Source organism: Silurus aristotelis (assembly GCF_946808225.1).
Source record: "Silurus aristotelis genome assembly, chromosome: 16".
In the NCBI taxonomy this organism is placed as follows: Eukaryota; Metazoa; Chordata; class Actinopteri; order Siluriformes; family Siluridae; genus Silurus; species Silurus aristotelis.
In genome coordinates this window covers 3,618,791-3,829,848 of record NC_139589.1, presented here as the reverse complement: position 1 = coordinate 3,829,848, position 211,058 = coordinate 3,618,791, and the positions used below count along the sequence as shown (strand labels likewise).

Below are 211,058 nucleotides of genomic sequence, written 5' to 3'. Positions count from 1 at the left end.
ATGTCTTCCCTCACCACATCCATGAACCTCCTCCTTGGCCTTCCTCTTTTCCTCCTACCTGGTGGCTCCATCTTCAGCATTTTTCTACCAATATAATTCATGTCCCTTCTCTGCACATGTCCAAACCATCTCAATCTCGCCTCCCTCACCTTGTCACCAAAACATCCTACATGTGCTGTCCCTCTAATAAACTCATTTCTAATCTTGTCCATCCTTGTCACTCCCAACGAAAACCTCAACATCTTCAGCTCTGCTACCTCCAGCTCCACCTCCTGTTTTTTACTCAATGCCACTGTCTCTAATCCATACAACATCGCAGGTCTCACCACAGTCCTATAAACTTTCCCTTTCATTCTTGCAGATACTCTTCTATCACAAATCACTCCTGTCACTCTTCTCCACCCACTCCACCCTGCCTGCACTCTTTTCTTTACTTCCCTAACACACTCTCCATTACTTTGCACTGTTGACCCCAGGTACCTGAACTCCTCCACCTTCTCCACCTCTTCTCCCTGCAACCGCATCACTCCACTGCCCTCCCTCTCATTCACACACATGTACTCTGTCTTACTCCTACTGACTTTCATTCCCCTTCTCTCCAGCGCATATCTCCACCTCTCCAGGCTCTTCTCAACCTGCTCTCTACTCTCACCACAAATCACAATATCATCTGCAAACATCATAGTCCAGGGAGACTCCTGTCTGACCTCGTCCGTCAACCTGTCCATCACCACTGCAAACAGGACAGGGCTCAGGGCCGATCCTTGATGCAGTCCAACCTTCACCCGGAACCAGTCTGTCGTACCTACTGCACACTTCACTGCCGTCACACTGTCCTCATACACGTCCTGCACCACCCTCACATACTTCTCTGACACACCTGACTTCCTCATACAATACCACAACTCCTCTCTCGGCACCCTGTCGTACGCTTTCTCTAAATCCACAAATCCACAATGCAGCTCCTTCTGTCCTTCTCTATACTTCTCCATCAACATCCTCAAAGAAAATAAGGCATCTGTGGTGCTCTTCCTCGGCATGAAACCATACTGTTGCTCACAGATGGTCACCTCTTCTCTCAGCCTGGCTTCCACTACTCTTTCCCATAACTTCATGGTGTGACTGATCAACTTAATTCCCCTGTAGTTACTGCAGGTCTGCACATCTCCCTTATGCTTAAAGATCGGTACCAGCACACTCCTTCTCCATTCCTCAGGCATCCTCTCCCCTTCCAGAATCCTGTTAAACAATCTGGTTAAAAACTCCACTGCCATCTCTCCTAAACATCTCCACGCTTCTACCGGTATGTCATCTGGTCCAACCGACTTTCCATTCTTCATCCTCTTAATCGCTGCTCTCACTTCCTCCTTACTAATCCTATCTACATCCTGCTTCACCAACTCCACATCCTCCAACCTTCTCTCTCTCTGATTTTCCTCATTCATCAGCTGCTCAAAATACTCCCTCCATCTTCTCAACACACTCTCCTCACTAGTCAACACATTTCCCTCTCCATCCTTTATTGCTCTAACTTGCAGTACATCCTTCCCAGCTCGGTCCCTCTGCTTGGCCAATCGGTATAAATCCTTTTCTCCTTCCTTAGTGTCCAACCTCTTATACAGTTCCTCATATGCCTTTTCCTTGGCTTTCGCCACATCCCTTTTAACCTGCTGCCGCATCTCCTTGTACTCCTGCCTACTCTTCTCATCACTCTGTCGATCCCACTTCTGTTTTGCCAATCTCTTTCCCCTAATGCTCTCCTGCACTTCCTCATTCCACCACCACGTCTCCTTGTCTTGCTTTCTATTTCCAGATGCCACACCAAGTACTTTTCTAGCTGCCTCCCTCATCACTCCTGCAGTAGTTGCCCAATCATCCGGCACCTCTTCACCACCACCAAGCCCCTGTCTGACCTCTTCCCTGAACCTCACACTACACTCTTCCTCCTTCAGTTTCCACCATCTTATTCTTCTTTCAAACCTTACTTTCCTCCTCTTCTTCTTCGCCTCCAAAACCATCCTACAGACCACCATCCGATGCTGTCTAGCTACACTGTCCCCCGCTAACACCTTACAGTCTCCAATCTCCTTCAGGTTGCATCTCCTACACAGAAGATAATCCACCTGTGCGCTCCTTCCTCCACTCTTATACGTCACCCTATGATCCTCCTTCTTCTTAAAATACGTGTTCACCACTGCCATTTCCATCCTTTTAGCAAAATCTACCACCATCTGCCCTTCCACATTCCTCTCCTTAAAACCATACCTACCCATCACCTCCTCATCACCTCTGTTCCCTTCACCTACATGCCCATCAAAGTCTGCCCCAATCACCAATCGTTCTTTCCTAGGTACACCATCTACCACTTCATCTAATTCACTCCAGAATCTTTCTTTCTCCTCCATCTCACAGCCAACTTGTGGAGCATAGGCACTGATGACATTTATCATCATCCCTTCAACTTCCACCTTCACGATCATCACCCTATCAGAAACTCTCTTCACCTCCACTACACTCTTACTGTACGCTTCCTTCAGAATCACCCCTACACCATTTCTCTTCCCATCCACACCATGATAAAACAGTTTAAACCCACCTCCAATGTTCCTGGCCTTACTCCCTTTCCACTTGGTCTCCTGAACACACAACACATCTACCTTTCTCCTCTCCATCATATCAGCTATCTCTCTCCCTTTACCCATCATAGTACCAACATTTAAAGTACCAACCCGAACCTCTACTCTCCTACACTGCTCCTTTTCCTGCCGTCTCTGTAGACATCTTCCTCCTCTCCTTCTCCTCCTTCGGCCAACAGTAGCCCAATTTCCACCGGTACCCTGTCGGCTAACGATACCTGTGGCGGTCGTTGTTAACCCGGGCCTCGACCGATCCGGTATGAAATTCTTATTTGTGATCCGCATATTTAATTTGGCACATGTTTTACGCTGGATGCCCTTCCTAACGCAACCCTCCCCATTTACCCGGGCTTGAGACCGGCACTAAGAGTACACTGGCTTGTGCCCCCCTAATGGCTGGGTTCGATAGACTTTATTAGAATAGAAAGTCAAATAATTTTATATTCATTATTTTATTATTCAATTTATTATGAAAAAAAAAATTATTACATGATAAGACTTCTTTTATTTTTTTCATTTGGTGAATAATGAAAATTTGTGACTGGTCACTAGGAACAATGGTGATCACTGATACGTTGTTGGAGAAAACGACTGACAGAAGGGCAGTTTAGCCAGGATTTATGCAGATGCAAAGTCGACCAAACCTGCTATTTAAATTCGCATAACCATTACCTGTGATGGGAGCTGCAGTGTTGTATCAAGTGCAAGACAAATGCTAACATCTTTCTGAATTCCTGCTACATAATGCTTCATCACAGACCAGTTACATAGACAGGAATATAAACACACGGTGAGGGAATTCGAACATACTCAAACGCTTATTGATTCATTTATTCAAGTAATAAAAGACTGGAAAATATTATTGGTAATGCTGGCCTGTCAGATTGACCAGTTTAGCATGTGTTTCTGGAGCTGGTAGCTTGCTGGATATTTTAACAGGGATTACCTGCAATGAATACACACTGTTGAGACGTAAATCCACACACATTCACACTCATTTAAACACAGGGAACCGACAGCGTAGCCAGTTCACCCACCAGAATGTTTCTGAGAGGGTCAAGGAAACTAAAGAACCCTGAGGAAACCCACAGACATAGGAACAACAGTGAGTAAAATGGTACTCCAGTAAAAGTCAAACTTTCACTTGGGTAAAAGAACAAAAATATATTTATATTTAAATGTAGTTAAGCAACTGAATGTACTATGATTTTTTTTACAGCTATAATGTTCCTATTATCATTTTTGTCACAAGACACTTTACTTAATCAACTTGATTTATGTGAAAAGACTTGAATGTTTATCTTAATACATCAATTTATTAATAGAATGACATTAATCTGGTCAAACACTGATTGATTTCTATTCAAATGATCATGAGCCCAAAACTTTCTTTTTAGCTACTTCAAAAAAATCGCGTAAATATTGAGTTGTGGCGAGTTCGAGGGTGGAGTTTCTTCTATCATTCCTTCCTTTTTAAATTTTCTGCTTGCTGTTGAAATGACGCTGAACTGTATGTTGGTGATAAGTAGATACACCAAGCGTCACGCAAAACAAATTCAAAACAGAGCGTGCGCTCGAACCTGATTGGTTGATTGCTGCGTTTGAGCAGTTTTTATAATCTTTCATAAATACAAAGGAACGACTGATTTCGCAAAATGTAGTTGAGTAAAAGATATCCGACTTTTAAATGTAGTGAAGTTTCAGTAAAAGTCTGATATAATGAAAATACTTCAGTAAAGTACAGATATGAATTACATTTACTTCGTTACTGTCCACCACTGGGAACAACGCAAGCCTCAGAGGACAGACGGTAACCTGAGCTCAGGTCTGATATCTGATCTGCTGTGGACTTTACTGATGATGTCTGATTTATGTCACTCTGATTATAAGCGATAAGCAATATCATTTTGACTTGTGATTTACTTTATTAATCTGTACAAATGTAATAACAGAGAGCAAGAAAAAAACCCAAAGACCATTAAACACAAAGACATTTTTATTAAAAAAAGTGGGGGGAAAAATGAACACGATTTCAAAGACATACAAATCACATATTCGACTTTCCTCATTTGCAGTTTTTTTTGAGGAGTGGCATTCATAATAATCATTTACAGCATTTCCAATGTATAAATAGAAAATCATTTACAAAATTCCATGCGATCATTTCTTCTAATTGAACAGTTAATATATCTGCAACCACTGGAATGCCAAATCAGTGCTGGAACCTTTATTCCAAGGGTTTGTGAGTAAGAACAGTCATATAGAGTTAACAGTACAGTGCATAACCGGCTTATCTTGACACAAATGCTTCCGATTTGAAAGAAGTTTTTGGAGGACAAGCGTACAATTAACGTATGGCATAATTTCCGATATATTCTGCTTGAACAAACAAGCCTCATGTATATATCTCCTAAATCACGAAATCTATCTTTGCCTATACGACATATAGTTTTTGGGAAGAAATAAATGATTAATTATGTCTTTTCAAGGTGTATTAAATGATGCCATCGAAAATGAACACGGTTTGACTTCGAATGGATAAATTGCAATACAGTCAACCCCTGATAATTCGCGACTCGGAAAATCCGCGGGTTTTTAATTGGAAGCTGACAAACAGCAAGTTGCGGATTATCTTGAAATTTGCGGGAATCCGAAACGGGACCGAATGTTCAGGAACGTTAGAAATAACATTGTAAACTATGTTTTCACTAACAAATTGCATAAAATTTTGTAAAACATGTTACTGTATGTACAGTGACATTATGTTTACATGGATTCTCTAAGGTACCATAGGGGCTGCTGGGGGGTGGGGGAGTGGGGGTGCATCCGGGGGAACACTGTGTAGGCCAATTAAGCAGCAGATGGTGGTGTGTTAGTGCTTGTGTGATAGGACAAGCTTTGGATCAGTGTTAAATTGATCTACAACCGATATATATATAAAATTATCCTATATATATATATATATATATATATAGGATCATTTTTAAGCAAACAAGGCAAAAAACCTTTTTGGAAATGTTATAAATCATAAATATATTTACTCTGAGATTGTCTTTCTGATATGTATGCTTCTTCCAGATATACAAGCTCAAATATGAGGTTGGCATTAAAAAAAGCGTTTGACACGAGTTCCCTTTAGACATGGTTCAAAATAAATGAGTTGTTTTGTCTTGAATCTCTTGGAAATGTAAAGGCCTGTCATTGTCAGCATAGATCCTGACTATCTGCTTTGATGATCCGCTTCGCCTTAGCTGCCATATATCAATTGCACAAACAGGATTTTACTGAAATAATAATTTAAAAAACACATTTTCTTTTTTAAATAATAAACACAGTGATATCTGTTTGTGCATTTTCCTGACATCGGATCATTTCCTACCATCTAAATGTAGAGAACATTCTATTTAAGTACTTGCATTTTTTTCGTGTTTTTTTGCTTTTTAAAATCACCAAACAATGTTAAAAATCATCCAACAACCAATACAGTTATTGATCACAACTGGACAAGACTGGACTGACACGGACCAGTTTTACCACGGACATTTAGCGTAACTCTACACTGTGGTGTGGCATTAACATGTCACCATTTATAGGGTCACTTTTGATTCGTTTACACCTAAAAATGGTTAAGCAGAGAAACCTGAAAACCGTGAAGTCACATCATCGTTCCTGGAGTTGTGAGATTGATAAATGTTTTTAGACAGCGAATGGAGATATGGCGCTCGTAAGAAACGAAGCAGCGTTACTTCTCAGCAATGGCAGGCAGCATGCAGGCACGGATGCGAGCTTCCCTCCATGCACTCCGGCACTCGGAGAGCCAGTGCGACACGATTGTTTGTTTGTCCATGCTGCGGCTGCTTTTTGCCCTCCATCCACAAGAGGTGCCATCGACCTTGGCGCAATCTAGCTTCTTCCTGCTGAGCGGCGAGCGCTGGGGCACGACAGGAGAGGGGACAGAATCTGGAATACGCAGATCCGGACAACTGGTCTTGTTCTTGACGTCAAGACCAGGACAGGGTACGCTGCGTGCTCTGTGAAGGGGAATGCTCCCCCGTCTGGTGGCGGAAGAGGACGATTCTGCTTCTCTGTAGCCATAGAGGTACTCTAGGGGGTCAGTAGAAGTTGGGCAGTCCTGCTCCGAGCTTTGGGCTTGCTCTGGCTTTGAGGAAGAAGGCCCCGCCAACTCTACCTTGGTTGTCGAGGTGTCGACGGTGCAGGATAAGGGTTGTGCAAGCTGGCGCAAACGATGTGGCCGCAAACAAGGCTTCGGAGAGTCCAGCCTGCCGATGGACAGGATGTCCCGGTCTGGCTCGTGCAAGGGGAAAGTAGGTCGGGCCAGCTGACAAATGGAGTGTAAGTAGTCCTGGGAGCTGCTGTATTGGCTGTTAGTCTGATTCAGGTCATGCACAAGCTCCTCCGAACCCTCACGGATGGTCGGGAGGCCCCGCTTAACCAGCAGTCTAGACCTGGGCCGCATCACTGCATAAACAAACATGGCTTAATTAAGATTCACATTCTTATACTGTCTATCATAGTCCATCAGTACTGTATTTTCTCCATGAAGTCTGTCTAGCTTTAGTAAGCTTTTTATAAAAATCGGACACGTGTGTCAATCCACTCCACTACGTAACTGCCCATAATCAATGCACATAACGTGAGACATCGGTTACAGGAAAACTGTGCAAGCCCCAGTCTCCATGGTAACTCCTCTTTTCGTTACATCTCAGATTTCATTTCAGCTGGAGAGCGCAGTCATGCACGCAGCACACATATACCCACACACAAACACACACACGCACAGACATACACACACACACGGACGTCCATACACAAATAAACCCACACGTATACATACTCTCGATATTTCTATTGCACTGTATGCACTCAAAATCCACCAGATTTCTTTCTCAACGTTAGAACAATTTGGGAGCAAAAAACAGAGCAAATAACCCAACGCCCCCAACCTGACACCTCCTCCATCTCTCCCTCCCTACCCCTTTTTCTCGTAATGTTTATCCCCTAAACCTGGTCATTGTTTTTTCTCAGTTCCTACACCACAGGGACTAAAACAAAAACCCTTATAGCGCATGTTTTCCCTTTTTCCCCCAAAACACCCACACGGTGCACACCTGGTCGCCTCGGTGTCCAAGCAGCAGTGGCTGAATTTCAGGAAAGCCCCTTACAATTTTCTCCATGTTAATGGATTCATCAATCATCTCCTAAATCCATTAATCTTTCTGCCTCCTTTCTTTAAATATTTACAAACCAAATCTAACCCTTGAAGTCGGAGAAGCTGAACCCTGAAGAATATCGAAAAACATCAAGACGCTCCCACCTCCTGTGCGTCTCTGGTACCTTGGGGTGTCTCTAGGTGTCTCCTCTTCTGTCCTTGTTCTTCACTGCTCCCTGCCACAGCCCAGCACTTGACTGCTTCTCTACGAGGAAAAACAACGCCACCCTCCCTTCCTCGCACTCCTTTTCTTTCTTCCCTACGCATGCAATCTCCTGCACCCTCTCTCTCTCTCTCTCTCTCTCTCTCTCTCTCTCTCTCTCGCACACTCACTCACTCACTCACTCCACCCTCTTTTGGCTGGGGCTAAAAATAGCACCACCGGTTCATTCTCGTCCCCGTAGCTGTGTGTGACTGATCATTTGCAAAATGGATTGTTGGGTAATGTCGAAAAAACAAAAAAGACTGGGATCGGAGCGAAGGATGAGGCGAGAAGAACGAGCTGGTGGGGAAATTGAGAGGAGGATGAGGCTTAGGAGAATGAAAAAAAATGTTTTTTGACTCACTGTATTAAAAGATGAAGAAGAGTTTCCCGAAAGCATCACAAGGTCATTATGCATTGGAAGAGCGAGCATCATCATCATCAAACTCTCTCAAACATCTCTCTCTCTCTCTCTCTTTCTCTCTCTCTCTTTCTCCCTTCCGGTTAACATTTGAGCACTTTGAGATGCTTCTGGGAAAGGTTTTTCATCTCCCAGTTGATGCTGTATAGCTTGGAGACTACACTCACTAAACACACTTATTACATCATTTGTTTGCTTGATGAGACACTTAGCAAGATCAGTCCAGATTCATACCAGAATTCCTCCTGAGAAATTTCCTCAAACTCTCATTCTAGACTTACAGTTTTTCTCAGTTGTTTCGGAGCATTTCTCGAATAATTCGGAATATTTTTTAAACCAGTAAGTGCATTTCTCGAAACACTTTGTACAAACAGCACAACACAATGGTTTGTCTTTAGTTCATCTCTCAAAAGTAAGTAACATCAAATTGCCATCAGAATTCCCCGTCCTTTTGTCACTGTTCATAAACAAAATGTTTTGTCATGTTGTGAGTATGACTTTGCACACTTTCAGCATTTCCTGATGTTAACGACGGTTTTGGTTACAACGATTGAAAATGAAAAGGCTGAATTTCTACACATTACTGTATGTACTGTATATTGATTGCAGGAGACCAGACAGGATTCACGCTTACACTGTACTGTACAAGTGTCTGTTCGTTTCCTGGTTGTTCATCCATTTTCTGATCTCTGTGTTTCACTCTGTCGCCAACTGAAGGTTAACGAGATTCACCTTTGACCTGTTATAGAGGACTAGTTGATTATTGGTCAATCTGATGCCGTTCACTTGCATTCATTACTGGCATTCAAGATTAATGCAAGATTAATGCAGTTTTGGAGATGCTCTGACCCAGTCGTTTAGACGTCACAATCTGCCTCTTGTCAAAACTCCTCAAAATCCTTATGCCTGGCCATTTTTCCTGCTTCTAAAACATCAACTTTGTAGACAAAATTTTCACTCGCTGCCTAATAAATCCCACCCACTAGCACGTGCCACGATGAAGAGATAATCAGTGTCTATTTTGATCTACATAACATAAACAATTGATAATGTAGCGAACAGCAGACACTTGTACACAATCAAATAAACAAATGTATCAAAGCATTCGCAATGCAATGAGAAATTAAGAAATCCAAACCTTATCTCAAGTAACGCTAAGGCATGTCGATACGTGTCTATAATCTCTCGTAAGGCTTATGATTGCGTGGCAATTTCGACAGAGTCTGGAAAAACTAAAGTACAGCTGACTGTTCTCATGCGTACAGCTGACTGCTCTCATGCTGCACCTTCGAAGTGTGTGTGTGTGTGTATGTACGTATATACACTGCCAAAATAAACACATTCCTTCATTTGTTTTCTAGCTGTATTCTTAGAAACGTTTACCTCATCAGGTTTTTCTGCTCACACACACACACACACACACACACACACACACACATGCAAGCAAATCGCTGACAAAGCATCACATTTCTGACTTTCTGACAAATCGGAAATTAGGAAAATGTGTAAGGAATATGAGATGAGAAAATATGACAGGACGTGCTGCTGTACAAAAATCCACAACGATGTAGTTTCGTGAGACCTCAGTGTGAAGGTGACAATTTTTCTGATCAATATCATGGTGTACCTACAACAACAACACCACATCAACACCCCCAGAAAAACAATGTACTGTAATGTCCTGACCATTAAGAAACTCTGACACTGGTGGCCCCTTTTATATATATATATATATATATATATATATATATATATATATATATATATATATATATATATATATATATATATATATATATATATTAATATTAGGGCTGTCAATCAATCAAAATATTTAATCGTGAATAATCTCGACTAAATCACACATTTTTAACCTATTTTATTTATACTTTAAATGAATACATGTCAAGTTTTTGACAAATTGACAAATAGTGATGCTTTATGCAGATGTATGTTTATTATTAGTGAAACCAAACTCAACATGGAGCATGAAGACAAAATATTCTTGTAAATGTTTTTAAAGTAAATCGAGTAAAAACGAAACTTTTGCTATGTTTCCACACGGGCGGTTTTAAATGGCGGATGTGTGCAACATGGCGGATTCTGGTCCTTGGTTTGAGACTTGGTGCATCAGTAAAACAAATGTTTATCAAATAATTTTTCGGTGGAGTTTTTTTAAAAAAAAAATTTTATCTCTAAGTAAAGAAGAGACGTAGTGAATAAATGTTTGTTGCGTTGAATCTGTGACAGATTTAATTTTCACTTTTCATGGTCTGTGACTGACACAGGAGCAATTTGGCAGCAGGGATTTAAATATTTAACAAAGTCTGGGAGATTCTTTAAAGGTATATTCTGTTTGGATTTAATTCTGTTAATTTATTTTTTATTGTATTTTGCAGCATCAATGTTCCCCTGGTGGTCTAGTGATTAGGATGCGGCGCTCTCACCACTGTGGCCGAGGTTCGATCCCCGGTCAGGGAACCAACCCCAGCCACTCTTAGTGCCGGTCCCAAGCCCGGATAAATGGGAAGGGTTGCATTAGGAAGGGCATCCATCGTAAAAACATGTGCCAAATCAAACATGCGGATGATCAGCTGTGGCGACCCCTAATGGGAGGAGCCGAAAGAAAGTTTTTCGCAGCATCGATGTTGTGCTACACTTGAAGCATGCTTGCTGTTTATTAAGAAATAAATGACTTTTTACAGAGCAGTAGCACCATATTATAAATTGCAATTCTTTGTTAAATAACCACTTATTATTAATAATTAATAATCATAATTGAAAATGAGATGATCACAGAGAATAATCTCGATGCACTCTGTCTCACTGAGACCTGGATTAAACCAGGTGATTATATGGGTCTAAACGAGTCGACACCGTCAGGATATGTTTATAAGCATGAGCCCCGTCAGACTGGTCGTGGGGGGGGTGTAGGAACCATTTATAGTGCTTCTCTTAATGTTAGTCAGAGATTAGGATTCAGCTTTAAATCATTTGAAGTGCTCGTTCTTAAAATTGCACTTTCAGACATGCACAGAAAACTCGCTCTGGTCACCGTGTACAGACCCCCAGGGCCCTACGCTGATTTTCTTCATGAGTTTGCTTGTTTTCTCTCAGACCTCTTGATCAGCTTTGATAAAGTGCTGCTTGTAGGGGATTTTAATATTCATGTAGATGATGCAAACGATGCCCTAGGATTATCATTTGTCGATTTACTAAACTCTTTTGGAGTTAAACAAAACGTCACCAGACCAACCCACCGTTTTAACCACACACTAGACTTAATAATATCCCACGGAGCAGACGTCACTGATATAGATATTTTACCCCAGAGTGATGACATCACAGACCATTATCTCCTACTGTACACACTACCGGTAGAGCAGATTAACCGTGTTTCACCACGGTATCGACTTGGTAGGACTATTATTCCAACCACTAAGGACAGATTCATAAATAACCTGCCTGATTTATCTCAGTTTCACATTAAACCCATAACTGCTGATCATCTTGATGAGATGGCGAACAACATAGACCTTATCCTCACTAGCACTTTAGACACTGTTGCCCCCATCCGGTTAAAAAAGGTTTGAGAACAAGCACCTGCACCTTGGTATAATAGTCATACGCATGCCCTAAAGAGAACAACACGTAATCTGGAGAGAAAATGGAGGAAAACTAAATTGGAGGTATTTAGAATTGCGTATAAAGACAGTATGCTTAGCTACAGACAGGCGCTAAAAGCTGCTAGAGCTAAACACCTGAGCAAACTCATAGAAAATAACAAAAACAATCCCAGGTTCCTTTTCAGTACAGTCGCTAAATTAACAACAAATCAGGGATCTGAAAAATGTGTTCCATCACAGTTTAGTAGTGAAGACTTTATGAATTTCTTCACTGAAAAAATAGATAGAAAAACATTAGAAAAACAATTGTGGCAGTTCAACCTCTGACAGCATCTCCCGACACAATCGTACTTACAACCCCACAACTACACTGTTTTACATGTATAGGACAGGAAGAGCTGTATGATGCTATTATGAAAGCTAAATCAACAACATGTCAGTTAGATCCAATTCCCACTAAACTACTGAAGGAAGTGTTATATACAGCTGGTGAGCCTCTTTTAAATATTATTAACTCCTCACTATCGTTAGGTCATGTCCCTAAATCCCTCAAGTTAGCAGTTATTAAGCCCCTCATTAAAAAACCTAATCTGGATCCAAGCACGCTATCGAATTACAGACCAATTTCAAATCTCCCATTTATGTCTAAGATTTTAGAAAAGATTGTCGCTGCCCAGCTATGTAACCACTTGCAGGAGAACAATATCTTTGAAGAGTTTCAGTCAGGTTTTAGGCCCCATCATAGCACAGAAACTGCTCTAGTTAAAATCACTAACGACCTGTTTTTAGCTTCAGACCAAGGCTACATCTCCCTATTAGTTTTACTAGATCTTAGTGCTGCGTTCGACACTATAGATCATGATCTTCTCCTCGATCGCTTACAGAATTACATCGGTATTCAGGGACAGGCATTAAGCTGGTTTAAATCCTACCTGTCCAATCGTTACCATTTCGTAGATTTAAATGAAGAGCTATCCAGGATAATGCTAGTAAATTATGGCGTGCCACAAGGGTCAGTTCTGGGACCCCTGCTTTTTACAATATACATGCTTCCATTAGGAAATATTATTAGAAGGCATGGAATTAGCTTCCATTGTTATGCTGATGATACCCAGCTATATATTTCATCCAAACCAGGCGATACAGCTCAATTAGCTCGCATAACTGAGTGTGTTGAAGAAATAAGAGATTGGATGACCCATAACTTTCTGCTATTAAATTCTGATAAAACGGAGATTTTGCTCATCGGCCCAAAAAATAGTACACAGAAGCTCCAGCATCTCAGCCTGCATTTAGACGGTTGTTCTGTAACTACTAGTTCAACGGTAAAAGACCTGGGAGTTATTTTAGACAGCAACTTATCTTTCAAAAATCACATCAATCAAGTTACAAAAACAGCCTTCTTTCACCTTAGAAATATTTCTAAGCTAAGAAATATGTTATCTATATCTGATGCAGAGAAGCTCGTCCATGCGTTTATGACCTCTAGAATAGACTACTGTAATGCATTACTAGGTGGATGTCCTGCATCATTAATAAACAAGCTTCAGTTAGTTCAGAATGCAGCAGCAAGAGTTCTCACAAGGTCAAGAAAATACGATCATATAACCCCAATCTTATCGTCCCTACATTGGCTTCCTATTAAGTTTCGAATAGACTACAAACTACTGCTACTCACTTATAAAGCACTAAATGGTTTGGCTCCCATGTATCTATCCAGTCTCTTAACACGCTACAATCCGTCACGCTCCCTGAGATCTCAAAACTCTGGGCTTCTAGTAGTTCCTAGAATAGCAAAGTCCACTAAAGGCGGTAGAGCATTTTCACATTTAGCTCCTAAACTCTGGAATAGTCTTCCTGACAGTGTTCGGGGTTCAGATACACTCTCCCAGTTTAAGTGCAGATTAAAAACATATCTTTTTAGCAAAGCCTACACATAACACACATCACACACATCACATCATAACCTTGTGCTCCAGAACACAACTTCACTGTTGTTTTCTGTAAAGCTGCTTTGAGACAATGTCTGTTGTGAAAAGCGCTATACAAATAAACTTGACTTGACTTGACTTGACTATTATTATTATTTTTATTATTACTGCTAAGTCCCTGTGAGCTAGCTCTTATCATAGAAACAAGAACATTGTAGCATAAGCTTGTTAATATAAAGATAATTAGAATTACAGGCATTGTTATAGACAAATTTAACACTATTATAAGGAAAGTCCTGGAAATAAAAAAGTTTTTTTTTTCGTGTCAATCCTTCATATTAGGAAAAGGCCACTTGTTCATGACCAGGCTTTGCCCCAGAGTACATTAGTGTAGATATTTATATTTAACATTCAGGATGATAAGTAGACATGAATGTGTTAGGGACAATATCTAAAATAATGACTAAAATAAATTCTGTACCTGTAGAAAGTGTTCTTTCTGGGGATAAACTGGGTCGTTCGAGAGAGGGAAAGGAGCAGTTGCATTGGTTTGGCCTGTTTAATGCAACACGATCCTCGAGAGCCTGGTTCAAATCGAATTCACAATTATGTGCTATCTGTCACGTCAACTACGGGGCGCCTCCGAGTTAGAAGGACACGAAAACTATGCGAGGGGCGGAAAACAAAGGAAGGGGGAATGTGTCTTGTTGATTCCTCTATGGAGGTCAAAAGCATGAGTTTTACCTACAGTACCATGCGTATTTGAACCTGGTCAGTGTGTAGACGCAGGTAAAGATAGGAACGGCAAAACAATGAGAAAGAGTGCAAGAGGTTCTACTGAATTGGTGCATTCGGCAGGCCCGTGTCAGTCTTGGCCTTCGGTGTAGAAGTGGAAAAACTCATGCATGTGTTTGGTTTTAACCACAAAAATTCTATTAGGGCAAAGTGTTCCCGGTTTTCTTTCAGGAGTCAGTGCTCAGGTTCAAATAATGTCTACTGCGCAAAGTTTTACAGCATCAACTGCTAACAATATTTGGTTAGTGGAAATCTTTTCCCAGGTTTTACTTCGCCCTGAGCTTTCGTAACTAGCGCTCGCTTCGAGTTGTTCTGGAACTGAGAACGCTGCAATTTTTGGGCAATTGGGCAAAAAAGCTGGTTTTCAAATTTACCTCTTTGATCCTTGTGAAAACAAAATTAGTGAACAGTCGATCAGCTACTGTTTTAGCCAACTTTGACGTCGCGTTGTAAAGATATTAGATACTAGTAAGGGGATCCCTCACCTCTAGACATGGATTGTCCATCAACAATGACAGCTTTTCGAAACATAATGCTCAATTTCTTGTTAAACACTGTATGGGTCCAGAAGAAATGATGATGTGCGATCTAAATCACGATGACCCGTTTCGTCATGCATCTTTTTTAAAACCATTAACCTAGACTAGCGGTGTTTAAGTCAAATGGGGACCTTTGAGTTTATAAAATAAAAGAACACATTTTCAAATCCCTTGCTACATTTATACACTTATCCCTGCATTTAACTAACGCCTGGAAAGATTTAGCATAAAAAGATTTGTTAGCACGTCTGAACCGTCGTAGGACGTCCTGCTTTGCTTCGTCACCAGTGCCAAAATGCTGACTTTTGAGAAGCTCGTCCATTATTCAGAATCAGGCATTCCACATGCTGAATGTTCACAGTAATGACTGCTGTCGGTTGGCCCACAACATGCGCACCGCCTATCAGTAATTAGACATGTGTACAGCTACGCTAGCATACATTTTTATACCTGTAACACTAAAAGTCCCGGTTTTTACTTGATCATGTGTCTTTCAGGTGAGACCAGTTCTTGTCCAGCCATCTTCCGCTTCAAGATACCATCTTTCTCAAGCTAAATCTTATCTCATTCATGAAGAAGACCGTGCATGATGATTGACTGGGCATGATGGAAGTTTCTTTCCTGAAGCGTGTGAAGCATCTTTTAAAATTTGCACTGGATCTCCGCAGTGGTGTCAAAACTGTGACCTTATCGGAAAGAGGATTAAGTCCGCAGAAGCCAAATCTGGTAAGTAGGGTGGGTCAGGAAGTGATGTAAAGTGTGATGTGAAGTTTTGAGAAACTCACGTGTGAGGGGATCTCAGTGACAGAGTGCAGAAATGAACAGAATAGCACCAGTTGCACAGCTCCCAATGTACACAGGAAGGACTCTTTTGGCACACTGATTTATAAAGGTCGGTGCACCCTGTGACTGTGCCAGCCTTGTGCTTCCATTTGTTGTCATGTTACAAAACTAGTTTTGAAACCTTTTGATACCACAACTAGTCTTGAAACCTTTTGATACCACCTTATGGATGTTACACTATCCCTATTGCATGTGTTTGCTATTAGTTGCCTAAGCAACCTTCTTAGAACATTATTTTTAAAAGGTCACAGTTTTACCTTTTAGAGCATTTTGGAGACTATTTTTCCTGTTGACACCAAATCATGTTTGTGTAGCGCTTTTACGTTCAAACAAGTGAACCTGGAAAGACATTTGTTTTTGTGATGTGGTACACCTCTAGCCTGCCTGGCTTAACAACAAACTCGTACCAGCATGAGGTCATCCTGAATGCTCTGTGCTCCAGAAGTCACCTGTGTTTATTTTGATCCTGCTGGAAGCAAAATATGTTTTGAGAACAAACATAAGTGCCCTTTTGCCTACAATAGGCCTTGGTTTGGCCCCTCGGATCTGATACCATGGGACAAGTAAGGGGAGAGCACATGTGGAGCACGGGAAGTCTAAAAAATCTTACAGGTTAATCTCTACATTTGTCAATGTTGCTATTATTATTTTTTATGAGGCAATGCAAGAAGGAATTTATGCAAAAAAAATTGCATCAGTGGTGCCAAGATGGAACAATGAACCTTCTCACAATTATTATTAGTACTGTAAATAGGGCTGGATGTTCTCTGTAATATTAGGCATATGATTTTATTAATATTATAATAATAAAAAAAAACTATAATAATTAAAACATCATTAGAGGTAGCTGATGAAATGGCTTTTTTTTTTAGAATGATAATAATAGTCTGTAAAACTGTAAAAAATAAATATATATATAAAATTTTCATGTTAAATGTTTTTTATTGCTTTTTTATAAATAAAATGTACATAAATAAAATGTATGAATATGAAAAAGAGAAATGTATTATATATTTGGCTATTTTTATTATTGATTTCAACTGGGGCTGTCAATCGATTAAAATATTTGATCGCGATTAATCGCATGATTGTCATGAGTCAGCATGTAATTAACCCGCAACTTAAACACATTTTATTAAACACACAGACGCCCCATTTGCTTTTATAATAATATGCATGTGTAGTGCAAGTATTTTTTTATCAAGTGCTGCAGCGATCTGTGAAGCCTGATTGTTAGCAGAGGTGGCAAAAGTACACACATCCTTCACTTAAGTAGAAGTTTTAGTAGATATCCATGTTTTAAAATAATCTAATAAAAGTTGAAGTACTGACTATACTTTTTTACTAAAGTTAAAGTAACGGAGTTTGGGCTCTGACACTTAACCTAAAGAGTTTATGTAATCCGTATGAAAGTTATAATTGGTACAGTTTCTCCGGTATCACCTCATTTACCGTCCGTGTGGAAACTTAGCAAAGGTTCCTTTTGGTGTCCTGATGATTTACGCAATCTAAAACACCTTTTTACTTTAACCTCCTAAGACCTGAGCTTTGGTTTGGCTTGCATTTTAGATTTCTTCCAGTTATTTGGGGTTAGGAAGAACCAATAATTATAATAACCATATATTTTCTTTGAACATGAAGCTCTTCTTGGAAAAAAATTATGTCACTTATGTGGACACTCGGTCTGTATCTACAGAAAACAATAAAGACACCATTGTGCACAATGTCCACGTATGTGGACACCCAGGTCGTAGGAGGTTAAAACGTTTACAAGAATATATTTTATTTAAAATAACAAACATACATTTGCGTAAAGCATCGATATTTGTCCATGCCGATGTTAATAATAATTACATATTATAATAAAATTTAATCGTGCGATTAATCATGATTAAATATTTGAATCGATTGACAGCCCTAATATTAATATTACGTGAGGTCCAGTTACCAGTTAGAGCCCAAACGTCTTTACTTTAACTTGAGTAAAAAAGTGTAGAGGATGTGTGTACCTTTGCCACCTCAGGCACTGTCACATGAATAACAATGCATCATCGTTTTTTTAAAGCCTCCGTTTTCCCAGTCCACACTGCGACGCAAAAACTGTTTTCATATTCATCCACTTTGGAGAGCGTTTTCAAAAAGTTGTTTTCATTGACTATAAACAGGCATCTCAGTGTGGCTGGAAGGGCAAAACGGAGAGAAAAATATATGGCATATAATAGAAATTTCTTGTTTAGCCTGTGTCTTTAGTAACAATTGCTGAGAAAATTCACTTATCAAGTCTCCTCTAAAGGCCAATTTAGACTCCAAAAGTGGAGTTTGAGTTTCGAGATCCCTTAGAAGTCAAACCCATCTAACTGCTACAGACCTAACCTTGAAAAAAAACCTCACCTAATATGTCTTTAACTGAATCAGTTTAAGGGTGTTGCTAAAAACAAAGAGAGAGGTTACACCTAGCCAAGTTATGTCTTTATGTGCTGTATCACATGAAGATGTTTTTGTGTTAGTTTAGGAAAGCGAGACGTACTGTCTGATACGGGTCGATACTGTAAACAGGGAAAGTCGCGAGGCGACTTTTACAGCATAAACACCTGACAGAAAATGGAGAGACCTCAAAAGTCCAAGAATGCCACAATTTTTTACCAATATGGGGCTAGTTTCTCCAACTAAGAATGTAAAAATATATATATATTTAATCAGTTTATCTTAATTTACTTACTATAAAGGGAAATGTTTGTAAGAGTATATTACATGCCAGGTGTGTGACTGGATTGCCACAAGAAAAGCAAACACACAGTGTACTACTTTAAACAAGGGAGATTCTGGTTGATGATTAATGACTTGGCACACACACATACATACACACACATACACACACACACACACACACACACACACACACACACACACACACACACACACACACACACACACACACACACACACACACACACACACACAGCAAATCTCTGGTAGCCTATTTATGGACTAGCGACTATTTTTCACCTTGTTTTCATCTATATGTCATGTTGTCCTTCACTTCGCCTGCCCTTTACAACTACGATAACAAACCGGGTTTCATTATTGCACTCTCTCTGTTAAGTGCAACGAAGCAAACAACTTGGGAAATATTGTCCATTGAGCATCCACTCTCTGTGATCCTGTCACTTAATCCAATCTACAGTAATCTCATCCAAAAAACAACATGCCTCAAATATAAATCCAATCAAATACACTCTCCAGACCCAAGCCATGGATATGAACTGGAGGTCTAGGGCTAATTGATCAATCCAATTCAATTTAATTCTATTCATTTTCATTTGTAAATCATTACAAGCTTTACAGAGATAAAGTGTGTATAAAAGAATGTATACATTTGTTACTTATATTTGTAGGTTTGTCCCTAATGAGTGAGCCAGTGCCAGCTGTGGCAAGGAAAAACTCCCTTAGATGGTATGAGGAAGAAACCTTGAGAAAAAACAGATTTTAAAAGGAACCCATCCTCATCTGGGTGGCACCAAATGTCCATTCATTACAGTTAATCTTTGTTAAGGTGTGCAGTGATCGACGATTAAATGCAACCGGTTGTCGTGAGCCATTATAGTAGACAGTCCAAATCCATCCCAAGTTCTTCAGTTGCTCAGTAATTTCATGGCTGTTAATGTGAAACCATACCGAGATCATAAACATCATCATCATCATTATCATCAATTTTATTTATTCTAGCTGTCTCATGTTTATATGTTGTTGTTTTTTTGTGTGTGTTCTACTTGGATCTGTTTTCCACCTTTCTCACCTGTATGAACTCTGATAGCAAATATGTCTGCCTGTGGTTTGTTCCTGGTCATGGACTTCCACTAAAGTTCTTGGAAGAACCTTAACAAACATGCTTTGAGTATACACAAGACCTGCTCTTTTCTCTCTCTCTCTCTCTCTCTCTCTCTCTCTCTCTCTCTCTCTCTCTCACTCTCTTTCATACACACACACACACACACACACACACACACACACACACACACACACACACACACACACACACACACACACCGATTTTTAGTGTTTGGCAGTCAAAAACTTTTTACATCATCACAGTATTAATCATCTTGTTAACATTAATTGGAAATGTCAGAAGTTCTGCTCATTTATCCCATTTACATATATATATATATATATGACTTATGTTTTAATATTTTTTACTATTTTTTCAGCAGGGTCTATGTATTAAATTATTCCCGATAGTCTATTCTATTCTGTTGCTTTACCATTTAGATTTTAAGTTGTTTACTCTGGGGCCCTCTAGAAGGCATCCAATCATATCAGCATTTTCACGTCTTTGAATGGACGGCCAGAAAGCGCACTAGTCAGAGCTCGCAACCCACATCTGTAGCAAACTGCACAAGCTAAACTATAGTTGTGTGCATTAAAAAAGTGATTTTTGTTTTATTCCACAATGGCTAACAGAGGAGAAGAAATAGAATAAATTGATTTATTTTTTAAAAGACACAATTACAAGGACATTTACAAGATGGACTTAAAAAAAAAAAAAAGCTGGACATCGTGAGGAAAGGTATTAATTCAAATAAGGTCTTAAGCATTCTTGTGAAACATTTATACTTTTGTGTTTTCTTTTCTGTAGAATTATAAAAATAAATAAATAAATAAATAAATAAATAAATAGCCTTTCTTTTAACACACAGAAAATTATTTTCTGAGGTTAACATCGATGCTACTGCTAGAGATGATGACGGTGCAGTTGTGGCTGCAGTGAACGGAGACTTTTTGAATTGTGGTCATTGGGTTTCACCTCTTAATACCATCATTATGAGATACTTCTACTGATGGTCTCAGTAAAAGTATATCATAATGATGGTATTAAGAGGTGGATTGATTCCTTAGGACACCATTGAAGGCCTGGGTGTAACATGTATGGCCTGCTATTGATTAATATACAGTATATATTTATATTTACATTCTTTTGTATTTCTCCCTTACTGTTCAGTCTTCCCAACAGAGAGTAATATGAAACAATTACAATCATCCGATCAATCCAATGTTTTGATTTTGTGGTTCTGGGACATTTCCAGTTGTGTAAGATCATCCTGACAGCTGCAGTACAATTAGTCCTAATAAGAATAAATGCTTTATTGCTATGTTGCGTACCAACTCTCCAAAAACGACAAAGTATTTCAAACCCCAGCAATTTTTCAAGCATACCTGGAATTTTGCACCAGAATAGGTGAACTATTCCCACATCATATACATATAAATGTCTTCCTCTTTATCACATTTTCAACATAAATTATTTGTAACTATCTCCGTTCTTTAAAGCCTGGGATTGTTAATAGTGTAAATAGTAATAATAATGACAAGAAGAAGAAGTAGTAATTATTATTATTATTATTATTATTATTAACAAAGATATACGTTATATTATTAGAGTGCTAAAGAAAATTTTTTAATAATGACAGCTACATGCTTAAACACTCAGGTGTCTAAGCAATTACATTTGACCCAGTGGTGGCGCTAAAGAGTTGAAGCACTTAGCTCAAATTTGGTCAGAATATTTCCTCTATCAACTTCTTAACAGATGGATGATATCAACAATAATGTCAGTACTGATCCAATACAACTTTTGTTCTTTAGTCCGATAATAATAATAATAATAATAATAATAATAATAATAATAATAATAAATTGGGATTTCCTTGCTTTATGGACACTTTTAGGGCAATTAGAGGTCAGTCAAGTAAGTAGCAGATAACAGATGGCACAGTTGTTGTTTGTTAGTCATGTGTTTAACCTGTCAGCTTTCCTAGGAGGTGCTACATAATGAAATACGCACCAAAATATATATGTTTGTCCTTCACCACCTGCATGTCATCTTGTTCTGCTCGTGTCTGCTGTGAAGTGACAGGAACCCGACCGGCATCACGTAATTATTTACATCCTATTTTCATCCTTTTGAGTAACAACCCCTTCATGATTTATGTCATATTCTGCACATGGTGAAGAATATGTGGATATGTGAAGATGGAGCGACCAGGAGTTAAACTGATATACAAATACATGCAGAAGCAGAAGTGGTAAAGTCTGCTTTTATAAGAGCCCTTGCATAAATAAGTCCTTTTGGCTTTATTAGCACAAAATTCAGCAAAAAGCTATGGTGACAGAATATGCTACGTCTAAGTGGCGCTACTCCACATCTTAAAGGACATAATTACAAGCTTCTCAGCATTGTGCCTCTCTACACAACATCAATTTCATTATATGATAACAAACGAGGAGCTAAATTGCATGCCAGTTAGTCATTCAAAGCTGCTCAAGTGACTCCCCGTGCCTCTGCTGCAGGAATGCAGGTGCTGATTAGCATGGTAAGTCATGTGCCAGTGATACGGTGAGCTTAGATCTAGAGAGCTTAGGTACATTTATACATGCATGTGGAAGGATTTTGGACAAGAAGAAGAGGTAGATTGTGACAAGATATAATAAAGGGACTATTATAGATGAACTTTACTAGCTTCAAATAGAGTACATGCTGAAGGATGTGGTGGGGATGAAAGGAATGAATCAGTACACGCTAATAAAGTGTACTCTCAATTGGTCGACCAATTGATCGGTCTTAATCAGTCAATCAGCACGTATAGTTGATTGCTGGAACTATCAGCTATCGGCAAAATCCGATAGTTTTTCCGGGTTGCGTTATACAGCACAAGAGTGGCCTCTAGAGGCCAATCACTGACACCACTCGATGTTTATTTAAAGTGACTTTTTTATTCATTTTGGATGTAACTGTTTTTATTTATTTGAGTGTCACTTTTTGTTTTGGTTTGAATGTATATATTTTAATAACCTCAATATTTATTAGAATCATTTATATATTTATATTTATTTCAACACATTTTCATGATTAATTTTTTTTAAAATATAAACCAAGTATTCATTTTAAAAACAATTAATTGGTTGATTAATCGATTATCAGCAAGTACGATTTAACCTAGCGCTCGGTATTATCCTCTAATATACATTATGACTGGACATGGAGTTACTGTTACTACCATATGGTTGATTATTTAAATTATCCCAAAGTGCTTTACTCCTTTTATACCAAGCAATTTGTCAAATTCCCATGCTCTGTTACTCCAAGCTATTGATTAAGAATACTTTTGCTCAATTACAGAGCCAGCACTGAATTCGCTGGACAAAAAAGGGCATCATATCATGTCCTTGCACTAGTTCCTTTCTAATGAAAATAATAGTTCAACAGTATTCTCAGACGATGACTTGTCTGCCCTGTAGTCGTGTAGTAAACTGCACATTTATAGTCACATTCACAGCAGCCATTTGGCATTCATGATTATTTACAAAGACTCAGAGAAGTGCTTAGGTGTTTCGATTGAATACATATCCTCACGCTAGGGCAGACAAGCCAGCAAACTAATATTGTCTGCTAGAAAGGAATTAAAACAACATAGTACGACGCTCTTTTTACAGGAGTGGGTGACTCAGCTGAAGTTCATTCCACTGTTTTAGAAGAGCAAGGATATGATCTAGGGTTAACCCTAACCCTAACCCTAACCCTAACCCTAGAGCTCCCTTTTATTTTGAAGAATGGTGAGTCGAAAAATATCTGAGATTCAAAGAGAATGCAGTAGTTTAATTAAAAAACCTGAAACCTTGAAATGTGGACACGATTTCTATGAATGTGATTAATAGTAGTGTTCTAAACAAGTCTGGATGAAGTTGTTTTTGAGATACAGTGCAGCCTGGGTCTGTTCCACTCGTTTAGATAAGCTCATAATTGCTGCCTATGATTGAAAGCACAGTGGCACTGTTTGCTAATATGATGCTGTGCTTTCTGATGGTTGAGTCATAGTCTATTACTTATCATCAGTGGTGGACAGTAATAAAGTAAATGTAATCAATTACTGTACTTAAGTAGCTTTTTCACATATCTGTATTTTACATTTTACAATTGGGAAGACTTTTACTTAAACTTCACTACATTTCAAAGTTAAATATCTTTTTTAACTTTTAACTTAACCACATATTGCAGAATCAGTCATTCCTTTTTTTTACGAGGATAATTGCTACTTTTTTTAAATCTTTTTTTAGATTATCTATCTATCTATCTATCTATCTATCTATCTATCTATCTATCTATCTATCTATCTATCTATCTATCTATCTATCTATCTATCTATCTATCCATCCATCCATCCATCCATCCATCCATCCATCCATCCATCCATCCATCTATAAAAACATAACTGGTCAAACACGCCACCAATCAGGGTCGAGCACGTTCTCTGTTTTGAACTTGTTTTGATTGGCACTTGGTGTATCTACTTATCACCCACATACAGTTCAGCATGAGTTCAACAGCAAGCAGAACATTTAGAGAGGAATAAATTATGAATAAACTCCTGACTCGAACAAGCCACAACACACGTGATTTTATTATGTGTGCGATTTTCTTTTAAGTAGATGAAAAGAAGGTTTTGGGCTCATAATAATTGTAATAGAAATCAATCAGTGTTTGAATCATTAATATCATTCTATTAATAGATCAGTGTCACATTCGAGTCTTTTCACATAAACTGAGTTGATTAAGCAAAGAGTCTTGGGACAAAAATAAATATAGGAACATAATAGCCGTAATAAATCATAGTACTTTGGATACTTAGGTACATTAGAAGGCAAATGCTTTTGTACTTTTACTCAAGTGAAAGTTTAAAGGGACACTTTTACTTTTACTGGAGTTACATTTTATGGATAATGGATCTCATTGGATCTCTACTTTAACTCAACTACATGGTTTGTGTACTTCATCCACCACTGCTCATCAACCCACTAGATGAAGTTCTACAGACTAGTAACACCAATATAAAGCTAAGCTGCAAATATTTTGGCTTGTATGCACTATATACTGAAATGTATGTAGACGTTACACCCATCTTTGGTTCTTCTTCAATTTTGGATGTTTTGAAATGCTGGAATCATATGCTGGATTTAAGAAAGGTGCTTTATACTCATCACATGTATTTTACAGCACAATGAAATTCATTCTTCACATTTCCAAGCAGTGTTAGGAAGCTGGGGTCAGAATGCAGACTCAACCATGATGAAATGATGAAGTGATGTAGCACTCAGGGTTAAGGGCCTTACTCAGGGGTCCCAAGAGTGGCAGTTTGGCTTGAACCCCCGGCCTTATGATCATTAACCCAAAGCCTTAACCACTGAACTACCACCTTCCCCAAATCTGAACAAACCTGCTCCAAGTTTCCTGAGGAACTAAAGGAACTCCACTAAATGGGATGAACTAGAATGTTGTGTCTAACACAGACCTCCTCTTGTAGCAGAATGAACCCAAATCCCAATAGTCAAACTCCAATATCTAGTTTTGAGGACTTTGGAAGCTTAAATGTATGACATGGCCACCAAGGTTTTATCCTAATAGTGTACATTCAGAAAAGGAAAATAAAATATATGGGTCAGAAGGCATTATCCCCTGAAACACTCATGCTGCTAAACAAACCCCAGAGTGATCTGTTGGAAATGTTATGGCTTGCAAATGGTCTGATGAAACATTATCTTAACAGAGTTACTCGTCTTTGATGAATGACTGGTATTTGATAAAACATTTTCTTAACAAAGTTTAGGGCACGTGGCGTTCATGCAAGAAGCAGATGAGATCTTTTTTAACAGGAACTGTGCACACAAGAATTAAACCACTTAACAATTCCCTCACATCGAGTGATTGGCCTTTAGAGGCTGCTCTTGTGCTGTATAACGCAACCCGGAAAAACTATCGTATTTTGCAGATAGCTGATAGTCGCAGCAATCAACTATGCATGCTGATTAACTGATTAAGACCAATCAATTGGTCGACCTCTAGTGTAGAGTGTACACTATATTAGTGTGTACTGAGTCATAGGGGTCAGGCAAAAAGGAGCACTTGCTAGACATTTTGAGGGGGTTTTCTGAAGTCCAACACTATCAAAATATCCAGTTTTAAAGAGTCCTTTCTTGCCAGCATTTGGGACATTAAACAAGTTTATTTGGAAATGTCATACTTTTCTGAGTGAAAATAACTTAGAGAAACTAAGGAAAAGGAAACAGTGGTAAATAATGAAGGTAATCTAATAAAGAAATAATGATGGACATGATGGATGAGTAATATAGGTAAAAGTAATATAGGCTTAGCTGGGAAATAACAGTCATTTAGCCTTACACTATTATGGGGAAAAAAGCATGTAGTGTTTATTATTTAGCTCTTTTGTGGTAGGATGGTCACAGACACAGAATAAAAGCCAAGTCAATTAACCTGCTGTGATGAAATAATGGTCTTTTAATTTTTATTTGTAGAGCACCTTTAACAATTGACATTGTCTCAAAGCAGCATGACAGAGATACAGCACTATTAAAAGAAGTTTGTTAATGTTAAAAAAAAAGTTTGTTACTTACGTATATTTGTAGGTTTGTCCCTAATGAGTGAGCCAGTGGTCACTGTGGCAAGTCCCTGAGATGGCATGAGGAAGAAACCTAGAGAGGAACCAGACTCAAAAGGGAACCCATCCTCATCTGGGTGGTACCAAATGTCCATTAAGGTTTCATAATGCTAAATTCTGTATGCAAGAAATGTAATCTAATATACATAATATGACGCTAATGCCTTAAATCTATGAAAGAAAGGTGTCAGGATTGTGTGTGTGTGTGTGTGTGTGTGTGTGTGTGTGGTTATACACACAATCATTTAGTAAATCAAGGCCTGTTGAACTTAAACATGTTTTCATATCCGAATAATCATATACCAAGTTTGGTACTTGCTCAAAATGGGCTCCTGAGGATCTAATGGCATTTGAGGTTTTGGTTAGCAGTATTGCTCTTGATTCCAGTTCTAAAATAGAAATTTTTCTATCTCAATAGAAAAAGTGGTGGTTTTTTTATGAATTTCTGACAAAGCCAGTAGAAAAACTACAGGAAAAATTACTACAGCCATGAGGGAAAAAAGTACACCCTCTTTCATTTCTGTGATTTTAGAACTGAAGGGTAGTTTAAAGAGGGTGCACTTCCTGTTTCTCATAATCGTATGCTGCATTTCTCATAGTCAGTGAACACTCCCTAACTTCCACTGTATCTCCAATGATATCACATTTTTGTTTCACAAGAACATTTTATAGTTTATTTAAACCTGACGTGCAGCAGGAAGTGGGACTTCAAGGCACATTGGGAAGAATCCCAATCTGTCCCAACTACAGGAGTGAACCCTATTTATTTGGTAAACTTTTAAGAAGGCTTCCCAAAAGAAGGATTCCTGTAAAACGCTGACATTTACAGAACGGTTGTATAAACGTGTATGTGGTGACGTCTGGGCTGAAAATCCTTCATCCATTTCCTCTATTAATTATTTATAAAACTGGAATGCTGAAGTGTTCAGACGTGTGTGCTGAAGGGAGGAAAAAGGGCATTGAAAGGGCCAAGCATTAAAATGGCTCTCCTGTTCTCTGTGGCTCATGGAAATACAAACATGAAATATTGATAAGATGGACAGGTAGGTTTGTTGGAAATGCAGTAGACGAAGGCACAACAGAAAGAAAGACCGCTGTGGGATTGTATAAGATTTCCTGCCATTATGAAATTATAGATATGATAAACGAGTGTTGCTTTCGAGGGTTGTCATCATAAACATGCCAAATGAAATAAATTGGTGTTTGAATAAATGCTTTTAAAAGTGCTGTTTGTATGCACTATATACTGAAATGTATGTAGACGTTACACCCATCTTTGGTTCTTCTTCAATTATTATAATGAATTATTATAATTAATTAATAATAAATACTGAACCACCACTGCTTCTGTGATTAGTCATCAGTCAGAGATGAACCCGAGGTGAAACTCTAAATAAATGTGCACTTTTTTCTGTTTTGAGGTCAAAATTTGTCAAGAGTTATTAACATGGACCTAAAAATACATTTAGGTCTGATGTGGAGGTCTGATGTGGAGTGAAGGTCTGATGTGGAGCGAAGGGATTAGTAATCAAGTTTCAAATTTCAAGTTTATTGCCATGTACACAGGAATTGCGCATTTCTCAGAGACAGATTTAGTCAAATAGGTTTCACAATATTTACGTGAAATAGAATACACAAGTAGACTTCCTAATTATTATATATATATCAGAGGTCAACCAATCAGGGATTTTACTGATACTGATAGGTTGGATCACCCTTTCCAGTAACTGATTAAAAATAGATACTGGATTGAAATAATAATAAAAAAATAACACTGTAAAATTGTACTGAACCTTTTTTTTACAAAAATTGAAAAAGCACTGAATCATGTAAATGTATTTATTCATTCATTCATTTTCTTCCGCTTATCCGTAATTCGGGTCGCGGGGGCAGCAGTCTAAGCAGGCCCCCGCCTTCGACTGCTGCCCAATCCTCACAGCACCGTCCCTTACGGTCCCTCCTGCAGGTGGTGAGCCCACGGGAAGGACCCCACGTCACTCCGACGTCACGGACCTTGATATTTCCCTCGTAAAGGGCATGTAAATGTAATAAATGAAATAAATATAAATGTATTCATTATTTAAAAAAATATTGAGAAAAAGACATCCATTCAAACTTAAACAAAAGGCAACACTTCAAATAAATAAAAACAGTTAATTAATGAAAAAGACGTTTCAAATAAACAGCATGTGACATCAGAGATTCGCCTCTAGAGGCCGCTCTTGTACTGTATAACGCAACCTGGAAAAACTATCGTAATGGATTTTTGCAGATTGCTGAAAGTTCCAGCAAACAAATATCAGTGCTGATTAAATGGCAAAACCAATTAATCGGTTGACCTCTAATATATATACATTATGAAAAGTAGTGAAAGTACATAAATAAATAATATTGCCTAGATCATACTTAATATAAGCTCTAACATGCCACAAATGAAAAAAAAAGTAGCAATACTAACAAAACAAAAATTTAAAGCTTGACTCAAAGAGTTACGCTATGTCACACACAGAGGAGCATCATATTGAAATCTCCAGAAATACAAACAGTATATGGACATAGGTTTGTGGACACCTGACCACCCCACATATAGTCCCCATTCCGCATTCCCATGTTGCACATAATGTTCCTGGGATACAGTCTAGATTTCCCAAGCCAAAATTGAAAACGTGAGAACCTGCTAAATTACATAAACTGTTTAATACCATCACGTTTTTCAGATTGACCCCAAAAACAATTTCCCACTCTGATCTGATTTAGCTACAGATTATGACATTAACTTGATGAGCTCTGGCGGCTCTGTGTCCATTTAACACTCATTCGATAAGCAAAGTTGATCAACAGATGACATCATGCCATTAGATGCAATTAGTTTGGTTGCTACACAACCTATTAACACCGAGTGAAGCCATAAAAAGCAGAGGGATATAATTAGAGCATAAAGCTGGAAACATTGCACACCAATTTAGCAGTTGCTACGAGACTGAAGTCTGCAAGCAGGTATAGCAGATACAGATTATTCTTAGCCATATTTATAGATGGAATAAGGATATGTAAAAATAGACAGTAATCACTATTGCAGAGAAAAAAAGCTATCTATCTATCTATCTATCTTACCGTGTTCTGACTGTATATTCCACTGCAGCTCAGCACTGCCACCTTCTGGACAGGAGAGTGAACACACCCAAGTGTTCCACACCCAAATGTTCCCTATACCCGGGGAAAGATTGGACACCCCTGCCCTATACGGACAAAAGTATCGGGACACCTCACTTTTCCAGCCATATGTGGTTCTTCTCCAAACTGTTACCACAAAGTTGGAGGCACACAATTGTATAAAACATATTTGGATGTTGTAAAACAGAATTTTCCAGCTTCATGAAGACCTTGAGTGGCCCTAACCCTATTGACCTCAAACTTTTGGGAACACTGATTGCACCCCAGGCCTTATGACCTCGCCTATATTAGTACCTGAGTCTACTAACACCTTCGTGGCTCCACAGGAACTCCAAAATCTGGTTTAACGTCTTCCCAGAAGAGTTTAGGTATAACTGCAAATGGTGACTAAATGTGAAATGGGATGGGAAAATCACGTACCAATTTTATGGTCAGCTGTCCACAAACTTTTGTCCATATATCATCCCAAAACCACTTTCTTTCAAACTCACGTCTTCAAAAAACACAACTAGGAGATTTTGGTTTCACTTGCTATTTTATTGAAATAACATAGAAAGAATGCGTCTACACTCCTCTGTCTTGAAAAGATCGTCTTCAAGGTCAAGGGTCCCAAGGGTCCCAAGGATCCGACGGATTAGACGCTCGTGCCACATGCACCAGGCATCCATGTAAGTTTGAAGCAAGTGCACTGAGATAAAGTCACGATCATTTCAATAAATATCACAGAAATGTAAAAAAAAAAATCATATATACAACACTGACTAGGAGGTTCATATTTGTGCAGGTGTTGGTGAATCGACTAAAACGGAATATTTTGTACAAGGTCTGGAGAGATAAAGTGTATGTGAACACAATGCTCATAAACCCCCCAAAAAACAATAGAATTACTGTCAAAATAAAAAAGGTGGTTGGTCCATTAGAGAAAGCATGAGTGGTTTAAAATGCATGCACAATTTTTCTTACAGCTTTACACCGCAATATATACATGTGAAAATGCCTGTGATCAATAACATGAGGGAAAAAAGTACAACAAAATAAGCACTTAAAGATTAGATTTAAAACCTGAAATGGTTTTGCTACCAATAATGGATTTCTGTATGTCAGTGAAAAATATTAGAATCCTGCTTTTAACCAGAAAAAGGCTCCTGCTGGAAAAAAGAAGTGTTTTTCGAAACAAATGATGATCTCATTCAGAAGTAAGGACTGTGTATGTAAAAAAAATGTACTTGCACATAACAGGATTCTGGGGAAAAAAAAACATTTTCCAGAATTATCTTTACTAATCTGTACATTTCATAGATAGTTTCATTAGTATTGTTACTTTCATAGAATTGAAGAAAGCTGCATTAATGGAGAAAACAATTGAGTGTCTCTACACAAGATTTTTGTGTTTACATTCACCAGACTCTTTTAATAGGAAAACTCACAAGAGTCAAGAGTCTTAATGTTGTTGCTGTTAAAGTTGACCTAAAGCAGAATGGTGGCTTTTGGATCCGAAGTTCATGAGTTCAAATCCCAGCCACACCAAGCTGCTAATCCTGGGCCCCTGAGCAAGGCCCTTAAATCATTAGCTGCTCAGTTGTATGAATCAGATTAATGCGAGTCGATTTGGATACGGTCGTCTGCCAAATGCCATAAATGTCTGATGTAATGTAAATGTGTGAAAAACAGAAAAAAAAATCCGGCGAGCGACAGTTCGGTCTGCGACAAATACTTTTTTTGGGAAATAATCGCCATTTTCAACATCATCAAATGTTATCAATAAAGGGATCAGTAAAGTCAGTAAATGTGTGGATGTTTATCTGTCTGTGTGGATGTTTGTCTGTCTCTCTGTCTGTCAGTGCTAATGTCTGTCTGTCTCTCTGGATGTTTATCTGTCCGTGTAGATGTCTGTCTGTCTGTCTGTCTGTCTGTCTGTCTGTCTGTCTGTCTGTCTGTCTGTCTGTCTGTCTGTCTATGTGAGAATGTGATATAATCTGTGAGATAATCGCCATCATCAAATGTTATAAATAAAGGGATCAGTTAAGTCTGTCTGTCTCTCTGTCTGTGTGGATGTATGTCTGTCTCTTTGTCTGTCCCTCTGCCTGTCTGTGCAGATCTCTGTCTGTCTGTCTATGTGTGATAATCGCCATCATCAAATGTTATCGATTAAGGGATCAATAAAGTTTGTCTGTCTCTCTGTCTGTCAGTGCGGATGTCTGTCTGTCTCTCTGGATGTTTATCTGTCTTTGTGGATGTCAATAGAAAGGCTACTCAAAGTTAATCAAATTCACTCTTTGGTGATCAGAAATGCACCTCTGGCTGTTTACCTGTCTGTCTGTCTGTCTGTCTGTCTGTCTGTCTGTCTGTCTGTCTGTCTGTCTGTCTGTTTATCTATCTATCTATCTATCTATCTATCTATCTATCTATCTATCTATCTATCTATCTATCTATCTATCTATCTATCTATCTATCTATCTATCTATCTATCTATCTATCTCAGAGCAGAGTGGACAGATTGGCTTTCAGCTGACAGGAAAGTTACTCAAAAGTTACTGATCAAACAGTTGTGTGGTAAATAAAGAGACTGTTGTGTGTAGAAATGGAGAATTAGAAATGACAGAAATGTTCTGTAAACAATAGCAACATCCACATCACAGTCAACATCACTGAGATTTTCTTCCCATTTAAATATTTGAAGTGAACATTCCCTGAAGCTGTTGTTACATACCTGCATTGTTTTATGCTCTCAGGTCCTGCCACATGATTGGCTGGTTGGATAACTGCAATAACTGAACCTTCCTCTGGAATCAATTAATCAATCAATCAATCAATCTGTTTGTATGTCAAATTATCCTTCTCTCTGTCCTATCTGTCTATCTATTTATAGTGGCTGTGAAGTTCATATAAATCTTAGTCTTCATTTTACGCAGCAGAAAGATCAAACCTGTTTCCAGAAGAATCTGATCACGATGCTTGCATTTATTACAGGACTGTGTGTCTCAAGTTTGCAAAAAAAGTGCAAAAACAGGGTTCATAAAAAAAAAAAAAAAAAAAAAAAAAAAAAAAGAGCAGAAACAAATGCAAACAGATAAATGCGCTGGCGTTTAACAGCATTCTGAAGATGAATTTACCCTAGATATTATATAAATCTCAGATACTGGAGTTTCCATGACACTGAGAGATACCCCCCCCCCCCTTACCACCACCACCACCTCGCCAAATCAGTCTCCAGGTTTCCGTTTGTGTCTTTTAAGAAAGTCTTGCCTCTTTTCCTCGAGGAGCTGTTGGATTCTTTTATTCTGCGTTCTCTCCCGCTTTTTGGGTATAAAGTAGTTGTGGGGGACTTCGTTTCCGTTAACTATGCGGTACGACACGTCGTTGGAGTTGTTCTCCTTTCTGTTTTTGGATATGCGGAGACTTACTACAGACGGAAGACTCGTGCTAGAAAACGCGGGTTGTGTTGTCGAAAGCGGTTTTATGGTTTTAAGGCTGTACTCAGTGGTGGCTGGGAAAAGTTCCTCGAATCCAGACACGGAGACCTCATCCTCATCCTCCTCCTCTTCGGACGAAGTGCTCGGACCATCAGTTTCCTCCAGGATGAAGCTTGGAGTGTGGGGAAAAACAGTTCCTCGGTTTAGGCTGAGCGGGTACCGAGTCGTGGGGTATCTCCAAGGTGAGGAGGTGCTGCTTGGTATGGAGGTGGAGATGTATCTGACGGGCTGGGTGGTGTGGAGAGGGTGTGGAGACTTGGTGGTGGTGAAGGTCAGGTTGAGATTGGAGGTGAAGTTGCTTTCGCTGCAGGATTTGCAGCACATCTGCTTGTAGCCCGGGTTGGAGCAGTATTTACTCAGGACCTCCATACGGCAGAAGACCGACTTGTCGCCTTTACAGCGCACTCCTAGAACCAAACACACAAACACACACACACACACACACACATTAGCACAACAATTCTTGAATACTTTGAAATGATATATGGAAAAAAGTTGTGGACACCTGATGTGTTTTTTTGAACATCCCATTCCAAATTTAGTTCTCATTTGATCTCCACTCTTCTGGAAAGATGTTCCACTAGATTTTTTTTTGAGTGTGCTTGTGAAGATTCATGCTGGTTCGGCCACAAGGGTGTTAGTAAAGTCAGGTACTGATGTAGGTGAGGAGGCCTGGGGTGCAGCAGCGTGAAAAAAAATCATCCCAAAGATCTTCAATAGGTTTGGAGCTCTACAGCTGGAGATCTTCCACTCAGACCCATGTAAAGCATATCTTCATAGAGGTGGCTTTGTGGTGCTGTAGGAGGTTTGGGTCTCAGAGTTTATGTGAAGGGAAAATTTCACGCTACTACATCCAAAGACATTTTATACAATTGTGTGCCTCCAATTGTGTGGTAAACGTTTGGAGAAGAACCATCTATGGCTGAAAAGTCAGGTGTCCCAATACTTTTTTCCATATAGTGTAAAAAAAAAGATTGGAAGAAAAAGATTTTTTCCAGAAGTGATTTGGAAGGAATAAGAGAAATGGAGGGGGAAAAAAGGAATGGAATCTTTTCACATGCATTCTTCATTAAACAAATCAGCGCCGGAGTCTAATTATTCGTCGTTACTTGACCTTTTATTCCTTTCTCCTTGGAGATGTGGCTGACAAGAAGCCTCATGAATAAGACTCGGGCCTTGTCGAATATACACCATGTACAACACAACACGTTTTTTTTTTTTTTTGTTTCGTGGTACAATGTACAATGTAAACTGTTTTGAAATCTTACATCATTCACAGTTTGGTAAACACTTTGGTTCAACACTTCGTCAGACCATCGGCTTTTTTCAGAAATGTAAACAAAAAACGTCCTAACAAAAAAAAAAAAAAAGAAAAAAAAAGATACATGTGGAAAATCGTGTCACGGAATAAACAGCAGAGACGACGTGTGTGTCTTCCTTTTCCCATTAAAGTTTCCAATACGCTGAATTGCAGTCGTATAAACCTGATGGGATCTTTTTTTTTTTTCAATCAGAAACCATCGATTTATTACAGAGTGAGTCAAATAGAAAATATACGTGTTTTTTAAAAAAATTTTATGATGGCGTTGTGTAAAGTGAGACGATAATGTGGTGTAAAACAATCCCCTGTCTGTAGGTGATGCTCATGTATTGCCAGGTGTGTGTTCCTAAGTGTTTCTGTATACGTGTGTGTGTGTGTGTGTGTGTGTGTGTGTGTGTGTGTGTGTGTGTGTGTGTGTGTGTGTGTGTGTGTGTGGGAGAGAGAGAAAGAGAGAGAGCTCCATAGACAACAAGAACATACCTCTTGACATTTTTGACCTTTCTTGCTAATAAATAAATTAATAAATAAATAAATAAATAAATTCTAATGAATACCCTGAATATCTCCGTCTATAAAATCTTCTCGAGCATTAATACTTCACAGGCTGTAAATCCTCTCGGGTCACAAAATATATAGACATCGAGTACAATAGAACGTTTTTCTTTCTCTTCATTACGGTTTTTCTCTGTTGCTCCGGCGCTGTTTCTCAGATCGTGAAATGAATTTCTCAAAACTTCTCCTTCAGCCTCCACATCATGTCGTCGCTTTCTCGTTGCTTTGGACAAAATTGCGAATACTTTGGTACATTCATTTTTACCGATTGTGTACAAGTGTCTCCTGTTTCCTACATTATCGATTGTTAATATTGTGTTGATCAAAACATATTCTACTGGTTTCCCCTGAAGAGTCTTAACCCCCAAAACATCTGGGCATCAGTTCATTGCATAAGTCATTGAATGCAAAATGATTAAACGAGCTGCCATGATATATGAAGCTCATCTTCTTTACATTTCAATTGTGCAGCTGAATCTTAAATGTTAGTAATAAATGCGAGTGTATGGCATCCGATCAACCGATAATTAAACAAATTGTATATAAAATAAGTCAAAGTTACGATATCTAAAAAATGGATGAACAACCAGGAAACGAACGAACATTAGTACAGTACAGTAAAAGTGTGAATCCTGTCTGGTCTCCTGCAATCAATATACAGTACAAACAGTGACGTGAAAATTTGTCATAGACGACGAAATTCATAGACGACGAACAGAAGAAATTCAGCCTTTTCATTTTCAATCGTTGTAACCGAAACCGTCGTTAACACCAGGAAATACTGAAAGTGTGCAGCTCAACACATGACTAAACATTTGGTTTGTGAACAGTGACAAAAGGACGTGTCATTCTGATAGCAATTAGATGTTCATTGACACAAATACAGTGCAACTTTGATACTCGGGGGGTTACGTTCTATGACCCCTCGCAAGGTTTTGACTCACCCTTTGCGACCCAGTAACGCAATATATGTTCATGTACTGTAGTGTAAATGCAACAGAAATTGTGAATTATTAGTCATTAATATATTATTTGCTACTTTAAATGAATAATACAGTAATAAAACAGTTTTTAAAAATTTTTATGTAATTTATTAGTACAAACTCGGTTTTCAAATGTTACTCCAATCTTTCTCGCGAACGATCAGATTTTTCGTGAGTTGCTCTTAGTTCGGTTCTAAATGAAAATTCGCCAACTATCGAGGTCACGAGTGTCGGGGTTCCACTTACGTTTTAGAGAGGAACTAAGGATTTTGAGAAAAGTACAGGTTTCTGCAGGCAACCCAATGTGTTGTGCTGTTTGTACAAATTGTTTAGAGAAACTCACTGGTTTACTGGTTACTGAACTGATGCCCAGATGTTTTGGGGGTTTAAGAATTGTACACAATCGATTACATTAATGTATCAAAGCAATCTCAACTTGTTAGAAGTAAAGAGGAATGCTTTTATGATGTGTGAAAGTGATGACATGATGTGGACAAGCAGTTGTTCGAATTTCATGTCCGATCTCAGAAACGCTCCGAAGCAACGGAGAAAAAAACGCAACATTATAAATAATAATAATAATAATAATAATAACAGTCATTAAGGTCATTGAATATATTAATCGTCCCATAACTGATACATATATGCATTTTATATATATATATATATAAATTCTTATGTGCAGTCTATAAAATATAATGTAGCTGTGCCACCTATTATAGAACGTTTGTCGTATGTGTTACAGACCCGATAGTCGCGACAGAACGCTGAAAGCATGATGACTCGATTGCTTTAGCTGTAAACATCCGTTTGTGATCCTGGGTTGAAAAATCACATTTCTTCTAGCTGCCCCTTTTTCAAACTTCCGTGGAGAAAAAAAAAATAAAATCGTCAAATCCCCGATAAGGCGTGTAGGTTCTGTATAGAAATGCGAAGAATCCTTGTTTATGTGTTAACAGTATGTGATGAACTGTGAGGTATTTGATCGTGTTGTGGATCCAATACGGAGACGAGGCATAAAGAAAAAGCAGCAGAAAGCAAGTTCATCGTGACGCTATTTTTTTTTCCCCCCGCTCTCTTTTCTCAAGGTCTGTAACACGGACTTCAAATTAACACTGGATATTTATATTGAAAGTTATAATATCTACAAAAATACAGGATACAATATAACAGTCAAGATGGCCGGGCCTACTGAGGGCCTAATTTTTTTTTTTCGGCGTATATATATATATATATATATATATATATATATATATATATATATATATATATATATATATATATATATATATATATATATATATATTTATATACTGGTTTGAAATCGTATACTAGATGCGTATAATATATTACAATACAAACTACCCCTATGGGATCACGATCTCCAAAACACCACACTGATCTCTTGTAGAATGGAACAAGAGATAGAAGAAACCGTCCCCGTCCACCACCTAACCAAAAAAAAGGTCCTCGTTCAACCTTCCTCACCGCCCTTTATAGCGTAACCCCCTTGACCCTTAACAACCTGATAGATTCGGTGCCCAAGAGGCTGTAAGAGGAGGAGAGGGGGGTAAAAACAGCCCCCTAAACCCCTTAAAGAGGAGCAAGAGGAGAAATAGAGAGAGAAGCAGCAGGCTCCAGAGAGCAAGAAGAAGAACAGTCAAGGCAGAGTGTAGCACAGCCAGAGGGCCAGAGAGAACGCCAGGTGGCAGGCAGGAGTGGGCGTGCTGCACAACGACGCCTGGCCGCTGGACAGAGGACGTTTACTTGACGAGATCTTGGGAGCCGGGAATTCGGGGTCTGCTCTGGAGAGCCACTGGATCAGGAAGTTTCCTTTATCATCTGTAGATGGATATGGAAGAGAAACAAAGATGTCAAACAAGGAATTTTAAATCAGACGGACGCGTCAGGACATGTTTGAGGTCAGAGATTTATAATATAGCTACTAATACGAAGGAGAAAATGATCTCTTGGGACTTTTTTTTATTTTCTTCGCAAATTTTAACATACATTTTATAGACAAATTTTCAGGACACCGTTCCAGTCATATGTGGTCCTTCTCCACACTGTTACCACAAAGTTGGAGGCACACAATTGTATAAAATGTCTTTGGATGCGGGAGTATGACATTTTCCCTGGAACATCTTCCCAGAAAAGTGGAGGTGATTATAAGAGAAAATGGGGAGTAAATGTGGAATGGCATGTTCAAAAAGAAGCACATACGAAACTTAGGGTCGGGTGTCCACAAACTTTTGTCCATACAGCATATATTTTTATTATAATACACATTTAAAAGTTGTATTATAAAACTTTCTTTCAGCTTCTCCCATTAGGGGGCGCCACAGCGGATCATCCGCATGTTTGATTTGGCACATGTTTTTACGCTGGATGCCCTTCCTAACGCAACCCTCCCCATTTATCCGGGTTTGGGACCGGCACTAAGAGTGGTTGGGGTTTGTTCCCTGACCGGGGATCGAACCCGGGCCGCAGCGGTGAGAGCGCCGTATCCTAACTACTAGACCACCAGAGTAGTATAATACGTGTTATTATATTATCCATTCTCATAATAATTGAAAACATACTTTTTTTATTTATCTTATATAATTATAGTCACTGTTTATAGTCTTTTATTTGCTCTAGTAAAGCTATTTAAACAAAATGCTCTTCCTTGTGATCCATGTGGAAATAACGCATTTATCATTATTATGACATCATTATCATGTTAGTAAAAAACAGAAACGGATAAGTCCTCACTCGGACACGGCACCACTTGACATCTCCGGACTATTTCGGGTTTCGTCTCCTTGCAGATGCCGATAGAGTTATCCGCAGTGCTGCAGGTAACCTGCCGCTCCTGGACTCCGTTCCCACACGTGACGGAGCACTGCAAGCACACGAAACACAGACACGTGAAAAAAAATACCACACCCTTTTTTTTTTTTTTATATTTTTAGTGCAGTAACATAAACAGCGGTACTTATTCCAAAACATCTGCTGGCGTGCTTGAATATATATATTAGATTAGATCAGATTCAACTTTATTGTCATTACACATGTACAAGTACAAGGCAACGAAATGCAGTCAACAGTCAACCCCTGATATATATATGTGCTGGAGAGGTCAGATATAATTTTTTTTAAATCCAACTCCTCAACACATTTCCTTACTTCCATATATTTCCAAACTCACCAAGGACCAGGGTCCAGTTCTCCACTGAGCAGGACAGAGGTGGCGGTTGCAGGAGCGCCGGCTCTCAGGACGTTCGTCGCCGCAGTATTTGGAGTTGACGGTTTTGTGGGTTCCATCCTCCTGAGGTCTTACACAGCGCACAGGCCGAGTCTGAGTCCCCATCTTACCACAGGACTTACTGCACTCCTCCCAGTCTCCAGTCACCCAACTAAGAGACGTGCACACACACACACACACACACACACACACACACACACACACACACACACACACACACACAGAGGTGGAAAATAACAAATGACATTTACTTTGTGTACTTCAATTTTTTCTTTTTAGCTTTGAAAATCTACATTTTAAATCATATCCAAGTAAATCTAGAGTTAGGGTTAAAAAAAGCAAGATGGTGTCAAATTCTTATGGACCGAACCCCTGGCCATATTTAAGCGACCACATTGACATGAAGTGCAAGAAAGTCAACAGCTTTATTACGCAGTGTAAGCAGTTTGCCGAAAGTAGCTGAACTGGTAGCTTATAAAAACACGACCTTAAACCTGCACATGAATGTTGCAGAAAGTTAATAATACTAATATCTTTAGTTAACATCATTATTGTATTGGTGCGTTGCATCACTGCGTGACGTTGCTAATGCTGGTTAGCACCAGGGCTGGAAGTTAACGGAGACTGGGGAAAATTGTCGCTGCACAATTAATACTAGCTCTATTACCTGTCACGATTTAAATGTTTTATTAAAAGAATGAGTTCTATTTTTAGTTCTGAGTTATATTTTAGAGTAGATCTGCTGATGTTGCATTAGATTTGAGCATTACTGTATAAACAATCACACACTTTTGTTGAGAAAGCAGTGTCCAATCAAAGCGTTTCGATTTGTCACTGCGGAAAATGCCGGAATTTTGATTTGAAAAATATTGTATTACTCGTTCCACCTCTGCCCACGCTTTACGATTCCAACCGTGATGGTACCAAACTCTCCAGGACAGTGATGCTTACATGGGTTCTGAGCACTGCTTCACGTTACAGGCTCGACTGATGGCACGGGGTTTGCGGATGTTGGCGCAGAACGTTCGGTGCACCATTTTGCCGTCCGACTTCCTCCGACAGCCAAATCGCGTATACTGCTTACCTGTGATGAAGAAAAACACACGGGTATGCAAACATTCATTTAGTCTTTTTATTTTCTTTTTATTCTTATTTTTTATTTTTTTGTATTTTCACAATAGCAAACCTCCACCACAAGGCTTGGAGCAGTGGGACCATTTCTTCAAAGCCCATTCGAAGTAAATTGTGTCATCCTGAGGTAAGCTGTTCTCCATCGACGACGATGGATCCTCCGGGAGAATGTATTTGTAGGACAGAGTGACTTTCGATGTGCTGTGAGAGTTGACCTGAGGAAGGGAAACCATTACGAATCTTAATTTTTTTTTTTTTTATACTTTTCAAACATTGAAATTATATAAATAAATACATGATATGGACAAAAGTAACATAATAGATATCGAAAAACTGTTGGTGGTTGAGATGGTTAAGAAGTCAGACAGCGGTCTTTAGAAGAACCACCAAGCTGCCAATTTATGGCCCTTAACCCTCAACTGCTTATTTGTTTAGTCATTCTGGATAAGAAGGTCTGGCAAATGCCATAAACACACATGCATTCACTTTTAACATAATGTAGCTTTGAGAAAATTGGTGGCTCACTGGTTTAGACATTTCCAAATCTCAACGCTAATTTAATCTTCTGCTCCTGGGCTTTTAAGCAAAGATCTTAACCCCTTAAATGTTTTATTGTATTGATTCTATAATTGTAAGTTGCTCTGGAGCAAGTTATTTTACCCCTGTTTTATTTCCAGGACCATCCTATAGTTTAATTAAAACACTATTTATTAATTTCATTTAACGAAAAGACAAACATTACCATCTGGCCTGTTACACGCAATCACTCTCATTACCATGATAAGAACGCCGTATCTCAGAGGCCCCGTGGTTTGGACCGTTTCCATATCATCATTGTTGGTATATTCCCACAGCACTCCTTTCTCTATCACCGATCTGGTCTCAGGAAACTCGCCCTCGTCATTCAGGAACAAGTTGTCCGTGGCTTGGTTCTTGACCGCTAATGGGAAGAAAGAAAAATGACAACTTTTACAGCCACAACTCACAGAGACTTAAAAGGAGAAAAAGAAACAAAGATCTCTCTTGGTTGAGCTGTGATTTGGGTGGTTGGAGAAATCGTGATAAATCAACATAAGCATTACTTTCCAGATGTCCGGAAGTTTCTCAGGCGATCTGGAAGGAAGAAAGTTTTCAATGCCAAGACGAGCATATCGATAACAAGCAGTGGGAGGCCAAGCACTCAAAGTCTTGGATTATGAGTAGGTGAGTTTTCAGAATGAATCACTGCAGTGAAAGCTGCTTACCCAGAATATGAGGAGATCCTTTAAACTCCTGGATCAGGACATGCCTTGCTCCTCTGGGGATTTCCAGGATCTTCAGAAAACCTAAATGTTTGTTTTAGAGAGTCATCAGGAAGCCACTTATGAAGGAAAAAGAGGTCTACAAAACATTCAACATTGCTTTCGATGCACCAGCACTGAGCATGCCTTATGGGGAAAGACACAGATCCAGTTGGAAGTTGGAATTACAATATTAATGCCGCTGCAGCATTAAATGTTCTTTTTAATTATTTATTGGCTCGAGATTTTTGCACGCTTCTTGAATACCAGCTTTTGTGACAATGTCTACTTTTATGGCAATTAATAAAGAAGGAGCTTCCAAAAATAAACCCTCAAATATTTAGCCAAGTGTGTTATTACTGCAAACTCTGTCATTATGTCTCTTTATTATGTATATAGTTTGATTTAGCAATTGTACAACATTACATTAGATAACAGCCATACAACCATATACCATGTTCACATGCCAGCATTAACAAATGTCTGTACACAAGTAGCTGTCTGTGATGTTTTGAATGCACTAGATTTCAAGCAACTGGATCTTTTGTCACTATGGACACAGAAGTTTCTAAAGCAGCACATGATTTCAGAAAGAAAGAATAATGACTGATTCATCGGTTTTGCAGATTGATCAGCACCGATAGTTGATTGCTGCAACTATCGGCAAAAATCCATACCGACAGTTTTTCCGGGTTGCATTATACAGTAAATGAAAGCGGCCTCTAGAGGTGAATCACGAATGCGACGTACTGTTTATTATATCTTTTTTTTTTACTTAACTGTTTTTATTTATTTGGAGTGTTACTTTTTTTACATTTTAGTTTGACAGCATTGAAAGTCTTTTGCTTTCCTCAATATTTATTAGTATAATTAATATATTTATATTTATTTCATTTAGCACATTTTCAGTATTCAGTACTGGTTTTTGTAATAAAGTTCAGTATTATATTAAATGGAGTGTTATGTTTGTTTGTTTTTAAATTCAGTATCCATAATCAGTCAATTAAGTGGATATCGGCAGGTATGAGCCAACCTAGCCATCGGTATCGGTAAAATCGGTCGACCTCTAGAACGAACTGCCGGTGAGTTAAATGGTTTGGATGCACACCTTCCAGTCAATCATAATTGAGCATTTACATAAACCATGATATAAGGTAGAGTAGCCAAACTTTGTACTGGCATGTTTTTGGGAAAACGGAGAACCCAGAGGAAGCCCAGAGTGAGAAAAGACATAGAAATGGACAGAGGTGGCAAAAGTACGCACACTCGTGACCTCGATAGTTGGCGACTTTTCATTTGGAATCGGACTAAGAGTAACTTGCGAAAAATCTGATAGTTTGTGAGAAGCTGCGAGTGGCTCGAATGTTCGGGGTCGGAATGTAACATTTGTAGTAATAAATAACATAAAAATGTTTGAAAAACTATTTTATTATTGTATTATCCATTTAAAGTAGTAAATAAAACATTTATGACAAGTAATTCACAATTTTTGATTTTACAGTATATTACATGTAACCATCAAAATGAGGAAGTCAAAACCTCACGATTTTTTGTTACTCGCGAAGGGTTATAGAACATAACCCCTGAAAAGAATATCGAGGTTGCACTGTACTCATGTTTTAAAATACTCCACTTTTTTATTCAAGTTAAAGTAAAGAGGTTTGGTCTATGACATGTACATAAGTGAAAAGTAACCTGTTTTAGTGTCAGGCTGGTAACTGGACCTCACGTCATATTAATATTAGGGCTGTCAATCGATTAAAATATTTATTCGTGATTAAGCAAATGTCTGTCATGAGTTAACGGATGATTAATTACAACTTAATCGCACATTTTAATCTGTTCTACATGTACCTCAAATGAATACTTTCAAGTTTTTAATACTCTAATCAACATGGGCATGGACAAATAGTCATGCTTTATGCAAATGTATTTACATCATTCTATCCAAACGTATTATTATTATTATGTTTGTGAGGTAAGTATTTACTGCGATTCAGGTTGTTTTATTTATGTGTCTGTGAAGAGAGATGAGAGAGACGACAGAGAGATCGCCCTCTACAGTTATAAACTCGCAATTGCGGGACAAAAAAGTCAATTTTGACTTTATAACTCAGAATTGAACACAGAAAGTCAGAATTGCAAGTTTGTATCAAGCAAATCGGGAAAAAAAAGTTATATTCACACCTAACATTGCAATAACCTATTGAATTTTTTTATTCAGTAGCGGAAACCGGCTTCCATAGATTTGAGAATTAACGCATCAGTAAAATAAATGTTTACTGATTAAAAATAATTTTTCGATGGAGTTTATTTATTTGTTTATATCTGAGTAAAGAAGTAGAAATGTAATGAGTGAAAGTAAAAAGTTGTCAGAAAAATAAATAGTGAAGCCCTGGAGCTCACCTGGCTTCCTGGTGCTCCGAGTGAAGTTCCCTTTGACGATCTTGCAGGTGGAGTTGTTCCCTCCACACACACCACACTCATCTTCCTCCAGCTCAGACGCAATCACATTATCACAGCCCACTTTCTGTCAAGGTACAAGGTACAAGTTTCAAGTTTTATTTGTCATATCCAAAGTACACAAATCAGTGACAGTGTGTACAATGAAACACTTAAGCGAGGCTACAGGCAAACGACAGCAAATATTAAACATTGAACAATATTAAACAGTAAAGTGAAGGAAAACGATAAGAAAATAGTAATAATTATGCATTGGAAAATTAAGTATTTACAAGTGTGTGCAGAAAGTGTGTATGCATGTGTGTATATATATATATATATTCTTATTCTTCTTCTTTCGGCTGCTCCCATTAGGGGTCATCACAGCAGATCATCCGTCTCCATACCCCCCTGCCCTCTACATCTGCTTTTTTCAAACCAACTACCTGCATGTCTTCCCTCACCATGTCCATAAACCTCCTCCTTGGTCTTCCTCTTTTCCTCCTTCCTGGTGGCGTATTCTCATACTGATATACCCCATGTCCCTCCTCTGCACATGTCCAAACCATCTCAATCTCACCTCCCTCACCTTGTCTCTAAAACGTCCTACATGTGCTGTCCCTCTAATAAACTCATTTCGAATCCTGTCCATCCTCGTTACTACCAACAAAAACCTCAACATCTTCAGCTCTGCTACCTCCAGCTCCACCTCCTTTCTTTTACTCTATATATATATATATACTTTTTTTTATATGGAAGATGGAGGTGCACACAAACTTTCACACAAAAATGTCCAAAAGTTTTCCTGAAACTAAGCCAATAGTTCTGTATCTGCTTTTGGTCAGCTGAACCCGTTCGACCTCAGTTATTAGCGAAGATTGCTCAATCAAAATTCCCAGGATATTTCATCATCGTTAAGAAGCAGAAGACTCGCAAACTAGCTCCATCTCTGACTCCCAGATTTGATGTGGATTATTTTTGGTTGCTTTTTCAAGTGTTTAGAGTTAAATAAGTACTTTTGTGGAAGGGCCATGAGAATTTTATCACTTAAGGTTACAAAAAACACAGCTACTGAAACGTATTTTTTTCCCATATCAAAATAGTTTATGTACTATACTATATAGAGAGGTGGTAGCTTAATGGTAAGGGTTTGGATTGTGAATCGGAATGTTGTGAGTTCAAATCCCAGCCAAAGCTGGGCCCTGAAGCAAGGCACTTATCCTCATAGCTGCTCAGCAGTATGAATGAGATAAATTCAGACTTAATCAGGGAATAAGTGGCTCAGTAGAAAAGATGTTGGACTTCTGCTCATAAGGTCATTTAAATCCCAGCACCACCTTGAGCAAGGCCTTTAACCTCATAGCTGCTCAGATGTATGGATGAGATAAATGTAATTCGCTCTGGATAAGGGTGTCTGCCAAATGTCATAAATGTAAATATATGAACAAAAGTATTGGGACACCTGAATTTTCACAGCCATATGTGATAATTCCACACACAAATTCCCCTGAACTAAACACAGACCTGCTCCAGCATGATAATACCCCTATGCACAAAGCCAGCTCCATGAAGAGATACTTTACATGGCTTAGAGTGGAAGATCTTCTCCTATAGACCTCTGACTTCAACTCTATTGAACACCTCTGGGATGAATTTAAAAGCTGACTGCACTCCAGGCCTCCTCACCTCACCTACATCAGTACCTGACATTGCTAACACGTTTGTTGCACGAATCTCCACAAGCACACCCTGAAATCTAATGGAACATCCTCCCAGAAAAGTGGAGGATATTATAACAGCAGATGGGGACAGTATGTGGAAAGGGTCTCTTATGGTCGTCTGTCCACACAAGTTTGTCAATAGGCTCCTTCCATAAACACCACGAAAGTCTCTGGACTATAGTATGGATTTTTGCAGGGCTGAAACAATTCATCGAGTAACTCAAGTAATTCGAATACAAAAATGCATCAAGGTGAATCATTTAGACCATTTAGCAGTGTGTTGCCCCACGGACCATTATTAGTGACGCACCACCACGCTCTGGACAGGTAACACAGAAGACGCTGCAGAATGAAAAATGGAGGAAAGTGGAGAAAACAGCGAGGGGCAAGAATAAGATTTAGGCCAAAGAAAACGCCAGAAAGTTTCCAAAGTTTGGGATCATTTTAAAACCTAAACATAAAGCAAACACTGTACAGTGCGATTTCCTTTTCAAAAGTAATTTGAAATAAATTTCTATATTTTTATTTATCATTTATTTCATTTACACATTTGTGTTTGCATTTTGATGTAATATGGCAATTAAATGGACTAAATAAGTTTAGTTTTCACAGATATTCTTGTGCGCAATTTCAGCAATAAACAACAATAAAGAAAATTTTTCCGATAACGGCAACAAATGACTTGTTCGTTTGTTGCCCGTCTTTTTTCTCTTCTATATTAAGTGTTAACCTTTAATAAAGAAAAAGTACTTCTAATCCTATTACTCGATTAATCGATGAAAAATAATCGGTAGAATGCACGATTACTAAAATAATCGATAGCTGAAGAAGATTTGTGTTTATTATTTTCATTTCCCAGTAGCCCAAGAGCTTACATTCTTCGGGAACACTGGTGTAAGTAAATTTTTCAAAGGTTATAAAAAAAAAAAAAAAAAAAAATACATAAATAAGCATTGTCCTTTGTGGATAAGCATCCTCCTTAGTCTCCTCATCTACCAGCGAATTTATGGGTCTGGTTTAAAAAGCGCTTTATTTTTATAATTTTTTTTTAAATCAACAGATAAAGTAATGCCAAACTGTTGCTGCCAAAAACTCATTACACGCAGCCGTAAAAAAATAATTAACGTTTTTACGTGCGTAACCTTGGCCCGACTTGCATTAATGCTCACCCCCACCTTCCACCTTCGCCCAAATTACTCATACTCTCCTGGAAATCTTAAACTGAAAGAGAAACAGGGAGGAGCCGACGTGAGCCGAACGGAGATTGCTTTTATTAAAGCTGACATTCATTTGATAGCACTGGAGGGGATGCATTCCAGTGATTGAATGAATGTGGTCTGTGTGTGCTTGTGTGTGTGAGTGTGTGTGTAAGTGTGTTACCTCGCACTCTCCTCTCACACAGACGCTGTAGGGATCCTTATAGGAGCAGCGTGTGCCGTCGTGTACCATCCTCTTCATAGAGACCACGTCACCAGTTTCTTTGGATTGGCAATACAGGTTGCATCTCTCCTCATCTACCAGGAAACACACAGACACATATGAGGGAGATGGAACGTCTCTTTGGAAAACAGGTTTTAGCCTAAAACTAGCAAAAGAAGCCTTTTTGACCCTGCAAAAAAAAGAATTCTATCTGTATGACCTTTTAGCCAATCAGAATCAAGTATTCAGATAGACCATGGTATGAGTAGCCAATCGACATACTTTCATGTTTTTTAGGAAATCAGAGAAAAACAGAGAGCCCAGAGAATAACCCACTTTAACTAACACCACGGTTGAGCTAAACATCACATTTCCCTGAAAACATTCAACACGCCCCTAAACCACTTTATTAACTGTAATATTAGTCAAAAAAGAACCATTCTGTGTTTATAAAAGAGTCGTTAACTGCTGGCTACCTGCATCCCATCTAAAACAAGAGCATTATGGCTGTTCATAAGGCAGACCATTCATTTCCAGTATTTAACAGTTCAACAGCACATGCACACCCTTTAGCCAATCAGAATCAAGTATTCAGACAGACCATGGTATGAGTAGCCAATCAACATATGGCATTCCACCAAAAAATTCCACCTTAACAGATGCAAAAGAATTGGACAATATTTGACCCTTAAAATTACTTAAATGCCCCCTGAAAACATTCAACATGCCCCTAAACCACCTAATTAACAATAGTACAATAGTATTAGTAAAAAAAACAAAAAAAACAAAAATGCACCATTCTGTAAATATAAAAGGGTCAGGCTAACCGCTGGCTAACGTTCCGTCTGAAGCAGAAGCAGTCTCATCCTGGTGTGGAGGAAATGTTATTGCTCCCTAATAGCATTTCCATTCGTCTAAAAAAACCCCCAAAAATCTTTCTTCCAACTTTCCCTCCTGCCATTCCCAGAATTACAGCCTAATATTTGTCTTGCATTCCCATTAACCTTGCACAGAAATTTCAAATCCAGTAACCGCACCTCAAACCGGAGTAATAATAATAATAATAACTACACTAAATAAAACATTTATCTCAACTCGAGCTGAATGATTATTCCCAATTCTGAGCCATGGTACTCTTACAGCATCAAAAGAGGACCTTTGTTGAGCCAGACAGACATGCAGACACACAGACAGACTGTTTCCATCTTCCTTTTCGTCTCGGAACTTCTGTTGCCTTGGTATTGCCCATTATGTAACGATGATGTATTGATGTCAGCTCAGTATGTTCTCCAGACTTCCCACAGGACCAGAACCCAAGCTTTAAAAAGCCAATCGAGCTTGTAGTCTTTGTTTATCACAAAAGACACTCATGTCCATGTTATTCAATAAATACACCTGACAAAACAAACACTCTTCCACTGCACTCTGACTTGCTCTAGAGATCTAGAATAAAAACAGAACCAAATAATAGAAAATCAGGAATACCATGCATTTTACTGTCCCTGTTCGGATTAATACCTGTTTCAGAACAATACAGCAAAAGTTAGTTGGAACAGAATCATCAGAACTGGACAGAGAAAAGATTAGACAACTGCTTTTCAGATTCTAGTGAGCCTGTGCCCACTGTAACCTCAGATTAATGTACTTTTCTGACTAGTGCGTAACATGAGGTAATGTGCTTCAACATGCAACATATTGCACATTCTGCGATGCTTTTCCGTTTAACTCAGGTGTAAAGTGTTGCTGCTTAAGTTGCTGTAGATCAGATCCTAATTTGCTGTAGATTAACTTTCAGTATCAACCAGTTTGGCCATTTATTTCTGATGTTTCATGCAAATAAATTTCTGCCTCACTGGGAATGTTTTTTTTGTTTTTCGCACCATCCTGTGGAAACCTTAGAGACTCTTGTGTGCAAATCCCCAAAGCTCAGCAATTTAAACTAAAAATTACAATTCATATTTGTATGCATATAATATGTTGCACCGCGTTTCTAGCATGTGATTGGCTAATTGATTAAGTGCATCAATGAGCACTTCATGTACTTATTCCATTCGCAAATAAGGGGACATGGCAGCTTATGGTGTAAGCTCTGGGCCACTCTTGGGCCTTTAAACAAGGCCCCTTAATCTTCTGCGCTCCAGGGGTGCTGTATCATGGCTGACCCTGTGTTCTGACTTCAGCTTCCTAACACTGAAAGAATTTCACTGGGCTGCAAGGGCACATGTGACAAATAAAAACACTATGGACTATATATATATATAAATATATATCTCACCCCCTCCAACATTTTATGCACAGCATATCATATGTCATTACTCACGATCAGGATGTTCATACGGCAGCCACTGGTGCTTGGTCCCCTGGTGCTCGAAGTGTGGATCCCACAACCTGCACTGCTCCTCTCGGAAATCGGTGAGATCCTTAGCGCACTCCTCACTGTTACAGAGCTGGAACTCGTAGTTATTTCCATAACACGTGCGCCCACCGTTGGCCGGACTGGAAGAAGGCAAAGGGTGTCACAAAGACAAAGTTGTGGCATTTCCACAGAAAAAACAGAGGTGAAAAGAGTACCTGAAAATCCCACTTGAGTAAAAGTATAAATACCTAACTGCAAAACCTACTCCATTAAAAAGTCACCACTTCCAATATGACTTGAGTAAAAGTTTTAGATTATCTGATTTGAACAGGACTCATATTGAACGTAGGCTCAAAGATGCACTAATTCTCAACACTAAGACACGTGTTAGAAAAAAAAACCCAAAAACAGTCGATTTGTGAGGTTTTATTTCCAAATTACTTGTACACATCAACACTGCATTAACCATCAACACAATGCCAGAATGAAGCAAAGATCGAAGAAGTCGGTTGGAAACAAAGACAAAGTAGTAAAGCCATCTTCCAAAAAACAATCTTCAAGTAATAAAATTACAGTATCGTGTCACAAAGAACCATAAGTATTCCATGGACAAACCAAATTGAAGTAAATATCAACTCTTCTGCAGAATACATAAGCCAGGGAAGATAAAATTGCCTTTATAAATGTAGTTGAGTAGAGAGTTAAAGTGGCTTATATCTTTGAAACTGAAAATTTGAAAATATTTTTTATTGGAAAAAATATTTTACACTACTGTGAAAAACCAGGAACATTTCACAATCTTCTATCAAGTGCAGTTGCAACTGTGCAGCAGTTTGACACCCGAGATAAAAACGTCCCTAATGGTCCGTACTTTAATTACCAGTGGTGAGCCATGCATTATACACTTACCGTAGGTCTCCATTAAGCGCCGATGTGTAAAGTAATTTCTGAATTGATAGACCACAGCGTGGACACTACACACTACAGAGCTTCAATACGCAACTCAGAGAAGATGAAATAAAACTTTTTACTTAAATAGCATTTAATAGGTGCTCTGTAGAATCCATCTGAAGGAACATACAGAAACATGGCTAGCATGGCTAGTCTCCCAAACTGGGGGCATGGTAGTACTATGTGTTAATGATTTGCTACACAAATCACGACCTGTAACGATCAATTTGACACTTCACTTCAATAAATGAATATAAGCCTGATGCTTGAGTGTCAACGGAACAGAAACCGAACGCAGCGAGGTTTGTCATATTTCCGAGCGTGGAAAGGTCGAGACGTGTGGAGGATTAATTTGTCAGGAATCAGTTACTTGCAATAAAAGACAATTATGTTAAAGGACGATATGAAATGAAACGGCACGCGCCGGTGCTGAAACCGAACAGAACGTGGAACAGCTGGACGCTAGACTATTAGTTTAAAAAACCCATTTAATTAGCTGGGGGAGAACAAAAACGCTATAAGTACTAGCTTAACCTGTAGCCCAGAATGAAAAGCATTTGCAAAAGACTAAATAAAGAAGTGGCACCTGAAATCCATCTCTGATGTGATGATGTGCCTGGAAACGATGCCAGTAATTTAACAAGATTAGTCTTGCAAGTAACACCGTTGCTAGGCAAATCTAATCTAGGGTTTTTTTGTCAACCGAGTATGAGGCAAGACACACGCATTTGATCCAACTTTTATCCAATTGTGTGCGACGAGAGACACACACACAGACACAGCTCGGCATGTCACCAGCTGCTCTAGCTTCCCGAGTTCTACAGGAGCTACACAGAGAAAATACGGATTTCTCCACTAATGAGGTGCCATGCTGAAAGAAATTTCAGGTTGTCCGGCTGCACATGTGGATGTGCGGGCGAACCCTTCAGGTTGTCCTTTGCTCTAGAGCAGGGGTCCAAGTAAATTTTTTCTTTGAAGGCCACATAACTCTTCCTTTCTTTAATTGGTCGGTCGGTAAAAGAACATTACATGGGCCGGCGCATTATTACTATCATAATGACATTTTTTTATATTCGTTGCTATTGAAATCAAAAGATTTACTTGCTTATGCATATGCCTGGTTGGTGGGTGAATCTAACAAATAACTAAGCATCATTAATAACTGGAGGGCGGCCGATCGTGGATTTTATCGATACAGAAACCTAGGTTGGAATCGTACTCGCGATAACCGATTAATCAACCGCTAGTTTTTAAAATGTATACTGGATTAAAAATAAACATAACAGTCTCACATGTAAAAATAAACAGCATGTCGCGTCAGTGATTCGCCCTTGAGGCTGCTTTCATAATGGCAGCAGAGCAGAAACCGGAAAAACTATCCGGATGGATGAATCTTAAGTTCTTATTGTGGGGGAGGGCCGTATTCGGCCCACGGGTCGTAGTTTGGGGACCCCTTCTCTAGTTTATGAATTGTGTAAACATTTCCAGCTGTGTGAGCCATGAATGAGAATGCAGGCAACGCGTGAAAGTGCGTATTGTACTGACATTGGATTGTCACACTGACGGGTACGGAACTGGACGCCCCCTCCACAGGTACGGGAGCAGGAGCCAAACTTTGACCACTGGCCCCAGTGTCCATCCTGCCTGAGGATGTCCGACGTCAGCTTGATACAGTGACCCTTAAAACAGTTCTGCAGAAAAAACAAAACAAAAGAAAAAACACGAATAAGGCAGGGTAATTGTGAGTGCTTCTATCCTACACTATATGATCAAAAGCCTGACTTTTCACCCACTTGTAGAGAATGGCTTTGGATGCAGAATCATGCAATTAAAAGACCCCAATTTCATTCAGTTTAATGCCTGTTTAACAATAAAAATGGTCTCAAAGCAGTTTACAGAGATAAAGCGGTTATAAAAGAATGTATAAAGTTTGGTCCTTATAATTGTGAGTTTATCCCTAATGAGAGAACCAGTGGAGACTGTAGCAAGGAAAAACTTCCTGAGATGGTATGAGGAAGAAACCTTAAAAGAACCGAGACTCAAAATAAAACCCATCTCCATCTGGGTGCCACCAAATGTCCATTCCTTACAGTTAATCATTGTTAAGGTGTGCAGTGATCGGCGATAAAATGCAAACTGTGGTCCTGAGCCACTGTAGCAGACTGTTGATATTAATTACAGTCCAAATTTATCCTCATAATTCTTGAGTTGCTCAGTAACTTCATCAATCTTTTCATCATCTTCTCCCGCTTATCCGTAATTCGGGTCGCGGGGGCAGCAGTCTAAGCAGATTCCCCAGACACTTCTCCGTGTCCAGGGATCGGGCTGTCAAGGCCCCCGCCTTCGACTGCTGCCCAATCCTCTCAACACCGGTCCCTTACGGTCCCTCATGCAGGTGGGGAGCCCACGGGAAGGCGGCCCCACGTCGCGCCAACGTCACGGTCCTTGATTTATTTTTCTCGTGAGGGTCCCCTGGAGCATAGAGGGTTAAGGGCCTTGCTCAAGGGCCCAAGAATGGCAGCTTGGCGATACCGGGGCTCAAACCCCCGACCTTCCGATCGGTAACCCAGCGCCTTAACCGATAGAGCCACCACTCCCCCGTTCATCAATCTTCAAGGCTGTTAATGTGAAACCATCCTCAGATGCACAGTGTGGTCTCCAATTTAAGAGAACTTCATCCAATCGAGCAGATCCAAAGATCTGGTAACTGGTTCACCAGGAGCATAAACCTGTTCCAGTATGACGATACCCCTGTACAGAAAGCCAGGTATTCTTTACATGGGTTGGACTGGAAGATCTCGGCCATAGAGCTTTGACCTCAACCCTACTAAACACCTTTGAGATGAATTTTCCACGCTGACTGCACCCAAGACCTACTGATCTCACCTACTTCAGTACCGGACTCAACACCCTTGTTGCTGAGTAAATAATAAATCTTCAAAAGCACACATTAAAATCTAGCAGAACATCTTCCCAGAAAAGTTAAAGCTATTACAGTAAATGAAAAATAAATGTGGACTGGGATAATTAAAAAGCACATGAACATCTTAAGTTCAGGTGTCCACAAACGTTTGTCCATATAGTGCATTGTGAGGCTGTGTACCTTCTGTGCTTTAACATAGGATTAGATGTACTGTACATCATAGGTTTGTAATAGCTGTACCTTTCCTGCAGCGCACTTGGTGCCATCAATGGGAGGGCCTTTCTTTGTCTTGCAGAAGAATGGGTTCTCAGGGTGGCTGCACCACAACTGCTTGCACGGGTCGTAGGTGCTGTACTAAAAGAAACAGTCACGCTCGCATTCACACATGCAGCTTGCAAGGCTAGAAGACAAACCACAACACTATAACGCACAACCAGATCAGATGTCTGATGAAGACTCATGTCTACTTTTAGTGTAGAAACTAGTAAAAGGTTCCACATCGCAATTTTTTCACTATTGACCTGTTGATGACCTGCAAATGGTCTGACCACATCAGCCCTTAAACAAAAATACTTCTTTTTTTGAGAAATATAGTTGATATAGTCAGCAGTTGATAGTTGATTGCTGGAATTGTCAGCTATCTGCAAAAATTGATACCGATAGTTTTTCCGGGTTGTGCCCATTGCTGAAGCGGCTTATAAAGCGTTCATTACAAGAGCGGCCTCTAGAGGAGAACCACTGATGATACAGAGTGTGCTATATCATATCTATTAATTATAATATATTTTTTATTATTTATACAGTATAATTTGATTTATTAATATAATTAATATATTCATATTTATTTAATTTGGCACATTTTCATGTTTTGGTAAATCAATTTTTTTACAATAATATTCAGTTCTATTTTACATGGAGTGTTATATTTGGGTTATTTTTTATCCAGTATCCATATTAAAAACTATCGCTTGATTAATTAATTAGTTAATTAATTAATTAGTAATCTGGAGGAAGGAGATGAGGCTTGCAGAGAGTTTAAAAAACCTGCTCAACTGTCAATTATGGTGATTATGTGTACGTTATAGTTTTTTTTTTTTTTTTGCCAGGATGAGACTTTGTGCTTATTTGGTAATCCCAGACGAATTTTCGAACGGTCTCATTCATTTAGAAGAAATAATAGATGGGGAGAATAAGCATCAGTCATAGTGGTTATAGGTTTGAGGGTGAAGGGGTCAGCACGATGTGTCTCACTCACCGCTGTGCACATCATGTAGCCCATGCCGAAGTCAAAGCGGCACTGCTCGTTCATAGAGTAATGCAGACCAGGAAGCTGAGGCAGTGAGGGCCACTCGTGATCGAAGGGGTCGTCGCGCAGACACTCGTAGGCGCTGCAGGGAAACACGTCATTGTTTTGGGGTTTACTAATAAAAACGCTTGACTTATTGCTCAGTTATTCATATTTAATAAAAAAAGACACATTCAGCGAAATAAACCTTTACCTCTAACCAGCCATAGCTAATTATTTCCCAATCTATCACCACAAAGTTGGAGGTATATAATATTTTTGGATGCTTTAGCATTAAACTAGATTGAACTAGATAACCCAAACCTGTTCATTGCCTCAGAGCACAAAGCCTGCTCCATGAAGATGGTTTACATGACTTAATGTGGAATCTCCAGCCATAGAGCTCTGACCTCAACCCTACTGACTACCTTTGGGATAAATCAGAATGCAGACTGCACCCCAGGCCTTCGCACCTCACCTACATCAGTACCTGACTTCAAATACACCCTCGTGGATGAATAAAATCTGCACAATCTCACTCCAAAATCTAGTGAAACATCTTCAAAGAAGAGTAAAGGTTATTAGAACAGAACCCTAGGACCGAATGTGGAGTGGAATGTTCAAAAAGCTCATAAATCTTATGGGAATCCCAGCACCACCAAACTGCCACCTTTGGGCCCCTAATCCTCATGTGCTCAGTTGTATGTCGTCCTGGATAAGGGCGTCTGACAAATGCTGTAAATGTAAGACATTCCTTATCCGAAATGACATTCGTACATCTGAGCAGTTATGGGATTAATGGCCAAGAAGTGGCAGCTTGGTGTGGCTGGGATGTGAACTCAAGACCTTCAGATTCAAAGTCCAATGTCTTAACCGCTGAGCAAAAGCAAAAACTTTCCTGCACTTAAGTTAAAGCACAAATCCCCTTCTTTCTGACTCGAGTTAAAATAGAAAAGCATACATTTTGGATCTCGCCTTGACGAAAAGAACATATTTGGTTTTAAGTATCAAAAATAAGATTTACTGATCTGTTTATTGACTCCTCCGTTCTCCTGCACATCAAACCTTTATAAGGAGAGACTTTTCTATAGTCACACACACAGTGAGAGAATCCTTATTCCACACACTCTCACAAAAAAACAAAAAAACGACGTTGCCAAGAATGACACGTTTTCCCTGAAATGTAGTGAGGTAAAAAGTAACAGATTACGGGTTCAAATATACTGACGTGAAAGTTTTCCGCAAATAAAATACAGATAGTACTTAATTACGGTAATGAACTCAAAATACATCCTGACTGTCCATCACAACAAGCCATCGAGCATCAGAGCAAGTCATGGTGAGATGTGCAGTCTTCATAGATTTCTGCTCCTACATCTTTTCTTCCTTAAACTTTTTCCTACACTTTCTTTAATGTAAACCCCGTAACTTTCGCTGCCGTTTCCTGTTTCCGCGTCCGTGTCCGCACGCCCACGATCTGCTTTCCGTGTCCACCTCGAAGGCAAACGTAAGTCAAACACCTACACGTTATCCGGCGAGCTCTGTGAGCAGTAAACACCGCGTTTGTCTTGAAATTGAATGATGGGAGTCTTACTTGAGGTATTTGCTGAGCTCTTGCTGGCTGCAGCGGGACCAGTGGAAGCGATGGAAGGCCGCCTGCACCAGCGGAGCCATGATGCTGCCCATGGGTACCTCGTCTCCGCACTCGTTACCCTGTCCATCATGTTCCATCCCTAATCTGGCCATCCCAATAACACAAACATACAAACATACACTTAGTCTGTACACATTTAAACACTTAATTCAGTCGAACATGCATTTATTTAGCATTTATTCCCATAATTAGTGCCACCCGTCAATAGAATGCTTCGGAAAGCATGATTATAATAGACATTTCTTTTCCTTCTCATAAAATGTCAACTCAATATGGCTGCTCAAAGCAGGAGACACACAGCTAATATTTGCTTTTAATCAATTAACACAGATATATTGGAATAGAAGGATGGTAAAGGAGGCAAAAAATGCACAGGACATATAAGGTCTCTGGGCTGCCCCTCATCTGAGCACATTTTCAGGCTGAAGTGCTTCATAAAATATTATAAAGAAGTCTAAAATATTTAGAAACCGTCTAAATAGAGTATTAGGACTGCTTATTTTAAGCTCTAAGATATCTTGTGAATGTGATCCCGGATGTCCAGAGGTTTGCGAAAGAAGATAAAGAGGAAATAAATAAGATCAAAAGCTTTGTATGTGGGTGCGATTGGAATTTTGTGTTTCTCACACGTGTCCCGTCTCATGAGCCACCACAAACGCAGACGAGAAACCATCCTCATGATTTAGAGTGCAGCTCCTGACTGGGTGACACATGCCTGTCACAGGAGCATAACCTGTACACACACACACACACACACACACACACACACACACACACACACACACACAAAGAAGGAAAAAAAATATTATAAATAATGAATATTAATTATTAATAATTAATCATTAATAAATTATTACAAATATTATATATATATACACACACATTTGTATAATGTTTTGAACATATTTGCACAAGTAAAAAATTTTTATTTACATATAATTATCAGCAGATGCGCTATACTTTTACTATTATTAGTATTAGTTAGAAAGTGACAAATAATTTGCAACCAATATTTAATATGTAGATTGATTTCTCGTGGCTAAACCGTTTCTCGAGCGCGTTCTCTCAGCGCTGCTGCTGCTACGCGAATATGACGCATCACAACACCACGGAAACCGAGGCGTGTCCTTAAAGTCACAAAGAATACAGATTAACATAGCAGAGGTAGAGCTGCATCTTCCTGCACACAGAACAAGAAAAGAACGGCACTACAAAGGCGTGTTTCTGAAAGGACCATGCGTTAGGAGTCAGAAGGCACTTAAGTAAACTGATGTCTGTCTGAACCAAAGAAACTAAAATGTATTATTCCGTATTGAGTTGCACAGCATCATATTTTTTCTATTGCATCATATTGCATTGAATCACATTCTGTTGAATGGAATCAAAATCGGATCACATTGGTCGCTGATTCATATGTATCTTCAATGTGTTGAAACGTTGGCTATGCCATAGGGTAAACTGCTTATACATTTATGAAAAACTGGATTTACCTTAATCCATGTATAGTATGAACTGTCATCAAATTGCTGCACGAGCACCATAATGTCCTCCCAAATTTTCCCCTCTATTGTTTAAAACATTTCACAAAATGGTCTATTACTGGCATTTCCCTTGTCGGCTGTTGACTGTGAGTGACGTCACTTCACAATACAAACATGCCCCATAATATGGTCCCCCCTAAGACTTGATTAACAGCTTTCAGTGCAAGGCTTTGGAAAATCGAATGCGAGAGGAATTGCGATAACTTTTGTGTTTTGGCTACACGCACGACGCAGACAACGTCAAAACGCAAACATGGTAATCAATATTTCAATTTACATATGACATGGTCATAAGTGTCTTAAGACAAGGGAAATACGGTTGCAAGTGGACTTTGCTTTTCCAATCAATGTGCGTTCATGAAAGCGAGAACGCAAACGGTAATGCAAGATATGCAATTGTGTTTGCATTATGTCACTATTTATGCGTCCGCATATGGAAAACACAATTTAAAATTGCAAAAAAATTAAAATTAAATATATATATATATATATATATATATATATATATATATATATATATATATATATATATATATATATATATATATATATATAAATGCATATACACAGAGAGTAAACATGATGTAGACTGGCTATACAGTATTTGCTTTAGTGTGTGAGGTATCAGGCAGTAATACCCTGCATTCCTGTTGGTCCGAACTCCTGTCTGGTAAGAAAGATGGCATGATCGTGATACTCTGCATCGTTCTCATCCTCCTTTTGTTGCAGAAAAGCCCAGCGACACACATTCTCCAGACTCTGAGATGGGTTTCCTAGCTCAATCAGTCCCATGGACTAAAAATAGTGAACACACAACCAACAGCATTAGCGTTTAGGCTTTCAAACAGCATAATATGATAACATGGTAAAGTAATCAATAATAATGTAACTAGGCGGTTGACATGAAGACCTAATCAGATGAGATTGTAACGGAGAGTAGCGATCGCATTGAGCTAATACGGAGCAAAGAGGAAAGTGGAAGGGCACTTGCAAATATAAGCAGTGCTTAACTAGTTTAAATCAAAGCCTTTGCCCTCTTGCACACCAGTCCGAGATTGTCTGAGAGTCGAGGGGATGATTCAATTCGGATCAAACTCTAGCATGGTTCAATTAGCATGAACGCAACTCAAAGCTGTACTGACTCCTTAGTAAACCTGAACATGCTGGACTTGGGAATCTGGAAAAAACAGCTGTTAATAACGTGTCTATTAGATCATAGTTATGTGTCAGAATTACAGACATGAGCTATTTCCCATCAGCCACTGCATCTCACTGAACATGTCATCTCTTAAACACTTGCGTATATGAGGATCACTAAAGTCTTTCTGTGATTGTTGTTGGGTTTGGAATATAGTTTTTTTTTAAGCTCAGGTCATGGTTTCTTTGTTTTTTTGTGTTTTGCTTCTTCGTCTCAATTCTGTTTGTATTTATATTAAAATGATCTGCACTTTCCTTCATTTGCGAACTGCTTGTTACATAATAATATAATGCCACAAGCATCTCAACTCTGTCCAATCAAAAAATTCGATTGATATTATTTCAGCATTATATTATTACTCTTTACTTATTGATATGTTTTGGTGGTATTTAAACTACGCTGGATGTTTAGTCTACAGATGTTCAGACTTCTCTGGCTATCACCAGGCTCAAGTTCATACACTACATGGACAAAGGTCTGTGGAAACTAGAGGGTCGGAATAGTTGATTGCTAAAACTATCAGCAAAAATCCATATAGATAGTTTTTCCGGGTTCCGCTCCCGTCATTACAAGATCGGTCTCTAGAGGCAACTCACTGATGCCAAGTGCTTTTTTTTTTTTTAGACGTCAGACTGCGTGCTGCACAAAGAGCGCTATACTATATTTGTTATTTATAATTTATTCATTATATAACTATATTTAATATTGAATATATTTAGATTTATTTCCTTTAGCACATTTTCATGATTCAGACGTGGGGTGTTTTTTTGTGCGACTGCAATTTTATGGTAACATTTTGGGAAAGAGACCACCTGAAAAAGTCAGGTGTCCCAGTACCTTTGTCTATGTTGTGTATAAGAACATGCACACACTGAATTTTGATTTGTTTTTAATTTCTCCAAAATGACCTCACCTTGGTCGAGCAAAGCATTACAATTCGCACTAGCACCACGTTGATGTGAGCACCGAGTGAAACGTCCTGGTAGATCTCATTCACCTGAGAGCAAAAGTCAGAGAAAAAAGGGGAAAAAAACGTTTTGAGTAGCTCTTTAAAGTAAATGAATGCGACTTGATGCTTTAAAGAAGGTCGTGAACGCTAGTGATGGATCATCGGTGTGAATTAAACAGGCTTTTAACCTCCTACTGACCTCAAGCCTCAAACACCAAGTGGCAGATGCTCAGAAGTGACACACTAATTACAGGGTTTATGTCATAATAGAAAAATAAACAACAAAGAAGTAAACTGAAAAAAAAAGAAAACATCCCCAAGCAAGACAGCAAACCTCTCAGGGGCTCAAGACAGTCATCTGTGAGCATGCATATGTGTGTGTGTGGGTATGTGTGTGTGTGTGTGTGTGTGTGTGTGTGTGTGTGTGTGTGTGTGTGTGTGTGTGTGTGTGTGTATAGAATAAATATAATTTTCCTCCTCCTCACATCTGACCCTGTCTTATTCCCCATTTACATAGCCCATCATGGGAAGAAACCTGAGACCGGGTTCTGGCCCGGTGCCAAAATGCAAAGAGTGTGGGTGTGTGTGAGTGTGAAAAAAATTAATGAAGCCCTACGACACACACACACACACACACACACACACACACACACACACACACACACACACAGACTGACAGATGGATGGCAACCCGACCAGAGGCTGTTTAAGAATCAGAGAGTAACTGGGGAAAGCGAACAGCGAGACAGAGAGAAAAGGGAAAAAAAGACTGATTGACAGAAGAAGAAGAAAAAAAACACAGAGCAGAATAATACATTTGGGAAAATGTAGAATGCGAATCGTGCGATTCGGCCCGCTCTCATAGGCGTGGTGGATATGTCAAACTTCGACTAGATGAGACGGTCGATAATTAGTGTCAGGGCTCATTAGCACTAATAGAGTGGTATTATGTGGTAACTGCGGTGATTAGAAACGAGTCGAATGAGGAGGAGAAAAGTCGCTAAAGTCGCCTGGCAACGCTGAAAATGGGGTTGAGCTGGTCTGATGTCTTAATAAATTGCACGGCCATGCATTACCGGCCTCTCTAGCCTTGCATCTGTCTCTTACACACACACACACACACACACACACACACACACACACACACACACACACACACACACATACTGCATCCTCTTAACTTTTCACCTCACGCATAAGCAACAATCAGCAATGTTCAGTGCTTTCTCCCTGTCTCTCATTACTACTGATTTTTTGTCTCTTCATTTCCTCACGTTGACCAAAAAAAACCACACACAAACACAGCGAGTGCCAGAAAGCAGAGCAGAGGTCCCTCATTAGTGTGTCGCTGTCTCTGGCCCTCGGTAGGACCCTGGCCGTGTTCTATCAGTCCGGCTCCCAGCATGCCGACGAGCAGGTAGGCAACTGACGAGCAGGAGGCCAAAGTGGCAGAAAATCATTAGGATTCGATTAATAATGCAGCGAGGGCTTCCACCGGACCGGAGCTTGTCTTCTGCTAAGCAACTGGCTGGCAGCAGGAAAACAATAGTGGATGGAGTGAAAACAGAAATATAATGGAAACAAAAAATGGGTAAACTAATGATGTATTCGAGGGGAACCGAGGAAAGGCGTGTTGAGGAAAAATGATTACATGGACAAATTTAAAAAGGAAAAAAAAAAAAGGTTCCCATGTCCAACTGAATGCAAAGCTCCTAGCTTGCAAGTCCAGTCTTGCCCACAAATGTGCACATTAATGCTTCAGGTCAAGTTGTCAGGGGCAAGACCGAATTTCCAGTCTCACACGAGCTGTCAGGACAAAAAAATAGATGGACGCCTAAGAAAAGCAAGAACCGATACAGAGCGACAGAACCACAACGGATCGGGAGCTTCTGCTACCCGGGGATACGCCGAGACCGGATTCAGTCCCGGCAAGTTTTCGCTGGACCCCATCTATCAGTTCATATGACAGATTCAAATGAAAAGGAATTATGGAGGACGGCAGGGGCTTGCACCAGCTTGTCATGGCTGTTTTCTAGGCAAGCAGGTGTGAGAAAAAGACGATCACTTTGACACCTTCCTGAGCGAAATTCTTAGGTGGGGTCGAGCAGAAAGCGAGTCGTAAAGCTAAAAAAGGGGGTTTCTGATGGACTTACGATGTTCATAAGGGTGAGCAGATATTTCTGGATGTGCTCACGGCCGTGAAACTGCACCACGGAACAACCGACTCCCAGCAGCACCTCGATGTTGAAGATTTCGTCTTGGAGCGATTGCCTGCGTGCACGCCTGCTGCCGTTCACTTTTGGCTTAAACCCTTCGGATATGGCTTGCGCTCCAGCCAGACCACCCAGTACTGAACCTGCAGTAAAAACACACACACACACCACACGCGCTATTTCAAACAACCAAAGAATGCATGACATTCACTTAAAATCATGTTCAATAGCAGCCAAGTGAACGGCTTTTATTTTAAGGTCAGCCTGCGTGCAAACTGACCAAATGAAAAAAACAACCCGGCATGCCAATAGAAGTATAACGTTAAGACACATAGAACAAAAACGTCAGGACACGTGCCAAACTTGAGTGTTTATTAAAACCCACTACCAGAACCCAGGATTTCTTGCAATATTGTATTATCTTGAGTTGTTCATCTCTTCAGCTTTCCCATTCAGACACATAAGTGGTAATGGACATCATTGAAAGCAGCGTCTACAATACTGGAGACAACGAGAGCACAAAAACAGATGGCAGTCTGAGCAGAAGAAATCCATTCCGGTTGTCTGATACGACTGGCTGCTAATAATGTTACCAAAGCCGCTGATAAATTCATGAATGTGGGAGTTTATTGGAAATCCAGGTGTCATGGAAGGTGTCATGGGATTATCTGAAAGAACATACAGGCTTTGCGTGGTCTGCATTTATATTTATAGGATTTGGCAGATGCTTTTATCCAGAGCGACTTACAACTGACCAGTTTAAGGGCCCAGCTGGGGCTGCATGGTGGTGCTGGGAATTAAGCCTTCCAATCCAAAGTCCAACTGAGCTACCGCCTCTTAGTGTACCCATTCATGCTATCAAGATAACCCAAGTGTGTTTGTCAACACAAAACCTTTCAAACTAGCCAAACAATTTTGAATCGGATACAGGAATCCTCAACGTATTTCACACTCTTGGCACATACACTTTGTTTGGTTTTCACCACTGCAAAAAAAAAAGCTTAAACCAGCCCAATTTGTCAATCTGCAATTATCTGCCTGATTGCTGCTCCTCCTCCACTGAACATGTTTAAAAAGTAAGCAAGAGGCAGTGGGATTCCTGCCCCAGTGGTATATTACAGTAGATCTTGTTGCAGTTTTCAATTTTCAAGAAGCTTTTATTGTCATTTCAACCATATATAGCTGATGCAGAACACAGTGAAATGAGATGTTTCTCCAGAACCGTAGAGCTACATAAAAACAACAGAGTGCAAACAGTGCAAGACAAAAGACAGTGCACCGGACAATACAAGACAGTGTGAGACAGATACAAAAAACACAGAATAGAACCGCCAAGCTGCCACTCCTGGGCCCCTGGGCAAGGCCCTTAACCCCAAAGCTGCTTAGCTGTATGAATGAGATAAACGAAAGTCGCATTGGATAAAGGCATCTGCCAAATGCCATAAATGTAAATATAACTAAATGGAGATGAAGAGGGCAGTAAGCATCCTGCCCCACAACTACAACACAACTACTGTAACATCTAGAAAGGTGAGAAAATTAAGAGCTAATTTAACTGTTGGTCACTGAAAAGATATAAATCATATATTTTATAGGAAATTTCATATGGAACTTGTATGGGGTTTGTGAAAATTAGCCTGTGATGAATGGTTGATATATACATACGGTTGGGCTCTGCCTTTCCTCCCTCTGTAGATCAGGAATAAATACAATGAATTGAACGATATATCGCATAATAGGGTCCATTGTTGACCACTGGAAAGACTACAGTATAAATATTAATCCTTCTCAGGTTCTGTTCCAAAGGACATCCACCGCACCAAAACCGTGCTACCACCATCTAAACAATATGCTAATAAGGGATAATAAGCTCATGAATAAACCATGTGTTCGATAGAACAAAACATAATTGGAATCCTTCTAGGATGAATCAGCACTTCACTCTCGCATTCTCACACTGCGGCCGTATTAGCATACATGCTCGGAGCTACAGTACTGGTTTAGCCTAATTCAGACTAATGTTCAGCGGTTTAATTCTATTGGTTAAATGCTATTGGGTCGATCTGACACCGTACCCCCTGATGACTAATCTATAGTCGCTCGCAAGTACAGGCCGATTGGGATCGTTTATGGAAATGGTGGCCATAAATGTGATTAAAAGCGAGATGCTCTTGGCTAATAATGCTCGTTCGGGCAGAAACAAAACAGTGCATATATCACGATACATGACGAAGTTACGTTTTTGATCCTCGGATTTCTTCCGGAGACGCTTCAACTTCTGGCAACCTCTGATCAGCATAATGTCTGCCGCAGTGTGGTTTAAATGAGCTCGTCTCTTCCAGGCGTCGTCGATCCATCATCAAAGCGCCTGTTTGAACATTAACCACTGCTTATATTATAAACGCTCCCTGCGGATTTGTTACTTTTGTGGAATTACTACCAAAACGCTGAGGAACTGGCATGAAGTATGAAAAGGAGACGGTGGAAGCAAAGGCTGCACATAAAGCAAGATTTTACCTGATCATGTTTCCACAACAGATGTGAAGACCTTGTTTCGAACTCGAGTTCATACACTTCTCTAATGAAAACAGCGCAGTCCGATCTAACCGAAAAGACACATTGTGTTATAACTCATACAACAGATTATGGCTGCGATCTATAAAACGGCCATCTACAAAAACCTGAGCAAAGGCCATGAATTAAAGTATTCACAAGGGCTTGAGAGCTTATAGCCAAGACTTTAAAGACCCATGAAGTCAGCAAGTATATCGGTTATGATCCTTTAAACTTTCAGGGATACACACAACTAGAGAAAAGAAACCCGCAAGTGAAACCCCAGCAAATATTTGATCAATTCTGAAGTCTGGACATTTCACAAGCTATGAACTCAATACTTTGAGTAAAAACCTCAAAGATAATTAATTAAAAAAATATGAATGCTTATATTAAAGTTCTATTAAAATGAAAGCTGATGTTCATGTAAATATATATATATATATATATATATATATATATATATATATATATATATATATATATATATATATATATATATATAATAATTATAATAATTGTCCTGATAGTACAATAAGTAACAAATGTATGAAACTGAATCAATTGTTACTTAAATTGCAAAAAATTTGTTATGATGCATAAATCTTTTTGAAAGATTTGAAAATATATGTAAAAATACAGACAACGATGCATGTACAATAACATGTTTTGTTTCTATTAATATTAGTGGCTATGTTTGACACATTTTGTATCAGGGTCCCTGCCCAGTGTCTCTATCGCCAAAGGGGTCCTTGACCCGAACAACATTGAAGACCCCTGGTATACAGTATGTGCAACATGTGCAACAAATGTATAATAGTTGTAATAGTCATGCTTTTTTTTAGTCATGCTTTTTCTATCCTGATTAGTCTACACAGGGTCCCAGGGTATCCTGACATCAATCCCTGGGAACTTGGTGTGCAAGGCAGGGAACTGTAATGAATGGACATTTGTTGTTGAGGATGAGGATGGGTTTCCTTATGAGTCTGTTTCCTCTCAAGGATTTCAGGAAGTTTTTCTCACCACAGCCGCCACTGGCTCACTCATTAGGGTTAAACTTGATAACAATGATAAGGAACAAACTTATTGTACTCATTGACTTATTGTAGGACACAATCACCCATAACACACACATTTACAATTTGAAAATGCTAATCAAGCTACAATGCGTTTCTCGAAACTGCATGAAAAAAAAGTACTTGGAGGAAAACTCTGAAGCGAAGGTCAGATTTGAACCTCCAACAAAGCCAACAAGCATTTTACATTTCAGTATGAATTATTGCTCAATACACAGATAAAAAAAAGGTCCACAACCAATTTTTTGCTCCAATATTAACCAGCAATTCCCAGAAGCCCCTCCCCTTTCCCTTCATCATACATTAGCAGTCTGTATTCTGGATTAAATTTTTTTTTCCGGCACCGGGACTTTTGCTTTCTGTCAATGTTCATTTATATGAAATGAGGTGCGTCAGTGTGTGTTCGATGTCCCTAACATCAGACGAGTGTCCGCTGAGCATCAGTGCACGTCGCCGGTCTATCGTTTTGAGATCTACGTGATGCATTCCAAAAAATCCTATCACCATGGCGACCTGAGCCGTTTCACAACAAATATCACAGCATCCTTCACACAGCCCAGGTACACACCCCGGTCGCTGCCACAGGCAACCCAGCTATCACAACGTCACCACAGTCATCACATTTCCAGGGTAAAAGGTTTCAATGCACCACTCTGTGCTTGGCCAAATCCTAAAAATAGAAAGGTACAGAAGGGCTGGACGTGTTTTTGTAGGTGCAATGCTGAAGAAAAAAGCTGCGTCTGCCTTTCCTGTCACAGCATTATTGATAGACCTGGTATCCTGTGGCATGGTTTCTAACTGACCTGCTGAGTAATTGTTGGTGTTACACAGAGCTATTAAAAACACTGCTGGTGTCAGTTGTTCTTCATTTCACGTGATTTAGTATTTAAGCAACAAACAATATAAACTGTAGTTAAGTTCTGGCAGACCAAAAAAATCTCCAGCTTAGAACATTATGAAACCCAGGGCCAGTTCTAGCCAATTATATTAGGGTAGGCTGGTCCAAATAATGGGTGGGCAATTAGTGGTAGTGGCCCCAACACCTAATCCAGTTGTCTAATTAGTAATATTTACAAAATAAAAAATAAAATAAAATAAAAAATAGTGATGATAAAAAAACAATCTTGAAAACTTAAAACTCCATACTGTAAATCGTGTTATGAATATAATTTTTTAATAAAACTTGATTAGTTTATAAACAAACATTATTTGTATTGTTGTCAGTTAAATCGGAATTTCTTTTCTTCGTCTAGCCGTTCTTCTATCCTTCTATCTATCTATAGTATGAGTCTCCTATTTGCCTTGGCACTAATCCTTACAAATTCATCCATGAGATGTGTCTGCATTGGGGCAATTTTTTGTGGACTGAGAAGGAGCAGGACTTGTGAAGGATAAATTAAAAGTAGTCGTAGCCTGAAGTGCTAGCAGCAGCATCGCTAGAGACACATGTAGCACTAGGCTTGTGCTTATAGGCTTTAAAAAAATTATGCTTCTCACACGTCAAGTACTGGCAGTTGAATGAAGTGTAATAAAATGTTTTGTCGGTTAAAAGAGGGTCCGTTAGCTGTTGTACAACAGTTCATTGGCTGTAGGCTTCTCACCCAATCAGAAGGTAGAAATCCAGCTTGGATGTTTATTTTTACTTTTTGGCTAAAATATCAAAACAGACTTTAATTGGTTGTGCAAGAGACAAATTTGGGTGTGCTAAGCCCACCCCTGCCCACAATGCTCCCGCCAGCCCTGATTAAACCAAAAAATAAATCTCCCCAAAGTCACATGGAAAACTCTATAGATTGGCTTATTTGTGTCTAGTATGGTCTCAGATTCCTGCACTTGACTGACAGAAGTAGAATTTAAAGTAGTCTTCTGCCTTTGGAGACCATTTCAATGTTGAGTTTTCTGAGATGCTTTTCTGCTCACCAAGGTTGTAAAGACCAATTTGAGTTAGCCTCTTTGAACATTGAGTGTACATCTGTGTACATCTATAACTGTCTTTTTTTTTTTCTTTTTTTTTTTTTCAGCTACCAAATCAGACATCAAGAGGCTACAGCAGACGGTCAGGACTGCTGAGAGGATTATTAGTGCCCCACTGCCCAATCCCCAAGATTTTTATTCATCCAGAGTGGAGAAAAGAGCTAAGAAAATCACTTCGGACCCCACACACCCAGCCCACTTTCTCTTCGAACTGTTGCCTTCTGGTCAGCGCTATAGAGCTCCGTCCACCTGAACAGCCAGGCCAACAGTTTTTTCCCACAGTCTATACTCATAATAAACAATTAAAATATTCATAACTACACACTGTCCATCACAACTGACACATTTATACATACAACCCAATGGTCAATTTGTAAACTGCACACTTGTAAATAACATTTGTACATTCATTTAAACAATATTTTTACTTTGTATATAGTGCATTATTTAATTGTCTGGTTTACTGTTCTGTTACATTATGTCTGCAATTTCTCCTGCACTGGAAGCTCCTGATGCCAAGTCCTTGTGTGTGTAAGCATACTTGGTAATAAAGCTATTTCTGATTCTGAATCTTTTTGATTCTGAACCAGACACACCTCTGGTAAAAACTCTAGCAAGTCTAAAGGACACCCTTAAGACCACTTGAGGTTGTAGCTCTTCTGAACATTCCCTGCTAAGCCTCGAGTAAAATCTGTAACATCCTGTACAGAAGAAAAACAAAACACAGCCAGAGAAGGACACATTGCCATAAGATGATGGCACACACAAACACACACACACACACACATGCTCGCATTTCATAGGTCTCCAAGTAACACACATGGCTTTCGGAGAAGTCCAGGAAGAATACTTGCCAGATGGATGCGCAGACACTGGCATCGAGAGTCAAAACAAAACGCGTAACTCTGCGCTTTGAACGCGACTGGCAGATGTGCGCGTTCAAGCAACAGACTTGGAATAAAGTAAACACGGGAATAAATCTGAGTAAATTGCCTGATGTTGGTGTGTATGAAAGAGAAGAAACGCATGCAAAGGTTGTCAAATTTGAATCAAGATGGGAAAAAAACGACCAAATGCCTTAATACCGCTCCCACTGAGAGAACTTAGCTCGTCCAGTCTCTAATAGACATATCCAATAGGCATTAGTTAGTAAGCTTGAACCAGGAGAAAAACTCATTAAGAGAAAAAAAAAAAGGTGAAAATAAGATTAAATAAGAAATATTCCTAACACATTAAACAAGTCCTCTGTGCAAAGACTGGAATGTCCAGTTTGTACAGAAATGATGAATGACAAATAAATACGTAAATTAGATCTAATGCTCTTGTTCATGTTTCCGTTGTTTAATCCAATGGTCTTCTTACACTTTGAGTCCAACACAAATTTGGGGACAATAACGTGTATTTCAGATCTCCCGGCCCCTCGTGGTGTCCCGGCTGATATCAGGGAAGAAACACAGAGCACATGGCGTGTACATTCTCCGGTTTAATCAAGAATGTAGACAAGCACTCACATTGTAAATTTACACTGACTTTTGCACCATTTAGAAGATGCCCTTATCCAGAGTGACTAACATTTATCTTATTCATACAACTGAGCTGCTATGAGGGTAAGGCCCTTGCTTTGGGGCCCAGGAGTAGCAGCTTGATGGTGATTGGCTTGAATCAGATTTAAACTCATGACCTTTGGATCCAAAATTTAATGCCATAACCGCTAAAATACCACTTTACAATTACTATTGTATTTAGAGTTAAAAAATACTACAAATACTACTGTTCCACTGGGGCAGGAATCCCACTGCCTAATGCTTGCTTTCTGAACATTTTCAGTAGAGTAGGAGCAGCAATTAGAGCAAATAATTGCAGGTTGCCAAATTGGGGTGGTTTAAGATTTTTTTTTAGGTGACGCAAAATCAAAGAAAGTGTGCGCCCTGAAAGCTCATTGATACAACTGAGCAGCTATGAGGTTAAGGGCCTTGCTCAGGAACCCAGTAGTGGCAGCTTGGGATTTAAACTCACAGACATTAAATTAAAAATCGAAAAGCAGCTTTATTTCGGAAATTCTTTTTAATTAAAGTTCATTTACAGACCAACTCACTAAATTAAAAAAACGTTAATTGCAACCTCAGAGAGCAGAAATGTACCTGATTTACTAGGACCTTGAATAACAATTTTCAATTTGCACATCCAATGAGATAAAACTTTGCAATTTATCTTAAAATTTTACATTTAAACCCAGTATTCATTACATACATTCATTTTCCCTGGTGGTCTAGTGGTTAAGATGCAGCGCTCTCACCGCTGCGACCCGGGTTCGATCCCCGGTCAGGGAACCATCCCCAGCCACTCTCAGTGCCGGTCCCAAGCCCGGATAAATTGGGGAGGGTTGCGTTAGGAAGGGCATCCAGCGTAAAACATGTGCCAAATCAAACGTGCGGAGGATCCGCTGTGGCGACCCCTAATGGGAGAAGCCGAAAGAAAGTTTTTTATTCATTACATACAAAGCTGGAGGAAGAAAAAGCTGTTCAAGAAGTAACCTTTGATTGAATATAGCAAACAAAATTCTAGCCAATAAACTAAATCACATACAGAATTATACACAGTACGATCACAAAAATCGATAATTTTTACGTGTAAAAAAGTATTTGCCCCCTCCTGATTTCTTCCCTTTTGTTTTTTTTGCACACTTTTCCATTTCAGATCAAACGAAACGTAACACAAGACAAACATGTCCCGATTAACCTCGAATCAGAACTGAAATTTAAAAAAGCTATGCAACACCGATGTCATCCGTGTAAAAAAAGTATTTGCCCCCTCAAACTTCACGACATGCTGTCTAATACATCAGTGTGGAAGAATTTTAGCCTCCACACTTTTAGCAGTTTACACTTCCAGCCTCTGTATCTTCATATCACAGGCTTTGAGTAAGTGATCGTTTTGTTTGAAGATCTTTATGACACGAAGGCAAAAAAAAAGCGAATAAACCTTAAAGGGGCAGCAAATACTTTATCACCGCATGCTTTTTTTTGTTAAGTTTAGTAAGTGTAAACACACCTCACACAGACACTCCCATGGTCAACATGAGGCCACAACACAGGCCCGAGGAAATACTCCTAATTACTGTGTTTTCCATCAGAGTGCCTCTGGTGCACAGTAATTACAGTCCTGGATGCCGTCGTAGATCAAGCTGAGAGTCTCGGCGCAGAAATCGGGCCAAGCGAATTGGGAACAGCAGTGCTGAGAGCTGCAGGAGCAAAGGCCATGGTGCCATCTGCAGAAGACATTGTGTGGGGGTGTGTGAGGGGAAGGTGAGGACACTAACTCCTGAAGCAGCATAAGCAGCGACACTACAGGAAGTGAACTCTCCTCTAAAACACTGGGCCAGTGGAACAACTGGAATGTTATTTCAGGATGAGATGTTTAAATGAAGAACATGTGTCTCTTTCTCGCTCACACACACACACACACACACACACACACACACACACACACACACACACACACACATGCTCCACAATGATGGATTCATTTCACCCATTTCCAAATGTTTCTTCCTAAGCACTTTGACACGTGTGCCAATATTTCCGATTGCATGGAACTTTTAGCACCTTGTTAATCGCGAATATTAAACAAACTGCTTTTGAAATACTGCACAAGCCATGAGTGATTACAACAAATGGTTTCCATCAAAGCATTTCTCAGATTTTATTGGTCTTGATTCTTCGTGACGAATACCGAGAAAGGAATGGCACGAGACAGACACACTGCACTTTTGATCTGTTTATAGCTACGTTTAATCTTAGCTAATATCAGGGTCGAGGTTTGAACTGGGGTCGACTGTGAGAGGCAGGAGCTTTAGCAGTCTGCTACAGAGAGGTGTGTGAACCCAAATACAGAGACGGACTCAAAAATAACGAAAAAAAACCCCATTTTATTATTAAGTCCAAAAGAGAAAATATAATTCCAAACTCTTAGGTTTAAAAATGTATAACAAAAAGTCCACAGCTCAAAACAGAAAAAAAAAAAAAACTAAAGAAAAAATGATTGAACAATTGTCAAAACAAATCAATCAAGAGCCACACCTGATAATCATTAAAAATTAAAATCATTCTATTTAAACAGGTAGAATTTGGTGTGGATTTGATCAGGTGGAACGAAAAACTTGCACTCACACTGGCCCTTTGTGGAAAAGATTGGACACCCCTGATTTGAACAGAAAAATAAAACACAAAAAAAAAAATACAATAAATAAATAAATAAATAAAGTTTTTCAATAAAATAAAATAAAAAACCACTCAAGAACAAGGACTTACTCGGAAACCTACTTAAGAATCAGGTGAAAACAATAGGAGCTAACGAGGAACTCATGAAAACACTCATCATCTTTTGGGGAAAAAAAACAAGAAAAGAAAAGTTGAAAACTAGCCAACCTAGTATCCATTTTAATAATCGGGTAATTAATCAGTTAACGGCAAGTACCATCCAACCTATCTATCGGTATGAGTAAAATCCACTATCTCTACCGATCTCTACTTACAGAAAAAAATAGTACATCAATTCATACAACACGTGAATGCTTTTGCTGCATATCCATGTATTATTAGACTTAGATTATGTATACTGTTATCAATAGAGTACCTCAAGGGTCACTTTTAGGTGCAATTCTGTTCTCAAAATTCCTAATGTTGGTATCATCTTTATGTTGATAATCTAATTATTCACTGTACTGCAACTTCTGCCTCACAGGCATTACAATATTCACAGTCAGCTTCTGACCTAGTCCAGTTACGATTACATAAACTTGTGTCAATTTGTTTATAAAAGCAAATAAAACAAAATAACTTCTTAATAGAAACTGCACAACAATAGAAACTGCACATAGATCTATCTATCTATCTATCTATCTATCTATCTATCTATCTATCTATCTATCTATCTATCTATCTATCTATCTATCTATCTATCTATCTATCTATCTATCTATCTATCTATCTATCTATCTATCTATCTATCTATCTATCTATCTATCTATCTATCTAAGCTCAAGTGAACCTGAGTGCATTTCATAGATCATTAATCAGACACTTTCTAAGAGTTCACACATTTCTTTGAAATAATTTAGTCGCAAGCCGCATGTGGTAAAATGTGACTCAGGGCAGTAAATAGTGTTTGGAAGAGCAAGAGAAAATAAACCTCTCTCATACTCGAAGGACCTAAACAAAGACATTCACTTTGGAAAGGCTTCAGTTTAGCTCTTTAATGTTTATAGCAGGGGAAAAACAAAGGCATTTTTAAAGTCTGACCTGTCCCTGTTCCCTCCTCCTCACCCCAGCCCCCCCACCCCTCCACTAGTTCTACACTGCCTCTGAGTTTTGCCCTTCTCGTGTCTGCCAAGTAGAGCTTAAAATCCCATCGAATCTGCCACGTAGACAGTGTGTGACTGAGTCCAGGCTTGGCTGCAACATGTCTCTGCTGGATTGCAGTATGAGCTTCAGCCCTTATTCACACTCACGCAGTTGACACGGATCTACTCATCCAAATCTGGGTGCTTTTTTATACACCCCCCCCCCCTCTCTCTCTCTCCCTCACACACACACCTACACCTACACACACACATACACACACAAACACACACACACACGCAAACACACACAAACACACACACACACACAAACACACACACACACACACACACACACACACACACACAGACACACACACACACACACACACACACACACACACACACACACACACACACAGAAAAAACTATTTTATCATTGTCGTCTCCTTTACAGTACTGCATAATATTAAGTCTGAGATGCAGAGGTTGAAATGCATCATAATGACACGCCATGTTGTCCGCTTACTACTGCATGGATCCGAACTCGGGTTCAACCACATTATCATGTGATCCCATGCGAGCACCCAATATAAATTAAATACATTTTCTTCTTCCAATCAGCCAATCGGGTGGCAGCAGCACAACACATTCATTATGCACATACAAGTACAGGGCTACAAACATCAATTAGAGCCAGACCATGTGGTTTGAGCATGAAAGAAACAAAAAATGCTGACCTAGGAAACACCACAAACAACAACAACAACAACAACAAAATCCATTAGCAGCACTTAAACATCCTGGTTGATGAGATACATCAATACAGAACTTGTTCATCCTCACAGAAAGACTCAAATAAGCACTCGTTAGAACCGAGATGAGCAGAAAAGCATCTTAGAATACACCAATGGTAGACGAAGTAAACAAATCGTGTAGTTGAGTAAAAGTAGCGATACAGTCTGTAAAATATGACTCCAGTAAAAGTAAAATTCTCCCTTAAAACTTGAGTATGAAAGTATTTGCCTTCAATTGTACATAAGTATCCAAAGTACTATGAATTATTACAGCTATGTTCCTATTACGTGAAAGTTTACGTGAAAAGACTTGAATGTTCCCCTCAGCACACCATCTATTAAAATACTGATAATAATGAGTCAAACACTGATATCTATTACAATCATCATGAGCCCAAAACTTTCTTTTCAACTAAAATTCCACAAATAAGGCCACAGGTGTAGTGGCAAGTTAGAATCAGGAGTTTCTTCATCATTTATTCCTTTTAAAATGTTCTGCTTGGTATTGTACTGTATGTTCTTTCTGAGTAGATACACACCAAGCGCCAAACAAAACAAGTTCAAAACAGAGTTCGCGCTCGGCCCTGATTGGTGGATTGCTGCGTGTTTGAGCAGTTATTTTTTTATCCGTTTATAAATAAAAAAAAGATCGACTGAATTCTCAAAATTGAATTGAGTATTATTTTTTATCTTTTATTGTTTAATTAAGTAAGATATTTGACTTCGAAATGCAGTGAATTTTAGGTAAAAGTTTTCCCAAATGGAAATCATTCGTTATAGTGCAAATACGCGGAAAAAGCTACTTATGTACAGTAACGAATTACAGTTACTTCCTTACTGTCCACCGCTAGAATGCATTTTAGGTCGATGGTCTAAAACAGCAAACTCGGTTTCCCCGCCAAGATCCGGAATCTGGGAACACGCTCACTGAGACTGGATCGATATTTAAAATGGACGGCATGCAATATAATAATAATAATTTCCGCGTACAAAAGCTATGAACAGGGTGTGCACTGTGGCGCAAAGTGAAATCCTCATAATGATACATGGTTAGATTTCTTATTCCAGATTTTATACTGTTTTCGTATTACATTTGTGTACGTGCGGAATAAACCACTGGGTGACTCGTTCCCGTCTCATGACAACCGACCTAGAAACACTCAAAGCAAAACCGAAGTGAGTTTGAGATCAACCGAGCTTGGACGTTTCCCCAGGTGAACCCTTCAGGCCACATTCTGAGTGACATGTGAATTGCTCTGCAAGAAGTTGATGACTCTGGTTTCCTCCTCACACCTCTCCCACATAGAGCACTAAAGGGAGTGCACTCAAGGCGAGAGAGAGAGAGAGAGAGAGAGAGAGAGAGAGAGAGAGAGAGAGAGAGAGAGAGAAAGAGAGAGAGAGAGAGAGAGAGAGAGAGAGAGGGAGGGAGGAAGAAATAAGGAATGCATGTAGAGAAGTCAATCAGCCCCAGAGACCTGAGCTAAGCAAAACCAGGTTTCTTAGAAAAAATGCATCCATAAAGGTCAAAAACCACAAGGTTTTTTTTCCAGGGAATCACTAATTCCTTTACTATCGGCCATTTCACATTAATATGGAAGACTCTTCATATGTCGCTCCAAATTCATTTCTGACGTCGCCATTTTTTCCCCCTAGACCACAAAAATGGCATCCATCTTCAGGGAATTTGTAAAATTGGCCACAAAATAATTACAATCAAACAAGAGGGGTTTTTCACCATAATTTATTAATGACATAATGATTTCTAAACACCTACACCCAAATATGATATCACGACGTCTGGCTAGCCTGTGTGATCCTGCCCACAGAGCTACTTTAGAACATGCTCTGGGCAATGTTTTGCTGGGAAATCTTGGCTCCTGGGAATCATATGGCTGTTACTTTAATATGTTTCATGCCATCGAAATAACCCAATAGCTTTGCCTTACCAAAAAAATGTTTAGAAATGGTTTGAGGAACATGACAAAGAGATTAAGATGTTGACTTGACCAGCAAATTTCACTCTCTCTCAATCTAAGCAAGCATCTCTGGGATGTTCTTGACTAACAAGTCCGATCCAACCAGGCTCTAACGGCTGTTCCTAACATCTTGTTTCCAGATACCACGGGACAACTTTTGCGGCTGTGTGGAGTTCAGACCTTAGGGGTCAGAGCTGTTTTGGAAGCATATGGAGGGGAAACATGATATGAGGCAGGAGGTTACAGCTGATTTGTTCCTTTTGTTTTTGTTTTTTTTATCGGAACTTTTGCAAGTCAGCTAATGAATATCTATGAGCGCCAAAAGTCTACTTCTTTACATTACAGGCGAGTGGGTGGCATCAGCAAAAAACAAGTTCGAGACGCCGAGGGAGTCCACTCCGGTTTATTAAAATCCCTCGAATACTGAAGATATGCTTTTCGCGTTAAAGACGTGTTTTATAGACGCTCCTAAATGTGTGCCTGAAAATTATTTTAAAAATGATATGTAAAAAATGAAAATTCACACGTAATTGCCCTCATTGGTTACGAGAAAATTCAATCCAGCTGCTACAGATATGAATAGACCTGCTTGCATCCAGTATAATGGCTCTGATAGAGATCTAAAATGCGAAATTTTCCGTTCAATTATAAAGAGCTAAATGTTTTGGCACCATGCATCAGCCTGAGCTGTGAGCACCGAGTCCTGACCTCTGGGGTGAAAGTAGTCAGAGTGACTGATGGCTGGTTTCTTGATGTCAGACGAGCGGTAGAGGATATGATGTCGCCCGGATCCACCCTCCTCCTCTCCTGTCATATCGCCTCCTCTCTCGAGAGGCTCAATGAAGAACTCCTCCTGACCTGCCCGGATCATGCCAGCCTGACAGAAAGACACAGAAGGAGATGGTAAAAAACAGGCAGACAGAAAAAAAAAGAAATTATAAATAAATATATATATATATATAAAAGCTGAGGCATGGTTAGTCAAAAAAGAAAAGATTTCATTCAGAGGACAGGTACCAAGCTTGCATGTGAAGTCCATTAAGCAAAGAGGGGCTATTTCCGTAGGCTTGCTAGATAATATTTTCAGCCGCTTTGGAAGAAACACGATCTTCCAAATCGATCTGTTCACTGTCTTCACCTAAATCACGCGTGCAGGCCGATTGTTAAAATCTGCATTGCTACCTGCGACGTACATGAAAAGATCTTCTGATAGATTCTCGAGCTGTCACCGCGTTCCCACCGCGTTCCCCGCGTCGAATTTAAGCAGAACAGGTTGTCAAAGACAAGAAGAACTAAATCCAAGCCAAGCTATGAGATTAATACAAATGTCTTCTACTGAAGAACTGACATGGAGATACACCTGCCTGTTCCTGTCTAACTCTTCTTGGATCTAGTTGATGGTGGCTAGTTGAAAGACGCGAAGTTCTCAGCTGCCTGAGGCGCTCTAGACATAACAGCCAAGATAAAAAAAAAAAACTATCGAACAACAAGTAAACAAGAGAATGGCTACTAATCCTGTAGAATGTGTTGATTAGACCTGCACTGATACATACTTCCCACTCTCTTTTTTCCCTGAATTTCTTGTCGAAAAGAGCCTGAAGCAGGCCGCTGAGCTAGCCATTCGGCACGGCAGCACAGCTGTCCTCTTTCTCCTTTCTCGCACTCTTGCATGTCCCACGAGGGTTATTATGTAGGAAAAGTCTGAGTGTCGCATAAACCGATACGGCCGTACTCGGGTTTAAGCATTACACGCATCCAGACATAAAAGGCGCCCATCCTGCATTCGAAAAAAACGATACGTAGTCGATTCACAACTGAGAACGACTATAACAGTACCATCAGCGTACAAACTCTTAAAATACCCGAGTAGCATTGGTGCCTCTAACAGTTACACACTGGCAACCTGTAGTGGAAATTAAAGAACTACATGTACTTTTATTACTCGAGTCCCTGGAGTGCTATAGTGCAATTGTTTGGAGGGGAAAAATTAACTTTTACTTTTTGAAAAATAATAACTCGTTCGACCCCAGAAGACCGCGAACCAATTAAAACACAATTTTCGCTTTCGAGAAAACCTACACTTCCGACACCAAACATGTACAGCTGCAATATCTGAGACAGTGAAAGCCCAATTGATTAACCATCTTCAGTTTAAATTGTCCCTGCATGATACAGTTCTGCAAATAACGCAAGCCAGGACCGGAGATATCAGCATTTCACAGCTCAACATCCAACTCGCGTGTCAGAGATGATTTCCCTCGTGTCAAGCGCTGCATAGCGGCTCAAAATTGCTGACTCGTTTCTTTATTTTCTCCATGTTTAAGTAGCCATGTGTGTTTCGTTTGATGCTGTGTCTCCACCCGTGTCTTGCTATTGGTTATTTTTCCGCATGCGTCATTATAGTCCGGATCTGTTTGCATTTATGTCTTTGATTAGTTTGTGTTTAAATACCCCCTGTTTTTTCCCCCCACTGTTTAGTATTATGTTCGGCTTACTTGGTTCTCGTCATAGCAAGCCTTCTGTTGTATGTTTTGATTGCCCGGTTTTTGATCGCGCTTTGGTTTCACTTTCATGTTTCGGATTGTGTGTGATCGCCTGAACCCCACCTGCATTACGTTTATACATTGTGTTTGGAATTCGATTTGGACTGGTCTACCTGTTATATACATAAAATGTTCTTTCCATATCCCACATTTATTCCCAATTTGCTGTTTTAATAACCTCCGCTCTTCTGTAAAGATAGACTAGATTATGGAGTGTGCTTGTGTGAGATTTGTGCTCGTTCAGATACAACGGTTTTAGTAAAATCATGTATTGATGTAGCATGAGGAGGTTCTGGATTCCAATTCATCCCTCAGAGGTTCTCAAAATGGTAGCTCAGTGTTTAAGGTTCTGGATTACTGATCTGAATGTCAGGAGTTCAAAACCTGGTATTGCCAAACTGCTATTCTTAGGGCCCCTGTGAAAGGCCCTTAATGCTCCATGGGTGAGTATCATTGCTGACCCTAAGCTCTGATTTCTTTCTTTCTTTCTTGTTGACCCCAATTGCTGTTATAATAACCTTCACTCTGCTGAGAACATGTTCCACTACATTTTGTGGACATTCATTCAGCCACAAGGGTGTTCCTGAAGTCAAATGTAGCTCTATGTTATTTAGTGTAGCACCAGCGTTCTGAAGGAGCGTTGTCTCATTTTTACTGTGTACTGTGTACCACTGTGTATAGAAGAAATGACAATAAAAGACTCTTGACTTGACTTGAAATACTGATGTAGGAGAGGTGAGGAGGCCTGAGGTGCGGACAGCGTTCACATTCATCCCAAAGGTGTTCAAAAGGGTTGAAGTCAGAGCTCAATAGCTGGAGATCTTCCACTCCAACCAATGTAAAGCATTTCTTCATGGAGCTGGCTTTGTGCATAGGGGCATTGTCATGCTGGAACTTTTTTTGCACTCCTCGTTCATGTGAAGGGAAAATGTAATGCCACTGCATCCAAAGACGTCCTGGAAGACGTTTGAGGAAGAACCACATATGGCAAAAAAAAAAAAATGATATAGTGTATGCGACCTTGAAGGTATAATGAACAACCTAAACAAATACACGCCCTTCAAAAGCCTACACCCCAACTGAATCTTCTGGATTGACAGAAAGCATACAAAAAAAAAAACGAATAACAGAAGAAAAGCACCCTTCTGAGGGTTACTTGAATGTCACTTGCCACATTGTTAATTTTTTTATTCCGTTTACAGAGCCGGGGCCAGACGCCAGACTATTACAATGTGTTATGAAAATTTGCTGACCTTTAATTTAATTTCAATAAAAAGTAGTAGCTCGGTCCTTCCAAACCATCAGAGTTCTCGAGCTGCCCGTGTTCATATTTGGAAAGCCTGTAAACTGACACGGGGAGTTTTTACACCACACTTGTATAAGTTTAAGGGATTGGATTTAGAGAACACATTCTTTCCATCAGGAAGGCCTAGGGACAGATCCAAGCTGCTGTAAACTGGAATTATGGTTTATCATCAAAAATAGGGGGGGAAGAAAAAAAAAAGAAAAACCATAGCATGGTGTGCATCTTTTGGCTTTCAGGCATGTAAAAACGATTAAACGCAGAATCGTTAATAAGAAAAGGATTCTTTTTCACTTGCTATAATTTAGGACGACAAACAAGAGCACAAACGTTCCAACAGAACAAGCGGGGCCGGCTAAGCCTTCCAACCCCGATGCATTGGGCCCAAGTGCTCTTTATCTGGACTGTTGCTGTTTCCACAGTCCACAGAATGGAGGAGTCATTTCCTGCCGGCGCCGAGGTGGCGCGAGAGATCATCTGGCTACACGGGGAGTGGACTGGAATTTTTTTTTTTTCTGCAGACAACCCACTTTGAAGGTCTCTGACAAGAAAAACCACAACTGACCCTGCCTATGTGTGTATTTGTCAGCCTGGGGTGATAACAGACTCGTACACTCTCTTACAAAAATGTCACGTCAGGATTGTCCATGTCAAACTCTGCCTTGAGGTCGTTGCAATGCAAAGGCACCTCTAGATTCCTCCACATTTTTCTCCACATGTTAATCAACTATGTTTCCATCAACTCTCTTTAGATAAGACTCATGTCCAGTAGAATCTTGCATTTATCTAATGAGAATCCAGGGCTTTGATCAAGACAAAAAATCTAAACAAAAACCTGACTTTTTCAGCCATATGTAATTCTTCCCCAAACTGTTACCACAAAATTGGATGCACACAATTGTATAGGACGTCTCTGGATGCAGAAGCATGAAACTGTTCCTTCACTTGAACTTAAAGACCCAAACCTGTTCCAGCATGACAATACCCCTGTGGATTCGTGGATTTCTGACTCGCTGTGATTTATGAATTTGTTTTGACAGTGAGATAAGAACACCATGAACAGATCACCAGACGAAATCGGTAGATACGTCGCTCGGAACGAGATGCAAACAAGGCTGAGAATGAATAATTAATTTGCGTTATACTTTTTATGGCATACAAATAAGATCTAGCTTCTTATGATATCTTTTTCATTTCATTATATTCATTTGAAATCTAATAATGTAGTGCAGCTTGGTATATCCAATTTGTCATTTTTGTAATGGCTGTATGTAAATGACTGACTTGAATTTGAGATTTCAACACAACATATCCTGCAATAGCTGAGATTAGCTGAAAAAAAACTATTTAGTACAAGACTTAGCCACTAGTGCGCAAAAACTGGTCTTGATGAACATGTCTAATCAATCTCTGATTGGATTGGATTTCTTTCCGCTGTTGAAAATTGAATACACACTACACGATCAAATGCATTTCAGGACAGATGTGTTCCTTCTCACTTTAAGCATTTTGAACCCTTTAACAGGAAACTCAACCACACGGTTCAACCACCTTGTCACTGTGATTTTAACAGATCAAACATTTCATCCTCCTCTTTTTACTTTAAAGCATTATTATTAGTGTTTTTGCCATAGTAACAATCAACACAATCGGATGTTTTCAGTTTTTGAAATCTTCAATGAAAACTGGATGCAGATGTGACTAGCGCTAATCAAGTTACCAAGCTAAATGTTAATTAATCAAACAGTTGTACTGCTTCTGACTTTATAAAGGTATAACATTACAGTAAAACGATTAAAATAAAGCAATCTTTCCATAATTATAATGTGTGTGACAGCTCATCAGCTAAGTCGCTAAAATAGCATGACTTAGCCATATTCAAGTTAGCCGTTAGCTAGATTTTGCAGCATCCTTTGAGTTTTATCAAAATGGCATCTTGTTTTACAGTGATTATCACAAAAGACTCTGGCAAAAAAAGTGAAAAACCCACAATCCTAAACAAAACATCTTCCTCTGGGATTATTGTAAAGAACCAGACAAACTGAAAGACTGAGTGGCTGCTGGTCAAAACAATCTTGAATAAATGTTTCAGCTACAGTGAACAAAAACATTGGGATATTTGTTGGCACACAAGTTGTGTTGGATGTCGTAGCATGAAATTTTCCATTTACTCGAACCTGTTCCACCAAGACAACTCTGCTTTAATCACATAAAGCAAAAATTCTTCTTTGCACAAATACAGTTGCATGAAGATATGGTGTATATGGGTTGGAGTGAAAGATCTCCTGTTATAGAGCTTTAACCCTACTGAACTTTTGGAACACTGATTGCACCCAGGGCTCCTGACCTACATCAGTACCTGACTTTACTAACTGGGTGAATGATCCCAAATCTCCAGAAACACACTCCAAAATCTAGTGGAACATCTTCCCAGAAGAGTGAAGGCTATTATAAGAGAAAATAGGGACTAAATGTGGAATGGCATGTTCAAAAAGTGCGTACCAATCTTATGGTAAGGAGAAACTTTATCCATATAGTGTATTTGTGTAAAATCTAAAACATTCTTTATGGATGTTATAGCCTTATAGAGAGTGAAAGTCATGGGCTTGTCCTGTCTAACATGTGCAAGAGAGAAGACTTGATTGTAATTTCATATCTAATCATTCAGAAAAGTCCAATTCAATTTTGTAGCTACAAGAGTATAAATACATTTTACTGATCTTTGACTGTTTCTGAATCAGCTGGAAAATGGTCCAAAACGTCAAAATTGATGGTGAATTGGAAAGTAATTCATGAAATTCTGCATTTCATTGCAGATTCAGCAGTGTTCTTGTTTCACCGGGAAAAAAAATCAAGGTTTGTACACTAAGTAGGATTGTAATAGCATTGTAGAGTCCCAGCTGAAACAGAGCACAGAGGTGTCAATTCTGAATCGAAACAAAGAAAAAAATCTAGTCAGGAGAAAAAGAAATACCTCAGAGATCATGGACATGGACTTTGATCATCTGATTTACAAGAAAGTCTCAAAGAAACCATTTTTCAATGGCATGAAATCATCAGTCAGTAGTGAAACCTTGAGGATGGTCAATACTTATCTGATCTTAGTCTTTAAAAAGGAAGCTTTAAAATGGTGGAGCCCTTGGTTGCTCACATGCAGATGTGCTGAGATGCTGAGCATCTGAAGGTTACAAGATCTAAAGGCAGTTGTATGGTTCAGACACTTCACTTTAAGTCATTAAAAATAGACATAGAGGAATGCATGGCCATCAACATGACACATGGAAAACTGCAGCTTATATAATTATAAGTACAAATAAACATTTTCATTCATTTATTAATTCATCCATTCCGACAGACAGAGACGTCTACAGAGATAGATACACAGACAAACAGCAGATAGATAGACAGACAGACATCCGCAAACATTATAGTCCATGGAGACTCCTGTCTGACCTCGTCCGTCAACCTGTCCATCACCACTGCAAACAGGAAAGGGCTCAGAGCCGATCCTTGATGCAGTCCAACCTCTACCTTAAACCAGTCTGTCATTCCTACTGCACACTTCACTGCTGTCACACTGTCCTCATACGTGTCCTGCACCACAATCACATACGTCTCTGACACACCTGACTTCCTCATACAATACCACAACTCCTCTCTCGGCACCCTGACGTACGCTCCCATAACTTCATGGTGTGACTGATCAACTTTATTTACCAGTAGTTACTGCAGGTCTGCACATCTTCCTTATTCTTGAAAACCGGTACCAGCACACTTCTTCTCCAATGTTTCTGGTTTTACTCCCTTTCCACTTGGTCTCCTGAACACACAACATATCCACCTTTCTCCTCTCCATCATATCAGATATCTCTTTCCCTTTACCAGTCATAGTACCAACAATTAAATTGCCCACTCTCCTATACTTCTCCTTTCCCTGCTGTCTCAGTAGACGTCTTTCTCCTCTCCTTCTCCTCCTTCGGCCAACAGGAGTCCAATTTCCACCGGTACCCTGTTGGTTAACAATACCTGTGGCGGTTGTTTTTACAAGAAAAAATGTCAAACATATCAAATGTTTAAACAGAGGAAATTTACTATTTTAAGGAAAGAATAAGGTCGTTTTAAATTTGATGGCTGCAAAAGGTCTCAAAAAAGTTGGGACAGGGCCATGTTTACCACTGTGTAGTATCATGTCTTCTGTACGTATACATCTCGGAAATGAGGATGTTGCTGAAGTTTTGTGAGAGGAATGTTGTCCCATATGTGTCTGATACAGGATTCTACTGTAGCTGCTCAACAGTTCCGGGTGTCTTTTGTTGTATTTTTTGTTACATGATGCGCTAGATGTTTTCAAATGGTGAAAGGTCTAGACTTCAGGCAGGTCATTTCAGCACAGGGACTCTTCTACTACGAAGTCATGTTATTGTAATAGATGTAATGTAATATAGATGTAATATATGCAAGGCCTTACCAAATTGTTCCACAATTTGTAGACACAGTCATTCAAAGATCTGCTCACCTTTACTTCTGACAGACTCTGCCTCTCTAAGATACACCATGAGTTCTATTATGAATAAAATAAGGGTTTATGAGATTTGCAAATCATTGCATTCTGTTTAAATTTACATTTTGGAATTGGGTTTGTAGAACACTGGAGGAAACCAGAGAACCCGGTGGACACGTGCACATATAATATAAAGCACACAAGCACAAACCCAAGCCCATAATCAAGCTAGTGGACCCTGGAGCTGTGAGCCGGCAATGCCTCCCACCGTGTTGCCGTGCCACGCCGAGTGTTTTCAATCTCGCTCCTAATCCAAGATCCAAATGAAAATCAAATTCACAATGAGATGGAGCACATGTCCCGTAATGAGATGCGCAACGAAAACAACAAGGACGGGGTCGGAAAATGAGAAACAAAAAGATGTGTGTGGGTGTTCGCCATGTAAACAAGCCTCCGCTTACCGTCTAGCACAGCAGGCCAGATGTTTACAGCTGTGCAACTGTGATCTATAAGCCATAAAATTGCATTTTTGCCTATTTTTGGACACATAAACACACTCTTACACGTCCTGACATGGATGAATTGTCGACTAGAGCACTTGATCGCTGTTTTTCTTGGCATGTAACATCCCATGTCAACACTTCATTTGGTGCGCAAGATGATCCAATTAAAAAAAAGTAAAAGCTGGGGAAAAAAATAGATCCCTACTGGGATATTAATATTTTTCCTAGGTTTTTTCACACTGTTCTTTCCACAATCGTAAAATAAACTCTAAATCATCAGAAGCAAAAAAGCCACATATGTATTTTTTCCAAGACACATTAAAGCTAAAGCTTTAAGACCCTTGTTTAGGGGTGAAGGAGGGCATCTTGGTGTGGCAGCAACCTTTGGTTCCAAAGGTCAATGCCTTAAATAATAAGCTACTAGGCTCCCATATATTCCAGATTAAATGGTTATAGAAGGTAAACTACATACGTAAAACACTAATTGTATCTATAAGGATGACATGTGATTCATTCATGAATTGAAAGTTGTCCTACTGGCTTGAGGAATAAAATAAAACAGGACCTGCTGTTATTAGAAAAATCAATTTTTGGCGATTTTTTCCCCCTGTAACAGCACAAATGTTTTATTCCTTACATATACTTTGGTAAAAAAAAACGTGGCAGAATGACAACACACTGGCAGCTATTCTTCATGTGACCCCATAACAACCACGACACTTGGCAACTACCAGCATAGCGACAATGCGCCTCAATAAAGATCTTGGCTGACTTTGTCTTCATTCTCTACGTCTCTTCTTCCCTGAACAGAAATAGAGCTTAAGCTTTAATTAAGGCTTCCGTTTATTCAGGGGTATTTGTAAGATACAGCTTTAAGAAATCCTCTACACGGCTGTGTACAGTTCGGTGTATGCAGTAATACTGAGGTTTACATACATCCGGCTCTGCAAATTGTCCTCTCTCAAAAAAGCTTCCAACATTTTTTCCTTCTTGTTTTTAGGTATCACGTCTGGATTCCAGAAGAATCTTTTTCCATGACTTAAGGCCTGGGCCAAAAAATTTGTTAAACAAACTTAAGCAGATGCAGGGATCAGGCTGATAGTGACTGTGATGTTTTTACAGAGCTCGCAAAATTCCTTTCGCATGATTTTTGCCTCTTTTCTTATCGCAACAGAGTCATCGTCAAAGCAAAGATCTTACAGCAGTTTTCAGACGTCAGCATGCATATGGAAATCATTCGCCTGTGTTTTCAATATTTCAATATTTCAACATTCCGATTTCATTATTTGTTCGTATTCTCATATTCCTGAGTGTAAACGATGCGGTTATTTTATTTTGGCTACAATGAAACGAATTGCATTAAAAAAAATGATGAACCTCGGCCTGTTGTTTGAGCCCGGATGAGTCATGCTAGCTTTGGTTGACGTGGCCTGGTCGACTGTCAAATCCATCATGAATTTAAAGTAGAAAATGAGCATAAAAGGCCAAGATCAACATGTTATTTCAGCTTGCATGTGTACAACCTGAACAACAAATGACAGCAAGGCTAAATCTCTCCTTTCCTTCTTCTGTCCTTCTATCTAATATACAGCCTGGACCCATTCACCTTCTCTCAAAGGCAAGAACAGAAAGAACGGCTGGCTAGCAGAGAGCACAATAAGGTTCTGGGAAAGCTAATGCTGTCTGGATGGGGAGTCCAAAAAGCCACGTCACCTTAATCTACTCGCAACAGGAAACATAATACACAACAACTCAAACTTGCATTTGAGGAGATGAAATACAGTAAAAATAAAAAATAAAAAAAAGCATGAAAAGGGAAAAAGGAGACTTTGAGAGAAAACACAGACAGATAATGCAGGTAGAATTACATTCACCGCACACTAGGGTTGTGTGATATAACAACTTAAACACGATTTACACTGCCATGATGTCATTTATATAAATGTAGACGTCATTTATTCTGATTATATACATAATTTTTACACATTTTGTGTGGACCTTTAACACTGTTAGCTACTACATTTTAGCACTGAAAAACACCAAAAGTGCAGTCTTTCTTTCTGCCCAATCAAATGGCAGAAGATGCAATCAGAATACAAACCTAGAACAATTTGCATTGGGGTCGAAATACAATACTGAAAGCCCCGCCCCCTTCCCACCCTCTCACAGACCTTAGGAGCTCTTGGTGTTCATGGAGTGCTCTTACTTTACATAAAATAATAGAAAATACAATAAAAAATAATGTGTCATATGTTCAAATAAACATAAAAAGATTAGAATAGATGCTTATGTACATACACTATATATATATATATATATATATATATATATATATATATATATATATATATATATATATATATATATATATATATATATATATATATATAAAGAGGTGTATTGTGCAGAGAAATGAGGCCGAACTGGCCAATCAAATGACTATACAGAAATCACAAAGTAATTATATATTAATATGCAAAGAGGCAAGGCTGAGAATGAGAACGAGAACAAGGCACGTAACATGGTAATGATAAAACTGCAATGAATGGACATTCGGTGCCACCCAGTTGAAGATGGGTTTCCTATTGGGTCTGGTTCCTCTCAAGGTTTATTCCTCATACCATCTCACAGACACCACTGGCTCACTCATTTGAGATAAACGTATATTCACTAAGCTTATAGATCTCTATTTTATAACCTCTTTATGTCTGTAAAGCTGCTTTAGGACACCGTTCCCTTGTTGAAAGTGCTATACATATAAAACTAAATAGAATTGACGTAAAATGTGACAAAATACAACAGAGAACAAACAACATTAATACTTTACAGTATTTAAAACATAGGCCAAAGTGGAAATATCCAGTTCAGTATCTGGGATGAAGACGTCTACAACATGAGAGCGTGAGGTTAAAAAGATCTATGAATATTTCAAATAAATGAATTAAGTATATAGTAAACAATGCTGAGCTATATTTATTTGAAAATCTAAAAAAAAAAAAAAAAAAATACACCAGCTTTTAAAAAAGGCTCTTTCATTTTCAGGAAATACAGAGACAAAATAAGAATCGGAAATCAATACAATGAAGTGTCTTGCACAACATCTAAGCGCATTGATGCTAATTAGAAGCTGAACATTGAACACAGAAGCCGAATTGAAGCCACCAAGCAGTTCCTGACTCCATGGAATGTTTTTTCTTTTCAATATCAACACCTAATGCGTACACACTGCATGTGGATCGTTGGGTCGAAGACCCAGCAAGCTCTGGTTCCTATCATCCACCAGCACGTGGAGATTTAGTGGAAAAAACAACATGTACTTATGGAAGAAGCACCGGAATCTGCGCAATCGTCAATTCCAGCTTTCCATCACATTTCCAATTCTTTGCTCAATACAACTAATTCCTCTCTGATTCAAAACAGTCGTGCGGAGTCCGAAATCTGTATCCGTGAGGTTTTGGAGTTCGCACTGGCGTGAAAAGAGTTTCCAGAACATGGAGTCTGCAAAATCGAATGTTACAATTCTTTCCTCTTTTCAAATACTGCTCCATAAAAGTTCCATAAAAGCAAACTCATATAGAGCTAAATATAAGTGTAGCGCAAGATGTTAAACAACATTCGGTCAAAGAACTGAGCAGTGAATGAAGAAGTACACAGCTCGGTTTCCCGTGGCGAGGGTAAATTGCCTGTGTGTTTGAGTCGAAAGACACTCCAATCTCTCAAACACCACTAATTTGCTGGATCAGAAATTCAGACGAGATCGTCAATATGTCACTTGCAAATGGTAATGTAACACACATACTGCTAGACTGGGCTTTGGGCCAGGGACAGAGTGAAAGACAGAGATACATCACTGGTAAGAAACAGGAAGAAAGAATGAGAGAAGGAATGCAGTGTCTGAGGAGGCACTTTAGCCTCTGTGAAAGAATCATAAAGAACATAAAACTAGCCTTGAACTAAAAAATGTGATATGAATGCTTTAACTCGCCTTTAATACACGACTTCTGAGATTAGCATTCAGGTCGCAGTCAAAAGATTCACATTTCTCAGTGAATAAGCCAAAAACAAATTGAATAAACGTGACTGCTAATATCTAGCTAACTAACTCAACATTCTATACACCTCTCTGTATACTTTAATACCATTTAATGCTAACATCCACTTATTTAAAGTTAGAAATTGGGGTTGCTATGTTACGCTGTATTAGATTTGACTGTTAAAGTGTCACTTGATGCAAATTGGATTTCTGAGACTCCTCTTTTATGATATATTGCAAATGAATGAATATGAATGTAGTAATGAAAATTAATATTAATATTAATATGGAAAGCGATCGAAAAGTGGATGTTCTCAGTGCATAAGACATTAACAGAATTTGGCAGACGTCTGTAATGAGAGCAACTTACAATTATCAATTATGCAATTTATATGACAAGACCACTGGAGGGTTAGGGGCCTTGTTCAAGGGCCCAACATTGGCATCTCAGTGGTGCTGAGATGTGAACTCACGACCTCTCGTTTAGAAGTCCAACATCTTAACCACTTCTGTTGGACTTCTGGGAAGTGTTAGCTCAGTGGTTAAGGCTCTTGTTTCCTGATCGGAAGGTTGGGGATTCCAAGGTTGGGGACACCCCCAATATGCCAATGTTGGGACCTTGATTGAAACCCTTAAACCCTCTCTGCTCCAGGGGTGCTATATCATGGCTGACCCTTCATTTTGACCCCAGTCTCCTAATGAACTGGGACATGTGAAGAAAGAAGGTCACTGTGCTGTAGTGTACATGTGATGAGTAAATCCTAGCTCCCACAAGTTGCCACTGCTGGGCCCTTGAGAAAGGCCCTCAACACTGAGATATAAATATAAATTAGATCCACATAAGGGGTGCATGTCAAATCCCATGAATGGAAGATTAAATGAATATTAGCACAAGCTTCATTTTGTACACTTCAGTATTCAGGATTGTTCAGGAAGGGGATCCTTAGAACATCTTAGCAGCTTCCCACTACTAGGCATCACTTGGAGTGAGGTTTATACCGTTTTAACACAAATGTACACCAACCAGGCATAACAATATGAGCAGTGAAGTGACTATATTTAAGTAGATATATTTAGTAGGCAGCAAATTAACATTTTGTCCTCAAAGTTGACGTGTTAGAAGCAGGAAAAATGGGCGACCGCAAGGATTTGAGCCAGTTTGACAAATTGTGACGGCTGGACGACTGGGTCAGAGCCTCTTCAAAACTGCAGCTCTTGTGGGATGTTTCTAGTCTGCAGTGGTCAGAATCTATGAAAAGTGCTCCAAGAAGGAACAGTGGTAAACCGGCGACAGGGTCGAGGCTCATCAATGCACGTGGGGAGTGAAGGCTGGTCCAACAGTCGAGCTCCTGTAGCTTTGGTCCAATCTCTCGATTGCTTATTTACATTTGTTTCCATAGTTGTTGCTTTGCATTCTTACGTTTACATTTATAGCATATGGCAGACGCCCACATCCAGAGCAACTTACAATTATCACATTTGTTTACCTGAGCAGTTATGGGGTTGAAGGCATTGCCCAGGGGCTCAGGAATGACAGATTGGTGTGGTAGGGACAAAAGTCCAATGCTTCTTTGCAGTCCATTCCACATCACCGCTGTTTTCATCCTGGGATTTGATTGAGGGCTGTACTACTGTACAACCGTTTACCACAGAAGGTGCACACAAGTAACAATTAGGGGTGCAAGGGATCGCTAATCCGTACGGATCACGACTCATGGTTCGGCTCGCACGTGGGCCCCGGATTAATTGCTCAATTTTTTTGTTGCGGATTAATCTGAAATAGTTTTTTTTTTTCTTGCTGATATTGCTTTTAAAGTAAATTCTTAACTACAAAGAGCAGTCATGTTTTCACGCAGACGTGAATCAGTGTTAATCGGTCAACAACAACGACTAGATGAGGAGGTGAAGAACTTGAAAAGCCTCCTGCATCATTCAGATCTTAATTTAAATTTCGTTGCTGTAACTTTTCTTGTAGTAAATGAAAAAGCTTATTTTTTATTATAAGCAAATTATATTTGTCTCCTTCCCTTTTTTTGCTAATCGGAAAAATTTGATCGTATCTGTGACTCAAAAACAGTAACGTGATCCGTTGCGCCACAAGTGAAAGTTTGCAATGTGAAGGTTCATTTACACCAATGACAAAGGAAGATGAGGTGATAATGCAGCAGTTAAGGCACTGGAATTTGGCTTGGAAGGTTGTACATTCAAATCCCAGCACCATCAAGCTACAACTGTTGGGCCCTTAATCCTCAGATCAGTTGTAAGCTCGTCTGTCAAATGCCTTAAATGTAATGAAGGTTTAAAACTTGAAGGTTCCTAATTCGGGGACATGCTGCATTCTGTACACTACTGTTAAAAAGTAAGTATTACATGCACTTTCGAATTCTGTGCACTTTTTCTTTTCTGCATTCTGGCCTGTTTACCTCATCAGTCACTAACTTTTGGCTGACTGTATTCCATAAATTCTATAACAAAAATTCCATTAAAAGGCCACTCAGATACTGAAATCGCTTTTTTTTATTTATTTAGTTTCATTATTACTGTCAAATCTGTTTTATTTTATTTACAGGAAGATGTCTGGACAGCAGCTGCTTTGAGACCTAAAATATATAGCTAATAGACATTCTTTAGTATGATTTCATAAACAAAAGTTTTGAGGAGCACTCCTCCCAGTTCAGGCAGGGCAACGAAGGAATCCACATGCTCTTTCGCTGACACACACACACACACACACACACACACACACACACACACACACACACACACACACACACACACACACACACACATACCGAGTCCATGAAAATCCTTCTCATTCTTCCTCGGAGTGTATTAAAGGTCTCCGAGACTATGCTGATGCAGCGCAGGCCCCCGCTCACACTCAACACTTCCAGCTGCCACGTCACATGACTCTGAGCCTGAGGTTTCACAACACACACACTGAGAAGCTGAGCCAGAGGCAGAGTAAGAGCAGGTTCGATTTTTCTTTCAATCCGAGCTTCCCCCAGCATGCCCTTGCTTGCATTCGTACTTTTTTCTTTTTTGAACCAGTGAACGTGGTCTGTTTTGAGGCTGAAACGGCGACAACGGCGAGGACCGAGATTCTGTGCAATATCGCGCTGAAGGGATTTTGTTTCTCTTTGCAGTAGTGGAATGTTAATGGCATCATCAAAGTACTCCAGGAAACACCCCCCTACCCCACCCCACCCCACCTGACTACCGAGTAGCGTTCTCCTTTCATCGTCTGCCACTGAAACGCCAAGCACACACACACACACACACACACATGCACAGACACATCACAGATCTTTCGCTAACGGATCACTGATTAGTTTCTGCAGATGGCCCAAATGGATACTCTTTAGTCAGGGGCTTTTAAAAGCATCCCTGAGGTGATGTGAGAAACGGCACACGAGCAGACACGCTATATGAGCTCTCGCAACTGATTGTATTAGACATCAAAAAGCCGAAAGATTCGACTTTTCACATCTACAATCACAGAAACATGTTGGCCACTGGGTTTCAACAGGAGGTTAAAAACACACAGACACTTGATGCCTAAGCCTTTTTGCGCTAAGACCAGAAACAAGTCACACAAGACCGAAAATGACACACCACATACCTGCTCCTGTCTCGCATGAGACATCTCAGCATCCCATCCAACTCAAACCAGGTCAAGTCAAGTGGCTTTTATTGCCATTTCAGCCAGTGAAACGAAACAACGTTCCTCCAGGACCAAGGATCTACGACGCAGAGCTACACGAGAAACCACGGAAATAACCAACACATTAATGTGCACTTTATGGTCAGGGGTTGACATACTGTTTGTTTTTCCGCTCGACACGGTTGTAAAGAGTGGCTACATGGGTTAACCTCAAACCTAAACATTCTCCTCTGACCGCTCCAAGCAACAAAGCAATTCCCCATGGATGTTTTTTGTGTTCCGCACCATGCTGAGACCGTTTTTGTTGTTGGTTTTTTAGTAGCTGTGTCACAGTTTAACTCACAGATTTCACACTTTTTCTTTTTTTATTGGCATATAAAACACCCTTTAGGTTGTAATTTGGTGTTCCACACTATGTTCCACACACTTGAAGTATGTTCCACTCTAGGTATAGGGGTGTAAGAAAATATCGATACGCGTGAGTATCGTGATATTATACTTGCCGATACTGTATCGATTCTCAAAAACACAATATCGATATAAAAAAAAACTTATTTCGTTTTGTTTCGTTTTGAGTTTATATCCCGACCACTAAATAGATAGATAGCAGTCTTCTTCTAATCTAATAAGGCACGGCTCTAATGTTAGCGTTAATATTAACCTATTTCCTAGGAAGGCTTCTCGATATTGAAAAAATAATAGTCTATCGTACTCTTTTTTTTCTTGCCTCTCTACGATTGAAGATTTTTGATGTAAAACACTTTACATATGGTGGTGTGTTGTTAATGACAGCTTTCCTAAATTATATCCTATCCCTAAAATAAGAAATATTCCGGTATATCGCCTTACAGTATCGCAACATATCGTATCGCAACCTCTGTATCGTGATACGTATCGCATCGCCTGGTTCTTGCCGATACACAGCCCTAACTATGTACTGAATATACTCCAGCAAGCCACTTTTCCATTTTTGATGCAACATCAATATCAGAGCTCAAAGTATCTTCCCGATACCTGATACTGATCCAATAAACATCCTTTTAGGAACTATACAAGCTTTAGGCGAAACATCAGACGCACCACGGAACCAGTGCAGATCCTCGTATCAAACAATAAGTTCGACAGACTGCATAATAAAGCCGTATATTTACACCTCAAGTGAACAAGCCTGAACATTCTGATACAAGACATCTGCTGCTCAACATTTTTTGTTTCATCAAGTACTTTCCAGATGTTTGCACAATTCTGGAGCCCCATTATAATAACTAAAAAAATAAATAAAAAAAATGTAAAGCTAAGGAAAATTCATTTGTAGAACCAAGATGTCTCTATTGAATGTTAGAGGCGAAGCATGCTGGGAGATTTGCAGTCTGAATTCTCTCTCGTATCAAACCTTGCAGACACCAGGCTAAATCCAGAGGAAGCTGGCAACAAGGACTTAAAAACCTGATCAGCTTCTTAATCAACCAGGAAGAAGTGGGAAAATACACGCACCGCCACACGTGTCTTTTGCGTAGGAGGCACATCCGCTTCGGCACAAGTTCCCCTGCAGAAAAGTAGCAGTAGTGGCAGCAACAGCTTGTGCCCCTGCTGGAGAACCGAGGCACGTAGTCGCCACGCCGCCTCCTACTCACTTCTCACTTAGCAGGGCTTTGGGCATCCCAGCATGCACCTTGGTGCGTGAGCCCCACTGCCACTGACAGAGCCGGAGCCGAGTGGTGGGTGTATTCTGCAGAGGTTTGCAGGCTTGCAGAGAACTGCAGACTGCCAAGGAAGTTTGATCAGATAGAATGCTGTGGAGAAGCAGCATAAGGAAGAGCTTGTTAAGAATTGGCAAAACAGCGAAAGCGCTGCCGACAGACGGGTGATCACACGAAACTAAAATAACGCCGTAGCCTCAGATTCCTGTTCTTGGCTCAAAGGACTGAGACCCATATCGGTCTTCTGCTGTTGTAGCCCATTCTTCTCAACTTTGCATGCATTTTCTGCTCATCCAAACGAGTGATTATTTGCGCCACGGAAACCGGACTAGCCGTTTTCCTCTTACGTTTTTCATCGAAAGGAAATTTCTGCCTCCAGAACAAGGTTGTTTTTCACGAAATAACGTGAAAACCTGAGAGACTAAATTGTATGCAAATCCAATGGAGCTTTAGAAATACTTACAGCAGGCAGCCGTATACCAACATGCAGCATAGGGAAGACGGTAAAAATTTTTAAAAAGCTGCTGAAAGATAGGAAAGGGATAAAACCAGAAGTGCTGACACACACTAATACTTTGTTGCGAAATCCCAGGAGCTATGCGCGTACGCCACGTAATAACGCAAAGGCGGACGAAAATGCAGATTTTAAATAAAACTGTCAACGTAAAACAAGCGTTAGCCAAACCATCAGCAAACAACATGAAATGAAACAAGAAAAAATTTAAAAATGAAAACAAAAAAAGTTATTTTCACATTTATTGCATGTAAAAGATATCCAGAGCGACTTACATTTATCTCAGTTATACAACTGAGGGTTAAGGGCCGTGTTTAAAGACCCAGCAGTAGCAGCCTGATGGTTCTGGGATTTGAACCCATGACATTCTGATCAGAAATCCAACATCTTATCCTCTGAGATACCACTTTTCACTTCTTCTTGCAGTTGCTGCCATTAGAGGTTGCTAGACTGGCTCATCCTTCTTCATTCCACCCTGTCCTCTACATCTGCTTCTACTGAACCAACCAGCTGAATGTCATCCCTCACCACATCTATACACCTCCTCCTTGGCCTTCCTCTTTACCTCCAGCATTCTTCTACCCATGTCCCTCCAAAATGTCCTACCTGTGTGGTCTGTCTAATAAACTCATTAGTAATCCTGTCCATAATCGTAATAATAATCGTAATAATTAATAATCGTAAACACACAACAAAGGTTTGACAAACGCCAAAGAAGAGTCAATTGAACGGATCAGTTCGCAGTGAGCTGAATGAATGAGTCCTTCTAATCAGAATCTGTATAAATGGAAACACGTGTGACTCATCAAAATGAGTGTGATTGCAAACATGGAAGGGTGTACAGTAATCCGGTGGTTACGTTCCACAACCGCCCACGATAGACAAAAAACCTCGTTAAACAGACGCCACCCCAAAAAATGCTATTTTATGTATACAGTACTGTCCTGTGTTAACTTCATTTTATAATTAATAATTAAATTTGTATTCATAAATTTCATTATTTCAACATAAAACTCGTAAAAACAATTCCCAGTAAGTTCTATCATGCTTTCCGAGAGAGACCGGGAAAATCAGCCAAACGAATTAGTTATGTGGTAAATGCACATAACGAGATTCAAACCATGGTCAAGTGGGGGATCAGTGTTTTTGGAGACCACGGTAACCATTTAAAGGCTTTGGTGTCTGATGGGAAATGGAGTTTAAGTCCGATTGTGTCCTGAAACCTTTATTCCTTTCTAGCCAGGATTCTCAAACTGGAAGTATGACTAAGAGAGGTGAAATATATACAGGATGGTGTTATATATGCATTTATTTGACTTCCTGTTTGTATTAAACTGTCTGACTAAGCAGGTGTATCAGATGGTTTGAACCCAAACCACAGGAACACGTCAGCCTGTAAAGAAGGTCAACAATAATAAAAGTGAGTTGAATATCAGGTATACAGGCAGCTTCTGCAAATGAAAAATGGAATAAACAGCCAGATAATCCGAGTGTACTAGGGATTGCATTAATCGTTAAAAGGTAACAATTTGATTCATCCATTCAAAAAATGTGTGTATCGTGATGCATAATATTTAGCATAAAAATATTAGTTTTTATCTATATATACTGTACGTATTAGTGGATGTGCTACACTTTTATTATTTAGAAAGTGGGCAATAATTTGTGACCAATATTTGATATGTGAATTGATTTCTCTTCGACTGAACTGTTTCTCGAGCGTGTTCTCCCAGCGCCACTTCTGCTACGTGACTACAACGCATCACAACACTACGGAGACCGAGGCGTGTCCTGAGAGTCACATAGAATACAGATTGACATGGCAGAGGTAGAGCTGCATCTTCTTGCACACAGAACAGGAAAAGAACATTTGGTTTTATTTATTTATTTATTTTGCTCCACAATGACCTGTGTGTGGAAGGGGCCATGCGTTAGAAGTCAGAAGGCACTTGAGTAAATTGATGATTTGCTGTCTGTCTGAACCAATAAAATAAAAGTGAACATATCAGTACTATATTGAATTTCACAGCATCATATTTTTCCACTGATTCGTATGGTGTTGAATCGGATCGCACTGCATCGTAATTGCGTGGAATCGTATAGTTTCTCATCGTATCGGTAGCTGCTTCATATGTATCTTTAATGTATCATATCATTGGCTATGCATCGAGTTACAGTATGAATTGCACTGGCCTCGGTAATGAAGATGCACATCCCTAAACTGTACATGTGGAAAAAAATACTTCAACAAATTAATTAATAAATTCATTTTTTACATCTTGATGGGGAAGTTTTTACCAGTTTGATTGTCCCTGTCAGGTAAAGTGCTTTAAGAAAAACTGCTATGTGTGTGTGTGTGTGTGTGTGTGTGTGTGTGTGTGTGTGTGTGTGTGTGTGTGTGTGTGTGTGTGTGTGTGTGTGTTGCGTATGTGTATGTAGACATATTTTTATTTCATAGTACGAACTAAGTTTTGACCAGGTGGATGGTCCCCAGTGCTTTAAAAAAACTGCAGTGTGTGTGTGTGTGTGTGTGTGTGTGTGTGTGTGTGTGTGTCTTTCAGTTTGTGGCCATGGTCATTAGAGATGTATGAGAAGGAGCATGCAATACGCTTTTTAAGCTACAATACCAAATATTGTCAAGGACCATGTTCACGACCACGCACTGGATGATCGGCTACTCTCTTCACTTGAACTAGGAGAGCCAAATCTGTTCCAGCATGATGATGCCCCTGTGCACAAAGTCAGCTCAATGAAGATCTGCATTACATGGGTTAGATTAAGAAGATCTTCTGCTAGAGTGTGGACATCAACCCTACTGAACACCGTTGAAATTAATTAGAATGCTGACTTCACCCCGGGCCTCCTCACCTTCTCTCCTACATCAGTACCAACAGCCTTGTCTCTGAATGCTCACAAATCTCCACAAGCATACTTCAAAATGTACTGAAACATTCTCCCAGAAGAGTGGAGATTAATATAACAGCAAAAGGGGAATGAATGAAAAATAGGATGTAGCACGTATAATCGTCAGGTGTCCACAAACATTTGTCCATATACTGTACATTTGTCCATACTACTGTACATGGCATTTATTTTCCAGACAATAGGTTTCTCCAGACAAGAAGACTCTCCGTAAATTCTGTTTGCTTCGAGACAAAAAGCAATAAAGCTGCCACTGGGTTGAATACTGAGGCCCTGATTCACGACAGTTCTGAAAATGAAGAATAATTGCTTGTACGGCTCATTTGGAATCGAAACGATGTAGTGTGCAAAAGAGGAAAAGGTTTTAATATTTGCTTAATAAACAACATGTTATCTGTTATAAGTATGTGGTGGTGTGAAACACAAGTTATCGCTCGTGTAATAGTAGCATTTAAAAGTCAGTCTTCCAAAAGCAACTCCCCCCAGCTATTGTTTAATGTTACTAAAGAGCGCATGAATAAAAAACTCTTTGGCATGGCTCTCTCATGCATGCGTGCGAGCGTTCAACAAGATCTCATAAGAAAAAATCTTTTTTCACCACCATAATTCAGGGAAACCTTTCGATACTATCACATCGTTTCCTTGCAAAACTGTGGCCAAGAAAAACAGAACGACTAGAAATGGTGAGACTGACAAGTCTAACAAATGCAGATGTCCGAAGACCTTTCCCCAACAGCCTGCTAGAAATCATCACTTACCCCCCCTCCCCACACCAGCACTTCACATGAACCTCCTGACTAACTTTTAAGTGCAGGATTTGATGAATTATTCAGTCTAGTAACTTGGTACAAAATCGCTTATTGTTGCCCTTTTGTCTAAAAGTTCGCTTTGCGTGAATGTGCAACGCGTTAATCTGAACTCAATCTTTACAAAAAACTGGTCTGAAACTGCCACATGGTAAAAACCCTTCCACATACGAATAACTCATACTGTATCATACGCTACTTTATATAGACAAAAAAATACTGGGACAAAAGACTTTTCCAGCTGTTACACAAATCTGGAGGCACACAATTGGACATCTTTGTCCCAATAGGACATCTTTGGATGCTTTCAAGAGATGATATTTTCCCTCCACTTAAACTAGGAGACCCAAAACTGTTCCAGCATGACAATGCACCTGACAATGCACAATGCAACCAGCTACATGAAGAAATGGTTTGCATGGGTTGGAGTTGAAGAGTTCCTGTTATAGATCTATCGACCGTTTTTAAACACCTTCGGGGTGAATTTGATCAGTAACTGACTTTATTTACACCCTTGTGGCTGAATGAGCACAAATCTCCATAAGCACAATCCAAAATCTAGTGAAACATCTTCCCAGAAGAGTGGAGGTTATTGTTACAGCAAACGAGGACTAAATGTGGAATGGGATGTTCAAAAAAATCACATACCAATCTTATGTTCAGGTGTCCAGATCCTTCTGCCACACAGTTAAGTATAATTTGCAGAAATGGGAACAAAACCGTTGATTTGCAGTTTTTTGGGTAATGCTCCGCTTAGTACTGACAAAAGAGAAAAGGCTTCAGAAACACGGTTTGTGTTTACAATACATCATGCAAGGTTTTAAAACAGAGCTGATGTGTATGCATTTCCGCTGTTTTGTTTTAGTAGCTCACAACAGAGCTGAGCAGATGGAAGGCCAGGACTTTCCAATGGGAGTACCAGGATTCAAACTCACAACCTTCCGAAGAGTCATGTAGAGCTCCATGTAGAGCTTTTACTCAGCTCTATATTTCCTTTATAACTTTCTTTTGTGTTTTTTACTAACGTAAATTATGATCAGGTTCCATACATCAATATTTGATGTACAAGTGGTCCCCAAATTACGCTGGAGATGCGTCCTGATACCCCATCGGCATCGTAAGATCAAAAAAATCATAAATCGAGCCATCTTAATCTGCACTTGTCTGTTTGCACAATTTTGCACTTCTGGTAGATGCTAAACTGCATTTCGTTGCTGTGTACCTGTACTGTGCAATGACAATAAAGTATCTATCTATATATCTAGCTAGCTTAACTCAGGGACCACCTGCATATGGAGATGTTTGCTGCTCAAGGAAAATGCCCATGTGTCCTCAAGTCCTAAGTAATTTAGTGTTATAATGTATGGTACATTTACATGCAACCAAAAATAAATAGGTTGATAGACCAATCATGTTGTAAACCTTCCAGTAAACACCTCAAAGCTTGTTCCAAAAATTTTTTTGATGGGGTGGTGTAGATCTGATGAAAAAATACCTTACAACAGTAGTACTTTCAAGTAATGCTGAGATTGAAGGCTGGGAAACCTGATCAGAAGTCCAACATCTTAATCACTGACCCCTCCAATTGCTGTGTAAGTTGTGTGGCACATCACCCTGGAGATACCGTACATTGTGCAAGTCACAAGTTTCGAAACTGTCCACATTGCAACGCGGTAAAAAAGGAGCGCCGGTGATCGAGCCCGCTAAGAAGTAGCCTCGTGGTGAAAGAGAGCGCATTTCTAGATAGGCATAAATCAGAGGGAGAAAGCTGAGGGTGTTTCTGCAACAAAGTGCTCTCAGAGGAGCTGAGTCTTCAAGCGTGGGTACTGCTAATGCTAGGGTTATCGCAAAGTCCGAGAAACATGCTGAAATCGCCGGAGTGCTCGGGCGAGTAATTAAGCTGACGGACTGTAGACTGTAAACAATATTTCCAAAGAAGTGTCTGTATTCTCCAGGACTTTGACTTAGTCTTGTGTATGAATGAAAAAAAAAAAATACAATTAGAAATAAACTGAAATGTGTATGACTTTCAGGGGCAACCTAAACTGGAGTGTAACTAAATTATGAAGACTCTCACATCCGAATGCTAAAAGCCTTTTTTCCCACTAGGTTCCCCTCGCTGAGTAAAAGCTTTGCAGGTTAGATGGAGTAATCCAGCCATTCGACTTGGCCAGACTCCAAGCCGGGTCTGTCATCTCCCGGGATACCCAGTGTGTATGTGTGTGTGTGTGTGTGTGTAAGATGACTACAGGACAGGCATGCTCAACAGCCTCTCTTCCTGCAGTAAAGCAGCATGACAGAAGGTGAAGGCAGGAGCCGGCACGTGCTCGCACGAGGTCATGCTAGCGTTTCAGGGAGGCGTCTGGACACGCTCAGTGTGTTCATGATGAAAAGGTAACCCTTTCCACATGAGTCATGCTTCGGTGCTACACAGGCAAGCCTCACAAAAATTTTCTCGCAGCTCTGTTTGGGCTGCTTTTCACTCGTATAAAACGATCCCGGGTGGGCTTATTCGTTTAAGGATCATACTCATGAAGGGTAATGTGTTCTGCTGTGGATGGAGGGTCTTAGGCTCCATGAGCAGATGCAGAATTTCATCAGCGAGGAACTCTTCCATGTGGACGGAATTCAAAGCGCAACACGCGAAATAACATCTATGTCCATTTCGAATTATTTACAGAGAGCACATTTGGTGGGGAAACATGAGACGTACGATAGTTGATAAACAACATAAATGTTCCCTGCCAGCAGCAAGCTCTGTTTTGCCAATAAGCAGTCGCTCAGTTCTGATCTCGAAAGCTGCTTGAACAAACAGAAAGTCCGAGGAATATGAATAGATACAGAATTAGAGTTAAACTGTGGTTTAATAGACAAAACTCTGGAGGGTTTCTGAGAGAGGTGGGAAGTTGTCGCTCGGTAGTTAAGAGTAGAGGTCGACCGATTGTTTAGTTGGGTAATGATTTTCGTCCTTTTTTAATTAATCGGACGATTGTGCTGCAAGTTAGGCTGATTATTAGCAAGCGCAGGTTCTTCACTTGCAAAAGAGATCATAACTCTACCCACACCAGCAGGTGGCAGCAGTCTGTATTCGGCATCCAAACAGGCAAACCAGAACAGCTAGAACTGTGATTATATAAATCAAAATCATCTCTGCTAAGTTGGGAAGATAAGAACATGAATCACAACAAGTGTTCGTGTTCCCTCTTCACTCTGTTGTTGTTTGGTTTTGTCAATTTGGGGAGGGGGGGGTTTCTCGCGTGCTCATTCGCTAAGATGAATAGCCAATCAGACTTTTCCTTCTTGCCGACGAGCTCCGCCTCCAAATCGACATGCAGACCAGAAACAGATAGAGCCGACTGACGGCTTGCTGTGTCTCAGGCTTTAAGTTGTTTTTTGAATCTAGGCTTATACATTTCATTGGTGAAATATGACGCTACTTTTGGAGAGAGACCGAGAGAATATTTTGGAAATGTACAGTATTGTTAGGGAGCCTTCAACCAGCTGTAGTTTAGGCTACATGTAGGCATGGACACCAAAACCTGCTAACAAATCACAGGGTGTACTGTTGAGTAGTGGGTTGTTGGTCTGCACTAATGGAGGACAGGAAGCCGAATTAAACCCAATACAAAATAGAGAGACCTGGTGGTCTAGTGGTTAGGATGCCGATCCCCGGTCAGGGAACCAATCCCAGTCACTTTCAGTGCCGGTCCCAAGCCCGGATAAATGGGGAGGGTTGCATCCAGCGTAAAAACATGTGCCAAATCAAACGTGCAGAGGATCTGCTGTGGCGACCCCCAACGGGAGAAGCCGAAAGAAAGTTACAGAATAGAGAGACCTGGTCATGTAAGTCACCATGCAGAATCTTAGTCATTGAATAAAGATCAACCATTCTGTTCTAAAGAAAAAATTCCGGCACATGTTATAAAACAAACAATGAGGATGCATATTCTTATTATTACGCTTGGACCCAAGTCAAGAATCGTGTTGGATTTTCACTCACCAGGCCGTCACAGTTGCTAATGGCCACTGAGGTATCGGGTACATTAGTAACGTGGCCCACGTACAGGCATTTGCTTGGCAGGAGAGGCTCTGTCCTGGTTCGGTTATCCTCCTCGTGCCACTCCAGAGTCGCTCCAGGGGCCACTAAGCGCGAGTTGCGCCTCAAGAGCATGTGGAAGTCCTGTCCAAAAACAGTGACATTGTAAAAGATCGTCTCACGGTGCTCCGGGCCTCTGCGTTCATGAGCGTCTCTCCTCCGGCGCCGGTGCTCCAGCCCACTCAAGCGGTCAGTCGAGACGGCGTGGGAGAGGAAGCGTCCGTCTGTGTCCACGCTCACCGGCTTCACCAGGGCATACTCCTTCAGGACATGATGCAGGGAATCTTCCATGGGCACACACACACACACAAATTCTGTCAATACACATCCCTAACATGCAGGTCAGTACCTAGAGAAATAATCATCAGTAAGGACATTTCTTCATATCTAAAAAAAAAAGCTTTGTCGAAACACAAAAAAAAGGCTGCAGAACGTTTCAGAGCAAACTTCCACACTCTGGTGCATTCCTGATCCACTGAAGAAGGCCAAGTTTCCGTCAGCGCCCAGGCCGGTGCCAGGGGGTGCACCCTGCACCCTAATGCATATGCAGGAGAATTTCAGGTGACTGCAGAAGAATTTGAAGCTCACACTTGTTTTTTTCTTCCCAGCGCGCTCTTTAGGAGCTTTGACACTAATGCCCGAGGTTTATGCAGAATAATAAAAATGCACGAACGCTGCCTCGGTCAGCTGTTTCACCTCCACCAGATCCTCCAGGAGATCCGAGGCAGGCTGAAGTGTCAGGCACTGGAGACTCCAAGTGAAGCAAGAACGCAGCAGTCAAAAGTTACTCATAAGGATCTTTATTGCAACTTACGGAGGAAAGGAAAGGAAAGGAAAGGAAAGGAAAGGAAAGGAAAGGAAAGGAAAGGGGGAGAAAAGTTGGAGAAAAGGTTGTTGGCATTCAGGGCATTGCCCCCAGGAGATTGTTTTTCGAATCTGACACACTGTAATTGTATTTATATAATATGTCTTTTGTTTTCTAATAGGAACATCTCATCTTAGGGTTTATTTAAAGGATCCCTGGGCTCGTTCTCTCTCTCTCTCTCTCTCTCTCTCTCTCTCACTCACTCTCTGTATCTGTTTATCTTTCTATCTCTCTATCTATCTCCTTTTATCTAGCCATAAAGTGCCCATCAATAGAAGGAAACCTCAGTACATACCTATGCTGTCGGTGATGTAGAGAGCCTCAGTGCGCTGAAAGTGAAGTAATAGAATGATGAAGGTGTATGTGGACGGAGGAAGCTCCATGGCAGGTCGGGGGAAGGAGGGACAGAGCGCTCGAGCGGCCGGCTGCAAACTACCGATGGCCGAGACGCGGCGGAATCGTTTCTGTTTCACCGAGTCCGTCGAATCGACTCCCCCGAATCGAAAAGGTTGCCTGTTAGTTTCTTCCCACTTGGAAGGAACAAAATGGAAAGTATCCTCCGTTTTTTTTTATTTTGTACTCTTTAAAACTATTTGGGTTTCTTTTAAAGTCTGTACTTAACGTACACTTTTTGCACCTTTTTGAAACAAAACCCCCCTAAAGCTATTTTCTAATTACTTGGAATAAATATGCTCCTTTCCCTATTAATCACAAATATTTAATCAATAAAATGTTTTAATAAATAAAATGTTGTAAAACACTGGTCAAGCCTCAGGTTTCTGAATCCCCCCCCCCTCCTTTTTTTTTCTTTTTTTCTTTCTTTTCGTTCCTTTAAATGGAACTGGTCCTCCTGGGAATCGACTCGGATCAAAGGAATCGACTCACTCGGAATAATGCTCATCCTAACTGCAAAGCGCTCCAGCAGTTCATCTCTCTCTCTCTCTCTCTCTCTCTCTCTCTCGTTTCCACCTCGCTCTTTCTCTCCAACCTTCCTCTCTCTCAATATCTCGTTCTCTTTCTATCTCTAACTCCCCCTTTCTCGTCCCTTCATTCTCTCTCTCAATCTTTCCTTTCATCTCTCCCTCTCTTTCTTTCTCTTCTTTTCCCCCTTTCTCTTACCTCCTTCCTCTCTTTCTCCCCTATTCTCTCTCCATCTTGCCCTCTATCTCTCCCTCTTTCTCTCGATCACTACACAGATTAACAGGCTATATACAGTGCAGAGTTCATGACTTATTTCCAGAAATAGCCCTCCGTCTCCTTTGTCTCGGAGCTGTTAAAAATTCAGATGGCAATAAAACCTGGTCATTATTAATGCAAAATTCCTCTGCAACCTCCAATATGGTCCTCAGCTACATCCTGTGTGTCCTGGTGTCCTGCCGCTCACTCGTCAAAACCCTATAGGAATAAAAATGGCGTACTCCAAACTGTCAGAAAGTCTATACATTTTTTTAATAATGTCCCTGTCACTGCAGGCAGCATCCTGCATTCTGGTGCGGTGCTCTTGATTGAATTATATAACATACAAGCTTACCTACAGGTGTGTATATATATACACATGCACACACACACACACACACTGAGACACACACATACACCTACACATAAACATACACATATGCATACTCACACACACATACACACACACACACACACACACACACACACACACACACACACACACACACACACACACATATGTTCCCATGTACATTGATATTGGTTCCCCTGGATGCTCTATCAATCATCCTGCCTGGTCAAACCCCAGGAGATGTCGTCTGTCTGCAGGTTCTCACTCCTGCCAACCGCCTTTCAGGGACATGAAAGTCTCGGAGTCTGATGCAATACGAGGGTCTGAATCACCAGTTGCTAACGATGCAGTTTTTTTGGCTTGAGTCACATCGCGTATTTAAAAAAATAAAAAAAAAGGAAAAAAGAAAAGACGAAAAGACAGGTTGCCCAATACGTTCAAAGAAATGGCAAAGAACCCACAAACCAAACACTAAAACCGCAGAGGAATCAACAAAAAAAAATCGTTTCATTGTTTTTTCTTCCAACAATTACATTTCTGACGGTGTAATAACACTACCTGGGTTTATTATTTGTTTCTTTGTTGGAGCAGTGTAAATCTATATATTTTTGGTAAATATAGGAAAAGTGTATCGTAGCCACGCTTGTAGACATTTAGTTTTTTATTTAAACTGGAATTAGATTGCTGGTTCCTCCGAAGAAAATATGCATGAAAAATGCATCGTCTTACTGTGTTTAATCTCGTTCGGTATTCAGTGGTGATCTGGGAGGGGCTGCACCGCCTTGAGCTGACATAAGTGGATTATTGAAATAGATCACCTGCTAGGATTGGGTGGTGGATTTCTGAAAGACGGAAGAATCAGACGAATGTCTAATGAATGCGGCTCAGGAGGAAAGGCGACGCCGGCCATCTATCTGTCAGCACATTTCTCTCTCTCTCTCTCTCTCTCTCTCTCTCTCTCTCTCTCTCTCTCTCTCTCTCTCTCTCTCTCTCTCTCTCTCTCTCTCTCTCTCTCTCTCCAGCCATCTCCTCTGGGCCATGCATCTGAAAGTACATTTGCAGGTCCTTAATGCTGAAGATCCAGCACAGGTTATGCAGGAATAAAAACAAAATGACACAGAAAGAGTCAATTAAATCACTTAAAAAAAACGAAGCCCTTATTAGCTGTCATTCTTGAAACTTTTTTGTGTTGTCGTGAGTGAACATGTCACGCAACACGTCAGTGACTCATCCAAGGTCAACACGATCATATGCCATTTTTCTCAGCCACCTCCATATGACCTTGTCTACTAACAGCACGGCCTCGTTGCTCAAAGCCACCGCAGCTAAAGAGAACTAGCGGCCGTGTTGGCGTAATGAGCTCGGGGTGAGGGAAGCTTGAGTGAAAAAGAGACAGAAAGCCGGGAACGAGAAAAAGTAAACATGCTACCTGGATAAAAAGGAAGAACTGAGTAGAATCTAAATACTGCATGCCTGCTCTGTTAGCTAGCCAGACGACACATGCTAAGGCTTATATAACCGATGATAGCTTTAGCAGCCCAAGACTTTGCACTCACCGACTGGAATTGAAGGTATAAAAATATAAAAAACATGCGTACACATACACAGACCAGACTTAACAATATGAACAGTTATTAACAGCATTAACTTTATAATTTAGCTACAGGAGCTCATCTGTTGCAATCAGACCACACGGGCCAGACTTCGCTCCCCATGTGCGTCAATAACCCTGTCGCCGGTTCACCACTGTTCCTTCGTTGGACCACTTTTGATAGATACTGATCACTGCAGACCAGGAACATCACACAAGAGCTGCAGTTTTGGAGACACTCTGACCCAGACGTCTAGACGTCACAATTTGTCAAACTCGCTCAAATCCTTACGCTCGCTCATTTTTCCTGTTTCTAACACCTCGACTTGAAATAGAGATAATCAGTGTTGTTCACTTCACCTCTCAATATTTACATCACATCCTAAAGAATGAAACGGACTTCGGGGAATGTGGCTTGAGACTTAAACTCAACAAACTCAAGAAAATTAATGCAAAATGTAAATCTTAAGACAGATGGTCATGTATATTAAACAACCTTAACAAGTGCAGGTGCATCTGTCTTTATAATGAAGTCCTCCAGTACAATCCACTATATGGACAAAAGTTTGTTGACACCTCACTATAAGATTCACAACATTCCGTTCCACGTTTGCTGTTTTAATACCCTCCACTCTTCTGGGAAGATGTTCCACTAGATTATGGAGTGTGATTTGTGCTCATTCAAATACAAGGATGTTAAAAAAAAAAATCTGGTCTTGATGTAAGTAAGGAACTGAGGAGGTCTGGGGTGCATTCAGCATTCACATTCATTCCAAAGGTGTTCACTAGGATTAGAGCTCTATAGCAGGCAACTCAAGATCTTCCACTCCAGCCGATGTAAAGCATATCTTCATGGAGCCGGCTTTGTGCACGGGGATATTGTCATGCTGGAACAGGTTTCAATCTCCCAGTTCAAGTGAAGGGAAAATTTCATGCTACAGCATCAAAAGGTGTCAGTTGTCCCAAAACGTTTGTCCATATAGTGTAAATATGCTTAACAGCCCTTCTTTTTGAAACTGATTCAAATACTTTTTTTTCTTCACCATTTCAATTTGTGCAAGTCAATACCCAAAGTATCAGATTCCCTGTAGCTCATGCACCTTATTTTTTTTTGTGCATTCTAGGATGCTCTTCAGGTTCACCTAGGTTTCAAAGATCTACATTGGTTTTTCCATCCAGCGGAACCTATGGACGGAAAAACATCCAGTTTCTGGTTGACGGGGAAAAAAAATCCAGGTTCAGGATCTTTGGGAGTTTTTTGTTTTCTTTACCCTTTTCTGTACCATCTAAACTCGAGAGACTACATGAAAATCCCATGCGCTTTAGAAACAAACAAAGCACTTCCGCCAGCGATACTACAATTTTTGTGCATTTTGCACCATTTTGTGTCAACTGTATCGACTGTGTTAAAGTGTTAAAATCACAAGAGACCAACAATAAACCAGTGAAATACTCGAACCAGACCCATCTGGCACCAACAAGCCTGCCACTGAGATCGAAAACTCTCCTTATTTGGATGTTTGATGTGATTATTCAGTACTTGACCTGCATCTGCATGATGATGAGCTGCCAAATAATTGGGTAATAACTGCATTAATGGACACAGAAAAACCTGTAACCATAAAAACTCTTGGTTTATTATTCAATTATCCAGATGAAACCATGCATTTACCACAATTTAACTAGCAGTGACGGTATGGAATTATGAGAGCAGTTGAAGAGTAATGCTTTAAATCGACTAAGTCCTCGGATGGTATTTGTGATTAAATGAATTTAATTTTAATTCAATTTATTTTTAGAGTGCTTTTAACAATGAAAATTCTTTCGAAGCAGCTTTATACCGATAAGAAGTGATAAAGTTATATAAAAGGGTGTATTGCCTAAAAGTTTGTTCTTTATTACTGTAAGTTTATTCATAATGACTGAGCCAGTGGTGACTGTGGCAAGGAAAATGAGATGGAATGTGAAAGAAACCTTGAGAGGAACCAGACTCAAAAGGCAACCCATTCTCATCACCGATTGTCCATTCAATACAATTCCATCTTTGCTGATGTGTAATGTTTAGTGCTGGGTGTTTAAATGCAACAGTCATGCAAACTGTAGTCCTGAGCTTTTTGTAGCAGATGATATTAATTACAGTCCAAATCCATCCTAAGTTCATGAGTTGCTCAGTAGCTTCATGGATCTTTATGCTGGTCTCCAATTGAAGAGAACTCCACCCAGGGGTAGGGTGGCAGGATTTAAATCTGTGAACACTTGAAAAACAAATATTCCACCTTATTTTGGCCAACTGGAGCAACTATTCCTCTTCGTCACAGTGAATCCAGATGGTAAACCAATTAACTTCAAACACACATTTATTCACAGCTGAGACGCCTAAGAGTTCATTGAAAGGAAACCTGTGCCAGATCAATCCCTGGACCATGGAACTATGAGCTAGAAACACTTGGGCATCCCTGGAATATTTCCTGTGTTGCACAGTAACAAAGTAAATGTAATTCCCCACTTTACTTAAGTAGCTTTTTCACATATCTGTACTATAGTGAATTATAACACTTTTACTTTAACAAAATCAAATATCTTTTAATAACTTTCTACTCAGCTACACTTTGTGAAATCAGTAGATAAAAACTCGTCAAGCACATAACGATCCACCAATCAGGGTCGAGCGCGGACTCTGTTTTAAACTCGATTTAATTGCCGCTTACTTAGCACCAACATACAGTTTAGCATCAGTTCAACAGAAATAAATGATGGAACAAAGTAACTTGCCACAACACCCGTGACCTTATTTGCACAATTTCTTTTAAATGAAGGTTTTGGGTTCATGATAATTGGAATAGATATCAATCAGTGTTTGACTCATTAATAGCATTCTATTAATAGAAGAGTCTGCTCAGAGTCACATTCGAGTCTTTTCACATAAACTGAGTTGATTAAGCAAAGAGTGAGGATAACAGGAGCATTATAATCATAATAGATCATAGTACTTTGGATACTTAAGTACTTTTGAAGGCAAATACTTGTACTTTTACTTAATTGAAGTTTAAAGAGAACACTTTTACTATTTTTGGAGTCATATTTTACCTCGTGTATCTCTAGCACATGGTTTGTGTACTTCGTCCACAACTGTATAAATCTATGAACGCTGTGCATCCGGTTTTATTAACCACATGGCCTGATTTCGATCATGCGACATGTATTAATCCTGTATAAGTAATGTTTCAGAAACATTTCCTCTGTCTTCAGTCCAGCACACCATATGTGTGTAATATAAGTCATATGTTATCAACTACAAAGTCCTCAGTCTTCCCAGAACAGGACACATGCTGACATGGTGACATACTGAACACTTGGTTATCTTAATAGATCACTGATGTGAAATAATAAATGGAATTGTTGACATGAGAAGGGTTATGGGGGAGGGGTGTTTAACCGTTTTGGCTGCACTAGTTGAAAAATATAGAACTTGGCTTTAGTCACAGCTGGTTTTTGAACAGAGCATGACCGAGTCGGAACGTCCCATCAGCATGTATGTGTGTGTTTCCCATTTACCCCCCAGCCCCATTTTTCTTTGCCTTTCATTTTTAACACAAATATACACTACATATTACTGTACTCTACTATCATATGCACTCCAGTTCATTGGGCACATCTGCTCACTGAACGGCTTGATGAGAATGAAAATATTGTCAGTCATATACTACATATACACAGCAGACTTTAAACGACGAGGGACGTTCGAGTCAAACCGGGACTTTTGAGTTTCCAAGGCGTGAAAAACTGCATTGATTTTTCAACACACTCCCCTGCTACATTTATACACTGATCCCAGCATTTTACTAATGCCTCGAAAGATTTGGCATAGAAAGATCTTTCAGAACCACAGGAAACTCCCTACAGCCTGCTTCACGTCATCATCAGGGAACCAACAGGACTGTAAACAAATGTTTACACCGTTTAAATGTCTTACTGCGGCTGATCTTCTCATCACTGTACTGGGCATGAAGTATTCTGTAGATATTCAAGGGTTTTACGCCTTCGTTCACAAGAAACTTCAACACTGCACACGGTTTAACAAACACTGTTGTCTGCCATCTTTAATAACGATCTCTGGACTGGCCCTCGACATGTACTTCAACAATTCGGTAATAGAACACACTTAATGCTGTGTGTACTGTATCAGCGCCATGCTAGCATCCATTTTCATACCTGTAAAATTAAAAGTCCCGGTTTGAATTAGACATCCTTTCGTACTTTGAGATTTTGTCTGATGCATTTGACACTCTCTTCATCTCATCATTAATTTCCTTTTGAAGAATGGTGTTTCTCTTTTTAGGAAATTTCCTGAAGGTCCGTGGTGGCCAAACACCTTACTTGGGTTATCTGTTAAATTCTTACACGTTGTACTTGACTGTATATACACAGAGGTCTAATTCCTTTGGATGTTATTATTTATTAGATTCTTATCTATAATAACTCATATAGTTGTAACTGTTCTATAGGTATTAATATTTGCAGCATTTTGTTAATCAATATCTTTGGCTTCTGCAAAAACTTCCTGGAAAGGTAGTTGCTTAGCGGTTAAGGCACTTTGGATCTAAAAGTCGTGGGTTCAAATCCCAGCCACACAAATCTGCGACTCCTGGGCCCCTGTGCAAGAGCCCTTAACCGGCACAGTCTATGCAGGAAATGAATCTAAGTTTCTCTGGATAAGAGCGTCTACCAAACGTCATGAATGTAAATATAAATGCTAGCGGTTGGTATCCTCCAAGTCCAACACTGGTGCTTTTCTATCGATAGTCTTGTAGAAATGTAATTAAATAAAGAAGGTTGCATGTTGCCTAATATTGCCGCTATGTTTTCTTTTTTTTTTTTTACATTGCTCAGGGGCCCAGGAGTGGCAGCTTGGTGTAGTAACGATTTGAATTTACAACCTACAGATTCCAAAGGCCTATGCCTTTGCTACCACCCAGTGCCGACACAACAGGCAGCGAAGATCAGTCCAGACGTCTTGATCCCCAGCCAGCTTGATATAATCTTTCCACTAGCCCTGGGGATGCCACAGGGTTTCCATCTATTGGAGCATGACTGTTTGTAAGCTGGCCAAACCACTATAAATCCCTCCTGTGGAGTGGTATAGGAGCATCGGCTCCCCGGGCTCATCAAGCTTTTCACCCAATCAAGGAAGCGCAGTAACCCTGCAGTGGAACATTTTTTCCCCTTTACTGCTTCGTTTTTTTGTTTGTTTCTTTATTTGTTTTGGAGAACTTAGTTATAGTTTTCCATGTGGGCCGTGCGCCCTATTCTTCCTTCCGAGGCACAGATACTAACTGATAACCAAGATCATAGAATAGCTACTAGGGATGGTAAGATTCAGCGATTCACTTGGTGCATTGTCATACTGAAAAAGTTAACTATGTCATGCATCGATTGAAAAAAGTGCAATATACAATATACAAGTTTATATATATATATATATATATATATATATATATATATATATATATATATATATATATATATATATATATATATATATATATATATACATTAAAAAAGTTTTTATTTATATAAGTATTAGTAGATGTGCAATACTTCTATTATTTATAAAGTAATCAATCATTTGTAACCAATATTTGAGATGTAGATTATTTCTCTTCGCTAAACGAGCGCGTTCTCTCAGCACCACTGCTGCTACGTGAATATGACATATCACAAAACCACGGAGACCAAGGCATGTCCTTAAAGTCACATAGAATACAGATAAACATGGCAGAGGTAGAGCTGCATCTTCCTGCACACAGAACAGGAAACGAACTTCTGCTTTATATGCATCTTTAATGTTTCATATCATTGGCTATGCATCAAGATGCGAATCAACCTCAGTTATAAAGACGCACACATCAGTGCTACAAGTTGGAAAAAGCGAATTGGGAGCACATACCGTACTTATGTCCAGGTGTCCGTATACATTTGGCAATATAGTGTATAATGGTTCAGGAGTTTTCACAACCTTTTTCCTTAATGAAATGTGTTTCCTTTGTGTGTTTTTTTGGTGTGACTTTTTATGAGAATAGAAAAACTGGCACTTGACAAGGTAATTCGGTCAGTTGTGCTTTTTTCCCAGAAATGCACAAAAAGCACCTCCTCTTTTGTTGCTGGTAATGGGACCAGAAACGGCACCAGACACAAGTAAAAAACTAAACAAAAAAAAACTAGTGATATGAGAGTTCACTGGGCTTTTTCATCCAAACACCCTGGGGCAAACTGTGCACTCCTACGAACATGCAGAGACATAAAATATCTTCTTTTCATCCAGTAGGATATTATGCATCTACGATTCATCTGCAATGCACATGTACATATGAATGTTTATCTGTTTGAAATGGTCAGTTGATAGTGTGCATTTTTGGAACAACAATGCCACACTACTGTCTTTTTATTCTTCTCATTATTATTTTTGCTAGGTGAGTTTGGATGTGATCCTGGCCAGGGTCAGATGAAGGTTATCATCCTCTGCTGTTGTTCATAAATGAAAATCAGACAAAGCTCCCTGCTGTAGCACAGTGTAAGTCCCACTGGGCAGCCATATGCTTAGAACTGCAGAGCTCCTCCATGGTCCGGGAGGACCACAAGGTCTTCTGCATGTTCTGCAGCAATGAGTCAACCCTATTAGCAAATGCTGAAGAAAGCAGATGTAAAAGAAAAAAGGAAAGGCACAATTTGAGAGGATGTTTTTTTTTTTTTTTTTTTTTTTGAATGGTGTGACATTAACTAGAAGAATGTGGACAGTCTGTGCGGTGATGTGCATGACAACATCAGAATAGCTCATTAGAGCATGTCTCCGAGACAAGGTGTCACCTTTAAAACCTCCTTTGATGCTTTTTCGTCTTGATTTTAATAACTCGGAATAAGTCGTAAAAAAAAGGGAACAGGGCTTTCCTCAAGAGTCTGATTAAAAACAAAATGAGCACACGAATCGCAGTCTAAACAACAAGCGTGAAACGTGCCAAGCTGTGCGACACAGTAAAAGCCCCATGGGGCTCTCCTCCGACTTTTATTCCAAAAATGCTAGAAGTCAAAAACTGTCAAGGTGTAGGAATGATTTAATGCTCATTCCCGGCATTCCCGTTCAACCGATCGTCCACGCAGTAAATTTGACAAAGTGGGGAAGAAAAAAAGGCCTTTCCTGTCCTCAGTAACTTCAGTAACTCTCTGTATATATAAAATGGGCTTTGCAGCAGAAATACTCTGTCGAGTTGGAGCGCCGTGCTTAAGCAGAAGCAGTCTCACTTCTCTGGCAGTTCTGCCACATCCAGTGCTTCCAACGCTTCTGATCAAAAGCAATGTGATTTTGGAATGGAATGAAATACGCCGAAACGCGATGGGAATTTTCCAATAAAACGCTCGAGACCATCAAATGAGCTCCGGGTGCTTAAAAGAAAAAATAACGGTTTGTTTATGACTCGTCGTTCTGAAACCGTAAATTAGATCTGTGAATCCAAATGCTAGAATAATGCCAGAATTATCCGGCCTTTAATGTTCCCTATCTGGAAACAAAAAACCTCCTCATATTGTTGTAGATCAAACCGCATATCGGTTTATCAAGCGCTTGGTATCTAATTTGTCAACATGAAAAAAAAAACGTGTTTACTGTCCTTGCCAGAGTTTAAACATATTTGTAGTTTTGGCTCTTCATCAAGTGTAAATTTTATTCTCAGCAGATTTGATTTAATAACGGATACGGTCATTGGGGAAAAAAACACTTTTAAAGTTAATCAAGGACAGCACAGTGGCGCAGCAGGTTGTTGCTAATGAACCACATACTGCCCCCTTGACGTTACAGCTTTTAGACAAAACCCAAGGATTTAAAACTCAGACAATCTGTTAGATTCCCTTTCTGTTTTATTGGTGTGAGAGAGAAAAAAAAGTAAAAAAAACCAACTACAGATGGTCCCAGAGTTACGATGGTTCAATTTGGGTTTTTTCGGACTTTTGCATGGCAGGCAAATGTAGCACTATATATATATGCGTAACGATACGTTGGGACGCTGCCAGCATGTGCGCATGTCCTGCTGTGGGAGATGCCTTACTCTTACCAGAGGTCAACAGAGTTTAGTTGTCTCTTGAAGCTCATATTTTTTCTGGGTTTTTGGTGTTTCAAGGCCCGGTTTTATCTCTTGTCTTGTAATTAGGTGGTCTAGTGGTTAGGATGCGGCGCTCTCACTGCTGCGGCCCGGGTTCGATCCCCGGTCAGGGAACCATCCCCAGCCACTCTTAGTGCCGGTCCCAAGCCCGGATAAATGGGGAGGGTCGCGTTAGGAAGGGCATCCAACATAAAAACATGTGCCAAATCAGACCCCGAATAGGAGAAGCCGAAAGAAAGGTTTACTACCCCATACTGATCACCATTCTTTAACACTCCTGTTTAGGCTAGACCATGTCTCGACTTACGATATTTACATATTGCGATGTGAGGTCATCGGAACGCATCTTCAGGGACTAGCTGTATATTCAACTTTTCTCTATTTGGTAGCTAGCCACTCTTTATAATCGTAGCAAACAGAACAGCAGAAGACTTACACTTGAAGATAAAAGAATGAATAGATGCTTTTGTTTTTTTTGTGTGTGTGTGTGTGAAACCTTTTGCAGAAAACAAGTGTACAGTATGTTCATATTATTCTAATCCCACCTGGATTTAACTTTAGATACCCGATTGTAGTTAATTTCAACAGATATAAGGGTTCAAACTCTAAGGATTTAAAACTCAGACAATCTGCTGGATTCTTTTTAATGTTTTTTTGTGCACTTCCTGTTTGCACATTTAAATATTCCTACTGCGATTTGCACTTCCTTTTTTTTTTTTTTTTTTTTTTTTTTTTTACAGATTCATTTATTTGTAGTATTTTTAACTACTACTATTACTACATCTTCCCAGAAGAGTGAAGGTTATTATAACAACAAATGGAACAGCACTTACAAATCTTATAGTCAGGTGTCCACAAACGTTTGTCCATATAGTGAACTTTCTTACTGTTCACCACTGAACAAGCCTGATTACTTCAACACAACAACATTTTTGTCATTTTGGTGTAGATTTGTTTGCAGAATGTGCATTCTCAACCTGTTTTCTATCTAGCTAGTTTTCTTGGCTTCTGTCAGCTTTGTGTGAACTCGAATTTCTTTCTAAGCAGAAATGCAGGATTTCTTCTTATTACAGGCTTTCCACAGTGCTTCATAGCATCTAAGGAACATTATGTCTTTTTTAAGTATTTTCCAACCCGTCTCAATAAAGTTTTATTTTTCATTCTAAAAAAAAGATATCTCGCACACTACAGCTGCAAATGGTTCTACGAGAATAAGTGCTTTGTGAGAGTGAAACTGAACCTTTGGACAGTATGTAAAACGGGTGGTGTGGACATTCTCTCTCCAGACCACCTCTGGATTGCTTGACCACTAACACAGCTCTGTTTCTCCAAAGCAGAACTGTGATTGGCTAAAGCAGACTTTAATTTGTTGCTTGTACAACATTACATGATACTGTCAAGTCAAGTCAAGTCAAGTCAAGTCAAGTCAAGTCAAGTCAAATCAAATCGAGTGGCTTTTAATGTCGTTTCAGCCATTCACAAATGAAACAGCGTTCCTCAAGAACCAAAGTGCTACAAGAGACAATATAAATAAACACATAACTAACTAGGACATTAGCAGACCTATACACAAGCTTCATTTACCTTAATGGTAAATTTGACATTTGACAAACACCCTCATGCAGAGCGACTTGCAAAATGCTTTGAAGCCTTCATCAATAAATACATGTTATGACTGTTTTATTAGGACACAGCTTAAGAATACCATCAGTCTAATTCACTGTTTAGAGAAAGAATTTTAAAATGTATATATTTTTGCCCTTTATTTCAAAGAAGTGCTAATTCAAAAAGCTCTGTAGGACTTTAGACATAATTTGAAGACTGCTTAAGACTCAGCTGTTCGGATAGCAAGTGGAAGTTTATCTCACCATCTCTGCAGAGGTGTTAAAAGTACCTGGAAATCATACTTGAGTAAAAGTATAGATTCCTTACTGCGCAATTACAAGTTAAAAATCACCAATTCGATTTTTTCACCAATTCCATCAATCTAAATTAAACAGTACTTTAACAGAATTCGACTCATATTGAATGTAGGCTCAACGATGCGCTAGTGTTAACACCAAGACACGAGTTATTGAAAAAAAAAAAACTTGTGAGGTTTTATTTCCTAAATTACAAATCAAATCGTACACCTCAATAGTGCATTAACCATCAACACAACAGCCTCTTTAACACTCTTCAACACCTCTTTATTCATAGTTAGAATGAAACAAAGAGCAAACAAGTCAGCCAAAAAAAAAGACAAAGTAGTAAAGCAATTAACAAATCAAATTACAGTATCATGTCTCTGGGTGGAAGAACAATTAGTGTTCAATGGACGAATACAATGTAAATAAATAATGTTAGATAAAGTAAAACCAAATATTCCAATTTGACTGTGATTTGATGCACCGCTCAGGCTCAGAGAGGGCCAATATTATTCATTCATTCATTTTCTCCCGCTTATCCGTAATTTGGGTCGCGGGGGCAGCAGTCTAAGCAGACCCCCGCATTCGACTGCTGCCCAATCCTCACAGCACCGTCCCTTACGGTCCCTCCTGCAGGTGGTGAGCCCACGGGAAGGCCAATATTATATTTATGATAATAATTATCATATGATGGGGAGTGGTAGCTCAGTGGTTAAGGCGCTAGGGGTGACTATCGGAAGGTCAGGGGTTCAAGCCCTGATATTGCCAAGCTGCCAGCCTTGGGCCCTTGAGCAAGGCCCTTAACCCGCTGTGCTCCAGGGGCACTGTATCATGGCTGACCCCAGCTTCTGAGCAAGCTGGGATATGCGAAGGACAAATTTCACTCTGCTGTAATGTATATGTGACAAATAAAGCCTATTCTATTCAACAAAAGCTGGTTCTCAAAGTTTGTGGAATTTTTTTCAAGCTCTTTTTGGACTGAAAATGAGGCCAGTATTGTTAAAATGTCACTCACAGGCAGCAGCTGCAGGTAGGAGAGTTTTTAGGCTTCTTCAGCAGAGGGCAAAATGTAACTCATAACGCGCATCGTCAATTTAAATATAGTGAAGAAAAAAGTACATCTATTAAATCATAAATATAATTGAGTAAAAGCTGCTTATATATTTGATACTCATTAAAACTAGAAAGTGGCCAAAAAAACTGCATAAGTACAGGAATGTAGTACATTTACTCAAATACTTTACACCACTGCATTCTGGATCAGTTGGAGTGGTCAAATGTCTTGCAGAAACAGACCTGAGAAACAGACCTGCCAGGAATCCAGTTCATGAGGTGACAAGGGCTTGAACAAGTACCTGAATGGCCTGTGTGGACAGAAAAGGATGAATTTAAGCCATGTGAGAAGAAAAGACAGTTGATCCTGTATGGTTGTGCGCTGTGACCGAAATCGAGCTCAGAGAGTTGTTTATTGAGATCTTACTGTTTCTCAAGCACCTTCTCTCAGCCCCACTGCTGCACTACAGAGACTGAGGAGTGTCCTGAGAGTCACTTAGGATACAGATTAACATGGCAGAGGTAGAGCTGCATCCTGGAGACAGAATGTAAAAGAAAGAAAGAAAGAAAGAAAGAAAGAAAGAAAGAAAGAAAGAAAGAAAGAAAGAAAGAAAGAAAGAAAGAAAGAAAGAAAGAAAGAAAGAAAGAAAGAAGGTTTTATTTAATTTTTTTGTTTTCTTTCTTAGAAGTCAGAAGGCACTTAAGTAAATGTATGATTTGTATCGCATCAGTAGCTGCTTCAAATGGATCTTTAATGCATCGTATCATTGGCTATGCATCAAGATCAGCTTTAGTTATGGAAATGCACATATCTACTGTATACAGGATATAAGGATGGTGTAAGTGAACCAGTCTCATCTCTTTGATTTGATTTGAGCTAATCTCGAGTCAAGCAGACCATAATTTTGAACGATAATAACTGAAACAAACGTTAACATCATGAAAGATGAGAGCAAAGAGCTGTTAACTCGAAATCTCTCGAGCGCTACAGTTTGAGAGGTGCCTACAGTGGAAGCTTTCCACCATGTTGAGTCAGCAGTGCTGTCTACCTGAGCCTGCTGTCACCCAGCATCCTCCCATGCCACCTGCATTTCCAGCAGAGCCCGGCTCCCCCGCTAACAAACTTCACTGTCCTTGAAGTTGGTCCTATGGCAGCGACAAATGCCTCTATCCTCAATTCAGGCACACAGCCATTGAACCCCCCATACCTTAAATCACTCCAGCCTCCCAACCCCCCGCCCCTCTGACTTTCAACGCAACCTGGAACCTCATCAACAACTCTATTTAGGAGCACACCGAAAACAGTGCTCTGGCACTCTGTGCCTTTCTCACAGGACGAGATGGATGGCAAGAGGGATTCGCTGTGACACAGGCAACAAAGCAGCCCAGAGGTTGGGACAGGCAATCAATCAGGTACTTTTAGGCTGGGAGTGAAGGTTTTCCAGTAAAGACGTTGCTCTCCCCCCCACCCTTAATTTAGATGACACAACAATAAAGTATGTCTGAGTAAAGTGTGCAGGGTATATCAAATAAATGTCTTCGATTTGAGTATAGAGAGAGAGAAAGACAGACAGACAGAAAGAGAGAGAGAGCAATTTATCAAAAGCCTAGTATTAATATTGCTGCATAACCCTATTTCTTTTATTATTTGCTCAAATCAAAATAAAGCATTTCAAAAGATTGGGTTTTGTATTTGAGGCTCAGGGAACAGGACTGAATCTGAAAGTCTATCACAGGATGTATGTGATCTGCTCTGCTTTAGAGCAACCCTGTAATCAACATTTGATCATTGACCCCATACAGTGTTTGAACAGTGACTGATACAGCAGGTATGTTGTCCATGTGTGAGACAAACACACAATATCTTCACCTGTCATTGCTAGCTTTTCCAGCTCGTCCTCACACAAAAAAAATGAAACTGTCCTCAAAATGTATTCATTTTTCACAGACTTCGCTTGGGAAAAAGTCACAAGAAATGTATGCACTAAGATGCACATCGACTCTGTAATCTGCCTTGCAATAGACTCTGTACACAACAGACATTCTGTCTGAAATTTTACATTTTAGTCTGGTATTTTTGGTATTAAATAAGATTTTGACAGCCTGAACTGGCATCCTTATAAACTGTAGTGCTTCTCCTATATTGAAAATGTTCATAGAGAGAGTAGAGGGGGCAGCATGATTCCTGTCCCAATGGGCCTTCATTAGCACTGGTCATGTTCCAGGTCTCATTTTGACCACTAGGTGCAAAAAGAAGTCGATGCAAGCTAATCGGAACAGTGAACCCTGAAACATCAGCTTTTATCTGTAACACTGTACTGGTTAATGAAAATATGCAATCAATATGTAAATTATGCAATTAATATGTAAACTGCAAATGCAGATTTATGAAGATAAAAACTTTTTGAACTAATTCTTTCTATATTTCTATATTCTATTTATATTTCCATCTATTTATCTGAAAATATATATATATATATATATATATATATAAAAACACATTTTTCCAACTGCCTCACCCTCACTGAAGCACTGGCTCAGTAATAAGGTCCAGGTTTTCATCCTTAGCACCACGTGCTTCTTATTAGTGTTTTTTATGCCTAGTGAGATGACGCAGACTTAGCTCCATCTCATTTGGTTCAGGCATTCTAGAGCCAGGCCAGATGGTGTCATATCTCAAGCTCTCACCAGCTCCTTAGCCAGTCAGTTCATATTTAGAACATTGGGTCACAGACCTTCCTCCATCTCAATAACCAACCAAGCAACTCGGTGAAACATGGCAAGGTGAACGCACTGGAGACAGATAATACATGACAGCTTAGTTTGCTGTTCCTGAGGAGGACACCTGCTGGGTTTGAAGGTGTCTATTGGTCTAGGAAGACTGTTATGCCGTTGCAATTATACAGCTGCTGCCTTCATCCACAAAGCCGACACACAGCTGTTGACTCGCAGGTAATAAGGTAGTACTTAATGAACTTACAAACAAGCCTTGAACTTTGAGTGGTACAAAACAATACAATGCCTCAGAGTGCACTGTATAATCCCCACAGCATGTAGCATGCAGCAGGAATAAGGAGTAAACAAAATTGCTTACATACTGCTCTATTTATTGAGACCCATTGGTCGTGAAACAAATTTTGTGTTTGTGATCAACTTTATATGATCAGAAACAGTAAGGATTATTCAATGGGCATGTAGGTGAAGGGAACAGAGGTTGTAAAGAGGTTATGGGTAGGTATGGCCTTAGGGAAAGTAATGTGGAAGGGCAGATGGTGGTAGATGTTGCTAAAAGGATGGAAATAGCAGTGGTAAACAGGTGGACTAACCTGAAGGAGATTGGAGACTGTAAGGTGTTGGCGGGGGACAGTGTCGCTAGAGAGCATCGGATGGTGGTCTGTAGGATGGTTTTGGAGGTAAAGAAGAAGAGGGGGAGAGTAAGGACTGAAAGAAGAATAAGATGGTGGAAGCTAAAGGAGGAAGAGTGCAGTGTGAGATTCAGGTAAGAGGTCAGACAGGGGCTCGGTGGTGGTGAAGAAATGCTGGATGATTGGGCAACTACTGCAGAAGTGATAAGGGAGACAGCTAGAAAGGTACTTGGTGTGACATCTGGAAATCGAAAGAAAGACAAAGAGACGTGGTGGTGGAATGAGGAAGTGCAGGAGAGCATAAGGAGAAAGAGGTTGGCAAAACAGAATTTAGATCAACAGAGTGATGAGAAAAGTAGGCAGGAGTACAAGGAGATGCAGCAGCAGGTAAAGAGGGATGTGGCAAAAGCCAAGGAAAATGCATATGAGGAGCTGTAGGAGAAGTTGGACTGCAAGTTAGAGCAATAAAGGATTGAGATGGAAATGTGTTGACTAGTGAGGAGAGTGTGTTGAGAAGATTGAGGGAGTATTTTTAACAGGTGATGAACAAGAAAAATCAGAGAGGGAGAACGTTGGATGGTGTGGAGATGCTGAAGCATGAAGTCAAAAGGATTAGTAAGGAGGAAGTGAGAGCAGCGATTAAGAGAGTGAAGAGTGAAAAGTCAGTAGGACTCAATGACATACCGGTAGAAGCATGGAGATGTTTAGGAGAGATAACAGTGGAGTTTTTAACAAGATTGTTTACCAGGATACTGGAAGGTTAAAGGAGGCCTGAGGAATAAATAAGAAGTGTGCTGGTACTGGTTTTTAAGAATAAGGGAGATGTGCAGACCTGCAGTAACTACAGGGGAATAAAGTTGATCAGTCACACCATGAAGTTATGGGAAAGAGTAGTGGAAGCCAGGCTGAGAGAAGAGGTGACCATCTGTGAGCAGCAGTATAGTTTCATGCCAAAGAAGGGCATTATTTGAAGACGCATTATTTGCTTTGAGAATGTTGATGGAGAAGTATAGAGAAGATCAGAAGGAGTTGCATTGTGTGTTTGTGGATTTAGAGAAAGCATACAACAAGGTGCCAAGAGAGCAGTTGTGGATTCGTATGAGAAAGTCAGGTGTGTCAGAGAAGTATGTGAGGGTGGTGCAGGACATGTATGAGGACAGTGTGACAGCAGTGAAGTGTGCAGTGGGAACGACAGACTGGTTCAAGGTGGAGGTTGGACTGCATCAAGGATCGGCCCTGAGCCCTTTCCTGTTTGCAGTGGTGATGGACAGGTTGACGGATAAGGTCATACAGGAGTCTCCATGGACTCTGATGTTTGCGGATGATATTGTGATTTGTGGTGAGAGTAGGGAGCAGGTTGAGAAGAGCCTGGAGAGGTGGAGGTACACACTGGAGAGAAGGGGAATGAAAGTCAGTAGGAGTAAGACAGAGTACATGTGTATGTGAATGAGAGGAAGGGCAGTGGAGCGGTGCGGTTGCAGGGAGAAGAGGTGGAGAAGGTGGAGAAGTTCATGTACCTGGGGTCAACAGTGCAAAGTAATGGAGAGTGTGTTAGAGAAGTAAAGAAAAGAGTCCAGGCAGGGTGGAGTTGGTGGAGAAGAGTGATAGCAGGAGTGATTTGTGATAGAAGAGTATCTGCAAGAGTAAAAGGGAAAGTTTATAGGACTGTGGTGAGACCTGTGATGTTGTACGGTTTAGAGACAGTGGCATTAACTAAAATACAGGAGGTGGAGCTGGAGGTAGCAGAGCTGAAGATGTTGAGGTTTTCGATTAGAGTGACGAGGATGGACAGGATTAGAAATAAGTTTATTACAGGGACAGCACATGTAGGATGTTTTTTTAGACAAGGTGAGGGAGGCGTGATTGAGATGGTTTGGACATGTGCAGAGGAGGGACATGGGGTATATCGGTAGGAAAATGCTGAGGATGGAGCCACCGAGAAAGAAGGAGGAAAAGCGGAAGCCCAAGGAGGAGGTTTATGGATGTGGTGATGGAGGACATGCAGGTGGTTGTGGTGAAAGAGGCAGATGTAGAGGACAGGGGGGTATGGAGATCGATGATTTGTATACAATGTAAGATGTATTTGTAAATGGGTAGAAAATACATCACTTTTTTTGTTACATAAATTGTTAGAATTGATATATATTGGTATATATATCAATTGGTATATAAGGAATACTGTGTAATACCTCTAAATGTGCAATCATTGGAAAGCAACTAACTTTGGGGTGGACTGTCTGCTACATATACATAAACATATGGTATGAGGTGGTATTAAAAAGATTTGAGACTGGCTCTGTTTATAGGAAGGTACTTTATTTATCTACGTTTACACACTATTACCTTCAAAATAGTCCTCTTGCACAGCAATACAGCACTTTCAGCGGTCCTGCCACTTCTGGTCTTCTTTTTTTCCAAGCATGTCAAGCACTTTCTGCTATTTGATGTCAATGATGTCAAAACGGTGAACTTTAAGTTAAATCTACATCTTTGGGAAGATGGCGAAGCTTGCAGGAGCCAAATCTGGTGAGTAGGGTGGGAGCAGTAGTGAGATCATGTGGACTGTTCTCCATCGATCATCATGCGCAAGTTGCCAAACGGTTTCGACATTTTCAGGGATTGAGCTCGTTGAAGGACTTCTTAATCTCTCGTCGTCTTCCAGTGATGATCTTCCGCTTTGAATTCACCTCGAACGACTCACTGCAGCATCGGCGTATGTCAAACATATGTCATTTTATACTTTTATTCTTTTAATTATTTATCTTTTTTTTATTTCCTTTTTACTTTAGAAAATGTGCAACTGGAAGCTTCTGTCACCAAAACAAATTCCTTGTAAGTGCAAACTACTTGGCAATAAAGCTCTTTCTGATTCTTAATCTGCTGACAAATGTCTCTGTGGAAGATTTGCCCAGTTGCACGCAAAATTTCACGTTTCCTCTTCTAACTTGCTGTTCATGATGAAATACACGTGCTCAAAATAGCACCAGTTAGCGCCATTAGTCTCAAAACCTTTTTAAACCACTCCGTAGCAGATAGTCCACTTACCAAACCTCTGAAACACACAAGTGTATAAAGTCTTAGAAAATGATTTTAATAAAAATGACTTTTAAAAATAGGAATAAACAAATGATGTGGCTCACTAAATTCCAGTCAATCAGGAAACCGAGAACACAGAAACTTAGCTCCCAATCCTGTTTTCTGTCAAATTGACAATCTTTTTTAAAAATGTAATAATGACCTCTCCTTGTCCTCTCCTGGAACATATCAATGTTCCCACAAAACTGCGAAAAAACACTTCGAAAACTGTCACAAACACACCAGTCCAGTGATAACATATTAGAACTGCTCTATCATATGCTGTAATTGTTATATCAAATGCTAATTATATCAAGATTTAAAGCCCCAGCAGACATGGGCAAAATAAATTACAAGCAAAAGGATTCATATATACTGTATGTGTGGCCTGGATCCACCACTGATCAGGTGCTACTGCTTAAGGTTACACATGAATTCAATTTCAATAAGATCCGAATCTTATCTAAAACCTCTTGGCAGTGTAATTTGTGATTCGGGGCACACTGAAGCAGCACATTTCATACCATATTCAAGATGAATCCTTTGTGATTCTGCACTAATTCTGGACTGATAAAGCGATGCTAAAGAGAAGCCTTTCGAAAAGACCAAGAAACAAACGAGTAATAGATTGTGATAGATTACTACTTAACGTGAATTTGGGAAACCAATTTGGGAAACCGTGGGCATGAGGGCAGGAATACACTCTGGATGGAACACACGTTTATATTCTCATACACACCGAGGGGCAAGGCTAATACTGCCTACTAGCATGCTACTATGCAGTGGTGGATGAGGTACACAAACCATGTAGTTGAGCAAAAGTAGAGATCCAGTAGGTAAAATATGACTCCAGTAAAGGTAAACGTGTCCATTTAAACTTTCCCTTGAGAAAAAGTACAAAAGTATTTGCCTTCAAATGTACTTACAGTGAGGAAAATAAGTATTTGAACACCCTGCTATTTTGCAAGTTCTCCCACTTAGAAATCATGGAGGGGTCTGAAATTGTCATCGTAGGTGCATGTCCACTGTGAGAGACATAATCTAAAAAAAAAGAAAAAATCTAGAGATCACAATATATGATTTTTAAACTATTTGTTTGTATGATACAGCTGCAAATAAGTATTTGAACACCTGTCTATCAGCTAAAATTCTGACCCTTAAAGACCTGTTAGTCTGCCTTTAAAATGTCAACCTCCACTACATTTATTATCCTAAATTAGATGCACCTGTTTGAGGTCGTTAGCTGCATAAAGACACCTGTCCACCCCATACATTCAGTAAGAATCCAACTACTAACATGGCCAAGACCAAAGAGCTGTCCAAAGACACTAGAGACAAAATTGTACACCTCCACAAGGCTGGAAAGGGAAATTGCCAAGCAGCTTGGTGAAAAAAGGTCTACTGTTGGAGCAATCATTAGAAAATGGAAGAAGCTAAACATGACTGTCAATCTCCCTCGGACTGGGGCTCCATGCAAGATCTCACCTCGTGGGGTCTCAATGATCCTAAGGAAGGTAAGAAATCAGCCCAGAACTACACGGGAGGAGCTGGTCAATGACCTGAAAAGAGCTGGGACCACCGTTTCCAAGGTTACTTTTGGTAATACACTAAGACGTCATGGTTTGAAATCATGCATGGCATGGAAGGTTCCCCTGCTTAAACCAGCACATGTCCAGGCACGTCTTAAGTTTGCCAATGACCATTTGGATGATCCAAAGGAGTCATGGGAGAAAGTCATGTGGTCAGATGAGATCAAAATAGAACTTTTGGGTCATAATTCCACTAAACGTGTTTGGAGGAAGAAGAATGATGAGTACCATCCCAAGAACACCATCCCTACTGTAAAGCATGGGGGTGGTAGCATCATGCTTTGGGGGTGTTTTTCTGCACATGGGACAGGGCGACTGCACTGTATTAAGGAGAAGATGACCGGGGCCATGTATTGCAAGATTTTGGGGAACAACCTCCTTCCCTCAGTTAGAGCATTGAAGATGGGTCGAGGCTGGGTCTTCCAACATGACAATGACCCGAAGCACACAGCCAGGATAACCAAGGAGTGGCTCTGTAAAAAGCATATCAAGGTTCTGGCATGGCCTAGCCAGTCTCCAGACCTAAACCCAATAGAGAATCTTTGGAGGGAGCTCAAACTCCGTGTTTCTCAGCGACAGGCCAGAAACCTGACTGATCTAGAGAAGATCTGTGTGGAGGAGTGGGCCAAAATCCCTCCTGCAGTGTGTGCAAACCTGTGTTCAAATACTTATTTGCAGCTGTATCATACAAATAAATAGTTAAAAAATCATATATTGTGATTTCTGGATTTTTTTTTTTAGATTATGTCTCTCACAGTGGACATGCACCTACGTGCAATCTACGATGACAATTTCAGAACCCTCCATGATTTCTAAGTGGGAGAACTTGCAAAATAGCAGGGTGTTCTAATACTTATTTTCCTCACTGTAAGTATCCAAAATACTATAATTTATTATGCCTATAATCTTCCTGTTATAATTTTTTTTCAAAAGACTCTTTGCTTAATCAACTCAGTTTATGTGACTCTCAGCACACTGATCTTTTAATCGAATGATATTTAAGTCAAACACTGATTGATTTTTTATTACAATTATCATGAGCCCAAAACCTTCTTTTCAACTACTTCAAAAATATCACACAAATAAGGTCACGTGCGTCGTGGCGAGTTCCAGTCTGGAGTTTCTTCCATTATTTATTCATGTTTAAATGTTCTGCTTTCTTGCTGAACTGTAAGTTTGTGATTGGTAGATACCACAAAGTGGCAATCAACAAAAGTAAAAAAAAACAAAACACATGCTTTACCCTGATTGGTGGATTGTTGCATGTTTGACCAGACAGGTTTATCCACTCGTAAATAAAAAGTAACGCTTCATTTCGCAAAAACAACTGTTGAGTAAAACGATATTTGACTTTAAAATGTGAATTTGAATGTGTTTAAAAGTAAAATCTTCCCCAAATTGAAATACTTTAGTAAGTTGTACTTGGTTACTGTTTACCACTGATATTGGGATGTGGAGGAAACCAAAGACCGCTGAGGAAACCTTTAGTACACAGGAAGAACATGCAACGAGTGTAAATACAGCAAGGCAAATTTAGGAAAACCTGAATCTGAGAGTTTGCTATGAGACAATCTATATATCAAAATCTTTATAACTACAAATGAATTGCCTTTGTGTGTTCTATTTGTTGTCGTTCTAAAGGTTCGTTATCTTGGCCAGGACCTGCAAAAAAATGGAAATATTTGGAATACTTCAGATTAAACAAATGACTATGTGACTTACTTTATAAAGTCTTCCATTTTAGAAGCACACAGTATGGAAGAAACTGAGAGGAGCTTGACAGTACAGTACAGGCATAAAAACTCTTAGGATGAAGTCAGTCCTCTGGCAGAAGTCCAGCTTGTGTGTTAATGGGCAGCTGATACACGGATGCCAAAAACTGTCTGTATTTTACAGCTTGCTCTGCAACGACTTGTTTCTCTAAGACACCATATTTTCCCCTTAAACCTTTAATAGTCCTCAGGGCTTGTGCCAGAGTCGGTAGGCAGAATTGTCAAACCATTGACTAACTCTCTGTGGCATATTTCAATGAGACTTTCTTCTGTTGCCGAGCAACTCTGTACCTGTGTGACCTCAGAAGGAAGTTTAATAAGATATGGCTTTGCAGCAAATAAAAAAAAAAAAAAAGAAAGGGAAGGGTTCCCCCACAGTCTATTTCTGGAAAGTCTCTAAGCAGGTGGACACAGAAGTGGTGCATTGTCCAAAATGATCGAGAATCTGCACTGACTCATGACATTTTAATCCAGGATGATGGATGGATGTGTTTTGAAAACAATTCTCTGTAAAGTTGTTAACACTATAAGAGAGAGTATGCTGGAAGTGAGACCAGGTAATGAATATGGGAAATGTTGAACTTGGGCCATCCTTCAACACCACATACCATGTTCTTACAAATGGCATTTCAGGTTTAGACTCAATTGTAGAAGCTGTCGTACATAACTCAGATCTGTAAAACCTGGAATGAAACATGTAGATAAAAAAAACAATATACAGTACATACACAAACTGATTTGCTTAACACCGTATTATTTTCCATACAAACACAGATCGGAGTCCAAGCACTCTTAACAAAGGTACATTTGCCAATTGAGAAGACACTTTATTATAATCAAGGTCACATTTACTGTTTAACATTTACAAATGCTTAAACGAAGTTAACATACTGCTCTTAGTGTGGAGACCCAGTGGTAGTAAAATTCAATCAAATTTATATTATAAAATACAACTCCAATTCCAAAAACAGTTGGGACACTGTGTAAAATGAAAATAAAAACAGAATGCAATGATTGCAAAATGATTTGAACCTCAAACCCATATTTTATTCACAAAAGAACATAGAAAACATATACCATTTTGAGGAAAAAAAAAATATTAAAATATTTTTATAGCTGCAATACGTCTTAGAAAAGTTGGGACGGGGCAGCACAATTCAGGAAAAGTAAGTGTTTGTAAAAATTCAACATTTTGCAACTAATCTGGTTCATTGACAACAACTCAGTAAGATGATTGTGTATAAATAGTGTCTCTTAAAGAGGAAGAGTCTCTCTGAAGTAAAGATGGGCAGAACTTCACCAATCTGTGAAAGACTGTGTCTACAAATTGGGGAACAATTTCAGAATAATGTGCCTCAATATAAAAGCCGCGTCATAAAAGCGAAAAATACAACAAAGGATACCCAGAACCATTGAGCTGCCAGAATCCTGTATTAGACATATAAAAGACAACATTCCTCTCCCAAATCTTCAACTGGTCTCCTCAGTTCCCAGAACTACATAGACAGAAGACGTGATGCTACAAAGTGGTAAACGTGACTCTGTCACAACTTTTTTGAGAGCTGTTGCAGCAATCAAATTCAAAATCACCTTTTATATAAAATGGTACATATTCTCATTTTAAACATTTGATATGTTTTTTGTGATTGGGATTTATGTGATTTGCAAATAGTTGCATTCTGGTTTTATTTACATTTTACACAGTGTCCCAACTTTTTTTTTGGAATTGGGGTTATAGATGTTTTTACCTGTCATGTGTACTTTTTTTTCCACATATACCAGCGATGTTAGGAAGCTGGGCTCAGAGTGCACAGTCAGCCATGATACAGCACCCCTGGAGCACAGAGGATTAAGGGCCTTGCTCAAGGGCCCCAAAAGTAGAAGCTTGGCAATACTGGGGCTTGAACCACCAACCTTCCATTCAGCAATCCAGAGACGTAACCATTGAGCTATTATTACACACGAGAAAAGAAAGAGTACGGATCATCAAAGTATGCAACGCTACATTTTTCTTTAAATGGCCAAAAAAATGCAGTGTCACTCTTTTCATCGCAAAACATTGTTAGAATTGATATATTGAATATAAAATACTCCAGGATTTACAGTTATTGGGGTGTACTTGCTCAACTCATACACTGAACCAGACAGTACAAAGGGGTATAAATGGGATCTGTAATGTTTACAGCAGGACGTTTTTATACCATTAATTCCAGCAGCTTTCTGGAAACAGTCTGTTCAGATGACAGACCATGTCTTCGTGGCGTCCTACTTAATCAAACAGGAATGGAAACGAATGATATGGACCACCAAAACCTAATCAATCAAGAACTTGAGAACACAGGAACTTGCCTGCCAATTAGCAGTCATGTTTTCTGTCAGAATAGCAACAGTATTTTGGAAATGTACGAATTTTACAGTCACCACAGGCTCAAGCTTCACAATTTCCAGATCTTGGCCCCTTTTTACACCTTTGAAGGATTTCAATGCGCGATATGTTTGACACCACTGAGCTCATTGTCGAACCACGTTCAAAACACCAATGGTGAGAATATCTTTGGGAAGAATTGTGTACATCACTCGAGTGCAGTTCACAGGGACTTAGTCAAAGGTTTGTGGACTAAGGTGGGCTTTTTGTGCATCCTGTTCAGAATTGAGTCTTTGCTTCGTTGGTAAATTTGGCCACCACTCATCTGGGAAGGCTTTACACTAGAACTGAGTAAGACATTTCAAACTATGTCACATCCCAATAACTATAGAAAGCCTCACAAACTGTAATGGCTTTAAAGGTTATATTGAAATTTCTACTGGTTTAAATAGAAACTCTAATGGTATCTATGGGTTTCTACTGGTAATTTATTGCTTTCTTTTGGTGACATGTTATAACCCTGGTGGTCTAGTGGTTAGGATGCGGCGCTCTCACTGCTGCGGCCTGGGTTCGATCCCTGGTCAGCCCCAGCCACTCTCAGTGCTGGTCCCAAGCATGGATAAATGGGGAGGGTTGTGTTAGGAAGGGCATCCAGCGTAAAAACATGTGCCAAATCAAAAATGCGGATGGTCAGCTGTGGCGCCCCCTAATGGGAGAAGCTGAAAGAAAGTTTTTGGTGGCTTGTTATCTGTTATGCACCTTTGGTAACTTGACAACCACATGGTATCTGCTGGACACACCTTGCTTTGGTTTGACGATAATTTGGAAATGGTTTTAATGGTAAACAGCTAATTTTTTGTAATGGTATATTTACTGAAAACCATTTTGTGATGGTTCACAATAAAACTTTATACAAGGTGCTGTTTTATTACATTACCAGGATTCAGTAATAAATTATACTCATGGAAGACTGAATAAAGTTTGTTACCAATGAAGAGATTAGAGAGACAGACAGACAGACAGACAGATCTGGAAATAGTTCTTTACACTAGAAGTGAAAAAAGAAAATGTAAAAAAAAAACAAAAAAAAAACATACAAACCCTCAGAAATTGTAACCGCTTTAAAAGGTTAAAATGGAAATTGTATTGGTTCTAATAGAAACTCTAATGGTCTCTGTTGGTTTCTCTGGAAAATTTGCTGCCTGATTTAGATTTTTCCCCTTTAAATTTTGGTTAAGGGCCCTGCTTAAGGGCCCAACAGCAGTAACTTTGCATTACTGGGATTTGAACTTTTTGTTTAAAATTCCAACATCATGTTCAGTTCCCCCTTTTAATTTAATCATAACTAATTAGTTTTTCAGATTTTCCCCGTTCTCTCACGGAGAACACCATAGACCAAAACACAGGGAATTGTTCTTATGGGGTTTTATGTTAAAATAAGGAAATGTAATAAAAATATAATTGATTACAAAATGAAGTAAAATGTTAACAGCACAAACTGAATACATAAAATAGCATTTTTTGAGTGGCGTCCGTTTAACACGCGAACCACCGCGATTAATTAAATGTTTTGAAACGTAATATCCAAATTGTTTTTTTTTGTAAAATAAAACAAAGAACAAACGTAAAAACGTTTAGATAGAAGTCAAAAATCGGATGAGGAGTCGTTTGGGAGTCAGGAGTCGGCTCATATCGGCGAATCGATTCAATGATCTGATTCGGGTGAAGAAAAGCAAAATTCATCAATCTTTGGGATGATCTGATGAAGTGGTTATAATCTGTGGCACTGGAAGTTATTTATAAAATTTATGGGGGGGAAAATCGTTTACTAAATTACGTTTCACTACTAATTTACAATTAATTTATGATGCAAGGAAGAAAAATAATTACTATATTATTAATAAAGTAATTATGGTAAATCTTAAAAGAATAGAACAAAATGTATTCAGTCAGAAACTGCTGCGTCTCCATACAGGCAGTGAAACACGATCGCCACCTGTTGGACAAAACAGAATTTCTTAATCGCCTTTCTAAACAAAACAAAAAATAGGGGTACCAAACAAAATTAGCAGGCGATGCAAGTGCGGTCATCTTTTTCCTAGAAGAAAAAAACCCAAGACAGACACAAGCACGTTTGAAACAGATGAATTTATTTAACCATGGGTAGGAAAAAAAAAAATACAGAGGTGTAGAGGAAACAAGCCGACCCTGTTAGAAACACACCACTACTCAGAAGAGAAGAATCAAGAAAAAGGGAAGGAAAGAAAAAACCCAAAACCTTGTTTACCATTAGTTTTTTTTCTTTTTTTAAAAACACTTCCTAATATTACAATAAAAACAGCTGCCATTAAATTTTTCATATCTATATTTCTTCATAATATATTTATATATTTAACATTCTTTTTTTTTTTTAAACATTGTGCAAGTGTTTTGCTGGTATTCCATAAATGGTAAACAAGAGTTGGTCCAGTGCATCATAGTGACATTTCCTAAATACGTCCCGACTTCTTGCTCAATCGTGATCCCTGCATGACTAAAACCCAACTGACAAGAGCGAGAAAAAGAAAGGGGGAAGAAAAAGAAAAAGGTGAACGAGACAGCGATGGATAAACAGTAAAGGTTTTTTTTTTTAATGCATGATGGAAAACTTTTATTGCGAGGGTTTGAGTAAGGAGACTTGATCGCTTGATGCAGATTGTTGTTCACAAGATAGAGAAAGAAAGAAAAAAGATCCCCAGGTGATTGAGCCTTTAAACTAAACAGACATGTATCAGAAGTGACTGGCGTTTTCACAAGCCGAAGAGAGAGAGGGGGAAAAATTAAATACGCACCCCCTCCCTATTCTACCCAAACACCTTGAGAACTTACCAAAAGACGAGAACAGGAGACGAGGGCAGTGCTGCATTTACGCTTCCCAAACTAACCCGATATCCACATATGATTTTATTTTATTTGTAATCCCCCAAACCAGGCGGAGTCACGTAAAGATTTAAAAAAAATTCGCATTTGGTGACAAAAATGACAGCTCTTTATTTCTGTGACTTTTCTTCTCGATTTTAGTGAAGTAAATTTTTTTTTCTCCTTAAACGTATTGTGAACCGTACAAATCTAGAATTCAGTGTGCCAACATTTTTCACAAAAAAAAAAAAATTTGGTTTCGAGTTTTACAACAGAAAAAAGCGAACGTATGCGAAAAAAAACCCAAAAAAACACGAATAGATAATCATGATACAACACAGTTCATGTCAAAGAAAGGATACGCGATACATAATTTATTCACACTTTACAAAAGGAAGGGAAAAAAAAATATAATAATCTCAGCTACAACACCATCAGCAATCCAATAGAACAACCAGACAAAGTTGCTTTTGATTAAAAAAAAAAAAAAGACGGAAAAAAACGAAGAGGAAGAGAGTGAAGGAGATCGAGAAAGAGGAATTTAAAACAGACACTGGCAGTGAGACGGGTGGTCCGACTTGTAATGCCTTAAACCACTGCTCAGTAAAAAGTCATTAAAACTGACTTCTGCCTCGAGGGCAAAAGTATCCTTTAGTAGTTAAAACGAAAAAAAAAAAAAGAGGGGAAAATGGGTAGCTGCACTAGTGATACACAATAAGTGCTTGTCAATCCATTCTGTTTTTTAAAACATGACAAACTCAAGGAGGAAGTTAACAACGTGTATCCAAAAAAATTGGCCTTGTGAGCACATAACGGGTTGGTGGTTCGACCGAAACCGACGGCGAGAGCGGACCACGCAATGCGGCCCAGAGCGGATGCTGCCGTATTCCTTTTGTTATTTTTTTTATACAGTAGTAGCTGAAGAGCTTTACACTTGGCTTTGCAGCATCGGATGGCACAACACACGTCAAGAGAGCAGAGAGCTGTGGTTTTAGCGCTGATGAGAGAAGTTCGAGATCAAACCAGACCCAAGCTGAAGGAACTCAAAAATTAAAGTAAAAAATTATCCTGAGTTGAGCACGAGGAAGTGGCAGTAAATTGTGAATGGGGTTTAATCTACAGACATTGCACAATAAGTGTGAAGGAGAGAATAGGGAGGGGCTGGTAAACATACAAAAAGAGCCAATCAGTGAAAGACTATGGCGCTGTGTGTGAATTAATAAAAAAAAGTAGTATGGGAAATGTTCGAGGCTGTCCAGGTGTCAGAGAGAAGTGGCAGTGCACTTACAGGAAAGGAGCAGTGAGGCACGATTTTGCACAGAAGAAAAACAAAACAAATTAAAAAAACAAAGTGCAAATGTATACAGCGGGAAAAACAAAAAAGCAGCTCTTGTATAGCCAACATACTGGTCATTTTACATTTTCAATACACCGAAATTTCGCTTTTTTTATTTTACAATACAATCGTTCAAAAGTGTTCAAATCTGAATCAGGTTGTATGTACACTTAAAAAGATTTGCGGCATCGATACAATCATGTGGAATTAAAAGGAACGGTCTGCGGTTAGATAAAGCGATGTGCCGGTCCGGGTGAGGGCGTCTGGGCTTAGCTGCGTCTGGGTGCGCCTAAACAACTGCGTGCTAATCTCTCAGATACCGCCATCGAAACGCCGCATCATTCGAAACAGGATTAAAAACGCTGGGCGTGGCGGGCGTCACGTAGCGCTTTGCTAAAGCGATTGCACCGAGATGAACGCAGTCCGGCGGGTGTGTGTGTGTGTGTGTGGAATCTCTGAAGCTGGTGAATTGAGTACACCGCTCAGCTGCTGCACCAGAAGATGCCTCAGCACCATGGAGTGAGAGAGAGTGACCTGCTCTCGTTCTCGGCACATGGGTTGTTTTTTTGTTAGTTTTTTCTTCTTTTCTTTAAAAGCCCTTTAGCGAACAAGGGCAGTTACGACAGACTGGACTCAATCGTCGCTCTAAAGCTGGTGTGATCGACGATTTTTAGTAAATTTAGCTGCTCGCTCTGAACTGGCCTTAAAAAAAATAATAGGCGGCATGGACCAAAATAGAAAAATCGGATGAACTTGCTTGGTCTGGATTCCCTGCTTGTGTCTGAAAAGGTATTGCCATTTTTTTTTGTATATAAGCATTGAGCGTGGTCTTCAGGTAAAATATACAAGGTATACTAAGAACCATCTAGGATACAGTGTGAAAAAGTAGATAACGTTGTGCCAAGAGAAAGAACTGAAAAACAACAAAAACAAAAAGAAAAGAATCGGGGGGGTAAAGAGAAGACTGACAAGCGTCTGCGTCAGTTAAAATCCATCTGTAATAAAAGTTTAGCCATACCCCAAACTCCTCCTACTGAACTGAGTACACAACAGGCGGTGCTCTTTTTCATCCCTTGCTCTCGATCGCTCTCTCCCTGCAGACGGTCAGGTGCGAGGTGGGGGCCAGGAGCTGCGTCGGAGCTCTGAGAACTACCTGCAGCCAGGCACGTGGAGACCGTTGACCAAAGACGAGTACGGCAGGAGCAGCTCGAGTTGTGCAAACAGGGAAAAGTGATCAGAGGGGATGTGGGGGTGCGGACAACCAGCGATATTGTTCTCGTGGAGCCAGTGAGGGTCCAGTGGGCCGAGCACGCCCAGCACATTTAGCAGAGGCTGAGAGTAGAAGATGTAGTCAATCACACCCTGAAGAGGATAGAAAAACAGAGGTTGGAACCAATAGAATAAAAAAAAAAAAGCAAGATGTACTTTAGAGGAGGGACCAAAAATAAAGCAACATTTGTTTAAGGCTGCACTTTATTAATTTTTGTTTTGATTATTTCCTAACCTCGGCTATTCATAGGAACCATATTTTGCAGGAAACACCGCAGTTAAAATCATTTCCTGCCTCAAACACTGCTAAGCCAAGAATGCTTCTCACAATTCAATCAGGTTCTCACACTCACACACTGACAAGACTAATCTACTCAGATAGACAGGCTAAAAAAATCTGATAATTCTTTAATAGCATTTCAATGCATGGGGATTAAGAAATGCTTAACATGATATTCTCTGATTTCTCTTTTGGGAAGAGAGCAGAATAGATCTGTGCAGTTTTGAGAAGCTCAACAATTAAGGCTTTCACTACTGATGGGAAGGTCAGGGGTTCAAGCCCCAGCACAGCCAAGTTGAGTGAAAGGAAGTCTGGGATGAGGTGTTTATAGGTGTGATGACCAGGTCTACATGATCTGATGGCCAACTCTGATCTTGTGTGTACACAAAATCTAAAGGTAGATCAGTGTTTTAGACTCTGGCTCGAATCCCTGATCTTCCATTCAGAAACACAAGCACTGCAAAACTGCCACTGTAGGGCCCTTGAGCAAGGCCCTACAAACTCTGCACCAATGCTGCACTCTGATGTTTGTGGATGATATTGTGATTTGTGGTGAGAGTAGGGAGCAGGTTGAGAAGAGCCTGGAGAGGTGGAGGTACATGCTGGAGAGAAGGGGAATGAAAGTCAGTAGTAGTAAGACGGTACGTGTGTGTGAATGAGAGGAAGGGCAGTGGAGGGGTGCAGTTGCAGGGAGAAGAGGTGGAGGAGTTCAGGTACCTGGGGACAAGAGAAGTGAAGTGAGGTGGAGCTGGAGGTAGCAGAGCTGTAAATGTTGGTTTTCGTTGGGAGTGACGACGATGGACAGGCTTCGAAATGAGTTTATTAGAGGGACAGCCCATGTAGGATGTTTTGGAGACAAGGTGAGGGAGGTGAGATTGAGATGGTTTGGACATGTGTAGAGGAGGGGCATGGGGTACATCGGTAGGAGAATGCTGAGGATGGAGCCACCAGGAAGGAGAAAAGGAGGCGGTTTATGAATGTGGTGAGGGAGGACATGCAGGTAGTTGGATTGAAAGAGGCAGCCGAAAGAAGAACTTGCTCTACATGTTCATCGACATCAAATTTATTCGATTTTTTAGGATTTTCTGTGATGCTCATGAAAACGCCGAACACGAGGTCGACCGATTCATCGGCTTCACAGATTAATCGGCACCAAGAGCCGAGTGTTGGAACTGAATCTTCAAATCCATACTTTCTTCCGGCTTCTAGTCTGCTGCCTTTAGGAGAGCGGCCTCTACAGGCAAATCACCGATGTGCAGTTTGTTTTTACAGGCGAGACTGCAATTATATTTTTTTATCCATCATTAATAAATGTAATTATATTTATTTAGTACATTTATGTCTAAGTACTTTAGTGTTTTTATTTTTGTTATAAAGTTCAGTAATTTCTCTTTTTACACCAAGTGTTTTTTTTCAGCCACTATAGGTTGATTAATCTGTTTATACTTTAAGTGTTTAGTAGAGGTCACCCGATTTTACCGATAGCGAGGTTGGACCATACACACAAAAAGAAAAATTTTCTGTACTACAGACCTTGAAGTCGAAGGTGTAGTTGGTGTAAGGCATCAGGCCGTTCTCGTAGGCACTCTTCAGCTTGAAGCCATGCGTGATCCTGCTGCTGGAGGTGCCATTCTTTCCGTTACAGTTAAAGTTGGTTAGGCAGTCGATATAGCGCAGGTCCTTGAAGTCTTTATGGGTGCCGTCCACACCGCCTGTGCTCAGGTACTCCACAACACCTACACATTTACAATTCAAAGAAAAAATAAAAATAAAAAAAAACAATTTGAAATGAAAGAAAAAAAACCAAACAAACCCCCCCCAGTCATACACAGCTTACCCGAGTCCGGCAGAGAGTTGAGGTCAGCACACAGGACAAGAGGAATGGCGTTGGTCTCCCCGGACACGGAGGAAAGCTTGAGGCTACGTGTAGCCTTGTCCACGATGTTCTTCACTTCTGAGAGGAACATCATGGTCTGGACAAGTTTTACATCCGAGTACTCTGGGTCCCAGTGCATGTGAGCGTTAGCCATCAGCAGTAGCTGCTTTTCCATATTAGGCAAGTGCTTCCCTGCTGCACAGCATTCAACCAGGATCAGTCATGTAGAAAACAAAACGAGCCACGTAATGCATTAACAGCTGTTAGGTTGGTGAAACAGCAGGTAGGCAAAATGGTTGAAAGAGAGAGCGAGAAATGAAATGCTAACCAGCTTGCTCCATCGTCTCTTTGCGCAGCTCCAGGAGCACAGCGACCCCGATGTTGTCCTTGGTCATCACCCTGTTCAACATGACTTCAGAGCCCTCCGAGTTTGCCATGGCCAGCTGGTTAAATTCCACCGTGTGTTTCTGCACAAGGCTGAACCTGTTTCCAAAACACACACAGGGTGAGGACTAGGGGTCAGCACACTGGACAGTTATTTTAACAGCCTTCCACATTGGCGTTTGAACACTTACTTTTCTGACTTATAAAAGATGGCACAGCCGTCCACGTGTTTCCGGTCAGATTCTGACATTGTCCTGGCACGAGACTTGGGGCTGAAGAAACCTTCGTAGCCATGCTCCTTGAGCTCCACCAGGAAAAAGTTGTAATACTGCTCCGTCTCGACTTCCTGCAGTACAGTCAAAAAGGTTTAAGCATCCTTCCCCCCAATCATACACTATATGGACAAAAGTATTGGGACACCTGACCTTCCTTGCCATATGTGGTTCTTCTGGTAACAGTTTCCACAAGGCTGGAGGCACACAATTTTATAGGACGTCTTTTGATGCGCTATAATAAAATATTGCGTTCACTTGAACTTGGAAACCCTACCCGTTTGGGCATGGCAATGCCCCTGGGCACAAAGCGAGTTCCATGAAGATATGGTTTACATGGTTTGAAGACCCCAGGCCTCCTCACCTACATCAGTACCTGACTTTAATAAACACCCTTGTGGCTCAATGAATACACTGCATAAATCCAGTGGAACACCTGTCCAGGAGAGTGAAGGGAATTATAAGAGCACACAAAAGCACATATCGTACCTTGTGACCAGGTGTCCACAACCTTTTGGCAATATAGTGTACCTCTTAATAAAAAAATTTATAAAAATAAATCCATATTCTCTTCAGTGCAGTGATCTCCATCACGATGCTCACTTCGTATAAAGAAATGCAAGAGCAAATATATACGTCTCACACCTGTAGACTGATGATATCCGCACTGCAGCTCAGGATCTCCTGCATGATGGACTTTTTCCTGTACTCCCAGTTGAGAGCCCAGGAAGGGCAGTAGCCGTAGAGCTGGCGTGTGGCGTACTTATCGCACAGTACATTGTAGCACATCACGGAGAACAATGCTGCGACATGGACAAACATTCACGGCATCACTGCAAGTTCCAAGCCTAGCTATTTACTCCTACATGAAGTTCTGAGGAAAAGAACACTTCCACTGAAGCCCCCCACCCAGGTGTTTCACAGAGAACATTAGCGTACATCCAAACAAAACAGTTCTCAACATTTAAATGTAGTTTAAACTTTTTTTTCGGTTCAATTTGCACGATCTCAATCACGGCATATTCCGAAAATCAGTTTGAGGTGAACATCTTACTCCTGTATAATGAAACGATTTTGGAACCAGCGTGCAGCCCCATCAAGCGCTACAAAAAACCCCTCGGCATGTGTCCTATTTAGGACTGCTTCGTCGAATTTATGCGCAACAGCGGGAAATAAAAAGCTCATAAAAACCACATTTTTGCGGCTTGTTTGCTGGTGATTTGGGTGAAAGATTTATTGTTTGACTTATTTGAAATTGAAATATTTGTCCCCAAAATCTTATTCGTAAATTGATCGTGATGGATGATCCAAGAAGCACTAACATACACACACACATATATATATATATATATATATATACATACACACATACCTGCTCTGTTTACTATTGACTGTAATAAAGGATGTGTGTGGAAGATTATATATATTCAGCAGCATCCTTCTGTTATACACAGGCAGTTTAATGGGAAGTGTGATGTTAATAAGATTAATTCTATTTTTGCACAACACAGCCCGGTACAGTGAACCTGATAAAAGCATTAAACCATCAGTTCTATTTTAGACAGGAGGTTTTACATGTCAGGAACTCACTAAATGAACATAAGCCTATAAATCACTATCTCTGGGTAAATATTTCAGACAAAATCAACAGGGTTTGATTAATAAATAGGATTTAAAAGCCGGGGTACAATCTTCCGAGTTCTGAGCAACTCACTCTTACACATTGCATGAGAAATTCAGTTCCTGGATTCCAAATAACTACAGTGAAGGTCTGGTATGCGCTTGCATGCATCCTTGCATCCGATTATATCCGGGAATATTCTAAACTAAAAATCCAGGTTCACCTAATAGCAAAGTTCCTGCAAAAGAACTCTTCTGGTGGTAAGTCATAGATATTACATTACCAGTAAAAGTGTGAAAGGATCTCACCTGCTGGTCGTGTCCTGTCAGGCTCCTTAAGATGTACCCATGAGCGAGGAGGGGGCTGTTCTGTTGAGACTAAAGCAAAGCCGATGTATCAACAGCATATACCATGAATAATTATTATTCCCGCTCTATAAAAATTTACCTTTATCTTCATGCAATTAAAAAGAAAATAAAGGATTTGAAAAACAAATTCCCTCGTTTAGGGCATTTACATGGCGTGGGGGCAGGATGTGTGACCTACTGCGCTTGGTGCCTGCAAGATTGTCCAGCAGGTAGTTCAGGAGCCGGCGCGTCCCATCGGGTTCCTGGTAGAGGTTCATGATGTCTTGTGCAAGTGGGTTTCCTGGTGAGTGAAAGCAGAATTTAAATTTTACATGTAAACTCATTTTTGTTCATCATGTGTAATGCAAAATGAGTCACATCAACATGTACCAGAGGGATCAATCTGTTCAGGTATGTACACTCACCTTTTAAACCCAAGGTTTGTAACTGAAACAATTTTCCAAGCTCAAAAGGCAGGACTCGCAACTGGTTGTTATTTAAAAGCAGTTCCCTAAAAAAAAAAGAAGAAAAAAAAAAAAGGGAGAAGAGTCAGAGACGGAATTACAAAATAACCCAGTGTGCACAGTTCATGATTTACAAGCTGGACGAAAGAAATGATATTAGCACAGCCCCATGAACTCCAAAACAACAACATTTACATAATAGCTGTACCACATGCAAAAGCTTGAACTCTAGACCTAAACTAAAGCAAACTGGCTTTTCGGTTCATCAGAGAAACACGCTCCAGCGCAGTGCTGCGATAATCACAGGGGATACATTACAAGCAGTGACATTATTGAAATTGATCATTTTAAGTAAAGCCCACAAGGCTGCTACACACGAGATCATGGACATTAGGGAGCATCGAGGGCGGTCGTTACCGTCGGTAAAAAGAGAGAAAAGAGGAAGAATGGTTTTGTGCTCTTGGTCACGAGAATGCTGTAGTCGCTGACCTGAGAGATACCATGTTGCCTAGCTCGGAGGGCAAGCTCCTGATCTTGTTGGACGAGAGGTCCAAGTACACCAGGTTGTGTAGTTTGGCAATGTCCGGAGGGATGCGTGAGAGGGAGTTGTCACTGATGTGCAAAGCAGTCAGATGGGTAAGAGACCACAACGCTGTACTGAGACTCCTCACTTTGCCTAAAGGCAAAACAGACAGCAATGTTAAAGTTTAGTTTAGTTTCAGGTTGCGGTAATAAGTGCAGAAAGATTCCTCCAATTAAGAAAAAGTTCACACCCCATTAGCCAGACATAAATACCACTAATAGTTTAATAATGATCAAGCATTACCAAAGAAAATTACAAATCACACAATATGCCAAAAATATGTGGACACATCCCCACGCCAACAGTGTGTTTTTTCAAGATCCCTTCCAGGTGTAGTTGCACTTTCGCCGTTACAATATCCACTCCCGTCCTAAGTGGACCAAATGCAACGCAAACTGTGGCAACTTTGGAAAAGGCCAGGGGTATGGTCACCAGTGTGTCCACAAACTTTTGGCAATCAAATCGACATAATACCTGTTACTGGAAACAAGTGAAATGCTGTGTGTGATACAATGGAACGATAAAAGCAAATAAATTACCACTGATCTCCAGTTCAGCCCAGTATGACTTCTTCCCGTTAGCTGCCTCCTCGCTCGACATTATAGTGTACATCCGCCGTGGATCTGGCGGATCATATTTTTCCTTGGGCATTCCTGGAACACTGAAAGAAGCAAAAGTTATTTCACCCGGTGAATCTAAATCCGTCCATCCACCTGATCTTGTGATGTGTACATTTGCACGTAAGACTCTTACACAACAGGCCTGGAAACAAATTGGATACACACATCTAAGCTTTGGGTACGTGGGTACGGCTTTCCGGTTTAAGGGCAGCTAGTAGTGCCGAGGGAGGCACGTGGGAGCCTGGACGGATATCAGAATACACAGTACACACGGTAGCACTTTAGAAGATCAATACCCGGGGCTGATTTTCCATTATTCATTAACACGATCAGTGCTCTCCATTTGATCCAAATCTTCTAGGGAAAGTCTAAGATTTAGCTCTTGGACACCTTATGCACACAAGTACGCAAATGTTAACCAGTCAGCAAAGGAATCAGTGTTGTGTAGTGGTTTCTTGTTCCTTTGGCTTGCCTAAAGGGAAACTACAAAAATAAAAAATACCCCCCCCCCCCCCCAAACACCTCGTGTTATGCATCAACTCTTACTCTACCTAGTTAACTAGATTACCCGAGTATTTCTACAATCTTGCATGCAAATTTAGATAACCCTAGAGATATTTGGATATAAAAATCCAACTTTTCTGGACATGCAATAAAATGATATATGAGATGATTAGATGTAATCAGACTAGCCATGCTGCCCGTGTCCCAGCGCTCGAGTTAACCAGTTAAACTAATTATAATTAAAGCAAATGTCGAACCTTTTTTTATTAGTTACTTTCACGTCACGTAAAGTACTAACTATATTGTAGCTTAATGCTTATTATTTAAAAACGAGCTTGAAATGCTAGTATTGCTATGCTAACCAGGTAGGGAATTACTCGTGACTAAAATGTGATTAGCTAGAGCTGTAAATATAAAAAAAAAAAAGAAAACTTTGTGCATTTATAAGCAATTCGTGCATCCTGTTTAATCAATTTATTAAACCAGATTTTTTTTAAACTAACTCTTAAGGTGTATATGTAGTAAATAATTTGATAAGAAGTGTGATTTGAAGCAGGTTTTTTGTTTCTAACTAGTCGCGGTATTGTTAAAATTTTACTAGTTCGCCAGAGAGCTCGCGACTTAGCCTAGCAAGCTAGCGCGCGACTTTAAAGTGAACTAAAACCCAACAATCGAAAAAGGTGCACGCGCTGTTTATAAGAAAGGAAATACCCGCGTTTGAGAGAAAAAACACCCATATACCCCACGTAAAGCGACACCAGGGAAGTTCTGCGGGGTTTTTTTCCTTTTACCTGTGAGACCATGCCAGTTGAAGCCGACCGACTGCGCGTTTCCTTTGTTTCTGCTCCACTTTGTATCTGCTGCTTCTCACTGAACGCAAACAAGCATCATGGCGGACGAGAGAACTCGGGGCGCAAGATAACAACACGCGCGCTCATTGGCTGGCTCTGTGCGGCGCGTCGTGATTGGCTAATGAGCACAGACCACGCCTTCGCGTTGTTCACGCAATAGAGAGCAAGCAGGAGCATTAGATTTGGGTCAATTTGCTGATGTTGACAAAAGAAAAGCAATAAATACACAATGCAACAAAACAATGTTTTTTTTTATTACAGGATTACAAATTTTAAGTATTGAATATCTCGATCCACATTTTAAAGGGTTATTTAGTGGATAGTTCATCATTAATGTAGTTCATCATTAATGTAATTTATTTAGTAAATTACATCATGCAAATACGTGTGTGTGTGTGTGTGTGTGTGTGTGTGTGTGTGTGTGTGTGTGTGTGTGTATTTTACTTGTCACATATACATTGTAGTGCAATAAAAATCCTTTCTATAAGAATGTATATATTATTATAGGTTTTCCCAGTTGCTTAGGAGTATTTCTCGAATCATTTTTAATATTTGCAAACCAGTAAGTACAATCTCAAAACAATCCGTGCATTGGATTCTTTGCAAAAGCCTGTACATTTCCTTTGTTCTTCTCTTAAAAGTAAGTATTTGTGTCAATGAACTTCTCATTGCCATCAGAAGTCATTTTGTCACTGTTCACAAACACGATCAGCAAGATGTTGATTCATGTTGTCGTTGTGACGGCCCACAGTTTCGGTATTTTTTAAATATAAACCACAGTCTACAGTCATAGACCCCTATGAATTTCAGCAGCACAAATATATTAATTTGACTTGCATATTTTTATATATATTGATTCCAAGAGAGCGGACAGGATTCACACTTTTACTGTACTGTAATAGTGACAAAGTGACTGCATTATGTGGAGGCTGAACAAGTAGTTTTGAGAATTTCATTTCTGATCTAAGAAACGCTAGATAGATAGATAGATAGATAGATAGATAGATAGATAGATAGATAGATAGATAGATAGATAGATAGATAGATGCTTTTTACTTGTCACATATACATTATAGCCCAATGAAATCCTTTCTTCACATATCCCAGCTTGATAGGAAGCTGGGGATCAGAGCGCAGGGTCAGGCAGCACTCCTGGAGCAGAGAAGTTTAAGGGCCTTGTTCAAGGGCCCAAAAGTGGCAGCTTGTTTGATCACTATATGAACTACTATCAGATTTTTTTTAGATAATCAGATTTGTCAATCCGAATATCACACCCATTAAAACCTTTCCCCAGACATATTTTTCACTCTTATAATAACTTCTAATTCATGATTTGGGGGAACCTGTGTGTGTGTGTGTGTGTGTGTGTGTGTGTGTGTGTGTGTGTGTGTTAGTTATTAGGACCACTATTAATAATACCTGTATTTCTTTATTATTGTCACCCAACACCATTCCATAAAATTATTAGCACTTGTTAAATTTTTTTTTGGAAGTTCATTTGCTGAATATACTGAATATGAACTGTATCTATAATAATATCCATCATACTATATATTATATTGAATTATTTTTTATTTTTCTACTATCATTCTTTTGGTAATTGTTTAAAGTTATCACTTTTTTTGCATCTTCAATATCTGTTAAATTTTTTTTATAAGTAAATTGTTCCTATGGTAGAAGTTCATCATTATGATCTATAAATTGACACGTATATCATGACATGAAATACATTTTCCATCGATGTCTTCACTTGACAGTGAGCGGGGCTTAAAACATTATTTACATGTGCCAGCTTTCCCATGATGGACATATAATAATAATAATAATAATAATAATAATAATAATAATAATAATAATAATATGTTATACATGGCATTTGGTTTTAAATTAAATTATTGTAACCTAACTGTAGTCTCCAGTTACTCCTCATAACTCCTTTCTGGTTTGAAAGCATTTTGTCACGAGTTGTGCAATTGTAAGAAACACATTTTTGTTATTATAAAAAAATATTATTAATAAAAAACCAAATTGGATCATTAGATTGAAAAATAAATATTTGAGATTTAATTACAAGCAAATGGAGTAACTCCCATTCTGTTTACCCAACAGAAAAACCCAACACAATCCTTACATAATATTTAAGATTATAATAATTATATATATATATATATATATATATATATATATATATATATATATATATATATATATATATATATATATAAAATATATAAAAAATAGCAATGAAAAGGTTAAAAATATTAAATAAATACCCTGATTTGCTGTGTAAATGGTGCAATGCGTCAAATTGACACTAGAGGGCAACAGAGTCTATCTCTTTGTAGGCAGATTATTCTTTGGTGTTAATTATTTTCTAATACAAAAAACGAAAAATGCAATAATTGTCACAAAACAAAGCCATGACTAGTTAAAGAAAGTGTTACAGTTTATATTGTAAACTAAATAAATGTTTTTAAATTTTAATATTATTATTAACTCATTAGTCATTACAAAGCCAAACTACCGAACACACACTTAAGAGCTATCTTGTGGAAAACGTATTTTCAAGTGAATTTACAAGATTTACAAAATGACAAAAAATCTGTATATTTATTACAATATTCTACAAGTCCAAAAGGATCTGGACACCCAACCACTCAATTGTTGCCCCTTAACTTGCTTCCATTCTTCTGCGAAGGCTTTAGGCTATATTTTGGACCGTGTGTATTAGGATATAGCGAAGGCCAAAAGTATGTGTGTGTTTTGAACATCCCATTCCAGCTAATCCCACTTTACTGTTTTTATGGCTTTCCACTAGATTGTAGACCGTGGCTGAGGAGATTTGCCCAGACGATGCCAGGTGTAAAGGTCTGCAGTGTGTTTAGTGGGGTTGAGGGTTGAGGGTTGAGGATTGAGATCAGGGCTTTGTTCACGATACCTTGGCAAAATATGTCTTCATAGAGATATATGTCATATGTCAAATCTGTCTTTGCGCACAGGATCAGAACATGGGCAGATTTAACATACTGTACAAAGACATCCAATCCAACTTTGTGCAGTATTAATGTTCTGGATTTTTGAATTCATTTAGGATTTTTATTTTTCATATGCATACACGATACGACCACAGTTAAATGGTTTTTTTTACTAGTCTGTAACATCAAATGTTATAAAATACATTAAAAGGATAAAAATGAAAAAAGGGAAATAGAGATTTGTGCTCGTTCATCCACAAAGGTGTTAATAAAGTCAGGAACTGATGTAGGTGATGTGAGGAGGCCTGGGGTGCAGTCAGTGTTCCAATTCATGACCTCTACATGGTTGAGGTCAGAGCTCTATAGCAGGCCACTCAAGAAGTTTGAAAATGGGGCATTGTCCTGCTGAAAATTGAACTCTTCTGCCTCCAAAGACATTCTATACAACTGTGTGCCTCCAAGTCCGTGCTAACAGATCGGGGAAGAACGATGTCAGGTGTGTGAACAATTTTTATATATACACCGATCATAACATTATGACCACCTGCCTAATATTGTGTCAATCCCCTTTTAAAACAGTCCCGATCCCTCGAGCATTAACAACATGAACTTCTTCAGGAGTTTGAGCTACAGAAGCTTGTTTGTTGGATCGGACCACACGGACCAGCCTTCACTCCCAACGTGCGTATATATATATATATATATATATATATATATATATATATATATATATATATATATATATATATATATATACAATATTCCAGGACTGTGACTTATTTTTGATGTAACTAATTGACATATTTTTGCTCCTCACTTGCCTTAAAATGTCCCAGGTTCAGTTGTAGGCAAATAAGTAGAAAGTCTAATTGACTCCATGTGAAAGAAGCAGGTTTGTAAATGTATGTAAGAGCTGCTGTGGGACGTGACACATTAACCGAAGGAGACGGCTCTTTCGCCAGTGAGCTCTTTGACAGCAGCTACAATCTGACCTTTAATTAGCATAAATTAAAAGAAAAAACCAAACAAACAGAAATGCTTCTTTAAGGGTCCTAAATGTCACTGGAGAACTGAAGCTTTAATTGTGTGCAAAATTATTATAACGCTTTTTTTTAAAACATTGCTGACACCAAAAGCAGGAGGTATCGGATTAAACCCATCTATGTGGTGTTATGCATTCACTCCTGGTTTATTTATGCGTTCACGGCACGCGACATGCAAAATGGGATCTGTCATCTAGTGCAGGGGAAAAAAAATCATCTAGTCCAAGTATCAGATTTGCACATTTGCGAGCGGCCCTGGAGTGCAATTCGCAAATGTGTCATATCAAATATTTATTATAAAACAAATGTAGAATATCCTTTACAATGTATTGGCTTTCGGAATACTTTTTTTCGGAATACTATCCAAAATACTTTCTAGGAATTTCCAGAATGGATTTCCATCCAACTTAAACTCCATGAGGTGTATGTAATGTTGCAACTAAATCATCTCACTGATTTGACATGACATTTAGAGTCGCTTTACTTTTTCCGTGAAGTGTACTGAAGATATTTAGCGTACAGAAGAAATGTCTACGACTCCTACATCATCTAAAAGGGCAGAAATTCATCCAGGGAAAACTCGTTTCTCGTTTAGAAATCTTTACCCTTTTCTTCTTTACATTATTTCGTCTATTATAAATCCACAGAAGTGCATCTGCTTCATTTCTGCCCAGACTGAGCATCGTATAGCTGTGAAACTCAAGGACCCGCGGTCTCTCGTCATTGGTGAGCGCACGGTGCTTCCGCTCATGCTACAGATGCATGCTATTGAGGCCTCAAAGGAAGCGCTTTGAGTTGCACTTAAATAGTTCGGAAAGAGGGACACTTATCCAGAGTCGGCCCGAGTGAATGGTGTTAAAGATCTTTGAATCTTCACTATATGATCCAAATCTTGGGATATTTTTTTAAACTCTTGAGCTATGCAATTATCTCTGTAGGGTGGGGAAAACTTGGCGAGAACATCCCGTCACTCAGATCCTTAAAGGTCGATGAGTGACAGCCAATGGTAGAGGAGGAGAGTGGAGCAGAAAATGGCGTGAGCTTTCATTGAGCGCATGCCTGCCCAGCCTGATGATTGCGAAATTATTAATAAAGTTTGATTAACCAATGCTAATCGTAATACCACTCTGCTGTGACATTTATGATTCATATTGGCATGATCCTTGCGTTCAAGGAGTGAGTACTCATGAATAAAATGTGAACGTTAATCATAAAATTGTTTCGATTTGATTTTCGGCTTAATGCCATTTGAAAAACTAACTAGAAAATGGTGAGGTTTTAGGATCCAGTTTCCTGTACAAATCATCTCATAAATCTAATTAAAACAATATGCATTTCTTTAACTCAATCATCCAAACTGGTCTGCTTAGACGTGCCCACATTTGACTTGGATTTCCATAGAGATTCTCAGGGGATACAATTTCTGAATGGTTTTCTTGCACTGACAAAATAATATGTCTGACCTTTTTGGTTTAAATGTCACAGCAATCAATATGCACCTTATGCTTTTATAGCGGGTTCCAAGGTGATGTTGGCGATTTCGAATTCAGAAGTCGGGTTTCTCAGGTAAACGTGAGACGATAGCTCTTGTCTTATGCAATTTTATTTCTAAAAATGCTTAAATGCAACGAGCTCTTTGGCTTTTCCCTGATTCAAACCATACTCTGAATCTCTGAACCGTCAAATATCCAAACACTTACGTTTAAAGAGTTTACTTTTCCTTACATTATTCTCCATTAGTCTTCTGCCCTCTTTGGCCTCCAACCTGAAGGTAGAACCAATAGAGAATTCTGTAAATGGGTCTCTTCTGAAGGAACGATGTGAATTCATAATAAGACAAAAAGGCTTTTTGTGTCACATCTAGATTACAGTAGAGTGAAATTCTTTCTTCACCTTTCCCAGTTTGTTTAATAAGCTGGCATCTGAGATGATACAGCACCCCTGGAGAAAAGAATGTTAAGGGCCTTGCTCAAGGGCCCAAAAGTGGCAGTGTTGGGGCTTAAACCAGTGACCTGATCAGAGCTCTTATTTTAAGATTATGACCAATACTTTGTTCCTATTTGTGAAATTTATATACCAAGTTTTGAAACTAAAAGAATTTGTTTAAATGATCCACAGACACAAAGACCAGGATAAAGTCATTAACAAATACGTAAAACGAAGGAATCAATGATATCCAGAAATTGATAGCTAGCAAAAGCTTCTCTATATTTGTCTTTGTGCAGCTTCAATGTTACATTTACAGCATTTGGCAGACACACTAATGCAGAGCAACTCACAGTCATATCATTAATACAACTGAGCAGATATGGGGTTAAGGGCCTCACCCAGGGGCCCTGAAGTGGCAGCTTGGTGTGGCTGGGATTTGAAATCACAACCTATGGATTCAAAGTCTGATGCCTTAACCACTCAGCTGCCAGCTCGACTGCCATTTATTTACATTACACTCACACTTGAATTATTTTGTATTCTATTTGAATCACTGTATTATAGTTGCATTTTCCAACATCCCAACTGCTACAAGATCATATCACGCCTCGAGTGAGCAGAACCGCAACACGCCAAACAAAGAAGCCGCTTGTAGACGGTATCGAAAAACAGTATTTGCATATCCCGCATGGGCTACAATGTTCAGGAATTTCTCACGTGGCCACAAGATGCCATGCATTTGGTATTTAGAACAATGTTAAGATTGTATAGGTTGTTCCAATTCTCTTCAAGCTCTCTTTCTCTGGATCTCTCCCACTCTAACTCTCTCTCTCTCTCTCTCTCTCTCTCTCTCTCTCTCTCTCTCTCTCTCTCTTCTCTCTCTCTCTCTCTCTCTCTCTCTCTCTTACTTTCTTGTTGTGCCTCTCTGTCCAATTTTCACATTTCCTCCCCCACATTATCACCTTCACATGCAATTCTCAGGCATGGAGCGCCAAAATGTGATTGTGTTTACCTTTTGGAATGACAAAGCGACCGATAAGTGTGCAGGTTATTTATTTATTGTGAAGCATACGTGCTAGGCGGCAATGAATACCAAATGATTTGAGTATGATTTGAAATATAATCGTGTAACAGAACAAATTTGGATCAATAGATGGATGGTGCTTTGCTAACAAAAGTACAATTTTACTGATCATTCGTAGAAACGCAAAAAAAAAAAAGATCAATGTTTTAGGAGACTAAAGACATAGCATATTGTTTTATATAATCCAAAAGTTAGCTCTTGATTCAGCATATGTGCATGTTAAAATACAATTAGGTGAACAAAGTAGGTTATTGGACATTAGCCGCTCTGTATGTTTCGTGAGATGTAATAAACACACCAAAAAACAGGCTGCAATAAAAAAACAAACAAACACATGCTACTCCTAATAGGCACGGCGTGTCTATGAGTCATAAAGTCAATACGCTAGCAAACTAGCATCATGCCTCGAAAAAACATCAATGACTTCGCTCAACACCAAGCTTTAAGATTCCACACATGTTTTTTTTTAAGGTCTGGTGTAAGAGAGCACGTTTGAACACATGAGCTCCAATGTTTGAGAGCTACGTGACTCGGACAGCACGACTAGCCAAGAGCAAAAATAAATAAAGGTCTGTGTTACAGCTCCTTGAGTTACTCCAGTAAAAGTTGATTTGTACTCCATTAGATTTGCAAATATTGCATAAACTCATCATTGAATCATGCTCTTATTTCTAAGAAAGTTATGTACAAACTGATAAGTGTACTTTCTTATAACAGGAAAAAGAAGTTCATATATCTGACTGCTTGTATTCACTAATGAAAATGTAGCATCAAGATGCATTGTAAATTGAATCGAGTCGCAGACATGATTATCGTAATCATAATCGACTCGAATAGGGAAATCAGTGAAGATTTCAGTGTCATTATCTGAGATAAAGAAGAGGAGGAGGAGGAGGAGGAGGAGGCAGGCTCTAGGATATTATTTTCTTATTATTTTAACATATTCTTCTATTTTACCCTCGATTAATCAGGTCACTGGCATCCTCAGTGGGCATTATTGTACTCAGCCCTTGGAAAAAAAGAAAGAAAGAAAAAAGATGACACTCGATTTAGACTTTGCAACATATGAACTCCCACACACGTGTGCAGAAATAATTCGAAAGACTTGTACACAGACCTCAAGAAAATTGCTTCTTCCAAGAACAAGGAGATTCACAGATGTAGAATAAGTGAAAAAAAATGAATAAATGAATGAATAAATAAACTGATTGGTCGAAGAAACGTACCTGGTGGAATATATTTATATCAGCTGTCTCAGGAGAGGGGTCGTGTCAGTATGTTCGGGTGTATACAGTATACACGAAAACAACAGGGTCATCATTAGGTAATTGATCAATGAAAAACAATTTGTGGCCTCAAAGTGCAACAAATTAGCATTCGGATAAACCGCTAGTTATATTAGCATAAATCTAGTAGTTATTGACTAAATAAGAACTTCATTGCCGCAATGCACTTTCCTTTCACTGCTTATTTATATGTAAACGATATTTATACATAAAGTGTAATTTCATATAGTATTTCAAACCTTCTCAACATTTCGTAACGTCATCTCATTTTCTCGCATGTATCAAAACCTCTAGAGTACTGCATCTCTTTCATCCACTGAAATCTCATCTATTAAGGCTTTTCCACACGTTTCCGTTTTCATAGAGGGGAAACCTATAGGCACTGCATCACAAATTCATTTTTAGAATGGAGCCATCGAGGGCACTTTATCATGTTTTCTACCCTAGATCATGCTTTCTCTATTGTACTTTAACAATTTCATCTACCATAGTGTAGGGCGAAGGCAGATGCAAGTGAAGATACCGTATATTAAGGAAGATACCAGCCGAACCAACAATGTGACAACGAGATAAATCCACACGGCAGAGCATATGAAGCAAAAGAACATGCACATGCTATCACCTGTCACCATACTATCAGTGGAACATGTGACATGGGAGATGATGGGTAATCTAGTTCAGTCTAACCAACTTTGGCATAACAATGCCAAAGGCACCCTAGAGGGCATTTCTCAATGAATTCTGTTGATCAAGATATAGATGGACAAATAATAATATTATTTATTTTTTATTCAATGCACAGATTCACCTTTTATGGGATTTAAACTTCTTTCTGCCCAAATCCTTTTGATGCCCTTCCTCTGGATAGAGTTCTTTTCAGTTGTAGACCACTTACTGCTGCTGCTGAAGGTGGTTCCCAAAAAACAGTCTGATGATCCATAAGGTTTCCTGGTTAAACTCACGAACCATGAAGATGGATTTAGAGTTAAACAAGCATTGAAGTATACTTACCTCTTATTCTGAGAGAAGGTGGTTCCAGTCGAGCAGTGTTGGAGGATCTCAGGCAGCATTGTGCAGTGCGATGAGTGATGAAGTCTCTGAGGTAAAAAACGGTGCTGGTCTATTTGTAGGCAAGCATCAGTGTTTTGAATTTGATATGTGCAGCTACTGGAAGTCGGTGGAAGGAGCGCAGCAGTTTGGTTGTGTGGGAGAACTTGGGAACACAAGTCACGCAGTTGCGTTTTCCCAGTAAAATCCGCATAATGCACATGTCCGGCAATTAAGACCGTCTGTGTGGAAACTAAATCCACACAGTGTCCTGATGATTTACGTAATTTAAAACATCATAATTGCTATAAAACATTTACAGTTTACAGCCTGGGGCCCTTGTATTTATAGTATTTAAGAACACTGGGTATTTAAGAACACCGTATACAGTATTATAAAGTATTTTTTTTGTGGTGTTTCTATTTTAGTGGATTGAAGTAACACTAACGAGGAGAAAACAACACATGAATTACAGAGCTGGATTTGTAATTGCATCAGTACTATTTATTATTTCAAAACGAGCCCAGAGTTCAGTGGTAATGTGAAAAACTGCAGCATATAGAGTCAAAAACTGGGCCTTGGTTAGGAATAAAGTTGCGTGTTTGTCTCAAGCCATAAAGATCTAAAATTGAATATATAAACTGAGTTTCTTTGTATATGTAAATGCCAATCACCTGCAAACTGCTAAGCACCTTTATAGCATGTGTTACATTTGGCCATGCTGCAATGCCATTGTGTCTGATTGTGTTGTGTACATTTTTGCACTAAACGGTTTTCGCACATGTGTTTATGTAGTGTGCTAGTTTGTGTTGTTTTATGTCGCGCCTTGGTCCTGGGCCCTTGGTCCCTGTTTTTTACTGTATACTTTCTGTGTATGGCTAAAATGACAGAAAAAGCTACTTGACTTAAAAACCACATAAAAGGCAAATCTCAAAACGACAAGACGATGACTATGGAGTGAACAAGCACCATGACTCATCATGTCTAACGACTGAGAGAACCAAATCATCCCGTAATTGAATGCGCATTCAAATCCTTTTATAGGGGGCTATTTCATTTCACCCGAATCACTGTTCATATCTGTCATCATTTATAGACGTGATTGCTTTTTCTTCTCGTGTTATTAATATGAAAATGACAAATCACTTTGTGTAGTAATGGAAAGGAAGTGTGTACATCTGTATATACAGTGAGGAAAATAAGTATTTGAACACCCTGCTATTTTGCAAGTTCTCCCACTTAGAAATCATGGAGGGGTCTGAAATTTTCATCGTAGGTGCATGTCCACTGTGAGAGACATAATCTAAAAAAAAAAATCCAGAAATCACAATATATGATTTTTTAAATATTTATTTGTATGATACAGCTGCAAATAAGTATTTGAACATTTGAAGTCAATGTTAATATTTGGTACAGTAGCCTTTGTTTGCAATTACAGAGGTCAAACGTTTCCTGTAGTTTTTCACCAGGTTTGCACACACTGCAGGAGGGATTTTGGCCCACTCCTCCACACAGATCTTCTCTAGATCAGTCAGGTTTCTGTCCTGTCGCTGAGAAACACAGAGTTTGAGCTCCCTCCAAAGATTCTCTATTGGTTTTAGGTCTGGAGACTGGCTAGGCCACGCCAGAACCTTGATATGCTTCTTACAGAGCCACTCCTTGGTTATCCTGGCTGTGTGCTTCGGGTCATTGTCATGTTGGAAGACCCAGCCTCGACCCATCTTCAATGCTCTAACTGAGGAAAGGAGGTTGATCCCCAAAATCTCGCAATACATGGCCCCGGTCATCCTCTCCTTAATACAGTGCAGTCGCCCTGTCCCATGTGCAGAAAAACACCCCCAAAGCATGATGCTACCACCCCCATGCTTCACAGTAGAGATGGTGTTCTTGGGATGGTACTCATCATTCTTCTTCCTCCAAACACATTTAGTGGAATTATGACCCAAAAGTTCTATTTTGGACTCATCTGACCACATGACTTTCTCCCATGACTCCTCTGGATCATCCAAATGGTCATTGGCAAACTTAAGACATGCCTGGACATGTGCTGGTTTAAGCAGGGGAAACTTCCGTGCCATGCATGATTTCAAACCATAACGTCTTAGTGTATTACCAACCTAACCTTGGAAACGGTGGTCCCAGCTCTTTTCAGGTCATTGACCAGCTCCTCCCGTGTAGTTCTGGGCTGATTTCTCACCTTCCTTAGGATCATTGAGACCCCACGAGGTGAGATCTTGCATGGAGCCCCAGTCCGAGGGAGATTGACAGTCATGTTTAGCTTCTTCCATTTTCTAATGATTGCTCCAACAGTGGACCTTTTTTCACCAAGCTGCTTGGCAATTTCCCTGTAGCCCTTTCCAGCCTTGTGGAGGTGTACAATTTTGTCTCTAGTGTCTTTGGACAGCTCTTTGGTCTTGGCCATGTTAGTAGTTGTATTCTTACTGATTGTATGGGGTGGACAGGTGTCTTTATGCAGCTAACGACCTCAAACAGGTGCATCTAATTTAGGATAATAAATGTAGTGGAGGTGGACATTTTAAAGGCAGACTAACAGGTCTTTGAGGGTCAGAATTCTAGCTGATAGACAGGTGTTCAAATACTTATTTGCAGCTGTATCATACAAATAAATAGTTTAAAAATCATATATTGTGATTTCTGGATTTTTTTTTTAGATTATGTCTCTCACAGTGGACATGCACCTACGATGACAATTTCAGACCCCTCCATGATTTCTAAGTGGGAGAACTTGCAAAATAGCAGAGTGTTCAAATACTTATTTTCCTTACTGTACGTATATATGTAGTAAAAGTGCTTCTTTTATCCAGTATCTTCTCAAAACCTTGAAATGTTACACCCTCATGTCATCTCTTAGGATTACAAGCACACACCCCCTCCCCCCCTCCCCCCCACCACCCCAACCGAACGATCTGGATCTTTTCACGAATGCCACACGAATGCTCGTTGTGTGAATGCTCCTGCGAATGATTTACGAGCAAATTCGTTCGTATCCAGCTTGATAAACGAGGCTTACCGAGCGCAACATTTTCTTCTTGTGTTTTTTTTTTAATCTCTCTGGCGTCTCCCCCTCTCTTTCCAGCTGCCTCACACTAGGTTTAGATAACATCGAGTGAGATTTGCTTTCTGAGTAAACAGCTTTGAGTGGCTTCTTTAACACAGCGAGCGAGCTCAACAATCTCCACCGGCTCTTCACAGAACCCGCTATAAAATCATTGGCTCCTGCTGCAAACACTTACCAAAAAATACTCCAAAACACAATTCCATCAGCATGTACCTAGCACTCATTGGAACTCATAATGAATATTACTTTCCGGGAAAAACCTTTTACTTATAATAGGCCTTTGGTCTTTATGTAGGATTCAGAACTAATTTATATTTATATTAATTTGTGTACTTAAATTTAATTATTGAGAGCGAGTTACAATAAATAGAGTATTTTTCTGTATGTTTGGCCGTTGAGTTATGTTGTGAGGAAGGTTCCCCTGGTGGTCTAGTGGTTAGGATATGGTGCTCTCACCGCTGTGGCCCGGGTTCAGGGAATTAAGGGAACGATCCCCGGTCAGGGAACCAACCCCAGCCATTAGGGTTGCAGAAGCCTTAGTGCTGGTCCCAAGCCCGGATAAATGGGGAGGGTTGCATTAGGAATGGCATCCAGCGTAAAAACATGTGCCAAATCAAACATGCGGATGGCGTAATTCGCCAGTAAAGCTCATTTTGATTCTCATTCTGATGCACTGTGATGTAAAGACTTGATTGTAATTCACATGGATCTACTTTTCTATTATTTAATATAAAAAGAAATGGAGCTAGAGAGCTCGGATTTTCAAATGAATATTCCGTTCTTGGTAAAATCCACTGAAATGCACTTGAGAAAAACACACTCTTCTTTTTAGCCTTTACATGTCTATATCAATTGTCCTTAAAACTATTACCTTGACTTTTTCCAGTCTTCACCTGTCTAGCTTTTGGTCAGTCTGTGCCCAGTGTAGCATCAGATTCCTGCTCTTGACCGACAGCCTTGAATCTGCATTTGATCTTCTGCTGTTTTAGCTCCTCCACCTGCATGGATGATGTGTTGTTCATTCTGCGATGCCTTTCTGCTCACCACAGTTGAGCTACTGCGGCCTGTAGTCAATAGTCAATCCAAAGCAGTCAGGTCAGTGTGTTCTGCGTGCTCTCATTGAGGTTATGTAGCATTATTATTACATTTTAGGGGTAATAATGACTACTGTTTCTTCTTCTTCTTCTTCTTCTTCTTCTTCTTCTTCTTCTTCTTCTTCTTCTTCTTTTGTATTGTTTCCCATAAAGAAAAACATTTGTCAATTTGTCAAAAACAAATTGTCAATTTGTACAAAAATATGCCTAAATATTATATAACCTATGGACATTTAATGTAAGGCTAGAAAATTATGTCAATTAAAAATGTATTGAGAATAATTAAACATTTCAATTAATAGTAATAAATAGGTTTATTAGAAAATTCAAACATCAGATCAGCTGCTTACAAATAGAATGTGTTACTGATTTTTAAAAAGTACAGGTGGTAGCTCAGTGTTTAAGGCATTGGGCTTTGGATCAGATGATCACAGGTTCAAATCCCACCACCACCAAGCTGCCACTGCTGGGCCCTTGAGCAAAAGCCCTAAAACCCTCATCTGCTCAGTTGTAAGTCGCTCTGGATAAGGGCGTCTGCCAAATGCCGCAAATGTACAGGATATGTGTTTTTGTGAATGTACATGACCAAACGTTTGAGAACACCTGACTATCACACCCACGCTTTATTGTATGGTAAGATCAACTCATCTGGGAAGGGCTTATGCTACACTCAAATTCTTCTCCAAACTCGAAAAACGATGTGTTAATGGAGCTTGCGTTGTGCACAGAGTGTTTTCCTTCTGCTGGATTACAACCCTGTGAGATACAATAAAAGTGAAATTGTAATGCTACAGCAGATTAAGGCTTTGTAGACCTGAAGTCTTCAAAGAGTCTTCATATTGGAGATGAACAGATGTACAGATGTAATTAGGTGTGGCTCCTGTGTGAATAAATACAAACCTGCAGCTGCGCCACCTTTTGGGGTTAAAATGAAAGAAAACCAATTTAAATCTGGATATTTTTGGCCACATCAAATGCATGTGGCATTTCATTGAAAAGCTTTAATTTTATATATTTTTTTTTTACATGCTACTTTTTTTTTAAAGGTATTTGTACTAAGTGTACTCAAGCTGTAACACGCCAAAGAGAGGGAAAAAAAAGCTACATTTAGGTATTTCTGAGACGAATCTCTCCACTAAGTGCGCTGAATAATCTATAAGGGAAATAATAATGATGATTGAAAACACACACAGACATTGCAATGCGCTTTGGAGGACCTGATGGCAGGTAATGCGATTTGCTTTACGCACAAGGAAATTCATCAAGCTGATTCGCAAAATAGGTCGGAGATCAGCTCGATTCGAAATGAGTTGTTTGTGAAATGTCTCAGAGAAACGTTTCATTACTTCCTGATGTTGTGCAGCGTCCTCGGGGAGCGCAGCACTGAGTGGAGCTGCAGAAGCGCCTCGTCTCCAAAATGCTTATGACATGGTGACATAATGCACTGAAACGGAACAGAGTCTATTGTAGCCAATTTGCACAAAAAAAAAAAGATGCGCTCGTGCACTCGTGCAAGAGCACGTAGCCTGATATATGGGTTGCAACTGAACTTGCGTCGATTCTTCGAGTTTTTTGTTCACAAAAAGTGTGAAATTAAATCTTCTATTTGCTTCCGCCCCATTCTCTCTCTCTCTCTCTCTCTCTCTCTCTCTCTCTCTCTCTCTCTCTCTCTCTCTCTCTTTCTCTCTCTCTCTCTCTCTCTCTCGCTTTCTGTGCGCACTTGAAAGCGCATAACCTGAAGTGACATGCCAGCTCCAACACTCCCACACTGGTTATGCGTAACGCAAGGCACAGGATCATTCCAACCAGCTGCAGACTTGTTTCCCACCTCCGGTAAGAACTGGAAGAATATTTTGTATAACCAGGATTATTGTTTGCACTCAGGGTCAGAATGCCTGGGCATGGATGGACACAGAGCGCAAGTGACGACGCAGACGAGAGAAACGATTCCGCGTTCGACAATCCGGTGCAAACTGTGGAACATCGACCCATTGCCTAGTTTGGAATAAAACAAAGCGAACAGGCTCTGATGGACGCAATGGTTGACTCCGAGCGTCTGCACCAAGAATGGATATAGCGGAGGCGAGCGGCAACTCCTCGGCGAACGGCACGAGCGCGCCCAGGCTTGCGCCGCACTCGCGCTGCGCGGCCGCCTTCATCATCCTGGTGGTGGCCGTGATCATCCTTGTGACCATCGTGGGGAATGTGCTCGTAGTGGTGGCCGTGTTTACGAGCCGCGCGCTGCGCGCCCCACAGAACCTCTTCCTGGTGTCGCTGGCGTCGGCGGACATCCTGGTGGCCACGCTGGTCATCCCGTTCTCGCTCGCCAACGAGGTGATGGGCTACTGGTACTTCGGCAGCACGTGGTGCGCGCTCTACCTGGCGCTCGACGTGCTCTTCTGCACCTCGTCGATCATGCACCTGTGCGCCATCAGCCTGGACCGCTACTGGTCGGTGACGAGCGCCGTGAGCTATAACCTAAAGCGCACACCGCGGCGCGTCAAGGCCATGATCGCCGCCGTGTGGCTCATCTCAGCCGTCATCTCGTTCCCGCCGCTGCTCATGACCAAGCACGACGAACTCGAGTGCCTGCTTAACAACGAAACGTGGTACATTCTGGCTTCGTGCGCCGTGTCTTTCTTCGCACCGGGACTCATCATGGTGTCCGTGTACTGCAAAATCTACAGAGTGGCCAAGCAAAGAGCCGCCACCGTGTTCGTAGCCAAAGCCAGCATGGCGCGCCAGCCCTCGCTCTCCGAGACCGGGTTTGTGCGCAAAGGAAGATCCGAAGCCACGAGTCCGAGTGTCTGCGGCTCCAAAGAGCAGCACCAAGGCGAACTGGACGCAATCGATCTGGAGGAGAGCTGCGTCTCGAACGCGCGCTCCGCCAAAGGTGGCAAAGTGGAAGTCGCGTGTGTGTGCGCGCGTGCCCAGCTCGACGGTCGCGCGTCGGAGGCGTGCGACGAGGAGTCGGTGAGTCGTGTCCGACAGAGATCCCTGTCCAAAGCCAAGCTGGCTCAGATGCGCGAGAAGCGGTTTACCTTCGTGCTGGCTGTGGTCATGGGACTCTTCGTGCTTTGCTGGTTCCCGTTTTTCTTCACCTACAGCCTTCATGCGGTGTGCAGGGAGAGCTGCACCATCCCTGACACCCTCTTCGACATCTTCTTCTGGATCGGTTACTGTAACAGCTCAGTGAACCCTATTATCTACACCATATTTAACCGGGACTTCAGGAGGGCCTTCAAAAAGATCATGTGCCACAATCCAGTGAGAGCCAGAATCTAGATTCATTTTGATCTTTGACACTTTTACCTGCTGCTCCATCAGGAGACTGAATGCAACTGTGTGCAAGAGTGTGTTTGGTTTGTGTGTTTTTGGTTTGCCCATACTTTTCTCTGTTCACATGTCTAGATAAGGATGCTGAGTTCCCAAGCTACTGAATACTGAATCCTGATACAGGTAAAGTCTCCAGTTCTGGATCTACAGTGTTTATGTAAGAGTTAGATGGACACAAATGATTTGAATTTTTGCTGTGAATGCAGCTGTAGGAGGGAATTTGACAGTTCCAGCCAAACATCCTTAAAAAAGAACTGCAAAAACACATTATTCATGCTCTCATGTTAAAATGAAACAGTTCATCATGGATTTTGATCCAAACCAACCGAGTTCGAATATATACTTTGCTTTTCAGGTTATTTTGTGCAGACTTGTTCAAGCAAAAAAAAAAAAAAGAAGCAAAAAAACATGATGACATGGACATGGGGATGAATTGAATTTTCTGTTGTGAGGAAAGAAATACAGACTTTATACCTTGAATATTTTTGCACCTAATAAGCTAGATACGATTCGGTAAACAATGGCCGTCTATGTCTTTCTTTCAGTTTGGGTGATTATTTGGTGTATAGGTTATTTATGTAAATAAAAGAGCTGGATGCAAATTATTTTCGTTTGATAGACACGAAAACTACAAAGCAAACCAAATAAGGGAAAAAAAAATCAAAGGGGAGGGGTCAAAACTTTCAAGTTATTTCACTGAGCTTGCAGATTTTGACTAGCGCTAATGAAATGTTTGCTTTTCTCTTTCGTGCGGTTTCGTAGGAATGAAAGCATCCTAACAACAGATGTAAAAAAAAAAAGATATTAAAAAAATCCTTTTTCTAACAACCACAGTTAACGCTTTTACTGACGTTAGTCTACCTCAATGGTTTTCTGACAAGGAAGGATTTGATAGAAAACCATAGTGTTTTTAGTGTCTAATGTGTCAATTTTTGTTGTCAAAGTGGTGCCACCGAATAGTGTTCTTGTCATCATCATTGGATTGCAAGTCCTGAAGATGACACAGACGTCTGGGAACCAGGAGGAAGCACAAATTTGGTTGCACTCAGGGCCGTTTCTAGTCTTTTTTTCCAATTGCCCCCCACCCCACCCATGTCTCAGCCTTTTCACCACAATGCTCCACCCCCTTCTTCTTCTTTTTTCGGTTGCTCCCATTAGGGGTCACCACAGCGGATCATCCGTCTCCATACCCCCCGTCCTCTACATCTGCCTCTTTCAACCACATTACCTGCATGTCTTCCTTCACCACATCCATAAACCTCCTCCTTGGTCTTCCTCTTTTCCTCCTTCCTGGTGGCTCCATCCTCAGCATTCTCCTACCGATATACCCCATGTCCCTCCTCTGCACATGTCCAAACCATCTCAATCTCGCCTCCCTCACCTTGTCTCCAAATCATCCTACATGCACTGTCCCTCCACCCCTACAGAATATAAATCATTCGCAAACTTTCATAAAAAAGGTTAATCTCATTTAATAATTATTGCAAAATTGACTGAATTCAAGCATGTAAACATATACAGTATATTAAAATTAAGCAGAAAGAAAGGTAGATCATTTAAATGGGCAAGGGCAGCAGCGGGGCAAGGGTCGCTCACTGGTGCCCCCAGCTGGTTGCACCTTATTTGCCTATGCCTGAAAACGGTGCTAGTTGCACTAAAAGTATGGGCGAGATGACATTCTCTGCTCTGTCAATCAAAAACGACACCAGCCAGGGTATGCAGAAGAGGGCGGATAGCACAATTTTTCTTTGCCTGTGTTACCTTCGAAAGGGTGCGATGACTGGTTTTAAAATGTAAAGTGTCTATTAAGTCCATATGTATGAAATGATATGGATGTAATGTCATGTGACAAATGTGAATTCTAAAATAACATGGAAAACAAGTCTTCATAGATGCCACATATTCTCGACGCACCCATCCCACATTTCTGTCTTTTTTGTTGTTGCTTTTCTTTTGAACTCCAGAACCTGTAGCTCATCATAAAAGCTTCTTTTCATGAGTCTTAGCGAGTATAAGCATTAAAGATGTATCACAAGGTCTGTCAAAATCTGGATAAAACGGGTACACACACACAAAATTTTTTTGTATAGGCAAAAAAAAAAAAGCATTTCATTTGTACTGTCTTTTTCTAAAGAGGAACTGTGTGAGATTATTTATGTGTGGTAAATGAAAGGAATACCGGCAGACTTTCTGTTGGCATGGATTGGGTCGACGCGTCCTCTGAGTTGGAACGGTTAACCCAAACTGGACTCTTTCCCGGATGACTTAGGCGACATTCACAGGGCACATTCGCTCACTGAATGTTGAAGATGAAGCTGATCGTATGCTTAAATTGTATTTGTGAACTGTTTGTATTATCATTTTTAAACTCGGGAATAAATGAATGGAAGTCTGAGCAATTAGTTTGTATTCAGCTGCGGTTCAGTTGTTGAATAATATACATATTATACTGTAAGCATAAGCATACATCTTCTTCATAGAACATTATAAAAGCAAATGAATGTACATAATTAGCACTGAAAGCTTCCAACGTTTCCTCCACATGACCCAAACTATCTGTAAAGGTTCAGAGACTGGATGGATTTAGAAAAAGCTGTGAAAATATTCCAGGGGTAAAGTAAAAATGGCAAATAAAATAACCAACATAAAATGGAACCTAGAAAAAGGAACCGTTATAGATTCCCTATAAAGAGCTTTAAATAACATGCTGTGGGATTCATCCATTATAAGCTTTAATAATAATTCTTCCCAATGATCCTTTGACAAAATCCTATCCATCAATCAGAAGGTTCTTCAGTATAACATAAATGAGTACTTTTATAACATCAACCTTCTTTTTACTAGTGTACGCTATACTGCCCTTATAATCAACAATATTTTTGAAAAAAACTATTGATCTGAGACTTTTTTGCCAGAAAATCTGTGAGACTTATGAAATCGTCACCACCTGCTGCTCAAATGGCCCCTTAAATGAAGAGTTTCCTCTTTGAATGCCAAATCCTACACAGAATCTAAAGCATAGGCTTAACAAATGCTTTGGCATAGCTGCTTTTTTGTAGCTCGTACCCTGAAAAAAGGCAGACAGTAAATTAAGCATTGGAGACAATATGAGAGAAAGAAGAGGCAGTTGGTTTCGCATGCATTGCAGGAATAAAGTGCTGGGAACAGGCAGAAAGTCTGACATGAGGGCATGTATACTCGGCTTTTCCTGAGAGAGACAGAACGAGGTCAGGCTGGGGAGGATGACCGAGGGTTGTGCTACAATAATCGGATTAAACAGCAGTGTGTGGTGTAGCCACTCAGAAACAGGATGCACTCTATCCTCTCTTTCTAATCATGAAACACTTTCTCTTAATCATCGGGTAAACCTGGGTCCTGGATAATGAGCTGTCAAATTTCAGAGCTGAGCTTTCTGGTTTTCTGATCCTCTATGACTGTGTATTGACCTTGATTTCTGAGTGTTCTGAGTGTTGATGAGCCTTGGAAAATTATTGACAGAAGTTAGACATTTTCCTGGTACTGGATAATAATGAATTGGGTGCGATGTTTCCAGCAAATTAAATCTGGTTATTTGTAGCATTGTTAGGTCCCTTGAGCTGCAATGGGCTGTGTGTGAGTTTTTGAAGGAAAAAAAAAAACACACAAGAAGAATAAGTATCCTGCTTGGAAAAATGTGTGGATGAATCTCTAAGCATCTGAAATGCTCTTTCAAGGAAAAGACTCTTTTTGGGAAGGCAGTCAGACCACCTTAAAGACTGAATCTACATATGGATGGCATAAGATTGGTATGGTGACATGATTGGTAACATGCCATTCCACATTCAATCCCCATTTGTTGGTATAATAACCTCTGCTCTTCTGAGAAGTTTTTCACTGGATTATGGAACCTTGTTGTGGAGATTTGAGCTCATTCAGCAGTTAATAATGTCAGGTATTGATGTAGGGTAAGGAGGCCACTAAGAGCTTCCACTCCTAACCATGTCAACCATTTCTTCATGGACCTAGTTCAAGTGAAGGGAAAAGACATGTCCATAGACATCTGATGTCAGTGTCCAAATACATTTGCATGTACAAATTCCCCTGTTAAAAGTCTAATTATGAGTTCCAGACCATCTTGTTATAAAGAAACTGGGCCATAGCACACCAACCGGGCATTGATTATATATTAATTTATACAGTTTGTATTATATTATGACCATATTCTGTTATTTCTTATTTATTGCAGGAGGTAAATCGCTAAAATCTGTGCATTTTTTTCTTCCTGACGTTTTGTACTTATGAATTTATAGGAATATGAAATTATAGAAAAATCCAATTATGATACGTTTTTGTCACTGCACCCACCAGAGGGGTCCGGTGTTTTAAAAGTGACTGCATCAGTGACTGTATTACGCAGACTATTACAATGACTTCTTGGGGTACTGCCTTATTAGGTAATGAGCAAGAAAAAACTCCTCAAGACAACACGAGGATGGAATCTCGAGCGGAACGAGCGCCAAGGGAACTCTTATTGGATAATGAGATTAAATCTAATTAAGGCTGTCAATCGATTCAAACATTTAATCACGATTAATCACATGATTGTCATGAGTTAATTTGTGATTAGTCACAACTTATTTGCACATTTTTCTCTGTTCTAAATGAACCTTAAATTAATACTTTAAATTAATACTAAAAGTTTTCAGTACTCTAATTAACATGTGCATGGACAAATATTAATGCTTTATGCAAATTTATGTTTATTATTAGTACCAAACTCAACATAGAGCATGAAGACAAAATATTATTGTAAAAGTTTTTGTGCCAAATTATGCTATTGTAAATTACGTAAATTATTAGAACACCAAATGGAACCTTTGCTATGTTTCCACACGGACGGTTTTAATTGCCGGATGTGTGGATAATGGCAGATTTTGATGCTTGATTCGAGACTTTGCGCAGAAGTAAAACAAAGGTTTAGTGATTAAAAATTATTGATTGTTTATTTTTGTTTATTTTAAATTGTAGTCTTTATAATTAAAGAAGCAGTTCTTAGGTAAAGTACGAGGGTATACTATCCAGGTGCAGTGGTGGACAACGTACATAAACCATGTGCTGTACTCGAGTAGAGATACACAAGGTAAAATATTACTCCAGTGAAACCTTTAAACATTTAAAATTTCACTTGAGTAAAAGTACAAAAGTTTTTGTCTTCAAATGTACTTAAGTATCCAAAGTACTATGATTTATTATGGCTATATTGTTCCTATTATCATTTTTGTCACAAGACTCTTTGCTTAATGTGACTCTCACACACACACTGCTATATTAATATAATATACTATATATATATATATATATATATATATATATATATATATATATATATATATATATATATATATATATATGATTAATATACAGTACAATTATCATGAACCCAAAACCTTCTTTTCAACTACTTATAAAAATAGCGTAAATAAGGCCGCGGGTGTTGTGGTGAGTTCGAGTCTGGAGTTTCATTCATCATTTATTTCTCTTTAAATGTTCTGCTTGCTGTTGAACTGATGCTGAACTGTATGTTGGTGATAAGTAGGCACCAATCAAAACAAGTTAAAAACAGGCGGCGCACTCGATCCTGATTGGTGGTTTGGCTGCGTGTTTGACCAGTTACGTTTTTATCTGCCCATAAATAAAAAGAAACCACTGATTTTGCAAAATGTAGTTGATTAAAAAGATATTTGACTCTGAAATGTAGTGAAGTTACTGTAAAAGTCTCCCCAAATAAAAATACTTCAGTAAAGTACAGATACGTTAAAATGTTACTTAAGTACAGTAAAGAATTACATTTACTTCATTATTGTCCAGGTGGGAATATCCACTGCAGGTAGTGATGAAGGAACCATGCACAGCATCAGAGAGTGAGTCCCATGTGCAGAAAGCTCGAAAGCAGATCTTCAAGATTTATGAGTCTGGCTGGTTTGGAGGGCCAGAGCAGCCCTAGCTTTACAAGTAGAATAATCAGCCCTACATTGTATATATGACAAGCGATAATTATTACAACAGCCTAAAGCACAGGATTGAGACATTTGCAAGGGAGGAAAAAGAACTAGTCTCCTCAAGCAGTTACAAAAGAAATCACTCAAATACATCTTGGCAACAAAAGAGAATGAGAATTACAATAACCCAGCAGGCTGCCAATTAAATCCAGTACATCCAATACAAAAACCTAAATATGACTCTTCTCATATGAGTACAAATCCTGTGAAATCCTCATCTGATTTAATTTATTCATGTCATAAACTCCTTAGGTTGTTCCTTCACTTCCTGATCTCCTTTTTTTTTTTTATAACATACAGATGTGGGTTTTAAAAAAAAAGTTTGTTCTTACATCATAGTATTTGCAAATTAACACGTCATCATCTATTCGTTATCTGTTTATACATTAGTTTATAGTTGGGCAACACCTAAGGGAGAAGTTTGTGTTATCACTTATGTTAAAGTAGCTATAAACAGTCAATCCCTCATCTATTTCTGCTCTATTCTGAAGTTCAGAAAGCAAAAAAACTAATTGCAGAATGCAAAATGGCAGAAAACTCACTAACCATCATGAAACACATCTGAACATTTCTTCAATTCTTCAATGTTAACCAACTAGAAACAAACTTTCCTTGCAGAGATGGAAAGTAACAAATTATATTTAGTCACATTACTGTAATTGAGTAGTTTTTTTGTAATTTTTTATTGTAATGTAATTTTTTCATAGAAAACTTTTTAAGGGGTTGCCACAGCGGATCATCTGTCTCTACCAACTACTTGCATGTCTTTCTTCACCACATCCATAAACCTCCTCCCTGGCCTTCCTCTTTTCCTCTTTCCATGTGACTCCATCCTCAGCATTCTCCTACCGATATACCCCATGTCCATCCTCTGCAAAACTGTTCAAACCATCTCAATCGGGCCTCTCCCACTTTGTCCCCGAAACATCCTACATGTGCTGTCCCTCTAATAAACTCGTTTCTAATCCTGTCCATCATCGTCACTTCCAACAAAAACCTCAAAATCTTTAGCTCTGCTACCTCCAGCTCCACCTCCTGTCTTTTACTCAATGCCACTGTCTCTATACCATACAACATCACAGGTCTCACCACAGTCCTATAAACTTTCCCTTTCACTCTTGCAGATACTCTCCTATCACAAATCACTCCTGCTCTCACTCTTCAACACCCACTCCACCCTGCCTGCACTCTTTTCTTCACTTCCTTAACAAACTCTTCATTACTTTGCACTGTTGACCCCAGGTACCTGAACTCCTCCACCTTCTCCACCTCTTCTCCCTGCAACCACACCACTCCACTGCCCTCCCTCTCATTCACACACATGTACTCTGTCTTACTCCTATTGACCTTCATTCCCCTTCTCTCCAGCGTGTACCTCCACCTCTCCAGGCTCTTCTCAACCCGCTCCCTACTCTCACCACAAATCACAATATCATCCGCAAACATCATAGTCTACGGAGACTCCTGTCTGACCTCGTCCGTCCACCTGTCCATCACCACTGCAAACAGGAAAGGGCTTATAGCCGATCTTTGATGCAGTCCAACCTCCACCTTGAACCAGTCTGTCGTTCCTACTGCACACTTCACTGCAGTCACACTTTTCTTATCCATGTCCTGCACCACCCTCACATACTTCTCTGACACACCAGACTTTCTCATACAATACCACAACTCCTCTCTCGGCACCCTGTCGTACGCTTTCTCTAAATCCACAAACACACAATGCAACTCCTTCTGATCTTCTCTATACTTCTCCATCAACATTCTCAAAGCAATAAATGACATTATATCAAATCTCAAATCACCCGATAAATGAAATTGACATTTCTTAACTACACCAGAATCCCAAATCTCAGTCAATTAAATTTTTTGTAGCTACTTTACATTAACTAGATTTTTAGACCAGTAACTTTACTTGTATTTTCACTGTAAAAAGAAAATTTACTGTAGTAACTTTTACTTGAATAGAATATTTGATTACTCTTTTCACCTTTGTTTCCTTGTTAAAGTTGGTGGGATGTGGCCGCTTAGTGTTTAAGGCATTAGACTTTGGATCTGAAGGTCGTGAGTTCAAATCCCAGCCACACCAAGTTGCCCCTCCCGGGCCTCTTTAGCAAGGTTCCTAAGCCCATAGCTGCTCAGCTGTAAGAATGAAATAAAAATTATAAAATGGCGTAAATGCAAATGTAAAAAAAACGCAAGTCCCTGTGGATGAGCTGTTTCTATAGAAACAAAAAGGGGTTAGGATATAGAAATGAGGACCAGAGTCATCTCAGAGATGTGCTGTCTTATTAAATGAATCTTCTGATTCAAGAAGCACTAATACCAAATATGAGCAGTATGTGCCATGATTGCTCTTTGGGAACTTGCTGAAACGACTGATGCTTCTAGCCTCTGACATCAGACATGCTCTCACTGGAGACTTTTCCTTGTGGTAATCATTTCTCACTTCACACAGCATCTTCGATTGGGGTAAATTCCTGAAAAAGATAGAATAAGAATGCGTCTGCACACGGTTTTTTATTGTTTCAGAGTCAGGGGTCTTTTTATTCCCTTCACAATATTACCAGACCTGCAAATGACAGGTATCTGTTTAGTCACTTAAATCTCTGAAATGTTCTGTCACGGTGCCTGAATGGAACGGGAAATGATCTGGGTTTTAAGAAAGGGCCCATTTCTTTTAGCTGTAATGGCTTTGTGTCAATGAGAGATCTCCAATATGTAGTTTCAGTGATTGGAATGACGTCTGCAGAGAACGGTTATAATGGAGGCGACGGCAGAAAACTTGGAAAACAATATCACTGCTGTTACCGTGACTCTTTATACTGCAAATCAACTCTCATTCAGTAGTAAATAAGCTTTGTGGAGGGACGTGCCGTTTAATGGTGAAGGGCTTCAAACTGCCAAACATTCCTTGGAAACCATTTATTTACATCAAACAGAGAAGTAAACAATTTTTATACCTCATGGGGCAATGTGATTGCATACAGTATAAAAATGCACAGTAGGCTTTTTTTTTATCAAGGTGATAGAGGAGATTCTTAGCTACATACACAGAAACTTTAGTGTGCAAAGGGTTCGAGTACTCCAGTGCCACCAACAGGGGAAATCTGAATATACATTTGCAGTAATAAATTCTGGGTCATTCTGAGATTTATACCCTCCTGTTATAATGATCTCTCTGGGAAGGTTTTTCACAAGATTTTACATTTACTGCATTTAAGAGACACTCTTTTCCAGAGCAACTTACAATTATCTCAAAACATCATCACAACACTTGCTCGGGGCCGTTCTCAAGGGCCCGGTGATGGCAGTCTGTTTTACGTGTTTGGAATTTGAACTCATAACCTTCCCAGTCAAGTCCAACATCTTAACCACTGACTTACCACAGATTTTGGAGCAAAGCAATGCAACAGTATAAGTCTAAGACATATCTTTTACAATTTTTGTCCAATAAAAGACAGACACAACCTAAAAGACTCTAGGAAGTCATACTTATGAATAAAAGTTGTACATTTTTATCTGTTGTTTTTTTTTTCTTCTTATTCTAAAAACATCTAATTTTTACCTTTAAGGGTGTCCAGGACTAAGAATTTATGTAGTCGATTCGGAATGTTCAAGTCCAGCCCATAGTCGACTGATAATCGAATCATGTTTGTGTGTATGTGTATGTGTATGTGTGTGTGTGTGTGTGTGTGTGTGTGTGTGTGTGTGTGTGTGTGTGTGTGTGTTGTTTGGTGCACCAGGTAGTTAACAAGTGTGTAAGACTTTTATATTCTTTTACACACAGCACACAGAAACAACAATAAAGTGAGCAAAACTCCTTGTTCTTGTCATAGACATTCTTTTTTAAGTTGAAATTAAATTTCATGAAAAAAAAAGTTTCCTCATAACATTTTAAAGCCACAATGGACAGAAAATTACACAAAGATATAGAACAAAATGTATTAAAAAAATCTAATTAGGAAAAAAACAGTAGTTCTATGTGAAATCAGACAGTTGAACAAATATAACCAAAATGACCTGATCCTTATTTCATAACGCCTGCATACACACCACAAGAAGATTCGATTGTGGGATTGGTAGTTAATTCAGGCTCCTCCTATCGAAGCATCGAATCAATTCGGGGTCACATCTATCTACATTCCAAATAAAAAATATATCTTGGATTTGTGCATAAAGTCACCAAACAGGAACTGAGTGAAGCCCATATCAGCAATAGCAAATGAAATAAATGAAATATTGTCATAAAAATATAACATATATAACTATATTTTTTATATAGACCTCAAACACATCACCTTACTAACATGTTTTCTGTTCTTTTCTTCCTTTCATTTGTCAGCCAACTGCATGTGCAAAGACTTTGAACTGACAAAAGAAAAGCATCGGGTTGGAGAGCAATGCTGTTACATGTACGCTGAAAATTTCCAAGTGGATGTTTAGGTGCATGGGGCAAAAAATAAAACGGAATAAAATGTACGCTTTGATGCCACCCTACCTTTGCGGCTGCTGAACTAATCGGTCGTGAACATGCGCTCCTGTGTTGCTTATATCTTTAGGAAACACATTAATAGCAAAAGCAACCACACGATTGCTTAATCAGCAACTGGAAGCTGGCAACATCGCCTCCACTTGGCTCTGACTATCTTCAAAGGTTCTGGGACTGGAGGGATTTCAAAAGAAAGAATCTGAGAAAACATCCCACATGTTTACACACCTTAAAATAAAGGTGTTAGGAGATGATGCCAATGAACAACCATTTTGAGCTCCCTATTGGGTTTTCTGAAGAACCGTTTGGTCTATAATACACCCAGTCATTTTGTCCTTGTTGCTGCTCTTTGCTTCAATACTTTTTTTTTTTTTTCGTTTTTGCAGCTCCTGGAGGATCTCTAGTGAACAAACCCGACTTGAAAGTATCCGGCATAAAAGCCGTTAATTTCGGTCCTTAAAAACCATTTCACCACTTCGGACTGGATTTCCCCTGAATGCTTTTCAATGCATGTGAATACTTCGGGACGTGGTTTTATTTATTTAGCATTCTCAGTGTGCCGACTTTTTATTATTCATTCCCCATTTTCTCTACTATCAAGCTCCTTTCGCTTTAGACTCCCTCACATCAGCCACAGTGCAATTTCTAGGCCGGGCCATCCAATCACCTGATAGGAAAAAAATCAATCTTTATGAAATGGTTGGATCCTGATTGCTTTTCTTTTTCTATATCATTTAGTCTTTGTCTTCTCAGGTGGCTCGTGATTTGATTTATTCAGGAGCTCGGCGCGTTAAATCTTTTGCAAATTTCAAGGGCAGGAGTATTAATTTGTTCTATTGTCCGCATTGTTGGAGTGTTCTTAGTGTCAGTATGAGGCTCATGAATAGCAGGAATCTCCACAGGAACATGCTGAGCTGTAACACAACATGCACCCATTTGTTTTTGTATTAATGCTGAATTGACAGATTAGTCACATGACTTTTTTGGAGATTTTTAAAACCGCGGTGATTTTAAACCAAAGGAATAGATTGTCGGATCTGTCTTTTTTTGAGAGAAATTGTACGCTCATGTCACTTATAATGGGTACGTACAGCACACTGAGCATCCACTTTCTAATAATGCCTGTTTGCCTGCTCATTCATGCAATTATCCGAGCTCATAGCAGCAGTGCAATAGAACGTGCGCTCATGCAGATCCTGGTCAAGAGCTTTAGTTAATGTTCACATCGAGCATCAAAACGAAAAAGCAATGTCATCTCAGTGACTGTGGCAGGTTTTTCTCATGCCAGATGTTTTTCAGAAAACTGCTGATTCCCTGAGACTTTTATATACAGCGGTATATAGAGGTTACACACTATACTTCTGGTTGTTTCACGCAAAACAGGATGGTATCGATGGTCTCAAGTAACCATCCTATACATATACAGTGAGCAGAAAAGCATATCACATCAGGTCAAACTTTCAGAAGTATGAGATACAGCAGTAACAATCTCACAAGATTCTTCTCCTGTCAGCTAAGAACAGGAATCTGAGGCTAAACCAAAAATGAAACATCGCATTCTGATATTTGGTGTTAATGTTAAAGTGCGTGGCTGATTGGATTATTGCATGAACTGAAAAGTTGCAATTTAGAGAGTTCTAGCTCAGTAGATAAGATGTTGGACTTCTGATCAGAAGGTTAACAGTTCAAATTTCATCACCATCCACCTGCCCAATGCTGTAAAATGACCATGTGTTTACTGTAGATGCTCCTAATAATGTGGCAAATAGGTGCACTGCCAACAATGTAGAATTCAAACCAAATGTTGAAGTTGTTCTATTTAGCGAGTTTGGCTCAATCATATGTACGTCTGGATTGATTGGAGCATTTCAAGTTAAAATGTCTGATGTAGGTCACCTTGTAGGTTCTCAGCCATGCATTGTGCACTACAACTTGCCTTCCTGTTCTATTCAACCTTTCTAAAAGCGGCCCATTGCACCTCCTAATGGGTATAGCTATAAGTCATAGTGTCCTAATTAGTTCATTGAAATATGAATTAAAAATAAACTTTATTTATAAACCAATACAAAACAGTAAAGACATATTTTTTCAATAAACTCCAGCAGCGACTTGGATCATTAATAAAACTTTCTTTCGGCTTCTCCCATTAGGGGGCGCCACAGCGGATCATCCGCATGTTTGATTTGGCACATGTTTTTACGCTGGATGCCCTTCCTAATGCAACCCTCCCCATTTATCCGGGTTTGGGACCGGCACTAAGAGTGCACTGGCTTGTGCAACCCTAATGGCTGGGGTCGGTTCCCTGAACCGGGAATCAAACACGGGCTGCAGCGGTGAAAGCACCGCATCCTAACCACTAGACCACCAGGGACCCTACTTGGATCATTAATGATATATAAAAATTAAGTGGAATGAATAATGATATCATAGACTATATGGACAAAAGTATTGGGACACCTGACCTTTCCAGCCATATGTGCTTTTTCCGCAGACAATTGTATAGGAGGTTTCAGGATGTGGAAGCATAACATTTTTGTCAAAACTGCTCCAGCATTTAACTACCCCTGTGCAACCATCTCCATTAAGGTTGGAATGGAAGATCTTGAGTGGTCCACTATAGAGCTCTGACCTCAACCCTATTAAACACTTTTGGAATAAACTGGAATGCTGACTGTAGCCCAGGCCTCCTCACATCACCTTCATCAGTACCTGAAATAAAAAACATCCTTTTAACTGAATGAGCAACAAATCCCCACAAACATACTCCACATCTACTGGAACATTATAATTATAACAGCAAATGAGGACTAAATGTGGAACAGGATGTGCATATGGAAATCTTAGTGTCAGGTATTCATAAACCTGTGTATGATTGAATCAGCGATATATCAACAGTTAATAAATATCTATGAAGCAACAAAAAAAGCTCATACATTATGAAGGTTCACATTTATGAAAATGAGACTTTTTAAATGCAAGGCAATCATAGCAGGCAATAATAACTCAGAGCAAGATAATAAAGGAGATCTAATCAAGAGGCACGTCGGCTCTAATGCTCTTTGCTACGATGAACATAAAGGACAGCAAGACACGAGGAACAGGAGAAGAACAGAGGCACGATAGATGAAAGGGCAACATGGCTCCCATGTGGCAAGTGAGCTCTTGTCAAGAGTGGCGCTAGAAGAGGAAAAAAAAGAAAGAGGACGATAGCGCTGGTGTGCGTGTAGAGACCCAAGAGACCTGGAACGGGGAAGTGATTCATGACACTTTATAATGAGGATCAGCAACCTTCTTGTTTCTTGATGGGAGGATTTAATTTTTAATGAATAACATGAAAAAAAATATATATGCGGTCAGTCAATGAACATCATGCAGAGTGGAATTTCAAATAAAAACAAAATGCAATGATTTGCAAATCTTAAAAAAACTTATTCTATTCACAAATGTTTTAATTGAGAATTATATACTATTTAAAGAAAAAAATAAGGTCATTTTGAATTTAATGCCCAGAGAGGATGCCGTTGTTTCTGGATCATGTTCACGCATGACTTTTACTTCTTTGCATAATAGAGATTTGACCTTCATTTGTGGATGTCATGGCAAACTGTGTTTATAGTCAATGATTTCTGGAGGTGTTCATGAGAAAATGCAGTGATTTCCATCACAAAATGTAGTGCTGCCCGAGGGCTCGTATATCACGGGTATCCAATAACGATTTTCACCCTTGTCCATTATGCAGAGAGAATTCTCCAGATTCTTTGAAACTTTTGATGATATTATGTACTGTAAATGACGTAAAACCAACCGTTTTGCAATTTTACGTTGAGGAATATTATTCTGAAATTGTGCCACCATTTGTAGATGCAGTCTTTCACAGATTGGTGAAGCTCCGCCCATCTTTACTTCTGAGAGACGCTGCCTCTCTAAGATACACTGTTTATACCCAACCATCTTACCGACTTGTTGATTAACCCAATTAGCTGCTAAACAATTTCTTCAACTGTTTAATTGGAACAACAAATACTTTTTCAAGACTTTTGTTGCCCCGCCCAACTTTTTTGAGATGTGCCATCAAATTTAAAATGGCCTTCTTTTTTCTTAAAAATGGTTTCCTCAGTTTAAACATTTGATCTTTTCTTTATTTCATTGTAAAGAAATATGGGTTTATGAGATTTGCAAAAATCATTGTTTTTATTTACATTTTACACAGTGTCCTAACTTTTTTCGGAAATTGGGGTTGTATTACTCCATTTCTGCTCACCATGACTGTAAAGAGTGGGTATATGAAAATCTAAAATCTATTGGCTGTTTGCAAGCCAAAATTAGGAAAACTGGTTAAAAAATTAACACAATATTAAGAGTAGAGAGGTATACATTTTAGCAGCAACAAAAAAAACATTTAGGTTTTCGGACAAGTTGCTTCCATTTAATTCATTAATTTCCCCAAATATGCAGATGACGGATGTCCCAAGGAGAAATTGGTATTCAAACAGCCCTCATAAAACAGGAATATGCAAGACAACAACAAACGGAGCCTGAAAAATGTTGACAATAGCAAATAGCTGAGAAAAAGAAGACGGTGTTAGCAGTGTTAAGACCGAACACGCTAGCCTCAAGGCTGAAGGAAATTTCAGGCAGAGAGTGATAGAAGAAAAATGCATCATTTTTTAATTCATCAGGTGTGAGTGTGCGTGTGTGGCATGCTGCCACTATTCATCAGAGTTCTCTGTCCTCAGATAACCAGAAGAGCTCTCGTTTGTGTTTAGCCACTCATGCTGTATTCCAGCCGTGATGCTAGATAGTTTTCACAGGATCAGGGGGGCAACCCATCACTTCACACACTCTCCACATATATTATGGGCTTAAGAGATGAAGATAGAGGGAACAATAGTACACAAAATGTTCTAATGAAACTGGACATTTCAGACAAAAGCCCTTTATCATCTTATCAAGTAACAACTGAACGAATGTCTTTCTATCTCCCAGGCAAAATACACATCAATTCAGCTGCAAAGAAACATGACTTTGCTCGAACTAGTCCGTTTTGCGTTTACACAGTAATTAAATAATTTCAGAATCCTGTTATGCAGATCATCCCGATTCGACCCATGACGTCACAGAACATCTGCATTACTGCAAATGCAAAGCACCAGCCTCTGAATGTAGTCGCTTTGACAAACCACATCTGTAATATGTAAAATGATTTTTTTTCAGCCAAGGAGGATGATGGAGCATCTTCCTCAGAGTAACATGTAAGAAACCGGTAATTTCTGTACGCTGGAAGTCAAAAGGCTTTTTTTCTGAATGAGCTTTTGAAGCTAATTGAGTCTTTTTTTAGTCACCGTGCATCTGCGCACTCCTCTTCGGCTGACGTCATACTTATGTTGAGAACGTATCTGAATATTCTTTCATTGTGTAAACAATTCCAGAAAGAAAACAGGCTGTCAGGCAGAAGTTGACGGCTTCCGTTTGAGGTCGAATTTGACATATTATAAAGCGTTTTTCTGCTTCAGTTGGACTTCATCCAAATTTTAAATTGAGTTCACTCCAAGTAGAAATTTGAATCTATAATGAACAACGGCAGTTCTGACACCAATAATTACATAAGAACAAGTTACAGACTTGCAAACAAATTTGCCTAAAAATATGGGCAGTAAAGACTCATCCAATTTTATACAGACACTACTTTAATATCAGATGGTTTCTGGTCTGTGATAGTCTTGTTTTTCTTTTCTTAAATTGCCCCAAAAAATCTATATAGAACAAAATACACTATATGAACAAATGTTTGTGGACACCTGACCATCATATAACAGTCTCCAGTTATGAGAGTGGGTAACGGTTGGGGTTAGAGTTAGGGATGGAGTGAAAGATCTTCTGCTATAAAGCAGAAACACCTTTGGGAGGAACTGAAACTCTGACTGCACCCCAGGACTCCTCACTTTACCTACATCACTACCTGATTTTAAGTGAGGAGGCCTGGAGTGCAGTCAGAGTTTCAATTCCTCCCAAAAGTGTTCCTCCTTTATAGCAGAAGATCTTTCACTCCATCTCTAACTCTAACCCTAACCGTAACCCACTCTCATAACTGGAGACTGTTATATGATTGTCATGCTGGAACAGGTTTGTGTCTCCTAGTTCAGATAAAGGGAAGATTTAATGCATTCAAATGCATCCATTAAAACCGTGTGCCTTTGGCTTTGTGGTAACAGTTTGGAGAAGTGTCTAGAAAAGTCAGGTGTCTCTGTATTTTTGTGCATATAAATATTCGGTAGTTTTTAATAAGAAATTCTATACATTCTTGCATTCATCATAATATGACTGGTGCAGGAGGACACCAGTAAGTATCTCTATTGTATCAGCAGCATAAGTGTCTCTAATGCATCAGCCGTCATATTACAAATTTTGAGCATTTAACAGACCTCCATTGCTCTGAAACATTATATGCTATTTGTGTAGTGCGCAGACCTTCCAACAAAATAGGACATCAACCTGGACAATTACTCTTTATTGTATTGAGTTTCCAGTAATCGTTTTTTTTTTTTTTTTTTTTTTGTGGAAAACGGCTCACATTGTGATTCTGCCAGTGGCTTTACCGGCCTGACCCTGGATTACAAACAACAAATGTTGGAGAAGTTTCAGCACGCAGGTGACACAAGTTCAGACAACCAGGTCATCCGCGCACACACACACAAACACACACACACACACACACACACAATGAAAGGAAGATGAAAGTGGAATCACAGGCTGTTCAGGTATGTGCTCTAAATGGACAAACTTTTGTGGACACCAGACCATGAGATTCTATGTGCATTTTGAACATCCCATTCCACATGTATTCCCCATTTACTGTTATAATAACCTCCACTCTTCTGGGAAGATGTTCCACTAGATTTACCAGTGTTCTTGTGGAGATTTGTGCTCATTCAGCTCCTAGGATGTTACTGATGAAGGTGAGGTGAGGAGACCTGGGGTGCGGTCAGTGTTCCAGTTCATCTCGAATGTGTTCAAAAAGGGTTGAATTCAGAGCTCTATAGCAGGAGCTCTTCAACTTCAACACATGTAAAGCGTATCTACATGGAGCTGGCTTTGTGCACAGGGACATAGAACATTTGGCTAGAAAATTCCCAATATTTTTGTTCATATAATCTATTTGTGTAGGGAAGAGTGTGTGTGGTGCAGAGAGTGTTCTGGTTTAAGATGACGTGCTGCTTGTTGGAAAGGTCCATGGGGGATCGGATAGACTATTTCCAAGCTAATCCTCTGCTTACTGACCTACAGCTAAGCTGCTGAATGGGGAATAGCAAGCAGTGTTAAAAAGGAAACAGGAATATATGGGGCTTAACAGAAGAGAAGCATATCCCAAGACTTACCTGGGGACATGTATGGATATGTAAATTAGACCAGTTTTTGTCCACTATTAGAGGGACAAACAGTATTTTTGCAAGTATTTGTACAGTGACATAATTGCCGTTATTTAGTCTTTGTAGGAATTCCAAATGGGTTTGAAATTATCATGATGTGAATGAAGTGTAATATTTCAGCTTGAATCTGCAGAGTTGAATAAAAAAATATTAATTTAGGATTTTCTTTTGTGGGGAATTTTCATACTCCCTCCATTTCTCCAGCTTCAAAAGTAATTGGACAAACCATGATTATAAATATTAGAATTAATATTTAATATGTGTATGCAAATTTTTTTGCAATTAGTAACTGCCTGATGTCTGGAGGCCAAAATGTTGAGTGTGCTCCACTGAGATGCTTAACCAGGTTTTTACTGCAGTTGCCTTCAGTAGCTGCTTGTTTCTGCCCTCAGTTTTGTTTTTAGTAAGTGAAAAGCCAGTTTAGTTGGGTGGTCAAGTGACTCACTCAGCCATTTAATAAAGTTTCTTTACTTTAATTAACTGTTGCAGCATGACTGAAATCTGTGCAGAAATTAAACCGGTCACATCATCGATATACCCCACGGACACGTTCTATTGGCAGCCGTATGTACCCATGGCATTACATTGCATCCATGTTTAAAAATATTATGTGGTAAGCTTTGGATCATGAGTCCGTCCTTTCTTTTTCTATACTCATACTTTCATATAATTTTGATACAGCTGCAACATAGATCTGTTTTGATATTTTATCAGCTCAAAAAACAAAAGCAACACTTCGATTTACCCTTTTATCTGCTTGATTTGTCAAGAAACAGGCGATATCCGGCCATTAAACTTTTATCAATCAACTGTCCAGTTACTTTTCTATGAACTTATCACTATTGGATTATTAAAAAATGGCTATAATTCCTAAACAATTAATGATGAATTAATGCTTAATGCTTTAAAACCATATTGAGTACTTCTTTTCAAAGACATTGTGGTGGTATATAAAGGAAAAATAACTAAATAAATTATTGAAAAAATTCTTATGGACATGAGTTGCCCAAATATAAGCAAACTCTAAAAAAACTCTTAATTTAACCATGTCACAGTCATCATGCAAATAATGATACATTTTAATGCAAGGAATGAACTACAGCTTTATTCTTACTGAAAACAAAACTAGGAGGTCTCTCTCATGAGATTAAAAAAACTTAATCAGTCAAAAAAGAAAAAGATTTCTTGGATTTTATGGATCATTTGCATGTTATTAGCTGCTGTTATCTTTGTCTATTTTTCACTAAGAAGAGATAAAATTTGTAGATTATGTCTGGAAGATTTAAAGTGTAGAAGCTGTAAATTCAGCTATAAAGTCAGGTTGATGGATATAATCCTTTAACGAAGCTCACTGCAGTGTGGAACATTATGAATTTGATTTTGTTTTTATTGCTCTCGAGGCATCAGTGTAAACTAATGAGGCAGAACACAACAACTAAAAGAAAGTGTAGGGTGTAGGAGCTTTCTCTTGTAGTAACTTAATACAAGTGCTGCTAAACATTCATTAGACTGGAGATAAAATACAATCCAACAAGTACAAGTACAAGTTGGCGTCTAAAGCATGCAGAATCTGGCCTAAAACCACTGTAAATGAGAGAGAAAGTGTTCTGATGTGATCTTTGTTAAAGAGGAAAATTCACTCTTGTGACTAACACAACCTTCATATTTTCATTACATCTCAAACTTATGTATCACAGAGCTACAAGTGAAAAGATATTGATGTGAGAACTTTTCTTCTCTCAGTAATCATCATCAGAGCACAGAGACATGCTGTACTGTAAAGGAAGACATAGTCACTATAGAAATATCTGTAATAAATCTCCAATAATAGGCAGACCAAGGTCAACTGGAGAAAGCACAGAAAATGTACGACATTCTGACTAAGAAACAGCGAATATAGGAATGTAGTACTAGCAACAGACCCCTTTAGTGTTGGTAAACAAAGAGAGTGCTAACTGGTAGCCAAGCAACCTGATGCTACATGTTATGATCTAACATTGTCAAGAGTTTGATTAATTTTGTCTAAAATGTCATCCATTTATTATTACGGATTATTATTACGGCCCTCACCTCTTGGGTGAATGTCTAGGGGGAGTGCAAGAACAATAACAATTTAAAGTTGTGGGTGGTCTGGACTGATAAGATGTTGCATTGAGGTAGGACAGGAGGTTCAATGTATGGTTATTGATTTAATTACTAATACGCATAATGACAGGGAAAACACAGGACACAGAAGTCCATAGGTGACTTCTAGTCTCTGTATGCTAGAAGAACATGGACAGTCCAAAGAAAAATAATTTAAAAGAAAAGGGCACACAGTAGGAGTTTTAAGTAGCTAACCTGACTAGCGAACACAAAAACCAAAAAGTAGTTGAATAGGTTAAGATAAAAAAAAAATCACAATAACCTAGCATGTCTAAACAATAATCCAAACATACGTGTTATAGTGTAAGCGTTTACTTTCTTCCAAACCAAGTGAGCTAGCATAAGGACGGAAGGGAGAAAGCAAGGCTAGCAAAAAAGGAACAAGATGCTGGGTATAAACAATAGACCCTGCTGGCCTGCCATTGGATTTTAAGGTAAACAAGTCTCTTGATGATTAAAACTTGTGGGTTTGTGTTTTGTCTTTTTTTGCATCTGACTTTTATGAGTCTGATAATAAATAAAAACTCAAGGCAAGATCAGGAAGGTCGGAAAATGTGACGAATGATACCCCTTCCTTTATGAACCTGATGTTTTAATACATCATACAAGCCTTTATTCTACTTGGCTGGCATGGGAAAATGTCTGATTGAATCTTAACCAACATCCACAGGCTTTAAGAACCTCCTGCTTAGATTCAGTGGCCAACCCTAATCTTGTATTTTCCTCTTTTCAGGGTTTATCCTCAAGTACTCCTAAAGGTTAAAGATATATTCTCTGTGTGTGTGTGTGTGTGTGTGTGTATGTGTGTGTGTGTGTGTGTGTGTGTGTCTAGGGTTTATTTAACATCCCACCTCTATTGCTAAGCGGTCCAGTATTATCTAAAAGCTGCCAATAAGATGGATTCTAGGAAGTGAAGCAGAATGAAATCAATCCATTTGGATGAGGTGCTTGATATCTCTGTCAAGAGAAAGTGCAAGTGAATCAATCAGCTCTCTGAAATGAAACGCAACTTATTCTCAGAAACGATGAAGGACTTGAAAACAAGTTCTCCCTCGTTTTCAGGAATTCAAAGCGGAATTTCAAATAGCTTCAAAACAGAATGGGGAACATATGCACATATGGAAATATTTGACAACAGTGCAATATTTACATGTAAATATGTCATTTTCTGAGTCACTGAGAACACAGCAGGGAAAGAAATCCTCATATTTCAAAGCCTGGTTGTTTGATGGTGGATTTGATAGTCAGTGGGCGGCTACGGAAATTATGTCCGGGTGAAGCCGTCTCTTAAATCCACTCGTTTCAGGCAAGATTGCAGCTTTAAACTTGAATGGGAATTTTCTACGCAAGAAAGATCAATCCAGAAATACCTTAATATTTGCTCAGTGATGGATTCTTTTTTTGTCCTGTTTATTGGTTGCTGGTGTTCTGTTCAGGTGCTAAAAGTAAAAAAAAAAAAAAGTTTGCAAGAATTTATCTCAAAAATTCACAGTGGCTATGGTAAGAATGTGACAGCACACATGGTTAAACTGTGAGCAAGTAGTGTGAAAGCAATTCTCATGCGGTCCTTCTCAGAAGTTCAAATGACATTGGTGCTTTTCACCATGCAGCCATCTGGGGACTTAGCACAAGCAAAAGAACTAGGCAATAGAATTCAAATGTATATATGCAGTTATATCTCCAGCTTCCTGTTCCTTCCCGAGTACGTTTTTACCTTTAGATTTAAACAGATCCTGCAAAAAATAAATAAATAAATAAATAAATACATAAATAAATAAATAAATAAAAGATTATATATATATATATATATATATATATATATATATATATATATATATATATATATATATATATATATATATATATATATATATATATATATAGGGCTGTCACAATTAACACGTTAATGACGTGTTAATGCAAATCCCTTTTAACGTACTAATATCATATTAACACAAATATATACATATAAAAGAGCCAAAATTAAAACCTTCAACGCAGCACACATTCATTCACAATCTCCTTACTTCACTTATTTCACAAAATAAAATAAACTCCAGCAAAAAACAATTTTTAATCACGAAACATTTGTTTTACTGATGCGGCAAGTCTCAAATCAAGCACGAAAAACCGCCATGATGCACACATCCGGCAATTAAAACCGTCCGTGTGGAAACATAGCAAAAGATCCATTTTATGTCCTGATGATTTATTTAAATATAAATGCCAGAATTAGTTTAAAATGCTTTCAAAAATATTAAGTCTTCATGCTCTATGTTAAGTTTGGTTTCATTATACTTATTTGCTCAAATACTTATTTGCAGCTGTATCATACAAATAAATAGTTAAAAAATCATACATTGTGATTTCTGGATTTTTTTTTTTAGATTATGTCTCTCACAGTGGACATGCACCTACGATGACAATTTCAGACCCCTCCATGATTTCTAAGTGGGAGAACTTGCAAAATAGCAGGGTGTTCAAATACTTATTTTCCTCACTGTATAGAGTTTACAGATATACACAGATATTATTTATTACTGTAATGCTCTTGAGGCTCAGAGCAGCTGTTAATGTAACACACTGATAAATGCATGAGACTGAATAGTGTTCCCTGTACACTGCTGTGACCCCACAAACATCTACTGATTACCATGTCTTTATTTGCCCTTGGGACACGTCCTAAGGGTCAAAAAGCTTGGAGAAGTGTCATACTCAATTTCCTGTATATTGAAGTCTTTTTAATGTATCTCTGGAGGTTTTCAGAGTACACATGAACATTTTGCCAGCTCATGAAGAATATTAGAAAGGGATACAGCAGTGTGTAGACAATTGAATTGCATAACAAGCGTCATTTCTGGAAAGAAACTAATTGCAAAAAGATAGACATCATTATGGGATAGCTTTACTGCTGTAAACTTGTAAAAAGATTCTTGTAAAAAAAATTAATTTAGGTAAATGCTTTTCATTTAATGATGTTGAAATGTAGTTTGCTTGGGTAGTTTGTGTTTGATTTGAGAGTGAATATTCTCTCAAGAGCTCGAATCTCGTTGAACTCCTTGACCTGCTGGACTTCTTCTCAAGCCGCTCTTTCATGGTTTTTGAAGTGTGGCTTGTTGAAAGATGACATCAGATCGTTCCTTTTTAGAAAACAACATGTTCAAGTGTGGGAAGCAAGCCTTTCTGCAAACCTCTCTTGTGTTCCCAAGCTGACGATATTTTTAACTGACTATATTTCGAGGTATTTTTCTGAATTAGGATCATGATTTTTACTTTTGCGTAGAAGAAGATAATAATAGGAAAATTTCTCTGATCTGGCTTTTACTTTAAACAGCTCATTGCATAGTCAAGTCAAGTCAAAAAGTCAAGAAACTTTTATTGACATTTCATCCATTTATAACTGATGCAGTACACTGTAAAATGAAACAACATTTTTCCAGGGCCCAGGTGCAACATAAACAACATAGAGCCACATCAAACAAGATAGAGCTACATACAGAACACATGTCTTAGCCATATAAAGTGCATCATAGTGCAAACAGTGTTAGACAAAAGACAGAGCAAACAAACAATACAAAACAGAACAGGACAGAAAAACACAATACACAAAATAGCGCTGATATACATTTTGTATAATATGTTATACAATACGATGTATTGTCCATTTAGTACAACTGGTGACATTTTTCCAATCTTCAGCAGCCCAATTTCAGTGAGTCTGTGCCTATTGTAGACTCTTATAGATTCCTGACCCTGATGAACAGGATTGAAACCCCAGTGTGAACTTCTGCAGTTATAACCAATCATAGCTGTGTTTAAAATGCTTTATTGCTCCGCACCGTTATAAAGTTGTTATTTATCTTTTACCCAGCTATAACCAGACTAGTTCTTTTTTTCTAAACTCTCACATCGATGGTGTTTTTTCCTTTGGAACTGCTGCATACTGGATGTTTTGTTTTGTTTTTTCAGATTATTTTTCACACCATTCTGTGTGAGCAAACTCTTGAGACTGTTGTGCATGAAAATCCACAGAGATCAGCTGTTACTGATACACTTACTCCACCCCCACTGGTGTTAACAACAATGCCGCAGTGAAAATAACTAAGATAATATTGGTTTCCGCATTATGTTGCTTTATGTGAATATTCAAGAACTCAAGAATTCAAGAACGTAACATGGATCTCCATGATTTCATGCTTTGCATTTCTGATGAAGAAATGGCTGATCTGATGATTGAATGTGGCCAGGAAGTGTCTGGTTCAACAATCTGTTTGACATTAGCATGTGTCAAAAGCAAATTAAACGAACATATTGAACATGAATGAACATCATTTGAAACCAGACAAGCGTATTTATTGTTCATTCCTTCAGGAGTTGAAATTAAAGGGAAGGGGTAGCTCAGTGGTTAAGATGTTGGAAAACTTTAAACTTCTGTTTGAAAGGTTGTGTGTTTAAATCCCAGCACTAAGCTACACTGCTTGGGCCTTAAGCAAGGCCCTTAACCCTGAACTGTTTAGCCGTATAAATGAGATTGCTCTGGATTAAGGAGTCTGCCAAATGCAATACATCTAATGAGATCATGTTATTGGGCGTACACAGCAACAAACAGGATCTGATCATAAACAAGCATTCTTTATTGTTTTTCTGGGGGGTTGAAAGAACATGATCCTGTAAATATCATGAACCTCAAAGGTGATCACACAAACATTCTACAAGCTCCTAAAGAACATTACGGGTCAAGAATTCATCAATTGCGAAAGTGGTAGTTCAGTGGTAAAGGTAACTAATCAGAAGGTCAGGGGGTTCAAGCCCTGGTATCGCCAAGCTGCCACTCTTGGGGCTCCTGAGCCAGGCCTTTAACCCTAAGTGCTCCAGGGGCACTGTATCATGGCAGACCCCGGCTTCCTACATCGCTGGGATATTAAAGAAAGAATTTCACTGTGCTGTAATGTACATGTGACAAGTATCAAGCAGCTTTTACATTTCTTGACTTATAGTTCCATGCCTTCATTCCTCAATTTAGGAAATATTTATTCTTGGGAAAGCCCTGCCCTTGTATTTACCCTGGTTTAGTTGCAGTTCATTACTTTCTTTTTCTATTTCTTTTTTTTCTATTCAAAGCACAGCAGGATGTTTGGTAACACAGTAATTATCTAACAGTACTGGGAGCAAACAGAATTGTTTCCTTGTGTGTTCCTTTCCTTTGTCAGCATGTCAGAGATGGACGGTATTGTGAAACTAAATGCAGTAAGAAATGTCTATGAAAAGCCCGAACAATTTTGAAAAAACAATCCTAAATCCTTTACATTATTTATTTTTGTATTATGTTCTAACATATATTTCAGGTAGAAAATTAACAAATGTGTTAGTCCAGTTACTTGCCAATACGTTAGAAGTCTAAAAAACAATAAAACCATGCACATAATGTATCTAATGAGCATTTGGTAAACATTTGGCAGCCTGCTTTGTCTTTAATTTAAACTTTAAATTTTTTGGATTATTGTTAATTTCCTTTTTTTATTCATGGGACTGATGCATCAGGTAGCTTGGATATTAACTATAAGATTGACTACATGTCAGAACTAATGGACTCCCAGGGTAAGAAACAACCCTACTGCAGAAAGAAAAGCATTTGCTACTCCTAGCATGAGCTGGCCTCTCTGAAGTAAGAGCTCTTTAATCTTGATGTGCTGCAGGAGGACCCTCAGAAGCACACCATCTAATTTTTTTCAGCTGTATCAAAGAATCCTTGCCTTTCTCCTCACTGACATGCTCCATAATTAACAAATCTCTGCTGCCAGGAGGACGAGTGGCGAGTGTCATTCTGCGTGAGCTCGAGGTTCACAGATCGAGAGATTTTTACCTCGTACACCTCATGTTCACAAAAAAAAAAAAAACATGGAAAGCAGAGTGAAACAAAACTTCAAAAAAATGAAGTGTTCTATTTCCAGCCGTTCTTCACCTTTCTGTTCCGCTAATCAACTCACCAGAGAGTTTAATTACTCTTCGCAGGGTCAGAACTATGGAGTTGTTTCCCTCTTGAAAGCTAATTAAGATTTTACGCTTTTATCCTGAAGTCCCACTGACACAACCCTGCTCTTCCAGCTAAACAATTTACACCATGTGATGTCCAATACAAAAAAAAAAGGCTGAGTGGAAGTATGGTATCACGTCTAGAGTAAGGACTCAAAAGATGCAAAGTAAATAATTCAGATGAATTTGGAAATCTAAATGGTCACACAATCGGTAACACAATTCAATTCAGTTTTATTCTTATTCTTATTGACATTGTCCCGATAAATAGATTCCAAATATAGATTTAATATTATAAATTAGTCCCTATACGTTTATCCCTAATAAGCGACCTAGTAGTGACTGTAGCAAGAAAAATCTCACTGAGATGGTATAAGGGAAAGAAACCTTGAGAGGAACCGGACTCAGATCCCAACCTCAACTGGGTGACCCTGAACATCCTGTCATTAGCCCTAAGTTTCAATTCAGTTCAATTAATCTTTAATTTAGAGTGTTTTTAACAATGGACATTGCCTCAAAGCAGCTTTACAGAAATAAAGTGGTTATAAAAGAATGTACAAGTTTAGTGTCTGTAAGTTTGTTCCTTATAATTGAAAGTTCATTCCTAATAGACGAGCCATTGGCGACTGTGGCAAAAAAAAACTCTGAGATGGCATCTGGAAGAAACCTTGAGAAGAAACCAGACTCAAAAGGGACACCATCCTCGTCCACATCACTGAATATCCATTCATTACAATCTCATTATTGTTGTGGTGTACTGTGCAGTGATAGGCACTTAAATGCAGAACTGTTCATGCAAATTTTGATATTAATTACAGCTGAGTTGCTCAGTAACTTCATAGATCTTTAGGCTGTTGATGTGAAACCCTCCTCAGTTACACAGAGTGGTCTCCACTTGAACTCTATCCAGAAGTAGGGCATCAGGATGAATCAGGCAGTTCCGGAAAGAAGAGGCGTGACAGGGAGAAAGAAATTAGGATTGTTAAGTCATTGTACTAGTTTATATCAATTACAGTAAAAATTCATCTTCACCTCAGTAACCTTATGCTGTTCATGTGAAACGAATGTGGAAAACATCAATGAGGAAAATATCATCTCCAGCGAGTGGTCTTCATAGAAGAAAATTCTTTCCAGTGGAAGGGCACAGGACCAATCAAGGAGGTCCAGAAAGGGGCCACAAAAAGAGCCTGTAGGTCCCCAACCCTCTTAAGGGAGGAGATCGCCAGGAGAAAAGGTCTTAACCGACAAATACCTAAGGGCCACCTCGTCCAAGGGCTTGAAGGAGGGCTCAGATAGAGCCGCTAACGGCCAAGTCCCACACAGGCACATCGCATCCCGGGCCTCAGACTCCGGGTGCTGCGTAGGAAACAGGTAACAAGGAGGTGTTTCCCCAGCGACTGCCCTTCTGGCAGAGTACAATAAGCAGCGATAGCGGACGCGTAAACCTGCAGGGAACTGTTCCTGCAGGAACTCCAGAACTGAACCAACCTGGTAGTTAACTAGGTCTAACTGGTGGTGCTCACACCACGTGGCGATCAGATGCTATTTAGCGGCATACAACCTGCTCAGGGAGGGAGCTCTGAAATGGAGAATGGTCTCTACTACCTCAGTAGACAGACCAGCTTCTAGGAACTTTTTTTTTTGGAAGAGATTTGTTTTATTTAGTATTTTGGAAGGAGTCTCCAGTGTCAGAGCTTTAATGCAAAACATAGATTTTTCCACCATTTTTCTTCAGATCGGTTCCTCGTTAACATGACAAGTCATGATTTTTGTCTTCAGTTCATTACATGAAAAATGAGCCTGATGAATGAATCACGTGATAATGTCACTGGCTCGTTTTTGTGGGTCCCAAAGCATTAAGTACAAATCTAAAAGGACAAAAGCAACAATGTGTCGGTCTTTAACATATAGTAAGTCGTATTGTTTAATTGTGGTAATGTAAAATAAAGAAACGATTTTTTAAGTACATGCTGTAAAATAAAAGGTACAACTTTGAGATGGCGGTGCAAAATCACACCACAGTGGTGTTAATAACCCTGTCATGTTTTCTCTTTTAATTAATTACCAGAGAAATGCTCAAGTGCTGATTTCTAAGCATCCGCTCTTTCACAAGCTGGTGACGTGCCACTCATAAGGATGCTTCGTGACAGCTCTTTCTCTTCACAGTTCTTGAGGTAACTACGAAGATCACGAAGGTGAATGGACTCTTATTTCGGCTAAAAGATGAGAAGTCTTCTGGGACGATGCCCTCCAGTTGTGTAGAGCTTAAACTCCTCCACATCAGCTCAAAGTCCCAGTACTGAGGATGCAGAACGCTGCTCCACAGAACAGATCCCACAGATTACTCACACGCTTTAGCACAACCTCTGCATCACTGGAGGAAGAATATGAACTACAGTTAGTGCTCTGAGGCGGGTGAGAAACCATGCATTCTGCATTGTTAAAGCTGCAGTTCACAATTCACAGATTGTTTTTTGGGGCTTTTAGGAATCTGCAAGGAAGCCCCAAAAGAAGGTGCATTAATACCTTCCTGTTCTTGAGGTTCATTATGGAATTTGCTTGTGCACTCACGTTTATTTCATTTATTGTTTCAGCTTTATCTATTTCTAATAAATTTTCCTGTCTTGACTGTTTGAATCAACTTTAACGTAGCACAGGAATGTGACAAGCACAAAGAAACAAAAACATGAAATCATTCACAGTACATGAACACAGAAACCTGAGCAGCGCTTGTACTTACTCAACAGCTCATGCCCATTTGTCTCTAGCAGAGCCTTTATATTTAATTGCTGTATTCCACTTATATATTACATGCTGTACATATAATTTCATATTTATGTGCATTTTTTTTTCACTTTACACAATTGCTACTATTTGCACTTCTGGTAGACGATAAACTGCATTTCGTTGCTGGGTATCTGTACCATGCAGTGGCAATAAAATTGTGTCTATCTATCAGAACAGTGGCAACCACCGTGAAAGACAAGTAGGGGACTTTCACTGAGGTACACGAGTGTACATACTAAGTGCTAATGAGCAGTGCATGTGACTAAGGTGTTAAATGTCATTCGATGAGGCATATGAGAGTGCTCTGTCTTGTGGGAAACGTATTCACTATCCCTAATCTTGACAGGCACATAAAACTTCCCCTCAGGTTACTCTCTATGTGATTTTCATTTGTCCTGCTTTAGAGATTCATTGTTACAATTAGACACTCAAAAACAGCTTTTATAAAAAGCAAAAAATGATGTCAAAGCATCACAACATGTACAACTACATGAAATATGACTCCTGATAAGATAATATATAACTTTATTCGACCGACAGTGGGGAAATTTCAATGTTACAGCAGCAAAGAAAAATTTGCTATGACACTGTACAAATATATAATAAGTTAGCTTAGCATCCTAAGCTAGCCATGGTCACTGGGTGGGAGGGGCGGTGTACGTTCTTTCCCCTGTCACTCAGAAACACTAGTCAATTGTGTCAGTTCATGTATGAGGAAGAGGACAGATTTGAGGAGGTTTGAGCTCTATAGCTTGTCACTGAAAATGTTCCAGTCAAGTTTTCCAGTCCAACTCATGTAAAGTCCAACTCCAGTCAAGATTTTCCAGTCCAACTCATGTAAAGCATATCTTCATGAAGCTATCATGCTACAGCATCCTAAGACATCCTATATAATTGTGAGCCTCCATCTTTGTGGTAACAGTTTGGGAATGAACTACATGTCTTATGTCTACATAAGAACCACATAAGTCAGGTTTCCCAATACATTTGTCTAAATAGTGTATAGTGTAGTCAAACGGATATGAGCTCAAGACTTCAAGACACCTTGTGCCAGTGTGGTCAGTAAGGTGTACAGAGGTTATTCGAAAGTTTTGCAGTTGAACCCCAGGGATTAGCCACCAGTGCTGTAAATCTTTGATGTGATGTACATGAATGATTCACATTCCAGAAAGACTGCAGAAAAGACGGTCCTCGCTCGTCCGATGAGAAACGAGTGGGTACACATCAGGAAGTTCAAATTAAGAGCAGTTCTCATGAGTCAGAAATAACATTGCTGCCGGCAGAAACGATTTTTCATTTCACACAAACTCAGCTTTTAGACAAAACTGGAACAGGACCAATGTACACTCTTTATGAACGATCATGCGGCGGAAATTTCCGCATTTATAATGAAACATACTGAGATTTAAGGAATTATGGGAGTTACACAAGGTTCATGTGAAGTCATGCATGATTAGAAATTGATGGTGTGGTAATGGTAAGAAGAGTAGGCATTAGATCTTCCTTTGATGGCGAAGTGTCAGGGATATTAATGAACATTTATGTAGCTGATGTTCCACATGACTCCACTGATGTAATTGGTCAATTTGTCAAAGGTCAATGATAAACAAAACCTCTTTGATCACAGCAGCACATTTCAAATAGAATCTAGACCCTAACATGTCTTTCAGATTTTTAACAGACAAAAATTCACTATCAGCATAGTAAAGGCATTAAGAGAAAAACCTTCCCAGTATAATATATACACACATTATCTCACAAAGCTGAGTAAACCCCTCATATTTCACCAACCTATAGAAATTAAAATTTGATATATATTTTATAGTAGTCAAGGTGCAGCTTGTTTAGCAGTACAAATCTTTCTCTAACAAGTTTATCTTAGTCTTATCAGACCACAGGACATGGTTCCAGTAATTCATGCTCTTGGACAGGGTGTTTTCAGCAAGCTGTTCTCAGGCGAATTTATTTTTTTAAGTCTCGAATTTATGCTACATGATCTAGAAGCCATTAAAGGGAGAGGAGTTACAACTTGAAGGCAAGACCAAGTCTTGCATGGACAAAAGTGAGACATTTCTTTTAATTTGCTGTAATTCTTGTCATTTATGTTGAGTTATTCATGTACATTTATGCCAGTCATCATATCGTTCCTGCTAATGCTGCTACAGTTGGTGGCATTTCTGTCAACACCGTCTGCTATAAGCCTACGATAACATGTCTGTTGATAGTCTGTTTTTTTCATGGTTTCCTGCAGTTGGCAAATTTTCTCAGTCTGTCTATGAACATATATCTGGCTCAAACTAAAAAAAAAAAAAAAACAAGCTTCAAGGAATAAGCATCCCAATATACTGACTGCCAACATTTTCAGGCAGTTTCATTACCAAAAACCCATTTAACCCTCTATTAGAGATTTAATTCTAGCTAGCGGATAAGCAATTAGCAAAAAAGAAAAAAAAAAAAGAAAGAAAAAAAAAAAAACACGAGCACATCTATTTGTCAGAGTTGCATTTCTGCAGCAAAGAAAAACTGTTTGCATTTAACAAAGCTTTAAAAAAATTACTCTGTGTGTGTGTGTGTGTGTGTGTGTGTGTGTGTGTGTGTGTGTGTGTGTGTGAGTGTAAGAGAAAGAGAGAGAGAGAGAGAGAGAGAGAGAGAGAGAGAGAGAGACAGAGAGACAGACAGACAGACAGACAGACAGACAGACAGACAGACAGACACAGAGAGATAGACAGAGAGAAAGAGAGAGCTATAGATGGGAGAAGAGATAATGTGAGAGAGAGAGAGAGAGAGAGAGAGAGAGAGAGAGAGAGAGAGAGAGAGAGAGAGAGAGAGAGTGAGTGAGATGGAAATGCAGAGAGAGCGAGACAGAGGTACAATGAGAGATAAACAGAAAGAGGAAAAAAGAGAGATCGAGAGAGAAAGAAAGAAAAAAAAAGAGATGAAAATAGAGAGAGAGATAGAGAGGCATAGATGGATGGATGGATGGATGGATGGATGGATGGATAGATAGATACACCAATATCTGGAAATCTGAGCTGTGGAGGATCAGTAAAGTCAGAGATTGGCTCCAGTGTGGTTTAATTATTGGATTAACCTTGCTCTTATTTTTTAGGGTAACGTCAATAGCAAGCCGCAGATCAGACAGATAAAATGGGACTACATTCATCCGAGCGGAGACTCAAACACAAATGTAGCACTAATGAGTCAACAAGCCTGCAGACACTGGGTTTAAAAAAAAATATTGAATTGAATTGTTCAAAGGGGCTGCGATTTTTAGAATCATCCAGACGGCAGTTATTTTCATTTCAAGACTTAACACGTGATAAAGACAAGAATATGGCATTATTTGAAAATAAACACTTAGAATGTGGCACAGCACTGAGACATGTATTATGCACTACAATTGAGAGAACTCTAGCAGACAAAGTTTCTTACAGTGTTTTCGGTTTGACTAGGAAAAAAAAAATCATTGCCAGATTTTTGTGAAGGTTGCTATTCAGGTGGCATGACTGACAAAATTTGAGAGACTTGCTGTTCTTCATTTGTGAAATAAACAGCAAAAATAGGAATTACATACCATTATCTCGTTTTTCGAAAGAAAAAATGGGGTGGTGCACCATCTTGTGTGAAAATAAGGACACCAAGTACTATAGCTTTTAAACATTCCCTATTTTATTTTCACCCACACTGTACATCAGTACCTGCTTTTATGAACACCATTGTGGCTGAATGAATTCTCACAAATCTGCACAAAACACAGTCCAAAATCTAGCAGAACATCTTCCCAGAAGAGTGAAAACTCTGTGTTCTAATACTAAGATAGTCTTACTTTTAAAGAAAATGACTACATTCCGCTAACATCATCAGTCATGAAGGTCCAGTGGGCTCAAAAGATTTGTAAGCGATGCTATACAAGTCACAAGGCCACCGAAATCACAGACGTCTCGATATTCTGTAAAACCTCACAAGCGTGATTTTGATTTTATGCAACTGCATCGCAAACATGGACTACATGCATTATTATAATACTACTATACTATATTTTATTTATTCTTTCCTTCATCAAGTAAAATAGATCTGTAAAGAAGCCACAGCTGGATGGTGTTGCCATGGAAACCAAAGACTGACCCATAACCTGTAGTAAGTGCTGTAATGTTTTCACTGTAATTCACTATTCCAAGAGCTGGAACTTTATGTACTGAACACAGACCAGCAGTGTGAGTGACCTTAACAAGTATGACGCTGTAATGAATGGATATTCATTGCCACCCAGATGAGGATCGGTTCCCTTTTGAGTCCCCTCAAGGTCTCTCATCATGTAACCATCTCATTGAGTTGCCACAGTGACCACTGGCTTGCTCATTAGGGCTAAACTTACAATTTTAAGGAACAAACTTATAGGCACTAAACTTACACTCTTTATACAACTTTATTACAGGGAAATCTCTGCAAAGCTGCTTTGAGGCAATGTCTATTATTAATCAAATGAATTGAAGCAAACTGTGAGAAAGCCCTGAAATGTCAATTCTCCAGTCAACTGTTGTCCAGTTTGTTTAACAGGAACCTCAATCAAAGAGATTTTGAGAAATGTAGATAAGGAAAAAAATATAAAGGTTGTTCTGCATCTTATGCTCCTATTTTTTCTATATTTTCTTTCTTTCTTTTTTACATTTACATTTATGGCATTTGGCAGACACCCTTATCCAGAGCAACTTACAATTTTTTTTATTCATACAACTGAGAAATACAGAGCTAAGGGCCTTGCTCAAGGGCCCAGGAGTGGCAGCTTGGTGGTGCTGGGATTTCAGCTCATAACCTTCTGATCAGAAGTCCAACATCTTAACCTCTGCGCTACCCCTCCCTCAAATTAAATTTACGGCAAGTGCAGATACACTTATCCAAAACAACTTACATTTATCCTATTCACACAACTGAGCAGCTATGGGGTTAAGGGCCTTGTTTAGGGCCCCAGGAGTGGCCGCTTGGTGTAACAGGGATTTGAAAAAATGGCTTTAGGTTCCAATGACCTATGCCTTTACCACTAAGCTACCACCTCCCCCTTTTTTAATTTTTTTATTGTTATAATTTTTTTAATTTACAAGACTGAGAAAAATTTTATTTGAATAAAACTGAAATTTGAATTAAAAATTCCCCTTAGTCCATCATCTACAGACCCTCCAGGACCTGAGTTTGATTCTCCTGATTTTAAAAGTTTCTGCCAACAGATCAAACATTTAGGTTTTTATCTTAATTTTTGAAATTTTTTTTCAGCTGGACATTTAAAAGCCAAGATGCTTAAAATGTGACTAATCTTGTGTAACCCTTAGAGATGCTGATTGCTACAATTTAACTGTTTCCGCACCATCCAAGCGAAAATCAATATCCTACACTGAATCATCCAACCTGTTTAATAATTTCTTCTGCAAAACAGATGAACACTCAACATTTGTCTCTCTAATGTTTTTTACTGCCGAGTTCGTGAGGAATCTGTCATCATTATGAAGCTATGAAATTACACATTCACTAGTAAAGACGGACCGATCAGCCATAACATTAAATCCACCTGCAAATGGGGACAAAATGTGGAATGTGATGTTCAAAAAGAACATACTAGACTTATGGTGAAGTGTCTATAAACTTTTATCCATATAGTGTATGTTTATTATAGAAACCATTTATTACTTTTCATAAAAAATAAAAAAAAATGAATGTGTCCCCCACAGACCACATGAAGTAATTAAAAGGAAATTGAATGCAAAGAGAATTGCTCATGTTCATAAAAGCAGGTTTAATGTTAATCATGGATTTAGAGCTCCATAGGGGGCTCCACAACATCAAATCTCATTTGTATGCATCATGTCTGGTTATAAAGTTTTATGTTGTAGACATTTATAATATCATCCAACATCTTCCTCAGGGATCATTTAAGCATAACGTAAAAAAAAACAAAAAAACTACAATACACTGAATCCTACGGACAGGTTTAGGTTGTCGTTTAAATCCACTCTCATGGAAAATATCAAGCTGATGAGGCACCTTTTAACTTTAAATCCACTGAAAATCCCACCATTTGTTAGAGCTAAGCTAGCCAGGGAACTGAAACAGCTGTGAAATTGATTGTTTTCCATTACGGAAATGCATTTAGTGGTAAAATGAAGAGTCTCATGTGGAGCGGGTTTTAGACACAGCACAATTCATTATATAACTCGCATATTTATTTGCATTTGAACTGAAACGCATAGAAAATCCGATCAGAAAGGTGGCACTGGAATAGGACAAGTTTGTTTATCAATCAAGGAACAAAATGAATATATCTTGCCAAATTTGTATGTTTTCTACTAAAACTTCTACTTATTCGTTAGAACTTCTATTGAAATACTAAATGACTCTAAGACTGGACAATAATTGTCAAAAAAATATATATTTGATAGATATAAATAGATCTTCCACTAATTTGCTCACTTTTAGCATAATTTAAATACATAGTTATCAAACTGGGGAACTGCAATAACTGCTAATACAGGCCCACAGCATGTTTATGATGTAAAGATCGTAAGATATATCCCGAAGATAATATTAGACAACATAAACTAGGATTAAACTAGGATTTTTTTGAAACTTTTGGGTTTGTTCCAGTTCCAGGTGGGAGATTTCGAAAAGCTCTAAAACCAAAACAGCATTAAAGTAGCATACTTAATTATGAGGATCCTGAAATCATGAGCAGGAAATGATGTTTACCAAGGTGAGCGTGATTCGAATGTAGTCTCTAATGTGGGAAGTGAATGCTGATACTGCAAGTCCCAGTGGGTCGATTCAGTTCACTTGCTAATCCAATATTTAGCATGCTAATCCTTTCTGCTGGAAACCTTTCTTATGCAGTAACACAGATACACACAAATTAAGGATAAAGCCAAATCCACATAAATATTTGCACTAATGTAGTATAAATAGAAGAAATGTATGTACACTAAGAATCAAGTTTTTAGTGAAAATGTGGCCCGTTTGACATCTACATTGTAAAATGTGTGCTTTGAATAAATCCCAGGCCACACACTGAACAGCTCCATTTCAATTAAGATATACTGTAGGCCAGATTTTACAAAATATAAGAAATTTGCAGAGGAAAAAAGACACACCATGACAATTCACCAGGTATTTTTCCTCCATCTCTTCCCAATTTAATGCTACATATCCCAAAAGTCTCTCAATACAGTTTGCCAGTCATTTTACAGTGGTCCAACGTGCAGATCGATTTCATTTCTTACAATCTTTGGAATCCATCCGGCACCCCATGTGCTGTCTTCAGATAAAAGCCTTGTAGCCTTTCTCGTCACACTCAGCGGAAAAAAATTTCACGCATTAGTAATTTTCACATTTTCATGTCTCGCTCAATCCCAGTACTACGATAATACTGATTAGTGTAGGAAAATGGAACATAAAGCCAGCCGCTTCATAATAGAATCAAGAGCCAAGACTAAATGCAGATGTGATTCGATTACTCAGAGCTTAATTAGCTATCCAGCAGGTGTCTTGTTCAAAATCTAACAGGATGCCGTCTTTTCCAGAAGACAGCTCTTGGACTCTCGTTGGACAAACAATCGCATTCAAATTTGCTTGATTTTTAAAATACTTAACTGCTTTGTACTTACTGTGGATTAATAAGAGCTAAAATATTTTGTAAATAACTGATTTTCAGATTTTGACTTGCTGCCCAGCCTGTTACTACTAGAATCAACGTATAACCAAATGTTAGCAAAAGAAGACAGGCTAGCTATGTAAAATATAGCCAATTTAATCCAAACAGACAAACAAACTTTTGGTTTCCAGAATGTTCTTAAAATGTTTTTTATTAATTCACCGTCCAAAAAAAAAAAAAAAGAAGTGGGAACCATATGCTAACAATATGGGAATGTTCTGTGTTTGCTGGGTGAATTTAAAATAATTTACTGAGGTGAAGCCAAAGGAGCTCATCCTCAAGTTCCACAAAACAGTATGGTTTATTTATATTCAGATGTAAATGGATAACTGTAAAGGATAACTACATCATGTTTTATTTATGCATATCCAATCTGAGTTGAGTTGATACTAGTCTAACCAGACTTTAGCAGAGAAAACTGGCAGGCTCTATTAGCAAAACCTACCTAAAATTAATCATTTTCTAATTATATACATTTTAAGTTATCTAGGGAAAGTAGATGGCTCTTTTTTACTTGAGGCTGAAACATTTGACTAAAGTAAAGCCAGAGTTATGCTAGTCTAATAGAACATGAGCAAAGAAAACAGGCTAGCTATGCTAAAATAGCTATTAACAAATTACATCAATTGCTTTTTTGAATTATATAAATGTTATGCTTTCTTTTGAGGGAAGGAGATGCCTTGTTTTATGTGTGATTGAAGCATTCGGGTAAACAAGGATAACTAGCGTGTTAACTGGCTTCTACATTGATTACCTCAAATGGTTGCTGTAAAGTGAAATGTAAATAAACTGCAGAGGAGCGCAGTCAAGCACCATTGGCTAGAGAGTATAAGAAGAGACCTTTAAGATTAATTAAGTTAGAGTACTATTGTTAAGTTGTAATAACACCCAAGGAAAACATAAACGCAAGGTACTTGCAACATGGTGCTCTAAAAGTAGCTCTCTGAGTGGACCGCAGTTACACCTTTTTCCTAGGTGTTAATTTGTGTAACCTTTCAAAAGAACACAATTTCCTGTTTTCTATTCCTCTGAGACCCACTTTATTAACATCTTCCTGAAAAAAACTGAGGTTAGTCTTTTCCCCAAATCACAGTAGGGCACCCAGATATAGCATATAAGTCCTTTAAATTGACTTTTATGGCATTCAGCCTGACATATATATATATATATATATATATATATATATATATATATATATATATATATATATATATATATATATATATATATATAATGAATTTAGCCTTTTGCTCCATTTCATTTTAATGCCATCTGCTGCCTCGGACAAAGAACTCGGAAAAACACGGAAATTAGTGTACATCACTGTCCCTTGGGAGTAAGCGAATTGTGATCTCATCTATAAAAACATAGCAACAATCTAAAACTGCCTTTTTTTTTTTTTTTCATTTGTTATCAAGAGCCAATTATTATAAGGCAGTGTTTTTTTGTCTTTACTTACTATTGGATTTGGTTGGCGTCTAGATGTATCAATGTTCTCGGCTCTGTGGGAATGGAATACGAGTCTGGCTGCACATGCTATACACCTTATTCGCTGCAAAAACTTTCAGTGCTTTAATAAAAGTCATCCAACTCCATTCCACTCAACTTATCATGTCACCAGTTGAAGGAATGTGTTCGGGAATATAGAGTCATAGTTAGAAAACGAAACAGAGGAGTTTCCCTGAAACCACCTCTGCCATTATGACTGAGAATATTCTTACTTCATTTGTGCTTTTACTTCTTTTGGATTTGAATTGGGTTTGTTACTGATGACATTTAGAACAGCGCATTAAGTACTGAGCTATTAATACATCTGCAAAGTATTTTGCCATTTACTGTAAATCAGCCATTCAAAATATTTTTCCATGCCATGCATTTTTAAGTTCAGGTCAAATACCTAAAGAGCTCTTCACATTTTATTTTTCACATACATAACCATACACATTAAAATATGTAGTGAAACGCAATAGTTTTCGCATGTTTCAGTTTGATATGAAGCTGGGGTCAGCCATGATACCCTGTCCCTGAAGCACATAAGGTTAAGGGCCTTGCTGACAGGCCAGTCAGTAGCTTGGCAGTGTTGCTAATTTTGCTTACCTTAAAGTTAAGTAACTTAAAGTTACTATTTTGCTTACCTTTCCAAATTTTAATTGTAAGACAAGCATTTTTCCAACATTTACAGTAGCTCCACAGAAATTATTGCCTAGTGGTCAAAAACAGGAATTGCACCAAGTTCTCACAAAGTCCCACTGGTGCAGGAATCACGCTGCCCCACACAGAACAGAACAGTTAATGCCAGTATATTGATAGCTTCAAATTGGACAAGTTTTAAAATACTCTGCAGGCCACCAGAATATAGTGCAAATATTCAGAATAAAATGTTTTTTAATTCTGCAACCGAAACCAAAGTGTAGGTGCAAGCAGTGTACAGAATCATGCCTATTGTAAGATACTTCATATATCATAAGATTAGAGATGGGAAATTGTTTCTTTTATTTTGAAATTGACCATAAATCATTGTGCACTTTAGTGACCTCTGGTCGCCACATAAAGGAAAAAAAAAAGGATGTCTGTTTTCTAATGCATACATTTTTTTTTTTTTTTTTTTACTAAAATCTTTTAATGTGCTGTGGGGGTTGTAATCCTAAAACATGGCAACCCTGGTTAATGATATTACCTCTTCTGTAAAGCAAAAGCAAGATATTTAAACAAAGGTATGTCAAAAAATCCTAGTGTGATATCTCAAATTTGTTTTGTTTTTGTAGCAATGTTGCTTTTAATGTCATCCTTCCCCACAAAAGATTTGTCCATTAATAGCTTCTGTATCCAACCATGCAAACATGTTCTCAGTGTTTCCTCATTTTGGCATTCTTCAGTAACTCAATTGCGGCAGGAAATGGAGTCACTTCAATCAAATGCATGAAGAAAACATACCCCTCATTGGTGAAGAACACTATACCCTTCAAACCTCAGAACCAGAAGTGTATTATCTAAAAAGCTATCTTTTGATCTTCTGTCTGCTCTTTCCTTCTTTTCTTCTCTCCTCTTTCCTTCTTTCTTCTTCGCATAATGAATGACATTCTTACTAAGTCCTACCTCAAATCCCAGAAATTAAAACAGTCCAAATCAAAACATTGCTGGTTTATCTTAAGACACAGGAGCCTTTCTAGTCTCAGCTTCATATCCTGGAGTGCTGAACACAATCAGTGATCTTCTTAGACGCTGCATATCCTGGCATAGAGCATTTTTAGCATGAACAGCATCCACGATTTGTTCTGGCAGCAGAGGCACCATACAGATGTGCAAAACTGAGAAGCATTCACACCATACTGGGACAACAGATGTGTTAAATGAGTTGAATTAGCTACTAGTTGAACTGCATGTGCTCTGTAATTATCTGCTGGCTTCATGAAAAGTCCAGGAATTAAGCACGGCTTGGTGTGGACTGGAAGTCTTGCTGTTAAGGACTAATTTGCGAGGTAGGAGGAAGCCTGTCTCCTACGGTAATAAGAATTGTGGTAGTTGGACCTAATTATAGGATTCATGATAAACACTCAACACTAATAACTTCAATACATTGTAATGAAATTATCAGAACTTGTTATTGATTTCCTATAGTACAGATAATTTCAAGAGCAATTTTAAAAACTTGAATTCAAAATCAAAAAAACAAAACCCGAATCTAATTTTAATTAAAAAAGGAATAAACAATAACACCAATTACATGCATCTGTTTCAAACTATTGCCGGGAAAAAAAAAAATTTGCCTCTTTTCGGTACAAGCCAATTTGTTTGTCGTGTCTGCATGTCTGATGGTTTCGACTGAACTTCATTTCATAAATTTCATTTCATCTCACTGATGTTCATAACACGACATTGTTCAATCACACTGCAGAAATGAAAGGTTGTTCAAGGACAGGGGAACTGACAGCGAGCAAAATTAGCTCAGACAAATCCTGCAAGTGAATAGAAATCAGTAAATACCACATGCCAAGCTGCAAGTTAGAAAAATAATTATTGTCATGTAAAAGAAGAGGACACAAGTGCAGATGAACTATCACAGTGAAAATGTACAAAGAAAAAACACAAAAATAAAGCAAAATGCAAAATGATCGTACATGGAAAGAAAAGACCACATACAAGTGCTATTTAATCAGGAATTGTGAATCAGGTATAAAAACAAACCTATAAACTGATGCAGTGGCTGATGGGAAGTGTAGTCTTGATCATAATCCCAGAACGAATTACATTTACTCACGTTGTTGTAATTAAATATGCCTTTTTTTTTGTACTTCAATTTTTTTTTTCAATTTTACACGTTTTAAAGTATGTCAATTGACTTTTACTTATGTTTTGTTTGAAGTATTGCACTTAACTACATTTTAAATCATATCCGTTACTGAGTAAAAAAGGAAAGAAATAAAAATAATTCAAGGGAAAAAAAAACATGCCCCAGAAACTACTGCGCTGATCAATTAATGGGCGGCAGAACAAACGCACTAAATTTACAAGAAAGAAAGCGGAGACGGACAAGACAGTCGCCAGTGATGCAGACCCAGCCGAAAGCGAAAACTCACCCAAACTATTGACCTTCCGTTTACACTGAGATGGCATTTTCAGTCAACGAAAATGTTGATTTTTCAAACATTCTCCAAAATGGATAAATATGAAAACACCGTTTTGATGAAAGAATTTTGAGAACAGATTCAAAGAACGAAAGTGTGGACACTGTGATTTCCACACGATTGTTTGACAAAAACCCCGTTTTCTAATTTTATTAGATTAGTGCAGTCATAGCCTAAGGTTTGGACCATGTTCCTGTCAATCAGGGAGTGAATGCAGGTGCAGATATTGCTTTATTTAACATTCAAGGATAAATACCTAACAAGAACTTAACACCATGTAACAAGGAAACATAACTATCAGACCAAAAGGCACACAATGAGGTGCAAGGTAAGACTTGTTTTCAAGTGCTAATCAAGTGTGCAAGGTGTGAGTGATCAGTCTTGAAAAAATACACAGTGGCTGATGGATAATATAATGTAGTTCCTGGCTCTGGGCAAAACCCTGTTAGCTTTCTGAGGCAGCGATGCTAGCTTCTGCACCAGTGTGTCACCTCTTTACACAATGATTATTCTTGTGCTAATTGGTACATAACCTCTGTAACCAGAAAGTAAACTTTTGGCTGCTTGCACATGTAAACACATCTCATTGTTCCAGATGGCTTAGAAGGGCTTAAGAGTTCTCATAAATGTGTCAATCAAATGATGATTGGCATGTAATGTCTTTCAGCAAGTGATTAGTGATTATGCTGTGATTATTGTTAGGCATTACTATAGTCAGTGGATTTTATAAATCATGTCAATTGATGTGAAACGTTCCTGCAAGAGAAATCCGCAAAAATAGCGGGATTTGCTCCAAACAGACTATTGTTGTATTTAAATGGTTCATTATTTATTATCTGCCAGTAATCCAGTAGGAAGTTGGATGTAAGGGGGTCGGTCTTAGACTGTCAGGATCAACATTTGTTTTGTTCTACATGAGAACACACTGGAGTGTGTGCTGATGTTGAATTCAAGAAGCAGCAGAACAAATTTCCACATTAAGCTTTATGAACGATTATTCAGCCACACATGCATATACAAATACACACACAAACACACACACACACACACACACACACACACACACACACACACACACACACACACACACACACACACACACAGGCCTTTCTTAATCACAAAACATCTTGTGTTGATGATACATTGTAGTTCAGCTGAGGTTACGGTAAAAGAGGACATTATGCTTTCATTTTGCTATTAATAAAGGAAATAATGGCAAGAATAAAAACATGTTCAGTCACTGGTAGTCTCCCAGGGCTTTATTTCAGAGGTGGAAACTGTAATGAGTAAATGGGTGGGTGGATGGGGGGGGCGGGTTATGTTGTTGGGTGTGTAAGTAAGTGGGTAGGATTTAGGTGGATTTAGATCTGAAAGCAAGTGGGTAGGTAGGTAGATAAATCATTTTATTCATCCCAGAAGGAAACTATTACAGCAGCACAAAGAATACCAAAAGTGATTTAGCATTAAAGATTAAATGAATTAACGATGTACCTTAAACGAGACAGGAGTCGAAGAGAGCATGTGGCAGTGCAGGGGGATGTAAGCATTGTAAATATAAGCAGCAGACTTGAGTGGAATTAAAGTGCTAGTGCAGTGCAAACACTGTCAGCAGTGTAAACATTATACTGGATTGTCTTATTGTTTCAACCCAGCATCTGACCTACATTCATAAATGGCTATTGCATGTCCCTTTTCTGCTTTTATTCTCGCCTGGAGGGTGTTTACAGAGCAAGAGGACACACACATTTTTACTTTGCATTGGTAACATTACCTCATCCTGCAGAGCAGAGCAGCAGACCTCACACTGCCCGGTGCATCGCACAAACACATGGGGCCAATTAGCCTCGGAAAAATAAAAGAAATGTACAGAGACAATGACTTTTCTTTGAAATTGTAAGAAAATATTGGAATATGTTTAAATCAAAGTGCTATTTTCATTTTTATTTTTGAGTTCGCTATATTTATTTATAAGCCAATGAACACATTTAAAGTAACACGATCTAAGTAAAGCAAATTCTTATTAAAAGTCTACAGTTCAGGCACCAGCGTTTTCCCTGGGCAGTAACAGTGTCTGAGACACATGTTCATCCTCAGAACCATTTGTCAACTATCTTCATTTGGAAATGTTTAAAAGGAAGCAGCATGATGACTTTTTACAGCTCAACACCCAACCTGTGAAAGCGTGTGGAATGAAGTTAAGCTAAGCTAAGTTCTCAGAGGATCGGTACTACGACGCTTGTCTAAAAGGAGGACAGTATAGGCAAAACTCGGGGGTTGGTTACAGTAGCACTGATTATGAAATGTAAATGAAACACATGGAACACCTTTTTCAGCATGACAATATCCCTGTGCACAAAGTCAGCTCAATGAAGATTTTGGAGTGAAAGATCTCCTGCTATTGAGCTCTGACCCTCAATGGTATTGAACACCTTAAAAGCTGACTGTACAACAGAACTCCTCACCAACTGACCTTACTAATAAGAGCACAAATCTCCACTAATCGCCACAAACACTGTGGAACATAATTCCCTAAAGAGTGGAGGTAATTATAACAGTAAATAGGGATTAAATGTGGAATTGAGAGAAAATACATAGGAATCTTGTGTAGGAACAGGAATGTGTGCAAATTTTTGTTTGTATAGTACATTATATATGTCATCATACCATTTTTTGAAGTTTTATTGAGTTTAGCGTATACAGTGTTACAAGTAAAATACATAAAAAAAATCATTTAGTAGTATGAAGGGAACACATTTAACATTTAAAGGCAGGTTTGACCTAAATTTGCATAAACACCATAATAATAAAAAAAGGAATACATTCATGCTACATTTTGCTTTTTGTCATAATTTTGACTTAATATGTACATTTTTCAGATAAAATTTCAGAACTTAGAAAAAAACGATTGAGGTAATGAGTACGTAATTTTAGATCAATTTAAATTTCTTAACATATTACACCACATTTTGGAGTTCATCAGTCAGAATTCTAAAATAAATCACATACATACAAAATAAATAAAAATAAATACAAGCTTTTAAGGAAATATGTCAATATTTCGAACTTTCAGAAAGAGGTTCTAAGATTGTAAATAAGATAATTAATCAAAATCTTGACATATATACACATTATGTTGTGTTACATATACACAGAATGTTGTGCATATTTCCCAAAAGTTTGTTGTGTAGTATTTGTGCATGCCTTGTGAAATTATTGTGTTACAGCAGCAGCAGGTTACACAAACAGTAGCAAGCAGAATGTTATTAAACAGTTGTAACATATAAATAAATAAATACAATATTGACAGATAATGATACATAAAAAAACAGATTGCACGGGCAATTCAAAAAGATAGAAAGAAAAAGAATGAAATGTGCAAATGCAGTGTGTGTGAGTGTGTAAAGTGACAGTGAATAATAGGTTATGTATATAAGTTGCAATTACCATCTGTTACATAGAAGTGAGTCATTGAACAGTGCAATGGCATATGGTAGGAATAATTTTTTGAACTGTTCCATGTTATGCAGCTTTGGATCACCTCATCTCCATCGCCTGCCTGTGAACATCGTTGTATTCGTTGTGAAATGTTTACTGGGTGCTGACACTTAGACTTGTTTGCAAACATTTTTTTGTCCATACTGCAGGATTCTGTCTGACCAGTTTAATTGTGCTCAAAGAAAAAAAAAAAATTATATATATATTTTTAATGAGTTGCACAGAGCTGTCAAAACAGGAAGACAGTTGATTCAATTCCAAAACTTATGATGCAATGTGACATCTGTGTGTGAAACTGATAAATATTATTAACCCAATTTAAAGCCTCTCGAAGGAGCATCGCACTGTTATACCAAATAAGTCATGTCAAGTCAAGTCAAGTTTATTTGTATAGCGCTTTTCACAACAGACATTGTCTCAAAGCAGCTTTACAGAAAACAACAGTGAAGGTGAATGGTGTGCGTTTGTCCCTGATGAGCAGCCGTGGCGACAGTGGCAAGGAAAAACTCCCTTAGATGATATGAGGAAGAAACCTTGAGAGGAACCAGACTCAAAGGGGAACCCATCCTCATATGGGTGACATCAAAAGTTTGGTCATAAATCTTTCAACAATACAGAACAATTTGTGATCATCATAGATCCAGCATCAGCTTCTCCATGCCAGGGCCTTTAAACACTCGGCATCTACTTCTCCATGATCATCCATAGGTCCATAATCTTCACGAGGTGTAAGCATGTTGATACCCGTAGATCTGTTGATTAAAGCAGTCTTATGTGCATTTTGTGTGTGTGTGTGTGTGTGTGTGTGTGTGTGTGTGTGTGTGTGTGTGTGTGTGTGTGTGTGTGTGTGTGTGCGTGTGTGTGTGAGAGAGAGAGAGAGAGAGAGAGAGAGAGAGAGAGAGAGAAAGAGGGTGATATGTGCACACATTGCAAAGCAATTTAATTATATATAATAGACAGAATGGGTCTCTAAAAAGAACATTACAATGCGAATTACCTTTAAACAATAATCAGAAACAGAATACAGTTCTGAAAATAAATCACTGAAATTGCACATTAGGATTATTCTACATCTCTACAAAAGCTCTATGCAATGTGTTTGGGTGACAGATAGCTTCCGCTCTCTGTCTCATGTATGTTTTGCAGTGAGTCATCAAAAAAATAAAAATTAAATAAAAAATAAAAAATACCACACAGCTGGAACAAAAGAGGTCTCTAAAACCTGACGCAAAATAGAGAGAAATGTTCCAATATGCTGTTTTCATAATATCTAAGAAGCATGCCTATTTCACTGACGGGCCACAGCAGATATTAGAATCCACAAGTGGTCAATATTTCGATGATTTCCTCTGCATCTCATAAAAGAAGATGAAACTGAGGGCTGAAGCACTTGAACCAGTTGAACAATTATATAACAACTACTAGGCTTGTATTTAAAACTACTTATTAGTTTATATCATTAGTATTTCAATCATATTAGTATTTTTTTCAGGTGTGTCTGAGGGTGTGTGAGGGTGGTGCAGGACATGTATGAGGACAGTGTGACAGCAGTAAAGTGTGCAGTAGGAAAGACAGACTGGTTCAAGGTGGAGGTTAGACTGCATCAAGGATCGGCTCTGAGCCCTTTCCTGTTCGCAGTGGTGATGAACTGGTTGACGGACGAGGTCAGACAGGAGTCTCCATGGACTATGATGTTTGCAAATGATACTGTGATTTGTGGTGAGAGTAGGGAACAGGTGGAGAAGAGCCTGGAGAGGTGGAGGTACACGCTGGAGAGAAGGGGAATGAAAGTCAGTAGGTTCTTTGGGTCTTTTATCAGTAGATTTTTTTTTAGGTAAAGGAGCAGATCTAGAGGGATCATGGATATTGAGTGTTTGGTGAACTGGGGTATTTGTATGCCATTGTGCCCTCACTCTCACACGTTCACTCAGGTTTTTTGATGGTGGTGTGGTGAGTCGTCTCTTATTCCAGAGATCCCTCATGTCTGGGTTGCCTTCTGGTTCTCCCTTTAAGTTATGCTGCCATAGCAAGTCTTGTTGGAGTCCCAAACTGCACAGTGTCCTTAACTTTTATACAACAATATTAGTATTTATCATCAGATTTTTAACATACACTTTATAGACAAATGTATTGGAACACCAGACTTTTCCATAACATATAGCATTAAACTTTCTCTTTACTTGAAATAGGGGACCCAAACCTGTAGCATGTTCCACGCACAAAGCCAGCTCAATGAAGATATGCTTTACATGGGATGGAGTGGATGATCTCCTGCTAGAGAGCTCTGACTTTAGCCCTTCACCTGGGATGAATTGGAATAGTGTTCCTGAGTGATCACATAAATAGAAACTGATTTCAGATAAGATTTAAAAACTGACTAAAATAATATAAAAAGAAAAAGAAACAAATTTCAACCTGGACCTGTTGTATTATTTTGGTTGGTAGATAAAAAGTAATAAAAAAAAATCTATGGTGCTAAAAAGAAGTACTGCAGGCACTGAATTAATGTTCATGAAATAAATTGGTCCTGACTGATGTTTACAGAATGTATTTCACAGTAAGTGCTGGTAACAGTAAGCTCAAGAACTCAAATAAGTGGGTGGATAGGTGTTGGAGTAGTAGCTGTAGCTTTGGGAGATCATAATCATAGGGGGTGGCTACTTTGGGGAGGTGGTCACCGAAGGTTAGGGGTTTGAACCCTGGTATCGTGAAGTTGCCACTCTTGGGGCCCATAAGCAAGGCCCTAAACCCTCAGTGTTCGGGGCGCTGTGTTATGGCTGAACGTGCGCTCTAAATATGCAAAAAAATAATTTCTCTGTGCTGTAAAGTACATGTGACAAGTTTAAAGCCCCTTTTCTTTCCATCTTTTTTTTTCTACTATGTCGCTTTGTCGTTTACTGCAGATGCTATTTGTCATGCATGATGCAGATTCAGTATAACATCAAGTATGTGAAGAAACAAGCACTGATTATTTACCAATTCACTTTGAAGCCCCAGGCAATGCATTAACTGTCTGGTCAAGTATTACCTTCTTTTTTCTAGATTGCATAGGGCCTGCTTCATTTTGTTTGTCCATCTGTAATCACGTCTAGACAAAAAGTCTGAGTCTGTAAAAGGCTTATGGTGTTGTTCCAGCAAGCATCTTAATACTCATTAAATTTACTGAGCAAATCTCTTGTGGTAATGCAATTTCCGCAGGCCTTAATGAATAATTTAGAATAATGAGTTGGATTATATGCCACCTGTTTTGTCTCTTTTTATAGCACTGAAATTCCCCTGATTTCAATTCGAAATGGCACAGTTCAGAGCGCACAATACTCAGAATGGCGCATGACGCCGCAGTGACCTCGTACAAACCACCTTCAAAATTTGTGAGCGTGATGATCTCATTGCAATCAGCCGCCTTGTAACCTTCCAGACAAGTTCCATTTAATGTGCATGCGCCATATTAAGCACAGATTAGTCAGTCTTACTTTGGATTAGGGATTATTGTAGATATTGTGGAAATTGATTCAACATCGAGTACAATATTCCTTTTTTCAGTAGTTCACTAGTTTTCTCTTGTCAGAAACAAGTTAAAGGGGGGGTGTGCATGCATTAATGGAAAGTAAACGAACAGAAGAAAAATCCAAATCAAATCAATGTGAACATCCAATACCTGCAAAACTGCAACAATTCTTTTAGGTCAGCCTGCTTCACTGTTGCCTGCAGGCACTCACCATTATAACGCTCTCCATCCCTTTGGCAAACACCTTGACTCTTGCAACAGCTAAATATTTGAGACTTTGACTCATCAGTCCAGAGTCCACACTGCTGGATGTTGACATCTTTAAATGTTAAAGAGAAGTAATTATGACGTTTCTTTCATCTGCTGCATTAAGTTTCTTTGGCCGACCACTGTGTTTAATTAAAAAAAAATTGGGGTGAAATCAAATCGTAAAAAAAAAAAAAAAAACAGTAGAATTTACGGCTGTGTTAAATAGTAAAAGTAAGAGCATTTTCACACACACAATGCGAAAGGAACTGAATGAATTGGGACTAAACAGCTGTGGAGACCTAAGAATACCACTTATCAGTGAGGCTAACCGGTAAAAAGGTTCATTTGCTAGGGAGCATAAAGATTGGACTCTGGAGCATTGGAAGAAGATTATGTGGTCTGATGAGTCCAGATTTACTCTGTTCCAGAGTGATGGGCGCATCAGGTTAAGATGTGAGGCGAATAAACTGATGCACCCATCAAGCCTGTGGGGGCAATGCTATGATCTGGGGTTGCTGCAGTTGGTCAGGTCTCCGTTCAGCAGTTATGTGCCCAAAGAATGAGGTCAGCTGACTACTTGAATATACTGAATGACCAGGTTATTTTATCAATGAATTTTTTCTTCCCTGATGGCATGGCCATATTCCAAGATGACAATGCCAGGATTCATCGGGCTCAAATTGTGAAAGAGTTTGTTCAGGAAGCATGAGACATCATTTTCACACATGGATTGGCCACCACAGAGTCCAGAGTCCACACAGTCCTTAAACCCATTGAGAATCTTTGGGATGTGCTTTGTGAGACTTTTTGCAGCGGTCCGACTCTCCCATCATCAACAATACAATTGCAGAAGCTTATTGAAAAGATGCCATATATTTTTTTTTATTTTATTCTCCAACTTGCTATTTGTCTTAGTATTTTTTATTCATCGATCTTTAACCTTTTCCTGCTCAGAGAAATACAATGAAAAGTGTCTCAACACTCCCTTATCTGCTTTAATTATACTGTACCTAGCCTATGAATTGATAAAACTGCTTTCATTTACATTATATTTTTGACAGCGGTCCAGCAACTATGACCCATTTTCCATACTATAAATAAATTAATTTACTTAACAATAACTTTTACTTCTGAGTGATGCAACAGAAAGGCATTCGTCTTTCCTTTGGGCGAGTTTGAATCCTGATGATGCCACAGCTCCCTATGGCCAGGGGTATTAATAGCAAAATAGCCATTTTCTTAGGGGGCTCTCTGCAAATGGCATACTCTGTCTAGCCTGTCAATCACAACTAGCCAATCCTGGTCATCTGTGAGCTAAAGTATGTGGAAGACAGCAGATAGCGCTTTGTGTTGAAAATCAGCTTAAATAGGCTTCACATCTCTTGAAATAGGCATGTGTTAGCCCTCACCCTAGCTGGAGTGTGTCAGGGGGAGCTGGATGGTGAGTGGAAATTGGCAGGTGGCCAAACTGGAGAGAGAAAATGGGAGAAAATTACATCTAAATGACATTGTGATTGGGGAACTGTAGAAGAATTGGCAGGAACTCCTGGCTGAACAACCTGGCTGCTGTTAGAAGCAGATTCTGATTTGCGCTAGGTACTCAGGCCCCCCACTGAACTCCTGGATCTGACTTGTAGAATAATAAGGAGAAAAAGAGGACATGTAGTAGAAAATGTGGAAATTCTGTCACTTGTGGAGAAGTTGTTGATGATAAAGAAGATTGATAGACTTTAGACTTTTCCCCAAACATCATTTATCTTAGAACTAAGAACAGTTAGGAATTATTTTTGTACTTAATCCATTCACGTATAACACTTTACACACTTCGGCTGACATTTTTTGTAATATGGAACTGACAGGAAAGATTGCTGTCGCCACAGGTTTCTGAGTTGCCTGCTGTCATTCTTTCCACATCCCAGTGATAGAAGCATTCAGCATGTGTGTGTGTGTCACTTGACAGCCTATCAAGCTTCACAGCTTCACTTACCTCCTGCAGGAGCCTCCAACTGCTTTTGTCTTGAAGCGGTGCTGGGATAATCCACGAGCGCAAAACAATAATGCTCCATAATTGGCCACTGGAACGGACTGTGTGGGGGGGAGTGGGGGCGATAGGCTTTGTGCACTCAACATGACAACATCGGTGACATGTCATAGCTGCAGAATTCATCATATGGATGATTATTTTCCTTTTGAAAATATTATGTAAAAGCATCAAAAAAGACTACAAAAGTTTTGTGGTTATGTTTTATAGATTACTTTAAGCACAGAGGGTTTTTGTTGTTGTT

General features: G+C 39.2%; 5 protein-coding genes and 2 long non-coding RNA genes across 14 annotated transcripts in view; 1 reads left to right on the top strand and 6 right to left on the bottom strand.

Annotated features, from left to right (window-relative positions):
* Positions 1 to 5,845: 5,845 nt before the first annotated feature.
* On the bottom strand, positions 5,846 to 14,538 carry LOC310738816 (uncharacterized protein). Of its 5 annotated transcripts, none has more exons than XM_083564230.1 (2): positions 14,528 to 14,538; positions 5,846 to 7,115 (listed from the first exon to the last, which is right to left on the bottom strand). In XM_083564230.1, exon 2 carries the CDS (start codon positions 7,111 to 7,113, stop codon positions 6,379 to 6,381), a length of 735 nt encoding a protein of 244 aa, XP_083420356.1. In that variant the 5' UTR covers positions 7,114 to 7,115; positions 14,528 to 14,538; the 3' UTR covers positions 5,846 to 6,378. The 5 variants fall into 5 exon arrangements, with proteins under 5 accessions (XP_083420356.1, XP_083420357.1, XP_083420354.1 ...); XM_083564231.1 differs by lacking the exon at positions 14,528 to 14,538 and adding an exon at positions 9,628 to 9,897; XM_083564228.1 differs by lacking the exon at positions 14,528 to 14,538 and adding an exon at positions 8,433 to 8,521.
* Positions 14,539 to 32,846: 18,308 nt separating this feature from the next.
* adamts2a (ADAM metallopeptidase with thrombospondin type 1 motif, 2a) lies at positions 32,847 to 105,104 on the bottom strand. Of its 2 annotated transcripts, none has more exons than XM_083564514.1 (23): positions 105,007 to 105,104; positions 104,004 to 104,238; positions 102,748 to 103,127; positions 76,967 to 77,135; positions 62,485 to 62,687; positions 60,296 to 60,379; positions 58,823 to 58,979; positions 57,271 to 57,376; positions 56,584 to 56,727; positions 54,960 to 55,092; positions 53,945 to 54,058; positions 52,327 to 52,472; positions 49,795 to 49,970; positions 47,436 to 47,569; positions 44,299 to 44,422; positions 41,857 to 41,937; positions 41,389 to 41,552; positions 40,668 to 40,827; positions 40,433 to 40,565; positions 39,425 to 39,632; positions 38,989 to 39,118; positions 38,002 to 38,076; positions 32,847 to 33,785 (listed from the first exon to the last, which is right to left on the bottom strand). In XM_083564514.1, the coding sequence occupies exons 2-23, from the start codon at positions 104,089 to 104,091 to the stop codon at positions 33,109 to 33,111; spliced, it is 3,786 nt and encodes a 1,261-aa protein (XP_083420640.1). In that variant the 5' UTR covers positions 104,092 to 104,238; positions 105,007 to 105,104; the 3' UTR covers positions 32,847 to 33,108. The 2 variants fall into 2 exon arrangements, with proteins under 2 accessions (XP_083420640.1, XP_083420639.1); XM_083564513.1 differs by lacking the exon at positions 105,007 to 105,104 and adding an exon at positions 104,594 to 104,728.
* Positions 79,275 to 85,302, bottom strand: LOC310739066. The gene is made up of 2 exons (XR_014537230.1): positions 82,138 to 85,302; positions 79,275 to 82,069 (listed from the first exon to the last, which is right to left on the bottom strand). It is a non-coding gene; the product is annotated as an uncharacterized lncRNA (long non-coding RNA).
* A 23,756-nt stretch (positions 105,105 to 128,860) lies between the features above and the next one.
* Positions 128,861 to 132,150, bottom strand: LOC310739068. The gene is made up of 3 exons (XR_014537232.1): positions 131,493 to 132,150; positions 130,262 to 131,392; positions 128,861 to 130,206 (listed from the first exon to the last, which is right to left on the bottom strand). It is a non-coding gene; the product is annotated as an uncharacterized lncRNA (long non-coding RNA).
* Positions 132,151 to 132,236: 86 nt separating this feature from the next.
* cnot6a (CCR4-NOT transcription complex, subunit 6a) lies at positions 132,237 to 143,466 on the bottom strand. The gene is made up of 12 exons (XM_083564632.1): positions 143,349 to 143,466; positions 141,973 to 142,094; positions 141,340 to 141,526; positions 140,812 to 140,897; positions 140,586 to 140,687; positions 140,348 to 140,416; positions 139,064 to 139,221; positions 138,338 to 138,492; positions 138,091 to 138,245; positions 137,724 to 137,957; positions 137,420 to 137,622; positions 132,237 to 135,699 (listed from the first exon to the last, which is right to left on the bottom strand). Exons 2-12 carry the CDS (start codon positions 142,082 to 142,084, stop codon positions 135,487 to 135,489), a joined length of 1,674 nt encoding a protein of 557 aa, XP_083420758.1. The 5' UTR covers positions 142,085 to 142,094; positions 143,349 to 143,466; the 3' UTR covers positions 132,237 to 135,486.
* Positions 143,467 to 158,545: 15,079 nt separating this feature from the next.
* Positions 158,546 to 161,409, top strand: adra2db (adrenergic, alpha-2D-, receptor b). Its single transcript, XM_083565417.1, has 2 exons — positions 158,546 to 158,920; positions 158,999 to 161,409. The coding sequence occupies exon 2, from the start codon at positions 159,013 to 159,015 to the stop codon at positions 160,228 to 160,230; it is 1,218 nt and encodes a 405-aa protein (XP_083421543.1). The 5' UTR covers positions 158,546 to 158,920; positions 158,999 to 159,012; the 3' UTR covers positions 160,231 to 161,409.
* A 49,594-nt stretch (positions 161,410 to 211,003) lies between these two features.
* Positions 211,004 to 211,058, bottom strand: part of rgs14b (regulator of G protein signaling 14b) — a 32,799-nt gene continuing 32,744 nt past the window's right edge. For all 3 annotated transcript variants that reach the window (XM_083564579.1, XM_083564580.1, XM_083564581.1), the window contains one exon: positions 211,004 to 211,058. This exon is cut by the window's right edge and continues 379 nt beyond it. The gene's annotated coding sequence lies outside the window, so the exon portion shown is untranslated.

Bases quoted from the DNA above. Each gene is read 5' to 3' on its own strand.
- LOC310738816 (XM_083564227.1), bottom strand. From the start codon at position 8,133: ATGCGTAGGGAAGAAAGAAAAGGAGTGCGAGGAAGGGAGGGTGGCGTT. The intron at 7,116-7,991 runs GTACCAGAGACG...TTGTTTATGCAG, and splicing joins ACACCTAGAGACACCCCAAG to TGATGCGGCCCAGGTCTAGA.
- adamts2a (XM_083564514.1), bottom strand. From the start codon at position 104,091: ATGGAGCTTCCTCCGTCCACATACACCTTCATCATTCTATTACTTCAC. The intron at 44,423-47,435 runs GTAACACACTTA...GTACCTTGACAG, and splicing joins GTGTGAGAGGAGAGTGCGAG to AAAGTGGGCTGTGATAATGT. The intron at 38,077-38,988 runs GTGAGGACTTAT...ATCCATCTACAG, and splicing joins TCAAGTGGTGCCGTGTCCGA to ATGATAAAGGAAACTTCCTG.
- cnot6a (XM_083564632.1), bottom strand. From the start codon at position 142,084: ATGCCCAAGGAAAAATATGATCCGCCAGATCCACGGCGGATGTACACT. The intron at 140,417-140,585 runs GTAGGTCACACA...GCTTTGCTTTAG, and splicing joins TCTTGCAGGCACCAAGCGCA to TCTCAACAGAACAGCCCCCT. The intron at 139,222-140,347 runs GTGAGATCCTTT...TCCATGTCGCAG, and splicing joins TGACAGGACACGACCAGCAG to CATTGTTCTCCGTGATGTGC.
- adra2db (XM_083565417.1), top strand. From the start codon at position 159,013: ATGGATATAGCGGAGGCGAGCGGCAACTCCTCGGCGAACGGCACGAGC.